This window comes from Vanessa tameamea, chromosome 17, assembly GCF_037043105.1.
Source record: "Vanessa tameamea isolate UH-Manoa-2023 chromosome 17, ilVanTame1 primary haplotype, whole genome shotgun sequence".
NCBI lineage: Eukaryota > Metazoa > Arthropoda > Insecta > Lepidoptera > Nymphalidae > Vanessa > Vanessa tameamea.
Genome location: NC_087325.1, coordinates 10,071,403 through 10,325,192, shown reverse-complemented (window position 1 = coordinate 10,325,192; position 253,790 = coordinate 10,071,403). Strand labels below are relative to the sequence as shown.

At 32.8% G+C, this 253,790-nt stretch overlaps 4 protein-coding genes and 1 non-coding gene across 8 annotated transcripts; 1 reads left to right on the top strand and 4 right to left on the bottom strand.

Moving 5' to 3' along the window:
* Window positions 1–24,582: 24,582 nt before the first annotated feature.
* On the bottom strand, window positions 24,583–192,583 carry LOC113400399 (uncharacterized). 2 transcript variants are annotated; one of them, XM_026639952.2, is made up of 8 exons: window positions 192,345–192,583; window positions 149,520–149,564; window positions 73,212–73,362; window positions 43,322–43,409; window positions 30,771–30,880; window positions 28,571–28,705; window positions 26,813–26,956; window positions 24,583–26,694 (listed from the first exon to the last, which is right to left on the bottom strand). In XM_026639952.2, the coding sequence occupies exons 3-8, from the start codon at window positions 73,347–73,349 to the stop codon at window positions 26,614–26,616; spliced, it is 696 nt and encodes a 231-aa protein (XP_026495737.1). In that variant the 5' UTR covers window positions 73,350–73,362; window positions 149,520–149,564; window positions 192,345–192,583; the 3' UTR covers window positions 24,583–26,613. The 2 variants fall into 2 exon arrangements, with proteins under 2 accessions (XP_026495737.1, XP_026495739.1); XM_026639954.2 differs by lacking the exon at window positions 149,520–149,564.
* On the bottom strand, window positions 31,864–31,936 carry Trnaf-gaa (transfer RNA phenylalanine (anticodon GAA)). Its single transcript has one exon. It is a non-coding gene; the product is annotated as a tRNA-Phe (tRNA).
* Window positions 92,413–93,650, top strand: LOC113400398 (mitochondrial import receptor subunit TOM40 homolog). Its single transcript, XM_026639951.2, has one exon. The coding sequence runs from the start codon at window positions 92,512–92,514 to the stop codon at window positions 93,472–93,474; it is 963 nt and encodes a 320-aa protein (XP_026495736.1). The 5' UTR covers window positions 92,413–92,511; the 3' UTR covers window positions 93,475–93,650.
* Window positions 192,584–218,744: 26,161 nt separating the features above from the next.
* LOC113400452 (uncharacterized) lies at window positions 218,745–220,400 on the bottom strand. The gene has a single exon (XM_026640007.2). The coding sequence runs from the start codon at window positions 220,398–220,400 to the stop codon at window positions 218,745–218,747; it is 1,656 nt and encodes a 551-aa protein (XP_026495792.2).
* A 4,345-nt stretch (window positions 220,401–224,745) lies between these two features.
* Window positions 224,746–244,020, bottom strand: LOC113400496 (aquaporin-11). Of its 3 annotated transcripts, XM_026640076.2 has the most exons (8): window positions 243,737–244,020; window positions 243,516–243,625; window positions 231,875–232,058; window positions 231,073–231,195; window positions 230,470–230,621; window positions 228,327–228,465; window positions 227,600–227,701; window positions 224,746–225,249 (listed from the first exon to the last, which is right to left on the bottom strand). In XM_026640076.2, the coding sequence occupies exons 2-8, from the start codon at window positions 243,564–243,566 to the stop codon at window positions 225,026–225,028; spliced, it is 975 nt and encodes a 324-aa protein (XP_026495861.2). In that variant the 5' UTR covers window positions 243,567–243,625; window positions 243,737–244,020; the 3' UTR covers window positions 224,746–225,025. The 3 variants fall into 3 exon arrangements, with proteins under 3 accessions (XP_026495861.2, XP_026495863.2, XP_026495862.2); XM_026640078.2 differs by lacking the exon at window positions 227,600–227,701; XM_026640077.2 differs by lacking the exon at window positions 243,516–243,625 and having other exon boundaries at window positions 243,737–243,918.
* Window positions 244,021–253,790: the final 9,770 nt, after the last annotated feature.

Below are 253,790 nucleotides of genomic sequence, written 5' to 3'. Positions count from 1 at the left end.
CTATCATCAGTGGAGGCGATGATAAGCTAAGGTATTGCACGATTAGTCCAAGATCCAAGGGTTTTAATAGTAAACTGCAGGAACATATCGTTCAGAAAAGAACGAATATTTGTACTGTTTCATTCGGTTTTGGTTCCAATCCAGATTATTGTTTACTGACATGAGACTATTCTACTAAAACTTGGTGGTAGAGCTTTGTGGAAGCTCGTCTGGTTAGGTACCAACCCTCAGATATTCTAAGTTTCCAGTTTGGGTCAGTATAATTACAGGCACAACAAGGGCATAACATATCCCAAATAGCTCCCAAAGTTGTGGTGATTTGGCGATTTAACTAATGGCTAATATTTCTTACAGCGCAACAAAAAGTCGTTACCGCCACCCAGACGACTTACCATCATGATCCATTTGCCCGTCTGCCTACATATGTAAAGAAAAAAAAGTATATTTCTTTAATTTGAATTCCGCGCATAAACCGTCATCGAACGCGACATGACAACTAAATTTTGTTAGTCATGAAAAATATTAACCTAGAATCAATCTCGTGATTGTGAAAAGTAAAGTATAAAGTATCTTGTGATTTAGGAACAGACATTGTTAATAAATAAACATTAAATGTCGTTTCTCTTTTTACAGGTGCGTAAATATTATTTTTGTAAAATAATGCGTAGGTAAATACAAACTTTTATTTTATTTTTATTATTGTGAAATTAAACAAATAAATCTCTTTTTACAGAGAAACTCAATTGTGTTTCATTAACTGTGTCGTCCTAATAAAAAGAATACCAGAAAAAATCTTATACATATACCATAAAAAATATAATGGTAAACATTACCAATATCAAAAATAATTCAAAAAAGTTAAATACGAGAGTCATAATCATAGGTATTATATAAATCGGATTCGTTTTTAATAAAAACGAAACAAAAAACACAAACTATTAATATGGCAATAAATATATCAGAAGATTGTTAAGGTACAGTACAGTTTTATATATATTCGTAAAATATTTTTACTTATAAATAAAAATAAACGCTAAGTACAAAGACGATCTTAAATTTATATATCAGATAATGAGTCTGCTTGCTATAAATTTAAGATAAATTACTAGTATAATATTTTGTATGGAGCACCCACGTGTTCCTTTCATACGGTGAGATAATGAAAAAAATATATAAATAATGACCCAATATGGTTGAAAATATATATAAAATATATATTAATATGATAATTAAGGTATAGTACGTGCAAAGGTATATATTACCTTTAAATTACATATGTATTATTAGATGAGAACCCGGTTTCGTTCGGGTAAGATAAAATAAATTAAACAAATATAAATATATATATATAGTACCCTGTATGCAAATATTATTTGGAACACATTTTCTGAACGCACCCGTATACGTCCGTCATGGCCGCCTGTTGAACTGTCATGTCATGGAATTTCATGGATTAAATATCGAAATATATCGATTATACTAATTTTGCGGATATAGGTATGTTGTCCACTATGTGTGTGTCAACTACGTGTAATATAAGGCACAAGTGTGTGCTGGAACACAGGTGCACTCTATTCCCTAACTCTCATAATCCGATGGTACGACCGGAAAGAGTTTAGGCGCAGGTCCAACGGCTTTGCGTGCTTTTGGAAAAGTACACACTTCCAACTTCCAGACTATTACTGAGAATTCTTCAATAGGAAAACCCAATAACTTTTTTAACGGCACATCACTAGGGTATGAAACTGTGACCTCGGCGTCTACAGCCAGCCTTAGCCACGACGACATCGACGAGGCGTTTAATACTTAGACTATCACTGACACTGACAAATAAAACACTCCTAATATCGTCAACATATAACATATATGATATATATATATATTATTCGCCTGTAATTATGTTGACTTACTCACCCGCCTTTACTTGAATCTAATTAATACTAGTTAGTATAATTATCTTGAAACCTATCTAATCGAGTTCGCACAATATCCCGCCAAAAGTAAAATTAATTTTAAAGTCGTTGTTTAATGTATATTGTTCTGGTGTTTTTTATTTAGTCTTCTTAGGCTGACTGGTAAAGGACCACTGGCTGCAAATGGACACCATAGAGGTTGACTCTGACAGAAATATTAACTGGACGATTGTATTCTCAGTCAGGATAAACGTTTTTATAACCATTGAACACAGAAATAAATCAACCTCCGTAATAAATAAAATAATTTATTCTGATATTATTATAAAAACGAGAAATCCTAAAGTTCACACGAAACATAAAATCAATGGCTAGTAAATATACAGTCGAGTCAAATGTTTTTCATTATAGCGCAAATATATATATATTTTACAACGATAATTTTTATAATTTGATATTTCCACTTGAAAAACCGTCTCATTATATTTTGTGGGTCGCAGTAATGAGAGTCCGTGACACGGACGTACGTTTGAGAATAATTCATGATACTTTTTCGTTCATAGAACAGACTGACTTCGTACTTTATTCAACTTAAACCCAATACAGTATTATTTGAGCGGGCTTATTTGGGCGCGTGAAACTTAAATTGAGAAAGCGGGTTCAAATCCGAGAGAGCAACTCTGAATTTTCATGAACACAAAATCAAAATAAGTATAAGTATAACACACACAGACACACATAGAAACACCCATATGCATGCATAGATTATAGTACATATAATAAAGGAAATTCCTTACCACATTAGCTCGACTATATTTTTGTATATTTTTTTCCTCTTGTCTATATCTTCTTAAAATATTTAAACTTAAATGTAAATTTAATAATAAGTCTAACAAATGTAAGCAATGATTGGGCAGTCACTGGCCCTTAAGATACGGGGTTATAGCGGTACAGGGCCCCTTTGATGTATGTATCATAATGAAATATTTGTATTGTATTGTACTCGTACTTTATTCAAGTAACAAGCAATTTGGAATCGTCATTTTACAGAATTGTATTAAATGTAACCACCTGTGTACCACCTGTTCGGAATGTTGATTCTACAAAGAATAATCGGGAAGAAACTCAATATTTATTCTCTTCCAACATTCGAAATACAAAAAGCTACACATCTCGATCAAAGACAACGAAATTTATAGAACACTAGTTTTCGTGTTTAAAATATATGCCGGAGGGACATCAGATATATTGTCTGTCACTATTATTTTACATCGTGTTCGCGTACAGTGGGTTATCGTGAAAACAATACAAAGAAAACGCTTAGTCAATATTTAATTACACTTTATTACACGATTCGGTTTACCCACACAGTAATTAAAATAAGAATCATAGCACTTCAGAAACAGTAGGACAGTTCCGTGACCTCACTCGGCTGATGCGTTGCAGTAAGTGTTCTGCCCAAACTTGAGCGAGCTGAAGTTAGCACCGAACTACACCGAAGTCAATTTCACAAACGTAGGCGCGGTTTTCGTTCCATTAAGGTATCTGTATGATTGACCGGATGCGACATATATTAATCTTAAATGATGATTCTGAGTTCGAGTCCGGGACAGGCGCCACTGAATTCAAGTGTTAGAGATTTTTTTCCGGGACAAAAAGCAATCTATGAGCTATGCCAGACTATAATCTATCTCTGCGTCAAATCTTATTTTGATCAGTACAGCCATGCGTAATTGAGTAACGATAATATCAAATACCATGAAAGCAAATGTTACAGACGAAAATTAAATGGTACTTAACGGGAATGTCATTTATATTTTACTCAAAAATGTACTTGGTCCTTTAAGCAGTAATATCTATTTTGATATCTAAGATTATTTAATTCAAGAAATGTATGTATGATCTAGTCTAGTCACCACCGACCATAGACATTGGCGCTGTAAGAAATATTGCTGAAATCTCCAACACAAACATTGGGCACTATGATGTTATACCCCTGTTTTTACTATTCTGGCTACTATATACTGGCTCACTCAACCTTTAAGCTGGAATGGCTATCGAATGTCTAATGAGTGAGTGGTCCCAGAAGTTAACAGATAGAAGTCCACAGATAACGTGAACAATATTACTTAATAAATAAAGCTGCTCATACACATTGTTATTTTTAAAAAAATCATTAAAATAATTTTGTCTAGTTTTAGTTGCTTCGGAATTCAAATATCCTTTGAATGTGTGTAATGATAGATAAATATGTATGTTCACCAACAGCAATTCTCATAGGACATCTAATGTTAAATGGAGCGAGACTCCTGGGCCTAGTGGACTCATATAATCCTGTTTACTATAAAATATGTGTTATAATATCAATACGGTCCAGTGGAAGAAGCACATTAGCACATGAAAGATCAAAAGTTTCGGCTGAGCACGAGGAGTTCCTTGTTCAACATTATAAGGACTGGCAACATTGTAAATATTAAAATGAAATAGAATTGAAATTTACTCACTTTTGGACGAAGTACACTCAGTACACAGTAGATATGTTTTTTTTTTAATTTCTTTTTTGTTCGCAAAAGAGTCGGAGGCTCGCCTGCAGGAACGTAACCACCAACGCCCATGAACGACTGGTACAGCTGAAGACTTGCAGGTTCATTATCTAACCTTAGAAGTGAGGCTCTTATTTTGAAGGTTCCCAAGTCGTAGCGGTTCGAAAAAACCACCACCGAAAGCTGGTTCCACTTAGTGGTTGAGCGAGGTAGAAATATCTTCTCTGAATTTCATGATATCGAGATGGTGTAGACGAAATTTTGAATTCTAACACGATCTATACAATTCCTTATACTTATAAAAATGTATTTAATTGTAAGTATTTAATATATCCATTTGCACTTTTCGGATTCCTTATTAATATTTTTCTCATGTTAAACATAATCCTGTAACACATTTTAATAAGACAATTTTTGTACACTCTAACTCTAATGAGTTTTTGCCTTTTTTCTATAGTCTAGTATGATTCATATCAGTCAAGTTGATCATAATATTTCTAATTGTAATTTGCCGGTCTGTGGAAAGGAATTATACTGAAAGGAAAAAATCACACTCGACATAGCACTAAATTTAGAAGTGCCAGAGAATGTTATGATGCATAGCCTACAATAATATTAATATTTAAAGGGTACGCGTTCAATTTCCAACATTTTGAATTCATAGAATAATTTTGCATTTCGCTTCTGTAATTCTTAATATGTGTTTCGAAGGAATTACTTACTTATATCCATGTATTACTTAAAATATATTGTCCATAAATTCGAAATATATTATAACCAAAATTACACGATTATCTCCGTAAAAACCGTTGTTATGACGTCGGTGTACATTAAAATGTCTGTGGGTACGGCTTATAAAGATTTATATTACACTTAGTGCAAGACCTTTGTGTGCTCCTTTGATTAAAATAATTTTAACTTTCAACCTTTCCTGATTTAGAACCATTAAATATTAAATTAAATCCAAACAAATTGTTTCATGCTCTTTGACATGTAATAATCTTCTACAATAAATTTCTATGTCCTGAAATAAATCATATTTTTATTGCAAAATTTAGAAAGGCAGGCAAGCAAATGAGTATGTATGAAATATGAATCATTCCATATACAATACGAAGTTAAATATTATATGTCTTGTGCCTGTTGTAACTCTGGCTTACTATATCTTACTTCGTCAATCAGAAAGCCAACAATTTAGCTTTTGTAATAGAACGATTGTCGAATGACTTGCCCAAAGCAATGCTCAAAACACAAAGCACAAAGCACCACCAGTTGGTGGTTAATTCATATTTATATTGAAATGTTCTATAACAAATATAAAGCTGTTGATAAATAATTAGCAAGGTTGTTGGACGTTTAAAAACATTTGCTATAATAACACTGGATGCAAGGATGTAAAAAATTTAATTTAAAATCGATTTTAGTAGCCAATTGTTCGGGCCGCTATTACGCCGGAGGCCATAACCGGGCAAAGATGGCAGCGATCCAGTTGTTTACAAAATAAACAAGAGTGTCGATGAAAATTAATTAAAAGTCATGAAATATTAAAAAGTTCGTTTCGAACGTTTCGTTATGTTAGAGTTTTCCCTTTATTAATTAATGTGAAGCGCTCTCGGTCGGAATTTGTTTTATATTTATCATAGACCACTCTTGCGTAATAAAATTTAATAACAAATTGTAATGTTAATAATTTAATGACTGTTTTTATTGTTGGCGGATGGGTCGGTGGAACTGATGGTAAGTTGGTCAGCCCCACCCATTCCCTTTTTTCCCTTTTTTATCCTGCAATCTGTGAGATCGAATGCGTAAAAAGGGACGGAAGTGTATAACAGGAAGTTGGGAAGCGCGCGCTTTTTTAAATGACCAATAAGCGCGTGGTACTAATGTTTGCTGTCAGGTTGTACCGATTTTCCAAGATAACAAATGTTACACATCGTTTGCGATTCAATTCAAATTCATTCACATTCACATATACACAATGTGCAAACATATATTAAATACTGTTAAAAGTTAGTTTGATACGGTTTCAATTACTCAACCAATCATCATGAAATTATGTACGAGTTCTATATACAAACAATTTCATAATTAGAAATTATAAATAAAAAAAATTTAAACACTAAATAAATAGTTACCATGTCTGATATGGGATGCACTCGTTCGACGTGTTAAATGGATACGAATATTTCCTGCAGTCGTGTTACGTCAATTTGTGATGATCAACAATGCTTGCTTACTCCTCACGGCTCGATCACATACAGTCGAAGAATTTTTGGTAAACGTTCTACTTCGATTTATTGTTTATATATATCGTGATTTTTATATTATCGTGTCTGTTTAGTGTGTGGATTTTTTTTATATGAATTGTTTATTAATTTGTATTTACATGTGTTTGTTTTAGAAGAAATAAGTGTTTTAATGCAAATCTCATACACTTATGATACAAATTAATGCTAAACTTTATAGTCAATACAAGAATGTGTATTTTGTCGTTGACATTGACATTGTCACATCAATATCATTATTTTAAAGTGAGTGAAACTGCGAACTGCATTAACTTATATAATATTATTAGCAAAACGCGCCAAAAGTAAAAAAGTCTTTATTCAATACAGAAGTATTTCATTTGCTTAATATTTTTTAATAGTACAAATAAAAGACGTATGTATTATTTCAATAAGATATTATATTTCTTGCTAGCTATCTGATTATAGATAAGACATACTTCCAATGTCATGCAGACTTTGGATTCAAAGTGCAAAAGCCTTCATTAAAAGTAAAAAGCAACTCACCTTATTGCCTCCACTTGTGACAGGGGCTGGTTCATTTTTGCCCAGAGGGTCGGAATGGCGATTCAACTATGTTGCAGCACTAATGCAATCATTCCAGGCTATCATGGTTAGTATAGAATTATTTAAAATGTTAATGTAACTTATTTTGCATAATTCTAATGTAAATAAATATGTATATTTTATATTATTATTACATAACATAACATAATCAGCCTGTGAATTTCCCACTGCTGGGCTAAGGCCTCCTCTCCCGTTGAGGAGAAGGTATGGAGCATATTACACCACGCTGCTCCAATGCGGGTTGGTGGAATACACATGTGGCAGAATTTCGTTGAAATTAGACACATGCAGGTTTCCTCACGATGATTTCCTTCACCGCCGAGCACGAGATGAATTATAAACACAAATTAAGCATATGAAAACTCAGTGGTACCTGCCTAGGTTTGAACCCGAAATCATCGGTTAAGATGCACGCGTTCTAACCACTGGGCCACCTCGGCTCTCAATTATTATATTATTATTATTAACTTAAATTTAATTATTATTATTTGAAAGAAACGGTGACAATCATTGTATAGACACGAGGAAGAAAGATAAAATAATAACACCTAGTTTCCGACTTCGCAAAGTTAATACATCCTTTTTGTGGCACGGTATTCGTTTCTGTAATAAGATTCCACGGCAATTTTTTACTAGGCCATTATTAAAATAAAAAAAAAAACTCATGTCAAAAAAAATAAATAAAAAAAATAAAGTGATATTACTCAATACAAGATTATATTAATACTAGCTGATCCTGTGGCTATACCCGCGCGAAATTTATAAAACACAAACTTCCAACCTCTGTTTTAACCCCTTACTGGTGAAGTTTAGTAAAATCCGTTTTTAGCGGATGTCTAAACGCTATAAGGAACCTACTTAACAAATTTAAAGTTTGTAGTTGTTATAGTTTCTGAGATTTCGTGGTTAACCAGTGAGTGGTATTTCGTTTTTATATATAAATATATGTATATGTGATAAAAAAGGGTGAACTTGGTGTTTATTGATTTCTAGGCAAAATATATAAATCGGCGGAATATCACGTATATAAGAAAAACACGCGCCCGGAAATGATTGTTTTAATTATTTTTAATAATTGAAAACTGTTTGACTATTAAATTAATAATATTTAGTGAATTTTGAGGTGTTTAAATTAGTTTGAAATATTTTACTGTCCATAAACAGGTGTTAAATTGAATAGTGCCCCCACCCATTTTTGTTATTAAAGGCCGAACGCCCGCCGGTATGATGAGGCTTTTTGAGCCGTCGGAGCGATCGGACCTCCTCAGTTTGGAATAAATCAGAGAAGAATATTTCCTGAGTTTAATTTCATACCTTCGAGGATGGATAGAAATCCAAACCCTGACATTCGTGACAAAAGCATTTATATATATATATATGTATAAATAAATTTAATCGTACTTTATTGACCTATTCTGTAATTGGTTGGTGGAAAGAGTAACTACTACTGATTACGTAAAAGTACAGATTTTAAATCCTATAAATCACTACACAGATAAAATATCAAACAATGATCAGCCCAAAGCGGCTTACGGGTGCAATGACACGTTCCATAATCAATTCATTGTTTACGTTCAATACAATAGTATTTATTTCTAACCATTCGCTGATAACATGGATTATTGAATAAGCTGCCGTTTAAACTGTATCATAAAATACAACTAAAATTAGTTTAATAATAATTGAAAATAGAATGTATTTACGTTAAATCCACTGGTCTGATTACTGTAGCATTTTATATATAGACAATTCGTAGATTATTTATGTATCTAGATAGAGTGAGTGTCTAGTATTGTCTTTGTGTGCGTGACGTCATATTACTTTACTCGTGTATTTAATGGCCTACTTTTGGCCGCTATTTTTTTCGACGCATTCTTTGACAGTTTATCTGACGAATATAATCAAAGAGAAAATCTATAGTTTTTTTTAATCATAGATGTGAACGTCAATTTTGTTTTTTTAGTTAAAAACATACTTAACTCGTGCTAACTGTATAAAGTTTCGTGTATTTTTAAAAATAAATATTCTTATTGCATACAAAAAAGGAACAAGAAAAGTAAAAGTAAAACTATCAGAATATCATCCAAACGGCGGTATTATTGCTGAAATAGCGATATTGGTAACAAAAACTTACTTTACTTTTTAAGCTGTGATTCATTGTTGATGCGGATTTATATGGAGATTTTCCCTAGACGTATATACTTTAGCTTACCTATCGAGGTTTAGCAAAAATATTTAGGCTCTATGCGAGATATTCTTCTATAAATCTATACGTGAAAATTGAAAAACTTTAGCACAAACATTTCTCAAACTTTAGTATTTAGAATAATACCAAACGTCAATTAATTCGATACAGTGACATCTATTATTAAAATAATAAACTAAATATATCATAAATTAGTTTAACTTAATACAATAGTGTCCATGGAGGAGTTCGTCTTACTCCTTGGACGCACTATGTTCGCTCGCGTGGACGCAAGAGTGTGCGACCACCTCCACGGTATTGCCCAGCTATACGCATGACCATCTGACGGACATCCTCAACCTCGTAAGCTCGCCTTGATGCAGGCGTTGACGACAACAATTTGGAGGGCCGAAAAGACGACGCAACTACCAAAAACCCATTGGGCTAAGTAGGCCCTGTCATTTGGTCAGAAATATTGACACGGTAGCTACAGGCTACCGTTGAGAAAATGCCAAGCAAGGAGGGCAACCTCGAGGCCCTTACCCGGCTTGACCCGCAGGCCAATCACGAAGACCCCAAAGCGTGATGCATTGAGCTATTGAACTGTACCGATTATGCAGTAATGACTTGATCTTCTAAAGTATAATTAAAAATAGATAAAAACTTCGCAGACTTTTCTATGGGTTTTTTCAAGACCTTCAATTTAGTAGGCTACGTATTCTTTTCATGTTTCTTTTATGACGTAGCCAGCGTAAGTCGTATTAGCTTTTTACGACTTGATTACAAAACATATTTTTTTATACACGAGTATAAAATTTAATACCTATGTTGTATGATTAAAACTTATAAGAAGATATTAAATAAGGTTTAATTAAAACCGCATTAAAATCATTTGGTTTAGAAATAAAGAGTTAATAAACAGACGGTCATGAGAAGCGAGTTGTTTTATAGATTATTTATATGCAACTTACAACACAGAAGTCTAATAAATTATACGTCATTTTGAACTTCAAAAATATGCAAATAACTTTATAAATTTGAAATAAATATTAAGATTACTTTAAAACAATGGAGCAATATTATTAATTAATAAACAAATGTATAAATATATTTATTTCAGTTGCTACATAATACAATCTGAAAATGGCGCCCTGGTAGGTTGCTGTATCAACTAGACTAGTTGTGGCATGTGACGCCGCTCTTCGAGAACACATTTGTTCGTTAAAAAAAATAATAATATTGATTTGATAAATATATTTATAAATCAAAATTAATGTTTTATCGCATGTTTGTCTTGTATGTATTCCAAAACCATGAGGGCCGGACCGTAAGTTTAGGGGGCCCTGGGCTAACACTACTTAGAGGCCCACCTAAGACATATCTGAACGTAGACTTGAATTAAATTAATTGAATGGGTTCGATTAATTGCAGGACTCGCAGAGCTGTAAACCATACGATCTGTTTAATTTAATAAATTTATGGATTATTTCGTACTATCGTCTATTTTTGACTTTGACTTGACTTAGCTGGGGCCCCCTTGAATCCACGGGGCCCTGGGTTGAAGCCCAAATAGCCATATGGAAGATCCGGCCCTGTAAACCATTGTGAATGGTGTATGAGTTAGAATTAAAGTTCGCAGCGATAAATCTTCATTACGTTATCTAATCAAACTATTAAAATCTAGATCGCTTATAGGTAATTTCTCGCGACCAAAAGATTATAAGTGCCGGGAACTTCATAGCACTTACGCTTTTCGTTCAACATTGTGTAAGTGACAATATTTCGTCCCTATAGAATTGACAGATTGTAGGATGGAGTCGTCTTTAAATTACTATTATTATTATTTTTTTTTTATGGTATTGGTTGGCGGACGAGCATATGGGTCACCTGATGGTAAGTGGTCACCACCGCCCATAGACAAAGGCGCTGTAAGAAATATTAACCATTCCTTACATCACCTATGCGCCACCAACCTTGGGAACTAAGATGTTATGTCCCTTGTGCCTGTGATTACACTGGCTCACTCACCCTTCTAACCGGAATACAACAATACAGTGTACTGTTATTTGGCGGTAGAATATCTGATGAGTGGGTGGTACCTACCCAGACGGGCTTGCACAAAGCCCTACCACCAAGTATTATTTTCTCTATTGTGGTATTACAATAATATTAGCTAGGTTATTTAAACAACGAGTATTTTTAGTTGCTTGACTACTGAATTGGTATTCAAGTCCAACTTTGTTTCGGATTTCCGAAATATTAGCGCCGTCCCGCACGCCCACACTGAATGAATGGCAAAGCTACACTAATGCCAGGTGAACAGTCCGCAGTTCATTTCAGGCGAAGTGATGGTTCGGAACACAATAGTGCGTAGTACAAATATCGATTAATTTTTCTTGGCATTTTTGACCTTCAATAGTTATAAGAGTTACATGTAAATTATTCCTGTGCAAGTTGGAACGAATAGCTACTATTTAGATAAAAATGGATTTATGTAAACATCAATCGTAATATGGTAATCTACGAAACAAACACAAAACACGCCGCATTATCGCCTTACATGCTGTTTGATATTGGCACAATGTAAATAAGTCGTTTCTAATGTCACTTTAGCGCCAAAGGAAACTATTTTGCGCGGGAAAATGACGCCATTTCCCTGATGTAACTGCGTCGGCCCGCAAAATGATGGCGTATTTGTAGGGTTGCCATATTGAATCCTTAACAAAGAAGATGGTTATTTTTTTTTACAATTTTTCCGTAAGGTGTATTTTTTCTATTTAGGATTTATTAACTAATTCTTGAGAAATATATGATTTTTAAATTCAAAGTAATAAATCTCTTACGATTGACGTCAATTCAAATAGTAAATTAAAAGTAAAGTAAAGTAAGTAAATAGTTATATATTGTATTTATTTCAATTTTATTTACGGTAACACAGCTAATATTTAACAATTAGTGAAATCCTTGACTCATGAGTTAGACGTAAACCTGTGTTACAGAAGTCAGTGTCCCATAAAATTAAGTTTTGGCATCATGACGTACTAACGTGGTTATTTCCTCCCAAACGACTGAGTTTAAACGAAACTAAATGTTTTGTTTAATCTGTAAAGATATTTTAAAAGGTCTCGGACATTTAACGTCACAAGTATAGCTAAAGCGAGAAGTATTATTTATGTGGCCACGAGTTATTATTTTTTTAACACGGATTATTGATACCAAGAGAAAAATTAATCCAGATAAAGTTTGTGTTTTTATTAATTAAATTCGTTGATGTTTTTTTGCTTTGTGCTCGATACTTCACACTTTAAATATACGAAATCGGAAAATATATAATAAAAGAAAAAGTTCATAAAACTGTAATAAAAACTTCATTTTCATTTTGGATTTATTTGCATTTCGTACATAAAGTTTGTGCTACACAAACGAAACGAACTAATAAAAATGAATGAACAATTACATCGTTCTAGATTTCCATTCCATTATATAACTTAAAACTATAAATTAACTCTCCTTAATTCTATGTAATATACACCTATACTAATATTATAAATGCAATAGTAACTCTGTATATTACGATTTCACAGTCAAGCAACTGTATCGAATTTAATGACATTTGGTTTTTTATATCTAATAACACCTACGAACGAACGCAAAATCGAACGAAAACTCGTTTATAATAAATGTGTCAATGTCTTTAAATAAAACCCCTTTTGTAAGGTAAATATATGTACAAATTCATGAATGACTCACCGTGAAATGAAAATATATTCTCAAGAAGATATATTATAGTATTGCTCATATCATATCATCCTATCTATAGTTAGACAAATCATCGGAGGACAAAAAAATCCCCGTTGAATTTCGTTCACTGGTCTTTCTCAAGTCTGTAGTAGTTTACTCATAAATTAATTCAATTTTTTTGAATAGATTAAGATATATTTGTTAAATTATGTCAAAAAAGTAAACAAAGCTTAAAATTATTAAAACAAAAATGTACTTATTTTTTTTAAAGTAATCGTCATCATGATAATATAAAATCTACATGTGTCTAATTTCAATGAAATTTTGACACATGTGTATCTACCACGTATTGGAGCGATGGAATACTTTCCAAACATAATACTCAGAGGGAGATGAGTTCTTATCCCACCAGTGGGACATTTACGTGCTGTCACTTACAAATAAACCTAAAAGTCAGAAAGACCATTTAAGCTTATTACATCCGCAATGATTATTATCTTACACTCAGCGTTAAGTGCTCCTAACTTAGACGTCTAACACACGCCAACTTTTGTAGTCCGACGGAATTTGCATAATTTTAAAGGCATTTTCATTCGCCATTTTGCATAGGGGATGTCATTATAATAGAATTACCCGACCCGTTCTCGCACGAGTAACATTTAGTTTTGTTTTAATTTAAAATAGGTAGGCAGACTGGCGAATGGGCCTCATGGTGAGAGGTGACCACTGCCCATCTACATTGGCACTGCAAGAAATATTAACCATCCCTTACAATGCCACTGTGCGATAGACATTCTAGCTAAGATGTTATGTCCGTTGTACCTGTAGTCTTACACATATTTAAACCGTAACTCATCATTATTACAAGTTGCTGTTATGTGGTGCAATATGTGATATGTCATAATTCAGACAAAAAAAGCTAAAAAGGGTACAATTGAAAATTAGTTATGGAATCCAATTTGGAAGCTGAATGGGTACATCTATTTGGGACACGATTACCGTCATTGGCATTTTTTTTTCTTCTTCTTCTTGTTATTTTTTGGTTAGGTTAGCCATGAGTCTAAGTCTATTTTTTTTTCCAAGTGTCATATATATATATTTTTAAATTTTTATTCGTGTTTTAATAAAAATTTTCTTCTCTAATATACTTATTATTCCTACCCAGACTAGCTTGCACAAAGTCCTACCTCCAAGGATCCACATTGGTGGATTGCCACATTGGTAGAATAAGCTCCAAATCTCTCCAAGAGGCGTGGAAGAGTGGGAACAAGAATTGGCAATTTAGATCGTTTTTCCATAAATTTCAGTATGTATAAATTCTAATTATTTAATTTGACAATGTCAAATAAACTTCATATCACTTTTAGTATGTTTTAAAAGTACGCTAAGCCATTACCCAACGAGGCAATCACTTCGTATCGCGGGCTTTATACCCAAACATAAAGTACCAATTTCGACTCACAGCAATAATGTCCAGCCATTTCGTTCTGTAAAGTTTTATTGGGACAAAGTAGCTTGTACAGAGACAAATTGTAAAACTTCAGCGTATCAAAATGAAACATAGTGTACATAATGATGTTTTTTTTTTTAACTGTAATACCCAAGATAGAAATCCAATCGCTACAGAGATTAATACTAGAGATGTAATATTTTATTTGGTGCGTCAATTACGTGAAAACTATTGACCGTATCAGTATGAGACTATGACCAAACGAAGTGATTATATATATTACATATATTTTGAATTCCCTTGATCTCTTCCTCATTTTTTATTTAATGACATAACTGAGTTAGTTTGTTAGTCTTAGGTATTAGTCAGTTGCTAAGAGTACAGAAAAGGATCACCCGCACCTAAGAAGCAGCAAAGCCGCGGACGAGAACTAGTACTGAATAAAAAGCACGTCAATTCTCAACTGAGCCAAAATTCAAGAAATATTAAACTAAAGGTTTGTGGCAGAATCTCATTGAAATTAGACACAGGCAGGTTCCTCGCGATGTTTTCCTTCAGCACCGACGCACACATTCAATGGGAAATCTCACTTTGTCAATCCATAAAAAAGTGTAATGCTTCTAAAATGAAGAGATATTTAGATTTAGGCTTAAACAAACTCGAATCAACAAGCTGTTGAATTATTTATAGTCACGTAACAGTATGGTGTACTCTGTAACAAGAAATTCAAAGTGAATTCTAACAGAATCACATTAGCGAAAACATTTTTCAAGTTGGTATTATTTCACTGGTGACAAAATGGCTGCTTTATTTTTCGCCCTGAGAATCGGATTTGCAGTTCGACGGTGAAATACTACTGCCAGCATTCCTCGCATTCATTATTTGTTGTGACTTTATGTATACATCTAAATCAGTGCAGGATCTTGCCATTTATTCATTTATAAATATATTTTACGTTTTTAAAAAGATTTTATCTTATCTACATTGATCTTACAATTACTATTATTTTTAAGGCTATTTTGTAATCCTAAAGCGACACTGTTGCTGGAATTATGCTTGTTAAGCATTTACTAGAGGTAAATTCTCTTTACATTTGAATATAACACAACTATCTACTTCATTAGAACTTTAAAAAAATCTATAAATACCAGATGAAAACTTGGTATCGCTGAAAAAAACCGGGTAAAATAAATAAAACTAAACAAATCGGGTTTATCATTATTAATAAATTGTTATGGATAAGTTTCCATTGATTTTACCGTACCTCTGCACGAAATTATTATTTGGATCACACTTACTGAACGCACCCGTAAACGTCAAACATTGCCGCCCGTCGAACTTCACGTATTTGAATTTTATGAATTCAGTATCGAAATATCTGAAGTATACGAATTTTGCGGATAATTGTTATAGACTAAAAAAAATAATACTATAACGATCTATAATTATGGATAGGTTTCGATCGAAACCTGCACGAAATTATTAATGTATGTATTTTATTTTGTTTACATTGTAAAATGTTCTGTTATTTATTAATAAGAATCGTCGACGGCATAGAAAAAATTGGTGATAATAATCTTATAAAAAGCCGTTTCTATAGCACGGAATCGAAATCTTGCTGTTTTGAGAAGGAATATTTCAATTATATAACTTTTAGCTTGTATTAAATAATATTGGCGCCATTTTACAATCAAGTTCAGTAACAATTCTCAATTAGATCATAGTTATCCGAATGAACGGAATTACAACCACATTTTGCTATAAAAAACAGAGTCAATAAAAAACTGTACCGCAATTCGCCACGACTCGTAACTACCACACCAGTAAATCCTCAACACAGAACGATGCACTCAATTCTGATTATGGTCGCAACGTCACGTCCCAACTGTTGTTTGCTTTCCATACTCGGGTTTGATATTCATCGGGAACAATATTAAACTATAATGATTTTTTACCGCAAATCTATCGGTTTACTTTCTCATAAAATAATTAACATATCGTTTAATGATTATTAACATTGAGTCCTTAGCTATAGACAAATAAGAATTAAAAATATTTATTGTAAAAATCATGACCGAGTAGAATTTTGTCCAAAATGCTAGCAGCATTTCACCGTTGAAACGCAATTCCGATTCTCTGGGCAAGAAATGAACCATCCCTGTCATCAGTGGAGGCAGATAAGGCGAGGTGTTGTACTTTTAATGAAGCTTTTTCATCCACTCCAAAGTTCAAGTGTTTCAAAGAAAATGGGACAAAAACATAATTTTGAATAAGACACGAATATTTGGATCGTTTGTATGCTTCAGCTTTATTCGTAGCGTCTCCGTCATATAATACATAAAGTATGGTTAGAACGCATGTGTTAGATTTTTTTATATAGATACTTAATACATTATGTCAGGATATTTTAAGAATAATTTCTATTTCTTTGTTTATATAATAGTAACTTTGTATATTGATAATTGCAAAAACACAATTCATATATTCATCAATAATTTAACAAGCAATAACATTTATACTATATCACAAAATTATATCGTACCTTAAATGTTAGCAGCAACTTGCTGGTCCAGGATCAATGGAAAAGTCGAAGTAAAGTGTTCTGTACCGAGCTTCCATCACTTATATAAGACTCACTACAAATCACGTGACTCACAATAACGAACAGAAAAGTCAAAGTACCCTCTTATTTAATATCAATGTTATCAATACAATTCAAGAATAACTTAAATTAAATTATTATTATTACAGAATTGATTAAAACATACAATACATAGTGTAAGCCTTGTTTGTAATCGTCTAATTATTTATTTATTTCTTACTTAATCTGTCACGTGCATCTTAACCGATGGTTGAGGGTTCAAACCCAGGCAGGCACCACTGAATTTTCATGTGCTTAATTTGTGTTTATAATTCATCAGTGAAGGAAAAACGTGAGGAAACCTGCATGTGTCTAATTTCAACGAACTGGCACATGTGTATTCCACCAACCCGCATTGGAGCAGCGTGGTGGAATATGCTGCAAACCTTCTCCTCAAAGGGAGAGGAGGCCTTAGCGCAGCTGTGAGAAATTTACAGGCTGCTAATGTAAATAAAATATTGACTACACAATATGTTAGAGATGGCGACTTGGAAATACAAATCTTACTAGTGACGCAGAACGAACAGCATATCAATCATTGGGCGCTATATACTAACCAATGTAATTATCGCCCTTTTCCTATATAATTCGGCCACTCAGTAATCGTAATCTTATGTATTTAATTTGGTCACTTGCTAGCTTACTTTATTATTTCTTGCGGCAGTGCATTTTACATATTTTTAGTGATTATCAGCACCATTTATAAGAGCCATTATTTTCAATTATTTTCAACGAGAAGATAATTTAATTGGAACGTTAAATAATTAACAAAGGATTTTAACTGAACGTTATCAAAGTGTTAAATAATAATGTTCAACAATTTATAAAAGAACATATATGAATTGAATAAATAAAAACACTAAGATTGAAGGAAAGCGTTACGCAAGGAAACCGACGCCATTTCCCTGATGAAACTGTCGGGTTGTAGAATACGGCTCATATTTGTAGACTTTATCTGAAATGTTAGACAAACCGATTTTATTCCCCTGTTGCCCCGATCCAATTTATACTTATACTAGCTAACCATCCCGGTTTCACACGGGTCCAATAAGCGTCGACAACAATGTATATACAACTTTTAGATAGAAGTAAACTGTAAGTACTGTATTAAAAGAAAAATGTTTGTCTTTTTCCGGATAGGGAAGTTGAAATTCTCGACTTTTCTCAGCTGTAATATGCTGATATACAATGAACCTTCTTGAATCACTCAGCTTATCGATGAAAACCGCATTAAAATCCGTTGCCTAAGTTAAAATATCATTTGTTTTATATTATACAGATATAATCATACATGATATAAATCTGGTGCTGTATATATGAATATAATAGATTAGTTATCTCTTGGTGGTATAGCTACAGTTGGGCTTTGTACAAGGTCGTATTACTTGGTGGTAGGGCTTTGTGCAAGCCCGTCTGGGTAGGTACCACCCACTCATCAGATATTCTACCGCCAAACAACAGTACTCAGTATTGTAGTGTTCCGGTTAGAAGGGTGAGTGAGCCAGTGTAATCACAGGCACAAGGGACATAACATCTTAGTTCCCAATGTTGGTGGCGCATAGGTGATGTAAGGAATGGTTAATATTTCTTACAGCGCCTTTGTCTATGGGCGGTGGTGACCACTTACCATCAGGTGGCCCATATGCTCGTCCGCCAATCAATGCTATAAAAAAAAAATAGGTATCACCCAGTCATAATTTATTCTACCGCTACACAATGCTACTTAGTTCTTTTGATTTCCGGTTTGAAGGGCCGGTGTAATTACAGGCGAGGTGGTAATTTTTAGTTCCTTAAGTTGGTGGCGTATTGCAGAGTATATAAATGGGTTGTGGTGACAACTTACCACCATGGCGTAAAAATTGCTTGTTGTTAAATACAACCGGAAACATCGTTTTTTAATGTATTTAAGTAATAGCGACTCGCCCCAGCTTCGCACGGTTGCAATGCTGATACTAAATATACTACAGAATGTCTTACAACTTTCACAGTTTTTCAGTCATTAGACAATACAAACCGCTATGTCCCTGCGTTTTAAATCTGTACAATCTTCGAAAATATTCATTTAAATTACATGCTGTAAAGGGCTATATTGATCTATATTAAATTTACAGTGTATTTAAGGTACTTAATTGGATAAGGATTAATGCTGTATTGCTTAAAATCGCTTCGAAAATAAGCCATTATTTCTCGTAAAAAGTAAAGGATAAAAAGTGGTTCTTGTGGGCTATCCGTAAGAGATAGACATATACCATCGCGCATACATTATTTTGATCTATCTCGTAGGGTTCAGCCAGCTTTTGCAATGTAAGCGCAAAAAATATGTTTATTTACGACATCACTTCAGAATCCTCTAAATTTATCAGTTTTTCTTTAATATGTTGTTCATGTATTATACATTTAAACCATCCTCTTGAATCAATTTATCTATTCAAAAAAACCACATCAAAATCCGTTGTGTAATTTTAAAGATCTATGCTTACATAGGGACAGACAGCGGTAAGCGACTTTGTTATATACTATGTAATGAAATGTCAATTTCGTGGTTGTAGATCAAATGGCTGACAAAGTTTTATTTTTTTTTTAAATAGTCTTTAATGTGTTTGATGAAACTAAATATTTGTTGCCCGTGTGGTAACATTCGTCCTTTGGATATTTCGTTTTAACCAAAATTACATTATTTATTTATCGAATAAGCTGTTATTCGATTACTACGTCACAATAATTAGAGCTCTAATGGGTACAAGGAGTGAATCTTTTGATTCTGAGTTCAATCTCTGAGCAAGGACGGCCTTCATTTGTGTAAATAATAAATCGGCTCGGCAGTCAAGGAAAACATCACTGGAACTTTCGGATAAGAATTAGTCACTTGTATCCACAAACCCGCGTCGGAGCAGCATAAATGCCAAACCTTCTCTTCAAAAGGAAGATGAGGTCTTTTTTCAAGTGAGATATTAGACTTTTATAATAATTTGTAATTATAGGTCAAGATTAATTCAGGAAAGTGTAAAACAACAATTATAAATTGTTTATGGCAATTCGTTTAAACTAATTATTGCTATAATTAAAAATCAGGCGTTTGGCGTTCGAGCTTTAAAATTATTCGTTGATATTCATCCTTATGAATGTGTCATGGAATATTTGGAATACGTGAACTGAAATAAGGTTCAAATCAGTAATCCTTAGTTTTCATGGATTATTTGTGTCCATAATTCATACCTTATTTTACGATGAAGAAAAACATCAGGAAAATGCATTCTGAAAGAAATTTTGAACATATATGTATGTACATTGACAAAAATATGGTAACTCTAAATCTAAAGAGGAGATATTTTCTCAGGCGGACGGGCAGATGGGCCATCTGATGCTTAGTGGTAAACATTACCTTTATATATTTGTGGCGTAACAAGTTTTAACCATTTCTTAGAACACCAATGTGCCACCAACCTTGGGAACTAAGATGTTATGGCCCTTGTGACTTTAGGTAAACTGGCTCACTCACGCTTCAATTCGGAACACAACATTACTGAGTATTGCTGTCTTCCATATACAGGAAGTTACTTCATTTATGGTTAAAAAACAAAATTGTTTTCCGCATTTTAATATAGGAAAAGCTTTAGAAATATACAAATCCAATGAATTAACATGCTATATAATAAAGGAGTACTCGAAATAGGTATTTTCCACGTGGTAGGTACGTACTGGAATCCAAACGATGCGTGATAAATTGGTTTCGTAGTCTAAAGGTGTACAATAATTGGATCTACTAGTTTAACTGGTTGCAAAGTGGTTAATTAATCTAATTGCTGTATATAATATTATTATATACAGTATATTCGAATTGAAGAAGGCATGAATATGAACAAACCTTAGATTTACGTATTCCATGTGATTTTCTAATAGCACAGTTATACTGTTTGCTACCAGCGGTTCTTGTTTAATATCTCTTTAATTATAATATAACACTATTTCACTTAACTACTTTCATCCTTATGAATTTTACTACCAAAGTTCCGATAACATATTCGTCGACGTTTAAAACGCATTTTTTTTTTCGGAAATTCTTATTGAACATCACAGATTATTCAAGCTCTCTTGATGATGTTTATATTGCTTTTGTTCTCTTGTATTTGGAATAGATTATAACAAGATCTTTGTTCGAATCATACATCTGTAATTATACTGGTTCACTCACCTTTCAAATTGGTATAAACCGATATTACTCATTAGCGTAGTAACGAAGAATATTGCTTTTCGTATTTAAATGATAAAAAATAACATTAATCGATAAATTGCCTTAAATAATTGTAAATAATTTTAATTGGGTTCAAATCTGGCTTAATAGATATTTTCTAAGAAGAAACCCGAAACTCACCGCAGAATACGAGCGTGAAATGTTTAAATGTAATATAAGACATTGACTATATTAATAGATAATAATAGAATTTACTAGCTGTGCTCGCGACTTCGTGCGTGTTTGAATTTAACAAAAAGTTATTGTTGGAATTGGAGCCTATGATCTTATTACATCAGCTATCTACCGGTGAAAGTGGTGTCAAAATCGGTCCAGTCCTTGATTCCAGCCAGTGATTAGCCGAAACAAACAGACACACAAAAATTAAAAAAATATATTATTTTGGTATATGCTTGTATGTATGTGTAGTAAACAGTTGTTATTTTAATAATACAATAATAATACAAACATACACTCCAATTTTATTATATGTATAGATATAGAAGATACAGTATCTTACAATTATCCAAACGTAGCATCACCGTGAGTCGGCTGACAATATTTTAGTAAGATACGAAGTTACGTTCTACTTACCTACCTACTTTTATGATTTCATTGAATATTTTTATCCGACATCAATGTAAATAAAACAGTTAAGCAAAGCAACTCGATCAGACTAAATTCGTTACGAAATGAAAAAAAAAAATATGTTTCATATTTACAAGAAGTAAAAATAATTTATACTTTGCTTAATTTTCATAGCTCGTACTTTCGTAATGGTCAATCGCGAAGTTGAACTTCTTAAAATTTAATTTGCTACAAAGATATTTAGATGTAAATTACAAGACCCTTCGAATATTTCAGAGAATATTATGCGGAGAATTTAAGAGTTCGTCTATAACTTACAAGGAGCTATTTTTTCATCTTAATTAACATTTTAAGATGTACATACATTGTATTATCAGTGGATACTTTGCTGATGTATTCAATTATCTTCTTATTGTCGTCAATGTAAATAAATATTATTTACATAGAATATGATTATGTCCTCTTTCTGATCGATCTATATTACGGTGGTTATTCTATGAGATAAATAGAGAATTAAGGAGGTATAAGGATGTTAGAGTATGTGCGCTAACACAGGAGTAATCTCTGTTCCCTCACTCCTAATCTGATGAGCTGATAATCTGGTATGACTGCAGAGAGATATGACAAAAGAGTGTTAATACTGCTAACACCCAAAATAAAATATTTTATTTTACTAGCTCGACCAGTAGTAGGAAACCAGGAACTCGAGATTTCAGTCTTATGTGCCATTTATTATATACAATAATTTTACACCACAATTCGTCAGTTACTAATTTCTTGCAAGTTCCTTAAAACTTATGGCAAATTTAAATATTATTACATTAATTTTGAAACAAATTATTACAAAATTACCAAGTAAAATTAACGGCTAATAAGTTACGGAACCCTTGTCGTCCTAACATCTAAACTTTGCTATTTTCTTTAATATCACGAGACAAATTCTCAGCTAATACAGTCACGTAGTAGTGACCCTTAATATTGTCAACGGTTGTGGGTTTTTTATTAAAAAGGTCTGAAAATATGCGGAAAATTCTTGTAGAATATAATAAATATAAGTTATACTTCGTGTTAGGGCTTAGCAAAGAAGTATATATATACCTGTCATGCACCGAAATAAAAATAAAATTGATTATTACTTCGTAAACTAACAAATTAAATGTTATTAAAACTATTGTAATTACCTAAATATAAACTAGTGATTTTAGTAACAATTTTAAAGAAAAATATTTTAAAATAGCAACACTTCTTCTGTACGATGATTGCTATTATTTTTGTGTAGGGGTAAACATAACTTTTATTTGTATATTTATCATTTCGCTTAAGCAATACAATATTCGATATAAGTTTATATTTAGCTTAGATTTACAGATTTGTTCATTTTATACAGAATACAGAGCAGTAATTGGACCAGTGTCCTGGGTACGATGTCAAGGGACAATCTTTTAGATTGGGTTATTTTTTTACATTTATTCTAGTAGTTTTTTTATTACTTTTCAATGGCTGGCAATCTTTGAGTGGCTCCTATTTATCAAAAAAAAGATATGGGTTGTTAAAATTAGATGTGTTAAATAAAAGATACAGAATTAAATTAACGTTACATTACCATAATGATTTGTCATACTTATGTTAAGCTTATACTAAGGAAATAGAATATAACCATTGAATCCTTGGAAATTGTATCATTCAATTTCTATGGAATATTATGTGGAGGTAATGTGATATTTCAAGGTTATTTGTACTTAGGGATGCCTTACTTACTATAAGAGTGGGATATAGAGAGCGACCTGTGGTTACGCACTATAATCCTGCGCGGCTGGCTAGTCTCTTGAGGTTGGTGTAGGGGCCCAAATCGGTCAGGGCGACATTATAATATTTTTATTTATTTGATTGTGTACTGCATTTTCGTGTAATTTGAAAAAACTTATTTAAATTTAGAATCCAAAACAGTTCGAAATATTTATTTAATATTCGAAGTATAAACTGCCTTGCTGTCTAACTAAGATTTACACTAAAAAAACATCAGTATGAATGAAAGACCCAAAAAATAATTAAATAAATATCAACTGAGCCGTTATTTTCCATTGTATTGTATGATTTGTTATGGTGAAATACAAGCCCGTATGTTTCCCATTAAAACATCAATGGTAATTATTAAAATTGTGACCATATCGCAATATTGAACTCTCTCATTTTCATCAAGTTCGATAGGAAAGCAAATTCAACAAGACCGGTTAGAGTTCAGAATAAATACTGTCAATTGCGGACTGCTACTGAGAATTTCTTTACAGAAAACTTCATCTAATTTTTATTGGCCCGATTTGGGACGAAGATCCCAAAATCTTCGGCCTTGTAAATATAAATTATATTAGCTGTTAGGGATGAAATACTTTTTTTTTATAATTAATGAATGAATGGATAAAAAAATAAAACACAAATCGTAATTAAAAACATTGAACGCTATATTCAATAGTCTAGAAACATTCAAAGACCTAATCAAACAGTCTAGACATAAAAACAATCTTGTTTTATATTACAATTATACTAATTAAATTTGTAAAGAACAAAACAATTTTAATTAAAATATTGCTTAATTGCAAACTATAGCTATTAGCCAAATTCATTTACAATATTCGTAAAAACATTCATTATCTGTGGAATTGTTAATCAGTCAAAACTATTGTATACAAATGTTTGTTTTATTCCATTCTCAAATGTTATGGTGTAAATAACAATATTAAAAAAAAACAGGCTGAAAACATCAGTGCTTATTCCTTTTATTATATATTTGAAAAAAAAACCAAACCAAATATTATAAAGTGTGTTTCTTTATATGAAATAAATTTTAAAATAATATTTATTTATGGTAGATGAATTTTGATTTCTTAATTTACATAATTTTACTTTTAGTAAAATAAAAGTTACTATTAATGAAACATTCTTTTAAATATAATAATAACTTTTATTCGGTAATTAAAGCTAAGTGAATTTAAAGCTTTATATCGACTTATGATAAATAATCGAAAAAATAAGTAATCATTATTTGAATTATAAAACGATTCGTTGCGGAAAAATGTTTCGAATTAAAATTTTTTTTTTTTTAAATCTTGACTTGAGTACTAATTAGAGGTGATTATTTTTCCAAATCATTTTTTGGAATCGTCTACTTTGAAACAGCATAACATTTTACATTATTTAAACTTAGAGTAGCGTCATTTATAATACTTTCAATAACTTATTCAACAACATATTACGATAAACTAAGCACAATTACAAAGTACCATTAAGCTGGTCAATATATATCGCCGATTGAAATTTTAAATGCCTAGATTATAAATTTGATAATGATGAGTGTTTTTTTTTGTGAAATCAAAGTTACTATTAAAATAATTATCTACTTAAGATTTAAAATTTCAAACGATATATTGACCAGTCAAAAATAAAGTGCTGCTGTAATCATAAATATCTATATATATTTAAGTGACATAAGCGACATTTACCATTTTATTAATAAACGTACAAAAATCTAATCTAACAGCGAAATGGACGTGAAACTAATTATGGACCTTCGTATTAATCAGTATTGTCCATCATTGTGCATATCATTTATTTATACATAACGTATTAATATCACAAATAAAAAACATCGACGTCTATTCAATTAAAATCATTTATCTAAATTTCAATATTTAATAAAAATGCCTTTGCTAAATTTGAGCACATCGAATTTACCGAAAATCACTTAACGATTAATTTGGTATTTACATAGCATATTTTAATGCCTCTATATTAGAAAAAATCGTTAAATACACTTTAATTCTATTTTCTGTATATGAAAACACACATTTAGCTACGTTATGCTTGACTTGTACATAAATTTCTGTAAATAGAAACCCTTATAGATATTTCTGTCTCATTAAATGTTATATGATGTCCTGTGATTGTGAGAATGAGCGTCGATTGCCTTTCTAAATTCCAAACTCTAATCTCGTCTATATTCATTACCAAAATGATCTATTTAAACATTATCACAGGCTTTTCACGCTCCTAACCCTGAGGGTTTATAAATCATTGCACCTTAGTTCCAACGAATCTTATAGGAATTTCCTTATGCCTTACATTTTTAGTTAAACGAACTCGGTTCCAATTACACTAAAGATATTATATCCAACTTATCTATATTCATCCTTGAAATTACTTTTTCGATTTAATAAATTTCGTATATAATAGAACACTGTAAATTTTTCAACTTTTAAATAAAGTCTTTCGTATATTTCATCGCTTTAAATAGAAGGTAGCGGTGCAACTTGTGGTCGGGGGTTCAACAAGGCTCATCATTAGGCCCGATACTGTTCCTTATTTATATCATTGGAACAAATTGTTTTTATTTCCAAAAGGGGGTAGAAAGATATCTGAAGGGCGGTGGTCGCCTAGCAGTCGTGCGGCCACCTTGAAGGGTGGCCGGCTACGGATCACATGACGCAACAGCTTTTCGCCCGTCCTTTCAGCTCAGCTTTCAAGTCACGCTTACTCTTACTACGTCCCACTTGCTTCTGTCAAAATAAATTTCAATGTAAGATAATTAAACTATTATCGTAAAATTAACTTAAAAACTTATCTTTATGTTTGGACAAATTAATTAAATTTATATGTAAATCAAGCGTCAGGTACCTGTTGTTTTATTTGTTGTTTATTCAGCTTTCCTAGAGCTGCTAAAGCTGCTACTTCGAAGGCATCTTTCACACCTTTGCTGGATGCGCGGGCTGATGTTTCCACGTAGGTTGTTGCTCCTAACTGTCTCGCTACCGATAGAGCCTAAAATAAAATATAATATATAAATATACATATAATTTTTAACAACAAATTCCTTTAAAATTATATGCTACACCATTATCCAATCATTTTGCAAAGATCATAAACATTTTTAGTGTAATAATATTTTTTTCACTAAAAATTTTGTAAAAACTAATAAAGTGGAAATTCGATACAATTTTGCTAAATTAGCGTGATACATGCATTCTAGAATTTCATTGTTATTTTACTTCGACAGGACCTCGTATTAATTGAAATAATTGTACAGTGACCCAAATTGCTGGTGTCAATTGTCTCGTAGAATATCATTGGAATGACATTCAGACTATTTCATCAATGAAATATTTAAGACCATTAGCAGTAGCGTGCGGTTCGGAGTGATGTTTATTGGAAAATTTTATGGACAAAACATTTGAAAGACTGATTTTATCCTCCTGTCCGACTTTGTTTACAGTGCATATTCCCATCGGAGACTGGCCAACTACATAGGATATTATAATGCACAAGCTGCAAAATTTCCAGGGTATTTATAAGACAGTGCACAGTTATCTCTATTCCCTAAATTCATTTGTCGATATAACGGGAATCCGACACAATCAGAGGTTTACGAAAAAGGGGATTGTAAATCGTTCAGCTATCAAACTTTGGACTATTACTGTCAATTTCTTAATAAAATAGATCAATATAAATTTTTAGAAAGATTTCCATTTACGCGGCTCACAATAGAGTGAACAGGCAAAAATGTTCACGTAAGGAGAAAGCGTTATGCCCTCTTCAGGCTACCGGTCCCTTTCCTTGTCTATCCCTCTGTCTCTTTCTTATATATGAGGTTTTATTTAAACCTATATTTATTATTTTAATTCACACGGGATATTAAATAACTGTGATGTGTTTAATATTTAGCAAAAGAAACGTCATTCTAGATTTCTTACGATATCTCTCGTTTTTTTTATTAACCCATTCTGATATTCGTTGCCATGACCTCATAATCTTCAGCCTTATAACGTTTAAAAGCAATATGTATTAAAGATTGCTCATAATAAAATATATATGAGATTACAAGCATTATAAGCATTATATTAATGCCTAGATTAAATTTATGAAAACTTTGATGAAACAACAAAGCGTAAATCAAATATTGTGCCGCCTAACAACTGAGCCCTGTTGGTATTATATTGGACGTACGCTGATTAATATTTATTACTTCAAATCATCAATGTCCGTTAACTAAGGTTATATATAGACCATCATTTGTCATATCTATTTTGACATGAGATTTTGGTGCGCTATCAAGATATGCTGAATTTCATTACTGAAAAGCATGCAACCACCATATTACTGATTTTTATTTGGATGTTTACCGAGGATGTGCCGAATATAATTCTTATATTCATTTTCGTGTTCGGCGGTGAAATAATACAATCACTAGGAAACCTGTTTAAGTCAGATGAGAATCTGCCACGTGTGTATCACTTCATAGTATAGTGGAATTGGCTCTGAACTTCCTCAAAAGGAGAGTAGATTTTAGCTAAGCAGTGCCTAATTTATAAGCTGTTACTTTAATATTACTGTTATAGTATATATTGTTGTGTAGTATCAAATATATACTTTACATACCTCTTCGCTGGTGACTGGATGTGTTCTTAGCTTCGACAGCATTGTGAGCGTTTCCTTGTCGTGTCTGAGGTCGGCTTTACAACCGCATAGTAGTACCGGGGCAGATCCCCCGTGTGTGCGTACTTCTCTATACCACTGGAAACGAAATAGAAAAATTAAAAATGTTGTATTTATCAAATAGCAAAACCTTTATTGCAACAAACTTTACTTGAATATTAAACAAAAGTAAGCTTAATATTAGAGTACATTATACGTATATAGATATACAAAAATATATACATGTTGTACGAGAACGTGAAATTCACGCTTGCCACGTAAATATTCTACATTCAAAGCGAGTGATACTGCGCAGCGCAGCTACCAATATGATAATACTAGCAGACCCGGCCACGCGTTGCTGTGGCTACGGTATACGGTGAGTAATATTATATGATAATGTTTAGCTAAAAACCTTCTCTGCAACACGTTGAACATAATGGTACAATTAATTTCATGTCAAAATATTCAGCTGTTTTTGTGTGCAGCGCGTTCGAAAAAAGCAGTGCTCTTTGTATTTTAGCAGTAATCTTCACCGAAACGCAATTCATTGTACAACCTTTTTACAGAATAAATTTAAAAAAAAATGGGTAATCGAACGGGACCTGAAAGTAAGTGGTCACCACCGTCCATAGAGATTGAAGTCTTAAGGAATTTCAACCTTTCCTTACATCTCCAATGCACCACCAACCTTGGAAACTAAGCTATTATGTCCCTTGGGCCTGTAATTACACTGGCTCACTCACCCAAAGCGGAATACAACAATACAAAGTATTGTTGCTTGGCGATATATACTATGAGTAGTTGGTACCTACCCAAACGGGCTTGCACAAAGTCCTACCATCAAACACTTTTTGCATGTATTGATCAAGTTGTTTGTTAAATTATATATAAAACGTGTCTTCATTTATATTATTTATTAGATAGATATTTACATAAAAGGCATTCTAACAATACCTTAAAATCATATATTACATAGTACATAATTATATATAGTCTCCAACGGACTACAATTTAGACATAAAGGTTTCACGAGAGCCGTTGGCAAGATTGGACGTGTGGGAGATATTCCATTAGTGATAGTACCTGTTAAATAAGCAGATTGAATTATAAGGTTCTATAACTGAACGCTAATATAATTATCATCCTACATTTAGTCGGCTATAAAATATGACTCAGCGAGAAGCATTTCGAGTTTGCCACTAATAGAAGAAAAAATAATATCATGACGTTTGATTTGTGATTGATTTTGAAAATTTGATAAATGTCATATGGAAGCCCAAAAATTGAGTGTTTTTTTTTTGTCAGAGTTCATGTATGTATGTTAGTTCGTTTATTTCATCATAACTTTTAAATGCCTGAACAGATTTTGATGTATGAGGTATCGTTACAATTCTTACATTATAATTTATCAAATAATTTTGACAAAAAAATCAAGCAATTGTTTAAAAGTCCATGATGTTAAAATAGTTAAGACATTTAGATGTGTAATAATTCCACGCAATGAAGAATCTGAAATAAATCAAATGATACAAGAGAAAATGTTTTGCAATTTATTGTTTTGTTTTTCGGCAGCCATTAAGAATTGAAACGACCAAAGAAATCGCTCGTATTAAGAAAGAACGGGAGATTTCAATCGTTATAATTCTCGGATGCAGAGAAACGAGCAACTTTTTATCCGAAGCCCTATTTCTTGACCAGAAGCGAGTCGTGGTTAATCTCGTGATAAATAAAATGAATAAAATGATAATACGTTTTTAACTAACGCAACTTAAACTTTATTGGAAAAGCTTTTAAATCGTTTTGAAGAATTTTATAAGTTTAATGGAAGATTCGAAGAGTTGCGATAGACCAGTTGAAAAACTAGTACTTTTATAATTATACGATTGAGCATCAAAGATATTCCTGATATTGTATGCGTTTATTGTTTGAATACCTAATTTTTATAGTATTAGGTAACCAACAAATAAACTCTTCAACTTTAAAATATGAGTAGAGATTTCTTCATAAACATAGACTAAGAATTTATTCGCAACTATAAACAATTCGTAATTTATTGAATTTGAAGCTAAACCCATGAGCTAAACACAGGACTGGCGAGAGATTTTTACATAAATATAATATTTTCTGTATACAATAAAATAAATATTGTCATATACGTTACCTTGGCAGAGGCGTTGTTCAAACTTTCCGGTTCAGCAATATTAAAACATAGCATAAATATTTTCGCGTCCTGGTAAGCTAGTGGTCTGACTGTGTCGTACGCTGTTGTGCCTGAGAACAAAGAATAGGTACCATTATAATCATTATTTCATAAACTTCATTACAAAATGAATTATTTTTCCATACTTGAAATGTTACTCATAAATTTAATCTGTCTATGCTAAAATTATTGAGATAATAGATTTGATGATTTTAATTATAATTCTTTCCCTAATTTACGATAAATATTTTTTGTATTATATAGGTACATACAGACGGACGGGCAGTTTACTTGGTAGGTAGGACATCCAGTTACGGACGAAAAAGATATCTTTGTCATGATCAAATGGCCGAGATGGCCCAGTGGTTAGAACGCGTGCATCTTAACCGATGATTTCGGGTTCAAACCCAGGCAGGCACCACTGAATTTACATGTGCTTAATTTGTTTATAATGTCTAATTTCAACAAAATTCTGCCACATGTGTATTCCACCAACCCGCATTGGGGCAGCGTGGTGGAATATGCTCCATACCTTCTCCTCAACGGGAGAGGAGGCCTTAGCCCAGCAGTGGGAAATTTACAGGCTGATTATGTTTATGTTTTATGTTTATGATCAAATCTATATCTATTCTAATATTATAAATGCTTTTCACTGTTTAACCACTGAACTGAATTTGGTTTAATTTGGTAAGTTTGCATAAAAAAACCAACATCTAAATAAAACTGTGAAATATTTATTATAAAAATAATTTTAATAAAAGTACATTGAATACTCTATTTTCCTGTACTAAGCACTTATGCACTTTCTAGACTCTGCTTTCTAAGCGGGATATCTTACGGAGTTTTTTAAGTCCCGTGAGCAATGCCGTTTGCGACCTAATAATATTGTTAGAGCTAACTGTTCTTATAAACAAGTTCTGTACCTTGTATTGATACAAGATTTATATTTTATCAACATTTAAAGAGGTTACGTTCATATGAATGTAAGATAAGATAAGCATTGATAATATGAAACTATTATTGTAATTAAAATATTGTAAAAAAATATATGTTCTGCCGAAACCCGGGATTGAACCGGGGACCTTTAGATCTTCAGTCTAACGCTCTCCCAACTGAGCTATTTCGGCTATATAGAAACTGTTGAAAATATTGTATGTATTTGTGCTTTGTATATATTTCAATTATTTTATAATGCAAATACAATTGGTTTTAAATAAGTTAAAGATAAATTAACATAATTTAGTTATTTAAATGTAATTTAAAATCTGTATAATAATAATATTTTCTTATAGATATTATTATGTATATCTATATCTTCTTTATCCAGTTTTGCGGAGCAGTTTAACCTTAAATTTATACATTAAACATTCGATATGTTACAAGTCCACGCTAAATTTAGCACATCGATTATGGTTACTGCTCAGTTCTGATAGAATTTATGAAATATGGACTCTTACGTGATATTTTAGAGAGGACTCATAAGTTTAAGCAAGCCGATTAGTGAGATTGTAAATGTAAGTACAGTTTTATATATAATTATTCAAGTAAACTTTATAATAAAGCATTTTTGTATCGTCTATATCTCAACTCTACCGCCGATTTGGTAAGCAGCCTACAGTGAGAAGAAACGGTAAAGAATCAGATTCACAACGATGATATTAACAATTATTAATCTTTAGACGTTTGTTGGAATTCAAGTATAAATCCAGACGTTTTAATCATCTAGAGATGCTTACTATAATTATATTATAGGTAGCTGTTTGTTAATGTATTGTGGAACACTTCGAGCTGTTGCTTATGACGGCGTACTCTTCAACGGCTCTGACAAAGTCACAGGGATTATCGATTCTATTTATAGTACCAAAAATGAAAATTGCATTTGTATTCGAATTATGACGTATTCTATTAAATAAATCCGACTAAAATCTTCGAAATCGATTAAATATATTTCGAATGCACTTTGTCTAGATCTACTTTGGTCTATATCTGATACGAAGTACGATTATCGTTGTATCTCGGTTTAAATAATTATCAAAATAATTAATATCAACCTTGCATTTGCGTGGAGGCGTGAGAAAATACAATAATGAGCTCGGAGTTCGATCAATGTATCTGTCAAATTATTACGTCATAACGTAGGTGGCGTTATAACTAATGAGTTGTATGATCGACTAGCTACTTCGCGTAGTTTCGCCCGCGTACATTTATACCCCGCCTACATCGGTCGTAGCGTAACGCAATAATTTTAAAATGAGTGGTTAAAGTGGTGGTCACTCATAGACCTCATTGGTATTGTAAGAAATTTTAACCAACCTAATATATCATTCCTAAACACCAGCCACTAACCCTTTGAGCTAAGATGTTATATCCCTTATGCCTTGACGGTGATGACCTCCGTGGTCGAGTAGTGTGCACACCGGTTTGCAAGGGTACGCCACTCCTAGGTCCCGGGTTCGATTCCCAGTCGAGTCAATGTAGAAAAAGTTCATTAGTTTTCTATGTTGTCTTGGGTCTGGGTGTTTGGGGTACCGTCGTTACTTCTGATTTTCCATAACACAAGTGCTTTAGCTACTTACATTGGGATCAGAGTAATGTATGTGATGTTTTCCAATATGTCCTGTAGTTACGCTGGCTCAGTTAAAACTGAATCACAATAATGCTAAGTATTGCAATTGTATGGTAGTTGCATCGGATGAGTGGGTGGTATTCATCTAGACGGACTTGCACAAAACCCTAAAACCAAGTTAATTTAATAAACTCTGTCAGTAAATGTAACGCTACGTTAAAGCTTAACGCAAACGAACAAACTCTTCAACTTTAAATATCAATATAGATTTACAAATCAAACTGAAAGCTACTGAACACTTTCAAGTTTAGTGGAGTTCATGAATTAATTAAGATTTCGTTTATATATTAACTTTTTATATATTTTACTGTATGTGCGAATGTATGTGAGTCAGTCGATGTGATTACTCAACTTGTACAATTTCATCTGATCGCTTGTAATGTCGATGTTGCTTTTACTGCGATTTACTGCCATTGCCTATTGGAAATACCGTTTGTTTTACATGATATACGATCCATATATATTTTGGATACACGAAGCCTTTGTCTATGCATAATATTAGTTTATATCTTATATATAAAACGATGCTGGTGTATGTTGGGTCATCTGAGATTAAACGACTATTTGATACAAATATGTATACAATACAATACAATGTATACAATTATATAAGAGCCGAGTTCGCCCGGTGGTTAGAACGCGTGCATCGTAAACGATGATTGCGGGTTGAAACCCAGGCAAGCACTACTGAATTTTCATGTGCTTAATTTGTGTTTTTAATTCAACTCGTGCTCGGCGGTGAAGGAAAACATCGTGAGGAAACCTGCATGTGTCTAATTTCAACGAAATTCCGCCACATGTGTCTATGTATGCATTGGAGAAGCGTGGTGGAATGAGGCTTTAGCCCATCAGTGGGAAATTTACAAGCTGTTAATTTTGATAGAAATATATTTTCAATTATATATTTTATGCATATGGTTTTGATAAATCTACTTTGAAAAAGGCACTGGCCAATAAGGGCTCTCTCTGTGTGTTATTATTTTTAAACGAAAGAGACAATTTGATTAGAAAAAAAGTGTACTTTTGAATTGTTATTTTATAAGACTAAATTAACTTTGGATCTGTTTCAGGCATGAAATAGATCCAAAGTTAATTTAAAATATTTTATTGAGAAATACGCTTGAATTTATAACGTTTTTTTTCCACGATTTTTTTTTAATTAATTAATCGACGAAGCAATGCTTGTGGGAAACGATAAGATAAAAAAATTAACGGTGAATTTCTTACGCCGGTTCTCAGGTCCGAAGTGTTAATTTCCGAACCAGTGGTAGACTTTTTAACAGTCAATAATTAAGCTTAACGCTTCTATGTATACAAATATTATAAATACGGAAAACCACTAAACCGAATTTGATGTAATTTGCTATCAAGCAAACTTAATCTCCAAGGGAGGACATAGGATACTTTCCATGCCCAAAAGCTAACGACTGATCCCTAAAACGTCAGCAAAACCGCAGGCGACTTGTTTGTTGGCGACAGGCGTGGAGGCAGGAGGAATTGACTTTGCGGAGACAGAAACTTGGTGTTACAAGTGTGTTCTTACTTCTTGTGTTTATACAATGTTTGCCACTGTTTCTGTTTGAATATATTACATATGTATACATAATGTCGTTGTAAATATATTTATTTATTCATACTATATTACATTCCAATTAACGAAATATTTACAAGGTAGACAATAAAATATGGAATATAAAATATTAGCTGCAACAGGTACATCACAAAGGTACGATCTCTTCCAGACAACTTTTGGACACTAATTGGGGACTAATTGTGAAAAACATAAGTGTGGAGCACAAATTAAACAGTTACGTATACTGTTGCTTATCTATTGAAACTATGTTTAACGATATTTGATATTATTGTGAATAAAACATAATTACAATACAATAATAATAATACAATTATGTCTACATTCAACACAATAAGTTTGATTTAAAAATGTAAACATACGAGTGTGACTTAAATAGAGTTCCTTTTGATAAAGTATGGATTACCAATTTAGTATTTTTTTAATTATGGTTTTTCCTGATTTTTTAACTTATGTCAACCTTAAACTGATGTATGAAGATAAATTAAGTATATTGTTTTTTTTTATTTTAATTTGGATCTGGTGCTCTGCTATGAAGCCCTGGTCAGGCCCGTCGTAAGCACAATGATCACCCAGGCGTGACCAGCTCTGGTGACCTCACAAACCTCGCAAAACTGTTTTTTATGGGACCTTTGGCGTCTTACACTTGGTTCAAGAATTTATCATTATTAGCTAGGCTAGCAACGCGTGACTCGATGAAGACGGGACTGGTCTTGGGCCACACTATCGTATCATATAGTAGCTACGCCACAATGAAGTTATATATCAGAGTTCTATTAAAGTATATTGTAGATGTGTCTATAAAGTTTTACATTACAAATGAATGTAAGTGTTTACATAATATATACTAAGCTCAACTATAAATGCGAAAGTAACTCTATCTGTCTATCGGTCTTTTATGGCCAAACCACTGAATCTTGACCTTGAACTTGACGAAAATTAGTATAAAACAATCTTGAACCTCAATTAATGATATAGACAATTTTTTACGACTGAAACCTGACGATGAATCCTTCAAAATCTCAAGCGAAGCCGCGGATGTCACCTAGTATTTAATATTAATTAAAATTTTACATTACCGACGTAATGAAAGCCGCGTATCAATGAACGCGAGTTGTTTGGAACCAGTGACCTATTAATAATTCATTAATATCGACTTTAATACAGGTTTATGTGCAAAATTGGAACTACGCAATATACATTGCTTGAATATCTATACAACAACTTTATTAAAATGAGGCTACATATATTTTAATACGTAACGTATAGCTAATTTAAATTCTATTGTTTTGTTTAAATAATATGCATGTATTAAATACAATTGGGTTCCGGGACTGATCCGACATTTGGAAGACTATGTGGGCGTGAAATGGAGATATACAAAAAATAAAACGTATTTAATATCGTCCAATCACTGTATTAATTGATACAATAATCGTACACCACAAATATCAAAAGATTACAATAATTCATCTCGATTAATAGCAAATTGTTTTGCAAGCAACCATCGCATTCAAGTCGCCTGTCAAAACATAACGACTCGCGTTGCCATGACACTTACAACTCCATTCGGGGTGACCCGCTCTTAAAAGTAAATCAGCCATCAAACATTATTGCCAACTACTCGATTCATTAATTATCCAAATCAACAACCAAAGTAAACGCGTCCCGTTATAGAAATATGAATTAGAAATAATTACTGAATAAATCTTGACCGCGTAGAATGGTGGCAAGAATGCTAGAAAACAATACAAATATTCATATAAAATAAATATAATATAGTACTTCAATATATTTAAGAACTTTATGTTGATAATTCTTATGTATAATACATGCATATTATTATAACGATTATATGTTTCATCATTAAAAGGTACATGTAGTGTTACATTGCTAAGTCATAGTCAATATTATTTAATACAAGCTAATAGAACAATATATATTCAGTTATCTGTTTATATATTAAACATACATATATATATATATACATTTAAGTAAGTTAAACGGGTAGGTAAGTTTGTACGGATAATGGTTAAACATATCTACTAATATTATAAATAGGTAAGTAGCTGTCTGTTACCTGAAGAGGTAAATACTAGACCGATTTAGATTAAATTTGGTTAGAGATAATTTGAATCCCGGGAAGGATATAGGATTTTTTAATTCACCATTCTAGATAAAATGGGGGTGACGGTTTGTGTGCTATAGGTAAAGTTTTGTAAATTTCGCTCAGTAAAGCCGTAGGGACAGATATTAAATATTATAAATGTGAAAATAGCTCTTTCTGTCTGTCCGTTGCTCTTTCACGGCGAAACCCTGAACCGAATTTGATGGCATTCGGTTTAAAGTAGATAGGACATAGGGTTTTTTATGCTTAATACTTGACCAATACGCAGGCGAAGCCGCAGGTGACAACTAGTTTGTTTATGACTAAAAGTCAGGTGTCTTAGTAAATTAGGAGGTTAAATGAGGGATGAAAGTTTATAATTAAAACGGTAGAAATTCATAGTATAGACGGAACCAATATAGCTCCACGAAAAAAAGGTAAAATTTAACAAACGAGATTATTTTTCTAAATTGAATATACAATCTCGCGAGATAGATTGTTATGTAATGGTGTTTACAATTTTACGGCGGTACATACTCGCGATTCCCACGGGATAGACTTTGTTGAATGTTATTATATTAATAACACATATGGGTTTAACATATAGTATACATTTAAGTCGGGCACTGAAGGGATTTCCCCGGGGTTATGAAAGATATTACAACGTTATTGGAACATGGAAACAATACCGCGTAATGAATAAGCTTTAAAATATGTCGAACGAACGTACATTGTCTAAAAATTAATATTTATAACAACTGTTTGGTTCTTGGTATAGAGTTTATTTGGTGGTGGGGCTTCGTGCAGATCCTTCTGGGTAGGCTACTCTTTATTATACCGTCAAAGAGTAATAGTATTCTCGTGTTATAGTTTAAAGGGTGCATGAGCCAATATAACTACGGGCACATGGGACATAACATCTTAGCCAATGTTGGCGCATTGGCGATGTAATTAACGGTTAAAATGTCTGGCAGCGCCAATTTCTTTGAACGATGATGACCACTGCCCAACAGTTGGCTTATTTGCCCGTGCTCCTATTGCTTCCATACAAATAAATTATACAAGTTTTAGAAAATACAAAGTATTTTTTATTTATTTAATCGATACACCACAGTATTTGAAATATAGCACTTAAAACAAGAATACAATAAAATGACAGATACAATTTCAAACACTTAATAGGTATATACAGCATTAATATAATTATTTAAAACGAATAAATAATTAAATATGTATATATATACAATGCAGACTTGCATAATATATGCCCCTTATAGCTGTATTAGAGCAAATACTATGCGAGTTTACTACGCTGGTAGAGTTGAAATAAAAACGATTCAAAAATGAAATATGTATTTTATTAATTTAAATGACATTTTGTTTTTGTTTTCAACAATATTTAATTGTGTGTTGCATTTAAATAGCCTTATGCCTTATATGAACCACTGAATTTTCACACCACTGAATTTTCATGTGCTTAATTTGTGTTTATAATTCATCTCATGCTCGGCGGTGAAGGAAAAACATCGTGAGGAAACCTGCATGTGTCTAATTTCAACGAAATTCAGCCACATGTGTATTCCACCAACCCGCATTGGAGCAGCGTGGTGGAATATGCTCCATACCTTATCCTCAACGGGAGAGGAGGTCTTAGCCCAGCAGTGGGAAATTTACAGGCTGATTATTATGTTTTTTATGTTATTATATGCCTTATATATAACAGATCCGATCCGAACCGAAAGAAAAGTGCCTTGTTTAAAAAGATTACACAAATAACAATTCGAATATACATATATAAATAATAAAATTAATAGCTTTTACAGAATAATAATTAGTAATGAAATAGTATGTCTGAAGCGCTCAGACTTCGCGACAAAATGTAAACACGAGCCAATGTGACAGGCGATTGTGCTCTCTTTTTTTTTTTTTAATGTATAACATTGCAAGGTATTGATGCATAAGGCGAGAAGATATTTTTATAATTTATTTTTTATGTTTTATGAGAGTATCCTTTAAGTGTAAAGAATAATTATTTATTACTAGATTTCTAACGCGGTTTGCTAGGCGTTTTAAGGATTGTCTGGTATTATTAAGACAATATATTTATTAATTATAGCCTGCGTTATTCTAATGTATAGCTACATTATTTTGAAGTTAAAAATTCATTCATTTGCGTGTAAGAGTGTCAAACATCCACCCATAGAAACTTTCGCCTTTATATTAGTAAGGATAGCCTAAGTTTCATATCATTGTCTGACATTGCGCGATTGTGTTACGCGGTGAGTTTCGAGTTTGTTATTACAGAATAGCTACACTGACCAGTGTTTATAATAAAATAAACAAATAGGTTAAGAAACCCGGATGTTTTGTTTATATGTATTTATGGATTTAGTAAAGTTGTAATGATGGTACAGCTGAATACAATAATGTTTGTATTGATGCTTTATTTTTAATGTGTAGGTACGGGCAATAAATTCAAGGGCCAAGGACTGGTAAGATTTTTTTGTAAATAGTTCTACGGTAAACGAACTGATTAGCGATAGATATGTCGAAGGTATAACCCTGACCCCTTGAGTTATTGTTATCCCCACTTCTTGTACTAAGGTTCATGCCTATCTCGGCAAAATAGAATTAAGTATTAGGAATTACGTGAACATTTTATTCCTTAAACTGTCGATCTGGTGCAAATTTTGGAGTCAGACTCGACACTAAATACAACAAAGAATTTATCTTTAAAGATGGAATTGACAAGTAAATAATAATCTAATCTTGTTAAAACTACTGACTATATAATACTGGCTGACCTGACAGACGTTATTCTGTCTTAAATATGAGTATTCAATTCGAAATGGAATTAAAAAATATATATATTCATAAGGGTCATTAAAATGCTTTTTAATGCGTGGCATAGAGCTAATACGTCATAAAAGTTCTTAAATTCTATTTATATTTTCAATTTTATGCGACTTTTTTTTTCTTTTTTTTTCTTTTTACAAAATATAAAAAAAAACCTAAAGTAAAAGATCAATGAAATCGGTGAAGACGTCCAAGTTATAATGACCAAGAGAAATAGAGATACTAGTTCATTGGAAACTTTTTGGGTGTCCGATACGACGAGGAAGTATATTTCCAAGAATAAAGACAACAGCTGTAATTAGACAGTTCAAAATTTAAGGTGAAATAGACGTGTTGATGACGTATGAGACCGATACAGATTTAACACTCACACCATCTTCGCCGTCGGAAAGGAGGTCCTCGATTTGCGAAGTCTCGTCAACGGACGTGACGTCTGCACGCGATCCACATAGCGTCTTGTTATGTCTATTCCGAAAATGTCATAAGAGCGGTGATGACACGAGACACGTTCACACAGGAACCATTCTTAGGATATTTGTCTACTTGAGCCCTTACGTGCCCCACCAACTGTGACGTCATGGTCTCATGACATGTTGCATCATTTTAAAAAAAAGAGACGTGTCGTGTTCTTGTTATGTATTAAATAACAGACAGTCAAAAAAATAACAACGTTTGAGCGTAAAACAAGAAATAAAATTATTATTAAAAATCCTCTGTGACTTAAAACAGTAACAAATACTAGTTTAAATGATGTTAATATTGAATCGTTTATAAAAGAAAGGGAGAGAGGTCGCATGGTAGGAGTATAACACTTTTTATTTACGTAACGATTTCTGCCAGTTCTACATTTAAGCCGCGTGAAAGAACTTCGCTCCAAAAATCTAGAAGAACAAAATTAAATATCAATAATTTCGAACCATATAAGTATAAAACAATGTAATTTGACTAATTAAAGGATCAACTGAGCAACTACTTGAATACAGTCTTGAATACTTTTGACAATTGTGAAAGGAACCGAGACAAACATTCCTTCATAACGAGCAGCGAAGATAAGTTTGTTACACAAAGTTTCCGACGTAAAGTTAATTAATCCTTCGCGGTAAGATGTTTAATTAATTATCTATTAGAATTCCAGAAAGACGATTTTAATTTAATACTTATTAAGTTTAAGAGTTTCTATAAAAAGTCATTTAAATTTAATCAATATTATTCGATAAAAATTATATAATACTAATATTGTAACTCTGTTTGTTTCTTTATCTGTATGTTTGTTGCCCTTTCATGGCCAAGCAAGCTTGAACTCCAAGAAAGGACATAGGCTTCATTTTTGTAGACGACCGAGGCTTACCTGACGAGTGTCCTCTAAAACGCGAGTGAAGCCGCAGGCAATAACTAATAGATGATAAAAAGGCGATGAAATACTCATTGATCTTCATAGTGAATATAAAAACGTATTTAAATAATGTACTCCAGTAATTAATGTATTATTTGTTAAACTAAATATTTGCATATTCAGTCCCCTACCCACATATTTCAAAACCGGTCCTCTGCCTAAAGGTTGCCTGGAAGAGATCGCTGCTTTAGTGATAAGGCCGTCTGTTCCACTTATTCCAACTTTGTACATTTCACTAATTTAAACCATACATTACGTGTACAATAAGTTTTTGTTAATTGGACTACAATAAATAATTAATTATTAAAGAGTTTCTTCTGAATTCGTTACCGGTTTTCGTTTCGGTAGAATGTACTTCTTAAACCGGCAACATTACGTTTTAATTTTGTGAAATAATGAGTTAAAAATGCCTATAAATTCTCATTCTAAGCTGAACTCTGCAATTCTACTTATAATAAAAAAATCACAGGGTGAGCATTGCTATTATCTCCACTGGAGCAGAGCAGAGTTGATTGGGTCTATTTTTGTTCTGAATTGTGAATTACAGTTCGGTCTACTGGCCTTGCCAGTGTTATCGGGTCGGCGTTTACAGAGACAATCGTGAAAAGAGAAGACCTGCTGATTAAGTGAGATGATGAGATCTAAGGATGTCTCCTGTGATCACACATTCCAAGACAACATCACAAGCCGTTGACCTCGTGTCCGCCGTCAGAAGCGATGTGTGAACGTTGGCAAAGAACAAGAAAATTTGTGATAGTACCTACGAGTATGTTTGCACGCTCATGTGCACAAAGTCTATGTTTTGTCTTCTTCTTTCAAATATCAAATAACTGATGTCAGAAAGAGAGGATTAATGAGTTCGTAACTTTAAAGCCAGTTCTAAAACTTTTAATGGTAATATGGTACACATCGTATGTAAATAGTCGTTTGTCACCGCATTACAGTTTCAGCGGTTTCATCGCTGGATGCGTGTGTTTGCGCGATAGCGACTGTTTTATGTATGATAGACGGTCCGACCTGCTTGTTTTGCTTAAAAGTCAAATATTTAAATAATGAGACGACGTCGTTACTTTGAATACATGCTTGTTTGAACTTCTTTATTTATATTTCATAGGAGTTTGTTACATAAATTAAAATTATATTTCTGTTCTTATATAAACTTGTACATCTTTTTTTATCATATCGGTAGGCGGACGAGCAAATGGGCCACCTGATGGTAAGTGGTCACCACCCCCCATAGACGATGGCGTTGGAAGAAATATTAACCATTCCTTACATCACCAATGCGCCACCAACTTTGGGAATCAAGATGTTACGACCTTTGTGCCTGTAGTTACACTGGCTCACTCACCCTTCAAACCGATACACAACAATACTGAGTACTGCTGTTTGGCGGTAGAATATCTGATGAGTGGGTGGTACCTACCCAGACGGACTTGTATTATGGTCCTGTGTGTGCTTTAAAGCCGTTTATCGATTGTGATTTTTATTCTTCAATATGAACGTTCTATTAATTTTCTTTGCCGCGCGAAGTCGGAATACGTAGCTTGTCTTTACATATATATGTTTATCTTTTGTCGTGGCATGTCTATATTTCTATAACAAAATATTTTCAAAGTACGCTATAATTTTATGAAAACTTTTTCAATTGATATGACGACATTTGAGATATTTTTTTGTGATGAGTATCAGCAGTATATATCTTACTGCTGAGTAAAGATCTTAAAAAATGTAATTCTATCAGAACTGTTTTATGGATACATATGTGGCTGAATAGCTTGATTCCTTCAACGCTAAACATTAAAAAATAAACTAATGAGAATTAGTATTAAGTGCCTGTGTCAGTGATATTTATTTAAGATTGATATGTTTTATCCATTTGGACGTCAGCTCAAAGTATCACATTAATATTATATAATATATAATTAAATTAAATTACCTGAAGTGTCCCAAACTGAGAAATTGACTCTATAATCGGCTACTGGACTGGTGTAGGCGTATTTTTCGAAGCCTGTCGGTGTGTATGCCTGTAACAAAGAAAAATATATTCGTCTCTGTTGTTCACATTGTTTTTTTTTATCTGTAGAAATGTTTTGTCTCGATTCGCAAATTGTACAAATTAAATTTTGAACTTCATCAACTATATTGTTATATAGAAATAAATGTTATTATAATAAAGATTACTGTATCGATTATTACCAAACTACTACTCCTTTTTACCAAGGCTTTGAAGTAAATAATGATTTTTTCCATACTTTTATTAAATACTAGCTGCGTCCTGAGTTAGCTCGGCTATATTACAGATTCTATCATGCATGATTAAGGTCCTAACGGCTGTAGTATGAAAGTATATAGCCTATAGCCTTTCTCGATAATTGGGCTATCTAACATAGATATAATTTTTAAATCGGACCAAAGGTTCCTGTGATTAGCGCGTTCAACCAAACAAAGAAACAAACTTCAGTTTTGTAATATGTATTAGTGTAGTTCAAACTCAACCTCCTATGAAAATTTTGGCGAGGTGCAGTTATCGTTTCGGAGGAGTTTGGTATTTTACTGTAATTGCGGTTTAAAAAAAACTGTATTTCCATATTGGACGTTCAACGAAAATATTGAAAACTGGCTGTTGGGTGTTGGGAAGCTCATAAACGCGAGCCTGCTCGTTTTGTGGTTTAGTTTTTTTTAACGAATTCTATAAACTCAATCAAATTGTATAGATACTCTGACTTTATCTTTTTATTATACGGAATTTTCATAGATATAAAAAATATTAGGGGGCGGTCCAATTGGCCATCTGATGGTTAGTAGAAAGAAATATATATCATGCAACCATTCCTTACATCGCCAATGTTCCACCAACCATGGGAACTAAGATCCTATGTCCCTTGCGCCTGAAGTTAAACTTACTCGCCCTTCTAACCAGAACACAACATTACTAGGTATTGTTCTTTTGGCGGAAGAATATCTGATGAGAGCATCCTACCCAGACGGGCTTACACAAACTTCTACCAAGTAAGTAAATATAAAAATATATAAAAAATAATGATGTACAAATCATGATAGCAATTGACGGTAGAATTAAAATTTTCTATGTTACATCGGAATTAAAAAATAAAATAACTTGTCTTATTGGTCAAGATGCGATTTGTAGCGTAACCTCCAATGTTGACCGAATAAGGTAAGTCGAGATGATCTTGGGCTCACCGCCATGCTTCTCCACTCCGGGACGGTGGATATAATGTTTCATTTTATTCGACACGTATGCAAGAGATGAATCACATTTATTATAATTGGAGCTTGCTCAGATTTGAACATGATTCAAGATAGGTATCCGGTTCCCAGGGGAAGGACTAGGTTAAGTGTGATTCACTGAAACCACTGTGAAGGCCGTTCTGGTCACGGATAGCAGAGGCTGCGGGATCGTTTTGATATAACGCTCCTGTGACCCCTCCAAGGAGCTCTTTTCAGGGCTTGAACATGATGTTCAGTTAAGAGTCAGAGAAATCATTTCTTTTTCGGTCTCGCCTTTCAAGGCAAAAGGAATTTTTAATATATTTTTATACAAAAGACGATTACTGTGGAGCTTTTAAAAAATGCAGTGAGAATACCAAATGAGCATAGATTTATAGCACAGAACACACACAAACGATTGGTTCAGAAACTTAAAATGAATCGGAGTGTTCAAGGTTTTTTTTGCGTTCGATGTTCATGTCGTGTTCGTGAAAACGTAATTACCTTTTGTAACTGAGTTTGAAAACTTTATAGAAATTAATTGCTGCTTGCGGCTTCTGATGTTTACTTTTTTAATTAAACCTCGTGACACATCGATGATCGGGTAAAATAGCTGTACAAAATGCTTATATCGAAAAAACAAACACAGCAGCTAAAATTCTTGCTTATTTTTTTGCGATGGAAATTGTCGGGCTTAGACACAAGAAATCGCCAAAGTTTAGTTTCTAGACAGAAAACCCAATCTCTAATTGAACTCTGATTTGAATCCAGGACAACGGGGTCTAAAGCATTATAAGCCACCAAACCAAGGAGTAATTAGCTACTTTCTTTCTTATATTAGCAATTCAATTCAATGTTATTCTTATTTAATATTTCGTTTGCGCAGTGTGCAGTCGTGTGGTCGTGGGTGTACAACGACCACTATAATAGTGGATGGGTGTAATCGTATAATGGGTATATTTTTAAATCTATTTTTTTTTATATGGTAAGATGTTTGTTTATATTGTGTTCGATAAGTGCTAATAAGTTATATTTCGATAATGTCCAAAAACAATTAGAGGGTAACTCCAAAGAGTTTATCGTAACTTTGCTCAAAATTTTCGGTTCAAAGGCAGAGAGAGTATTCGTTATTCAATAAGGAAATAAATATAAATTTTTAATGTACTTACTTGTTAAATATAATTTATTTAAAAATAATTTAAAATATGTTACAAAAAATTGTCAAAACAAATTAAAATCGAATGTTGTAGTTGTTATTTATAAGCGGAATAACCATGGTATGAATTTCTCTACCAAAATTAGTTTAACACTTGTAAATGCTTTTAAATACAAGTGCATAAAAACAAGGGATGCGAGTCTTTGAAATGCTAACATTTGTAAAGGATGTTCCCACACGCAGGTAGCGCGTTTTGTGATCAATAAGGGCACATTTAACGCCATAATGGGTTCAGTTACTGGGAAGTAAGATAAACAATATCTTTGAATTTCGTTCATCCGTAAGTCCTTAAATCTTTTTTTAAGGGACTTATATTTTTAATGGGCAAAAAACTTTTGTAAAGTTGAATTTAAGTAATTATTAATTATTACTACTTTAATAGCACGGTGCATAGCAAATGTACTATAGTATTTATTATTTTATTTAATATAGCTTGACAGATGGGAAAACGGACCACCTGATGGTCGCCACTGTCCATAGACATTAGCACTACATCATCAATTCACCACCAACTTTGGGAACTACGATATGACGTCTCTTTTGCCTGCAATTATACAGACATCCACCATTCCAACCAGAACAGAACAATATAAAGTATTGCTGTTTTGCGGTTGGAGAGGTCGTTATCTACCCAAACGATCTTGCACGAAGCCCTAAAACCAAGTGTGTTTTAGGTAACTACACCCAACGTTTCTTTGAATCTTTGGTAAATATTTACGACTCCGTGTCCATAAGTCCATAACTGTGCTCGAAACCAAATCAATGTTTATTGGGGTTAAAATGATGAAGTATTGTTATGCGATTCAGCACTGAAGCATTCTGTTACGTTTTAGAGCGTTTCAATGTGTGACTAACAATGTATTACAAACAAAGCATAAAAAAAGAAAAATAAAGATAAACAAAGATTTCTTCATTTTAGAAAGATTTTCGTGCAATTTCTCTGTATAGAGTTTACTCTGTATTTTACAATATCTCTGGCTAAGTGATTTAATTATTATCTAATGAAATCAGGTTTCAAACATTATGTTTCCATTTAAAGAATTCTCCGTTTTCAGATTTTAGAACTTAGCAGTATTACATTCCCCAACCTTAGATTACAGGTAAAGCAATTGATACCGTGACAAGTGTCTCTGAAAATGACATTGAAAGTTAGTAAAGTAACCCGTTGGTATAGTAGCCTTAATATACCACAGCTGGGCTAACTTTAGCTAAAGCCCAGCCTCAGCTACAATAGTGATGCGTTTTATCAATGGCTCTTTAATAAATTACATAAATAACATAATCAGCCTGTAAATTTCCCACTGCTGGGCTAAGGCCTCCTCTCCCGTTGAGGAGAAGGTATGAAGCATATTCCACCACGCTGCTCCAATGCGGGTTGGTGGAATACACATGTGGCAGAATTTCGTTGAAATTAGACACATGCAGGTTTCCTCACGATGTTTTCCTTCACCGCCGAGCACGAGATGAATTATAAACAAATTAAGCACATGTAGATTCAGTGGTGCCTGCCTGGGTTTGAACCCGAAATCATCGGTTAAGATGCACGCGTTCTAACCACTGGGCCATCTCGGCTCATAGATCGGCTTTAATAAATTATTGTTTTGAAAATAGTATCTGTCATCTTTTCTTTACCTAAGGTAAAGTAATACAATTAAGGTGGTATCAGACAGTTCCTTTTGCTCTTTCGCTAAGTGACGAGTCTTAAAAAAAAAAAAAAAGCAATAGTGATAAATTAATTGATTAGTGAAATGATCCAACGTTGTTGGCTATTGGCATTCTTCATCGAAATGAATATTAATTTAAGTGAATGTGTCTGATAACACCTTCATACAGCTATTTGACACACATATCAATAATAGTCTTAAATTACGCTTAGTAGACAATTCTACGAGTCGTAAACAAAACGTCTAGTTTCTTGAACATAGCAACTGACCATTAAAATAACAGAGAAGTCTGTATACACAGCACATATGATATACTATATGTTTTGTTTAACTCGTGGCGTGATTTTAATTATCGGACGTCGTACCCACGGGTATTAAGTATTCAGTAAGCGACGTCCCCGTCCAGACAATACGAAATTCAATTGTTTTGTATATACATTGCAATGAGGAATATTATTAACGAAATTATACTTATACGCAATTAATACTGTGTCGGAACGAAGTTCTTTAACGCGGCTTACAGTAGAGCGATCTCGCAGAAACGGTCACGTGAGGAGAAAGTGTTGGGCCTCTTTCTCCCGGTGTCCTTTTATTATATACGGTTTATATTTGTTAATTTAAAATTATTTTTTGTTATTGTTTTAATTCCGAGCCGAGATGGCCCAGTGGTTAGAACGCGTGCATCTTAACCGATGATTTCGGGTTCAAACCCGGGCAAGCATCACTGAATTTTCACGTGCTTAATTTGTATTTATAATTCATCTCGTGCTCGGCGGTGAAGGAAAACATCGTGAGGAAACCTGCACGTGTCTAATTTTAACGAAATTCTGCCACATGTGTATCCACAGGAGGCGTTAGCCCAGCAGTGGGAAATTTACAGGCTGCTAATGTAATGTAATGTAGACGAAAACTGACCTAATTTCCGTAAGCAATTATAAAATTTAAATGCAAAATCGTACAAAAGGCGAACGTAATTCTAAAAGCTAATTATCTACTAAGTCAACCTTATTGAAGTGTGGGAAAAAAGCATTTATAAGGTTGCAAAAGAAATCTATGTACGTCATGTTGTAAGAGAACATCAAATTAAATTAATCAAATATCAATCATTGGACAACATCACATACATTACTATGATCCAAATGTGAGTAGCTAAAGCACTTGTGTTATGGAAAATCAGAAGTAACGACGGTACCACAAACACCCAGACCCAAGACAACATAGAAAACTAATGACCTTTTTCTACATCGACTCGGCCGGGAATCGAACCCGGGACCTCGGAGTAGCGTACCCATGAAAACCGGTGTACACACTACTCGACCACGGAGGTCGTCGGAGGTCGTCAAACGTCAAACATTCACACATTAACAAATACTATGAATGTGTGTATTTGTCTCTGTGAGTAAGTAAACTGTTACACATACATAAACAATATATTTGTTATTGTATTGATACATCTTCCGTCTCCAAATAGTACATTTACAATGAAAGAGTTATATGTCTCTATGCTCCCTCAAATATAGAAAACTACAGCCTCCACCTTAGATAAATCAATGAACAATTTGTTTGTTTTTTTTTAATTTTAACGATTTTTTTAATAACAGTATAATTAATTAAATAAGTAAACATAAATAAACTTATTATATTATGTACAGAATTTGAAAACAGGTGCACATAGCACATGTACAAGCACATTAAACACTATACACACACAAATACATATATACAGTGGACTCCCGGTAATCCAGCCCCTGGCTAATCCGGCACCCTCTGTAATCCAACACGTCCGTTATTATTGAATATAATTTTGACAATATTCGGTTATGAAGATAATGCACGATTGAGCAGGTTACAACCTGTGCGCCACAAGTATTGTGCTCGACGCGTTTTTTGTTTTGTGATTGCTTAGTTTGAATTTGACTACATGTGATATGATAGCTATCACATCTTTAAACTTTAGAGTATAACATATAGAATCTTATCATAATAACATAATCAGCCTGTAAATTTCCCACTGCTGGGCTAAGGCCTCCTCTCCCGTTGAGGAGAAGGTATGGAGCATATTCCACCACGCTGCTCCAATGCGGGTTGGTGGAATACACATGTGGCAGAATTTCGTTGAAATTAGACACATGCAGGTTTCCTCACGATGTTTTCCTTCACCGCCGAGCACGAGATGAATTATAAACAAATTAAGCACATGTAAATTCAGTGGTGCCTGCCTGGGTTTGAACCCGAAATCATCGGTTAAGATGCACGCGTTCTAACCACTGGGCCATCTCGGCTCACAATCTTATCATTGGATAGGTAATTTGTTAGATTACTAGGTACTCTTTTATCAAAAAATTCCGGACGAATGCGGTTCTTATTATTAGGCAGTAGGGCAGTCTATAATCCGACAATTTCGATAGTACGACACTTCCCTGCAAAACGTTTGACCGTGAGTCTACTGTATATATATGTCCATATATTATCCGGAAACTATTACATATAATTTAATGAGTGCTGATGTAATATTTAAGCTAGACTTTGAGGTAAACATTTAGGATAAATTTCGTCCCGAATAATTATTATAATATAAGCAAGGAGTACCTAAGCAAGGAGTATGTCCAACCGAAGTGAGCGCAGCGAGCATGTATAATTAAATATTTAAGATTCTGGCGCGAAACGTAATTTGTTAAACGATGTTCCGAACTAAATTACATTTGTAGAACAATCGAGAAAATTCTTGCTTAAATATTAACAGTTCACGAAATGGAATAACAAATTTTAATTACCCTAATGTTAATTTGATTTAATTAATTTGATTATTGGAATATCAAGTGGGCTCTTTCGTTTGTTAATAAATTATAAGGGAGTTACACGTTAGATGGCCCAGTGTTGAGAATACCTCTTTTTTTTTTCACGCTGGGAAAACGCATTACGCTTTCCCCCACATGAAGTGGGGGTATGTGGGACTCGCCGGTGCCCAGGGCGTCTAGTGCGCCCTAGTAGACCGGAATACCCACTAAAAAACTAGCGATACCCTCTTCGTCTTTTCGGCGGGTGTCACGAGGAATGGGCACTGAGAACCCCCCTAGTCCATTCGGCGCCTATTGAGGAGGGAGGAGAAGGTGTGCGTAACGTTACGAGGTGTCATTCAAAATCCCAATGAAAGAACAGTGTTTAAGTATGTTACTCGTAACTCAAAAACTATCTGTTACCGAAGTGGAATCACGATTCGAAAATATAGGGTTAGAGGCCATAGATTATTTGCACATTTTTCTGTTTAAGAATATTTATTTATACATTACTAAGATCCTAATTCTGCTAATTTCCTTGACGGTTTTCAAGTTTAAGTTTGTCTTTCGTAACGAAACTCAAATGGTGCACATATTATAAATGTCCCAAGTTTGGGAAAGCCTTCTCATTTTAAACGACTTCAAAATGGAAGAAGGTTAACAATAACGTGGTATTTTTTTATGTCTTTTGTCTCATAAGTCCTTAATTTATGAATCGTTTGGAAAAATATTTTATTGTTTCGGATTGTAAATTTCCCCTTTGGATCCATTCCAATTCGTAGAAAAAATACCACCACCTTTAGAGTTAATATGGATGTTTTTATGGACATGATTTTTTTTTCATATTTATTTTCACAGAGTATTCTTTTAAGATTAAAATATATATATATTTAGAGTTTCGTTATTCGATATAGATATAGTCGTTTCCGTACGCTTTCACCAGACACTTCCGGTAAACAAATAAAAAAAAAAAAACTTGTAATAAATAGTTTCTAATACACTTATAAACACGGTACATTACTTAATTTAATTAAAGCGCTCTGAAGTTAAATTCTAGTCTCCACGTGCACTTTAATAAAGAGCACAGACGTACAAACAATTCATTTTTTCCGACCCGACATCGTAACACGTGTATGTTTCAGATGTTTCCAGAGTCGATTACTTTCTATTGAAAATGGTGGTTTGATCCGATGTATCGATAATTTTACTTAAGTTTTAATAGAGATCATTAATCAGTGATAGATCTCAAATCTCCCACTAGGCCTATCTTGATTCCTGATAAGAAGTTTTGAATGGTATCCCACAAGGCTTGCACAATGTGGCAGAATTTCATAATAAACAACGCTGGAATTTTAAGCTCCATCTACTGCTCTATCGTTCCTCAAATCATATAAATCTACATGATGGTTTAAGCAGCTATTACACCGCAGCAATACTTAGTATTGTTGTGTACCGGTAGGAACGGTGAGTGAGCCAGTGTAATTACAGGCACAAGGGAGACATAATATCTTTGTTCCTAAGGTTGTGAGCGCATTGGCGATGGAAGGAATGGTTAATATTTCTAGCGCTAGTGTTTATGGGAGGTGGTGAGCAAATACAATCATAGATTGATTTTCAAAAATTAATTTTGCAAACACAATGTTTCATGAAAATGTAATAATTCAAATTTTAAAATAGAAATGTTGAATTTAATATAATTTATATTGTCTGCGGTTTTCGACGTCCGAAATTTAGTCATAGTTAAACATCAGCTACGAAACATACAATATATATAAATATTTAGGGTATATTTTATATATGTAACTTTGGTTATAATTTTGGTTACTTCGAAGATACTTTTCATTTAATTTTGTTTTATATAAGTTATTTAGTTACCACCTCCCACTTAAGGCCCTTGAGGGATGAATTGTTTGCTCATGTTCTTTCCCGGGACTCGAACTTACTCCATACCAAAATTCATCTAAATCAGTTTAGTGGATCAAGCGTGAAGAGGCAACAGACAGCTACTTTCGTAGTTATAATATTAGTATGTCATCATCCTCCTGCCCTTATCCCAATTTTACTTGGGGTCGGCGCAGCATGTCTTCTTCTTCCATACTTCTCTGTCGGACGTCATCTCACTGGTAACATTCTTTCTAACCATATCGTCTTTCACGCAATCCATCCATCGTTTCTTGGGTCGTCCCCCACCTCTATATCCATCCACATCCATTTTCAAAACCATTCTCACAACATGGTCCTCATACCTCCGCATAACATGCCCATACCAAGACATCCGGTTTCCAGATAGGTTCTCGTATAATATTAGTATGTATATATATTAGTATGTATATATATTATAATACAATTCTTACATAAAACATTGTTACTAATCAAATTTATAAATATAGACGAAAACTGCGCCGAGATGGCCCAGTGGTTAGAAAGCGTGCATCTTAACCGATGATTACGGGTTCAAACCCGGGCAAGCACCACTGAATTTTCATGTGCTTAATTTGTGTTTATAATTCATCTCGTGTTCGGCGATGAAGAAAACATCGTGAGGAAACCTGCATGTGTCTAATATCAACGAAATTCGGTCACTTGTTTATTCCACTAAACCGCATTGGAGCAGCGGGGTGGAATATGCTCCAAACCTTCTCCACAATGGGAGAGGAGGCCTTAGCCCAGCAGTGGGAAATTTCCAGGCTGTTAATGTAATGTAATGTAGACGAAAACTGACCAAATTTCCATAAGCAATTACAATATAAACTTTATAATATAAACATCGCGTGGGGTTAGTATTAATAACAGAGAACTCACACGCAGAAGTATATTTTTATACTTTCTCGATGTAAATGTCATTTCGCTTGTTATCTAGGAGATATCTCCGAGTGATTTAGTCCATTAGGCAATTCTTAGTAAGATCTATTCATGTATTCCATTATTAATGTGTATTAGCGTTCCATTTACTAGACTCGTAACAAATATACATAATTATGTTTTGTATCTACGGTTGTACACAAACTGTTATGTTACTAATGTCTTATTTATTTGGTCTTTAAGCATATATTAAATTTATTAATTGGTGAACGTTATAAAATCAAAATAAAGTTTATTCAAGTACTTATGAGTTGTAATTTTACATAATTGTATTATTTAATAAATATATAATATATATATATAAAGATAAATATTTGCTTGCAACCAGAAGTCACTATGTTACCGTCGAGAGCTACATCGAAAACTTATCATACTAAATTAAATGTTATCGGGTATCATTTAAAACCTTGCAAGGTTCTGAACTCATGTCAAGATCTATATAAGATTCTGTGTGACAAAAATACTTATTATATTATAACTATACTCCACATAATACGTCATTGATATAATAAATTGTAGATAATTTTTCCGCTAAGCTACCTATGCTTTCTACTACCCAATACCCAGTAGTTACCTTCACAAATTATAACACCTTTATATGGACCTAAAATACTAAATCCCATGAGTATAATAACACAGACTTAGTTATTAAACAAACTATTTATGTGGATAAAAGTTTAATTGCATACGGAGGGAAGGAACTGTTTCTTAGACTGACAAATGTGCCACCGATGGTAAGTGGTCACCATAGATACACCATAGACTGGTACTTTGAAATGTATTAATCATACCTCATATATCCAGCAATCGTTTGTCTTCAAGTTGGTCATTGACAGGATGTTATTTAGCCGATCCAGATTTAAATATAATAAAATATTTGGCAGATTTAATAATTACGTTTCCTAAGCAAATACCTTTATTGCTAAAAAAAATGGCGGCACTTTTCAAAAACAAAGATTCCATTTATTTTAAGGAACGTCTGAGTACACTGATTAGTAACTTTAGTGCAACACAAAGGTTTCCGACCCACTAATTAGGTATAATTATCATAATGACACCATTCCACAGATATGTCACTTTTTACTTAAAAGAGCAAAAACGTATTATACAGATACAACAGAAATCTTCAAATCAGATTTAATTTTGCACTCATAAAAAATACGTCATTACAAGAGACAGGAATTTTGAAGACAGTAGTAATATTTGGCTGAAGAACACAATACCTTTGTCCGTATAAAAAAAATGTTGTGCAAATTACCAAGCTCATTTTAAATTAAGAACATAAATAACACAATAGTAAAAATTAGTTCTTTTCGTAATATTTTTTAAACCGCGAAAGGAACTTGAACGTGCAGTATAAATACTCCAATTAAAATTGTAATTATAAAGCCACTTGGTATTCACCGTTTAATCTACGTATTTTATTGACTCACCTTTACAGAATATGAAATGGACCACAGATAAAAATGAAGACTTTTTTTTTTTTAATTTACTTGAAAGATTTTTAGTCTGGACAGACTCGTTGATTGATTAATGGTTTTTGTACAAAAATATTAACTGCCTTTGACAAATTTTAGCAATATTGATGGATGGATGATGTACTAAAATATTATTCGCTTTATTATTTGAAATTATGAATGTGAAAGTTGTCGTACTCGATGTGAATTTTACTAATAGTAACTACGGGCACATGCAACATGGTGGCGCATTGTTGATATGATAAATGAGTGTCACCACTTACCATCGGATGGCTCAATTACTAGTCCGCTTAGACATTTTAAATTAAAAAAAAATGCATATCTCCCGCCAAATAGCAATACTTAGTATGATGCAGGTTTGTGTTATTAGAGGCTTAACGGATGGTTAATGACTTTTGATGTCGATGACTATTTATGCAGCAGGATTATCTATTTGCTTCATTATTATAATTCGCCTATATTCTTAACATAATTAGTATCATAGATTTAATCAGTAGATTTTTTTTCCAAATACTTCCAAAAATTCCTATTCAAATTATACTAGTAAGCATATTAATATATAAAAATAATTAATTGAGCTAATCAGTGGTGACGTAACATCAAAATTAAAGTACGCCATATAATCTTCCTCAATACCCTCAATAATGCAATTACATTTATGGACAGAAATTTGAGGGAACTTCATATAGAGAACAATTTAATTTCCTTAGGGATTTATTTACGAGTCGTTGCTCGGAGCTTTAAAGGCTTTGCTGTACACGAAGACAGATTTTTGATTCCCTTGAAACATAAACCATCTTCCGGTTTTATCTGTGAACAGTAATATTTTGTTTTTAAATCGGTAAGTTTTATATGAGTGCTGATAAGTGAACGGTATCTAAGTATGATTATAACATAAACATAAACATAATCAGCCTGTAAATTTCCCACTGCTGGGCTAAGGCCTCCTCTCCCGTTGAGGAGAAGGTATGGAGCATATTCCACCACGCTGCTCCAATGCGGGTTGGTGGAATACACATGTGGCAGAATTTCGTTGAAATTAGACACATGCAGGTTTCCTCACGAGATGAATTATAAACAAATTAAGCACATGTAAATTCAGTGGTGCCTGCCTGGGTTTGAACCCGAAATCATCGGTTAAGATGCACGCGTTCTAACCACTGGGCCATCTCGTATGATTATAATTAGTGTTCAATTGATGTGGAAATTATGGCTTCTGTTAATGGGATTTTTTGATCTTTTATTTTCATGTCCGCTGACCAATATAAATATATTGGTCAGCGGACGAGCTAACCACCTAATGGTGACTGGTCACCAGTGCCTTTAGACATTGGCACCGTATTTACCAATGTTTGGTTTACCAATGCTCCACCAACCTTAGGAACTGTGATGTACTATGTCCCTTTAATTACACGGGTTTACTCACCGTTTAAACTGGAACTCTACAATAATACGTATCGCTGTTTGGCGGTCAAATATCTGATAAGTGAATAATACAGGCTTGCCTAAAGCCCTACCACCACAGGCTGTATCACTATATAAGTTGTATGAAATACATGTGGTAGAAACTAATTTCTATATGTTATTTTATGATGGTTTCCTATCTAAAATGAACTAGAAGTGCTCACACTTATTAGTGCTTAAAAAATCAGTTTTGGTTGCCTGGCGATTTTTTTAATTCTAATTGACGGTTAAATAGTTAATTGTATATAGTTTTAGTTGATCTATAAACTATATATTGGTATAGAATACATAAATAAAAAACATGAATCAGATTCGTAGTTTTAACGAAACTTATCGCTTTATATCAGAACCAAATAAGAAAATAAATCTTCATTAGAAAAAGTTAATTACAGGAGTCTTAACTAACACAAACATATGTTATTTAATTAATAGAGTACGAGATCCTGTATGGACCATCAATAATCTTATTATGGCGTGTGTTCATTGCCTTAGCAAACATTTCAACGAAATCCTACTTCAGAACGTATTATCAGAGTTATTCTTAACCGCTGCTTTCCTATTTAAGACATTAACTCGATATCTTTAAGTCTTTTATCGATAAAAGGCTCATCAGCAAACTTCTTGTAAATGTGCAATAGAAAACCGACCGTATAGCAATACGATTAGAGATGTTAATTGTGTGAAAGGTTATAAGCGTTTTGTTAACGTCACCATAAGGTGATTAGCGTTTTTGCCATTGAACGAGTATTGGACTGATTTTGCGAGAACTGAGCCTTTTTATGTTTCAATGTGGCGTTCATTTGGTTTGATAATGGGGTACTTGAATAAACTGCGACATAAAGCAGGAACTACACATCTACTCTCCGCATTTTTCAAGTGAATGTTAATTTGTTGAGTTTGTACACGCATCTTTAATCGTGTGTCTCTTTGGGATGTTATATGTATTATTCTTAACAATTGTTCTTTCGGTAATGCATATTCAATTTTTTTTTTAATTAAAAATTTTAACAAAAGACTTCGACGGCAAATAATTCTCTGAGTATATAAAATAATAGCGACACGTCCTAGCTTCGCATGGGTGCAAATAATTTATAATTATACGGTATATGAAATTTATATACATCTATATTCCAATTATATCAGAAATAATTTAGCTGTCTGTAAGTCAATATTTTTATAATTGGATCATTAGTCTCTGAGATATACAGTCCCCCTACGTACAAACAAACAAATATAACACCTTTATAATATTAGTATAGATAAATAAAAGTCGAGCCCGTAAAAAAATTCAAGACATATTATTTTCAAACTTCGGTATTTTTTCAAATTAAAATAGTACCAGAAAACCCATCAAGTAATTTTCAAATTGGTCCCTAAATGTCGGAGTTCTGATGTAATAAATATAAAGATTTACCGAACTACGGTTTTTTTTTAAATCGGTTTGGAGCCTTTTCAAAAAAATACTGATGTGCTTGACAGGGTTTGAACCCCCAATCTTCTGTTAAATCGTGCCCCAGCCACTGAGCCATTTCGACTATTTTTTATGTGCAGGTGTTTCTCGGCAGCCTAACATTTTTAAGCTTAGCGTAGATTAACATATCACTTAATATTCTAAAATTTTTATTAATAATTAGCAATTTTTACTTGGCGGTAGGGCTTTGTGAAAGCCCGTCTGGGTAGCCATCGACTCATCAGATATTCTACCTCCAAACAGCAGTACTCAGTATTGTTGTGTTCTGGTTTGAAGGATGAGTGAGCCAGTGTAACAACGCATTTAATGTATCGCATATAAATGTAATTAACCATTCCATAAGGTTACGGTGGTGACCACTTAACATCAGGTGGCCCAATTCTTCTTTCGCCTACATCATAAAAACTATTGTTTTAAATTATAATAATATTCTAAACGTAAAATGAGTTTTTCGTTTTCAGTCTTTACCTATTAAACCGATTTACATTAAACTTTATTTACACCTTTCTGCGGTACAGATAAGAACACAGGGTAAGAAGTGGTGAGGCGAGGTGAGTGTATTAAATACGTGAATTCGAAGTAAGAAGTTCGAAACTAGATGAGAACCGATGAGTTTCGATGTGCCTTTAATGTTATATTCAACGGTGACGTAAGTTATCGTGAGGTAGCTTGCATCTGTGAAACAGCGTGGTGAGAATGACCTAACTTCAAGTGATGAGTGAGTGTCCACAAGTGGGAACTACGTTAGCCTAGTAGTAATCCATTGCCAGAGTTAACGCATGGTATACTAATAAAATCCATTAAAACTCAATCTCCAAAAAGCTGCTAGGTATTACAAACATAGTTTAATTCTATTATTAAAGTCAACCATTTGAATCGTCATTTCGTCTTCAGTTCGAAATGTTCTACTTCAACACAATGACGCGCATATTCCCGAACGGAGTCGCGAATAAACACACTAAGGCTTTGTGTTTTGTACCATAAACGAAACATGCTTAAGCTTACAAACTAAAGATTTTGCAGAACAATTTAGTTTGATCTTTTGGTTTAAATATTTCTAACTAACTACCTAGTTTTAGCTCGCGCCTTTGGCCCCATTAAAGGGAAAGCATGCAAAATTATGAATAAAGATTTGTTTGTTAGTAATAGATAAAATATGAATCTGTTGAACCGATTATCCAGCAATAACATTTTTTTTTTTTCAGTAACAATAAGACTCCCAAAGTTTCAAACTGAAATAACTGCGGATAATTCTCCGGGCACGGCTAGTTAAATATAAAATTTCAGTTGATTAGCTATTACAAAAGAGACTTAGTGAATGAGTGTGTAGACTTTTGTTTTCCATATGCGTTCCTATAGCAAGTACCAGTATCTTGTGAACTTTAATGAGTCGGTCTTCCCACAGCTGCAAATTATTCGGAATTAGGACAAACATTTTACAATAGTTGTCGCGAATAGCAACAAATTAAAAGAGAACGCGAACGAAGACACAAAAGAAAACTAGTATATAATATGAAATATACAACGTTATTTTCTCGCACTGAGCACAGACAAGTCTTGCTACTTCTCAGCCATATTGAAACGCCATTTATATGCGTCGTTTTTGAATTCGTAACACATTCTTGGATTTTTGACGTCGTATTTTAACAGTATTTTCATTCGGAATATCTTATTTCATACTCATATGTTTATTCTGAAGGAGTACGAAGTATATCGAGTGTAAAACATATTACTTGTACTTGAAAATATTACGAGTGAACTGATTTATAATAATGATAGTAATCTCTTTTAAAAGCTTTTATTTAACTTGCTTGTCGCGAGGTTTTCGTAAGTACATACATAGAAGTATTTAATTAAACTGAACTAAAAAAAAAATGAAACTTAGCAGATTAAATTATATGGTACTAGTTAATTTACGCAAGGTTATTACGCGACAAGCTTTTGTGATTAAAGAAATTGTGTATAATGCGGTTATAAATTGATAGTTAAAATTTTAAAAGAAAATTTTATTTCCTTCTTTTTAGAGCATTTAAATAAAAGCTTTTTTTAAAAAGTATTTTTACTTTGAATTTATTTCAAAATAATCTTAACGTACATCTTAGAATTCTTCAAACTAGGATAAGAAATTATGTTATTAGAACAATACAAATCATAGTTAAAACCCTGTATTCTAAAAACAGACGAGACGTTTTATCAACTTAATAAATAATAATTATTTTATTCTATTTATTATTTTCAATTAAGAAAATTGTGAATTTGTGTCATTTTTTCGTCACTGGAAAGGAAGAAAGCTTGAACGCCGACCTGTCTAATTGGGAAATGAGGTTTTAAGTTATTATTTTGTCACAGACGGCTTATACTTACAACTATAAATAAACTCTAACCCTCTAGCAATCAGCAACTAAATTCAGGGTAGTAAATAACTACAATTTTAATTTAATATTAAAAATATTTCCAGGACGATTTTAGAAGTTCTGTGAAAATTAATTAACGCTACACCTTTGTTGGATTGTTATTATTAACGAGAATCTTAAGTCGTGCTTCTCAAATTAATTGAATCGAGCTGCCTGATATGAAGGTCAATATTTATAGGGTAAGAGAATCGAATAAGTCTTGCCAAAATATTATGTTTTTCTTAAGTGGGTTATTTTTTGATGAAAAATTACGCGTAAATTATCTATTTTTTATCGTAGCTTCAGATTGTAATTGGATTTAGTAATTTCTGATAGCTAAGTTCAAGAAAGCATCAGAAAAAATGGCGTGGGCGTGTCTTCGAGAGCACTTCACTCTATTTCTGTACGCGGCGTGAATAAGTTGATGAATTGACTAGCGGCAAATTTTGTATTTAAACCCAAGTAACGTTGCGATTATCTTAATATATCATGTTACAGTCACGAGACGAATATGATTGGTAAAAAATATGATTTCTTTTCGTTAGAATCTACATTTTGAACCTTTGCTTGAGTGAGTCTATTAATGTATCAGCTGTTAATGTTCCACTGGGTGACGGCTTCCTTTCCTCATGGGTGAATGTAAGAAGACAGGTCATAACTGGCTTCGTTTCATAAAATAGCTAAAGCAGTAACTAGTCTAAATGATTCATGAGATCTCATGTGATTCTAAATAAAAGGCCAACAGCCTTATGTGCTTCCCGGGGCACGAGAGAGTGACCACTACCTATTTCTGGATTTCAGTCTGCTATTGAAAATTTATTGACGGCTAATATTTTAAGGTATAATGTTTTGCATCCTATCTTTGTTTGGTCAAGTAAATAAAGATATGGGTGGGATAACTAAAAAAAGCTATAGTTTTAGTAATTTAATTATAATTTAATAAATAAAATTACTAAATTTATGAAATTATACAGGACGAATTTTTTTTTTTTTCTTTTTTTTTTAATATAATATTTGCAAATGGTCGACTGGTGGTAAGTGGTCATCATTATTAGTGATGCCTTAAGAAATTTTAACCATATCTTACATAACCGCGCCACCAACCTTGAGAACTAAAATGTTATTTGCCATGTACCTGTGCCTGTAGTTAAATCAATCAAAATCAAAATCTTCCTTATTCAAGATTTTATAAGCACTTTTGAATCGTCATTTAACAAACTATATTAAGTGAAGCTACCACGTAAATGTTAAGCTGGCTCATTCACACTTCTAAAACCGGAACACCGCAACACTAAGCACTGCTGCTTGGTGGTAGAATATCTGATGGGTGGGCGATAACTGCCGAGCCGAGTTTGCACAAAGCCCTAACACCAAGTTCACTTGTTATAAATTACACGAATAATTATTATTTTTCTCAGAGAAAGAGATGGCAACATTTTAAAAATAAAGAATGTCACGGCACATATGTTGTTAAAATAGTTCAGAGACCGTGTATTAGAATAATAGTTTAGCTTCATAGCGGTCATCCGTTACAATATAATCTGTGGTCGAATAATTGGTTTGTGGCTTCAATTGTATATGTTATAAGTACTTAATTGCTATAAGATTATAAAAGCAAATAAATAAATATAGTATGTTAGGATTTCAACGGCCAATGTTGCTAGCAGTAAAAAAAATCAAATATATTATCTCACATCACAAAAATAAATAAGAATATATATGTAAATCGAAAATCATAAAAGTTACTACAAATGGATTTCATTTTCAAGTTTGCACTAAATACTTAATTAAGAACGAACAGTTCTCATCAAGGGGACAAAGTATTTAATCTCAACGCTAGCAACTTCAACCAATTTTGTTTGTGAGGAATTTGTATATGATTTTAAAAGTTAAGGCTATTTTACAACGTTAATTTGGTATTTATTCTAGCGGCAAGATACGATGGCCGTTTTGACACATTAAAAAAGTGATGTGAAATGTAAATTTATTATCGATATAATATATTCAAATCTTTGTTTTTTTGCAAGTAATTTAATTCAAGTTTTTGTTGCAAGTAGTTTCTGTTTAAAAAGGTTTAATAAAAAAATAAAAAATAAGTTTAAGTAATATATTATAATATAAAATAAAATAAAATAAATAATTTATAAAATAGATAAAATATTTACTGTCAACACAAATATAACACCGACTACGAGGTCGAGTGTGACGTACCCGTTTACGCAAAAAAATAAATAAAAAAGTTATCTTCGCGGTACCCTAATATTTGTAGTTTAGAAATCACATTCGATAAATTTTATGACTAACTGCACGTCACTATTGACAATAAAGAACAACAATTTGCTCCTTTGGTGTAATTATTTATTAAATACGAAACTTCATGAGCGGGCAAACGTCAAAACGGCCATCATAGCGTGCCGCTACTTTTAACTAACAATGTGATATTTAAAAAAGTCGCCAATAATCACGCAATATTGTAACCATTTTAATTTGTAGTATAATATATATTAACCCGAGGTGTCCTAGTGGCTATCCTGAATCTTAATCCAAAGATCTGAAATTTTTGGGTTTAAGATTCGAGCCCGGGCAAGCAAGTGCTGTCTGTATGTGTCGTATCAAATTCGGACACATGTATATGCCCCATCTCGCATTGGAACAGCGTAATGGAATGTAGTCCAAACCTTCTCTTCAAGAGTCTGGAGTCTGAAAATTGTCTGTGCTTACACTTTACTGCGGGAATTTCCGCCGGCAAGAGACATTGAACCTGTGTTCCACACTCACACTCGCACACGCATATTACCAGTAAAATTAGTTAGTCCTGATTGAGAATGTTCATCATGACCAAAATTTGTCATATTATTTAATTAAATTGTAATTAATCGATTCATTTTAGACGAGTTACTAATTCGTTAAAGGCCGCGATGTTCCAGCCTTTAGAATATGTTAATATTAAACGATTACTCTGAGTTGAAACCCGCGCAAGGACCACTGAATTTTCATGTGTTTATTTTGTGTTTATAATTCATCTCGTGTTCGACGGTGAAGGAAAAAATCGTGAGGAAACCTGAAATATGGTAGACGAAATCATACCGGATACACATGTCAGTTTCACGTACTTAACTAAAAAACATATTTGTTATTTTACATACAGCATCTGTTTAAGGAAGTTAGTTAAGTTAGTTTTTTTTTTTTTTATATCTACAACATGTAATATTAAGTACCGTCGAACATTCGGTCGACAAAACAAACATTCTGAAAAAAAAAAAAACGAAATCATAGAATTCCACATTTAATTAATTTATACACAAGTGAAAAGAGAATTTTAATATTATAATATTTTAAGACGTCTCGTCGCCTGGCGGGCAATTACGTTAATATAGTAAGCTCCTTTGAAAAATTCTTATTTGAAAAAGTAAATATAAAATGTGTACATATAGAAAAGCATTCATCCTTTTTCGCGTTACATAAAATCTTTCAATAACTTTTAGCATCGTTGAAAATTACGATTAACGCGGTCGCAAAAAAAAAGTTTGATTGCGAAAGAAAATTTTATTTTATGTTTATTATATGCGTAAAATAAATGTTAATTAATAAATAAATAATAACACAAAACGGATATTTTCGTGTGTTTATTGAATTAACAAAAAATCCGTGTTCATAACGATTTTTCAACGATTTAGAAATTGTATAACTGTCAATTTTTTACATACAAAGAGTATGTAATAATAGGTCGTATATAATATTTATATGTAGCTTTAGAACATTTTTACTATAATTTCATCATCGGCTTTGGTAACCGCTGACAATATAACTGATACACGAACTTTGTATTGCTTAAGGGAATACTAGTCGAATAAAAAAAACTTTTAACATTTGCAAAGAAGTTTTTTTTATATTAGAGGTGGCAAACGAGCAGCTGGAAAGTGACTACGACCGCCCATGGACATCTGCAACACCGGGGGGCTTGCAGTTGTGTAGAAGTTGCAACGAAGTAAATTCTTTTACGCGGTTTACATTGTAATTGTAACCCTAAGATAAAAGCGTTATGACCCCTCCACACAACCTTTACCCTCCCTGTCTTTAAATATTATTTATACTAATTTTTACTTAATGTTTTAATTTACACGAGATTTCTAATTACAGTTCAATTTTATATCTTGTCTTTTAAATATTATTAATTCATTTCATCGTTTCTGTTGTTTAATAGATACATAAGAAGCGAAACCTACTTGGTACCAACCGGGTGTCCTAAGACACCTCTATTGTTGTTTATTTCAAATATGCAGACTGGTAAATGGCTAATAATACTTGGTTGTCGGGCTTTGTGCTAACCCGTCTAGGTAGGAACCCCCCACTCATCAGATATTCTTCAGTTAGTGAGTCAGTGTAACTATAGGCACAAGGGACATAACATCGTTAGTACCCAAGGTTGGTGGCATATTGGCGATGTAAGGAATGGTTATTATTTCTTACAGCGCCATTCTATGTCTATGGCCGGTAGTGACCACTTACCATCAAGTGGCCCATTTGCTCGTCCACCTACCTATATAATAAAAAAAACCAGCAGTCAGACATTGGCATCACTTACAACGCCAATGCACCTCCAACCTTGAGGTCAATATGCTAAGTCCCTTGTGCTGTAATTACAAAGGGTCTGTATCAATATAAAATGTTTTATAACTGTTAAAAAATTTGTACACAGCTAGACGAGACTGTGCAAAGTTCGATTTGAATTTAAATAAAATGAATGAAAAATAAATAATATTTTAAAATATATATAAAATAAAATATTTTAAATAATAAATTGTACGATCAAAAGGACGAATAGACTTGTATTGTTTTATTTTTAAACGTAATACAGTTTATATTTATAGTAAATATGATTTAATAATTTCAATCACTTGAAGAACTAAACGTTCGTGACTAGAAGTCACTGAGTTGGATTACTCTTGTTTATTCCCTGATTCTCCTTAATATCTTGCAACTCCCTGTCGTACTGTTCGGAGAAAATGCTTTATTAAGTCGAGGTTCAATAACATATATAATATTTTCTCTAAGTCTTGTTGGTACTAGAAACATTTATTATAATAACACATGAGCTTTAGTATGTAGTCCGTACTGAGTGAAAGAAAATCGAACTCGAAATTACAGATTTGTATCCGAAATCCTGTCTAGGTAGTTACTGATATTTTGTACCAGCAAGCAGCAATATTTAGTATATTTGTATTTCGGCTTGAAAGGTAAGTGATGCAGTGTAACTACTGGCTCAAGGCTCACATCTTGGTTACAAAGGTTGGTGGCGCATTGGCGATGTAAGGAATGTTTAAAATTTCCATACGGTGCCAATGACTTTGGGCCGTGGTGGCCATTTACCAACGTAGCCCAATTACCCGTTCATATATGTTAAAAAAAGTGTAGGTTGAAAGTGGTGGACAAAACATTTCGCATACAATTAACCATATATTATTTCGCTGTAAATTGCTTTCAATGTGCTACCAACAGTGACAATTAGACAGAAACAATTACAGTTACGACAAATGGATCGCAGATGTCAAAACGGTCATTGACCCATGCCGATATTTGACGTAACTATTTGACATAATTTTAATTAATATTTGTTTTAGGCGTGGTTTAGGCCACGTGTGTAATATAAAAATAGAAAAACTTTTCACATATTTTAAATATTCGTTATACTAGCGATGGATATTTCTGATAAAGTTTCAGTTTTACAAAATGAATATTCGCTATCCACGACAGTTTTTTTTTTTTTTTCGATATTTGACAAAAGCGTCGATCAAATGCACTAAACAAATACCCCAGCGGAGAATGAAGAGCGACGCGCATTCATCAATCAAATCACGTTCGCAATACATGGCTGTAATCATTCACTCGCTCCCGGCCATTTTGTTTTAGAAATTATTCACTCCGCTGATTTAAGAACGGGTTGTCGAAATATGTTAAAATTGTGTAAATCTACATATACTCGTATGTTAATTAATAGATGAAAATAAATGGAAATATATTTCAAATTAATACAGCGTTTAGTTCAGACCTGTGACGACTATTTTTCTATTAAGGGTGAAAGATTGTGATTTAAAGTGACACGGGCTGGATCAACTTCGCTGCCGGTGTTTTAGACATAACATCAACTGACAAAGTATATATACATAGATGCAGTTTTAATAATAATTGACAATTTTTAAATGATATTTAAATCAATCGTAAAACAACTACCTGAAGTTAAAGGATCAAAAACGAAGGAATATCGATTTAAATTTTATTTGTCGATATTGTTTTTTGATGCAACGGAACTTTTTAAAAGTATATTGTAAATGACAGTTCTCGTCATGTCTCTAATGACAGATAGACTAATGATTGTAACATACGTTTGTAAAAAAAAATCTGAGCCAAAAATGTAATACAATTTTAGTAGATTATGTCTATGAAGATATTTATGTAGGTGTCTGTATGTCATAAAAAATTTATCACTAAAATATTACTATTATAAATACGAAAGTAACTCTGTCTTTCTGGCTGTTGTACTTACAAACCACCGAACCGAATTTGATGAGATTCGGTACGAAGCAAGCTTCAACTCCAAGGAAGGACATAGGCATACTTTTTATGCCTTACAATTGACAAACAAGCCCTAAAAAGCGAGTGAAACCGAGGTTGACATCTAGTTGTATACCTATATATAAATGTCTGAAATAAAAATATACCAAATCTTCCAAACAAGTAACAACGTTTCGTGAGTCATCAACGCGGGTTTGCCAACGATATCGATATCCTGGCCGCGCGTGTCTCAGTTCCGTAACGTCGGATCCCAATTTGATCATACGCGGAATATAACTTATGGTAAATGATTATCTTCGCCATAGATATTGATACTAATAAACATGTCACAAATAATACGTCACAAATTATAAGATATAAGGCTTCGTCTAAGGAAAAGGTTTTCTGGTAGAGCTGATTATACCCCGCTGCTATAATCCGGGTTGGTATATAAACATATGAGAGAGTTTAATCGGAAGTAGACGCATTCAACCTGTATGTGTCTAATTTTAAGGTAAAGTTACAACTTGTAAATGTCTTGCTACTGGTCTACCCACTTAGAGTAGAAGATTTGGAGCTAACACGTCTTTCTAATGCGGGTTGGAATTAAACACATGCAGGTTCCCTCGTGATGTTTTCCTTCATCGCTGAGCACGAGATGAAAGAAACATAAATTAAGAACATCGAAATTCAGTGATGCTTTGCTGAGTTTGAACTCGCAACCATTAAACCACAGAATCATCACGGCGCATCATAATTTAAAACGGAACACCAAAAATTTGAAGTCGTAAATTGGCATTTTTAAAACGACCCTTGCAGTAACAAATATTTGATTATATTTGTAATATCGGAATACTTGGCGTTGATATTTCGAGCCTCGTTCAGTTCCGCGGTCAATTGGAAGGCAAAGCCAAATTGGCATCAAAAAAGCTCGGTGTGCTTAGCAAAGGCAAGACAATATTTCACGTCGGCTCATCGCCTAAGACTATACAAGGCGCAAATTCGGCCTCACATGGAGTACTGCTCTCACCTCTGGGCGGGTGCTCCCCAGTACCAGCTCCTTCCATTTGACCGTATCCAACGTAGAGCAGCTCGAATTATCGAAGATCAAGCCCTTTCTGATCTGCTCGATCCTTTGGCTCTGCGTAGAGATGTTGGGTTACTCTGCATCTTCTACCGAATTTTCCACGGGGAATGTTCCGAGGAATTGTTTGGATTAATCCCGACAGCTGAATTTCACCTTCGGACATCTCGTCAAAATTCTAAATTTCACCCGACCACCTAGATGTCCGAAAATCCACAACAGCGCGATTCTTAAAACATTTTCTGCCTCGCACTACCACTCTGTGGAACCAGCTTTCGCCGGCGGTTTTTCCGAACCGATACGACTTGGGAACCTTCAAGAAAAGAGCGTACTCTTTCCTGAAAGGCGGCAACGCACCTGCAAGCCCCCCGGTGTTGCAGATGTCCAAGGGCGGTGGTAGTCATTTTCCATCAGGTGAGCCTCCTGCTCGTTTGCCACCTCTAACATAAAATATATACATATATATATTAGTTATATAATATATAACTAATATTTTAATTGTAACTTAGCTACTGAACTGTTTATGAATCTAAATTTCATTTTAAATTTGTATTAAGTAAGTAAGTTAAGTAAAAAAGTAAGTTTTTTTACATTGGTTATTATTTTAAATCAGTTTTGTGGGAATTTTAAAGAGCGACCTTTAGTACGAATTCGGTCATGTTCGAATACGAACTGGTGGAAAACCAGCGTCCTTTCTGATCATTTTATTTCGGTTGCTTTGAAATAAATTCCTAGTTTTTATACATTTTCGGAAAGCTAATTAAACGATTATGTTTTTAAAATAATCTGCAGAAAAAGTTTCATAATGATTTTTTTTTTGTTTTTCAGGCATATTTGAGGGAAAAAAATAAAAAAAATATTGAAATAATATCGTTTTCCGTCTTGCATTTTTAAATTTAGACCGATAATTATTGTTTAAATATTGAAAAATATCCAGTGTTTAATCGTTTTTATAAATCAGAAGAAAAAACTAGATTTTAATCGAAACTTTTTTTTTTAATAAATTTTTGAAGTTGCAATTTTGACTTATTTTGAAAAAATCTAAAAAACGTGATAACTCAAAAATTATTTACTTTTGCATCATGCATATGGGGATTAAAATTATCGCAAATCATCACCCCTATCACCTCCTAGAGAAGTTTTTATTTTTTTTATAACAATTCCAAATTCAAAAGTCTATTAAAAATAACTAAACCCTTAGTGGAATCCCTTATCCTCTACATATAGATTACACAAAGTATGGCAGCAAACAGCCCACAGGATGTTGTTTTAGGACGTGTTGTGTAAACTTTTATTTTATTCTATTTCAGGCGATCAGCTTGTTTTATCGAGTTACGTATAATATTCGAAATCGATTTTGACTCGAATTATGTCGTCTTGTTTTTTTATTGAAAAAGCTTTGAAAGTGAAATACTAAAAGTTTTATATTTATATAAGGTTAATATTCAATAATTTCACTTTTATTTACATTAAAGCCTGTTTTCATTGTTTAGTGCAGTGTTGGGCAAACTTTTTATATGAGGGGCCACAAAGTTTAAGTAATTCTAGAGGAGGATAAATGCATTTTGTGCTAAAGATTTTAATCATAATATTATACAAACATCACCTCACCAGCCATCACCATCTACAAACATCACCATTTCACCACGCTGTAAACAAATGGTCCTGGTCTCGGTACTAAGCAAAATTTGTTTTCGAGGAGGACGTTGTTTTAAATTTCTGTTTACTACAATAAGAAGAGCTTGATATTTTTATATCTCTACTACGATATCATATGAGTACATTAGAGACAGTTAAGTTATCGTTATCTCCCTTTAAGTTGAAGATTAATTAGTTTTTGTCATGCGATGAGAATTAGTCAGGACAAACAATTCTGATAATGTGTAGGTTATGTACATTTGTTTAATAAAATTTAAATTTGCACCAAAACATAGTCTAGAAAATTTCATGAGCACAAGATGAATTATATAAAAAAAAAAAATTTCCGACTAGAAAAGTTGAAATTCTCGGCTTTTCTCTACTATGACGCGTGTATTATACATAAAACCTCATAATCACTCTGGTTACTGATGTAAACCGCATTAAAATCCGTTGCGTAGTTTTAAAGATCTAAGTTTTTAGGGAAGCGACATTTTATACTATGTAGAGATTATTATAGCATTTTTAATCCTATTTTTTATACTATACACGTATGTATGTAAACGCTAGAGGGTTTCTGAACTTTTAATAGATTCCCTTGTGGTTCGTACGGGAGCTCTTGTAATGGAAATTTAGTCATAACACTGTTTACTCGCAAAATAGTTTTTGATAGCAGTGTGGTATAAGTTTTTATCAAATTTAACTAAATTCCTTGATGAGATTTTTATATTTAACAATTTATAATTAAATTCTGAATAATAAATCTACAATTATTTATAGAATATGTATTTGAATTCGTAAATTTTGGAACATTTTATAGCAAATTTAATTTGAGTAAAAAATAGTTTAATAAATATCAATTGCATTAATATTGTTATTATTAAGGATTATTTTATTAATTCGTTTAATTATTTAATTAATATTTATCTTACGTTATTTTCATATTTCAAAATCAAAATATACTTTATTCAAATAGGCTTATACAAGCACTTTTGAATTTTACAGAACTATATTAAGTAAATATACCACCGGTTCGGAACGTGGATGGTACCGAGAAGAACCGGCAAGAAATGCAGTAGTTACTCTTTTCCAACATTTAAAATACGAAGTTATGTTATTTAATTACAATTATATATGTAATATATCTTGCTTAAAGGTAACATCAGTTACTTAATTTGTTCCATCTATTTTATATAAATATATAAATTATTACTCATTCATCTGTTTTTGCTATCGTTTAACGTTCACCAGATAAGTTTACTTAGTTAGTGGTTTATTTACTTAGTGGAGGTTTTGTGTAAGCTCGCTTGGGTAGGTAGGTACCACCTACTCATCAGATATTTTTCTACCGCCACATAGCAATATTAAGTATTATTGTGATCTTGATTTAAGGGTGTTTGAGTCTGTGTCTAAAGGTAAAAGGGACATAACATATTAGCTCCCAAGGTTGGTGGAGTACGACTGATGTAACGAATAATATCTATTAAAATTCCAATGTTTATGGGCGTTGGTGAGCACTTACCATCCGGTGGCTCACCTATTACATAAAAAGAAAAAGTTAAATTTGAATATCTCGCCTAATTCTGCCTAGAGAGTACAAGACACAAATGTTTGTTACGATTAAAGAAAACTCTTTAAATATAATGGTCTCATCTGAAGTCGCTGTGATATCTGTATTTCACGGCTCAATTTCACAATGATTTCATTTGTTAAGAGTTTACGCACACGATAATCAAATTATGGTCGATTTAAACTCACGACTTTTCGTTTAATTTCACGTATTTAATCACTGGACATTATAATAACTCTATCATGTTACGCATTTCAAAGTTGGAATAGTGTTATCAGTATCACGTTAAAATGTTTCCAGTAATTTGTCAGTCCCTATGACTAGGAATGTAGACGAAATATATTTTCCATCTGACAGGGTCATAATCATTTCAGACACGTCTCGCTTTGTGTAATCTCTCCACGCAGTGTCTGCTACCCTCTGATCTAGATTGTAATTGTTATTGCTTTGTCTAATTTAAATTTAAATACAATAATTAGTCTTATTTTAATTATGTTTAAAAGTGATTTTCCTTTATATTTACATTTTAGTTATTAGATATGTTTTAAGTATATAATAGAAAGAGACAGAGAGATAGAGAAAGAGAGGAAACGGTAGTCCGAAGAGGGTATAACACTTTTTCCTTACGTGACGACTTCTGTCAGTTCACTCTACTGTAGCGAAAAAAAAAAACTCATAAAATACTTATTACTGATCAAGCCAAAGAGGTTAACATTTTCTTAAAACTATTGCTATTATGGTTATATTTATCAATGAGATGTGATCTTCTCATATATCAGTTGATGGTTTAATCTTCCCAACATTAGTACGAAGGTATTTTGTATAGGGTGACGCGGATATCTCTTGAGCGGAGCCAAGATGGCCGAGTGACTAGAACGCGTGCGTCTTAACGGATGATTGCGGGTTCAAGGCGCCATTGAATTTTCACGTGGACAACTTTGTTAGGAAACCTGCATGTGTCTAATTTCAATGAACTTCTGCCTCATTTGTATCCACCAACCCTAGTAAGCTCAAAACCTCTTCCAGCTGTGGGATTGGCTGTTACTTTTACTTTAGTACTTTAGATTTTTAATTTGCTTGTCTGCCATTGGTCAGTCGAAAATTAACGACCTGTTGTTTTACTATACTATACCAACTACAACCGCATAGAGCGTTGGAAAGAATGCTAAAAGCATTCCTAGATTGAATCGAAATTCCGAGTTTCTAGATGAAAAATGAACCGGCGCTCACGTTTCTGGTTGAAACAGCGATACGAGGACAAGAATCTTATAAATTATTTGGTACTATAACGTCAAGGTAAAATGTTTCGACTGCAAACCGTATAAATATATAATTTGAAATAAGAGTCAAACATAGCCGAGATAGTTCAGTAGTTAGAACCCGTAAATCTTTATCGATGATTGCGGATTCAAACCCAAGTAACCACTGAAATTTTGTAATTTAAATTAATATTAGGACTCTAACTTGTTTTTACGTTGTTTTTTGTGCAGCTTTATTGACAGAGAATCTCTATAGTATTGGATCGTGGTATGGGAGAAAATCGTAATGATAAGTTTTTTGAAGATATTGTTACGGCTATGGTGAACATCGCCGCCCTAGTTCGGCTTTAGTATTTTCGGGTTTATCCACAGCGAGGGTCACTTGTTATTATTATTATTAATAAAGATAAGTTACCTTTGAGGCATTTTGACTCGAAACTGACCGTAAGACAAAATCAAAATCATAATATACTTTAAACAATCACTTTTAAATTTTTATTTTATAAGGTTTGATTCAGTGTGATTCTACAACCGCCAAGTATTTAACCCTGAAAAGGTTCTCTGTTTTTATTTTCCATTATATATGTACGTCATAAATTTTCAATGATATTTAAATGTATGTTTCATGTATGGACAACGAAATATATCAACAAATACAACTCAAGTGAGAAAGTAACGTCGACGTCGACAGAAATTTAACAATCCACGCATCAAAACCGGGTATCTCTGTAAGTCGGTTTCAACATTTCACGAGCGAGACACGAAGTGAGCTTCATGACGTTCCTGACATGTATATTTTTACACGTGTCAGTATGAAATATTGATAAAATCACCGATATACGAATGGTAAATTAAAAACATAGTCCGAATCGCAAGGCCTACTTCTGTTGGAAAGTAGAACGTTTTCATCAAAATGCACCATCGTATAGCGTTTGAACAATTCCACGGATATTGTGTTGGCTCTACGATGATAAACAAAAGGTTTATCATGGCAGTTTTTTGATATTTTACGATACGGTATAATGTTTTGAGTGTAAATCGTGTTTTTAAGTAGTTAATATAAGATAACTGTAATAGTAATTATTTAATAAAATGTAATCTGTAATATTTATTTGTGTAATGATATATAATAATTAAAAACAGCTGTTTTTTTACTCAATAACGACCCACCTCCACAAAGTTGTCGGTGACGAATCTCTGGACCAATGACGTTTTGCCGCACTGTGTATCTCCGACCAGTACAACTTTGATCTCCTCCTCAGTAGGAGTACCAGCGCCTCCCTCCGAACACTTCTTGCCTGACCACATTTTACTGGAAAATCTGTGGACAAAGTATTATTGTTTAATATCACACATACCAATGCTCAAACTATTCTGCCTAGAAGAACCGTCATTAAACTATGTAGTTACTTCGTATAGTTAAATTATATATATATTTTAATTAAATACAATTTATTTATAATGAATCTCGCATGAAATTAATCGAATAAAAACTACGCTTTTTTATCATATGCTATAATTTATTCGGACGGCGATCTTCGTTTGATCCAGATTTTTCACTGGGCTTTTAAATAAACGAATATAATTAAATATATAATTTATTATTGTTTATTATATATTATTGAAACAAAAAGTGGGCGTGTTTGATTTTATAATGCTACGAAAATAAGATGTTTGAAAAATTAAGTAACGTTCACACCAGTGAAGATTTTCCTCTCGTTAAATAATAGCTGTTACTTGCAATTGTGTTAACATAGTATTATTACTTTTGTTATAAGTGGTAATCCTTTGGTAAGTTGTTTAATATTTCCCATGCCCTATTGTACCTCATAGGGATATATCTATAACCGGTAAATAAGGCGACCGTCGACCCAAAGAAGGGGTCATTTTTTTTACAATCAATCCTTATTACTTCTCTAGAGCATTTATTATTTCAATCTAATAGCGGGATCTGCCTTCCCTAGTATAATGCTTCCAATTTGCTCTATTCGACGTGTCGTTTCGTTTCAGTTACGTTACAGGAACAAAGATCTTTTCTGGCCACATCTGTCCATTTTGTTTTAGGTCACCCTCTAAGTAAGAATTTCCTTAAAGGCGTTTATTTAGTTACGTGCAAGTAGCTTTTTTAAGCAATCACGTAAATTATAAGAAAAGAGTCGCTTCATTCTTCTCCTGAAATATATAATTATGGTGGGGACTATATAGATTTAATTACGCCTTCATTTCAGGGAAAGCTGATCATATTTCGTATCTATGGAATTATGTTTATGGGACACATTTATTTTTTTTAATTAAAAATAAAATGATCTATTGACCTGACAGTGTTTTGTCGAAAATGGTATTTGGATTTCGTAATAAATCTTTATATAGGAGGTAAAACGTTTACTTCAAATCGAAGTAGGTTCTACAAGGCCTATTGGCACCACACCAAAATAGTATTTCTACTTTTAAAATACCTTATTTGACCTAGAATATATATTTTTAGTTTTATATATAAGTAAGGAATGAAATTCGAAAATGCTATGTGTAATATGTAATATTTGGTGGTAGGGCTTTGTGCAAGTCCGCGTAGGTGAGTACACCGACGCCTTACGCAAATTAAGCATATGTAAATTCAATGGTGCTTGCCTGCACTTGAACCCGCAATCATAAGGTTAAGACGCGTTCTAACAGCTCGGCCATCTCGGCACAGGATATACAGCAGGTCAAAAGCGTGCAGTATGCCTTATCGCTATTACGATCATTCCCGTTTTCTGGCGAGTTTTATGATAGAAACTTAACAATAAGAATTTAAAAAAAAAAATGTGCAAAATACAATTACGACTTTACATGTAAACTTTTTAGTCTGTTAAGTTGAACACTGATGTACCTCCGTCTTAACAGATTTGTCATTTGAAAGAAAGGGATGGCATTATTTGTATGGCCTTAAATATATATATTTTAATTGGTAAAGTTATTAGTGTCTGTGGTACTTCATTACAGAAGCGAGTGTCGAAGGAAGAATTTGTTAGCTTCACGGAGGCGGAAATTTGGTTACAAGTTTGTCTGTACTTCCTGTTTATTCAATGTTCGTCACTGTTTCTATCAAAATAATTAATATTTGATGTGTATATACATACTATTGTTGTATATCGGGACAATAGTCATCATTATTGTTTAGTTCTGTACGAAGTTATACCGGGTTATGGTTCAGTAATGACAGATGTCAAATGTCAATTGATTAATGAAGAAAATTTGGTAATGCCTTTAATTTTAGTAATTAATATTAATTAAAGCTAATAAAGTACTGGAAATTTTAGATGGACAATTTATTTTAGTCAATATTGGAAAAACTGCTGGATATAATTTTGACATTTAAGATAGGACTGTTTGTTTGCACGCCTTGGTCATACGCTTCCTTAGTGTAGTTTTATCGTCAACATTCTAATTAAATGAAATTGAGTTTTATGTTATTTATTACAATACAAACATCGCTATTACGTAAGGTACATACGTAATAGCAAATTTTGCTGTTACGGTGCTGATGCTGCAGTATTTGGCTATTACAGCGTTGATTTTCTGGCAACACCTTACGTGACGTCACAATCCGATTTTGTTGGAAACTAATAAAAAATATTTATAAAGTAATTATGATAAGACCTGCTTTGGTAAAACAAATGAGACATCAGGAGAGTTATATACATACATAATTACATATAATTATATACACCTACATTTATACGTATTCCAAATTTAAATTTATTTTTCGATAAACGAACATATTTTTAGTTCAAAGTATTGTAGCGTTGCAACGCAATGCCCGTAAGCCTGGAACGATCTATTGCGGCAAAAAGTTTTTTTGGAACGAATTTCTTCTACGCGGATTGCAGTAGAGTGAACTGGCAGAAAAAAAAAGTGTCAAGGTAACCTCTCTTTCTTCTCCTTTTATAATAAGTTTTATTAAAACTTATTTCATGATTTTGTTTTAATTCACGCGACCTTTAAATAACAATATCGTTTCTTGTCATTTCATTAATCTCAATGTTTGTTAATAGATTTCATTGTTTCTGTTATTTAATACATAATATACAAACGAAAGCAATTTCGTTCCAACCGGGTGTTCCACGACACCTCTCGTTTTTTGGTAATCAGCCCTTAATTCTGACACTCATACATGCCCTTAAATATTTCAATAATTATTTAATCCTGAGTATTATCCAATACTTTTTCTTGTAGTGTTTAATTACAGTCATGTAAATTCTTCATTCTAATTCATTGGAATACTAATGGAAGGGGCGCATTTGATATCTCATCTTAAAATTTTTCATATATGTGCTATAGCTCAGTGTAAAAATTTGTGCTTGCATTTCGGCTAAACAAGACGTACAATAAGACAGAAAAATAGTACCTGACTCATACACACTCACGCGTACGTACACGCACGCACACGCACGCACACACAAGCACATACAGTAACAAGAAAGTAAACTCACACCCACTTAAAAAAAAATATTATCTCTATTTTATTTACCTACAACCACTTTACGTAAGATACGTTTTGTAATTACCTAGGCGATATTTCTAATATGTTTCAATTATTTCAACTTTCGGGGAGAGGACTGATTGTCCTTAACAGAGGTTATTTAATTAGCCTAGCTAGGATAGCCAGTACTTGATCTGTGTTTCGTTCTATGTCTACGTTATTATACATTGAGAGTTTTTTTTCCTTTTTGAACCATGTAATTGTTTATAAAGATGATTTTTTTTTGTACATGTGAGAATATCATATAAAAATAGGCATAGAAAAAGAAGCTGTAATAATACTTACAGATATTAAATGACCTGAACAGCAATTTACCGGCAATGGTAGCCTAAGGCTGCCTGGACACCCACATCAGATAAACGTATCGAAATGTAGTACCGTTAGTGCAACCGTAGTTCAAATATTTGATATATATTGTGTTAAATAAAGCATATTATTCAAACATAATATTGTATATATAGATTACAATAATATTATGTATATTCACAGTAACATAAGTGACGATCATTGTATGTACACGAGATGTCAAGATAAGCTTAACACGCCAAGTTTCCGACTGAAGGTTATTCGCGCTTTAGCAAATGAAGTTCTTCTCGAACAAAAAATTGAAGAGTCAATGAAAATTATCCCTGAATACCCAATTTAGAATATCTGAAATCTTTGAATTAGTAGATCGTAAAGAGACCCAAACAGAATACAATTTCTAAGTAAGTTTTATTTACCAAACTCCTTTTAACCGGTTTAAACCAGAAATACGCACACATACGACATATCATAACTATATCATTCTGAAGAAAAGTAGCAATGATTAGAATTCATTGTCGAATATCAATAGTAAAAATGTTGGTAAATCAAAAACATTTGGTGTGAGGGTAATCTTAGTTTGGCCAATTTATTTTTGGGGTATAAATATTAAACAATGCTAATATTTTCAAGTAATTACTAGTAATATTCAAATTTTCGAAGCGTTCAGTTCGTGCCAGGTGGAATCGGCAATAGGAGAATTCACATCGCTAGGCCCGTTAGTTATTGGGGTTTAACTAACTAGTTTGGAATTGAATTTAACAAGTCTGCTCGTTGGGTGAATCCCTCGTCGATGCTCCACTGGTGCAGAAACAGACAAAAACAGCAAACGTCAGACATATCCCAATACTGACGTTGTTTATAAATACACAAGCACAGGGTTGTGATTTTACATAATGACAAGACGTAATGTCATATTTAACGCAATTAAAGTATCAAAATGGCGCTGTCTACGCACGCGCATCAACTACGGGAATATTTATGGCATTGATTACTAAAACTCTTAACTATAAATCGACTAATGTGGCTCTATGATTTTGGTACGCGTTATTAGTTATGAATCACAAAATCTTTTTAGCTTCCTTTTTATAGATATATCAGACAATACGAGACTTTTGGTTTTATATTAATTATAATCAAACGACTCCGAGGAGCCATTCGTAAGCAGATGTACAATAATTGCAATGAATTTATTAAAAAAAAAAAAGATTCAATTCGTGATTTTTTTAAACAAGTATAGTGTAATAACAAAATAGATACTACAGTGTGAATTGTGTATTGCCATTTGAATTTTACGATTTTTAGTATATTTTTTTATGGGAGAATATTTTATATTCACAAACCTTCGTCTTATCTGTGTCGTTAGCCTTAAAAATAAACGGTATTACCGGAAAGGCTCGTAAATCGCAGGCTAGTAGCGATGAGTCAAATTATTTTTATGGGCCTACGAAGTAACTTGGGGTTTAAAAATATACTCTACATTTCATGTAATTCACACCCTTCGTAGGTTTAAATTATCCAATAGCATTCAATTGTTAGTAAAACTTTCAGTAATTAATAATATATTACATGCAATTTATTAATACCAGATTTGAACATACTTTATTTATATAAGTAAGTACCTTCATTTTTCCTATGTTATATAATTTATAAAATATTTTATAATTAGTTTAAATGATAAAATTTGTAAATGTTGTACATTGTTGACATATTGTTAAACATTTTTAACTGACATACGTATCAGTGAATGTTACGATTATTATGTTTTTCTATTTAAGTTTAAATATGTGTATTGTATATGTACTTTTTTAAATAAACAAAAAAAGGGGGAGGCTTCGTGGGACACCTAGTTAGAACGAAGTTGCATTCACAATGAAAGTTATCAATTCGGTGACAAGAAATATTTTTCATTAAAAATCTCGTGTGCATTAAAATAATATCAACGAATAAATTTAAACAATATTATATAAAACCGTATATAGTAAGAGACAGAGAGATAGAGAGAAAGAGAAGGAAAGGTCGCCTGGAGGGGATAAAACAATTTTCCTTACGTGACGATTTCTGCCAGTTCAACTGGGTTATAAAATCTTAGCTCTCAAAATTGATGGTGCATTCGGGACATTTGAGATGATTTCTTAAAGTACCAATGTCTATGGCCAGTCTACCAATATGACACAAAGGAAACACTATTACCAATTTTATTCTATTTATAATGATTGTCCATCAATGTTCAGACTATAGAGTGAATATGGGTACTAAAAAAAGCCGTTTGTTTATTGTCTCAGGATAACTTCCACGTCAAATTTTAATAAAATCGAATTCATTATTATAAAGAATAAAATAAAATATTATAAAATATTGGACAACATCACATACATTAGTCTGATAAAGGTAAGTAGCTAAAGCACTTGTGTTATGGAAAATCAGAAGTAACGACGGTACCACAAACACCCAGACCCAAGACAAGATAGAAAACTAATAAACTTTTTTTACATCGACTCGGCCGGGAATCGAACCCGGGACCTCGGAATGGCGTACCCATGAAAACCGGTGTACATACTACTCACGGAGGTTGTCGTTAGTATTAGTATTGCCTTTATCGGTTCATATAAAGCGGCAGACAGATGTGTTGTATATTGACAACATACAAACATAAATACCATTTACATTATAACATATATAAATAAATATGTCTCATTAATTAACGCAAAGTGCATCCCATTAGTCGAGTGACGATAAAATCAATATGCTTGATTAAAATTAAAATGCAACATACGGAGTTGCTGTGTAAATGTAAAGCTAAGTTCACACTAGAGGAGAATTGGCAAAGATTGTCTTCACTGGGGATATAATCTAATCAAAACGAAATGTTTTATTCGAATATAATTTCACAGGTACTTACGGAGCGTCGAAATAGTATTTCCGACTAATGTTAGGTGGAAGGCAAGGTGTTAGTTACCCAATGATTTTGGACTGATAATGAATATGAGAGCCGAGATGACCCAGTGTTTAGAACGCGTGCATCTTAACCGATGATTTCGGGTTCAAGCCCAGGCAGGCACTACTGAATTTTCATGTGCTTAATTTGTGTTTATAATTCATCTCGTGCTCGGCGGTGAAGGAAAACATCGTGAGGAAACCTGCATGTTTCAAATTTCAACGAAATTCTGCCACATGTGTATTCCACCAACCCGCATTGGAGTAGCGTAGTGGAATATGCTCCAAACCTTCTCCTCAAAGGAAGAGGAGGCCTTAGCCCAGCAGTGGGAAATTCACAGGCTGCTAATGTAAAAAAAAAAATTAATGTGTATGATATTATGATCGGTTAAGTAATTTAGACTTAAAGGCATAACGAACAAACTCCTTCTCGCATAATATTGGTCAGGAATAGTACCTTAAGTTGTCAACACTAAATTTAAACAAATGTCAAGATCAGGTATCCCCATTTGAGGCGTTAAACATCAAAGCAATACACAGGAATGTGGATGTGTTGGTCTGCATGCATGCATGCATACTTAGATTTATTTAAAGGTGGAGACAAAATTAATTGATTACGTTGCGACTGAATAATCTCAAACAGCTAACCCACTGGAAAAGCACCTTTATGTACCACCATGTGACGGTTTCGAAGAATATATTTTTTATTCCGTTTTCATACTAAAAATTGTAGCTAAATAATATTTTGAAGAAAATTTCATTTAACTTTAAGCACAACTTAAGAACTTTTCATTTAAGTTCTATATTCAATTTAAAAAGTACAATTTCTAAAAGATTTTTCAAGGTCTTTTTTTTTCTAAAAAATTTGTGAGCGGTTGGGCAAGTAGGCCACCATATGGTAAATGATCAGTGGTGATCATAGAGAAAGATAAACATTTATTAAGCTTACGGTAAAAAAAAATTAACCAATCCTTACATCACCGATGTACTGGAACTAAGTTATTATGTCCTATGGACCTGTTTCACTGGCTCACTCACCACTCACTGGATCACAAGAATACTATTGATGTTTGACGGCACATGTGATGAGTGGTACCTACCTAAACGGGCTTGAACAAAGCTCTACCATCCAGTGACATTGTCAAATTTTCTTTACAAAACTATATTTTTCACTATGAACGTTCACATGTGTGAAACTTTTGAACAACCATGAATATAATTTATTACATATGTCCCCGTAGATCGGAAAACGTATCACGAAAACGCGTCCTTGAAATGTTAAATTACTGTAGGGACAGGGTTAATAACCCGTTCGATATATTATATAGTATAACATTACGTTGGATTATAATTATACTTTTAGTAAAAGTAAAGTAAAGTAACGTAACAGCCGGTAATCGTTCCAGCCGGGTAAAGCCTCCTCTCCTATTGCAGAAAATATTGGGAGATTAATCCACTACGCTTCCCCAATACGGGTTGGTGATATGACACACGGGGCAGACTTTTATTCGACACAAGCAGGTTTCTTGGACATGTTTTCTGATACCATTCTATCTTTTATAATTGTACTAGCGACCAGCCCCAGCTTCGCACGGGTGCAATGCTTATACTAAATATACTACAGAATGTCTTACAACGTACATAGTTTCTCAGTCATTAAACAATACAAACCGCTACGACCCTGCGTTTTAAATCTGTAATATCTTCGAAAATATTAATTTAAATTATATGTTGTAAATGGCCATATTTATCTATATTAAGAGGACAGTCCTTGCGGAACGCCTAAATAGCGCTTACTATTTTCGAAATATCTTAAAACTGGAGCATTGATTATGGATGAAAAAAGACATTCAGTATCTTAATAGATAGATCTCAAGTTTCACCGCGTGATATTTATAAAATTTGTATTAATAACTCAGTAAATTCATCGTCAACATCACTCCAAACACTGAAATCGACCTTTTCTATTAGCGTTTTTTAAGCTATTTAGCTGCTAGTTTATACATGTATTTTTGGTTAAATGGGGACACAAAAGTGTAAATAATAAGTTCACCGTATTAAATTTCTATTATATCACATAATATTATAGTAATTTTTATTTAAATATTGCTTACTTTTTGGCATTCGTCGTCCATACATTTTAGTATGGAGAAAATAATTTGACGGTTTTGACTTATTATTCGACATCGCTGTCAATAAATTTTCAGTCCCTCCCCAGAGCCCAAGGTGAGAGCACGTCAATTTTTATTTCGAGCCGACTCTTATAATTTCGCAAAACGTCTACGCACACATAGACAAGTTAGCATAAGGGTGGGGCGCGAGTGTCGTGGGACACAATTGTTAATTTTTATGTTGCGGAGCTGAGTCTTCCTGTCAGGGACGATAAATGAGGACTCCACTGAAGTTTTGAATCCAATGCTATAAAAAAAACCGTAGTATTGGCTACATCAAGACGGCCACTATTTATAGATATATTATAATTTTGCTTTCTAAAATTTGGTAGGGTAAAAACTACATATTTTGTTTTTTGAGTATTCAAAACTAAATTATTTACTGTAAACCAATCGTGTATCTGTGATAATGCACCGTTCACATCGTCATAGTCAGTTTTTTCCTGTCTACCTTAAAAATCAGTGAAGTATCGTCAGAAAACAACATTATATCACAAATACCTTTAACATAGAAAGGAAGATCATTTATATATACTAGAAATTGAAAGGGACCCAAAATTGATCCTTGTGGAACACTCATTTATAACGTAGATCCAGAAAACTTAATGCCATTAATGAAAACTTGCTGGACTCTTTGACTTAAATATGAAGCAATGAGATCAAGAGCTTTACCTTTAATACCGTAGTATTTGAGCTTATAAAGAAGCGTCTCGTGTTCTACACAATCAAATGCTTTAGACAAATCACAGAATACTCCAATAGCATTCTGTGATTTTTGTCAAGCATCGTAAATATGTTTAAGAAGTGCTATTCTCGCATCAGTTGTCGAGCGACCTCTTGTAAAACCGAATTGCTCACTATGAAAAATAGTATTTGTACCGAAATGGACGAGAAGTTGATTTAAAATATTTATTTCGAATATTTTACTTAAAAATAGAGTATTAAAAAAAATTATATTTAACTCCGTTATTTATATTTATAAAATTTAAGAAGTGATTATTTAATGTGTCTTTACTTTAATTTAATTCGGTTTATCTACTAACCTTAAAATATCAAGAAAATAATTATTATTATTTAGTTAGACGAAAGCAGTTGAAACAATAAAAATCATAATGAATATTTGGCATCTTAATGCACTCTGACCGCACCCTATGCTAACAAATAATTTATAATTGCGTTTGCGAGTGACAACCTTACAGCTAATACATTACTCGTAATTAAATGTATTTTTATAAATTCTACGTTATGAACGCGCAATGAAAATTTAATTTATTCGTTGCACCGAAAACAAGCAACTAATTATCTCCGGGGATGCGTACGATACACTGCACAATGCAACTGTATTATTGAAAAGTACCTATGTGTGTGTTCTAAAATTAATTCCCACGCTTACAAACTACGCTCTTAAATGCACAATGTATTTAAGGTACTTAATTGGATAAAGATTAATGCTTAAGATCGCTTCGAAAATAAGCCATTATTTATCGTAAAAAGTAAAGGATAAAAAATGGTTATTGTGTATTATCTCTAAGAGATAGACATATACCAACACGGACTTTTTTGAAGAGCTTTTTAAGGTGTATAATACTGTAGTAAATTATTTTGATCGCTCTCGTAGGGTTCAGCCAGCGTTTGCAATGTAAGCGCAAAAAATGTGTTTATTTACGACATCACTTCACAAAAAAAAAAGAGGTTATATGTTTAATTATCAGTGTATCTCCTCTATATTGTGCATGTGTTATACATATAAACATTTCTCTTGAATCAATCTATCTATTAAAAGAACTGCATCAAAATCCGTTGTGTAATTTTAAAGATCTAAGCATACATAGGGACAGACAGCGGTAAGCGACTTTGTTTTATACTTTGTAACGATACACAGATACTGCTTCAAACCCGTATTCGTCGGTTAAGATTCAAGTGTTCAAACTATCGAGCCATCAGAGCTCTCTCTCGGATTACGTTATAATAGAAATAAATATATTCCTATTACTTAGGATTTATGCTATTGATAAAATAACCTTCGGCTTTGACGTTATATAAAGTCAACTCGACTTGTTCACGGCTATGAATTTGATTGATTTCTATTTTAGTTTAGAGGTTGTTCACGGGATAGAAAAATGTATTTCTCTGAGTATGTATTAATAAATATATAGTGCTAGCTGAATCTACGGCTTTATTTTGTTGAATTGAATAAAAAACTTCAAAGATGACGGACTTTTTATAACAAGTATTTTTTTTTAGATTCTAATCTTAACTGACTGAGAGACACAATGCAGAGCCTACACCAAGTCTAGAATGATGAAATTATTCACAGAAAATATATAACGTATTTGATCACAGAAAGGTTTTTAAAATTAATTCTTTAAAAGGGGTTAAGGAGGAAATGACTATTTGTACGGAAGTTCGTTATAAATGAAGTTAGAAAATTACGTAATAAATGTTCGGTTTAAATATCAACAATGTTGGATTACCGTTTTCGAAAATATCGCCTAATTAGGGTTAAACAGTTGACGACAATTTGTATGAAAGTTCGTATTTTTATACGTTACATATAAGTAATGAATATATAGTATATTTACTATCATTATAAATGCGCAAATTAATCTGTGTGTCTGTCTGTTGCTCTTTCACGGCGAAATCACTGAACCGAATTTGATGAAAATTGGACTGAAGTGAATTGAAATGAAGAAAGCATGGACTTTAAGGTCAAAGGCCAGCCATTTTTTATGCCTAATACCTGACTAACCCCTAAAACGCGAGCGAAGACACGAGCAACAACTAGTTTTTTTTTTATAAAAGACACTAATTTTATCAGTTTTTTTTGGTAAATCATTCGCTAAGTTTAGTGCATACATAAAAGTAAAACATACATTAACAGCCTGTACATTTCCCACATCTAGGCCTCCTCTCCCTTTGAGGAGAAGGCTTGGAGCATATTCCACCACGCTGCTCCAATGCAGGTTGTTGGAATACTCATACTTTGAATTTTTGAGTTTGACATGTTTTGGATATGTTGTCAAAATAATTGTGATAATGTATTTCATACGTTTTTACGAAAATATAGTTTTACGGGAAACAATCATAGTATTTAAAACAATAAGGCATTTAGGAAGATATTTGCGAAATATTTTGCAAGTAATATGAGATAATGATGGAGTCGAATAAAATACGAGAAGATGACATTTCCGACGGACAGGAATATAATATCGGTCTAGTATCTCGCTGGAGGGTTGCCAGGAGATTGTTTGCGGATTTCCGGTACACCGAGGTGTTATTTCTCGAGAGTATTTTCGATCTACTTTGTTTAGATGTCTGAGTACGACGTACTGGATAAAACTTTGCGAGAATGTATTTTGTTTTGCATACGAATATATTTATAAGTAAAGTCTATTTTCGAATACGTTATTAAAACTTTGTTGAATATTTTAGTACTATTTATTATTTACTTTTATTGTTACTATATATTATAGTGAAATTAGTATAACTTAATATTTAGTACATAGATAAAGCACCAATAAAAAATAAGGTGACCTCAGTCCATTCGGGTAGGTAGCACTCATTCGTTACAAATTCTACCGCTAAACAACTACTAAGCATTATTGTGTCGCGGTTTAAAACTTAAATGAACCAGTGTAAATAAAATTTCACGTAGCTTCTTAGTTTCCAAGGTAGGTGGCGCAATGGCGATCAAAGGAACGGGTATTATTTCTTAAAGCACCGATGTCTAACGTGGGTTGCGTACACTTACAATCAAGTATATGACTCCACTTCTGATGATAAGTGGTTTTGGAGTCTAAACGCGAAGACGGCCAGTGCAGTCAGGAAGAATGAACTGCACTAAACGCCCTTGCCATGCCTGCCTACAAGATGCCACTTCACATCTCGTTTGAAGGTTGTATGAGGAGAGGAACACGTGTGCTGGAGGAGAATTACATTTTTTGGTGGTGTGGCAAGGAAAGAGTCAAGATGCCGGCCGACTAAAAAACGTAAGTGACATACGTTCCTCTTTATTAACACATTTATATGTGCTAATGTATGTTTAAACCGTCACTAAGCTATACACCGCATCTAAAGATTCAGCTACAGATCGAGATATAGGTATGTATAAGCTCAATCAAGATATAATCTATTTAAACTTTAACAATTCTCTTTCGCAGGGTCTAAAAGGAATTGAGAAGATCTTCTAATCGTGAAACTTTTAATGTTGGGCATTTGACAAATTTCGCAGAGAACGTAATGGTTGTTGCCCGTTTGAATATCTCGAGATCCGATAAGTTTTATTCTTGTAATACGATTACAGTAAATTTCGTTGAATTTTGTTTTGTTCGAACGTTAAGTTAACATTAATTTGGGTTATTTATTCGTTAATTAAATTAAATCAAATTTTTTTCACAGAAAATTTCTTTGGACGTAAAGACGTCCGTTAACAGCCAAGATTTGAAACGTTTATTACGTAACGTTTGGGTAAAATAAATCTGATGCAATCAACTTTCATTTCTATAGTGTCTTGAGTTGCACGTGTTTATTATTATATATTTTTTTGGTCACCACTGCCCGTATTGATATATACAATAAGAAATACTAATCATTGTTCATATTACCAGTGCGCGAACAACTTCGGGAACTAAGATGTGACGTCATGTATGTATGTCTGTAGTTAAGCGGGCTCACTCATCCTTTAAACCGGAACACAACAGTACTAAGTATTGCTGTTTTGCTGTAAAATATACGTACCACCCGTATCAAGATGGGCTTGCACACAACCTACCACTAAATAAATGAAAACCAATTTATTGACCAATTATATATAAATTTATCCCAAAATAAAAATGAATAAAAGCTACTTTTATTTAATTTACAACGCAACCGTGAGAAACCTGTATTAAAACTCAATATATATCTATAAATTAAATTTTACTATTTGCTTTAATCAACGAACAATTTTAAATTTTCATTTAACACGTCCCTCGCGGTAGCTTTTGTAAAATAATCAAAATGAAAAATTTAAACAAAAAGAACCATTCGTTGAATATAATTCTTTGGGTTAATTAAAAATATTATTTTAAATGTAAAGTTACGAAATGTCATTTACAAAATCGTATGCACCATTTTATAAAAATCTGTCTCGAAATTATAATGTTAACATCGGACACCCTGTTCATGGAACATCGAAATTGATGGTTGTAGAAAGAATATATAATTAATTAAATAAATAAATCAGGTGTAAAGTATATACATAAACAGTTACCATAATGAGATAAATATATATTTACCTGTATAGATAGTAATATAGCAATGAAGAATGTGTACGTATATATAACGTAAGTGTACGAAAGTATACGTGCCACGCACACATGGGTAGAGTCCGGCTGAGACGGGATGGCGGAAGAGACCGCCACCAAGACGGCCCGTCTGTTTGCTCGGGCCGTCTAAAAAGACGGATATCAGTGGCAGTGCAATTTATACATATACAATATATTTATACATATACATATATAAATGTATGTTAACATTTAGACGGATCCGAGCAAATGAACGGATCCAGGTGTTTGGTCAGACGTTTTGCCTCTGTGAAGAGACGTCTTAACGCCAGGATGGAATGTGTGAATCTGCGGACGAGATTATCAATGTACACTCATCGAATTTTGTGTTTTGTATTCTCATGCCCATTGAAATTCGTCAAATAAGATCGTCAAAATACGATATCAATATACATTGTATATACCGAGGTATAATGTTAAGGTTAAAATAATAAATACTAAAGTATGTATAGCCTATTCCAATGAAAGTAGAAAAAAGATGAGCAAACCTTAGATTTGCTGTATTTCATTCGATTCGCTGATAACTCAGCTATGTTTTGCACTACTAACAGAATCTTATTAATATATATTTTATTTATAATACAACACTATTGCACTTAAACATAGTGATTATCATAGATTAATCAAGTTCTCAACAAATAATATCGCGTCAATTTACTGTCAAGTGTTGTTTATTTGTCATTTTTCCTGTTATGGTTATTATACTCAATCACGATCAAACTAAACGAATTTTAATTCACGATCAGTCTTAAAGAATGTGGGTAGAAATCGACATGACAAAATTTAATTGGATTGGATTGAATTAGGAAATTTTGAGCTGCGATGACATTGATTAGAATCTGGTATTACGTACCGAATTAATGTGTTTAATTTGTTTTTATAACTCATCGCGATTTTTGGTCAGGGAAAATATCGTGAGGAAACCTGCATTAATATAAAAGAGTTAATGACTAAATTAACGGATTTACATGCTTTCTGAGGCACGAAAAAAAGTGTGGAGCGAATACTTGTTGACTTCCAGGCAGGATATATTATATAAATTTGTAATTGTATTTAACTAACATAACTGTATTTTAAATGTTGTAAAAGCCTACTTGAATAAAGTACGAGACCTGGACTTTTTTTGGGAGCATCCCAACGCTCTGTTACGAACACGTTCTGTGTTTAAATTAAAAATTAAAAACAAATAGGTAACATTGTGTACAAACTTACAGCCTAACACAACATGCAGTTTAGAAAATGTAAATGATTCATCTTACTATGAAACGTATAAAATCAAGAATAAGTTAATTTCATTTTCAAGTCATTTAAGACACGAATATTCAACAATTAAAAAAATATATATATATATTATTATGTGTAAAAAAAAAAATAAAAAAAAAATATTTATTCTAAAAAAAGAAATAATAAAAAGGATTAATACAATAATGACTGCAATCGTACCCCCAAGTAGGTGTTCCATCCAGATTCCGAGTCGGTTTCCAAAACCCAACGCTGATTTGAAATGGTCCCTAATGTTTATAGGTTCTAATGTTTCGGTTAGGTTAGATTAGATTTTTTATAATTTAACTGAAATTCACTTCGATCTATTGTATTCTACCGATAAATAATGTGTTTAATTGTAAGCAGTATGTTAGGTTCATAATAATACGACAGTTTACAATCTCGCGGGATAGATTATAATCAATCAGTATTCACAATTGAACGCTGACAGACATATGATTATAGGATATGACTAATCTGTTAATTTATTATTAACGATCATTCGATAACACGAATTATTGAGTTGAGAATACTTTAACTTGGCATGAAATCGTCAAAATCGAATCTAACGTCCTAGGAAATTGTAGTATTACAGTTGGGATTAGAACGATCGGGAGAAACGTTAAAATCGACAGATAGGTCATTGACACGCTTAAACTGTCATACTAAATCTCTACGCTCCGACAATCAAAGGTATCTTGTTATATAAACGAATAGAGTATTAATGACTTTATTTGCGACACACGCACATAGAGAAAAATATATTTAAAAAAGAAAAACTTTCCACTATAGTACAATAAGACTTCTGCACAGTTGAAACTTGAGGAAGCATACATCGGGCCCCACAGTTCAACACTAATTTTCAATGACCGCCTTAGAGGGTACCATATGAACAACAGTGACAGTTAGAAATACATCGATATAGTATAAAATATACAAATTCATTACATTATTATATTCGCACGTGATATTGGCGAAACAATCTGTGCCCTCTCGGCACAAATAAAAGCCAAATTAAAAAAAAAACATTATTATATAAAGCATTATTATGAATACGAGATGGCCCAGTGGTTAGAACGCGTGCATCTTAACCGATGATTTCGGGTTCGAACCCAGGCAGGCACCACTGAATTTACATGTGCTTAATTTGTTTATAATTCATCTCGTGCTCGGCGGTGAAGGAACACATCGTGAGGAAACCTGCATGTGTCTAATTTCAACGAAATTCTGCCACATGTGTATTCCACCAACCCGCATTGGAGCAGCGTGGTGGAATATGCTCCATACCTTCTCCTCAACGGGAGAGGAGGCCTTAGCCCAGCAGTGGGAAATTTACAGGCTGATTATGTTATGAATACTGATGAGTTCTTTTGTCTGAAGCCAATCTTGGGCGTTAACCAGGTCATAAAAATTAATTCATATCGGAACTGAATAAACGTAACACTTCTACTCAATAACATAAGGGTAACTGACTTTAAATCAAATTCCTTTATTCAATAAAGAAGTATTACACTCCTTTATTGAATGCCATATTAAACAGTATCACCAGTTCGGAAAAGAAAATACCCTGACCTGTGAAGAACCGGCGAAAGAAACTCAACGTTTTCTTTTCTTGCCAATAAATGATTATTTATATATGTATATGGCCAAGGGAAATAGCCAGAAGCCTGTTTAATTCTCAAGGTGTGCTATCAATAATGAACTCACAAAAGTTTGCAAGATGACACAAAGACAGAAATAAAATTAGCAAATTAATAGAAAGTTTTTAAAGCATATAAATACTGTTGAGCTGAGATTGTCCAGTGGTTAGAATGCGTGGATCTTAATCAATAATTATATCAACCCCGGACAAGAACCACTGAATCTGTATGTGCTTAACTTGTTTTAATAATTCATCTCGTGCTCGGTGAAGCAAAACATCGTGAGATCCTGCATGTGTCTAATTTGAATGAAATTCTGCAACATGTGTATCCAAACCGCATTGGAGCAGCGTGTTGGAATTAGTTCAGTTTTTTTTCAAAGTGAGAGGAGCAGCATTGAGATATTTACAGTTATATCAATATGTCAATTGATTATATTATTCGTACACTATACTATAATACATATTTGGATACGTTTATCGATCTTAAATACAATTTTGCCAGCGTAGTGGGAATAGGTGAAGTTAGTTGAAAGTTAAAGAACATAATTACCGGACAGATTCCGACCAAGTAATTCGCAATCGAATTTCAATTCAACAAATGGAATCGAGTAATCAAAATTTAACGGTCAATAAACACTTTTACGACTCACAACACACTGAACGTTGTGATGCGTAAAACATTCACGCAATTTTGTTGTATATATCGTTGGAATATGGGCTATTACTGTGTGAATGGGTTTCGGTATTAAATTTAGAATTTGTAAATTTGCTAAACCGAAATAGCTGAATTATCCGAGTTGAAAGTCCTGGATTCTAAGTAGTGAATCGGAAATAGATCTGACTAACGTGGATTACTGGACGCTCATACTTATCCTATATGATTCTAATAATATATCATACGTACTTTAAAAAAAAAACTTTTTTGAAGTTGAGGCGCGCATACATTTGGTTTCTTCCACGATTTAATTCGTTCTGTCTTATCCGTTCCATTGTATACTCTCAAAAATTCAAGGTCAGAAATATATAGAATAATAAGTATGTATAAGGTACTTACTGTATATAATACTTTATAATAAACTATCAAACCCGTACTACAAATAAGATTACCTATATACACGTAGTACATGCTCTGTTTTTTATTTGTGGCTTGTCTATACGCAGTAATTGCGCACAGAATATTTTGCCAAAGGAGACTCGTACAATCAATCAGTGATAGGAATTTGAGTAATAAATATCATGTCTTGTTATTTGTGACGTTATCATTTTAACGTTCAGATGTTGAGAACGAGAATAAATCATTAAATAATATAAATCATGAGAGATTTGCGTCTGTGCGTTTGTTCGCTAACTTCTCTAAGCTATTGGACTTTGACGAAGATTCTATAATTCAAAGAATATATTACCTATTTGAATATCCAAGGAATATATCAGACAAAATCGTATGAATATATTATTTATAGTTTTTACATGAGTTAATTTCATTTTTAGCTTCGAATTTCACTATATTTATCATCAACTAGTTCAAAAAAGTAGAGTTGTTTTCCAACTAGTAAAGGAATCTTATCGACACTTTCATAAAACTACATTTAAAAAATGTAGGAAACTTAAATATAATTAAAGTAAATTATACGTAAAATTGTTTTTCATAATAGAAAAATCTCGATGCTAAAATAGAATAAATATTTCATTCAACTACAAAGGGCAATCAGTATACACAGTCCCGAGTCTTTTATTATTTTGCAACGAAATTTCTCGGTAGAAAGGATGAGGCCAATTGTTTATTTGCAACAATTTTACGTAGCAACTCACTGATTGCAATACCCTAAAAGGGGTTTCCTCGAGAGAACTAGAGGGGACAGGTGGCGAATTGCCGACTGAAATAATAAATTACGCTTCCCAGTTCTAGGATTAAGGGAAGATGGTGGAAAATTAAAGGCGTCATTCAGGAAATACAGGAGGTATATAAATGGTCGTACCACTTAAAATGATCTAATTCAAGAATTATTTAATGAGTAAGCAAAATATATTGTTTTAACATCTTTTAAAGTTTCGGTATTCTTGGTTAGTGTTTAATATGAAATAATGTGGCGTAATATTATAACAATGATCAATAATATATCGAAACCAATCTAGTTTCAAACGTAAGTCGATAATATTAATTACGAACTAAATTTAATCAGACTTCTTGCGGTGTGTGACTGGCCACACGTCAAACTCGCAGTTAAAAATATTCGTTGTCAGGTCAGTGACGTTAAACCTGTTACTCAACAAATAAAAACACAAAAAATAAATAAAATCGAACATCAAAATGGATCTTAACGATTCCGGAATCAAAGAAGAAGTTAGTAACATTATTTCGAGTCTGCAAAAACTATTGCCGAAGAAAAAAGACATTATATTCATCGCACCTGACAAATCCATATTGACTAAACTGAGTGATGTTCACGCGGAAGCAAAGAGTGTTTTCCCGAAGTGCTTCGTTGGCGCTAAGCTGGTCATTGCCAGAGATATAATGGACAAAGTCAAGTTAGTTCAAAGTTACAATTTCAGTAAAACGAAAGAGACATACAAGTGCTTCTCACATCTCATTCATAAGGAAATGGCCGCGAAGAATATTGACGATGGCCTAATAATTGATTCAATGGGTTCTGCTACAGCTACATACAAAGAAACAATGGACGATTACGAAATGAGACTCACATCAAAGATTAAAGATTTAGTATCATCAGAGACGGAATTAGTTTTCGAAAAAGAGAGCGAAAAATCAATCAGTTCTGTCTCGTGCTCCATAAAAGATGTCGACCCAAATAACCTGAAGTTAGTTACTCAGTGGATGTATAGAGTGATGCCAGAATTAAGTTTTGGCAGCGAGCTCGGGTTGAAACCCTTATCGTATCCGATATCACCTGAATTTTCAGTTAGTACGAGATACGAAAGGCCGTCCTTCACTCTCTCTTCCACTATCAGCAGGATCGGCTTCCAAGTGTGCCTTTTCAAGCAGTTCACGCCAGATTTACGGATATCGACCATACTTAATGAGAGTAATAGGAGTTCTGCTTCAATCGGTCTAGCTCTGCACAAGAGCTATGAAAATGGATCGGAATTGAAAATTTTTGTCGACTCGCAACGTTGTGGTGGCTTCACTTATCAGAGGGATATTTTGTTCTACGAGCCACATAACGAAGTTCGAATAATACGATTGATGGCCAGCACTCTCATAGACCGACAGCGGCGAGTGCGTATCGGCTTTGGTTTCAACCTAGACTTCTGAACTATGAAGTTAATAACTCCTAACGAATTACCCGTTGAAATTTTGATATTTTCGTCATTTTGTAGTATTATTTGTTTGTATATAAGTATACATAGGTTTTAATTATTGTTTTATCTTGTTAACGATTGTGTTATTTCGTTTAGAAATGTGAGTAAATTAAAGATTATTTCTTCTGACTTCGGTTGTATTATTGGGGTAGATAAAATTATACTACTGACTACTGAGTTCCTTGTCGGTTCTTCTTGGTAGGATCTACTTTCTGAACCGGTGGATGGTTACTCAGCAACTCTAACCTGACGATTAAAAAGTGCTTTTATGAGCCTAATTAAAGATTTTGAAGACTATTTTCATTTAGATTTTTATAAGAAGAAATTGTTATCGAGTTGAATTTTGTCGGATAAAATTCTATTGTAATAAAATTCTGATCCCGATGCTTAACCCTGATATAAAACCGGAATAAACATGATATTCAGAATAAATTCGGAGCCGAGTTTGTAAAGTTACTGTATCAGAAGCCAGATAAAATTCCAGACCAAGCTTGTTATCTCTTAAAGAAAAATAAACAAGACAAATTGTACTCGTTATAAAACTTTTTGTTCTGCGGTCGCTCAAGGTTTTTATAAGAGGCTTGGTTGATTATTATTTAGTATCTCATTTTACGTATGAAAGATATTGTTAATATCTGTTGTGCGATTCTGTAAGAAGTCACTTCGTATCTCACTCGTGAAATGATGACTAACGAATGTAACGGTTATACGTGATTTTGGAATGTGTGTGTCCTATGAATTTCATAATTATTAAAGTCAATATATATCAAATCTGACATTTCACTAGGGTGTGTTTCGAGTTTCTTCTTACAGAATAGTTCTACTGTTCTAGTTTATCTTGGAAAATTAGCTTAGTAACAAGATCTAAAGGTAATATTTCAAGAAATATTTTTGTATATTCAATTTGTGCTACAAAAAATATTCTCAATCTCAATGCTTAGAAAGCGAAAACAAAAGTAATTTACTGATGTATAAACTTACTTGCAATTTTATTTTATTAGTTATTTATAACATACATAATATAGTATGACAAACACATTTCTCTATCATCAACGTTTATGTAAGTTAATTTAGAATTATATATTGCATTTTGATAGTAAAATTTATATATACATATTTTTTAAATTGATACTGTTATCTATGTGCAAATCCTCCAATGTCCAGTTCCTATATTTAACGAATCGTCATTGTATATATCTAAAGTTTTTGATTTACGAGTCGCCCGATTCAATACGTGCGATGCATGCGACTTTGAAACTTAAGCAACGTTTCTTATTGGGACGCTTTTGAATTAGGTCTTGTGGACAATTCTATCGTATAAAGTAAAAAAGTTTAGTCACAGCTTGTTAGTGTTTCACTACTGAGTTAAAGCCTCCTTTGGAGAAAGTAGAGGTTCGGAGCATATTTCACCACTCAGCTCAAATACTTGCCAGATTCAATCATATAATAATTCACTAGTATTTGCCTGGGTTCGAATCCGTGATTATAGTTTAAGATGTACGCGTGTTAACCACACGGGCATTTTGCTACCGTATTCATAAGCAAAAAACTATTTTCGAATAACCAATAATATTGACTCATAATGAAAGAGCTACTCTATAAATATAATATAATGAATATATATATTAGGAGGATAGGAGCGGAGGCCCTGTAGTTAGAACGCGTGCATCTTAACCGATGATGTCGAGTTCAAACCCAGGCAAGCATCACTGAATTTTCATGTGCTTAATTTGTGTTTATAATTCACCTCGTGCTCGACGGTGAAGGAAAACATCGTGAGGAAACCTGCATGTGTCTAATTTCAACGAAATTCTGCCACATGTGTATTCCATCAACCCTTATTGGAGCAGCGTGGTGGAATATGCTCTAAAACTTTCTCCTCAAAGGGAGAGGAGGCCTTAGCCCAGCAGTGGGAAATACTGTAATATATTATTCGAGAAAGTTAATGTATTCATATCATATAAATAATTGAAATGTATAATATTACACGGAACAAAATATCAGCGAACAATTAAATATTCATATTGTACGGATAACAGTACATTATAACTTTCTCCGATCACTCGAACATATTATAAAATGCTTTCATTATAATATAACGGATCAATATCGTTTAGAACTTTTATTTGAAAGTTAAAATGTACAATAAAGAGAAAATATATTACGTACAATATATATATATATATATATTTTATGTTATAGGTGGCAAACGAGCAGGAGGCTCACCTGATGGAAAGTGACTACCACCGCCCATGGACATCTGCAACACAAGGGGGCTTGGAGGTGCATTGCCGGCCTTTAAGGAAGGAGTACGCTCTTTGAAGGTTCCCAAGTCGTATCGGTTCGGAAAAACCCCCGGCGAAAGCTGGTTCCACAGAGTGGTTGTGCGAGGCAGAAAATGTCTTAAAAATCGCGCTGTTGTGGATTTTCGGACATCTAGGTGGTGCGGGTGATATTTTGAATTTTGGCGAGATGTCCGAAGGTAATATTAATTCGTAACGGTCGATTTGTGAAGTCAAATTCCATGTACCATAGTCTTGCCTATGAAAATTAAAAATTATACAAGACAGTTAAACTACATATATACAGTTCGATCGGTGTCTTGGGCAAATCTACTTCTGAATACAATCTTATGTTATAACTATTAGTGCGAATGCCGTTTAAAACTGATGTGGACCTGCGGATGAAAAGCATACGTAAACGAAGTTTGCGGTTTTGAAAAGAGTTGTCTTGTAACATATGTTAGAAAGTATTAAATTAGTTTTTACTTTGGTGGGCTTTGTGCAAGTCCGCCTGTATACCTAACAGCAAAACTTGACATTGATGTGTTCCGGTTTGAAGGGTGAGTGAGGAGCATAACATCTAGATCCCAAGGTTGATGGTGCATTGGCGATGTAGGGATTGTTGTTAAACCATGCGTCAGAAGTTGGTTCATTCCAATTATAATAGGTTCTTAAGGCTAATATTCTTATTTTAAATTAATGTGTATGTTGCATGTAATAATTGATGTGTTTATTTCATATCGGGCTCAATTTCGTTAAGTTGGCCTATTGTTACCCCACTCCAACGTGATTAGACGAAAAAACCTCTTACAAACGTTCTTACAATGTTAAGTAAAGATTCATGTTCATTATACAAACAAAGTATGTTATTTTATAAAGCTTTGTGTACATGGCGCCGCAACCGCAACGGCGTCGGACCGAAAAGTTGTGTATATGAATAAATACTTCGTGAGGACTACACCGCCACAACATAGCATTTTTGTGTAAATAATAATAATTATGAAGATATGTAACATCGTCTAAGCATATATATGTCGTGGAAAACCAATAATTTTAATTAAAAGTCACTGACATGATTGCAGTAGTAACGGTTAAACGCGGTGACGTCATTTGTTGTTGAAGTCACGTGGACAGTCGCGTTGGAGAGTAAGGGGACTGTATAACGGACACTTGCGTTTAAGTAACCGATCAGCCGACACTTCCGAGGCCAAACTGTCGGTTTACCTATTTGTAACTAATTTGTAATTCATAGTAATAAATCCTTGCCAATCCCTGCGAGTTTATTTGATACATTGTGATGGATACGGCTTTTCCGATAATACTGAAAACAGTGATAACTCTGGTATCACCCCGTTAAACCTGCATAAAAGTATAAGAGACCAAATTTTTTTTATATAAAATTGTCCATAACATTGTTGATTCTAAGAGTCTCCTTAATAATGTACGTTTTAAATGTCCCCGCCTTAACGTGAGAAACCAAACTTTATTTTTGTACCCCTTTGTAAGTGTGACTATTCAAAGAATATGTTCTTGTTACGTGCGTGTAAAAATGATAACATACATTGTAAAGAATTAGATATATTTAACTCAAAAATTAGTGAATTTAAATTTAGTTTACGTTATATTATTAAACTATTACTGTATCTTAGTGCTCCGTTTGTCAAAACGTATTTTTTAAGAGTATCAAAATGGTTATGAACCATTGGGTGAACTAGTATCTATGAATAAACATTCCACCTTAAACTTTTAATACTTATACATACATACAAACGCATAATATATTGTATTTGTTTATAAAACAAGTGTATACTCTTTATAAAATAAAAATACTAGTATAATTTAAATATGTATGTATATCGTCATTTAACAAGATTATATTTAACTAGCGACCCGCTTCGGCTTCGCACGGGTGAAGTTAAAAAAAAAAGTGATGTAAATATAACTTATACGCTATAACACCCAGGAATACTGTAGCTGTCATTTAAGATACACATTGAAAGTTATATATCCTGAAAATCAGCAATATTTGGGTAGTTTTATCATCTATATAATTTCTTGTTGATTAATATGCCTTAATATGTGTGTATACGTATCAATACAGTGTATATACAGGGACGAGGGACATAACATCTTGGCTACCAAGGTTGGTGGCGCATTGGCGATATAAGGATTGGTTATTATATCTTCCAGCGCCAACATCTATGAGCCTTGGTGATCATTTACCATCAAGTGGTCCAATTAGCCGTCGAACTACATATATAATAAAGAATACCATCGTCTCGGTGACAATATTTTATACTGTTGTTACTTTACAGCAGCAGCATCGTGTTAAATTAGCAGGACCGGTGCGATTTTAATGCGTTCGTTTTGCGGTTTTGACGGTGGCTGCGGCGCCGTGTACACTAAGCCTAATATCACATTATTCTTAATGCGCTTTTACTGAAATTTCTTAACGAAACTCTGGTATTTTTTTCGTCTCGTGTTATGAGAACTTTGGGTATAATAATCCTTATATAAGACCATTCTATTGTGTAGTATTACGAAAATATGATTATATTTGTTTTTGTATCATCTAAAAATACAGTCATGTTAATTAAATACAATTATATATGCATGTTATGTCTCCTGCCTGGAAGTCAACAAGCATTAACTCCACGCTTTTTTATCATAAATATCATCATCATCATCAATCGTTAAATGTCAGAATGTGATATGCAATATTGAATTTAATAATTATACAATATACAGGATACACGTATCAAAATGGGGTATCACTGATAGTCGGTTGTCGACATTTCTCGTGTGAGATACGAAGTGACGGCAAATCCGATAGTTCGGGATCAGGCAGCTTTACGAGTACATATGAACCTTAAAACTCCGTGCTGTTACTTAGTTTGAAGGCAGAACCTCGGGAATTGAGTTTTTATAACTAGCCACTAGACCAACGAGGCAGACATATAAGTAATTACACTGGCTTATCAATCATAGATAGAAATATGCTAACGATGTTAAACGACGATGTTCACAGCTTACTATCCGGTGGCCCATTTGCTCGTCATACATCGCCAATGCGCCACTAACCTTGACAACTCACTCACCCTTCAAACCGGAACACAACACTGCTGAACAGCAGTAGCTGTTTGGCGGTAGAATATCTGATGAGTTGGTGGTACCTACCCAGACAAGCTTGCACAAAGCCCTACCAATAAGTTAATTAAATTCTTCATTTATGTAAAGGCTAAAAAGTTTGTTGGTATGTATTGATAAGTATAAAATATTTTAATATTATGTCATCTAAAATACTATCGGCCTTCGTAACGCCGATGTAAGTGAAAAGGCGGTGTTTTACGAGGTGCTTATGTTCTCAGATTTGGTACGCATGCAAGCACTAAGGCTGTCTAGTTGGTAGGAGTGCACAGTACTAGCGGAAGCGGATACGATAACATGAGCATGTGTATTTTAAAAATTGAATTATTTTATGTAGATACAAGTTACTAGAACTTCGTCTGGGTGAAATAAGAGTTTTGTTAACTCCACGATTGCGAAGCCACCAGCGCCACCTACCGAGTACAATCTAAATCACTCTCTCAATTGCATAAAAAATAATCGCAATCGGTGCGACCATTTATCAGGAGCTCAGTTACATACATACACACAAAAGATTTATATGTTAACATAATATATAACTTTATAAGAGGTACACTTAAATCAAAATCATATTTGAAAAACGTTCGTTATCTGTTTTCTACAGATTCTAGATTTCTATTGTATTGTTTATATTCAGTATAACTTACTCATTTAATTGAAATACAGAAAGATGACAATTTTTTTGTATTCAATCTATTGAAGAGACCGTTTAGAGTTTTATCTCAAGTGAAAGGTTAAACAATTGTTTATTTATTCCACGTTGAATTTTTTTATTTGTGTTTTTTGTTTATAAATAATATTACAAAATCGCTGTTGCTTGGTAGTATGATCAGTACCTTATCCCGTCTGAGTCTTATATTGGGCGGGGAGGAAAGATTACTCGTGTAATATGAGCATGAAACGCTGCATCGGGTGTAAGCTCTATGAAAATAGGGATTTTGTCTCTCGAAATCTTCGTTTTTGCTGGAAATCTACATTTAATAGGGTCGAAATCAAAATGAAAATATACTTTATTCAAAACATTTTAAATTGTCATTTCATATTAATTAAGTTTCTACGTTGATGATTAAAGTCAGATTAACTGTATTATAAAATACTGTATCCTCATTGGTTGCCAATAGTGTCATCGGCTACAATCGTCCAATCACGATTAATATTAAAGTCAAATTGTTTAGGTAATGACATTCCAGATCTGATTACAAGTCCTATACATTTAAAATGATTCTATAGTACTGTTTCTTGTTTTTTTTATGATATAGGTAGGCGGACGAGCAAATCGGTCATCTGATGTTAAGTGGTCACCACCGCCCATAGACAATGGCGCTGTAAGAAAAATTAACCATTCCTTACATTGCCAATGCTCCACCAACCTTGGGAACTAAGATGTTATGTCCTTGTCTGTAGTTACTCAATATTATAGGCTCACTATTCAAACCGGAACACAGCAATACCGAGTACTGCTTTTTTGCGGTAGGTATCAGAAAGTTTAGAGGGTGAGTGGGTAACCCTACCACCAAGTACGTAAGTTATCATTTGCAATGTTGGCGCTCTCGTTATAATCTAATATTGGAACATGTCGTGATAGAAGATTTACATTCAAAACATCATTTTCTGAAATGAAACCTGATTAATAATCCTCCATGGAATGTCATTACCTAAATAATTTGACATTAATGTCAATCGTCATTGGACGATTGTATTTTAAAGTGTGAGTGGGTTGCGCTCGCAATGATTAAAAGAAAATTATCTTTAAATAAATAGGCAAAAACAAAACACGTCAGTATTTTTTTCGCCGTGTTTGACAATCGATTTTTGTTTCTTTCTTTTTATAGCGTAGGTAGGCGGGTAGCCTAATTGGCCAACTGATAGTAAATAGTCACCACTGCCCATATATTGGCACGGTGAGAAATTTCAACCAAATTTGGAAACTGATATTATGTCTCTTGTGCCTGTGGCTACACTGACTCACCCTTCAAATCGTAACATAACAATACTAAGTACCTACTGCCGATGGTAGCTACCCCGAAGGCCTTACAAAAGGCCCTGTGACTAAGAAAAAAATATATATGTATTACGTAAAACTAAAGAAGAATAATTTAAAAAAAAAAAAAATTATTAACATTTTTCCACCCGTCTGTATTTCCTAATCACCTATTTAGCTCCAGGTAACGACTTTCAATACTTAAGTAAAAATCTCTTCATTCAAAGGGTCACGGTTATAAGTTTCCTAATCATGCTCTTAAAATGAATTTAATCTAAGGCCACAAAAATATATTTTAATAATATGAACTCTGACGTCATACTGATATTGAAAAGTTTTATCACAGATATATTAAAGAATATATAATTGTGGCAAGATGGATAGAATAATTAGAAAAGGTGAACCTTAATTGAAGTATATGGGTTCAGACCCGGACGATCAACACTTATTTTCCATGTTTTATTTGTGTTTCTAATCTATAGGAAAACAGCTTAGGAAAATCTATATGAGTCGTATGAAATTCAGTCATATCCACCGACCCATATTGTCACAGCGTGGTGGAAGCTGCAAGCTATATATTGAAGAGGAGAGGAGACTTTTGCCCATCAGTGGAGCATTAAAGGGCTCTTTATTTACAATTTTAAACGAACTGTTCTAGAACAATTTATTTTATTTGTCGTAAGTTCAAAAATACTTTTCTCGAAAGTACTTAGACAGACATACCTTTATGGAGATATCTCATACGATCTCAGCGAACCATTGACCCAAAACACTCACAATTTATATAAAAACTCGTCCAGTACGCTAAAAGTCATTTCTACTGAAGTTCACACAGATATGTATAACACAAGACAGGCTTGCATAATTATTTGTTTATTAAAGTTTTTTTAAATTAACTAAGTTTAACTAATTAATTAAGATTATTCAGATTTTGTTTATTTGGCTTTTGTCCTATTCTGGTTCGAATAGAAAATTAAAAAATCTTTATTTAAGTAGGCTCATAAAAACACATTTGAATGGTCATGTTACACTGTTGAATTAAATTTAAAGCTACCAACGGTTTGACAAGAAACTCAGTAGTTACTCTTTCCCATCATTTTAATTACAGAGCATGTCAGATTATTATTTTTCATATCATGCCTGGAAGTCAATAAACATTAAGTCCACGCTTACTACACTATAGGTATAATAACTTTGAATGAACAGACAAGCCTCACACAGCCGGACTACAGTTAAAAAAAATCATACAATTTTAAGTAAATATAGCAAGAATGCTAAATTCAAAAGAAAAATGTTGTCCACCGTGAGGAATTCGTAACTGAATAACGAAAAACCGGAAACGTTTTTGCGGATAGAATTCTTTATCGTCCTGCATTTTTTTCGTCGAAACTTTTATTAAATTGCATTTATTATTTCACGGTGCAGCTACGAAGTCATGTTTTCGTGTAAAATTATTTTCGTTGGCTGTAGTTGTTCTAATATTAGGAAAGTTGGGACTTCTCGTTTGAATGTTTTAAGTAACAATTAAGGAAAGGAGTTTTTAATTTATGTAACCTTCATTGTGAGCATATCGCCAAGTTATATTTAATATCGTTGTATTCCAGTTTAAAGGATGACTGATCCAGTGGAATTACAAGCACAAGGGACATTACATCTTCGTTCCCAAGGTTGGTTTTTTTTATATGAAATAGGTAGGCAAATGGAACAACGGATGGTAAGTAGTCACCACCGCACATGGTGATGATGTAAGAAATTTTAATCATTCCTCACAGCTTCAATGCGCCACCGCCCACCAAACTTGAGAGCTAAGATGGAACGTAAGTTCCTTGGGACCGTAGTTATGCTGGCTCACTCAACCTTCAAACCGGAATAAAACAATACAAATGAATGTTGCTTGGCGGCATCCAAGCAGATCGGTTTGGTGGCGCATGTAAGGATTTATTTCATAGGTGGCAAATAAGCAGGAGGCTCATCTGATGGAAGGTGACTACCACCGCCCATGGACATCTGCAACACAAGGGGGCTTGCAGGTACGTTGCCGGCCTTTAAGGAAGGAGTACGCTCTTTGAAGGTTCCCAAGTCGTATCGGTGCGGAAAAACCCCCGGCGAAAGCTGGTTCCACAGAGTGGTTGTGCGAGGCAGAAAATGTCTTAAAAATCGCGCTGTCGTGGATATTCGGACATCTAGGTATAATAATAATAGTATACATTTCTTATAGCGCCAATATTTGGGTAGATCGCTATCTATCAGGTGGCCTATATGCTATTCATACAATAAAAAACATCGATGTTTTATGTTTGTTTACATATTGTGTCATAAATATGATATCACAATATATTTAAAAATTCTATCAATATTTTTTTTTCATTAGATACGTTTCAACAGACAGACCGACGAGACATTAGTTTTTGTTTTATAAACTGCTGTGATATACTATTACAAAATATCTAAAACTAGAAATTAACTTTAACGTTTAACTCTTATTTACTAACCTCAAAGTTACTGTATTTTAATAGAGTTTTGACTTCTACGATCGTCTGGAACGTTTTTGTGTTAAGGCGCTTGGTGGCCCTAACTTGAGTATGCATGTTGATTAAACCATATTTAAATTTATTGCGTCAGAAAACTTCAATATCTTATAAATGGTAACTTAAAACATTTACTTAATCGTGTAGGTTTTTTTTAATTAAAATGACCATCAAAATAACATTTTGTTATTATAAGTACATAAGGCCAATTTATATAATTTATGATAACATATTTTAACCAAAATATACAATAAACACGGGATGGCATAACGCCAGGGCGTCCAGACGAAATGAATGTTATACCAGAATAGAATTAATAGTCATTATAACACAATCCCTTATCCCAACATCTGGACACAGATGCCATCTCGCCAAGCTTGATTACGCGAAATTACCTGAAACAAAAAAAACATATTATTTAAATTTATCTTTATATGTAATATATTATAATTGTTCGTTTATTTAAAGAATAGAGTTTGAAGCGGTCGTAAAATATTTTAAGTGATTTATTTTAATACTTCTTGTGTTTATAAAACATATACAGTATCAGCCTGTAAATTTCCCACAGCTAAGCGAAGGCCTCCTCTCCCTTTGAGGGGAAGGTTAGGAGCTTATTCCTTCGTGGATGATACATGTGGCAGAATTTCGTTGAAATTAGACACATGCAGATTTCCTCACAATGTTTTCCTTCACCGCCGAGCACAAGAAGAATTATGAACACAAATTAAGCACATGAAAATTCAGTGGTGCTTTCCTGGGTTTGTACCCGTGATCATCGGTTAAGATGCACGCGTTCTAACCTCTGGGCTATCTCGGCTCATAAAATAAAACATATATTCTAAAATAATTTACTAAATATTGCGGATACGCACCAGGAGAAAATCAACTCAGTATCATAACGGAATTTTGCTTCATTAGTGTGCTATAGTTTGCTATTTGTTTTGTGTGTGAAATAAATAAAATACTTACTAAGGTTTTATATAACAATTTACTTTTCATATAGTATTGGTAATTTATAAGTTTAGGTATTTATGATACAAAGACCACATATATACAAGTGTTATAATATAATCAGCATCACGCCAAGCGATCTCCTGGCCCTAACCCAGTCAACCTCACCAGAGTAATAGATCTCACAGCACGCTCCATTTTTCTCTGCATGCATGCGTTCAAGCGTTGTTAACAAATTTCAAAACAAATGATCCATATTAAACGATAAAATAAAAATTATATTTTTGTTTAGGAATCTAATATAAAAACGATAATAATTAGTCGAAGGGTTCATGGCTTCTAATGCGTTTCACAAATAATTGCCCTATTGACTTGAGGCTGAAAATTTACTACAAACACTTAATATTGTCCTGTCATTTATGTCCTTCTAACAAATGTTGACTCCGGCAGCAATTCTTAAGGGAAACTAGTTAATTTGGCAGGAGAAATAAAAGTTCTCAAGATTAATAGCAAACACAAGCAACATTTTGTAAAGGTCCCACTTTTGTGCTAAAACATCCTCGCCTATTTGAGGAGATGGTTTGAAGCTTACTCCACTATGACGCTGGACTGTAGCGGTTGATAGATAAATGATAACGTTCTTATAGGTTTCCTCACGATGTTTTCCTTCACCGTCGATCATGAGATCAATTGTAAACGCAAATTAAGAACATGAAATACCTGTATGGAACCTAGGATCCGAACCTAGGCTCCTTAAAAGGAGAAGAGGCCCTAGCCCAGAAGTGGGCTATTATGGCATTTACAGGCTCTTACTTTACTTTTTTTTAAACCTATTAAATCATTCATGGAGTATATAAAAGGGACCGTATCGGATAACTTACGCTACATTTTAGTAAATCTTTTCGGACACGTCTTAAATAAGAGTAGGGTATGTCATAGACCGGAGAATATGTTAGAAAGGTATATATATTATATATGTGTGTGTGTGTGTGTGTTATGAAATGAAATAAAATATTAAGCCCCTCTTTTACAGTAAATACTACCAAAATTTGTGCCTAAGATATAAATCACTTGTATCTGTAATTACACGGGCCCACTCAACCTTCAAATTCGAGCACATCCATACAGAGTGCGAGGACCACACGGGCCTGATTTACATGCACAATGTATGAGTGTGTACTTTGACAATTATGTCATAAATATATCTATTTTTTTTATTCGTGTTTGTTAAAGTTTAAATGTATTTTAAATAAGTAATGAATTCGTTCAGCTCATTATTTTGTCTTCGATAACTGAAAAGTCACTTCTATTGTTCTTAGTTCTACATTAAACCGTTTAGTGTATTACAATAGTTCAGGCTATTGTATATTTTCTACTCCATAAGATCTGTAAGAGATTTAAAAAATGTCTGATTTATCTTTTGTAATAGACGTTGAACTTATACGTATTATATTCGATATTTCTAAACTTGAAACTGAATCCTATTATGTGTTATAAATAACGAGCGACGTAATATTATATTTTAATTAACGTTTAGACAAAGCGGTCGAGTAATGAGCAAGTTTATAAATTTCAAAATCTATTTACTTCAACTAACTTGTTATATTGTAAGTAATGTCCCATTCTACAGCTTTTTCTCATATCACAATTACTTTGAACGTTGCATTTCATTGTGTTTTCGCTTGTTTGAAACAACGTGATCTAGCTGATCACGTTATTATTGATTGATGGTCTGATCGAGTTAAAATGTCGTTGTTTTATTGGAGCTGAGATGACGCAGAGGATCTTTACACCAGATTCAGGATTTAAATCTAGATTTTTAATTTAGTTTTTTTTTTAATGCTAAAATCTGAAGAGACTATAATTCTGTATCTACTATGTATCTATCATCGAGTATATTTTTTTCCAGAAGTCCAGAATTAGAAAAAAGAATGCAAATGAAGTTGAGTTTGCATTATTACTATAAACAGTAGCGTGTAAATATTTTTTGCAATGCTTCAATAATTCTTTCGGAAAAAAACAATCCGATGAAATTCGAGCCACGTTTACAAGTTGTCGTTATTAAGACAGTAAAATTCAAGTCATTTTGGAATACAGCTGTGCAAATTTTCAACACAATCATGGATGATATAGAAACGCATACGCACACAGACAAACATTAAATTATATATGCATAGATGATGCTCATTAATAAAACAAATACATCAAACGAACAAACACCATAATATTACAATGTAATATTATAGTTTTAATATTAATAGGGATTATAAATTTACGAATTGATTTATTAGCGCATCGCGGATGACCGCTCGTAAAAAATGAAACAATAATTAAACACGTCGAAAACAATCAGATAACCGAATTGATAAGAGTTAACCAGAACTGTTTTGAATAAACGTTTAATTGATCTCCCTTGATTGGACAGTTCAGTAAACAAAGCGCTTTGTGAGTTTCATTTGCAACAATTAAAGCAACACTGTTCTGAGATTCGTATAACAATTTTAATTGTACTAATTGTTTAGAAAAGAAACGTTCGTTCTTGTTCGAATGTTGAGAAAAAATAAATTTGCTTTACTTGTTAATAAATTTAAAAAAAAGTCAATAATAGACTAAGACTCTTTATAGAATTTGTCTATTTATTTACAAGATCTACACGTTTAGTGGAAAAGATGTGACTGCTGAGTGTCACGCCGATTCTTCAGAATTTACATACATTTTAAATATAGGTCGATTCAAGTGCCCATAATCTGGCATAAATATTCTTTTGATTTTGATATTTGAAATATTGAATTAGATTGTGAGTTATTTACATTGACCATGGCAAACGAATAGTATCTCAAAATGAAGCACTACTGGGCATGACAGCGTATGGTCCCCTTAGTCCCCAAGAAATAGATAGACTGAAAAGGGGATCATATGTGACGTTAGATGATGAAGCGATCGAACAATCCAGACAGACAGTACTTAACCTCAATCTTCTCATTTCATGAGAGAAAAGGACAGTATATATAGACGTCATACTTGGTGAACAATTTCTTGAGATCACATATCAAATGCGTCAACAACAAGGTAGACATTGTTCTTAGCAAATTGATAGTGATGATGAAGTCCAGCCAAATATGCCGGCAGGCATGCTATATAATAGTGAACAAGGGTGCACGCAAACACAGGTGCACTCTCTATTCCCTCACTCTTATAATGGGACGGCAAAACCGACACGACCGGAAATAGTTCAGCCGCAGGGCCAACGCCTTTACGTGTTTTCCAACGCCCGGGTTGACAAGTGAAGTAAGATGTTCTTTAGGTTAAGAAATCGCGTCTGGGTATGTACCACGCACTCATCAGATATTCTACCGAAAAACAACATTTCTCAGTATCGTTGCGTTCCGGTTTGAAGGGTGAGTGATTGTAACTACAGGCACAAGAGACATAACATCTTAGTTCCCAAGGTTGGTGGCGCATTAGCGATGTGAGGAATGGTTAATATTTCTTACAGCGCCATTGTTTATGGGCGGTGGTGATTAATCACCATCGGGTGGTCCATATGCTCGTCCGCCAACAAATGTAATAAAAAAAACTATCAGGTCCGAAAAGTTGTAAAAGTTACTACTCTTCTGACTTGATTTGATCTTTTAATATTTATTTTTTCACTTAACTTACTTAAGTCACTTGGCGGTGCTTCATCACTCTCAACGCACGGATAGAAAATTCGCGCGTAGATACGTACACAAATTCTGGTGACTTCTAACCGAGACAAACGAAGGAGGGTATCAACTCTAGTGCATTTTTACGCAGCTCATATTTCATAATTCCACTGTAGCAACAATGAAACAAAAATCGAATATTCGTTCATTAATACCATTCAGCGTTGGTTTGAACGGCAGACCGTAAATATCCCACTAATAGGCAAAAACCTCTCTGAAGATTTTTTTTGCAGCTTATTCTAATAAGCTATTCCACCGCAGGTCGAAGGTATGTAGCATTTAATCTGACAGATGCAGATACTTCCTACAACGATAAGTTCAGTTCATTTCATTCCATACGAAACGAGGTATTAATTATGTTCTGTGAATATTAAACTTCAGGAATCATTGCCTAGAATATTTTATGTGTGGACATTTTAATTGGTGTTGAAAAACTATATTTGAATATTGTCAATCTATTTTTCTATTCAATTGTTTGTTTGTAGTCGTGTGGCAGAGCATATTTATTGCAAATATTGTTTGTGTGATGGAAAACATAAAAACCAACAACATCGAAATATTTTCATAGACCTCGGGTCAGTTATAAATTATACGACGTGGTTAGGAAAAAAGGAAATAAATATGTGTTCATACCCAACGAGAACGGAATTGTCAACAAGGCGCAAGTCGAAGTTTCTTCTTTAAATACTTGAAGAGAAGATTCTAGAAATGCAGTGAATATGTTCTTTTAAAAGTAATCTAGACGTCTGACAAAAATAGATAGTAAACTGCCTTATTTGTCTTATGGTTTAAAAGCTGTATATCGCTAGACCTTCGTCTAAAATTCAGTGTCGCAGAAATAAAATTGGTATATTTATGGTAGCTCGAATGGTAGATATACGATTTTGGATGGTTTCTTTTATGGCATATAAATAGGCGCTCAGGCGATAGGGCTAATATAAATTTTCACCACTAACCATAGACATTGGGTCTTTATGAAATATTAATAATTTCTCATATGATCAATGCGTTACCAAACTATGGAACTATGATGTTATGTCCCTTGTGCCTATACTCAGGCTCACTTACCTTTTAAATTTAATCTGGGTTGTCACTAAACATTTAACTTATATGGCGGTTGCTAGATAACTAAGCGTTAGCACATTTTTGTATAACTTCCGCCAATGAAAATAATATAAATATAAATAAATATAAGATTTGATGTCGAAATATCGAGCTCCACCAAATAAAAAAAAAAACATGGTAAATATCCCGTTTTAAATACTTGTAATAATAAATAAATATTGGACAACATCACATACGTTACTCTGATACCAATTTAAGTAGCTAAAGCACTTGTGTTATGGAAAATCAGAAGTAACGACGGTACCACAAACACCCAGACCCAAGACAACATAGAAAACTTTTTCTACATCGACTCGGCCGGGAATCAAACCCGGGACCTCGGAGTGGAGTACCCATGAAAACCGATGTACACACTACTCGACCAAGGAAGTCAAATGCAAACTAAGTTTAACCACTAGTAAACATTTTACAAAATTATAAAATAAAATGCTTATAAGTATAATATATATATATATAATAATTTACAGATAACATAAAAGTTCTATCCAATTAAATTAATTCTCACAAACAATTGAACAACATCGTCGCAAAGTAATAATGGACGACGTCAAACTGATTCGTGCCGACTTGGTTGTTATTTTTAAGGATGTTTTGAAGAGCAAGATGTACGTTATCAGATTTTTTGTTATAAGTAAAAAAATAAAGATTTTTATAATAGAGCACGGAATCGTGTGTTCTAATAATAAGTGAAATAATGTATACCAACATTACTCTGTCTGTTTGTCTGTCAGTTACTCCTAACGGGCGTAAAAAGCCACGAGCAAAATGTATATATATAAAAGCAAAGTACCACTCACTGATTAATCACGAAATCTCAGAAACTAAAATACCTACAAACTTGAAATTTGGCAGATAAGTCCCTTATAGGGTATAGACATCCACTAAGAAACTCCACCGCTAAGGGAGTAAAACGGCGGTTGGAAGTTTGAGTTTTATAAATTTCGCGCGGGTAAAGCCGCAGTTTCTAGTCTAGTATATATACAGTGATATAGCAAAGATATAATTTATACATTTAGACGTCAAAAATGAACAGTCTCATTTGGAAAACTCTTATTGTCAGACGTTATGCACTAATTTCAGGAAATATTAGGTCAATTAAAAAAAATATTTTGCATTAAATAGAACTTTTACTGAGAAAGGTCAGGTACATATTATAAAACGTCATGCTGTAAACCCCAGGAGCGGAATGACGGAACGCGCGTCAAACTGTGCAAAACAGCGTGACTTTGCTTTTATGAAGCATAGTTTGACTTTGCTTCATAAAACTCAATTTCTTAAATAATTTAAAATTAGTTTTTGCTGTAATAATATTAGTTAATTATATCGCCTAAATAGTTTAACAATAATGTCAACGGCCTTAATTTCCTGCCAGATCGCCTGCTTATTGTCTATTTTAAGATACTTGGGCGTAACATCGTTTATCAACATTGTAAGAGGTTCATTAATCATTGGCTTTTCACTTTGCCGACTCACGTTTTAATGTTATTCTTTACCTATTAAATAAAACACTACAGTTGCTTTAAGTTTATCAATCGGTGTAAGTATTTTTAAACAACGGTTCTTCACAGCCCAGTTAACTGTTCAAAGATTACCTACTTTATGAAGCGAGCGCACATCGTCGATATGTAGCCAGCGCAACAGTGGATACGAGAGTTTTAAGAATCTTGTGGAGTTAATTGATCAAATAAAAAATATTGCATAGTATTAGCAGGCTTAAATGACAGACTAATATTTTTCAATCTCTTTCAAAACTAAAAAAACAACATAGTAGGTATTATCACCAGTGCGTTGAAAATTGGAAGTGAAAAGTTTGAATAATAGATAAAAAATAAAGATAAATAAATACTTATTACTATTAGTACAGTTTACTTGGTGGTGGGGCTTTTTACAAGCCCGTCTGGGTACAGACACACTCGTGAGGTATTCTGCCGGCAAACAGCAATACTAAACAATTGTTGTGTTCCGGTTTGAAGGCTGAGTGGACCTACAGGCACAAGGTACATAGCGTCTTAGTTCCCAAGGTTGGTGGCGCATTGGCAATTTAAGGAATGGTTAATATTTCTTACAGCACCAATATCTATGGGCGGTGGTGACCACTTAACATCAGTTCGCCTATTTGCCCGTCCTACCTATTACGTAAAAAAGTTTCGTAAAAAAACATCGACTCTTATTCTTGTGCCTTTGGTAAATTATTCTGTTGGAATATATGTTATAAGACAGTTAATTAATCAAATCCGTCACCTTTTCCAACTTTGTTGGCGTGTCAGCAAATTGCGACACTTTCGAGGGTAAATATTCTCATAAATCATTTATTCAAGGTCAAACACAATTCAGGAAATAATAATAATTACATTTATATTAGGTCTATTTTTCTGGTATCATTAAGAATGATCTTGATTCAACCGTGTTATAACAAAACATATAACACTTCCATTAATAAAAACTACATATATTCCACAACTGAATTTATTCCTCCAAGCTGTTCCAGTGCGGATTGGTGGGCATGTGGCAGAATTTGATCCAACAAATGTCGGTTCCAATCTAAGGGTGTTTGTACTGCACCTGAATTTATTTCCAGTGATGGATCTGCCGTCACGTCAGATTATGAGAGTGAAAAAATATTATATACGGAGTGCAATTGAGTTGGGGCATTACGTATAAAAACGAATGTTTGGTACATTACTTTTTTCAACCTTATTTCGCATTGCCATTAGTCTCATTTTCTTGTAATTAATCTAACATTGAAATTAAGCTCCACTTGGAATTGGATCTTTATCGTCCTCTGTCTAAATTTGCGCTCCGGATTTTAATAAAATCACGAAATCCATCTACATCTGTTGTATATCTATGTTTCTGTTGTAAATGGACGGAGCTATCTTCAAAACAATATTCAATCATCTAAGTTTTACAAATGAACTCTGTCAAAAGTAACTAAACGTTTCAAGAGACAAATGTTCACAATTTGTTTCAAGCGTTTAATTTAACAATTACTTAATCGCCGCACAATGGTCTCGAATATATTATCGTGGAAAAAATCTTTTTTTTTTATAAGCGAATATTTCATCCCCTATGTTATGAATTGTCTGTCGCAGCTGTTCTTCTGGTCCAATAACTTTTTATTGACAATTTCCATCAGGCCCTGGTGGATCTGCTTAATGAAACATTCTCCTGTCCAGAGGGTATTTTATAATACTGTGTCCTAAGACTTGAGTTAGGAGATTTTTTTAATAAGCAATATAAGAACAACACTTGGGCCTCAGCTGTTGGAAGTCTGCAGTATTGAGAGAGATAACAGTTTTATAGGTGACTTGGAACTTGGATTTTAAACACTTAATATATTTTTATACAAAGAAATTAAATTTCTTTAAATGTCAAGCTGAATGTTTTGGTAAGTTGAACTGAATAGTTTGATAAAAGGAGTTTGATCGTAAGCCTCTATATTCGATTTTAAAAAGCTAAATTTATTAACTGCTCATAATAAATGCAGTAATATTTTTGTTGAGTATTGTTGTGTTCCTATTTGTAGTGTGAGTTAACTAATGTACACTTACAATTAGGTGGCCGACCTGCCCTTCCATATAGATACGATATTAATTTCACATACAATTTTTATCAGATATTTATAGGATCTAAATTTAAAATTATAAGTGTATTTTATGAGTCATTAAAACTCAAATATAATACAAAACAACCAGCCACGTCCGAATGCCGAGTATCTTATTTGCGCACAAAGGTTTTCATTCTTGAACATTTTATTTTCTTTCTAATTTCGTAGTCGTTGAAATAACGTTGAACTATTTGATTACAGAACCTTACAAAGGTCATAATTTCTTATATAAAAAAAGTGTAGAAATTATACGAAACTACCAATAAGTTGGAAGTAGTAAGTTGAATACTACACCAGAAACCTTCCAACGAGCGCCACAAAATCTACGTAAATCCGTTGAATGGCCTAGAAAAGCAAACACGTTTGCTGTTTATGAGTTACGTGTAACTCATAAACATTTATTTTCAATTCCATATATATATAGCACTTCACTCACGGTTGAGGGTACACCCCTAACACCTTACCAAATTTCACCAAAATCGGTTTAGTGGTTGTGCTGCGAACGAGCAACTGACAGACATACAATGTTACTTTCGCATTTATACTATTAATATAGAAGAATAGATTAATTATTAAAATATTCCGATAATAAAAAAGCTAAAAATATTATAAAAATAGTAATTTCCTTAAAAATACAGAATCTCACAAAATAATTGGAGATTCCGTCGTCATTTTCACTGAACAGTAATTAAGAAAAGTTCGCTAAAGGTGACTTTACAATATGGGACACAGAATTCGTTAGCTGAAATATAACTTCATTTAACTTTACTTTTCTTTCACGAAGACATTAATTCCCAGAGTGAACTAATTCGTATTAATTGGTTCGGACTGTGGAAACGTTTTAACGTCCCAATTAGCTGAAGGAACTGCTCAAGAAACTACTGCGAATTTGTTTTATTCTTGAACCATCAATTTAAGGGCAATCGCTATTGAATATTACGATTTTAACCGTTCAGCGATTAGGCTTCAGTTAGTAATACACTTTAAAATATTAGGTATTTTATTATTTTAATTGAGTATTATTGGATTTTTCTTAATTTTCTCAGAAACCATTCTGATTGGATTTTGGATATTTACCAGCATGCAGCAGAACTGCGCAATAGTTCACCTGGCAACGAAAGGAGCCTTTCTCCCAGCAGTAGATATTATTACGTGTTAATTTCCATTGTTAATTGTGTAATTCGAGATTACGCAGATCAGTTAACACAAGATATTCGGAAAATGAAAACCTGTTCGAACTGGTTGCCAGGATACTGTATAAAACTATAAAAAAAAATTAAATTACTTCTTAACTGTCACGTAGGATGGAACAGGCACGAAGGAGATTGATTGGTGCGGTCGAGATTACAAATTCAATTTAATTTTGAAGATAACGAAACATTTCAGTGTTAATCCCTAACAAACAATACGTAAAGGAATATTAATCTTAAATTTATAACAGTAAAGTTTGAATTCCCAGGATACATAATGTTATAGTTCTTTTTGTTAACGCTTCAATATATATTTTGCTATATATGAAGATTATGTACTATAATATCGACTTTTAGTTCGTTCTTCTCACTTACACGTGGAAGGAACTTGAATAATGTTCACCATAATTGACGTAATTTCTTCCAGGAAGATAGTAGAGTTCGATATAATCAACTACAGGCACACGGGGATAGCATCTTAATTGCCAGGGTTGGTGGCGTATTAACGACGTAAAAGATGGCTAATATTTATTACATTGCCAAAATATATGGGTGTGGTAACGACTTGACATCCGGTGGTCATTTGCCAATCTAACTAACTGTTATACATTAAAAATTGAAAGTCGTTAATGCTGGTTTTAGTTAGTAGTAATAAATAATAATACAATTCCTACAGAATTCAGCAGTATTATTCTACAAGAACTTACTCGACTCGTATATTCCTCGTGAAATGTTTTAATGTTGATACGCCATTTTGATGCGCGTGTCCTTTTAATGTTAAAGATTATATCACTTTTTGATATTTTACGATCATGTTCTGTGGTAAATGTCAAGTTCGTTGTTAAAGACGAACTCTTCTGTTGAACTGACTTGACGTACTTTTTTCTTACAGTGTGTTAAGAAGGCACCCATTTTCGATTGGATATAAAAGTTTAAAAACGAAAATGTTAAGTAAGATATAGCGAGGATGTAGCCCAAAGGGTCGGAATTGCGATTCAACGGGGAAATGCTGTTAGTATTTTTGCCACCATTCCACGCGGTCATGATTTATACAGTTACTATTTTTAATTCATATTAGGGTTTAATGTAATTAATTCTGCGTAAATAAACAAAACAGTCCTAGTTCACATAATATCAAATTATGGTTTAAAATTAAAAAAAAAAAATTTAATCCATTTACAGATTATTGATACATTTAGTTATCTTCTTCTATATACTTAGTGGTAGGGCTTTGTGCAAGCCCGCCTGGGTAGGTACCACCCACTCATCAGATATACTACCGCCAAATAACAGTACACTGTATTGTTGTGTTCCGGTTAGAAGGGTGAGTGAGCCAGTGTAATCACAGGCACAAGGGACATAACATCTTAGTTCCCAAGGTTGGTGGCGCATAGGTGATGTAAGGAATGGTTAATATTTCTTACAGCGCCTTTGTCTATGGGCGGTGGTGAACACTTACCATCAGGTGGCCCATATGCTCGTCCGCCAACCAATGCCATAAAAAATATATATGTATATAAAATAACAAGTCCTGACTGACTACTTCATCATTGCCGAGCGTAAACTATTAAAGTTAGGGACTTGAAATTTGGTGAGTAGGATCGTTTTATTGAATAGACACCCACTAAGAAAGGAATTTTGGAAATTCAACCCGTAAGGATGTGAAATAGGGGTTGAACGTTTGTATGGAAGTTTAAGTTAGGAACATGAAACTTCATTTTTGAGATACTGATTAAAAATGAGTAGATACGTATTTAAGCGTTTCTGGATTTTTATCCCTAAAGGGGTGAAATGAGGATTGAAAGTTTGTAGGGAATACCGTCATTTTTTTAAGTTAGAAACATGAAACTTTATTTTTGGGATACTGATTAAAAATAAGTAGATACGTATTTAAGCATTTCTGGATATTCTAGCCCTAAGGGGTGAAATAAGGGTAACCATTTCGTATATAGATATATATATATATAGTATAGAGCCGAGATGGCCCAGTGGTTAGAACGCGTGCATCTTAACCGATGATTTCGGGTTCAAACCCAGGCAGGCACCACTGAATTTACATGTGCTTAATCTATACTAATATATAAAGCGGAAGAGTTTGTTTGTTTGTTTGTTTAAACGCGCTAATCTCAGGAACTACTGGTCCGATTTGAAAAATTCTTTTTTTGTTGAATAGTCCATTTATAGAGGAAGGCTTTAGGCTATATAACATTACGCTGCGACCAATAGGAGCGCAGCGACAGTGAGAAATGTTGCAAAAACGGGGAAAATTATTCACATTTATGGACTTTCGATGCGTGCGCAGCATAAACGTTTTAAGTTACTCAAAAAATGTGTATGAAAGATATATTCCTCTTTTAATAATAAAAAAAAAGTCCGTGACACTATATGTCTATTTGTTAAGAGTGTGCTAGCAGGCGGGGCGCGGCGGCGGATGAGGGGGAGGCGGGTCAGCCCCGCCGCCGCGCTCGCCACTCTCACCCGCGGGTGTAGTTCTGCGAAGTAGCAATGCACATAACGACTTAAAAAAATTAACATTCTTAATAGTTAAATTATTTATCAAAATTAGGTTTTGTTATCAGCTTATTTGCTCATTATTTTTTATCGTTTAAAATCGATTACATTTAAATCATAATCGGCTGTAGTTTTAACTTACGATATAAGATAAAATTTCAATGAACATTCCTTCGTACTTTGCAAGTAAACAATTCAAGCGTTTCACGGTATAAATAAGGTATAAAAATTACATTACACACGTAAAAAAGTTCAAAATGGCGAGCGATACTTTCACCGATGCAGATTAATCATCACTGAGAAAATAAATTATGCAAATAAGCAAATAGGTGAATATCGTTTAAAATGACTACACAAATAAATTAGTAGTTCAATATTTCAAGTAATTTCTATTACGTTCAAGCATATTCAACACGGTTGTACTATAATCACCTTATGAAATAATAACACGAAAGGAGAAACAATCTAAACTTCTTATTGTTCGGTTTGTTTATCTTATTACGCTTAAGTTAATATTGTTTGTTTTCAACCGACTTCAAAAAGGAGGAGGTTATCAATTCGTCTGTATTTTTTTTTTATATGTCTGTTACCTCATAACTTTTCACTGGATTTTGATAATTTTTTTTTGTTTGAAAGGTAGTGCTTCCCGTGGGGCCCCATTTTAATTTTATCCTGTTACGATGATGGTATCCTTATGAAAACGATATAAGTCTTAAATGTGCATTATGTATGTGCGCGATAAATAGGTGAATAACTCAAAATTGTGCCAACCAATTTTAATGATTCTTTTTTTATTATAAAGGATATACTTCAAGGGTACTATGGTGAAAGTTTGGTAAGGTTCTGAGCATAGGATCCATGACAAAGTAACGGTACGGAAGGGAACGGAACAATTCTAAGGAGCACGTTAGCGATACTCGGCCGAATCTTTTAGAAACAAAAATTTTGACAAAAAAAAACCGACTTCAAAAGAGAAAAAAAATAATATGCTCTAAAAAGTAAAAAATAATTGCTTATTATTCTACGACTTAATAATCAAGTAACTTATTCTACTTACCAATATGTAGGTACATTCTGTGTTTCCACGCAAGGAGATAAGTATGTACCTACACACTTTAAATCTAACTTAACACAAACCTATGAATAACAAACAATGATCACAATATTTTTTAGATTTATACTATGTAAAATGAAATTAAAAATATTTAGACTATTTAAAAGTCAGCAAAGTTATTACGATAATATATTATAGTTAAAATTATTGTTATTTTTGGAGGCGGTGTCAGCCAAGGTAGGTTTGTAAATATATGATATACTCCAAATTTGTAAATCTGGTCTATCGATAAATACACTTCTTCTTGATGTTTTTTTAAACCCTATACGTACATAGTGGTCCTATATAATGACAGAAAATTGGAATCAAAATTGAGTGTTTAAGCAAACATGTCTACCGTCAGGTATTACAATTCATGAACTTTTCTCCTAATCCAAGACAAAGAAAAGTCATTCAGATTTACTATTACATTTCCTGTTGAACGTTTTGTTTGTTTTGGCAGAGTATGAATTTTGTTTGTGATTTATTTATTTACAATTGACTTTTTCTTTTGTCTTACATCCAGATGTCGATACACCTGCATCGAATTGTTAACAAAAAAAATATTCGCAATCGTACACTATTGTACAATATTTCTTTTATGTTTAAGAAAAGGGTTGTCATAATTGACCGTATAACAATAAGCAATAAAAACACAGATGTTGGTAATTTATTTAGACAAACTTTACCGGTAATTTTAAGAGGAACTATTTGGAGATCACATTTGGGGGGAGGAAGTACAAATTTTCCTTCAAAGTTACTTTTAATAGGAGATGGAAAAGTACCTCATTCTGAAAATAAAATTGAAATTGATCGCGATTTAGGAGAAAAAGTGACTAGCATAGAGGATTTAATATCAAAAGTTTACCCTAATATCGTCGAAATAGAAAATAAAGATTACCAATGGATGTGTCAAAGGGCAATATTGGCGGCGAGAAATAGTAGCGTTGACGAAATTAACGACCTAATTTTAACCAAACTTCCAGGCGATATAACTACCTACACATCTATTGATAATGTAATGGATCAAGAAGATGCTGTCCATTACCCACAAGAGTTTCTCAATTCTTTAAACCCGAGCGGCCTTCCACCACATTCCCTGAAGTTAAAAATAGGTGCTGCGATAATTTTACTCAGAAATCTTAAACCACCAAATTTATGTAACGGGACCCGCCTTCAAGTAAAATTCCTTCGCAATAACGTGATCGTTGCAACAGTTTTGACTGGTCCGGCAGTTGGTCAAACAGTGCTTATACCTCGCATCCCAATGATTCCAAATGATTTACCTTTTAATTTTAAAAGAATTCAATTTCCCATTAAGTTATCTTTTGCCGTAACCATTAATAAATCACAGGGCCAAACATTTAAACACGTAGGAATCGATTTACGTCAAGACTGCTTTTCACACGGCCAACTATATGTCGCGTTGTCAAGATCGGGTTGCGGGCAAAATCAGTATGTTCTTCTACCACAAGAAAATAAAACTAAAAATATAATCTACGCTAAAGTACTGTAAAACATATTATTAAATCTTATTGACGATTATAATAACAAAAACCAACGTGAGCTATCAAACGATAATCATGATAGTGTTTCCGACAACTACGCGAACGAAGTCGCGGGCACAGCTAGTTTGTTTATAATTCATCTCGTGCTCGGCGGTGAAGGAAAACATCGTGAGGAAACCTGCATGTGTCTAATTTCAACGAAATTCTGCCACATGTGTATTCCACCAACCCGCATTGGAGCAGCGTGGTGGAATATGCTCCATACCTTCTCCTCAACGGGAGAGGAGGCCTTAGCCCAGCAGTGGGAAATTTACAGGCTGATTATGTATGTATGTTATGTATATTTCGTATATAGTCAGCCTGGAACGCCGCCATTTTTGAAGTTAGAAACATGAAAAAATATTTTTGGTATACTGATTAGAAATCAGTGGATATATATTTAAGCATTTCTGCATATTCTACCCCTAGGGATTGACATTTCTTATGTAGGTTAGTCTCGAAATCGTCATTTTTGAAGTTATAAGCATTAATCTTTATTTGTAGGCTACTGATGAGAAATGAGTAGATATTTATTTAAGCGTTTCTGGATATTCTACCTCTAAGGGTCAAAATAGGGGTTTAATTTTATATAGGTTAGTCTTGAAACCCGTCATTTTTTATGTTAGGAGATTGGCGCGCCAATAATGTTACTGAGGAATTTAAAACCTCAAAAATTATGCAACGGCACCAGACTAATAGTAAGGGTTCTCTATCGTAATGTCATAGGTTACAGTTATCACTGTACAGTGATAAAATCTTTGATACCATCAGAATACCCCTTTAATTCCAAGAGAGTACAGTTCACGCTTAAAGTATGCTTCACCATGACAATTAATAAAGTACAAGGTCAAATTTCTAAAATGGCCGGAGTAGACCTAAGAGAAGACTGTTTTTCGTATGGACAGCTCTAAAAAGCCTGTTCGAGAGTGAGCTCTGTAAACAGTTTATTGTATCTAGCTTACGAAAGTCGAACCACAAATGAGGTCTTAAATTAACGTAATATTTTAAATTATTCTGTAATGTAATCAATTTCCACGCGAGCAAAGACGCGGGCAACAGCTAGTTATATATAATTCTATATTGAATACCAGCTTTCGATCGCGAGTTTGCTGCGTTTAAATACCCCTATTCGATGGAAGTGTCTGTGAGGTACTTCTTGATAACTTGAATTGGAAACAAACAAACTCAGTTTCGCAATTATCATATTTTTAATTGGATATCACAAGTCGAGTTCAATGGAAAGGGGTCAATAAACCTTTCCTTGAGAAATTTTAAAAAGACCTTCATTGAAGTCGGCTGCGTTAATAAACTGCTAATGAGGTTTCCCGAGAATAATGGAATCTTTTTATCCGTACATAAAAGTTTTTTTTTAAATTTAATGATGTCCTTTACATACAACAATGGTAACACAAGGGTATAATTGTGTTCATTTGACAGTTTTTAATGGATTAGAATCATTCAGACGCTCTTGTCGTGGTACGATGTACGACCGTGAAAGTACGATCGATAAAAACTAAATGTTTATTTTTACTTATTAATTTTACGTATTCTAACTTTTTTTATTTTATTATAGTTTATTTTTTTAGTTTATTAAATACACTTATCTTTCTATTTAAAATTATAACAAGTAACCTTTTGTGCACAACGCCACATTTAACTAAATTTAGCCACGAAACTAAAACGAAAAAGGAATAAATACTTCACTCCTGGAATGAGGTATTTATACAACGATTATTTGCCTCGTTACTGAAATAAATCAATATTGATAACATTATTACTTAGTGATAAATTATACTTATACTTTATATCACTCATGAGTAGTGTGGCTTTCTACAAGTAAAAAAAAAGTTTTGAATTAGATCATTCGTTCCGGAGATATGTACATACAAACAAATTAATTTTATCTCTTTATAATATAAATTATTTCCAAAAAAACTCAATTGTTGAAATAATGTGTTTATAGAATAGATATTTATAAATCATAGTATTATTTCTTAATAAGTCGAAACATGAACCCATTATTGCTTAAACGAGTGGCAAATTAGATCACCTGAACTGCACAGTGGTGCGAATTCGAGAAGCCTGGGACAAAACTTAACGGTGCGTGTGTCCCGACACGAATGCTCAGCGGAGTGAACACATTTGGAATTGGTCACAAACCGGTTGTTATTTGATGCTTACATGTCGAGCGAAATGACAAACGGTTTAAACCTTAACACGCTAATAATAAAAGCTAGTTTTGTTTATATTTCATTGTAACTGAACTGAGATACGATGGCAAACGTTTTTAATACGCAATAAAGTGCAGATCTTAGTTCTGGTTCTGATATTATGCGGTATTTTTATGGAAAAAATAATGTCACAGTTGGCTCTGTTAACTGATGTGTTTTTCAAAGTGATTCTATCTGTATCTTTGTTGCTCTTTAACGAGCAAACCGCTGCGCCGATTTTGATGAAATTTATTATGGAGCAAACTTGAACTCCAAAGGACAAGGGCTTTTAGTGCTTGACACCTGCCAAACAATCTCTAAACGAACCCGCAGGCGGCAACTAGTTAAGTATATTATTAACGATAATGTATAAGACGATCTTTCAAGATATTTTAGTATTTAACTTAATATAATGTGTTGTTCTACGTATTGGTATAGTGGGCTCTAAGAAGGCGAGAGGAAGACCGTAATAAAGATAAATGGAGTGTGTAGGGGGGACATGTATAAGAAAGGTAATATGTTAATATATATACTGATATAGAAGTATGAAAAACCCCAAATAAATAAAAAAATATGTAATATGTTTTTTATTAAATAGCTTCTTCAATATTATAAATATAAATTGCCGTGATTTTATATTAGTTTCTAATTACAAAGTATACATCGTCTCGGGAGCTTGCAGGAATTTAATTATTATTAGCAGCAAATCGTAAATTTCAAACAATATTGTGTCAATATCGAAAGTGACCTCCGTCCGTTACCCCTTTGAAAACAGCTGACACCAAGAAAACTACAACGGAGCCATTTATATAAGCAAGTGTTGGACACAGCCGGCTCACAGTGGAGCGATGCCAAGTTTTGCAGACAAAAAAAATATATCTATCAATAGCTACGTGATTTATTGGATTTTTTCATCGTAAATAATATATAAAGTTACTCATTTTTTATATTCGAAATAATATCAATGCTTTTAGAAAATAATTTATGACAATTTTTTAATAAACACATATGACACAGGGGACTTTCGGATGATGGCTATTGCGCAGGACATTTCGTAATTCATATTACACAAGTGTGTGTAGAGGTTCAGACTCTTTTTCTTTCAGGCAGGTCAGTGTCACTTCACCAAATAAGTAGTGTGTTACACACTTATACTAATATTATGATAAATGCAGAAGTAACTCTGTCTGTCTATTGCATTTAATGGCCAAACAATTGAACCAAATTACATAAAACTTGGTATGAAGCAAACTTGAACCTCAAGAATGGACATAAGATATACTTTCATTTACCTTATACCTGAAAACAACCGCTAAAACGCGAGCGAAGCCGCGGGCGCAACTATTACAAAATTGGAATATCGTTTTTTTATTTTAAAAAGGATAGAATAAATATCATATTGTTTGTATCAAATCTTTAATCTCTTATCTTATTTAATTTAATCAGGATAAATTGAATCTATTTGTTACAAAATCACAAACTCATTTATCAACAGAGAAAAAGTACAATAGAACTCCCCGTGTTGAGCGTCTCGCTGACCAAACGTCCGTCTAATTGCGAGACGGACACCTAGAATCAAACTTGAACTTGTACATGCCGGAAACTTGGCCAAACACAGATTGACAATGGACAAATATAGATCCATAGTCTCATAGACATAGAAACAGACCACCAATGAATGGCGACACGAAATTACAAAATACATAAGATCTCAGTGGACTTACCTACCTAAGTACCTAATGTATCTGTGGATCACTTTAAGGTCAATAAACAGTTCATTGGGTTATATAAAAAAAAACGAGATGTAACATATAACATAATCAGCCTGTAAATTTCCCACTGCTGGGCTAAGGCCTCCTCTCCCGTTGAGGAGAAGGTATGGAGCATATTCCACCACGCTGCTCCAATGCGGGTTGGTGGAATACACATGTGGCAGAATTTCGTTGAAATTAGACACATGCAGGTTTCCTCACGATGTTTTCCTTCACCGCCGAGCACGAGATGAATTATAAACACAAATTAAGTACATGAAAACGAGATGTAATTTATATAAATATACTAAACTATACAGTTCCTTCAAATACACATTTATTTATTTTAAGCAACAGTATTTTTTTTTCACATTAATAGGCTTACATAGTTTAAACTAGCCTAGCTTAATAGGCTTAAAAACACGTCTAGGTATCCTAGATTTCACAAGAGTTCCGCCATGTAGAGAAAGTGCACATGTTGAAGAAGAAAGCTTGCTGAGTAAGTGCCTTCAGACAGACTCATTAGTGTAAGGTTAGAGTGACGTAAATTATTTTATTCGTAATTAAATTAACAGGCTCCTTTGTCAATTTATGATTAGATTCGGATTATTATTAGGCCCAGTAGAATAATAAAATATATTTAAATGAGTTAGGCTTATACTGAGAAATAATCGTATCTTAAATTATTTACCCTAATTAAGGTTGTGTTTTTTGTTTAAATTAACATGCCCCACTAACCTGTCTAATAATAAAATATTTACTAAAATCGTTTTAACATCGGCCAAAATTTTGAGCAACATATTTCACATATGTCTATAAAAAAAACATTCAAAATGATTAAAAAATATAGAGAAACACACAGGCCGATGTTGTCTGTAACTTTAAAATAAAAATAAAAATGACTCAATAAAGTATACGAAAGTTAATTAAACTTCAAATATCACATCACTTTTTATATACAAACATAAAAACTTCTATTAAATATTTATCTAAGGACATAAAGGACTTGGTTAACTTAGATATTATGTAGCGTTAGTTCTTTGACGTAGAATTAATTACTCTTAAGGTAAAGTGGAGGTGACCGCTATTTTTTAATTAGTATAATAGAGCTATATTATTCAAGCAGAAATTAATACGAATAATACTACGTGATAAAAAAATATTTTCAATAATATTTTGTTTTTTTTTTGACTCGAAATTTAACCTATTATGAAAGTCAGAAAACCAGCCATTCGTTTGCTAAATACCGTGCAAGAAAGGTGTACTGTAAAATAAATAATTATAAAATAAAATTAGTGTCTTTAAAATTTATATTATAATTAAAATTAAAAACAACGTCGTCTCCAAAGTAAAGTGTATTAGTGAAAAATGAAATGTTGTGCAGTTTGTGTGATTCAGATAATAAGATTAGAAACATGATGGGTAGTGGTCACTACTTCCTATGGATATTGATACATTGGGAACTGAGATGTTATGTCCCTAATGCCTATAGTTATACTGGCTCACTCACCCTTCAATATATGATGATGTGGGTGTTACCTACCCAGAGGGGATTGCACAAAGCTCTACCACCATATACATATATTTTTTAAACAAAAATAACGTAACAGAGCAGGGCACGCTGGATTGCAGTAAATAGGATCAAAAGAATTACTATATATATAATTTTTTATATATTATTATATATTATTTATTATGGATTATGTATATATTACTTTAAAATAAAAAAAAAAGTCAGTGTGGACCACGTCTTCCAAGAAGATGATAAGCTCGAAGTCCAGCGAAGATCTGCTGATGTTCAGTAAAAATATAAAAACGACAAAATTTATAAAAGTAAAACGTAAAAAAAGGCACGGACAACTGTGAGCCCGTGGATGTTGTAAATTAAATAAAAAAAAAAAATAACGTACCCTGCAGGCAGATTATCAACAATTTAATTAGTTTTCAAATGAAATTAACGAAAGCTTAAAAGTCATTCCTTATCCGATTCTAATAAGGATTACATTTTTTCGATACGATTTCGTTCAAATCTTATTACAAAATTAAATGTACAGATATCGCCGGTTCGAAAAGTAGATTCTACAAAGAAAGACTATCAAGCAAATAAGAAGCTACCCAGTTTTGTTAATTTTAATTTAAAATTATATTTATTTAATATATTATCAACTAGCGAGAGACTAGACTATACTAAACCACTAAAGTTAACATATTTTATTTATATATTCTTTATTTTACACCAATACTTAAGTGTAATATTGCATTTGGATCAACATGAAGTGCAACAGGCGGCCTTATCGCTAAAGCAACGATATCTTTCAGGCAACCTTTGAGCAGAAGACTGATTGTAAAACGTATGTGGGAAGAGGTAGAATGATTTTTAATTGTGAATATATAATATTCATAAATGTGATTGCAAAAATAACTGAGGATATAGTGTATTAAGATTTTGATTGCTTTTTATTTTAAGGTTGGTTATTGACCCAAATGAAAAAAATCTTTAAACTAGTTATCTTTTGCAAAACATCGAATAAACTTTACGAGATTCAATGAAAAGCTATTATCGTTTCGGAACGTATTCCATCGAGAAGAATCAGAAAGGAGCTCAGTAATGATACTTTCAACAGTAAAATGACATAGGTATCTTAAATGCATACATTTTTAAAAGCATAGCAGGTATTTCTGAAAACAAATATCGTTTTAATTCCTATACTAAAAAGAAGAGAGTTTGGTGTATTGGATTTTTGTGTAGTTTCAGAAGCACCGAAAATATGGTGAAAATTTGACCTAAATCGTTTAATTGGAACTAGTAAAAAATTCAATTTCCACACACATACATATAAAGTTAAATATAATCTTGTAATTTGTTTTTTTTATACGTCATTGATTGGCGAAGCGAGAAATAGTTCACCTGTTGCTAAGTGGTCATCACTACTAGACTTTAACAACGTAACCATACCTTAAATTCGCAATACACCAACTTTGTTGTTTGCCCCTTATGGCTGTACACTGGCTCACACACCCATCAAACCGGAACACAAAAATACTAATTATTGTTTGGTGGGTGCTACCTACCCAGACGGGCTTTCACAAAACCGAGTGAATCTACATATCTATAAACAAAATACCACTGACTGACTCGCGAGTATTCTGAAAGTATTGATTAAATTAGCTTGAAATTTAGCATAATTCCTCCTTTCGAGACGTAAAAACGCTAGAAGGAATTCTGAAAATTTCAACTTCAATCTGATGAAGTGGGGGGGGGGAACTTTGTATGAATCTACCATTTATCCATATGCAGTCTAGACAAGTACCGCTGGTACTAGCTAGTAGCAGTTGGTGATATAGAAATAAATCAACTTCGCCTAAATAACCATATTTGGCAATTTCAAAATTATCGAATATGCCAACCAATGCCAAACATCTTTAACAAGGCTAAACATAAAGTCGAGATAACTTTATTGCTCGTTATATCGTTAAATTGAACATTTAATTATGTTATTTGTTTCTCTGTGTCGAAAAGAACTGTTAATGATTTCAATGTAATTCGATATTATTGCTTTTAAAAGTTGTCTGTTTATTTTATAAATGAATGTCATTCGAAGACACTAAAATGTAAATTAAAATTTATATTTTTTAAAACTAAGATGGTCCAATGGGTAGAGCGTGAATCTTAATGGAAATTTGCGGGTTCTAACGCATAAGCTCTACTCATTTTTTTTTTTTGTTATTATATATCTCGTGTTTTTTTTTAATCTAAAAATAAACATTTAAACTAATACATTCCTATAGTGTTTTTTCTTCAAATTTAAATTGGGCGAAGTAGTTTTCCTCTCAAACAAAGAAAAAATACAATTCGTTTCATAAATAACCGTGTTCTTGCCGTAACAAGGATAAAAATAAATAAAATACAACCGAAATGATAACCTCTATGAAGGCGGTTAAAAAAGAAGCTTCGATGTCAGAATATTTGCTGACAAATAGCATTTTATTGTTAAACGTTTTACCAAACCTCGTTCAAGAATTGCAAACCAACCCTCACAGGCTTTGAAAACTAAAATGGAAACTTGATATCATTACTTTAGTTTCACAAAGGAAATCAATGATTGCTACAGAAGTGATAGCTACGATCGGTCACTCCTGTGATTGGAATCGATTATTGATTTTATGATTCTCACTGTTCATCGTTCCAAGCGATTTTTTAACAATTCTTAAATGTCAAACGGTGATTGCGATTAAATTTTATAGAATCGTGAATTGAAGGAGAAAATATGAAGTTTATTTTGGGGTAAAAGTTCTATAATGTCATTTGCAGAATATCACAAAGTTTCTCTTCATCACAGAACATGAGATGAATTCTTAATAAAATTTTGCCACGTAAAATCTACTTCAGCAACTACGCGTAATTTTGGGTAAAATTCAAATCCCTGAGCCGTCTCTGTTTACCACAATATAAAAATGCGTTATTTAAATCGACTCTTAGGAGTACTTCTGAATTGTCATTACTACATAAGTTAACTTCAATTAAAGCTACTATACCAATAAATAATATAACAATTAAAATGATAGGCCTTGATAGAATAATATCACTTGATAGAATAAATCCACGTTTTTTCCTTAATCTGCTTATTCTTGCATTTTGTAATAAGTCTTCTATATTAATTTTGTTTTATTGTTAGATTTAAACTTATTTACAGGCAACTAGGCTTTGCTCGCATTTTAGGAATTGGTCATAAGGCGTTAGGCATACAAAAAACCTACGTCCTTCGTTGGGGTTCAATCCAATTCGATTCAGTGGTTTGGCTGTGAAAGAGTAACACACAGACAGAGTTACTTTCGCATATATAATATTAGTATCGATGTACATATGTAGACAAATTATAATTTACGGAATAAATGCTGTACTACATCTGAGTAAAACTTTAATGATAACACTCTTGTAATGGCGGATAACTAATAAGTTATAATTTTATGCAAATAGTAAATCAACGCTGTGAGTAAGTGGCTTGCAATCTCTGTAGTTGCAAAATTTAATGAATATTTATTGAATATTTGTCAACGTTTTATTCATTCATTTTATACTTGATTACTCAATGCAAAACAAAGTGTGTAAAAGGTGGGCTACCTATAATATCAATTTACACTACCCGACAATTTTAGGAAGTGTAGGAAAGAACGTTATATGTCCTAGAGGATATTTGTGATATTATATTTTTAGCTGATGATACTTCATCACTTTTTAAAGTTGACAGGAAAAAAGTTAATTGTGTTAATGATGACGATGTAAACAATGCTTTATCACTGATACAAAGTTTGTTTACAAAAAATAATTTAGTTCTATATGACTTACCTAATATAAGAAAGCAAAATTTTAAGGTAACTCTATACATTAGTGATCTAAATGTAACTGATGTTGCAGTATTTCTAGGAATCACTTTAGACTCAAAAACTTCAGTGTAATCCTCGTCTATCGTCCCTCACAGGGAGTCTCAGCTCCGCAGCACACGCGGTAAGATAAGTTAGACAACTAACTGATGTTGATACCGCTCGATTAGTATACCTTCGTTAATTTCATAGTATTACGTCATCGGAATCTTGCTTTGGGGTAACGCTACAGATATTGAAACTCTTTTCATCCTACAAAGAAGAGCTTTCCGTTTGTAGCGTATTTAGGTTTATGCGTATATTGAAACGGCAATATTTGTCTATGGAATATTTGACGTATGACGTACTTCCTTTTTCTCTTCCCTTCTCGTGTGAGCCGCGGTAACGTGTGTTATGTGAGTGCGCCGCGCTTTTGAAATTAGCTTGTGTAACGGACTTATCCTTCTCCTGTAATATCACCCATCCCTTTGGCTGTGTTCTTCGAGTGTATGAAGACCAAGGGAGCGCTCCCAAGAAGAACGTGTCTTCATAAATCAGAGCCCAGTTTTGAGGTAACAACTTCCCTTTTTTCCTTAACTACAGTCCACTTTTCTCTCGCGCGTACACCGGTCTATTTATAATCTTGGAGCTCGAGACTCTCGTCGGATTTTTTTTAATAAAGTGGGTATACTTGCAGTTGCTTCCAGCGATGTTTACAACAATACTATGTGTATATTCACAAAAATTGAATCACGAGGAGGAAAGATAAACTATCTATTGAAAAAATTATAGGTTATGTCTAAAAAAAAAGGATAAATAATGCGTATCTCAATACAAGAAAAACAAGCGTCGACTTAGTATTTGTTGATTTTTAGGCCGGACATTTATAAATTAAATTGTACTTAATTGACATTCTCTGTAATGAAATGGTGGTGGAGAGTAACTGCTGACTTTTTTCCCGGTTCTTCTCAGTGACATGATGTCACATGACGATACGAAATAGTAGTATAAAGGATATTTTGATTTTGATTTCTGATAAAGGCTCGGTTATTGCATACGTTCAAATATAATCCCAAAAATGTTAAATGTTAAAATTTTGGCATCCATTAGGAAGCGTCATGCTTCTATCAAAATGTATATTGATTTTTGTTACATGCACACATACAGACATATGTATGTATATAGTAAATCTACCGTGACATCAAGTTGTTATGTCCGTCCTGTCTCTAATTACTTAGCCTCAATCAAACTTTACACATGAGCAACATTCTAGCATTGCACACATAGGGTAGCCAGGCTTTGAAATACAAAAGCAGGACTGCTTTAATTTAATCTGGATGGATCTAACATAATGTGCCAAGAGGTCAGGATTAAATTGGCGACTATTATTTACTAATTCTTATAACCATCCTTGCCTCATTCTTTTAGTGCTGCCTGATGTAGCACTCAACGTTAGGAAGACAGACGAACGAACGTGTCGCCAGATGAAGAAGAAGGTTCAAAGAAGAAGTGCAGTCCGTTGTTTGGTTGGCAATAAATACATTTAGTTTGAAAATCAATTTTTAATCTAATGTTAAAAAACATAACAAAAAGTATTGCGGATAATATATTTTAAACATTATAAAATATCGTGGAGTTAGCATTCGGTAATTCTCACTCGAAGTGAATAACAATTCAAGCGTATTTCGTTAACATACCTATGTGAATTGATGGAAAAGAGTATCTAGTGATTTGCTTATCTATTCTTCTAGGTAGAATTTAACTAGAATTTTAACGTGATATCATAAAAATCTAGTTACTTTTAAATATTAACCAGATAATATAGCTATTTTGTTATTGAGGTTGATGGAATAACTAAAAACGATCCCAGAAAATATATATTTCGTATTAAAGAAAGCTTAGAAAAAGATAAGACTCCGTAAAGGACGATCGGTCATCAATCTAACGGAGGCATACGGTTTCACAGAATATGGGTTAGAAATACGCGTAAAAGATTACCCGACAAATCTCCAAAGACATTAAACGCTATGTCATATGAATTATTCATGTGTGTTTTATAAACTGCCGTATTATAGAAACTTTTCAATTATTTTGGAATAGACGTTTGAGATGGGTTTCTTAGCTGATAATACTTGATGTTTGCAGCTGACTGCAAATAGACTCTTGTCTTGTGATTTGGGATTCGAATATGCTCTCCTTCTGTTCTACCCAAATCTACCATGTATACTAAATGTATACTGGTTAAGGATATTATAACACTAATGACTTTTTAGTTAATTGCACACCACGGGAATGATGATCGCCTCCAAGCTGTTTCAAATAACGAAAATGTTTTTATTATTATTATTGTACATTATATATTTGTGAAAATGAAATTTAAAGAAAATATATCCCGCTGAGTTTCTTTCGCCGGTTCTTCTCTGGTCCGATGTGTTAATTTCCGAACCGGTGGTAGATTTTTGACTATCAATAAGAAAGTGTAATTACTTCTACATTGAATAAAGATTTTTGACTTTGACTTTTGACTTTTGGTTGTATTCAATGCACAATTTCATTTTAACCTGTGACTTTGTGCGAGCGCTTCTGAATGCCATCTGCTCATCATTTTTTTTTATGGTATTGTTCAGGAGTAGGAGGCTTATCTGATGGAAAGTGACTACCACCGCCTATGGACATCTGCAACACCGAGGCTTGCAGATGCGTTGCCGGCCTTTAAGAAATGTGTACGCACTTTTCTAGGTAATACTTGGCGTCGATATTTCGAGCCTCGTTCAGTTCCGCGGTCAATTGGAAGGCAAAGCCAAATTGGCATCAAAAAAGCTCGGTGTGCTCAGCAAGGCAGGACAGTATTTCACGTCGGCCCATCGTCTAAGACTATACAAGGCGCAAATTCGGCCTCACATGGAATACTGCTCTCACCTCTGGGCGGGTGCTCCCCAGTACCAGCTCCTTACATTTGACCGTATCCAACGTAGAGCGGCTCGAATTATCGACGATCAAGCCCTTTCCGATCTGCTTGATCCTTTGGCTTTGCGTAGAGATGTTGGATCGCTCTGCATCTTCTACAGAATTTATCACGGGGAATGTTCCGAGGAATTGTTCGGATTAATCCCGGCTGCTGAATTTCACCTTCGGACATATCGTCAAAATTCCAAATATCACCCGCACCACCTAGATGTCCGAAAATCCACAACAGCGCGATTTTTAAGACATTTTCTGCCTCGCACAACCACTCTGTGGAACCAGCTTTCGCCGACGGTTTTTCCGAACCGATACGACTTGGGAACCTTCAAGAAAAGAGCGTACTCTTTTCTGAAAACCTGCAACACAACACCTGAACACCTGCAAGCCCCCCGGTGTTGCAGATGTCCATGGGCGGTGGTAGTCACTTTCCATCAGGTGAGCCTCCTGCTGGTTTGCCACCTATGACATAAAAAAAAAAAAAAAAGGTTCGGAAACGGACCACAAAAGCTGGTTCCACAGAGTGGTTGTGTGAGGCAGAAAATGCCTTATAAATCGCGTTTTTTGGGATTTTTGGACATATTTAAAGAAACATAATTGATGCATGAATCAAACATGTTTTATGAATGAAGTATATTTTATACATCCTGGAACCAAATCTACCACTACACCATCAAGATATTTGTAGACATAACCTTCACGGACGAACCAAAAAGGTTCAATATCTCATTTGAATCAGATAAAATTCTTTAATATAGTAGATGATAGGGATAGAGGATAGGATATGCTATTGAAATATTCCAATTATTTTATTCGCATCGAGCTCCTTAACAGTCTAAGTCAAGCATTTTCCAATAGATATTTCTATGTAAACAAAATTGGAAAATATATCCATTTTAAAGAATCGAATGGAATGGAATTGTTCAAAAACTATCAGACGGGAAATTTATTGCTATACAAATTGTTGAAATGCACAAAATATCAAGTATCATACAATATGAAGTTAATTTGGCAACCTCAATTGTCCACAAGAGAAACAACCAGCGTTGCGCTCGTAGCTTTCAACGATTTTCATAATAAATTGGGCGTGAAAAACGGTAATTGTCCACAAATGGGCTCAACAGTAGATCACTATGGAAAAACTCGTAAATCACTCGGTGAGAATTACGATACTGACTCAAACCGTGATACAAATTAAGTTCCCTTATTTTTCAAACAGATTCAATGTTAGATTCGAGTCGTAATGAAAATATAATTTATTCAAGTTAACTAAAAATAAATACTGTCAACAAAACATGACGGCATGGTATGATGGCAAGAATGCTAGCCTGTTCCTGTTAAATCGCAACTCCGACTCTCTGGACGAAAAACTAAGCTGTCACTGGTGGAGGCAATAAGTAAACTCTTACGACAAACGCTTACTGAAACGAACATCTTTGAATCACTTAAAAAAATTAAATTAAGTGTAAGATTTAGAAGGTTCTATTGGTAGAACCTAAGCAGTTCTTGTTCATGGATTAAATGACATATTATCAAGCCTCGATGTGAGCATCTAAGAATTGACCATGTGATCAGAACTCTTTGAAAAGGAATACTTCAATATATTTACCCGAAAGGGGATTTGATATCGTAGTTTCTCTAGGTCAATGGGACATTGCTACCCCTTACTGTTTGGTACTTTTAATAATCGGAATCTTCATACGGGTAAATGCAGGCTGCTATGGAAATATTTTTATACTTTTGGTCATTAATAATGACCTGTGGATAAAAATCGATCAATGGTGAACCATACACCGCCGCCACCGGTGTATGGAACGCCTAGCGATGTAAAAATCGCAGGATCGATCCTGTTCTCTCTTAACACAGGCTAGTTTTAAGTTTAATTGGAGTATCGCATCTAATCATTAAAAAAACTCTCTAAGTTTTGATAGGGACTACTAGAGACTCAGGCGGCACTTGATTTATATATATTAATCATAATTTCTTATTTCATCGCCTCTTTAGACTGAATAGCTTGGGATGCCTGCCAATTCGAGCGCAGTGAATGCAATATATACTTAATACAAAAAACTAGCTCCGTGTAATTTCACTTGCGTTAAACGTTAAAATCTATTTACTGACGAATGCGTGCTTTACCAGTTAAATGATCGGCTTGCATTAGCGTGACGTGCGTGATGTTCTTGCTTACAATATCCGTTAGTGTGTGTGAGATGACCGATGTAAAAACACAGCAAAAAAAAAATCTTATTGGACGTCGATAATTTAACATAGGGTGGTCTATATATTACTACTGTACACAATGGCTAAAAGTTATTAAAATTAATTACTACTACGCATTCATTAAAAATTGACATCGAACTTGTTTTAAGTCAAATATTTCGTTGCGTTATACGTCATAGGAAATTTATTTATTTTCACACCAAAATCTATCGTATTTATAAGACCATGTTTTTGTAAAAAAAAAAAAAAAACAAAAAATTGTAAGGAAAGTTACGTTCTGAAATTAAAATTTCTTGTGAAACAGAAATAAGTATTTTGTATTCTCCTCATCTGCGCTGCTAGACAATAATATTACATTTTATTCCGTAATAAAATCTTATTTCAGAGCGTCAAGATGGCCAGGCGATAGAACATTGAGATCTTAACGAAAATCGCGGTTAAAATTACTTGGTGGTAGGTATTTGTGCAAGCCCCAATCATCAGTTATTCTACTGCCAAACCGCAATACGTAAGTCTTGCTGTTTGGCAGGGGTGAGTGAGCCAGTATTCACAGGCGCAAGGGAGAAAATATCTTAGCTCTCCATAGTTGTTGATGCATTAATTATTTAAAAAATGGTTAATATTTCTTACAGCGCCATGGTGATGATAATAATAACTACTTACCATCAATTGTTCCATTTGAACGTCAGTATACTTATATTATTAGAAACGAAATATATTTTTATATAGTTAACATCATAAACTCTGACCAAATTCAGGATGACGTAAACTTTTATTATATATCAAGTTACGTAGTTACTTTATTATTTTACCGTACTAAAATTAGAAAAACCGTACTCGGAACGTCGGTCATTTCCACGGTTGTCTGGAGATCCCGGTGAGACGCTGAGAATACAAATGAAAGCATTATGTTGGCGCCTTCTAGTCAAGGTGGGTACCTTTGTGGAGGCGCACTTGAGACAGACTTTTATATGAAACTATAATACGAAACAGCTATCTTTTAAAAATACAAGTACGTTGAAAAGTTTTAAAGATTTTTGCATAGCGTTTGGACGGTTTTAGGGAAATTCTGTCATTGGGAGAAACCTTGGCTAATGAGCTTTAAAACAAGATATAATATACTTATATACAGCGGTTTATTATATAAAATTAACAACATCAAAATATACTTCAAACATGTAGGCTTTTACAAGCTATTTTGAATGGTCATTTTACACAATTGTAATTTAAACGTAACGCTAACACCGGTACAATATGTTTTTCCAAAAAAAAAACATTAAATAAAATATTGTACATTAAAAATAGAAAACGATTTGATAATAAATATTTCGAGAAAACTACGGCTTCTTATAAGAACAACGTACATTGTTGATTTAAAAAAAAATATATATTTAGTAGTAATAATAATATCTAAAAATATAAAATATTTCAAATCTCGGTGTACACCGGTAAGTAATGATCACGGACCAAAGTCAAGTGAGCATCATCTGGGTCCTAATCTAAAATTTTAATTATTGCGATGGTTTGGCAATGTAATATTATTTTCGTACTATCCTACATGTATTCAGCATTGCAGCTTTCTGTAATTGAATAAATGTATGTGAAGGTAAGTCAAGCGCTTAAGCGACTGATGAAATTGTTGCGGGATGATGCCTGTAGTAGAAAGAACTATAGGTACTAAAGTTACTTTTTGTAAATGCCAATTTCTTGTTATTTCATCTTTTAATTCTGTGTATTTCGCTAATTTTTCGGATACGGTATTCTGTAAATTATGAGTATTTCGTATTGCAATATCTATAATGTAGCCAGTTTTATTTATAACAGTGATGTCAGGTCTATTGTAAAGTATTGTTTTGTCGGTTAAAATTGCTCTGTCAAAATATAATCTGTAGGATTGATTTTCTGAAACTGTTTGGGGTTTATATTTGTAGTAAGCTGTACGATTCTTGGGATCTATAAGGTTAAATTTTAAAGCTAGTTTTTGGTGTATTATATATGCAACCTGGTCATGCATATGCTTGTCAGTTTGAACTATTGTTTTACATGCACCAGTAATGTGTTGTATTGTTTCAGAAGAGCTATTGCATCGCCTACACGTCTGTCGGTAAGGTGGAATTTTTCATAATATATTTTTGATAGTTGCGTGTCTCAATAACCTGATCCTGTATTACTATAATAAAGCCTTCCGTCTCAGGGAAGAGCACACCACGATTGAGCCATTCATTCGACGCTAATTTGTCGACGTTAGGTAGGTTCAAATTCTAATAATGTCTTCCGTGCAGAGACGTCCGGGCCCATTCGTTCATGTTCATTTGTCTGTCAGTCAAAATTTCATTTCTCTGTATATTATTGTCTTTCAAGTTTAATGGGGTAAATCTGTTATCGTTTTCTACTATAGCCTTGTGTAAAATTGATGATGTAGCTTTATGGTGGAAGAATTCTCGCAATGTGGTTATCTGCTTATTATGAAGATTTACGATATCAATTAGGCCTCTACCTCCATCTTTTCTAGGAAGTGTTATACGTTTAATACATGAGCGGGCATGATGTTTTCTGTACTTTGTCATAGTCGTGTTTGATGTACGTTTCAATTTCTTTAAATCAGATTTTGTCCACTTAATAATAGCAAAAGAGTATGTTAATGTGGTTATAGCGAAACTGTTGATGGCTTTTATTAATTTTCTTGAGTTTAAATTAGATTTTAGTAGAGTTTATTCTATGTCTAAATTATTGTACAATTTTCATTTTAGTTTCATTTTGTAAAATTTGCTTTGATTGATCATCCTATATAATAAATAATCACCTAAGTATTTGTAAGTTTTATTTTCATCTAATGGTTCGATTTGGGCGCCTCTTGTTGTAAAATAGCTGTATCTATCAAATTGGCCTGCTTTTACTGAGCTGAATTTACATTTGTTTATACCGAATACCATACAAATATCCTGTGAAAACCATTCAATAGTTTTTGTTATGATCTCTATGTGTTTTTGAGTAGAAGTATAAAGTTTAATGTCATCCATATAAAATAAATGATTTAGTGTAATATTTTGTATGTCTGTTGGTGTATCTAACTGGTATCCTTCATGCATTGTATTCAATGAATTAGAAAGTGGATTGAGAGCAAGGCAAAACCAGAGGGCGCTAAGAGCGTTACCTTGGAAAATACCTCGTTGAATTTTTATGGGTGTGGTTTCTACTAGTTCCTCCCGGGTATTGATCCTGAGTCTAGTAATCCAATTGAGCATTGTGTTTTGGAAGAAAGATATTATTTGTGGGTGTATTTTATAAATATCTAATACGTGTAGCAACTAGGAATGTGGTACTGAGTCGAACGCTTTTTTATAGTCAATGTCCATAGTATGTAAATCTTTTTTCTGTATTTGAACTTGTTTTAAAATTACAGAATAAATTATCAATTGTTCCTTACAGCCTTGACTAAATTTTCTACAGCCTTTTTGTTGTTCAGTGAGAATTTTATTGTTTTCTATGTGATTGTATATTTCTTGAGTCAAACATGAAGATATGATTTTATATATTGTCTGTAAGCAGGTTATAGGTCTGTATTTGGATGAGTCTTTATAGTCGGATTTATCATTTGGTATCATATATGTGGTTCCTGTTGTTATATAATTTGGCATTCATTCTGGGCTTTTAATAAAACTATTAATGATATTGTACAAAAATGGATGAATGAATGTAATTTTTTGTAAATTGTATTCTGTGCCAGCAATTTGTTTCGTATTACGGCTCGTCGTTGATCGCCATCGCGTTGTCGGCTAACTTGCATATGAGGATATTTTTCGAGGAATTTTGTATGTAAAGGTGATAAATAGGCTACGATATCTGTTTCCATGTTAGTAAGGTAAAGATAAGTGCGCAGTATGAACTCATTCATATCTTGCGTCCATTTTTTGCGCTTAGTGCTAACGGTGGGCATAAGTTGTTCGACATAGTGTCTCCTGTCCAACACTCGCGAGCGACGTATTGCTTGTAGATGTGGAAGGTGGAGATCGATAAGATGTTCCTACGGAACTGTTACCGGCTGTAATAGATTTTGCGACGGAAGCCCGCCTGTTCAACCTCTCATCGCCGATGGATCGCATGCTGTCACATCCCGCATCGGTTCCAGATGTGCCCCGGCGACCCCCGGATAGCGGCCGCAAATTGTATACTCGTTTAGACATTTCTCCATAAAAAGGATTTCGGGATCGTTAGTAGGAAGGTAGTATTTGTGTCAGATTTAAGCCACTGTAAATTTGTATCTAATGGGGTAGGTTTTATAGATGGTTAACCTTATTTATTGTATCTGCTTCCCGTAACGCCCCCCCCCCCCACCACAAGGTGATCCCACGGGGAGGTTATTATTATTATTATAAACATTTAGGGTACCTATAGTAAAATGTATTATTCGGTGATGTATCTCAAGATTTACGCAAGTAGATACAGCATGTGAAAATGTCACACGCTTAAGTTTAATTTATTTGTTATATACTATAATTCTTTTAGTGAAAGTAAACTTGCACTTTTCGGATGAAAATCTGCCACATATTTCCATCAACGTGAACTGTAGTAGCGAAGTCTCCAAACATTCTGTAGAAGAAACTTTTCCCAAAAAGTGCGACATTAACGGACTATTCTTTTTTCACTTCTCATAACTCATTTTGACTATAAGCAAATCCGTTAAAAAGGTAGTCTGATAAAGTATACCAATAAACATACAAGGAGGCAGGAGTCCTACAATCGCCCCACGACACTTACATGAATTTTACAGACCATAATATGTCTGAAAACTCGAGATCATGTCCTTTAGTTTTAAGCGTTTTTACACTTTTATTACAGTTTTAAACGAAAGTACTCAACGCTAGACGTTTCTACAGGGAGCTAAAAGTACCTATTCCAAACTGTGTTTCATATCCAGGTGGGTATCTTGAACTTAGTTGTCGGTCTGATAAAAAGGTTGTGAGAACTTTCGAAAAAAATAAAAACCTCAACCATAAACTTTATGATTGGTAGCCGAGATAATAATTGGTCAATATCTTTTCCTTTTTTAACATTTCCGCTAACTCTCCATGTCCCCATTTTATCCAAAATACAAACGAAGTACGATAATGTTAGTTATTTAATGCCCATTTCACTTAAACTCTCATCCGTTGCTGGCTAAAGCGATACGTACAAGCGATCCCATAATATCTCACTATAATAGAGGTTACCGTTGGTTTTTATAGTCGGTGATCAACTAAATGTCCTAAATACCTCTTAGAAGTAGGATACATATAAGCATCTGTCTTATATTAAGTATTCCTAACGTCAATGCCCTTGTATTGAATACTGAATGAGCGGTTCATAATCCGTTCAGATAACAGACACCATGATATAAATTAACAAGGTATAATGTATAAATGTCAACAAATATTTTTTTCTTAAAACCCCATGTGAATTAAAACAGTAACCCTATTTGAAAAAAATTGATCAAATAATGTTATATTAAATAGAAAGAGACAGAGTGAGAAAGAAAGGGAGGAAGGTTCGTCTGGGTATAAAGCTTTCATTTTTCTTTATCTGCCAGTTAACTCCACTGTACTAACTGTTGATATCCATCCTTTGACGTACTCCAAAAATATTAAACGTTTCTTCAAAAATATGTGACATGATTTAAAAGTCTTTTTAATTTACTTAACCAACAAAACATTTTGCAAAGTTAAAAAAAAACTGTCACCCTAAAATCCACACTAAATAGATTATAGTGTATCAACTAAGTCTACTCTTCACACCCTTGGCAAAAAGCCAAGTAACGCCTGCCGACGTTAAATCAGGCTTAGAAAGACGAATGATGCTAGGTCCCAACGCTGGCCACATTACATTCCTTTTAGACCGCTTCTTTGATACTTGAATTAAAGTTAGTTTTCTTTAAAATTTATAGACTTGCTTGCTTGTTTTTTAGATTAGGATTATATTTAAACATTAAACAATTATTATTATTAAGAATGTTAATAACTTGGTCAAAAGATTTTCATTAGGTTAGGTCAAATTTTCGATTTGACATTATTTTTTTATTTAATTTTTTATAAATATTGGACATCACATCCATTACTCTGATCCCAATGTAAGTAGCTAAAGCACTTGTGTTATGGAAAATTAGAAGTAACGACGGTACCACATACACCCAGACCCAAGACAACATAGAAAACTAATGAACTTTTTCTACATCGACTCGGCCGGGAATCTAACCCGGTACCATGGAGTGGCGTACCCATGAAAACCGGTGTACACCCTACTCGACCACGGAGGTCGTCATATTACTTCTGCATTAGTTAATTACTGGCATGTAATAAGATAATATGACACGAAGAATGATTATGCCATCCATCGCGCCTAAAATACATGGTAGCAAAAATTGATCCAGAGCTGATTAAACCACCCCCCAAGTAAAATGGACATAGAAGATTATGTATGACATTTAGTAATATTAAAAGTTAGTGGTTAGTATTATTTTTACCTTTCTTTTAAAGTATTTCGTTGGAGAATAAAACGTTAGCGAAGCCTAAGCTTAAATACAGGATTCTTTGTAAACAACAATAGCCCTGCAGTACCTCATTGCTAACACCATAAATAACAACTTTAATTGTTTTAGTACTTCTTACAAAATATAACAAATTTTCCAAAAAAATACTATCAATTTTATTGTGTTTTTGAAATTTTCTGCATCTATATTTATTTCCATGCATTTCGCAATCGAATTCTGTATCGAAACGAAAAATTAATGGACGCAGAGGCAATGATGGTAACGCATTATTTTTAGAATACAATTATGTTAAATTTTGTTAATAACTTCGGTACTATAATGCGGATAAATGAGCTACTTTAGAGAAGTTTTTCAGTACCGGATAATCTGTCGTCAAAAAATGTTAATGACGAAACTTTGTGTTGTGTTCAGATATGAAGGATAAAACATTACCTTGAGCAGCAACGTTGGGGAGGGGGGAGGGTATGTTGATGGACAGCGGCTTCTAAAAAAAATACTCTTCTTTAGCAACTTTTTATCCTTAAAATATCCCAATTTTTTTACTCATATTGAACTCATATCTAGCAATCCCTCTATCTCCTCAATATCATAGTATCATTAGTAAGTTTATTCAAACTTATCTCCTTACTTGTACAGTACACAATACTTCTTCGAAAGTGACGTTACATATTCAACCGCTATACCGCGTTTATTAGTATATTTGTTTAACTATTTCGTATATATATAATGTAAATTTAAGTATACCGTAACATTTATTCAACTTAGTAACACTTTGCATCGCCTTAAACTACCCTGAAATCTCAAACGTCAAGAACGGTATGTTGAAAGCAGACCAACGACCCTCGACACTTCCCATTACCCGTACTTCCTTCGCTAATGGGTGTACGTAGTTTATAATCACAGAAGAGAAAATATAGAAATGGTATCGAATTTATTTTAATAATAACACTTACTTAGCTATTCTATAAAACAAACCGGAAGTCAAATTGTTATGAGATATTGACTGAAAAATTTAAAGGCAAACATCAAAAAGGCATATAGCGTACAACATTAACAGTCTCTAAATTTCTCACTGCAGGGCTAAGGCCTCCTCTCCTTTTTGGGGATTGGAGTATATTCCACCACGCTGCTCCAGTGCGGATTGATGTGTAGTTTAATTAAATGCAAATGAATATATATCAAACATTAAAATCAACGAACGAACTAAGTTTTTATCATATATATATATTTTAACATTGTAATGTATATCTTATATCATGATATTTATTTGTTAAGGAAAAAAGCGAATTCGAAAAAACACATAGTATTTTATTTGAATGATGTATGCTTTACTAAGTATAAAATAAAAGTCGCTTCTCGCCGTCTGTACGTTTGGATCTTTTAAACTACGCAACGGATTTTAATGCGCTTTTCATCATTAAACAGAGTGATTCAATAGAAATGTTTATATGTTATTATATGAGAGGAAGGCGAGAATTTTAACTTACCTATCCGAAAAAATAATAAGCATTTATATTTTTAAGTTTGTTCTTCAATCTAAAAATTGTTGTCCCCTTGTGAAGTCAGGACGGTTATTTAGTCATAATGATGTTGTAGTTTGTTAGTTAGCTACATAGTGTGCTAATTACTTTACAGTTGAGGTAACTTTGTAAGCATAATCTTGACTGAAGTTTCATCTCCATACACTGTTAAAGTTTTCATTTAATGGCGTAATAATTCTTCGTGCTTTAAAGTTTTCTTTCTTACAAAATTATCCGTTTTATATATTTATTTTTATTTATATATTAAGGAAGACAGACAAGGCAATGGATCAGTAGTGATTATATTTACTACTAGCGACCCGCCCCGGCTTCGCACGGTTGCAATGCTGATACTAAATATACTACAGAATGTCTTGTACAACGTTCACAGCTTTTTGTATTGGACAATACAAACCGCCATGCGCCTGCGTTTTAAATCTGTAATATCTTCGAAAATATTCATTTAAATTACATACTGTAATGGGGCATATTTATCTATATTAAATGCATAAACATAACATAATCAGCCTGTAAATTTCCCACTGCTGGGCTAAGGCCTCCTCTCCCGTTGAGGAGAAGGTATGGAGCATATTCCACCACGCTGCTCCAATGCGGGTTGGTGGAATACACATGTGGCAGAATTTCGTTGAAATTAGACACATGCAGGTTTCCTCACGATGTTTTCCTTCACCGCCGAGCACGAAATGAGTTATAAACAAATTAAGCACATGTAAATTCAGTGGTGCCTGCCTGGGTTTGAACCCGAAATCATCGGTTAAGATGCACGCGTTCTAACCACTGGGCCATCTCGGCTCACAAATTAAATGCACAATGTAGTTAATTGGATTAGAATTATTGCTTAAAATGACTTCGTAAATGTTATAGGATAAAAAATGGTTATTGTGGTTTTTTATAGAACCTTTTAAGGTGTTCAAGTACATTATTCTGATCAAACTCATAGGGTTCGGACAGCATTTGCAATGTAAGCGCAAAAAATGTGTTTATTTACGACATCGCATTAGAAACATCTAAAATTATCAGTGTTTTTCTACTATATTATGCAAATATTATACGTAATAAATCTTTCCTATGAATCAATCTATCTACTAAAAAAATCGCGTCAAACTGCGTTGCATAGTTTTAAACATGTAAGCATACATAGGGACAGACAGACAGCGGGAAGCGACTTTGTTTTATACTACGTAGTGATAAGACATTAGAATTTTAAGAATCTTAAATCACTTTTTACTACGTCAATATAATTTTAAGAATCATAAATAAATTTTTACTCTTTCTTTACTTCAGATGATATATATCTCGTGCAATCAGTCAAATCACACACTGGTATACGAATAAATTACATAGATAAGTTAAAAGTGAAAACTGTACTTAATAGTACTGTTTCTAATACCTTGTAGATGGTCTCTTGTTAAATATCTTCAGAATTTAATGATTAGAAGCCATGGTTCAGTTACTCATGTGAACCAAAGAATGCAAGTTCTAAAACAGAGAAACGCCTTTCAACCGTCGCCTCCAAAATCCATCTTCCCATAAAATATGAATTTAAATCACCAGTAATCATATTTACTGAGTGTTACTTTTCAATGAAACAAATAAACGGACGCAACACCTACGGAAAAAAAATTAAGTACCTATAAATAATTTATTTTGTAAAAAACCTCTAAGCATATAACTTAATCTCCAAGTGATATATTTGTGTATTTTAAGGTTAGTTAATAAGATATTATCGATGATTACAATTAATTTATTAATGTGTATTTTTTTTTACAGACTAATGTATGTACAGACATATTTTTTAAAGATATAACTATCAATGAAACAAAAGTTTAATACAAGTAATTCAACATAAATGAAAACTACTCACTGCTCCGTATTAAAAAAGAAAAAAAAACCATGGCATTCGTTGAGAGCTGTCTGATTGCTCTCAACACTTTCCGCCGTTATGCCTACATCCTTCCACATTTTGCTAATGGCACGTTATGTGTTAAGGTATACGAGATGCATTCAGTAGGTATAAGCACGAAAGGATGGTGAATATGAAAGTATCGGAAGCCGAAATGTTTAATTGCGTCAATCAAGGGAATCATGAAAAGGAAAATGACAACCTCCATTCAAACGGTCGAGTAGAGTGTACACCGGTTTTCATGGGTACGCTACTCTGAGGTCCCGGGTTCAATTCCCGGCTAAGATATAGAAAAAGTTTATTAATTTTCTATGTAGTCTTGGGTCCGGGTGTTTGTGATACCGTCGTTACTTCAGATTTTCCATAACACAAGTGCTTCAGCTACTTACATTGGGATCAGAGTAATGTATGTGATGTTGTCCAATATTAAAATTAATATATCATTTGAATAAAAATGAGTTAATAATTTTAAGGCAAGTGTTAAATAAACAAGAATTAGAGATTATCTGTACGAATATTATAAAGTGGTAAAATTTATTTGTACGTATTCTATGAAACTTAAAAAATATATTCAATGTTAGAAAGGTACATTTTTCCTGAGTAATATTTTTTGTATATCATACCATTTTCTTCACTAATAAATAGTTACAAATATGATCGCTAATACGGCTTTAATAAATAATTCTTACATTCAATCGTGTTTAAGGAAAGTTTGTCTTGATAGATATATTTATAAAATATATAATTTTAGGATATCTTCCGTAAATGTCACTTACGTGACATAATAGTGTGCTAATAATCATATTGATTTTAATTCATCTCGTTTCGTCTGCGGTAAAAATTGCCGAAGACGAGATGAAAAGTGGAAAAAAAAGTGGTGCTTGCTTGGATTTGAGTCCGCAATCATCGGTTAAGATACACGCGTTTTAAGTACTGGGCCATCGGCTTTGGTGTGAAGAGTGAGCTCATATTATTAAAGGTACAGGAGAAATAACATTTCAGATGCGATGATTGACAACGCTTTGTGGATAGGGAGTGGTGTTAACGTCTTGAATCGCGTTTGTCTATGGTAACATAATCTTACCACTTACCATAAGGTGAGCCAATGTGTAAGATACCTTCTGAATTCATATTTTTTTTTCTTATTACGCCAAAAGTTGAGCACTTATGGTGTAATTCAAAACTGAGAAAATTTTTAATTAAGCACTCAAATTAATTAGGTTCCACGTATTCCGTACAATATACTCTTTTATAATTTTCTTCCTGTATTTTTCGTTCGTACAAAAAACAATGTTAGCCGTTCTCTGGGATATTCACGTGTGGATGTTATAATTAACAGTAAAATCCAATTATGAATTTCGAATTCTCGTAACACCCCTTTTTGTCGATAAACACGTAATCGTATAGCAAAATTTTCACCAATTGTTGATTTCAATTTAGGAACGCTTGACGTTATCACTACGTACATAAATATTATACAATGATTATTTACTTATCATCATAAATTCTTCAATGATGAATTAAGAGCAGGCTCATCCAGAAACCTTAGAACCTTTTATCATAAATCACTAAATATTTAAATGTACAATATTTATAAAATTGCTTAAGAAAATCTTAACTTTGCCATTTCATAGATTCAAGTCATTTATAAAAGAAGGCATATTATTCGATACAAGATTATATAGATGATAAAAAGCGTGGAGTTAATTCTTGTTGACTTCCAGGCAGGAGACATAACATACATATATAATTGTATTTAACTAACATGACTGTAATTTTAGACGTTTAAAAAGAGTAACTACTGAGTTTCTTGCCGGTTCTTCTCGGTAGAATCGAAATTCCGAACCGGCGGTAGCTCTACTTAAAATAGTTTGTTAAATGACGATTCAAAACTGCTTGTAAAAGCCTTCTTGAATAAAGTATATTTTGATTTTGATTTTAGTTACATCGATCTGTTTGAGTCATTTCAATCACATCTCTACGTGACATAGAAATTCTACCATTACCCTATATTGTTGCAGTACATACAACACAACCTACAATTTCCGCCCTACGTTAATCAAAGGGACGTTTGTCTGTTGTAGATCGCTCTCGACACTTCCCTGCGTATTTCCCTTGCTAATGGCTCTACCTTTGTTCTGTTCAAACATGCCCTGTATTGACCTTTCTTACATATTATTTACCTAAGACCATTTATCTATTCCGAGTTTTCTAACATTTTCAAAACTCGAAATAAGATGTAGTAAAAAGCGCCTCAGACCTGTGAGGAAACGTCGAAGGTAACTCAACGGGTTTCGTTGGTAGCGAAAACGTGCTTATTCAAACAAATACAAATTGAATATGAGATACAGATGACTCGGACAACACGTTTGAAAAGAGACAAACATATATAAATATATATATATATATATATATATATAATAAAAGACACTTCAACTTCTATATCGTTCAACCAATCACCAATGTGCTCACATACATAGAAATAGTATATATGTGAGAAAAACATCGACAGGATTTTGCTAATGTATTATGTATATACGTATTTACCAAATCACCTTTTTTCCAAATCGGTTAAAAGGTTCGTTACTATGAGGTGTAACTGTGACCCGAATGTCTTTCTGCTGCCCTAAACCTAACTGATTTAATAAAAGGGAAAGTTTGATTGTTTGTAACGCGTTTACGCCTTAACTACTGAATCGTTTATAATAAAAAACATAAATAAAAATATTAGGTAGATAAATGGTTCAAAATATAAATTTCGTGTTGATGAAAAAATGATCTTTAAATGACAAACGCCAGGGTCCCTAATAAACCTTCATGATAAATAACCGATCTCATATATTTCGGTCACGATCCCAAGGGTCAAGGTATTATAATGGAGGATATTTATGGCGTTGTCAAGACATTAATGGGCGAATTAGGAGACCCCGAGTCAGATATTTGATACTAAGTTTAGCAATTACTTATCAATTTGTATTTAAAGACTCTGTATGCCATTAGCACATATTCGTATTTGCGACTTTTTTTTTTCTTTTTGGTTGGCAAATGTGTCATCTGATGGTAAGTGGTCACCACCGCTCTTGATTATTGGCACTGTAAGAAATTCCGCCAACAACTTCGGTTGATAAGACGTTACATCCTTTGTAGTCACTCAAAACGACGGTAACTATCATTACCGAACTAGCCGTATTTTGGGTACTATCGTATATATAATAATAACTATATATAATAATATATATGTAAAAATAATCTTATGTATCTATATATATATATATATATAAGATTATTTTTACATAACATAATTATGTGTTCTTATTATAAAATTTTATATATACTTTAAAGATACAATCGTAAATAATTATTAGGATTATATATATATATCAACTTGCATTGGGGTAGCGTTGAATAAAGAGAGGAGGCCTTAGCCCAACAGTGGGACATTCAGTTTCTGTTACTTTTTATTACTTTTCTACATTATATATTGAATTTGTGTTTCATCAGAATTCATAAATTTTCTACAAATACATTTGATTTGAATTCAACCGAATTTGATCTCAACGAGCACAGATTATAAATTACATTAGTATACCGAGACAAAGAAAAAATAAACTCGGTAGTTACAGTTTAATAAATATATAATTATAGTATACATTTGCATTCAGCGCTTAAAACCTTTTTGTTAGAAACATGTTATATCGTATTGTCTACATACATATACATTCAACTCATTTAATAAAGGAAGGTATACACTAATGCGCCATCTGTGGCCACGACCAAAGACATTGGTACTGGAACAAATACTAATCATTCCTTACAAGCACATTGCTCAACTAACTATGTAAACTAAGATGTTATGCCATTTGAGTCATTTACTGGCGCACTTACCCTGCATACCGAAAATGTATGTACGTAAGAATAACCCAAGCAGATACATAAAGTCAAATATAAGCATTTTTTTTTTAATATCAACTCGAATCATTATAAACTTTATTCGAGTGGGATTTTTAAACACTTTTGAATCGTCCTTTTACAAATTATATCAAGTAGAGCTAACACTGGTTCGGGGTTTAGATTATACCGAGAATAACCGCCAAAAAACTCAGTAGTTACTCTTCTTCAACATTTTAAAAGTTAGTTAAATACAATTATATATGTATATAAAATATCCTACCTGGAAATCAACAAGTATTAGCTCCATGCTTTTTTATTAACTATATGATCTTGTATTGAATAATATGCTTTTTTTATTAATGTACTTTTTACAAATGATTTAAATGTATGTACGAATGTAAATACATATTATATAATTAAACATTTAAAACGTAAATACTATTTCGTTTTCTTTTTAAATATCTTAAGCCCTTAATCCATCAATGTATGTTTAGTCTAAAAGTAAGGTAAGTCGTACTACAGTTGGAACGTAGTTGGATTAATTATGTTGTTTTGAATTGTCTTCTAAAGTTTCGACGTGCACTATGTCTTGTTACTTAGAACTTGTATACAACTAATCATTGCTATTCCAATACTACACGGCATTTAAAATATAATTTGTATGATGCTTTTTGTCTTGAACGCTGTGACTTATCACATTTTATTTTATTATTAAATTATCCCAGCAGTGTAGATAAATGTTTAAAAATAATGAAAAATATTATAAAATAAAATAAAAAGCCTTATATTTCTTGCTTAATTATACAAAAACTATGAAAACAAAATATTCTCAAGTATATTCTTATTATCTAAGTATTTTGTTATATTTTTTATTTTTTTTTAAATTGAATTTTTAATCATATTTATTATTTATTATATATGTATAACTAAGAAGGAAAAATATTATGTAATTGAAATTCCTAATATTTTATTTTCACTAAGTATTATTAAACAATGTCCCCTCGTCGCGTCTGTCTGTCTTCAACGTGATAAACTCAATAACTACTAAACTGATTTTCATACAGTTTTCACTATTAGATAGAATGGTTCATGAGAAAGGTTTAGGTTTACAATTCATTATATAGTTTTATTTTACATAGTTTATATATATAGTTCTGGGTTCATCATCATGAGATTTCAATCAATTTAGATTTAAGTCAGACGATGTTTGATGAGAATTTCGTAAAAAATTGCCGTCTGAGATTTTAACTGGTATGCACCGTGTAAACCAATAGTGTTTTATGTATTCGAAGCTCTTATTCTACTAGTGCGAAACCTGAAAATGTCTTTATCTCTACTAGTAAACATTGTTATATGAGTAGATACGATAATATATATACTGTAAATCTGTTGAGACTTTAACATTTGACGACAACCTAGAAGAGATTTTTATTCGCAAGATACTGTATTTTGATACAAGTTGTAAGCTATCACGATTCTGGGCTGCATCCCAAATCAAAACCTACCCATCCGAGATGCGTGTACGGATTTTCAAGTTTTCTAACAGAACTATATACACTGTGTGTTTAAAATAAATGTATTAAAGCGATTGTTTGAAGAGTATTTTAAAGTAAAAACAAAAACAGGTAAATTTTTCGACGGAACGGCTTCATTTATAAATAAATATTTATTCAAGAAAACATATAAATTATATTGTTTTACTTTATTTACTTTTATTATTCAATCATTTTACTCTTTTTCTTTCATTATTGTTTATAACTTCAATGAACTTAGTACGTCCAATGTTTTTCAACCCACGTTAAATACAAGAAATGAATATACCGAATATGTAAAATGTGTAAGATATTTAAATATTTTTTCTGTGCCCTTTTTATGTATTAAATAATATCAATATGTAAATGCCGAAACTCATCAATTGATCAAACAACAGATATTGAAGTATATTCATGCGTCATCTATGAGGACATTTACCTTAAACGAAATTGCTTGTATTTCTGGGTAGAAGCGGATATGTACCTGGAATAAAAAAAAAATGGTTATGAGTAAAAAGTAATATCAGAAATGATTATAATTTATTGTAATCAACGAATGTTAAAAGTAAGCTTACAGTTTTACTTTAGGTTAGGGCTACCGCCAAGCAGCAATACCCAATATTTTTGCGTTTCAGTTTGAAGGGTGAGAATGCAAGGGACATTACATCATAACTCCCAAGGTTGGTGGCTAATTTGTGTGATGTAAGGAATGGTTATAAGCATAACATAAAATATGTTATGCTTATAAAGCCGAGATGGCCCAGTGGTTAGAACACGTGCATCTTAACCGATGATTTCGAGTTCAAACCCAGGCAAGCACCACTGAATTTTCATGTGCTTAATTTGTGTTTATAATTCATCTCGTGCTCGGCGGTGAAGGAAAACATCGTGAGGAAACCTGCATGTGTCTAATTTCAATGAAATTCTGCCACATGTGTATTCCACCAACCCGCATTGGAGCAGCGTGGTGGAATATGCTCCATACCTTCTCCTCAAATGGAGAGGAGGCCTTAGCCCAGCAGTGGGAAATTTACAGGCTGCTTATGTAAGGAATGGTTAATATTCGTTAATGTCTATGGGTGGTGGTGTTCACTTGCTATCGGATGGTCCAATTCCCTCTCAGTCTACCGATACCATAAAAAAAAGTCTTGTTTCGTCTATATGTTTGTATGTGCGAGATTTTTTTAAATACAAAATTAATACACTTTAGATTATATACTAGATAAGGTATTGAAAACGTTCAGGCATACAGGTATACTTATGGGTATAATATTCAAATTTATTAATGTTGCTATCTGCTACTGAAAATAATGTTGTTTTTTTCTTAGTCTATAAATTTCGCTATGGCAACCCTAAATTATGTAAATCAAATCTCATTCACTACTTTATAAAAGAAGAATAACGCTTGTAATTATTTAACAAAAGTGAAAGTACTTAGACAATGGCAACACAGAGCGATGAATAGGCGTTCTCATGGTCGTTACTATGACTATTTATAATACTAACATCCATTCATGAAATACTCTTACCTTTTTAGATCAAAATTAGGCTGGCATATGGTAAGTGGATACCACCGCCCATGAACATTGTAAAAAATACTAAGCATCTCAAACATCGTCAATACGAGACGAACCCATGAAACAAATTGATGTTCTTTATTCGTTTAATAACACTTTACCGATATATTTATTTATTTATTCTTAACACAGTATACATAGCAGAATTAAGGTTGGGTCTCTCTAGTAAGCATAATACCTACTCGTGTCAGAGGGACTCACTCTTCCATAACATCATGTGTTATATAAGCAACTAAATAATAAACAAACTTTTAATTAATATAAATAATGTTAAAGAGAACAAAATTAAATAAAAATAAAGATAACTGAAATTAGTAATTATTACAAAGTACATGTGTGTGTGTGTGTGTGTGTGTGTGTATATATGTGTGTATATGAATCAATAAAGTGCATGTAGTGTGTGTTGCTTTATACATACAAAATATTGTTTATTTCTTACGAACGAATAGTTCGATTTCGTCGTAGCTTTTTGACTCACTGTCCCTTCAAATCAGACACAGTCAAACACAACAGTACTAAGTATTACTGTTTGATGGTATATCACGAGACTACCGCCAAGTACTTAGATATATCTGTCTGGGATTTTAAATAAAATTAAATAAAACAAACGACATTTTATTTCACTCCGATTCGAATTTTGGGCACGGCGTCCAATAACATTAACAAATGCACTTTCTATAAACAAGTTATTGTGCTTATAGAGAGTGCATGACGCTATAATTCAACGAAACAGCAATTTGATAACCCAGCGACAGGATTAACAGCATTATTTGCAACTATAATATAACTACTGATAATAAGCTATTTGACTGGTTTTTAAAATCCATTTTATATTATTTAGTAGAGGTTAAGGAACCCAGTAAAAGTTGTTTATTTTTTAAATTCTAGAACATATTTGCTGAAAAATATCAAATTAAAAATTCCATATTTAAATAGCGCGCGAAAACGATACTTTGGCAATATGGCGCTGCAATTGGGTCGGTGACGTCACTTGCCTGTATTGTAATCTGTGGCACATATAGTCCACACACAGTAGGCAAACGAGGTTAACGAGCAAGTGACGTCATCATAAACCCGACCAATCAGGAAAGTTTTGTGTCACGTGACAAACGTTTAAAAAAATGCATTTTTATTTATGGATTTTTGAATAAATTAATTATTATTTTCAACTTTCGTTAATAAATAAGCATTTTTACACTATGAGTTTAAAAAATGCTTATTTATGTATACTGATTACAACAATAGAAACTTTATTTTACGCATTGTCAAATAGCCTATTTCCAGACTATTGTTTCATGATAAATTCATGACCGAAAACCTGATCTTGGAATCTTCAGCCTTATATGTAACAGCCTGTATGTCCAAGGGCTAAAACTTCTTCTTTTTATAAGGAAAATATATGCGGATTATTCCAACGCGAGTTTCTAATGCGGGTAAATACACACATGGCATATTTTCAACCGTCTCATGCATATTTCTTTACGATGTTTTCCTTCACCGCTTAGGACGAGATTATTTATAAATACTAGTGGGTCGCCCGCGAAACTTCGCGTTTATTCAACAGATTTTTACGAATTTCTAAACCTACGAAGTTTTATTTTGATTTAATTTCATTGTAACTAACGTATGCTCACACGTTTTACATTTGTTTTTTTTATATACAGCCATAGTGCTGCTCTCTACCCGGCCTGTAACTTATTTCCGCTCTCTAAAATTAATGATTTGTTAAATCGTAACAATTTAGTAAATTGCGGGCCTTTTAAGATATGATATGACTTTATTAGTAATATGTATTTTTTTAAATTTTGTGAAACGAAGGAGAAATCCTATAAATGTTACTGTGCATGTTTTTTCATATTTTTCGATAAAGACTAAATTTTAAATACGACTTGAATAAGACCACTTCGCACATGTCTAAGCCTTAAGACTCACGTATTCTGTTTATCTCGACTCTTATAAGCATATCAATAAACAATCAGGTAATAATAGGCTTTAAATTAAAATATATCATCAGAAAATTGCATAAATTTCAACCATTGTATTCAGTTTTCACCGTTTAAAGTTTCACGAGTGATAAAATAATGCATTCACGAAGGTAATAATATTTAATAACAAAAGGCGCGTCTCAACTTGAAGCCGTTAAAAGCTATAGGATTGAATTTTCTTTTTTATTGAATTCATCTTCATTTTATTTTATTGTTATGATCAACTTTCAAATAAATTATATGTATTGAATGTCAATACTTGTTAAATTGTTGCCGGCATTTAAGTACAATATAAATCTACTAAATTCAAAGGCTATTTAACAGTATGACTTAAAACAAAAATTGTACTCTTCGATTGAGACAGTATAATCTATATTAATATATGAGGAAATGATTTTTGTGTTCATTGACTTCAAAATCTACTAAAGCAATATACATTAAGCTTATACTAGAATATGCAGCGCGTTTTAGAAGGATTTTCGTAATACATGGCGGACAAAGTCTGCAGACTGATTAATTTGTGCTGTGACATATTATCTCCGGTTCACCAATTACTTGAAATTCGACAAAGATCTTTATTGAATGAGTAAAACATGTCGCGTGTATTGCTTTTTTTTTCCTAATCTCCTTTTTACAAAAGGTTTTTTTTTTATTAAATCTAAGTTCCTACAATATCTATCAATCAAAAGAAAAAGTCTTTCAAAAAAGAAAAACAAAATCCCGAACTGTTTTGCTTTCAGACTTTTGCCGTCAACTGCTGGACTAAAGCCATAGAACGCCAATCATTCCGATCTTGGGTAGCACGCACCCTTTCCGTACCTACCACCTTTTTTAAATCAAAATCAAAATATACTTTATTCAAGTAGGCTTTTACAAGCACTTTTGAATCGTCATTTCACAAACTATATTAAGTGAAGCTACCTCGGGTTCGGAATGCAGATTCTACCGAGAAGAACCAGCAAGAAACTCAGTAGTTACTTAAATACAATTATTTATTTAATACAATTATATAATATATCCTGCCTGGAAGTCAACAAGTATTAGCTCCACGTTTTTTTATCATCTATATAAACTTGTAATGAATAATATGCCTTCTTTACCAATGTATATTTTACAAATTATTTGAATTTATGAATCGTTAGAAATCGTCCGTCCACCTCGCCACAATGCGTCCTACTCTAAGTTTGTCTAAACGTGGTCTCTATCATGTGTCAGCAAAAACGGTTATTATAATATTAATTATATAACTATATATAACTTTCATAGTGAAAAGTTTATATTATTAGCAGGACGGACATAAACTATAAAGTTTGTAAATGTATGGCATATATTTTTTATATATAGCTTGATATGCTGACAGAGTCGAAAAGGTAATCGCCGGTGCAGGCGCTTGCTTTTGCCTTTTTCACATTGCAACACGGATGAATAGTTTTCGAAACATTACGAGACATTTATAAACATACAGGAAAAAATACGGCGTGTTAGATATGGCGAACCGATCGGTTGGCAAATATTTCTATCTCAATATTAAAAAAATATATATACTTCATGATAAAACCCGAACAAGATCACCAGCAGCTTGGCGGGTAGTTTAGTATAAACGGAATAATATGAACTTAGTATGATAATACTAAGCGACAAAATTAAGATGTCACCGGCAAGTGCAGAGAGAACTAGAATCATCAAAGATTTAATTAGACTCCATTGGAGCGAAGTGGGTTATCTGCACCACAGTGTAAGAAATATTAAATTATTAAAACGATTTGATATAAATTTTGCCTTTTTAAATTGACACATTAAACTTCTGTCGCATATTATTATTTGTTTTCAAAAACTTTCAATATACTTGATTGTAGCATATGTTTTCTCGCTCGCTCCTGCAATCGATGAGGATGATTTAGAAAGGGACGGAAGTAAGTAACGAGAGCAGGAGAACCGCGCGCTATTTGATTTGACCAATGAGCGCGCGCGATGCTAGTGTTGGTTGGAGGCAGTATATGTGAACGTAACTTACCAATAAATAAATAAATATTGGACATCACATACATTACTCTGGTCCCAATGTAAGTAGCTGAAGCACTTGTGTTATGGAAAACCTGAAGTAACGACGGTACCACAAACACCCAGATCCAAGACAGCATAGAAAATTAATGAACTTTTTCTGCATCGACTCGGCCGGGAATCGAACCCGGGACCTCAGAGTGGCGTACCCATGAAAACCGGTGTACACACTACTCGACCAAGGAGGTCATACCAATGACATGTTAGATGTAACACATCATATGCGATACTGCAAGGCTCATTTTTGATTGTCCAATTAAAAAAACTCGAAAATATGTAATCTTTATTTTATACACATTAGCTCTATCATCTTGGGTATTCTATAAAACAAATTCTATAAACAATTATTGAGTTAATCGGAACATCTTTCGTTAATAAATTTAAAATTGCTTAAAAGAACGCCATGACGACTTCTGTGAAACACAGATAAGGGTGAACTGTTTACTTTTGTAAATTGACAATGATTCTAATGGAAAATTTTATACTTATAACTTAGCAGACGCTACAAATCTTAATTCTTAATGTTCGGCAATGAATCTAATGTGACCAAGTTTAGCTAAGTTGTAACCCAAGTATCTTTGGTTTAACTTGTTTGTCCTTAAAAGTTTAATCATAAAATCTTTGATACTAACAACAAAGATATTAAGAACGTTGCAAATATTTTATCTTTCAAAAACTTTATTCATATTATAACACCTGATAAAGATCATATTTAAAAGTGCATTCAGCAAGAATAGATGTATTATGCAGGTAATTTGATTTAATAACCGTAATAGATACAATACAGAATACTAATACTGACTTGGAAGTGATCAATATAAATTGATTTACTGATTTTACTTATTTGATTGACTGTTATTTATCAAGCGTGTTTGACTTATGAATATTAAAAAATAAATACATTTTAAAATTGGACTTAAAATAAACTCATATATTTTAAGGTTAAATAAAATCAAAAATATCCCACAACACCAAGCCTGATTTGAATGAATACACTGATTGAAACATCAGATTCATAAAACTTCTCTTCAGGGAAATTAAATGTCAGATATATCAGTTCGTGATTTAGGATGAAGTATTTTTTCCTTTGAAACAAAATATCAAATTTATTTCTGAACGACCTTTAATTACCTGTAATTCGAACGACAGTGAAAGTGAACTGTCACAACACTCACGAGTGAAAACTGTTCTTCTAGGTTAGGTAAATATAGTAGACCATAAGTTATGATCCACGAATATAAACGGCTATAAACTACGCCTTTACTTGTGATTGTCAATGTGGTGAATAGTACAATGTACTACACTAGTTTCCCCCCTCAACTTTGCCTGCTTGTGAGTGTGTGTGCGGCAGATGTTAGGTACATATGCTTTTTTTTACATCAATTGAGGAGTTAAGACGTTAAATCGTATCAAACAAACTTACTTTCATACGTGTAATAGTCGAGGAATGGATTGGGAATGGTGTGATTGTTTATAGCAATTCTAATTCAATTGTTATTACATATTTTTTGGCGAAATATATAAGCCGTCTCTACCAGCCAACCTTAATGAGTGCAGAAAAGAAAAATTGTAGGGGTGGAAAAATAAAAATATTTTGTATATTGTATTATTAATTATTAAAAAATATGTTACTCAATTAGTATATTTAATTTGTTTAATATAATAGCATCATGTTTCTGTCATAAATACTGTTTCATTTTTCAAAAAAAATATGTTGTAATTTTAGATTTACATAATCGGAATTAAAAAAGTAAGAGGCGAGAAGCCTCCGCCCTATCCCCAGAGTGATTAGTAGTGCAAAAGGATACCACAACCTCTTCGATCCGTGCAGAAGACCGGCATCACAGAAGTAAATAGTGAGTGGATGACGCCGATTGTAATAAGCCGGTTTCGGAAAAGAAAACTTGTGTTAATGTTAAATTAAATAATGAAAATTCAATATTATGTATAATAGTTTAACGTGTTATGTTTTTATCTTAGTAACATGCATTATTTACTGCGACTCATTTAAAAACAGCTTATCCATTTGATCCTGTTAGTTTATTACGATTTTTATAGAATTCCTTACAGGTATGCCACGATCAGACTATTTATAGCTTGCAATAAAAGCTATTACTATACAAAAGCGCCATTCAGAGTCAAGTGGAGCACAAAGCGGTCGTCGAACCCGAGCAGGGTAGTGAAAGTAGCGAGTATTGCAAAAGTAATATCGGTAATTGAATTGAATTTATTTTTAAGCATTCACAGTTTTATTTTATCTGTGCAATATAACTCTGTTCGATGTTTTTAATTGTTTTATTTTTTTAGAACGTATACATATTCTAGAAGTGTTTTACAATAAAAAACTTATCCTAATAAATCAAATTTTTTATATTGGTTTCAACTTGTGGAAATATTTTGATTCTAGATTTTTGGATACGAAGTTTTAATCTTTGATTATTTATATGTCTAGAGATATTGTCAAATCTGAGAACGCGCCGAAAAAAGTATTGGTCAACAGTCGATCACGCACACTAGTAAAGTAGTATGACATTTTGAGAGTGTCAATCATATCTGTCACTCACACCAAGATAACAAAGTTAGCTCGTTTGTTTTAGTTCTTTTGTAGTACATCACTCAAGAGCAGAGACGGCCCAGTGGTTAGAACGCGTACATCTTAACCGATGATTTCGGGTTCAAACCCAGGCAGGCATCACTGAATTTTCATGTGCTTAATGTGTGTTTATAATTCATCTCGTGCTCGGCGGTGAAGGAAAACATCGTGAGGAAACCTGCATGTGTCTAATTTCAACGAAATTCTACCACATGTGTATTCCACCAACCCGCATTGGAGCAGCGTGGTGGAATATGCTCCAAACCTTCTCCTCAAAGGGAGAGGAGGCCTTAGCCCAGCAGTGGGAAATTTACAGGCTGCTAATGTAAAAAATGTAATGTAACATCACTCAATCTAGATATATATATATATAAGGTCTTGATATATATGTTTGTCACTGTTACATATAGTAGAGACCGTTAGTTTATAATAAAAATGGACAGTTTATAAACTGTCAAAAAATGCCTAGAGCATCCATTTAACAGCAAAACGCATAGAATTTCAGTAGTTTTTAATCTTTTAGGTTATTTTTAGTATATCCATTGAGCTCAGATTGATCACTTGTTCTAAAAACAATATACGACGTTAATACTTTTTTGACAGTTTACAATAAATATTTTCTATGCTGACACTTTCAGCTAGAACTTTTCGTAAAATTTTACTTTAATTAAATAAATATATATACATATACATACAAAAATTGAGATAGAATATTTTATACATGATACATTACAAAAATTTAGACCAAGTTTATACAATGAAAGCGTGAGAAGTTTTCTGACTTGACGCAAGTGTTACCGCGTCAACTTTCTCATCTTTCGAAGCTCCACAAAGCTTTATGCGAGCTTTCGTACTTTGAACTTTAAGCGCGATTACAATTTACATGGAAATGAAATGTTTATGAATTCTTACTGCACAAGAATTTAGAGGGACTTAGTTAAATAAGTTCTCTTCACATGATACACAATATTTAAAATATAAGTAAAACGCTAAGTTAAACAGATACATAGAAATAGGGATATCATACAAGTATATAAAAATTGACGACCTCCGTGGTCGAGTTGTGTGTACACCGGTTTTCATGGGTACGCCACTCTGAGGTCCCGGGTTCGATTACCGGCCGAGTCGATGTAGAAAAAGTTCATTAGTTTTCTATGTTGTCTTGGATCTGGGTGTATCTGGTACCGTCGTTACATCTGATTTTCCATAACACAGGTGCTTTAGCTACTTACATTGGGATCAGAGTAATTTATGTGATGTTGCTTAAATTTATTTATTTATATGTAAAAATATCTATTATGCCACTGCTGGGCTACAGCCTCCACCTGGAACAAGGATTTTATCTGGCTTGGTTTGAATCTTCGCTAAAGATGCAAGTCCTTTAGCCCAGCAGTGGGAAATTTACAGGCTAATGTAATGTATGTACTTTTAATAAGAAAATACAGAAGTTCGAACGGTATTTTAAAATTGAAATATAAATTGGTTTTCTTTGTGAAATTTTCATTTAAATATTGAAAATTTACACAACCTTTCGTTATATTGACCACAAATCTTTGTAACAAATTAAATTTATAAAATTACTTGAAGTTGTATAATTATATTATGTTAAGAGTAAAACAAGTTACTAATTAATGTCACTAGATGGCGTTGATTTTTTTTTAAATTCCTACATCCCACTGACTAGATTTTTTGTAATTATTTTATATGATGATACAGATTTTAGGTTAGATACCGCAGGTTTTTACAGTTTATACCAAAATAAAGTAGTCGCATTAAGTAGGGCGTCAAGTTAGTGCATAATTGGTCAGACGGCTTGTGGTAATACTCCAAATCTACGCTTATTTCAATTTATAGTAGACCGATCAGTAGTTTTACAGTAAATGATTAATTAGTAATTCTTATTTCAATTATCATTTAGTCCCTCCGACAACTCGAGCGTCGGCGAAATCAATATAACAAAGCAAGATGGCGGCTGAATATTTGAAAATGCAAAACCCATTCGAAAGACTACACGAGAAAATGCAAAACACGAATGAATTGGAAGGCGAACGTTCAAATAAACATCTGTTAAAAAAAAAACTTCATCAAAATCGTCCGCCGCGTTCACGACTAATATACTAGTAGTATTTTATGAGACGAACGAAGTTATTGTGAGTTAAAATAGAATTTTCTATGTATTGCAGCACAATAATAATACAATATACAGATGAGAAAACCACGAGTAGTCTATTGGATAAAAGACGTATGCTACTATGGATTGCGATTTCAAATCCCGACACCGAACACTGAGCTCTTGTGTGTCTAATCCATGAAAGGGAAATACCAGAAATATGTATCATCATCCTCCTGTCCTGCCCTTATCCCAATTTTACTTGGGGTCGGCGCAGCATGTCTTCTTCTTCCATACTTCTCTGTCAGACGTCATCTAACAAGTAACATTCTTTCTAACCATATGGTCTTTCACACAATCCATCCATCGTTTCTTGGATCGTCCCCCGCCTCTATATCCATCCACATCCATTCTCAAAACCTTTCTCACAACATGGTCCTCATTCCTCCGCATAAAATGCCCATACCAAGACAGTTTCCAGATAGCTTCTCGGTTACCGGTACCACTTTCAAACTTCCTCTTATGTACTCATTCCTTACTCTATCCATTCGCGTAACACCACACATTCCTCTCAGCATTCTCATCTCCACCACATGCAATTGTCTTTCAGTCATGCCTTTTATAGCCCAACACTCTGATCCATATAGAACAGCAGGTCTGACCATGGTCTTATAGGTCAGAAGATATTATGGTCATACGATCAGCAGTGTGGTGGCTACGGTTGCAATTCCTCTCCCCAATCGAAAATATCTTTGATCAGCAGCTGGGAGGTAGAACTATTCATCAGATATTACACCGCCAAACAGCAATACTTAGTAATATGTGTTCCGGTTTAAGAGTGAGTAAAGTTACAGCCTGTTAATATCCTACTGCTGGACTAAGACCTCTCGGTGGTGGAAATCTCCTAAGCGTGGTGGAATAAGCTCCAAACATTCTTCTTACGAGTGAGTGAACTAGTGTAACTACAGGCATAAAGGACACGACATGTTTACAAGGTTGGTAGTGCAGCAGCTATTTTAGAAATGGTTGATGTTTCTTACGGCACCGATATCTACGGTCGAAACAAACACCATTAAGTCCATTTGACTGTCCAAAATATAAATATTTGATAAAAAAAAGTTAGTATTTTTTTGTACATTTCCAAAAGAGACTACCTAACATCGTATAAATTATAATGTTTACGTTACTGGTGTATTATTTGTTTCGTCACAGGCTGGATACAATTCTAAGCGTATATGGAACGTATTCAAAAAAGTTATTGATAATAACAATTCCAAGCAAAATTCTTCTCAATTCTTACTTACAACTTCAGATTCCCCGAAAGCGGCGTGCAACTCAGTAAACAAATTCTTCGTTAATGTTGCCAGTGAATTCGCATCTAAAATTAAATTATATTTTCCTGCAAACAAACAGCCTTCACCGACCACCTCAACTAAAAATCTCTCATCGTTCGTATTAGCGAGTACAGATACAGATGAAATTCAATCAACTATTCGGTCCCTTAAATCGGCTGCGGCTGTGGGTTGGGATGGCATTTCTTCTATCATTCTTAAGAGGTACGTAACTATTTTAGCTCCTATTTTATCCCATATATTTATTAAATGTTTTTTAACTGGATGTTTTCCGACTGTATTGAAAAAGGCTATAATACACCCCATTTTTAAAAGTGGAAATAAGACTTCTGTAAATAATTATCGACCAATCGCAGTTTTGCCTGCTTTATCGAAGGTCCTCGAGCGTTTAGCTAATAACAGACTGGTAAATTACCTTGAAAAGTACAAACTAATTTCGCCTCAGCAGTTTGGCTTTCATAAGAAGAAAAGTACAGCAGACGCAGTTCATGGATTGACGAGTTTTGTTCTAGACCATCTGAATAAGGGACACAGAGCTCTTACTATTTTTATCGATCTTGCAAAAGCTTTTGATACAGTCCCAATCTCCGTACTTATTCAAAAACTGGAAGCGATAGGTGTTCGAGATACTCAACTTCAATTCTTTCGTAGTCTTCTTACTGGTCGGACGCAATTAGTTAAAATAAATGATTATTACAGTGATGAACTACCTATTTCATATGGTGTTCCACAAGGCAGTATAATCGGACCTACCTTATTTATTATTTTTATTAACGACTTATGCAATCTATCTCTCTATAATAGTAATATCATTTCTTATGCGGATGATACTGCCATTTCTTTATTTGCGAATTCATGGGACGAACTCCAGGTAATAGCCCAACAGGGTTTCGATTCTGTTAATTCTTGGCTTATTACCCATTTTCTAACACTAAATCCTTCCAAAACTAAATTTATTAACTATTCTATCCGGCCAATCTCTCAACCGAAAACTTCTTTAACTTTGATTGCCCACTCTTGTTTTTTTAATCGTTGTTGTCAATGCCCTTCCATATCTTCAACCGATACTATAAAATATCTTGGCCTGATATTAGACAAATTTTTAAACTTCAAAGCTCATGTTGACCTTCTTACCAGTAGAGTACGAAAATTAATATATATATTCAAAAACCTTCGTGACATCGCCAATCACATTATAATACGTAACATTTATTTTGCTTTATGTCAGTCTCTGATTTCTGATTGTATTTCATGTTGGGGTGGTATTCAGAAAACAACTTTGAAGCCCCTAGAAGTTGCACAAAGGGCAATCCTTAAGATCAGTACATTTAAACCACTACTCTATCCAACCTCACAGTTATACAGAGAATGTAGTGTACTCAATGTCAGACAATTGTTCATCTTGGATACTATTGTTCGTCAGCACTGGAATACCCTTACATAAGTGATAGATTAAAGCGCCGTAATGATCTGATTTGTTTGATTCATCAAACACTTTTTTTTCTATTTAGGTCCTTATTTATACAATAAAATTAATAGAGATATATTATAATGTATTGTCTTATCTGTTATTATATTTCGGTGCCAATATAATTTAAATGTGCTGTTTTCTAATACTGTGTCAGGTGTATATTTGTAATAGGCCACCTTTTTGGTTATTAATGAATAAGCATGAGCCAGGTTCTGGTGGATGATTGCTGCAACTTGATCGTGTCTATGTTTGTAGTCAGTTTGGGCTATGGATTTGCAAGCCCCGGTGATGTGTTGAATGATTTCAGAACTACTATGGCATCGTCTACATAAAGCAGTTGGTAAGTTAGGTAAGCGGATGATGTGCTTTTGGTAATTGCGAGTATCTATTACTTGTTCCTGAATGGCGATCATAAAAGCCTCTGGTTCTGGAAAGAGCTCACCTCTCCGTAACCATTCGTTCGACGCATCTTTGTCGACGTGTGACTGGTCAAGATCGGTTAGATGCCTACCGTGTAGAGACTTTTGGGGCCATAAATCTATTTTTTGATGTCTAATAATTGATTTTGCTTGAATACTTCTATTGCTTAGATTAAGAGGCGTTAATTTTTTGTCAATTTCGATTGCGTGCTTGTGGAGTTGTGAGTGATCAGCCTTAGAATAGAAATTATTACGCAGTTTGTTCGTTAATGTATTATGTAGATTTTTTATATCAATTAAACCCTGTCCTCCATCCTGACGAGGTAGTGATAAGCGTTGTATGCATGACCTGGGATGACGTTTTCTATGAGTAGACATGTGTGTGTTTATCATACGCTGCAGTTTTAGTAAATCTGTTTGAGACCAGCTTATGATCCCAAAAGAGTATGTGAGGGCCGGGATTGCGTAGGTATTTATGGCTTTCACAGTATTACGTGAGATGAATTGGGTCCTTAAAATCCAGTTAAGTCGAATTTTAAATGTCTTGATCAAAGCTAACTTAGTTTGTTTGTACTCTGTTTGTTTTGACTGGTGAAATCCTATTTTTACTATAAGGTCGGGACGGGCTATTTTAATACATATTCAATACGACCAACCATTTTAAGTAAAGTATCAAGCAATTATTATTACGAACCCGACCAAAATCCAATTAAAATACTATACAAATATTATATTAAAGTTTAAATCGACTGAATTTCATGACATTTACGTTTGAAATACACCATTATTTTAAATATACATTAAACGAAACAACGAAAACACGCAATTTGCTTTTAATAGTTTCAACTATTTCAGTATTCGATGCATTAAAATGATTAAACTATATCTCGATACGTTTGCGCGTTTTAATACATTAGTCGATAACCACTCGACGATGGTTTAATATCGAATTCATTTTGTTTTCGATTACAAATTTACTTTATAAAATACAAGCCGTTTAGATTTATCGAACTAAAAATTGTTTTGTTTTACGAGAATTTTAATTATGTTTTCACATAAAATTTACATGTTTTTATATTTATGTATTAAAAAATAAATTTGAAAATATTCTCTTAAAAATTATTCATAATATTGTCTTCATTATTTATTTATTTAATTTATTAGTCTCCAACATCATCATCATCATCATCAACAGACTGTAAATTTCCCACTGCTGGGCTAAAACCTCCTCTCCCTTTGAGGAGAAGGTTTTTGGAGCATATTCCACCACGCTGCTCTAATGCGGGTTGGTGGAATACACATGTGGCAGAATTTCGTTGAAATTAGACACATGAAGGTTTCCTCAAGATGTTTTCCTTCACCGCCGAGCACGAGATGAATTATAAACAAAAATTAAGCACATGAAAATTCAGTGGTGCTTGCCTGGGTTTGAACATGAAATCATCGGTTAAGATGCACGCGTTCTAACCACTGGGCTGGGCAAGACAATAAAAGATACACACTAAATACATATTCTTAAAATAAAAATAAAACTATATAAGGGTTACAAATTTTGTGTACTATTAAGCAAAAAATATTTAAATACAATTAAGATAAAAAGTGAAAATATACTATGGTTTGTACGGGGAATTAAGGAAATGGTTTACTTAAAGGACATTCCTGGAACCCGTTCGCAGTTTCAGCTACCGAGTCCAATCTAAACTAACCCAGGACTTCACACAAAACAATCATCAATACCAGTTGAGTCACTTACGAGGAGTTCAGTTAACACACGTATAGAATTATATATATATATACGGCAATACGACATATTTTAGGCGGAGGCAGAAATGACATCTGATGATAGGTGGTTATCACCGCCCATAAAAATTGGCGCTGTTAGAAAGATTAACCATTCCTTACATTCGCCACCAACCTTGGCCACTAAGATGTTGTGTCCCTTGTACCTTCAGTTACAGTGGCTCACTCACCCTTCAAACCGGAACCTAACATCATATGATGAGAGGTAGTATTAAAAAAATCTTAAAAATGTTAATTATAGTATAGTTACAAATTTACTTAAAAAAACATTTGTTAGAATTGTCGTTCAGTATGTTTTTAATAGTGTAATTATTATTATTTCGCAATATTCTTACATTTATACTTGATAAAACAGAATGGCTCTTTGAATACCGGTATGTTATGAAAGAGCCAGAAGACATTTTTTTTTTTAAATCCTAATGACGTTGATTATTATGCCAAAGTATTTAAGGTTTTTTCGTATTAAATTACCTTCTTTAATAAATGAATAATAATTGTTGAAAAAATCACCAATTTTTTCATTAAAAGAATACTTTTTGACCGTTTAGAAAACTGGCTCTTTCATGCCACTTCTCCCCTACATACTCAGATGGACTTGATCTAAGTCCTACTAAGTAAGAACAAATTTTAACACAAAAAAATACTTGTACCTATCCGGATTTGGTCACAGATTTCCTTTTTTGGATTTGGTCAAACATTCTTTTTTGTTAATAACTTTTTTTGCACTAAAGAAAAAAAAGGTTGAAATTTTAATACAAAGTCAGTTATAATTATTTACACCTTCTGTCTAATTTTCAACCATATAACAATTTTTTTCACAAAGTTATTAGCAAAAACGGTTTTCACCCTCTCAACCCCCTAGCGTTCACCCCCGGAGGGTTGAAAATCTTAATTTGTTATTATTTTAACGTCCGAAACCACATATCAAAAAATCATAATGATACTAATTACTTGACCTTCACGGCCTTTATTGACTGGCCTAGCAAGCAAAGCGTCGGTAACTCGAACAATAGTTGCTGTTATATAATTGTCTATGGAATTAAAAACTATGTACGTTAATAAAAGAAAGTAATATTGAACACGATGGAAGATAAACAAGGTTAGTTATTATCAAATAATAAAGTCATATATCTGAAAGAGATTTCGTCCAGTAAATAATATGAGTGTGTAATTATGTTTGTGTTTGAGTGGGTGGGTCCTTTGATTCAGGTTATAGAACTTTATTACTCATGAAGAACCTTACAGTTCACTTTACAATGAGCAATACATTATATAACTTATATACAAAGTTGGTTTCAGTGGTATAATCTGTGGCAGTACAAGTCCACGAAGACCCAAAAAATATGAAAAGAATATATAAATTTAAATTTTAAATTTTAGCAACATTAAATCTGAGTTTTAAATGTAGAAATAATATTTATTAATTTTATTAATATACATTTTCCCTTATAAAGAATTTTCGTTTCTTTTTAAAGTTAGCTATACTTCTACACGGTTTTGTACTATTCGGCAAACTATTATATAATTTTACTCCGCTATACAGAACGCTTCTATTCGCGTATTTAGTTCTAGGATTATAAAGATTTATTTTGTGTTTATTTCTTAAGCTGTGTGTATAATTTTTATAAGTTAGTAGTAATTCCGTATTAATTTGACGAAGCTGAGTATATTTTTATAAATGTACATGTTGTTTATGTATGTCTGTTTTAAGTTAAAAAAAAAATTGTTTCTTTGTATAGTACGGGCGTGTGTGTCAGTCTATCGTAATTAAATAGTACTTTGATAACTTTGTTTTGTGCTATTTGGAGAGGCTTAAGACTAGTTTTTGGAGCGCTTCAGACTTCTATTCGATAGTCAAGATTGGATTTAACGAGTGCATTGTATACCGTTAATCGCGTCTTGTATAGTACACGAGAGGCCATTTTGCGCAGTGAGCTAATAAGCGATATTAATTTGTTTTGAACTTTGGTAATTTGAGGTTTCCATGATAATTTTTCGTCTAGAATTAAACCTAAGTATTTCTTCTGTTCAGAACTAGAGAGTAAGTCATTGTTTATAGTTAGAGGTTAGTCGGAATTGTTATTGTTTTGCGCTCTGAATATCATATGTGATGTTTTTTTGTGTTAATAGTTAATAAGTTGCACTGACACTGGTGTTATATTTATTTAGATTTCGTTGAGCAATTTCTACTAATTCTTTTATATGTCGTACAAAAGGCAAGTATCGTCAGCATACAGGGGAATATGTCCCGATAAGCCAATTTTATTAACATTATTAATATAGAATAAAAATAACAAGGGACCCAGCACTGACCCCTGTGGTATTCCGCAGGTAACACTTTTATTTGTACTTGAAAATTTGCCTATTTTTACTATTTGTGATCTATTGCTAAGATATTATTAAAATAAATCAAGGGCTAGTACAGATATTCCAATGTTGCTTAATTTAGCAAGCAGCAGTAAGTGACTTATCGTGTCAAACGCTATTTTCAAGTCAATAAATATTCCTAAGCATATGTTTTTGTTGTCTATTTCTGTGCTTATTTTAGTAACGAGGTCAATTACAGCTGTCAAGGAACTAGATTTTTCACGAAAGCCATACTGTCGTTCGTATAAAAAATCGTGATTTAGATTAATATCGGTAGCTGGCGTTGCGATTGTAAATTTATTAAAATGATTGGTTTACTCTAACGAATTTGGAACGGCCAGTTAGTTATCATATAGGAATTATACCTACATATAGGAATTCTTTACACTAAGTTATTATTACATAGTAACTTAGTGTAAATACGTTGTAATTTTTTAAATTTACTCATCGAGGATTTATCTCAAGAACCATCAATTATCAGCATGTTTTGAATAATTAAAAAAAATACGAAATAAAATCAATTATTCAAAAAATAACAAGATAATTTACAAATTATGAATGAAACGAAAATATTAATAAAAATGCAATTCATCTTGTATAAAACTACATGTTAATTATATCTAGGTATGTTAATTTAATGAAATGTCACGTGAGAAGTAAAGTATGTTACACGTGCCACATATTTAAGGGTTAAAGGTGTGTTTACACCTGTGCTGTAACCGTCACATTCCTTGCAAAAGTCAAGTTATTACCCTAACATATAATATACCAACGTATTTAATAGAGCAGGTGTAACATTATTAATAATTAATAAGTAAAGTGAAGCTGTTTTAGTAAAACATACCTAGAAAATGGCTATTAGAATAAAATTTATACGAAAACCGATAGTTTGCGTTATTATTTTTATGTAAAAGGTAGGGGGACCGGCAAATATGTCACTTGATGGTAAGTATACCTATAATCATTGCTGCAAGGTATATTACCGCTTCCTTACATCGCCAATGCGCCATCAACCTTGGGAACTAAAACGTCCTATTTGCCTGTAGGTACTCTGGCAAAATCAACCAAACCAGAAAACAGCAACAGTAATTACTATTGTAAGGCGGTATAATATCTGATGAGTGAGTTGTACCTCTAGTTGTACCCTGACGGACTTGCACAAACCTTTAAACCAAGTAAAAAAGCGTTGTGATTGACCTAACTGTTCGAATCGAGGATTTTAACACAATATTGTAATTCCGATCGTACCACAGCTATGAACAATCTCAATGAAGCAGATTTTGTGTGAAAATGACCTAAAATGATAAGTGATTTTGAAGATTCACGATCACAGAGACGTATATAAATTTTATTAACATGACTAAAATGACTTTGTATTTTTAAATGTTGAAAAAGAGTAACTATTGAGTTTCTTGCCGGTTCTTCTCGGTAGAATCTGCATTCCGAACCGGTGGTAGCTTCACTTATATAGTTTGTTAAATGACGATTCAAAAGTACGTGTTAAAGTCTACTTGAATAAAGTAGATTTTGATTTTATTACATAAGACGATAAATATTTACAGTGAGTTGTTTTACGTAATGCCCAACTAAAAAAGTCTACAAAACCAATATACATTAAACTTATGCCAGAAGTTTCAGAATGTCTCGGAGGTTTTAGTGTATATATAATATAAGCAAATGGCCTTTCCACTTTTACTTACGTGACAAGTATGACAATTTCACAGTAGCTATAGTTAATTTAAATAATAAACTTTTTAAAATTATGTAACGTCATACAAAAGAGCCAGTCTTCGTTCCAGAGAACCAAAGATACCAGTGTCTTAACCCAGAGCTCAATAAGAGCAGGTACCTGAATGATTGTAAAAGACTACCTGAAATTAAGACAAAACGTCCTCCCAGAGCGTCTGTACTCGTAGCACAGCGGTGTTCTCAGCTAGAGAACCCTTGTTTAAAATATTGCACTGTCTAAAAGTGTCCCAAGATTACCAGACGTATGATTATTGCATTGTAAAATAATTTATTTCAAGGTATACACATCATTTCATATAGATTATTTTTAGAAAAAAATTAAATGAAAATTAGAGGATTTGCAAATAATTGACAAACATTATTATTTCAACTAGCTAATATTACGAAATCCGTATTGTGATGATGTCTGTGAAATCACTCAGAGTTTGATAAAGTTTAAGCATATTTTCAAATTGAAGAGAATAATCATTCCAAAATATTACTCGTATTTTAAGACATAAAGTAACGAAGAAACATTTCAAAGAAGTCGAAATGGAAAGAAGATTTGCTTCCAAGAAATATGAAAATGCGAAGTCGCCACGCTCGCCAACGTTACGACTATTTAACGTTAATATTTAACGGATGTTTCTTTAAAATTGCATAATACAAGATTCTATGGAACTCGACTGCTATTTGGCTTGCGATAAATTGGAATGGCAATTGCCTCCATTGTGGAAATAGCTCGAAAGATATATTTTCTTTGTAAAAGCTGAATAATACTTGCAATTATTTACACCTTATTACACTAAGTAGTAGTGCATAGCATTCACACTATCGATATTTTATCGATAGTGTCGTGAAAGTAAGTCACTAATGATAGACTCATTATTCATCAGGAAACAGTTCTCTTTCATTTGAAATGTTTTTTCCAAAGAATAATCTATTTTTTATTATCATTCTTTGTTTGTCGTCAGGTTGGTCGGGTTCAAGCCTTCTTCATACTACAGTTCATCAAATTTGCTTCAGTAGTTTTTCCGTAAAAGCGTAACAGGCGGAGTTCATTTCGCTTTGAAAATATTAGTATAGATATTGATTTGGCATCATTGTATGAAATAAAGGTATAAGCAATACATTTCAGTGTTCCAGTTTATATATTAGGGGAATAAGGGTGGAAATGGGGGAAAAAGGGTGGATTATCTTGCAGTATGCTTATCATACTGCAAGATAATCCAAATGCTTCTATGCTAAAAACAAGGCAATCAACCATTAGTGGCCGTTAAAATTAAATTGTTACCTATGTTACACGGTACTTTTAGTCCGCTAATTGTTATATTAAAACTATATTTTATACTGATACACGTTATCACTTTAACATTTCCAGAACATATTAAAAAGACACCTGTCTGCTTGCTGATTGAAATTCGGCATTATCATTATTGAAAATATATTTATTTTGCAAGTTTTAAACATTTTCTTTATCGTAATTTTATGTACTTTTTTTAATGGTAACACTAAAAACGTCAATGTCTAACGAATAACAGAAGACGTTTACAAACAGAAGTAGAAAAGGTACTGAAATATTTGGTCTTTGCCTTTTTGTACGGATTACGTAATAATAAAAAAACTTTTTATTACCTGTTTAAAATTCCAAGGTTTTGTAACGTCACTTTCGCCGTTAGACATAAAAATTTAATCCCAATGTCATTAGTATTCAATGATAGAGCTAATTCAATGATAAATTACATAATACGCTTGGGTATGTCAACGTGTTTTGTGACATGACAACAAAGCATTATGATCCTTATTTCGATAAGCAAAAAATTCAGAATATTACTAGTTTTGTAATTGTTTTAGAAATCGATTTTAAAATATTTTAATTTTAAAACGAATAAAATTTAAATTAATTCAAATTCTTTACTCTTTTATTGAAAACTTGAATGAATATTTATTACGTGCTGTTGTATTAGCGATTTAAAAGACTGCAAATTTTTTGTTTTTTTTTTTCCGTTAAGAATTTCTTAGACCGGAGTTAGAAGGAAACCGGCAGAGGTCTTGCGCTCGATTTATCTTTGGTCGTGTCAGATTGCCGCCCCAAAGGGTGAAGAGACAGAGAGTTCGCCAGTGTTTGCAAAAGCACTTTAATATGAAAATTTCTAACGCAAAGATTTATCGTGGATGCATTGTGTGTGTGATAGTCGTATCAGTCAAGACAACAAAAAAAAAAAAGTTAGGTTATATATTTAGGTTCATTTTCTCCTCAGGGAGTGAACGGATCACTTGCAATACAAATAGTAATACAGTAATATTATATCATCGATCCGTATCAACATTGTATATCTTCAATTGCACGCACTTCTGTCTCAGCTGACAAATGTCTATTACGTTCAATATTAAAAAAAATCATAAGAAATGAATAGACTTGCATTATAATAAAAACTACTTTATTCAATAATATTATATATTTACTCAATACTTTATATTATAACACAAAATATATGTTATAAAAGACTAAAAGCTAAAAGCATTCTTTTGCAGCGAACCTTAAGAAATTCAAAATAATGTTCTTTGCTGTGCAAAGGAAAAATAAACGATTTTACAGAAAACAAGTTTATACATAAAAATACACATGTATATAAATTTTGTTGAATTATTTTTTTGTTGTATTTAAATAAAAACGAAACTGTCTGTCCGTTACTCTTTCACGTCACCACTTGTCCTCCTTGGACATGACATCTCGGGCTCATACCACAGCAACGATGTGATTTTTTTAATTGAGATGAAGTAACTGATTTAAAAACGAGACATTACTGCTGCCAAATGTTCATCCAAGAACAAGTACTGGAGAAATTTAGTGGTTACGTTTTAAAGGGGAATACCCATGTAAGAAGAGTTGCCAGTATTTCCCGCAACTACTGCTTTCGTTCCGTTACTTACTGACGTGACCGAGACCAGAAATACTGGCCAGAAATTATGTGTGTGCGTGATGGATTAAGCTCCAACACATCTCTTCCAAGAGACATCACCAGTGGGATACTTATAGGACATTACTGTTTACTGCAAACACATGCAGGTTTTCCCATGGATTTTTGCTTTTTTTTTCGAACCCAATTTGAACTGTTAATAATTAAGAAAATAAAATAAATATAAATATTAGACAACATCACATACATTACTCTGATCCCAATGTAAGTAGCTAAAGCACTTGTGTTATGGAAAATGAGAAGTAACGACGGTACCACAAACACCCAGACCCAAGACAACATAGAAAACTAATTAACTTTTTCTACATCGACTTCCTACTCTGGGGTAATGCAGCTGACATTAATACTATTTTTGTACTGCAGAAGAGGGCTATTCGTGCAATTTATAACCTGGGCCCAAAAGATTCGTTAAGAGATAAATTTAAAGAAATTAAAATAATGACTGTCGCTTCTCAATTTGTTTTTGATAATGTTATGTATGTACGCAAAAACATAAACGATTTTCCCAGAAATTGTGACGTACATTCTATTAACACTAGGAACAAGAATAAACTTGTTACTCCAAGTACCCGATTACACAGGGTTAGTAACTCTTTTTTGGGGCAATGTATACGTTTTTACAACAGGATCCCAGAAAACGTTCAAAATTATTCAATTATAAAATTCAAAAGAATCGTTAAAGAGCGTTTGTGTGCTAAAGGATATTACAACACTAATGACTTTTTAGTTGACTGCACACCTTGGGAATGAAATGATCGCCTCCAGGCTGCTTCAAATAACTAAAATATAATTATCATTGTACATAATAATGGTTAAAAAAATATATATATATATATCCCGCTGAGTTTCTTTCGCCGGTTCTTCTCAGATCCGAGGTGCTAAATTCCGAACCGGTGGTAGATTTTTGACAATCAATAAGCAAGTGTAAACACTTCTATATTGAATAAAGATTTTTGACTTTGACTTTGACTCGGCCGGGAATCGAACCCGGGACCTCGGAGTGGCGTACCCATGAAAACCTGTGTACACTCTACTCTACCACGGAGGTTGTCAATGAAAATGATTTCAATATCATAGAAAAAAAAAATTATATCTCAGAACACATTCAACTGATGCTTCCAATTTCCATATCCAAAATCAAAATAAACAGTGAAGTTATTAACATGACAACTTCCATTTCTTCATGAGATCAACGGAAACTTAAACATACTTTAATTATTAATTAAATGAATAAACATGGAGGTCAGTTTCGTTCGTGTGTAGTGTGTGTGTGTGTGTGTAAAAACGAGTATATTTGTTTTAAATTATTGCAATGAGACCATGCACTTTAAAGATCGTATCTGAACCAGATACCGGATAACCGCATGGCTTAGTTTTAAACTGGTTCTGGAAGCCGAAGGTTATACGTCTTTTAAATCTATGCTAATAATATTCAGTAATACTTTTCAAGTACTCTTACGTCCTTTTCAAAGTCTGTTAACCCATATCTCACCATTGGGTCGTGTTCGCCATACTTTAAAAACATTACACTTTCGCGACGAAATAGTACAAGTTTTTAATTGAACGTTTATTTTAGGTCTTTAATAATGTTTGTGATTTTTTTTTATTGGAGCTAAAATAAGACTGGCTATATAGATTAATAAAGATGCTAGGTTTGGAACATAGGCTTTTTAGTTTTGATTTTGGAATATGAAGGTACAGCCATCGCTTATTTCTCATTCATTTCGTTTCGTTTTATTTCCAATAGTTTATCGACATTTTATTGATTTTCATTAATAGATCTTTATTACCATGTAAGTAATTTTAAAATAGATGATTCTACGAGCTAATCGTTATCCACTCGTTGAAAAATCTCTCTTCGTTCGCTAAGACACTGTTTTCCATATTCGACATCCAGTCGAGTCAGATCTTCAGCTATTTTTTGATTTTTTACTGACAAATCTTTACTTGTATGTAATAAAGAAAATTCTTTTACATTTTACATTACATTAGCAGCTTCTTAATTTCCCACTGCTGGGCTAAGGCCTCCTCTCCCTTGAGGAGAAGATTTGGAGCATATTCCACCACGCTGCTCCAATGCGGGTTGGTGGAACACACATGTGGCAGAATTTCATTGATATTATGATGTTTTTCTTCACCGCCGCGCACAAGATGAATTTTAAACACAAATTAAGCACTTGAAAATTCAATGGTGCTTGCCTGGGTTTGAACCCGAAATCATCGGTTAAGATGCACGCGTTCTAACCACTGGGCCATCTCGGCTCTTATAAACTTTTTTATTTTGAACACATTCTGAAAAATACATGATACTATGCAAATATTATAATGCCAATGATAAAATTTGGTATAAATATCACTCTTTAATGGCTTATTTTTTATAGCATAGGTAGAACATGCTAATGGGCCACCTAATGGTAGGTATTCACCACTGCCGATAAGCATTGGCGACGTGAGAAATTGTAATCATTCCTCACATGTACCTTGTGTTACACTGACTCACTCACCCTCACCTTAATAGTATATGGGATGAGTGGGTGGTGCCTACCCACATAGGTTTGCACAAAGCAATCAAGTAAACCGACTAAACTTTTAGAATGTTTGTTTTTTTTTTGATTTTGTAGCATTAATAAATACTTTTTTTAAATTGATTAAAAGAAAGATATAAGCTTCTACATTATATTATACTCTCAACAGAAGTTTTAAATTTAACACTATGTTGCGTGATTTTAGTAAGGTACCAGAACAATAGCTAATGATAAAAAAAATTACTTCAAATACCTCCAATGTTTGTGTTTATTTGACCTAGATTTCAAGTAAAAACCTAGTCCAAGTCTTATATCAATCATGACTCTTCGACGTATTGATATTCTCTTAACAAATGTGAAAGTAGTCCGCAGCAACGACATCGTTCAGAAACACGTAAAAAAGTGAAGCCATACGTTTTGAAATAAGAATATAATCACAGCCGATATAACTTAAGTATCCGGCGCATTCATAAATACCCGTTAATTTTTTTATTGATATTTTTATTATAGTGTTTTTTTTTTCCATAAAATCACAACGAAGTTAATATATTTTATTATTGAAACTAGAACCGTTAAGTTTTAATTTTTTTAATTTTTGTTAAATTTTACTCATTAACTGTCATATTTAAAAAACGAAACGAACGGCGTTTTTAAAAAAAACAAACTGTTATTTTGGTAGTTATCCATAGTAATGTATTCTGTCGCGTCCATTGAATACGTTCTTTGCAATTATTATACAGTATAGCCTAAAGAGAATGTTACGGGTATTTTTCAAATCATTCGTAAGGTAATTTACTATAGTTTACGTAGTTGTTTTAGTAAAATTACAAGATAATTGTTTCCCAAATAAATAAATGAAACGACAACTTCGAATAACGTGTTCCGGTTTGCTAGTGTCAGCACAACGGACATAACATTCTAAAACACGTGATTAGAGCCCACCGAAGTATTGACTGTGCAATGTAATTATACTTAGTCACGTGTCTGTCTTCAGACTTAATATATTCATACACGATTAATAACAAGATAGTAAAAAAAATGAAGAAATCGTTTTTTTATGGCATTGGTTGGCGGACGAGCATATGGGCCACCTGATGGTAAGTGATCACCGCCGCCCATAGACAAAGGCGCTGTAAGAAATATTAACCATTACTTACATCACCTATGCGCCACTAACCTTGGGAACTAAGATGTTATGTCCCTTGTGCCTGTAATTACACTTGCTCACTCACCCTTCTAACCGGAACACAACAATATTTGGCGGTAGAATATCTGATGAGTGGGTGGTACCTAACCAGACGGGCTTGCACAAAGCCGTACCACCAAGTGACTTATCAACATAATAGTCATTCGATATTTTTGATAGCCACTAAAAGATAAAACCAATCGTAATATTTCAGTATACCAACATAAAGCGTAAGACAGAGAGAGTTGCGATTAATAACTAGTATTTATATAAACGGCCTATTTAATTCCCTGCACGCCAAAGAGCTATATTATCTATCAGTAATAAGACGCTCTCCTGACCATCTTCGGTATAACCTTAGATTACGAGTAGATCAGAAGTGGTAACGAAACAAATACACAACTGCAAGAGTTTATTACGTCAGTAAATAAAACCGAATGATTGTTAAATATATTGTTACAGTGTAGGAATTATTACATTGGCAGTTACTTAACAGTTACTTACCAACGGTTACTTAACAACATCACATACATTACTCTGATCCCAATGTAAGTAACTAAAGCACTTGTGTTTTGGAAAATCAGAAGTAACGACGGTACCGGAAGTGAATATTATTCTTAAGTAATTCAAATGTATTTAACAAGTTTATTGCGAAACAGATTTTTTTTTTTTAATAAATCTACCTAAATTATACATTTATTATAAACCCAATGACACCTTGGCGCTTTTATATGGTCAGAGATAAAAACATTTCTTTAATTTTGTCCAAGGTTTATCGTTAAATATATTCGTGGTTTTCGTATAATATGAATACAAATTAACAAGATTAAGTTTTCCAAAACTTAGCCTTTGTGGCAATTAGTTTACACAATATAAGACATGTATTCTAATCCTTTTCACAATATTTTATTTATCTTTACATATTCTTGAGTATATAATTTAGCAACTGAATTTAAATGTATTCAAAATGTCACCCAAATAATTAAAAACCATTTTTCTTGCGGAGTCAATATAATTAATAATATTTTTTTAACCTATACATACTCGTTTGTGTATATTATATACATATATAATTTAAAGTATTATTGATATCTTACCGATATATTTTATTAATTTAAACATTTAATTTATTGATATAAAATTACAATGAACAGTAAACATGAAATTTAGTATTATTATGAAGGTGGCATTTCTGTAAAAGTTTTAGTTCTGTGTAAAAACCGTAAGTAAAAACACAAGGGAGCACTCCCAATAAATAAGGATAGTAACAAGGTCCATATAAGGCATTGCTATAAATAAACCGAACAAGCACCGTGCAAACCAACAGATTCATTGCGAAGATGGTCCGTAGTCACACCGTACCGTAATAATGATATGAATTCGAATATTGGTTTAAAGAAAGTAATTTAATTGATACTTAAGTATGTAATATAAATTGCATTTCAATGTATTTCTAGATTTACAGTTATGTTTATAATAGTAATTTATTTTTTTATATAACAAAACGACTTGACGAAAAATTTGAATTAAAAAAACAAAAAATGACGCTTTTAAACGAAATATCATCGTAATATAAATTAAAAAATAGTTTTTTTAAAGAAAGAAATTAAATAGATATATTTATATTTTCGTTACATTTTATTTCTTTTAAATATTTAAATATGGAATTACGACAAATTAACGGTTTATTGAGGTCAATGAATTCTAAATGCCAGTCTATCGAAAAGTATGCACTTTAAAAACAAGTTTATAGTTTTTTCCGCTTTATAAAAGTTGGTCGCAGTGATTATAAAAACTTCTGAATATTTTAAGTGCAATTTTTATATCTTTGTTTAGTGTTTTTTCTGATACTACACGAATTTATGGTACTATGCGAGGGAGTATGTACTCCGAACCATGCATCTACCCACTTGAAATTACCCAATTTTTTTTTATGGTATAGGTTGGCGGACGAACGTAGGCCATGTGATGGTAACCATTCCTTGCATCGCCAATGCACCACCAACCTTGGGAACTAAAATATTATGTCCCTTGTTACACCAACTCTCTCACCCTTCAATCCAAAACACAAATACCGAGTACTGTTGTTTAGGCGGTAGGATATAAAATCGGCAAACTGGAGCTACCTGCCTTTAATCAAGAATGACACACATTCATAATTATACGTTTTATCATATAACTCACACCAATCAAGAATCAAAATGTCATTCTTATCAAATTGAAGAGGAGGTACGATCAAGTCTTTATCCTGGTTCGTTAAGGAGATAAGATGTTGATGAACTTTCTCATTAATAATGAAGGATAGCTGATAGAGCCAGCGTCACACACACTGCGATCCAGGTTATATTTTACATTATATATTTTTTAATAGTGATGTACCTTTATTAAAACATAACAAGTGTTGCCATATCATCATTACTAAGCATTTCACTCCACGGTACATTGCGTTACATACATTATTACAAGTAATAGATATATTTAATTAACATATTTATAATTTTCCGTAACAAATTGTTGTATTATAAATGATTAAATAAGTAAACAAATGAGCGCATTTAACTTGTTAAATAGTCTACAAAGAATTTAATCGATTTTTTTAACGATTTATTCGAGTCTTAGTAACATTAAAATTGAGTCACGAGAATTTCAACTTACCTAGCCGGAAAAAAAAACAATAATTTTTATTTTTATATTTGTTCTTCAATATATATTTTGAAATATATAGCCGTGTAAAGCCGAAACATCATATATCATAATATACATTCCGAACCGGTTTATATTTAAAGCACATTTTAATTTAGAATTTTTTCAGTGGCATTTTATTTTTATACATTTATTATAAGAGTTAGCGTTGAATAATTAAGGGTTAATGTACTGAGCTGCTTTATAAGGTATACCGATAAATAACACCCACATACTCTCATGTGCCTCGGCCCTTGGGATTCATTGCAACGCATTGAATATACATGCAATGTGCCAGAGGACCTTATGTACTTAGAAGAATATATTGTAGAAATGACATCAAGTGATTTTATTGTACCAGCTATAAGGATTTAAACTAATGATGTATACACCAAACGATCAATTCAAGTTGTTTACGAGTTATTTTTTTCGTTTTATTTTTAAAATAATTTATTCGTCATGTTATTTAATTCAATAACGATTTATACAGTTAAAAAAACTACCGTTGTCTTTATAAATAATAATGACAAATATCTCGCGGAAAGTTTGCGACGTATCCGTCATAGTTTTAGCAACGCTCAAAGTCTTCAGAATCGACAGTTTTCTTTACAACTACGTCAGCATAATTAAAAAATAAGTTACATGGTAATTTACTACAGTACACTACAAGTCTGCTTCCAAATTAAACTATAATATGTTATGAAAGCTTCACATCAATCCCATCCGTAAATCGATAAAAAAAAAACAAACTTTGTAATATTAATAAAATAACATAACATAACAGTGAATAAAAAACTAATTCAAAATATATGTCTGAAATTGATACATAATAACCAAAACATTCAAAGAATTCACGCATAAAAATAACGTAACGTACGTCTGTTTTACGTCATTTCACGAGTGAGACACGAAATTACCTTTTACATGTAAATAAAATTAAATCAAAATATACTTTATTCAAGTAGGCTTATACGAGCACTTACGAATCGTCATTTTACTGAATTTTTTTGTTATTAATCAAATCAAATCAAAATATTCTATATTCAAGTAGGCTCATAAAAGAATCTTTTGGACTGTCTGTCAACTTGTACACATTTAATTTCTAGACTATTTTATGCTCTGAGGACACATTGTTGAGTAATGCAGAACAAAAACGTTTATTTAAAAATAGAAATAAAGGTTGTTTTTTTTATAATCTATGCAGTTTACGGGCGAATAGTCAAACTGATGATAAGTGGTCACAACCGGCTATAGACATTGGAGCTATAAGAAATATTAACATCAACCTTGGGTACATCTTAATGTTATGTGTTGTGCCTGTAGTTACACTGGCTTACTCATACTTTAAACCAGAATACAAAAACAATAAGTATTGCTGTTTGGCGGTACAATTTAGAATGGGTAAACTGAGTAAAATTAACGACAAAGTTATGTATATAAACAAATATCATGCTTAGATACATTATTTATGTGATATTATGTACTTAAGTTTACGTTCTTTTATATATGTTTACATTCCAGAGAATTTAAAAACACACACTTAAAACACAATGTATTTATTTGAAATATTTAGCACGGTGTGAAAACATCCATTTTATAGACGATGCATTTTATTAAGATCCCATACCCAATTGGAACTTAAATTATTGCTCTTAACTTTACCAACTAACCGACTTTTAACAGACAAACTTACTCGACGTCCCGAAACATATTAACCAGAGCAAGTTTATTGAATAAATAACAAGTTATATTATGAGTTTTTTTGACGTAAATTATATTAAGAAGTTATTTGATGAGTAAGTTTACTTCGTAGCATCACTTACGGAGGTTCTCAATAACTGGTTAGATTTCATGTACAAAAATGATAATGATAATCTTAAGGAAGACCAGCCGAATACGCAGGACATATTTATAGTTCTTGTGCTCACTTGTGTGTGAGACAGGTGGACTCTGTATTCCGTCACTCTTATAATCCGACGGGACGGCAAACCCGACACAACCGAAAATAATTAATTCACAGGACCAATTACTTTCTCTTTTTACGGTTCGATTTTCGAACACACATCATACATTTATTGAATATTAATATAACATAGAGACCCGTCGTAATTCTATCCGAATAAAACTCGCGTAACTGTTAAATAATAACCGTGTGAATATTCACACGAAAATCCAGGAAAATATATGTATGCGTGCAAAGTATCCAATCCTATCATGTTTCTGTATACTGTTAACTCTACAACTGTTCCATATATAAAACTGTAACATACTTTGTCTGTACGTACAGTACTGTTTATTTAAAGATTAATTTTTCAATTGTAAACATTACTTTACATACATTTATATATATTGATATCAATGGTTCAAAATCTGCTGGTTCAATATGATCAATATTATCGTGAATTCCAAGTAAGGCGTCATCATAATTTAATAACTACGACTTACGAAGTCTGCTTTCTGATATTCGAGATATAGAGTATAAATATTTACTACCAATACCTCGCAGGGAAATATAATTTTGTTTGAGTTATAAAGTCGAAAAAAATTGAGTTACCGCGTATTTAGGGGTTCAGCGGAAGGGAAAAATGTTTTCTGCGATTTACTGAGGATTTCGACTTAACGAGGTTCGAGTTATAGAGATTCCGCTGTATACATATTACTGATGGGCGCTTAAATACATTTATTACTAATCTGTAATAATATTTAAAATGTGGAACTAACTCTGTCTGTCTAGTACAGTTTAAGGCTACACCACTGAATCGATTTTGTTGAAATTTGCCATGAAGCAGGTTTGAACACCCAGGAGAGACATAAGCTACTTTTACATCCTTTGATGGCCAATGTTGGGGAGAATTCCTATACAGATTCTTGAAGAATTTGCCACAAACTGAATTCCAAGTTTATGAAGCTGCGGTTTGATCCAGTTATATACATTTGTTTCATATGAATTACTTGCATTAAAGTAAAATCCAGTGATTTTGTCTAAAATAAAGATTATTTAGTATTAAAATTATTTAGTATTAAAACAACTTAACAATCGTGGCCGTATCAAAGGCCATCCCTCCTGACATCAGTTAAGGGAATAATACTGAGTTGAGTTACATATTGTTGTTACATGACCAGAATGAAATATAAAACTAGTGGACGATTTATAAAATTTGTTAATTAAACGTAATTAGATAATTCGTGTGTCATGTGTGTTCAGGAATTCAGAGTAATTATATGTTCATTTATGTTTGTTTCTTTCTTTGGATCCGAATTCACCTATGGATATTTGTTTTATAAAAACTTCTTAAGACTCTAATATGCTTTCAACTATGGGATGACTAGTTTTCTACCGCAGCTTCGCTTGTGTTTGTGTGTCAGTTTTTAGGTAAAAAAAGTCTCTAGTATTGTATGTAATTCCTTGATCTTCCAGCTTGTTAATAAATTTCACCAAATTTGGTTCCGTAGTTTGACTGTGAAAGAGTGACAGACTAGCAGACAGAGTTACATTCACGTTTATAATATTAGTATAGATTTTATATAACTTGCAACTTGCTCCCTGGATCAGTCAACCTTTAAACCGGATAAAAGCAAATTAAAATGTGATGTCGTGTACCTATATGTTTACTGGTAGAACAGTTTAAAAACTACAACCAATGCCTTCTTTCAGAGCGATACTATTCTATTATAAATTCCTAAAAAGAAGGGGGGGTGTTCTACTGTCCGGATTAATCTTGTTTTTTCATGGACGGGAAATCTTTAGAGTATACCCAGGTCTTGGGGAATTAACCGGATTATGTGGAATATTCACCAACTCAAACTTCGCTAGCATACGCAACCCGCTTTGAGCTCAGATCGTGGTTCTCGTTACGGTTTGTCCAATTGACATGAAATCTGGTACACGCACACGTACTCGCAAAAGCAAAAGCAAACGCACACGCAAACACACACACACACACACGCAGACGCCTATGCACATGCTCACGTACACGCACACATATATACTATTCACTTTGTTGTGATTCGTCTCTAGATGGCATAATATTTTGCTAAATCAACTAAAACGTAAACTACCCAAGCCTAAATTGTCGGTCACATCGAATAAAATTTAAAACTGAATAAATTATGAAAAATCTATTCTATTAAATAACAGCCGTAAAGATAATTTAGGACACTAAATCTTAGAAAAATCCTGTATCCACAATAAACCTCAATTCGGAAACTGATGAATATTACACAATGTTTAGGTAAAATATTCAAAGAAAATAACCTTCGCTCCAGTTTTCCTTCACAAAATATTTCAGTAGATAATAAAACAGTATATGTATTATGAAGCTAACTCGATACATCACGCAATAAGCCACTCTACGGGTCATGAATAATGATGCACTTTACATCGATATAGGATATTGTTACGAAAATCTTTAATACAGGATATTGGTAGCAAAGAATAAGTAAAGTGACAGCATATTAATGTCCCACTGCTGGGCTTAGGGTTTGTGTCAAATTGAGGAGACTGCTCGCCAATGTTTGGAGGATAAAAATGTGGCTGATTATCATCAGGCACATGGCATTTTTTTTTTTTGGTGTTTGTAGGCGGACTCGCGAGTGGGCCACTTGGTGGTAAGTGGTCACCTGTAAAACATCGCCGATGCGCCAAAAAACTTGGGAACTGAGATGTTATGACCCTTGTGCCTCTAGTTCCACTAGCTCACTTACACTACAAACCGGAACAGGACAATGCTAAGCATTGCTGTTTGGCTGTAAAATATCTGAATGGGTGGTACCTAATCGGCCGAGCTTATAAAAATCCCGACCACCAAGTATATTTCCTTACGATATTTTCCTTTTCCCGCCCAGAAATGTATTACGAATTTAAACACAAATTTAAATTATAGCAAATCGGTCGTACTTGCTCAGGATCGAGTAACAAAGTAATTAGTTTACTTTTAGTGTTAATCATAAATATCACATAACATAAACAGCCTGTAAATTTCCCACTGCTGGGCTAAGGCGTCCACTGCTTTTGAGGAGAAGGTTTTGGATGCGGGTTGGTGGATACACATGTGGCACAATTCCGTTGAAATTAGACACATTCAGGTTTTACCGCCAAGCACGTGATGAATTATAAACACAAATTAAGCACAGGAAAATTCAGTGCCGCTTTCCTGGATTTGAACCCGCAATCATCGGTTAAGATGCACGCGTTCTAACCATTACGCCATCTCGTCTCTTCATAAATATCACATTTACTCACAAATGTTGTGATGTATATCTCCCATCAACAAATATCACGATCAAATACCAGTTAACACTTAATCTTATCAATACAACTTACTGAAAATATTATCTTAAGCACATGCTGAGATAAAAATAATGTAACACTAGAACGGCAGTTGGAAGTACTGTACGTATTACGTGTATATTTTATAGAAACATACTTATATTTTATTCATCACTGTAGGAAATAGACCAAGGATCTACCCAGCGGCCAGTCTAGCGCTAAACCCATCCAGATATATTGTAGGAGGGATCTTGTAGTCCTCTAGCGGTGTCGTCATTCGAGGACTTTACAGTGGTCCCATATTTTGTATCGAGCGGGATTCGGTCTTCCTTTGATCGGTCCGTATAACGAAATGGGTAGGACCGTTGAGTCGGTTCTATGAGCGATGTGCCCTTATTATTTTATAACATAACAATCCAACATAATTAAGATCTTATTTTAATTTGCAATGTAATTACTTTTTTATTTTATATTTTACATTTTAATAGTTAAGTTTATATCATATTTATATGATAAATGATAATCGCTTTATTGATAAGGACGCGCTTGCACGTTTTTAAGCATTATATGCTAAGCTGTGATGACGTATTGTGCTTGTATGCAATAATGTTTTTAAATAAAAAAATATATATGTCATTTTTCATCAAAAATACTTGCAATACTAAGTTTTCCAAATCAACAACTACGGTGTCTTTGTTACGAAATAATAAATATTACGTAAAAATACACATACATACATTCGTACAATTTTATATATTTTAAACTATGCATGAAGAAACTTATGACAAAATTAGATGATCCTATATTTGCGATGACATAATTAAAGCACGTGCCCACAGGCGAGCACGTGGGAGATAAGTGTCACTAAAATACATCGAGGATTACGTCAACACGTCAAAATTGAGAATAACTCCGTTAACAGACTGTATTTTCGTTTCAAATTCATTCACTAGTTTGCTCTTTAGTGCCAAAATCCATTAGCGCGGCATGTCGAACGCGAACTGCCGCGTGTTGTCGCCGTTTAATTTTCTATGTAGTTATTTGACGCGTAGAAATACGCGCGTAAAAATCGCAAGAATCCGCAGCGGCTTAAGTATGGCCTACTTTAAATACGCACCGACTCATCACTACAACGCAACAACTCCATAATTTATCACTGAAAATAATTTAGATGACGATTCATTTTCTAACATTAAAACCTCTTTCAAAATGACCTCATTGCAGTATAATCATCAAATTCTATTAATAATCTGTTTACGCTGTTGCTTAATATCTTGAAACCGTCAGGTACATAAGCTATTTCACTTCTGTTTGCTTCATAAACATCGATTCAACTGACCGCCATGACAATTAGTAGATGTATGTATATATATAAACAGACTGAACAGTGTATATTTAGCTATTCAAATAATACATTTGTAACTAAAATATAGGTTAAAGTTTTTATTTATCGCAAAAAATATCTTGCCAGTAACATATTAAGCCACGGAAAATGCCACCAAATACATTTGATAAATTTTTACTGCTTAATTGTTATAGATAATAACATTTGCCAACCAATAACGTTAAAGCAAATATTTGATAAAGCTAAGATTGATAACGTCTGTTTGATAAATTGATAATGATATAATTTTAAACCAAACCCAATCAGAAGTTATAAGTTGGTTATTAAAAATAATGAAGATAAATTTCAATGTAATTACGATTTATTTAAAAGGTAAAATAGTTGTCATAAATATGATCGCGTTTAAAGTTAAACAAATGCTAGTCAAACTATTTCGACAAAAGAACCCGATCATTTTTTATTTGAAAATAGAACGCTATTTCTCATTGTTCATTTTAACGATTAGAGCAGTCAATAAAAGATATTGTTATCGAATTTCGACCACTGGGCGAACACATGTAAATGGCAAAGAATTATAAATAATAATTTAACATGCAGAAAATTTTGCCAGAGGTGAATTCCTAGCGTACATCTCCGTTCTTTCAGTGCCAACATCGTATCTGCTGACAAACATTTCTCAGGGGAATTATAATTTCAGTAAATGCATTTACCTTCGTTAAAATATTTTAATGTAAAATAGATATAATCAACATTCCTTTTTTATTTTTCGAATACAATCTATAATTGTTTTTTTTTAAATATTAAATAATTTAAAGCGTCAAGATCGCGATAATACAAGCACAATATAGAAGAGAAACACTGATAATTTTAGAGGTTTCTGAAGTGATGTCGTAAATAAACATATTTTTTGCGCTTACATTGCAAACGCTGGCTGAACCCTACGATATAGATCAAAGTAATGTACTACAGTATTGGACACATTAAAAAGGTCTTAAAAAAAGTCCGCGATGGTCTATGTCTATCTCTTACGGATAGCCCACAAGAACCACTTTTTATCCTTTACTTTTTACGAGAAGAAATGGCTTATTTTCGAAGTGATTTTAAGCAATACAGCATTAATCATTATCCAATTGAGTACCTTAAATACATTGTACATTTAATATAGATCAATATGGCCCTTTACAGCATGTAATTTAAATGATTTTTTCAAAGATATTATAGGTTTAAAACGCAGGAACATAGCGGTTTGTATTGTCTAATGACTGAAAAACTTTGAACGTTGTAAGACATTCTGTAGTATATTTAGTGTCAGTATTGCACCCGTGCGAAGCCGGGGCGGGTCGCTAGTTTATTAATAAAGTAAGGTTAAAATGTTATTGTTACAGCTGACCGCACAATTCGCATCATAACCATGACCAATAAGCGTTCAGTGTTAATAGAGATTAGTAAATCTGACTTTGACAAGCGTTTTAGAGACAAAAGGTAAATGTTGAGATTTATAACGCCCATCTTGTGACCTTCCCTTCGTATTGTCGCTACCCACCAGCTTCCGTCGTTCGGAGATTAAGGTATTAACGCAACATGCATTATCGCGTACTGAGTCATGTAAAGTCGTCATTGATATTTTTTTATAACGTAATAAAATGTATTCATTAAGGTCATTTTGTAATGAGTAAATTGGCAAGTAGTTCAAGGTAAGTTTCAATCAATTGTTCGATTTTCACGTTTCTTGGTATATTACAATATGTTAATGCATTTTTTTTTATTTCCGAATAAAAAAAAATGTGTCTTTATAATAATACTAGTTGAAAACCCGAAAACATTTATATTTATTATTTACTTTGCATATAACTTTTTTATAAACATTGTGACTTTGAAATTCCATATTTTCTATTTAGGTGGTGTAAACTAACAATAATCATTCTTTTCTCAGCTTTTTGAACGCACCCGTAAACGTCAAACAAAACGTCAAACATGGCCGCCCGTTGAACTGTCATAATGTCATTAAATTTAATGGATTTAATATCGAAATATTTCGATTATAACTTATATGCGGATGTATGTTGTCGACTAAAATATAATTATTTTAGGATAGGTTTCGATCGGGTCTATCGTAAATCTGCACGAAGTTATTATAGAGATGATTGATTTTTAAAGTATCCCAGCAATATAAAATTAATTATAACAATATTGTTTATACCTCAACCTTATATATGTATGTTAGTAGGTTAACACTAGATGGTTGTTAAATTAATTTTAGGGGGTTTCGGAACAAACTCGAAACTCACAACAGAATATGATAACAATATACCAACGTAGAAATAGCGTATCACCGTAAGTCGGCTATCAAAATTTCACGCGTGGGAAACGAAATGAGTTCTTCCAGAATAACACTACAGTTGCCTTCTTTTATATTTTATAATTAATATCAAACCATGAAATAACGAGAATAGATAGATAAACACATATGTTAAAAGGATCTTAGTATATTTCTCCAATTAAAGTCGATTATTTTCTTATTTAAATATTTTATTGTTAACAATTATATTCAACAATAATGTCAAGTGCCTTCTAGTTTATTCCGCCGTTGCAATAGTTACATAATTAAAGTAATTATGTGACTATGGCCAGTTATAACTTATGCATTTGAAACTTACTAGTGTATATATTACATAGTATTAAATAAATACATCATAATATAATATCTTGGCTAATTAACCTTACAATGTAAAAATATAATATATTCTGGCATTGGAATAAAGTAAAACATATACCCATGTGTTTATTGTTACAACTAAGTTTAAGTGTTCAGCAAATTATAATTAGTTATTCATCAATGAATTGATCAATTTCAACTTGTAATCAAACAAGGGGTCCAATGAACTGGGGACACCCAGATAAAAGGGGCTAGGTATTTTTGTGTGTGTGATATTATACAGTATTTTTTACCGAAATAATGAAATTAAAAAATTATAAAGCGACCCTTGTAATTTAATATGATACTTATAAAAATAAATTCGAATTATTGAGTATAAATAAAGTAAATACCTAATAAAAAAAACTCACATAATACAAGGATAAATAACCTTATATTACGGTGAAACAAGTACAAACGAATAAATTCCTTTTAATTGTTCTAAAAGCCTACAGTTTTTAGTCAAATGTACGCGTGGCGTGGCATCACAGCGATATAATTATGCAAATACAAAAACAACAAGCTGGCTTTAAAAAAAAAAATACCTAAAAATAAAAAAGCGAATATTTAATAAAAGACTTTCGAATTGAAAAGGTAATTTCATAGATTCGCGGTTTACTCCGCGTAATATTTGAAATACATATCTTGTACAATTCCATATCTTATAATTGTGGTTTTTCTTACACTCCTTACGACAGCATGAAGTTACAAAGCCACTAACCTTGTTCCATAAACGGACTATCTGATCTCACACGAAAATATTTATAAAATTGTTTTTTTTTAATCCTTACACTAAAGCGTTTAATGATACTATATATATTTTGCGCGGTAAAACAAGCTATCAACATAACTGCTCCGCTCTCGAGTCCATAATATGATATGATTTTATATATCTTATAATTTCTCAATAAATAGGCTATCGAAACCGAGAGTTTCTTTCCAAATTGATCAGGACATTCTTAGATTTTCTTAAACGAACAAGATAACTGTCCAGCTTTAGTACATTCGATCGAGAAAGGGGATTCAAAATTAGGCAGTTCTGATTTTATTATTAATACTATTGTCAACTCTGTCTTCTAAAATTTAAGGTATAAATACATAAAATAAAGAAAAGCAACTTATTTATCTTAAATACTGTCGACAGGCTCTAATATTGAAAGTTGAACTTCCATGTGTTCTAACAGGAGAGAAAATTAAACCGAAATAAATAACCAGTTTTATAAAAGTACCTGTGCATTCAAGACTCCAAAATAAATTCTATTCTATTCCAAATGATCAAACTTTTCGACCAAATAAGGATAAAGATTATACCTAAAAGAAACGACAACAATACGTCTTTATTTTATGAATAAGGGAACAAATTTTCTTCCTTAGTACAATTTGCTAATTTTTACATAAGATCCAGTAATCATTTAAGTATATCGTGCTCTTTCGGGGCCGTTTGGAAAACGTCTTGCTGGTACTAAATTATTTTAATTATTAACCCAAAGACGAAAGCTTGCAGTAGTTAGATTATTGTACAATTTATTTCCAATGTTTATAAGTGACGACGACTTTGTTATAAAAGTGCGCTATTAATTATATTAGTTATTTTGTTTTTTTTTAAGCAGAGCAAACGGTGATGCAAAACTAATAAAATATTTAATTGCATAATCATAATAAAACAAATTATGCATTTAACGAAAATTTCTTTATAAAATATATTTACTTTAATGAGAATGAGAAAAATTTAATAAAATAAAAATTTACTTTGAAGTTGAAGGAATCCCCTATAGCCTAATTTATGAGATCGGGATTGTGAAAAGAAATCACTGTCATTTCCCAGAAGAAATCTTCGAGATTCAATAACTAGTTTTTGTTTGCCGATTTCAGTATGTATCGTGTACCAAGTTTGGAGGATGCGCAACTTGAAATATTTTCATTGAACGAAAGTCATAGTTAAAAGGTTGTAATTACCTATGTTTCTACTTATGTATACTAAATTTCCAGTGTAAAACAAAGTTGCCACCTACCAATCGTACGTTTAGATCGTTTAAACTACGCAACGGATTTTAATGCAGTTTTCATCAATGAACAGAGTGATTCACGAGAAAGATTTATATATTATATACCACATGAATATTATAGTAGAGAAATAACTGAGCATTTTGCCTTTCCTGGTTGGAAAAATATCAAGTTTTTTTTTAATTGTAAATGAGTAGCTAATTTATACTAATATTAGAAAGTAACTATCTGTCCGTCCGACGCCTGTTGCTCTTTAACGGTCAAACCACTCTACCGAATTTGGTGAAACTTCGTTCCAAAAGTACAACTATATAAATAAAAATATCGAGTACAAATGTCCAAAGCCTACAGATAGCTTTAACTATTAACCAAATGGTCAACTTGTCTCCAAATAAACCGAATGGTCTCCATTATAGTGTCACCATAAATTTCGACCGGCAAATGACGGTAGATAATTATCGAATAACTTCTATAACCCGAACAAATGTTGAATGTAACAAATGCTTAGAATTCGGGGTAAATGACGAACCATTATTTTTAATGGGATTATATATTTTAAATAACTGCCTGGATAGCTTAGTGGCTAGATTATACGATTGAGGTCTAAGGTTCAAATCTCTTATTTTGTATAATAGGAGCTCAGACTTTTTGTTTAGTGACTGTTGATCTTTACCAATTAAAAATTGGATATATGTAGTTAAAAAAAAGTAGTTGAAACAAGCAAGTTCAATATAATGTGTTTTCTTTGAGTTTTTAATAATGATTTTCGTCGAATTTAGATCACCGGGCGAATATCTACTATAATTCTGAACTTCTTTATAATGGTACCACTCACCAACTGGTATCGCGATTGTTCATCCACCTACTACTTTCATAAAAAAATACTATAAAAATACAAGTAACAGCCGAATGTTTTATTCTAATCTATATTAAATCAAACATTTACAACGAATTTAAAATAAATAACATATATTTACTTTACATATAATCTACACCAGATTATTCGTAATGATATAAATTAAAAAAATATATATAATACTATGAGGAAATAAATTATACATAAAATTATTTTACAATGTGGTCGGTTGTCGTTTTTTAACATCTATATCTTCGACCGAAGGGCCGAAGATCGGGCTCAGTGGCGCGCCTTGAGGGAGTACTACGTCAAGCAGTGGAATACTACGGGCTGATGATGATGATTTTTTAACAATTTAAATTGGATAAAATGAAAACTATAACCTACACATTATTTTTAAATCGTTTCATAAATCACGAACTTCAAGACACAAAACCAAAAAAAAAAACCTTTTCCTTTTTTGAAGTCAGTTAAAAAGTCAACACAGAACGTTACTAAAGAATAAATTACCCGAAGCGTTCCCATTATTGAAATATAAATAATGATCGGAAAATATGTCACAAAAATAGAATATTATATTTAGGCAATTTACCCAACGTTGTGCTTTAAGCGCTTTCATTTAACGAACAATGATTTATATTTGACGAAATTTAATACCTACTAAATGAAAATCAGAGTTCTATTTTTAAAAACATTTGAACTCGATATCAAAAAGAATAATTGAAATTTCATCGACGGTTTCATGAAGTGAACTTATTAATGCAATTACGGTATTTGAAGTTAGAATATAATATATATCTTAACCGATGATTGCGTCTTGACCAATGAAATTAATGCTTAATTTGTGTTTATATAACCTCGGCGATGAAGGAATACATTGAGAGGAATGGAGCATGTGTCTAATTTGAATGAAATATTGCCACGTTATCCACCAATCCACATTGGAGCCTCGCGGTGGAATAAAATATTAAAGAGAGAGGAGGCCTTAACCCAGCAATGTTAATACAGCTGTTAATATAGTTCGCTTTTAAGCGCTTTAAATCTTTTTTTGTAACTACCTACATATTATTATACATAATGATCTGTCCTATCGATACTCAGCTGTATTTGTGTTATCATTATTGAGTTCTTGTTTATACTGATTATTACTACAGGGTCCTCAAGATAGACTTCTGACGTATTGCTAATCAAAGACAATGAGATTTATACATAGACAATGTTACCATATTTTATTATTAGTTATCTATGTTCTTTCAACTCAAAAGTATTCTGATTAAAGGCAATGGTAAGAAATACACAAGACAAAGCAATAAAAAACTATCTCGGCTAACTTTATGAAGTTAAATTTGTACCCATTTCAGCCATATCCAATGGATTTGGTGAATGTCAACAAGAAAATAAATGACATTTCTTCGCCTTTCTCTTCGTTGTTTGTTGATATTGTCGTGAAAGGAATTTAATTTGACTAATCTTTATTTTTTTTTACAAAACTTTACAATATATTTACAAGAATTTAAAACGGGACATTTACCATGTTTTTTATTCCACGATACTCGTGACCAAAACATTCGTAGATAAAGTCGAAGTAATAAAAATAACCATGTTAATTTAAAATCTAATATATTTACAAGCGTATAAGTTTTAAAATATCAAGACTATTTACTACAGGTTACTCAATATCTTTTTTGTACCCCCCTCAACGTGTATGTAAAAATTCAATAGTAACAAACAAATAAATATACAAACTCACTTTCATATTCAAAATATTAGTAAGAAGACCTAACAAATTAAATAATAGAGATTCAATTGTATGTATGTGTGCGTATTTATGTAGATATTTGTATCTTGCCATTGTTTCCGGCTCAATACTAGGAGTCTTATTACGAGAATGGGTACTTAAGATGAATTGGTTATTTTGTCGCAAGAGCCATTATCATAATATCCCACAAAACGTCAGCAAATAGCATTCAAAATACATCTATATTAAGACAAGATATGATCTAATGAAGACGACAAAACGTAATATCACTAATTTGAAATTAGAACGACAAAACAACAATCTTATATTGATAAACAACAATTACACAATGATGTGTTAACAATGCAAATAATAATGATTATAAAATCGAAAACGAAATTCCTTCCCACGCTTGACCGGACGAAAAACAGGTTTACATTGCATACCAAAAGGAAATCACTCGTATCCGCTTCTACATAAGTAATTATTAAAAACTACACCAAGAAACTGGTTGACATACCTTCGAGATGCGTTTATCCACTCCCCGAATGCAGTCCAAAACAAAAAAAAAACTTCACGAAACACAAAATTACATTCACACACACATAGTCTAAGACTTTTAATTAGAAAGTATTAAAATGTGAGCACTTTATATTGATAAGCGATATTCGTTTTCGAATGTTTTACACACGCGGATGCCGGCTTACGGCTTCGCACACGACCGTCTCTAGTCGCGGTCGGAGCAATACTGATTGTGAATGTGAGCCCCATTCTTGAATACTACGAGATACGGCCATTCAGGTATGTGAACAACCTCTTAGACAAATCTAATACATTTGAATGTAGCCTTTATTACGAAATGTATAAAACAAATTATCGGTTGTAGCTAATACTAGTGATAAGGCTGCGTCGATATCAGCTCTGCGTCTAGGATCCCCAAAAAAGCAGGATAGCAAGATACGTTATAGCGTTACGAGAGTGAGACAGAAATATTTCGATGTTTAAGATGATTGAACCGTGAAATTTTTATATTCGCTCGCATCAAAAGCACAGCGTCTCAACAATAGTGTTCAAGAATAATGTACTTTGTAATATTACTTAATAGGAGTCAGGAAGCAGAAGACATACATATATATTTTCTGTTTTAAGCGTGGTTATCATTAAAATTTACATTTGAATATTTTAAAAAAGTAAAAAAGTAGTTTTTTTTTAAAAATATAATCAGCTAAATATGGTACAATTTAAACTATCGTTTTTAATACGTAATTAACTTAATTGCTACCACGATGATTTCCTGTGCTTGCGTAAAACATTATTTAAAATTCATTGTGACGTCACAACTGTCATATGACTTGAGATCTGAACAGCAAGCTTGTCCAAACAGATCGATGCATTTGTTACTATGTTCTGATGCACCATACAAAGGAAACTGAATACATATCATCTATACACACATACAATCTATTATTATTGTATATAGTATCTAAATAAGACATATATATAAAGACAACCACAAAAACAACATAACAATTATATACCTATATCTTGTGATACGAACTATGTCGATGTTCTTATCAAATCAAATTATGTATTTCTTATTCAAATAGGCTTTAATAAGCTTAACTTAACTTTTGAATTATATTACAGTATTCAATTAAATGTATTAAACCCAAAATGTATGTTAGTCTGTAATCAACTAGGTATTGATATATTTTAAATGAACTTTAAACTTAAGGTCAATATAAAATAATTGAATAATGAGTACTTGGTGATAGAGTTTTGTTCAAGTCCCTAGGGGTAGGTACTAACCACTTGTAACATGTTCCACGTTGTGAATGAGCCAGTGTAGCGTATAATTATACAATTATATTTAACTGACATAGCTTAAAAATGTAAAATGACGATTCAAAAGTGCTTATAAAAGCCTACATGAATAAAATATACTTTGAGGCACAAGGGACCTTAAGTTCCAAAATCAATGTATAGAATTGTTCATTTTTCTTAAATACCCAATGTCTATGGGCGGTGGTGACCACTTAGCATCAGGTAACACATACAACAAAAAACACAACCTATAAAAATATATTCATTCATTCATTCGTTTGGGATGCGAAAGTCCCTTTATTCCCAACCAAAGACTGAAGCATTTTATTGAAAATTCTTCAAACATTTGCGTGTAGTTTATTAAAATATGGTACTAACAATGTTAGATCCGTATTTTTAAAAGCAACATAAATGATACGCTTTGTATATGAGAAGTACTCAAGATAAAAGCATAGTTGTTTCTTGAAGAGATTTTATTCCAACGGACGCGACAGAGAATAAATAAGTATTGAAAGATTAGTCGTCAAATAAAATAAAAGATATCTCTTCGACATGCATTTTAATAAAATAAAATTATTCTATTAATGATACTTAAAATATAAAAACTAAATAACAATTAAGGTTCCTTTGAAGTAGATGGGATTTTGTACCTGTTAAAACAACGAAGTTAATGAAAAAAAAGGGACTCGTGTTTAATTTTGCTAAGGATCACTCATGCCGACACGAATTTTTACGATGAATGTGTTGAAGCTAAAAATCCAAAAAAGAACTGCTTAAACGATATTTGTCTCATTCAAGAGACATTGAGAAGGGAAACTACGAAGATTACGTTATAAGGCACAAGCGTGTTCATGTGTAGGTTTACAATCCGATGGAACGGTAAGTCAAATATGTTGAGTTCAGACGAAGGACCAACCTGTTTCAAGATTCAGAGATTGCCAACTGCCCAAATCCGGAATGGACCCAAAAATGTGTCAATCCCCGTAACTCTAATGTTTGCCCGACCCAACATGAACCCACGAACTCGGAATAAGATGTTTTATAAGATAGCCACGAGGTCGACGAGGACTTGCTATAAAAATACGCTGCACCCAGGAACTAAAAATAAAATGCGGTAACTAAAAATACAAATAATATATTTTAAACATAATAACACCAGAGAGTTGTACTTGAACGCTGCATTGTGTTCAAATAAAAAGAATTTCATGCATTAACTTCTAAAGAAAGGAGAAAAGCGAAGTAAGTCGAAAGAAACAGCTTATAGCAAATCAGAACGTATTTCGAAACTTTGATGCTATGAAAATATACCTTCAACAATCTTGCATTGGAGATAAAAAAAATAAAAAAATGTCTTTTTTTATAAATGCTCTCTACGATACAAAAAGAAAGATATTTTCCGTTCCGCTGACTTTAAATGTTTACGATTCAGTTTTATTTTTCTTTTGTTTTGATACATTTTGTTTCTATGAAAATATATTTTATATTCTACCAGTTTTCGCCTGCGTCTTTGCCCGCGCATCGGGGGTAGGTTTTGAGGTATAAAAAAGGCTACGTCGTTTCTTGGGGTTCAAAATTGGTTCGAAAGCGTTACAGGCAGTTAGACAGAGTTACTTTCGCATTTATAATATTAGTATTTAGGTATTTAGGGGACTGATTTGATATTTACACAAACCTCTATCTATTAAATATCCAAAAAATAATATAAAACGGGTTTAATATTACGCAACTTGATATTTATATAAATGATTTTAAATTGACATGGTTATTTTTATTACTATTAGTATTTGAAACGGGATATTTACCATGTTTTTTATTTTTATGCGATGGAGCTCGATATTTCGACATTATCTACGAATGTCTTGTCCACGAGACTGAAGTTTGCGGGTAGATGTTGACGGCATTAGAAGTGTCCATATCGGACTATCTCCTTTCTCGTACGTTTGCTGCGTAAACACTGGGCACCACTAACATTGTCATACTTCTAATGCCGTCAACATCTACCCGCAAACTTCAGTCTCGTGAACAAGACATTCGAACGACAGACCTAACGTAAACATCAAGGGAAATTTTGACGAATTGAGATTATTTTTCGTAAAAAGACCTTTGTAATTGTGAACAGCCAAAATGTATTTGTAATACAACATCAATTTGAGGAAGTCAGACGAGCATCCAAGCCACCGTCACCTTCGCCAATAGAAATTGGCATGAAGCATTAAATGCCATTAAGCACTTTTTAAAACTGAAACGCCATCCACAGGATCTAAGAGGTTGCAGCTTTTTGTGGCTGTAATTCTTCAGCTCACTTTTGGGTACCCATGTATTTGCACAATGTCCAACCACAGGTCGAAATAGTTAACGTGTTAACGTGTTAAATATACAAATATGATTAAAAAAAACAAATGGAGCCTGCCGAACTTTAAAGTGAAGCAACAAAAGCGAATACAAAGTCTAAAGCAAATGTGTATTTCTTGTAACGCGAAAAGACATTTTTTTTTCTAATACATCAAAAGTTCTGTCACTTATTAACAATTGACGGATTAACAAGTGGTCAATTACACACACTACAGGGAATTTTATAATCTGTGTCAAAACTTCTCCAAACAAAATAGGGTATTATTGATTGTTACTTTGCTGTATTTAAAATTTCTTGATATTTACCTTTTTTTTATAGATGAGCCCAAAGTATGTGTAATCTAATCTCTTCTACTTGGATATTAATAATAGATCATATTTAATGTAATTCAACAATTAAATATTCGTGCATTTATACTTTATCTTAAGCATACAATAGCATAAATGTCAACGCTATGTTTACGTCTTTACTCGTTCTGTGTGTCTGTCCAACAATTAGGATTAATAGCGACAAGTACGTAATTGTTCCAACATTTCTCGCTGAATTGAGATGAATTTATGTGATAACTGACGCAAATTGTTACTTAAGCACATGACATTTGATCGACTTCGTATAAAGAGTATCAGTTTCAAAAAGTTTCTATTTCAAAATGTATTAACATTCGTATTAATAGATATATTTATTTACTTAAGGATTATTAACATTAAGTCCTTAAATATATACAATTATGAATTAAAAAAGTTACTGTATAAATCTTGACCGAGCGGAATGGTGGCAAGAATGCTATCAGCATTTCCCAGTTGAATCGCAATTCCGATCTTCTCAACAAAAAACGAACCAACCCTCCTATCACCGGTGGAGGCAATAAGGCGAGGTGTTATACTTTTAATGAAGCTTTTGCACTACTACTCCAAGGTCCAAGTTTTTCGAAAGCAAATGGGACAAAAAAAATATATTCGAATTTTATAACGTTTTCTCATTTAAATATTCGCAGTTCTAAACGTGTGAAATTTATTTTTATATAAATATAGTGTTCTCGTTTGAAGGGTGGCGGGGGTGATTAGTGAAAATAAATCTAAACGTCAATCTGTCAAATACAAGCAAATAAAGAAACAAGTATTTCTTATTTGTTTTTAACATCTAGGCCAGTAACTGGAAATAGCATGGAAAACAATTCACATTTTAACCGTATAGTTCTAGAATATACCTAAAGGCCTAGGTTTAATAATGTACCCTAATTTTAGCTGATCTAAAATATTTAGAGAGTACTCATGTGGAATAAAACTTTTCTATACTATTATATTGCATAGAACTCCGGGATCGTATCATTAAAAGTTATTGAATTTTTTGTCAAGATTTTTTTAATAGTAGTCCGGGGTCTATAACCCAGCGCCTCAGAAAGCAAGTACAGATCTGTTCAATTACAAAGGCCCCCCTCCTCGTATATATTATAATCGACTAGTCACTAAAACATATAAATACAGTATCGGTGGATTAACTAAGTTTCAGTTATACACCAACAAAATATTATTAAATTCATCAAGAATGCAACTGACAGTCACAAATTTGTTACTACCATTAGAACCCAAGATGGATGCCACTTTCTTTTACTACGTCTGAAAGGTGACGTCACTTCCTTAAGCACTCGGTCTTCGATCTACAATAATATATACATTGCAGTCTCTATTCTTAGTTTAGTCATCTCATACCTGCTTACATGCGCGCCTTAGTGAATGATGATCTATATACATATATCTTGTGCTCTCGGATTTCCGTTTGAGAGAACATTGACCCCACTGAGGGTGTGACACCCAAAAGTGGAAACTAACAATACAATTTATTTTACTTTAGTTGAATTACGTTAAATGAAACAAAAAGTTTAATAAGAGTAATAATTATCAAATACATTTTAAGATTTTTCATTTAATAACTGAACGATTTTGGTATACAGTGTCCGTCGAGTATGGCGATCGTGACCAGAATCGATCAGGTGGACACGATCAGTTAGTAATATACGAAGACTTTGAGAGTCAGTAAATAATGAAAATGAATACTTAACGAACGCAACTAAGCTACTACAACCGATGACAATGACAATGATTTTGTTTATGTAAAAAAATCCAATGCGACCAAATTAAAAAGGCTACCGAAAATTAAAGTCGTACCGAAAATTATTTTATTTGGCATCTATTATTGTTTTGCAAATAGTAACATTATACCTATTTAAAAAAACTATGTTCAATGAAATTAAATTATCGAAAATAAATTTATCTCTAGCAATTTATCCAGGAAGGAAATACAAGCAACAAAACAGATCACGAGTTCTAGTCTCACGATATTATTTCAATAATTAGATATTCCACTCCCGGTAGTGTGTGTACTAACTAAGAATTGTTAATACGTTAATTATTTATAATAGTCTATTTGACAATGCGAAAAATAAAGTGTCAATTATTGTAATCAGTATATATTATGAGTTTAAAAATGGTTATTTATTAACGAAAGTTGAAAATAATAATTAATTTATTCAAAAAGTCATAAATAAAAATTCTTTTTTTTAAACGTTTGTCACGTGACACAAAACGCTCCTGATTGGTCAGGCTTATGATGACGTCACTTGCTCGTTAACCTCGTTTGCCTGCTGTATGTGGATTATACGTGCCACAGATTACAATACAGGCAAGTGACGTCACCGACCCCTTTGCAGCGCCATATTGCCAAACTACCGTTTTCGCGCGCTATTTAAATATGGAATTTTTAATTTGATATTCCGTAAATATGCACTAGAATTTAAAAAAAAATCATTTTACTGGGTTCCTACCTCTACTAAATAATATAAAATGAATTTTAAAAACCATTCAAATAGCCTATTATAATGAAAGCTCTTTTGACGTAATTTTTGACGTAAAAAAGCGGCATTTCACACTATAGAGATATTCACTCACGAAGACGCGCTCCACGTTACATTTTGTATTCGCTTTTGTTGCTCCACTATAATGTTTCGCGTGCTCCATCTGACTTTTATAAGCTATGTTACATGTTACATTAGTTAATTTAAAATAAACATTGCCTACCGTTGTATTGTACAAAATAATCAACATGAGAATTTTTCTCTTAATATTTTATGATTTAACCCCCATCATAACTTTTTAAAACATTGTCGGCACCACGGGTTGACAGTCAGCGAAATAATACGTAGATAATATTGCGTTTCTGACTTTTGCGATTGAGTTGAACCTTCGTACATTGTGTGGCAGATGCGGAAATGCTTCTGGCGTAGATTTATCGATTCCACGGTTATGTCCTCCGATCTAACCGAAGAACAATCAAAACAGCGCATGAGATACTGTACCACACGAGTGTGTTTACAAACACAGGTGCACTATCTATTCCATCAAACTCATCCGACGTTTGACGTGCTTTTCAAGGCAAAGCTGTTAACACATCCAACTTCAAAATTTCAAGCAGCTGCTGTTATTTATTAGCGGAAAATAATATTTGGCCTGGCCTTATATGCTAGAAATTATACTCAACGATGCACGTGGTGTGCGACTCGTGTGATTACAGATAATGTACATTTAAAAAAAAAACTGACGTCTAATAATGTTCTAAGAAAATAAAATTATAAGCCGAGCCCATAAATGACCGTCGTGTATTTTTTTATCTTTAGATGCAATTTTTCTTTAAATTTAAACAAGAAGTAAACCAAAAACAAAATAAAAATCCATATCAGTTCATAAATGACGGAGTTCTGAGGTAACAAATATTAAAAAAACAACTAAATTGAGAAATTCTTTTTTTGAAGTTAGTTCAAAATGAAGGCGGATTTTTAAAGCATATATATATATAATGAATTAGCTATAGGCTATAGCTAATTCCAACCACGACAGGACGAAGTCCAAATAAACAACATTTGACATCGAATTGACGCAATATAATTAGTCAAATGCTTGAATAATCTATGACACTCATTATGGATTTGCGAAAAAACTTTTGGCGTTTTGAATTTGAAGTTAATATCGGATATAATATATTAATTAAACACTGTTAATATTGTACAATATAGCTGAGCTATTAGCAAAACGCATGAAATACGTAAATCAGAGAGATGTTTTATATTTATGTGGATGTTTGTTAAATGATATTTTTATAAATTATGTTTACTTATAAAATAATTAGATGCCAAACTAATTAGATTTGTTTTCGAACTGTATATGCTTCACCGGGTGAGAGGAGGCGAGTTAAATTACTCAAACCTGGATCGTGAGAACCCACTTAAGGGCTCAGAATACGCACGTCCTAAGGGTGCTCCTATGAGGTCGGCCCTCTTATATTTTACGATATGTATTTGCTGTTCGCCTAATGGGCTCTACAGTGTCACCGGGCGGGAAGGTGAGTTATAATACTCAAACCTGGATTTTGGAAACCCACTTAAGGGTTCAGAATACGCGCGTCCTAAGGGTGCCTCCTGCGAGGCCGGACCTCGGCTTAAAACGCCTTCGTCGGCAGGAGGGGTCGGACTTCTATCTTCCGAATGCACTATATACAACAATTAGCGAATCTTGCCATCGCGATGTAGGAATGTCAAAGTTTGTACATACCGCTATCTAGTATTCGAAAGTAACAATAAACTCATTAATTACGTGTACAAATGCACTTGGAATAAACTATAGTACATTAAAAATTTAAAAGTTTCTCCGGTAATATATTACTGATTAAGTTTGTTCGGGAATAGCGCCCAATAACTCTCGGCTTGAGGTAGTTTGAAGTTTATTTACCTGTTTGAACTATTTTCTTGATATCGGATAACATTTTCGTACACCTGTTTAATATTAAAACATTTATATGTAGAACGACAGAAGATAAATGTTTGTATATTATGTATTTGTTACAATAAATATAGAACATTAAAATTTTCATAAGATGTAAATGAAAATACGTAGTCTATACTAATATTATAAATGCGAAAGTAACTCTATCTGTCTGTTGCTCTTTCACGGTCAAAGTACAGAATTGAATTTGATAAATTTTTGTATGACACAAGCATGATGCATGCAGTAGCATGTGTTGAGCAAAAAAAGTATTTTTTTGCTCAACACTTTTATTAATAGGCGAAGGCGGCAATTAGTTATGCTCTAAAAATTAAGTAGATTTGTCATTACAGACAGGCTATACAAATATGAGCCGAAATGGCCCAGTAGTTAGAAGACGTTCATCTTAACCGATGATTTCGGGTTCAAACCCAGGCAAGCAACCCTGAATTTTCATGTGCTTAATTTGTGTTTATAATTCATCTTGTGCTCGGCGGTGAAGGAAAACGTCGTGAGGAAACCTGCATGTGTCTAATTTCAACGAAATTCTGCCACATTTGTTCCACCAACCCGCACTGGATCAGCGTGGTGGAATATGCTCGAAACCTTCCTCAAAGTGAGAGGAGGCCCAGCAGTGGGAAATTTACAGGTTTTTAATTTAATGTAAAATGTATACAAGTAAAACTATGACTTATAAATACATAATTAAAGACTACCTTTGTAAGAATGTACAATAACAAAAAACACTTTAAATTTCATGCAACACCATTTGTAAGTTATGCCTTGCTTCTACAATATTGTCAATTTCTCGGTACAAAGGGAGTCTAGCCGTCAGGTCTCGACATGTCCGGTCGGGTTCTTGCACGTTCCTGCTTCGTATTCAACGTGTGAACGCATCATACTCCTTGTGATCGGAACCTTCGTTCACTGGCTGCATAGGCCAAGTACTACACGTAGTATTATCGCATCGAATAAGATGCTTAGATTTATATTTTAACATAATAATAATAAAGTAAGATTAAAAAAAAAAAACAAAAAAAGATTTTAACGTAATATTCGTTGCATGAATTCCTTTTAAATTCTTATTTATTTATTTTTATTTTTATCTATATTTGTAAACCATAATCAAAATATACTTTATTTAAGTAGACTTTTAGAAGAACTTTGTAATCGTCTCTTTACAAAACTATATTAAAAGTAAAGCTACCACCGGTTCGAAATGTAGATTCTACCGAGAAGAACCGGCAAGAAACTCATCAGTTACATTTTTCACATATAAGATACATTATATCAGTTAAGTATAATTATGTATATTCACAGTAGCATTGATCACTTTGATAAAATCAGTGATAATCATTGTATGTGCACAAGAAGTAAGGATAAGCTTAGAACGCCAAGTTTCCGACTCCGCAAAGTCAATAAATCATTCTTGGGGCAAGATATCCGTTTCTATAATAAAATTCCGCGGACATTTTTAACATTGCCGTTTCATAGATTCAAGTCATTTGTAAAAAATATATTGGTAAAGAAGGCATATTATTCGATACAAGTTTAGATCGATGATAAAAAAGGGTGAAATTAATGCTTGTTGACTTCCAGACAGGGAAAATAACATACATATATTATAAAGATTTTGAAAATGACTAACTGCTGAGTTTCTTGCCGGTTCTTCTCGGTAGAATCTACAATCCGAACCGGTGGTAGCTTTACTTTAAATAGTTTGTTAAATAATGATTCAAAAGTGCTTGTAAAAAAGCCTACTTGAATAAAGTATATTTTGATTTGATTTGATTATACATAATAAATCCTGCCTGAAAGTCAACAAGTATTAGCTCCACGCTTTTTTATCATCTATATAATTCTGTTTGTTTGGTTGTTTAAGAAGTTTGTATGTGATATTTGGATCCGTTTATGTAATGGAACTGACAGATTCGTTCCATTTAAGAGTTAGTTCCCGTATAACCATGACCCCGGTCTCGGAAGTTGCCACTTTCAAACACTATTCTCAATCAGTAATACTGGGATGATAAATAACCAGACGGTGCACGTAAACACGCTACGTTGCCAGTAACTGTGCATTTTCATATGAATCGTCCTAATTTAAGCTTTTTTTTAATGTCTATCAATTTTCTTGTATATATTTAATTTTAATAAAAAAATCAAATTAAAATCGTACTACAGTTTATTTAAGTAGTCTCTTGCAAGAACATCTGAATCTTCATCACCACTGAACTTTCATGTGCTTAATTTGTGTTTATAATTCATCTCGTGCTCGTCGGTGAAGGAAAACATCGTCAGAAAACCTGCATGTGTCTAATTTCAACGAAATTCTGCCACATGTGGTCCACCAACCCGCATTAGAGCAGCGTGGTGGAATATGCTCGTAACCTTCTCCTCAAAGTGAGAGGAGGCCCTAGCCCAGCAGTGGGAAATTTACAGGCTGCTAATGTACTGTAAATGTAAAAACATTTATGTATCCTGTATGACCTTCGACGAATATTACCACCAAGCTCTTTAATTTATATATTTCTGTACAGTATCAATAATATGCCTTATTTATAATTGGGTTTTTAACCTAAGTCATTTGTACTCATATATACTTATTAAGTATTATGTAACATCAAATATTCACCTATATGTAAGTAACGTGATCACACAGGACAAAACATTCCACATGGATATGTAATATTTATTAATTAATTGTTCTTTAGCCTTAAGGAATAAATAAACAAATAAATATGTTTTTAATCTGTGTTGAAAAAACTTGCACGTGTCTGATAGATGATCTGATACATGTGTTCTCACCACGCATTGGAGCGGAGTGGTGTAATGAGCTCCAAGCCTTCTCAAAAGAAAACGCTTCAGCCCTGCAGTAGAGAACAGTTTAATGTTTAAGTTATCACAGGAGAACAACGATTGTAACAAAGTGAAAAGTAAAGGTTTGAACTTATGTTTACAATAAGCCTGGAATTCAAAGTTCTAATACAAAGAAATCCCGAACTCAGGAACCACTATCCACGACCACAGAACCATCGCATTGCTAATTAAACCCATTACGTGCCTTTAATCAAGCCGTTGTAACTAACTGGCTTTGACGTTAGGCAGAACGCAACAAGTTAATCTCTCTCTTTGTTTTTGATCTGTGATTCACGTAGGTATAACAAAAACTTATGCTAATATTACCCTGTGGGCTTAATATGCCTATAAAGTTGTATAATGTTTTTAAAGGCAACAGTTTTGTATTCAAAACAGTAAGTTGTATATTTAGCATTATATATTTAACTTGTTTTCGTCGTCAGTTTCGCCCGTGGATTTCAAGTATGAAAAAGTAGACTATGTCTTACTTTGGGACTCAATCTTGCTTTGTACAAAATTTCATAAACGACAGAGTAACAGAGTTACTTTCGCCTTTATATATTTGTATAGATTATAGAGTCAATGTGCTAACAACCTTGGAAACTAAGTTATCCATTATGCCAGTAGTTCTACCAGCTGCGTCTGGTAGAACGTGGATGATCGCCGTAGATCGCGGGCTCAGTGGTGCATCCCGGAGGAGGCCTATGTCCAGCAGTGGACTAATACAGGCTGATCATGATGATGATTTTTTTTTTTTTTTATGTCATAGGTGGCAAACGAGCAGGAGGCTCACCTGATGGAAAGTGACTACCACCGCCCATGGACATCTGCAACACCGGGGGGCTTGCAGGTGCGTTGCCGGCCTTTCAGGAAAGAGTACGCTCTTTTCTTGAAGGTTCCCAAGTCGTATCGGTTCGGAAAAACCGTCGGCGAAAGCTGGTTCCACAGAGTGGTTGTGCGAGGCAGAAAATGTCTTAAAAATCGCGCTGTTGTGGATTTTCGGACATCTAGGTGTGGTGGTGGTGATCTTATGATGATGATAATATGCCTGTAGTTACACTAGTTCACATACCCTTCGAACCGATACAACACTGAATTATGTTGTTAGTGGATTGGTGGATTTTAATGGGTTTGCACAAACCTCTACCACCAAGTGAAAATATAAAATGGTATTTCATTTCCATTATAATGTCTTATAAAAATAATTACGTCTGTTGTTTGATCAACTCTGTTGCGAGGCATGTTTATTTCTTAATAATAAACTCATGTTTATGTAGAACATATATCGTCTATGAGTATAAAAAAATATTCGATAGTAAAAAAAATATTCGATAGTAATATTAGGGATTTGGTTTATTGTTTGAACACGCTTTTTTATAGACCATATCGAGATGAATGAAGATACATTTAATCTTATAAGAAAGTCGGAGATTTAATTCCGAATAAACACTACCTATAACATCTTAATTTATGTCGTGTTTCGGAAATGTAAACAAAAAGTAAGAAATACAAGTAAGAAAATTTAGAATTTGTCGTGATATGTCGATCTCCAGTGTGGCGGATCACGAATTGTCGTTTGGGAGGAGCTTGACCCCACGGGGAGTAGTTTCCTTTGTTTAGGTCTGAGGAAAGGAAACACTATAAAAGGACTCTAAATTTTATTTAGATTCAGTTGTACTGTACAATATTCGCTAAAAATTTTAATTAAAAGATATATTTTCCAATTTACTTTGAGATTTGTCACGGAAGAACATACATGCTTTTGAGGCGAGGAAGGCGCTCGGGCCCCTTGCCCCCCAGCTAAATCCGAAACTGATCTGATCTCCAGATCCATATATCAGAACAGTAATTATTAATAATTACTTGGAGCAACTAAGTTCTTTAGTGGTAAGCTGATTCCAAAAATGATAGTAAATAGTCTCATCTTCTAATTCTCTTTGGAAGAGAACTTATATCTAAACCGACTGTCGCCTGCGACTTCGCTCGCATTCTAAGGTAATCTATGTCATTCCTTGGAGTTCAAGCTAGCTTCATACCAAATTTTATCTAATTCAGATCACTGGTTTGGTCGTGAATGACCAACAAATAGACAGAGTCACTTTCGTATTTATAATATTAGTATAGGTGAGTTTGGGAGTTACCGTGACGCGATTTATCCGAACAGATGGAATACGAAATAAGCTCCTCTCATTTGTGGCGACCTTTCTAGAGTGTTCTCAATTATAGATTCGACTTGAGTAGATCATTTTTATCAACAGAAATGCAGCTCTCAGCTGAGCGTTGTTTTCAATATAAATTTGACGATTTTAAAATGAAATAATTGGACCAAATTTATCGTAACTGTATGAAACAAGTGGAGAAAACGTCAATTATGCATATATATAAAATGCACTCAGTACTTTATTATAAGAAATTATATTTCAGAAATTCCTTATTTATAAATAAAATACGACGCAAGACGATACGATGAGTTGTGTAACGTTATCGTGTTCCTTAAAAAATATTCGAGAGCAATATTTTCTTTATGAAAATCATACAATATTTGCTCTGTTTAGACGCAAGGAAAATCCTTACGATAAATGCTATCTAATTATGGTATCAAACAAGCAAATACTCCAAAATGTTATGCTTGGTATTTCATTAAATTTCCAAATGACTTGCATCTATAAACAATATATTATATAAATATAAAACTTGATATATATGTGAATTTTGTAAAACTTGATAGCACAGAAACCTTCTGTGCTATCAAGGTTCTATTTATCTTCTAAAATGTCATGTCTCTATATACAGTTACACTGGCTCACTCACTCGTCGAAGAAGAACAACAAGATTATTATTAAAAAGCGGTCAAGTGTGATTCGGACTTGTGCTACAATATATTGTTTCTTTCATGATGCTAGGTCAACGGGAAGTACCCTATGGATTTAGATTCCCTATGATATGGAAAATACGCAATCTATTTAAATTTTTCACGGCTCCAAGAAACCGCAAACATCAGTATTTGGTATTAATTTCATCTTTATACCTCTATGCGGCCTAAGTCAAAAGTTGTTGACGGACAGACAGACAGATAAACAAACGGACAATGAAGTGATCTAAAAAGGACTATTTTTTTCCTTTAATCATATGGAACCCTAAATATAAAAACCCCTGTTTTAATGCTATTTCAAAGATCTTTTTGTGATGTTTCAAACTATAGACAGATTAAATAAAAGTTAAATAGAATAGACAATATATCTTAGGCAATCAATTTATATATAAAGTGTCGCGTACCGTACAAATACGAGCTACTTGTTATTATTACAAAGGAGACATACATATTCGTCATAAAATCTGTTTTACAATTTCTGTAAAACTGTAACAAAGTTGTGCTTCTATAGAATCAGTGACAATTCGTATAAATTTCGTATGTTGGTTTAGCTACAAACACCATTTCATATAACATGTCTGACGATGCGAAAGTAAGTATTTGTTTGTTACGTCAACGTCTTAAATACTAAATCATCGTTCAATTTTGATGACACACTATTAGGGGTACAGTATAAAAAACAGTTTATCTACCACCTGAAAAAGGCGAGCGGAGACGAAGTGAGGGCGAAATTTATTATACAATATATTTCATTTCAAAGAAACTTCATTATACGGGTCTTAACTTTATATTAATATTGATATTTCTAGATATTTCGTTTGTCAATCTCCGCTTTTCGTGGAAATGTTATTTGAGTAAATCAAGAAACCTTTTTAATGCTCCACCGACGTGATCTTTGTGCTTGTTATATTATCACAGTATGTACAATTGTTATGTTATTTTAAGGTTCCTGCATTTTATTGCCAAACAAGAGACCTTATACCTTTAAAAATAATTTGATCATTGTCTTCCAACGCCAAAATGTATCTTCAGACGTTTAATATTTGTATGCGCGAGATATAAAGTGGACTGTATTAAGATGAGTAAAATGGTTAGCTGTTACCTCGAAATCCGGGCTCTTACTTTCGAAGACACTTTCTTTTTAGGAGCGCCGATCCCTTGGACTTCACACACTTAAAGAACACAGCCAAGGGATAGGTGATATTATTTTAGCATAGGAGAAGGATAATAGTCCGTTACACTAGCTAACTTTTAAGGGAGGTATACTAACGATACACACGGCTACGGCCCACACGAGAAGGGAAGTATACGTCATACGTCATAATCATACATTGGACGATTATCAACGTTATGCATTAACCTAAACACATTACAGTACTTTATTTAATAGCATTAGTATACAAGACAAACCCAAAAAAGATTGAATGTCCAAAAATTACGAATATTGGGCTTTTCTGTGTCAGTTTCCTCGAAATTATTTATGTACGAGCTTATAAATTTCACTTACGAAACATCGTCTTCTATATTTTGTTACAATTGTTGTTTTCTATTACTTCAGTACGCAAATCTCCGATGATGTTCCTTCCTCCAAAAACGGGATGAATTATAAACACACATTAGGCAGATGAATACGAGGTCGTTGGGTTTAAGTTCATCGTACTATGTTTAAGATTATAAATTGAAATAACTTTGAGTTATTTACATAAAAGAAGACCCTAAGATCAGTTAAATACTTCACCGCAACCACATGCCTTAGTACGACCTTTGTAATGTTAGTTTAGACCAGAATTAGTTAGCTAGCACTTAGCCAAAGCATCGGTGGGAGAAGTTTGAGCGATAGTTTTGCTGACTAAACTAGAGTTCGGTTAGTGTTGCGTTTAAAGCGTAATTAATTCTTAGTTTTAATACTGGGAATTTAAACATGTTTATTTTAACCCGAACGAAATCTAACCTTTGTTTAGAATATAAATTATGAAGAATAATAACAATAATATAGACATTAAATATTATTATTAAAAATAAATTCATTGCTGTGTAATACTTGGCATTCTGTATAGTTACTTCTTTGGTCGGTCTAAATTAGATTTTATCCTATATGATTTGTTTAAATGAAATCACCATAATCAGTCTATCACAATTCATTCGTAGAGAGAAGCAGGCGTCTTAACAACCCCCGGTTTTCCGTTTTTCTAGCCACTTTCTTCAAATCATCGGTTAACCAGACTCGTAAGTTAATCTGAGGAAATACTGATTGAAAGTTTAATTAGAAGTGTATCGTGACCATGATTTACCCAGGAAACGAATCATATCAAAATATTCTTTAATCAACTAGTCTCTTATAACTTAATAAACAATTTTGCAACGACAATTTAATTTATATCTACTACCAGTTTGGAATGTAGATACCGAGAAGGACTAGTTAGAAACTCAGTAGTTACTCTTTTCCACCAATATACATATATGTTGATTACATTCAATTAAATGGTTATTTCTCTCTATTAAAATGTAATACTATTATGTTTCTCGCAAACCGTGCGACGTTCGCTAACCAAGAACAATAACTTTAATTAAAGCGACTGAACAATGTAGCTACAACAAAACTTCGGAGCTGATAAACAATTGTTTCACTGAAAAAGACGCGTTTGACGCTGTGGGCTAGAGCGAGAGAGCAGGAGCCTGTCTACCGCTACCGTATGCGTAAGAGAAAGGGAAGCCAGACATACTGGCACCGTAACGCGTTACGTAACGAAGCGATTTTCCCCTCCCATATGAAGTTATCACCTCAATAAATTTAATAAATATTCCCTTCTAGATAGGTACCACCCACTCATCAAATATTCTACCGCCAAACAGCAATGCTTAATATTGTTGTGTTTTGAAGAGTGAGCGAGTAAATGTAGCTATAGGCATAAGGGCGCCTCGGGAATGTAGGGAAAAGTTAATTTATCTTACAGCAACAATGATCGTGGCTCCAACTATAATAATAAAGGTTTTTTAGTTAAACACAATTTGCTCTCTTACAGTTAACATTGATTTGTTATTCGTAAGAAAAAGACATAGCTATGTTAAGTAATCATTGTTAAAAATATATTTACAAATAAAATCGTAAAAGCTTACGAAGCCTTATGAATTAGAAACTAACCAGAGATAATTAAATATAAAATATATCAATACTTGCTAAACCTACTCGCTCGGTTTTACTCGCGCGAAATTTATAAAATTTCATCTTTTGCCCATATACCAATCCCCAAATTAACGCCTCTAAATGTGATTTATAAGAAGTAGACTACCTTGCCGTACCATCCTTCGGCAGGACTCAAGCTATTTCCATACCAAATTCCATTTAAATCGGCTTATCGGTTTAAGCATGAAGAGAAAAAAGAGTTCCGCATGTATAATGTTATTATATATAAAATATATTAAAAATATTATTATTTTAAACGAAACGGATTGAGCACAGCTTATTTTTTATTTACTTATATCTCATAATACCATCCGGTACGCTTTAAAATTTTCGATTAAGAGTATGTCGTCATAATATCAACAGATGTGTTAATTGTAAAAACAAACGAATTTAATTTATATAAATATTTAATTAATTTATTATAAATGATACAATCATAGTTTCCGATATTAATTAACCATATTCAAGTAAGCCGAGATGGCCCAGTATGAGCCGAAATGGCCCAGTGGTTAGAACGCGTGCATCTTAACCGATGATTTCGGGTTCAAACCCAGGCAAGCACCACTGAATTGTCTTGTGCTTAATCTGTGTTTATATTTCATCTCGTGCTCAGCGGTGAAGGAAAACATCGTGAGGAAACCTGCATGTGTCTAATTTCAACGAAATTCTGCCACATGTGTATTTCATCAACCCATTGGATGCATTGGAGTGGTGGAATATGCTCCAAAACCTTCTCCTCAAAGAGAGAGGAGGCCCAGCAGTGGGAAATTTACAGGCTGTTAATGTCATTCAAGTAAGTTTAATCATATTTATAAAAATAAATTCCCTGTAAAATTGATCTCTTTGAAAGATCTGTGATAATCATTCTATAAATACGACGAGTAAGGATAATGCTTATAACGCCAATTTTTCGATTCCGCAAAGTCAATAAATCCTTCCCGAGGCAAGGTTTTCGTTTCCATAATAAATTCCGCGGATATTTTTAACTTTTTCGATTCATAAATATATCGTTTGTTAAAATAATAATAAATATTTTTCCACACGAAATTATATAGACGATAAAAAAACGTGGAGCGAATACTTGATGACTTCCGGCAGGGTAAATTATATGTATAATTTTAACTATATTTAAATATTAGAAAAGATTAACCCTTGAGTTGGGTTTCTTGTCGGTTCTTCTTTGTAGATTCTACATTCCGAACCGGTGGTAGCTCTACATTTAAATTCTGTAAAATGACGATTCAAAATTTCTTAAAAACCTTCTTGAATAAAATATATTTTAAGTTGATTGTCTTAATTCAAATATTTAGACAAAAGACGATAAACATCATAAGTGAAATTTACTAAGCAATTATGAAATAACAACAAAATATGTTATTTTTATATACAAAATGTATATATAACAGAGATGTAAAAAATATATGTATCTTGGCATATATTTGGACATTTTTTTTAAAAATGTTTGAGCTTTAATAATGCCTCAAAGAACTAATATTCCATCATCAAATTAAGCGAATAAAAGTCATTTGAAGATTCATAATGCCCTTTTAATAAAATAGACTCAACGACGAAATGAAAAATACTTCGAGTCGCTATTGTAGATTGAGTGGAGATCTAGGCCATTTCTCGGATCGTAGGCTTTGATTGAGCCTTTGAAGAGAAAAATGGGGTCCAGAGTTCAAATATACAGATCAAAGGCTACGTATTTGTCTATTATTACCTTTATTTTCATATGACAAATAATAGATTTTTTTTTTTATAAATCACCTCTTATTCTGCCTAATATAGAATAAGGGTCTGCATAAAAAGTTTGTATTGAAAATTATTTATGTTTTTTTGGCCAGGAATTTTTTTTAGTTGTGCCTTGAAGAATTCACAAATTTTCATCACATCACAATTAGATTAATGTATTTGGAACTCATAGAGGAAAAACATACAAACTTCCATCTTTATAAAGACAAGCTATAGTCCCGACTTCATAAGGGTAAAATTCATACAAAGTTACCCATTTCCCTCCATAAACGTTGAAGCTTTCAAAAATCCTTTTAAAATGACGTACTGACATACTACGCAGAGGCTCGACCAGGTATCAGAATAATATTATAAATTAACAAACGATTACTGTTCAGCCAAGATAGCTGAACAAATGGACCATGGATTTGATGATCGATCACAGTACCAATAAGTTATGTGTCCTCAATATGTATACCTGTGCGTATGCACAGCCACTAACCCAGCGTGGCATTAAGCTCCAAACGATCTCCATTAGAAGAGAACCGATGTTGTGAAAAAAAAAAAAAATGTGATACAGTACAAATCATGAACGCATGGAATGATCCTAATAATACTAGTAACTTGTTGCTGTCGATTTCGACCCATTTGAACTTACTACTGGGATATGTGTGGTGGCTACGGAAAAACGAAAGTTCTGATTTGAGTCACAATCGTTTTGTTACTCACTACTGCAGATTGGTACTTCTAGCCGAAGGCCTCTCTTGAATTAAAGGATTCGTTGCTTAATAACGCAAAGTTGCTCCATTTATTGAGGGATTTGCTTATTTACAAGTATTCCGAGACTAAAGTGTTGTAAGTTACACGAATTTAGTAGAAATAAATACATATATAAATAGACAAAGTACCGTTTTGTATGTCTCGACTGCCTCGTTGGCTCGATAAAAGACCGCAGATCCTGAGGTCCTGGCTTTAAACCACCTGTGTTGCGTTTCTTCTCAATAACAGTCTAGAAGTTGGAAGTGTGTACATTCCCGTGCCTCGGAAAGCACGTAAAGACATTGGTCTGACGCCTGAATTCTTTCCATCGTGTAAAATTAGCCGTCCCATCCGATAATGAGTGTGACAGATTAAGTTAGAAATAAATAAATAATTAGACGATTACAAACAAGGCTTACACTATGTATTGTATGTTTTAATCAATTCTGTACTAATAATAATTTAATTTAAGTTATTTTTGAATTGTATTGATAACATTGATATTAAATAAGAGGGTACTTTGACTTTTCTGTTCATTATTGTGAGTCACGTGATTTGTAGTGAGGCGTATATATGAGTGATGGAAGCTCCGTGCAGAACACTTTACTTTTTACTTTGATCCTGGACCAGCAAGTTGTTAACGTTTAAGGTACGATATAATTTTGTGATAAAGTGTTATCGTTGTGGTTTGTTAAATTATTGATAATGATATATGAATTGTTTTTTTGCAATTATCAAGACACAAAGTTAATCTTAAGGTAATTAGTATTAATATAAATATAAAAAGATACAATATTACGATTACTTCAAATATAATAGTGTTAAATAAATTATTGTGATTCATATAATATTTTATTGTCTTATAACCTTAAAATAAAATAAAGTAATCAAGAAATATAAATTATCTTAAAATATCCTGACATAATGTATTAAGTCTCTATAAAAAAATCTAACAAGTGCATCTGTGTTTTGCACTCACCCATGTGCACTATGTCCTATGTCGCCTGGTCTCTTGAGATTGGGCACCGTAGCCAAAATAGGACAGGACGATATTATCATCAACAGATATATTTTCTTTAAATAATAATTATTAATATTGAATTTCGATCACACGCCCTTACATTACTACATATATTATAAATACAAGATTATAGCTCCACACTCATTTTTATACTTACATATGTGAAATTTTAATTTACTAAAATCACGTACATAGGTCTGATTTTCCAATGGTGTGTAGATACATGAATAAGATAGACAAACCAATCAATATTATTCTATATTAATAATTGATTGAGTTTAGTTTAAGTAATAAATAAACTAATTCTTAATATACGAAAACATTTCATGTTAAGAAAACGACAATGTCTGTAAAATAACTGGTATCAAGATTCACTTAAAACATAATTTAAGATAAGATATTCATTCTTAGGAGATTATTCTGCATCTTTTCATGACGCTCGGAGGCTTTTCAAAGAAATCTTTTCTATAACTTTTGATGGAGTTTACGCTCCGTCGCATTCACTTCACTGGAAATAGTTTTAATCTCAACTCACCCGACTCTTTTACGTTTAATCAGATGGTTTTCAGAGATTTCCCTCAATATTTTAATATTCCCTAAATTGATTTTGAAGTGAATAATAAATTAAATTACGGAATAAGAATCAAATTTTATTACATAAATCTCAATCTTATTTTATCTACTTAATAGAATTTCAAAATACTGATATAATAATGAAGAATAGATTTTTAAAAATTCATATCCTAAGGAGGTTAAATGGGTGATGAAAATTTCTATGGAATTTTGTAATTTCTGATGTTAGAACATGAAAATCGGTATAGAGGATTATGTTTATTCATCCCTTAAGAAGGTAAAATTGAATACGAAAATTTGCATAGAAGTTCGTCATTTTGAAGTTTGAAACATGAAAATAACTTTAGCCTTCTATTGTATGAGTAAAAGGCAGTACTTACAGAGTTTTTAAAAACGTCCGTCATGATGGTGAACCTGTGCACTTGTGCAAAATTTTTGTATGGAAATTTGTCATTTGAGATGTTAGTATAATAGAAAACAGTATTTATGCTTTTGGTAAAACAAAATAATTGAATACAGCGTTTTAAAAATTCATTACTTAAGAGGGTTCATTAAGGGATGATCATTGGCGTGGATGTTCTTCATTTATTGAATTAAAACGTTGAATTTAATTTTAAGCTGAAGTAGATTAGACTTATTATACACATACAGACAGAAATAGAAAATACTTTGTTTTATACTATTCATAGATACAAATATATACATTGGCAATCTGTGTGCCTTAAAATGTGATATCCTCTTTCTCATTTCGTCTTGAAATCAAAGGTTCCTTATCTGGTATCATCATTATAATTTTTGGTTCATTATGCACTGGTCCTCCTGGTTTCTCTACTTCAATATCAATGGGAACAGCACCTTCTACATAATTCATCTGACCTGGTATTGAAAAATGGAAAAATATATTATTATTAGTACAGTAACTGTAAAGTCCCATAGCTGGGTCTCATTGCTGGCCTCAGGCCTTCCCCTGTTGTATATACATGTGACAGAATTATTTGATTGAGGCACCTACAAACGAGGCTTGAAGAGGCATCTTGCAGGTCGGCATGGCCTGGGCGACTAGTGCAGTTCATTCTCTCTGACTGTATTGGCCGGTTGGACTCCTCTACCATTTATTATCATGTGGTGTGGGGTCATATTCCTACCCGGATTGTATAAAAAATATTCATTTAAATTAGACACATGCAGGCTTCCTTGTTGAGCCGAGATGGCCCATTGGTTAGAACGTGTACATCTTAACCGATGATTTCGGATTCAAACCCAGGCAGGCACCTCTGAATTTTCATGTGCTTAATTTGTGTTTATAATTCATCTCGTGCTCGGCGGTGAAGAAAAACATCGTGAGGAAACCTGCATGTGTCTAATTTCAACGAAATTCTGCCACATGTGTATTCCACCAATCCGCATTGGAGCAGCGTGGTGGAATATGCTCCAAACCTTCTCAAAGGGAGAGGAGGCCTTAGCCCAGCAGTGGGAAATTTACAAGCTGCTAATGCTAAAAGGCTTCCTTATGAAGTTTTCCTTCAACAGCTTTGGCACAAGATGTAATATAAACACAAATGTAAAAATGTGTGTGTGTGTGTCCTAACCACTCGTTTGTATCTTAATATTTAATACGATCCTGTAAAATGTCGATTTAAAAGTGATCGTAAAAGCCTAATTGAATAAATTACCTGATTATTAACTGTTATTTTGTGAATTGTGCAATCAACGGTTTTTGTCCGGATTTATGTCCGTAATCTTTGGTTAAGCTTAATCTATAAATATAATATATTTTAATGATGTTCAATAAAAAGTGGTAACATATATTAAAATTATACTTACACAATACGAAATAATTTATACAAATGAACATTATTTTGTTTCTTGAATCGAAGAGAAACATTTTAAACGTTAAAACGATACGGTATGAAGCACACGTTATGCCTTATCGGTGAAATCCATTTCATTTCCATATTGGAAAATGTATTTTACACATTCCATCATTGTTTCAGTGTTCAATATTAATTATTACTTCACTGAAGCATTGTTTTCAATTTATTAAAATTTTCTTTTTTTTTTATGTTTGAGGTGGCAAACGAGCAGGAGGCTCACCTGATGGAAAGTGACTACCACCGCCCATGGACATCTGCAACACAGGGGGGCTTGCAGGTGCGTTGCCGGCCTTTCAGGAAAGAGTACGCTCTTTTCTTGAAGGTTTTCATCAGACTTAATACCTACACCTGGTCTAGTGGCTAGGTTATACAACGGCAGATCCTGAGGTACTGGGTTCACAGTTTGGATCGACCCAATAAATAGTTTTTAGTTCCGCTCTTGAATTCTTTGCGATCTCATCGGCTGTACATTATGAGTGAAAGATGTGACTTTTGCACATGTGTTGCGCCTACAATTGTCCCCTATAATATGTTCCGTGCTATCCAGCTAGTCTCGCTTGAGAACAGCTTAAAGCTTAAGTTGCCGAAATCAGGATATATATATATGTATGTAGGAGTAGCACTTAAGCGTTTTTTTTAAATCTGTTTTTAAACAATAGGCTATTTGACTGGTTTTTAAAATCCATTTTATATTATTTAGTAGAGGTTAAGGAACTCAGTAAAAGTTGTTTTTTTTTTTTAATTCTAGTACATATATGCTAAAAAATATCAAATTATAATTTAATAATATTAAAAATTCCATATTTAAATAGTGCGTGAAAACGCTACTTTGACAATATGGCGTTGCAATGGGGTCGGTGACGTCACTTGCCTGTATTGTAATCTGTGGCACATACAAGCCACATCTTTATTTATGGACTTTTGAATAAATTAATTATTATTTTCAACTTTCGTTAATAAATAACCATTTTTAAACTCATAATATATACTGTTTACAATAAGGGATGCAACATTCACATTAAAAAATACATTGTGTTCTTTAAACAATGTACTTAAAATAATTTTGACAATATATCAATTAATTTATTGCAGATTGAAGTTTACAATATTGGTATGACAAAATGCTTACCACATTCACTAAAGAATGGTATGTAAAATTTCTTAAGCTAAATAATAATAAATATTTCATTAAGTTCCACACGGCTCACAATGAAATAATTGATATAAATAAAAAATAATAAAATATTAAATTTATCGCAATAAAATTACAAAAATAGATATTACAAAATTAATTTATCCTCGATATAATATAGCTTTTTACATCTTGTGATTACAAAAATCGACACAAATATCAAATTTTAAAAGTACAAACAAACCATCGCTCTAGGAGAGATGACGTCACATCATCAAAATCATCAAAACAATGTCACACTACCCAATGTCCATTAGGACCGTGTTTTCCAGAGATGTCCCTACCCACATAAACACTAAAACATCTTATTAAGGTCTAAAATAGAAAAACAATGTCATGAAATAAAAAGTCTCTTAAAAATAATTCTACCAAGTCACTATGAATATGATTGTACGTTTTAAACTTTTAAAACTTTCATGTGTTACTGTGGGCTGGTACGTAAAAAATTGGTCTCGTGGATGATTGTCGAGATTACGAGTACGATTATTAGTACGTATTTTATTTTCATAATTTTTATTAACAATTTCTCAATTGAAATCAAAATAACATACAGGCAGAGCTCCTTCGTATTTAATTTTTATTAGTACTTTCCTCTTATAATATATCTTATAACTTAAACTTTTTTTTATGATGTAGGTAGGCGGACGAGTGGTCACCACCGCCCATAGACATTGGCGCTATAAGAAATATTAACCATTCCCCACATCGCCAATGCGCCACCAAACTTGGGAACTAACATGTTATGTCCCTTGTGCCTGTAGTTACACTGGCTCACCCTTCAAACGGGAACACAAGAATTCTAGGTACTGCTGTTTAGCGGTAGAATATCTGATGTGTGGAAATGATTACTACAAATTATTTTGACATTAAATGCAAACAAATATAGATATGCATTAGAGCATTACCCTTATTTTGCATTTCAGATAATACTAAAGTAAATAAAGAGGGAAAATTAATTAAGTAAACATACAAACTCAATTTTCCAAATGTAAAACACGAAATAATATCATCCTAAACAGAACACGCGTTTGTTTAGACATCTAGCACATTAGTTGAAAGCTGAAGCCAGCAGAGACTAATATGCAACAGAAATCATGTCAGCTTTAAACGTTATATCAAAATGTACCGTATTACTATTTAAATAAGAGTTTAAAATCTTGATAAAATATTTTTGAATGAAGCTAGTGATACATATGGTGCCATTGCCATTGCAAAATAGTTCTTATTGGCAGAACAAAAAGAGTTGTATTAGTATTTTAAGATAATTTGCTATCGTACCGTGTCCTGAGTATATCTTTGTCATAGTCAAAAGCCTACTTAAATTTAACAACGTATGCCCGGAGTTTTGAGTATTAATCATCTTAAGGCATATTTTCAATTTAGTAAGGTTATATGTACATCTTAAGCTACATATATATTTAATTTCGTAAGAAATTAAATATATCTTTACTCGAATATTTCTTTCCTTATTTTTGAAATATATTTTATATTATTACGCCACAGTGTTCTCCAATATGAAATATCTCTTGTCTGAGTTAATTCGGGTCCAATGTAAAATAAAGCCCATCTGCAGCCTTTGTTAATTTTGAAGAAGAAATTCCAAGCATATAATTTCCATACGTCGGAAGTTTTTTCTTAAAAAAAAAAAAGTGACGGAGACTTTCTAACTTTTTAATTAACGAAATACTTTCCCGGAGAAATACGCCGGAATTTCTCCTTATTCAGTTTGATCTAAGAAAATACATTGTTAAAATTTTTATGCAGAAATTTGAAAACACAAAGAGAATATAACAATATAAAATAGCATTCCAATTTCAAACATTTTTCTTAAACGTAAACGATGAATATTAACACATATTCGTAGTGACAATTAATGTTTAAGAAGCGGTATTTTCATAAGAATCTCCAAAATGAAAACAATACATGAAAAAAAGCATCCTGCCATCCAAAGATAAAAAACACCGGCTAATTGTGACAGAGTTATTTCACAGCCCACCGTGCAACTGTAACTATTAGACAAAATATTCTGATTCGCTATTTTCGCTCTATCAACAACTGTTATACCAATCGATCGAACGTACAACATTTGACAAATACCTGATTCGAATAGTCTCTGTGTGTAATCTTGGAATTTCTTGACCAAAGGGCTGTTTTTCCTTAAAATCATCTCATGATAGACAACTAATATATACTCGGGTACTTGCAATACTCTTGCTTCGTCGTTTACAGCCGATGAGGATTGTAATGGAGCCAATTGTGCGTCAATAATAATAGTCGATCCGTTATTTATTAACATAAGTTCCGCACAATTTAAAAACGTATCGCACTGGCGAGATGTATTGGCGAACGCGATGTATTTTTTATCATCTATAAAGTATTTTTTATTGGGAATTAGATACGGTATCTTCCCTGATGATGTTAATTCATCTACTGACGTGTAAAAATTTGGAGGTCTATCAATCGTAAGGTAATAATATATTTGTGTATTGACGTAAGCAGATAGATGCAAACACGCTATCAAATACACGATATTGAGAAACTTTTGTTTTAAAGATCTCGCATCCTGTAATCCTGCGCCGCCAAACAAAGCCCCCCATCCATATACGAAAGAGTCAAGAATTGATAGAGTCTGATGGTCGAATTTACTAATTAGATTCCATAAAATCACGTAGCACTGATAGATTATTAAAAATATATACAGTCCATTCATTTTGAAAATAAGCGATTGCCAGGTTCTTCTATTTCGTTCCACTGTGTAAACCCAAATAATGGTCTGTCTACTATAAGTACCAGAATAGCTTACTTCATCTCTGTATAGTCTATATGTACCACCAGCATACGCATCTAGAGTTTCATTTATCAAGTACTGTACTACGATTTCACGCAATTTTGGATCGTAGTCGTATTTTGTGATATAAAATAACTTCAACGTAGAATTAAATTTTTTTGCCATAATATTCATTATGTCAATATCCACTCCGTAGAAGTTTACATCATCATCAAAATCTTTTAAGGAATCTGTATTGTTTGTCATTGAATAAGGATAAAAAATAGACATACCTACATTGAAATTGCACAGTTTAAAATTAGACGGCGCTTTAACTGGAAAAATACGTGTTAATCGCTTCTCATCGAGCGTGCCATTAGTGCAACTATTTATATGTTTTATTTCTACTATTTCAGTGGTGTTACAAGTAACTTCATCGATTTCAGGCATGGCAGTTAGGAAGTTATATTTACCAGGTATTCTATCAGCTATGATAAGAGTAACTTCATAATTATAAACTTCAGATAGTTTTGCCGTTACAGCATCATGGCATTTGTCTCTTAAAAATGTATCGACTATAATTACATACTTGAATTTGATGTCAAATGAACGCAGTTCTGCGATTGTCATTTCATTGCAATCTTTTAAATAAACCACAATGATCACTGTGCTTTCATTAATATATTTAATTTGATATATCTCGTACAGGTTATTAGCTTTAATGACAGGGATTTTGTTTTCGATGGCAATTTTTATCATGTCATTTTTAAATATGTTATCCGGAATATTAACATCGGTTTCACTGTCGTAAATTAGAAGTGTAAGCCTGTAAAAGTTTTCATGGAGATTGTAGATGTCATTAATGCACGTCGCAAGAGATGTAAATACATTGTTACTTTGATCTGGAACCAATTTTGCACTGGTTTTTATATTATACAAAGTAGCTATCAATACTACGAACAACATGTCGATCAAAATACGACTGACCTGAGAACTGAATAACTTTAAACACGTTTGAATATAACTAGAGATTTTCCCGGCTTCATATATACAAATTTAAATTTTATATTTAATATTGTTATATGAACTGAGAAAAATATGCAAAACAATATGTTATATGAATAGTTATAGAATACTTGTATTTTATATGTATTGATAATATAATTTATTTATTGATATATAATTTGTGTATTCTATATTTACATTTATTTATTAGTTTTACTTATAGATTCATGTTATTTTATTTATTATTACAGCACCACCCACCTCATATTCTATGAGCTATCCTAACCTACACCTTTGGTTGCCTGGAAGAGATCGCTATGTAGCGATAAGGTCTCTTTTATCAGGCTGTATCCATGTTGTGTTTATTTATTTTCTCTGTTTGGTGTTCGATAAAGTAGAAAAGTAATATGAAAAATCGGGAGGGGCGGTCATAAATATGATTATTTAAGTCTTACGGGACATTATTGTTAGGAACCATAGAGTAATTAGAAATTAACCTACATAATATTTGAATTGATTGATTGAAAATAAATATGTTAATTAATATGTTAATATTAGTTAATTGGTCCTTTAAACAACATCCGATATATTTAAATATTTAATAATTATATATCTTTGATATTATATATCAAATTAATCCTTATAAAAAACCAGACAAAATATAACTTTATAAACACAATTATATTCGTATAGAATAGGTTATATATTTCTCAATAGTTTTGATTGTAATTATTCTGATGGTTTTATAGACAGTGATCTCCATATTGACAAGCGAACCACTTTTCTTTACACGAAAAATGTTTTATTACCCCATATTGTTATATGTCTTATCGAATTACTTATCGAAATATACAGAATCGCTTAAAGCGCCCCCCACGAACCCCGAGGGTCCGTATAATATATTCTAGGGATCCACAGCAGCGCGGTCAAGTAAACTACAAATAAAAGTGCTTATTTAAGATTTGCTTGCTTACAACAAATTATTTTTAAGACATGGGTCAGTGATGCGGAAAGTTTAAGAAAAATTATACTAGTGAGGTATTGTAAATAATAAATGGCGGATGCTGTTGTCAGTCGGACTTGATTCGTTTTCCTTCCAGACAAGTCAAAAGACTCGTACAAGTGATATACAAGCTCGTATCATCGTGACGACGATTGACGGTTTAAAAATTGGTTAACATTAAGGAATGTTTTAAACTAATTTATCACAAATATTTTTTATATACGAAGATAAAATATGAAAATATTTGACCTTTGTATCCTTTGTAGATCGTTTCGTACCATTATATTAATAATTAATTCATACTTTATAGAACTAAGTTACCACGCTGCGTCTGTCTATCTTAACTCAATATACTCAAAAACTTCGAACGGATTTTCCTTTTTGATTCCCACTATTGGTTGTAGCGTTTCACGAGGAAGGTATAAATGAATAATTAATTTCGGTTTTGTGTAAATTCTCTGAGAGACAATGATTGTTAAATATATCCGAAGAAATAATACTCCCAGTCTGTATTATTTATTGTCGGTAAGATTTAATGGCATTCATCACGTAAACCAATATCGTATTACAATGTAAGCGTATTATTTAAACCCTGTTTAAGTACCTGTGCGAAAAAAACCGAGACGGACCAGTGGTTAGAACATGTGCATCTTAACCGATGTTTGGGGGTTTTCAAGTGCTTATTTTATGTTTGTAATACATCTTGGCGGTTAAGAAAAACAGTACATCTTGAGGAACCCTGCATGTGTCTAATTTCAATGAAATATCCACCACCCGCATTGAACCGTGGTATAAACTGCAAACCTCTTCAAACGGGAGAGGAGACCTTAGGCCGTTACAGGTTAGCGTGGTGGTACCAGGTGGCCGTGCGAAGCCGGGACGGATAGCTAGTTTTAGACAATTACAAATATCATCTAGGACCTAGATCCTAGGTCATAATGACAAGTAAAACTAATGTAATATATAAATTGTTTGAATTCAAGCCTATTCTCTATCCGATGGCAATCAGTAACAAAATATTAATTACACATTGTTACTTACAACAAAAGCCTTTTTACGTGATACGTTTGAAATTTATTGATCGTTAAACGACGCATTGTAATCAAGTAAATGTAAAATATAACTTTAATTGAATATAAGTAGAACATCGAGTTATTCAAAAATAAAAATAAAGTTTTAATCATTTTTAGTTTAAAGTTAACACTGGTTCGGAATGTAGATTCTATTGCGAAGAACTGAAAACTTAAAACTGGATATATAAAAGCGAAATACCACTTCCTGATTAATCACGAAATCTCAGGAACTAACACCAACAAACTTTAATTTGGCAGGTTGGTTTCTTATAGGGTGTAGACTTTCGCTGAGAACGGATTTTACGAAACTCCAACCCTAGGGGGGTTAAAACAGGGTTTGGATGTGTGTGTTTTATAAATTTCGCGCGGGTAAACCTGCAGGTTCAGTTAGTCATATACAATTTTATCTATGCGTTATATATACAGAAATCATTAAAACAACCGATCAGATATATATATGTATATAGTATTCAATTATTAGTAGCGTATTAAATTTTGTATTTAGAACGTTAATTGGTAGAAACATGGTAGCCTTGTGCTCTTATGCCTGTAGTTACACTGGCTCACTCACCTTTCACCAGAACACAAAAATACTGCTTGGCGCTACAATATATATGAGATATTTTCCCAGGCGGGACTGTTAAAGTCCAACCAAGTACACAGATCGCTGTTTCCGTTCCGTAAGTTAAATTATGTTGATTCATTTAAATCATTACGTACAGAATTTATAATTATAATAATGCTTGTAATTAACAAGTTTTAACTATAACATATAATACAATTTTTTGCAGTTGAAACAATTTGACGTTGGAGTAGTAGTGCAAGACCCTTCATTAAAACAACACCTCACCTTTTTTCTCCACTGGTGACAGGAAGGCTGGTTCGTGTTGCCCAGAGGGTTTGTGGTTGAACGGGGACATGCTGCTAGTATTATTGCCACCATTCCACGCGGTCAATATGTAGAGTAACTATTTTTGAAGTGAAAACTTCATTAGCCGCGTTAGGCACTTTTTGGTAGAAGAATATCTTATGAATTCGCGTAACCGACACGCTTAATATCATTATATATATATAGGTATACGTATTGAGCACCATTATTGCTGTATATATCTTGTGTTTTCCTTCGATTATTATTTGAATTTTTAATTTACTTGGTGGTAGGGCTTTGTGCAAGCCCGTCTGGGTAGGTACCACCCACTCATCAGATATTCTACCGCCAAATAACAGTATACTGTATTGTTGTGTTCCGGTTAGAAGGGTGAGTGAGCCAGTGTAATCACAGGCTCAAGGGACATAACATCTTAGTTCCCAAGGTTGGTTGCGCATAGGTGATGTAAGGAATGGTTAATATTTCTTACAGCGCCTTTGTCTATGGACGGTGGTGACCACTTACCATCAGGTGGCCCATATGCTCATCCGCCAACCAATACCAAAAAAAAATAAATAAATTTGAAAATTTTAATACTGAAAGTTCTATCGAAAGTCTCGATGACTGTCAATATTTTTTAATATATTACGAGTACCTAAATGATATTATCTATGATCTCGGCTACGATAAAAAAATAGAGTAATTGCATTGGTTATACATTTTGTTAATATTTAAAGTTGACAGATTACAAAGTAACTATGATGTTGACAATCAATATAAATATAAATAAGGCTGTAAATATATAACTATTGGGTTAAAAAATCTCATCTTCGAGGAGGATCTAGAGATTACTCCACCCAAAACAGATACACGAAGAAATTACTAAAAAGCAATCTCTTAATTCTATACTGTATCGTTCGATATACCGTCGATCAACGTTTGCTAAAATATGATATTACTTATATTTTAAAACGTCATCAATCATGATTGAAAATTTGTTGAAAAAATGCAATATACCTTTTTTTCAAGATGGCGGACAAAATTTTAAGTTAAGATTTTCTAAGCCTAGTCTACCCCCACTTGTAGATGTCCCCCTTCCCTACTTTCTTTTCTAGAAGGATATAAAATACCCTTAAAGAAGGATTAATAAATACATTTTAATATATTAAATATTTTATTTATAACAACATAACGTAGCACATATTATATTCATAAAACAAATATAATCATCGGAAAAATATAATTCGCTTTCATTAAATGTTTAAAAGTAAGAATTAAAATATAGTATATAAAGATTTGAATAAATAACTTAAGCATATGACTAGATTGTACATAGTTACTTTTATGTAAATTACTAGAATAATCTTGCTTAATTTAAGAGAAATTTATATAAATAATTAAAATATATTTTCGAAATATATAATTTGTACATAGATTAATCTTCTTTATCTGCCCAGATGCTGTCGCCGTTCACTTCAGTCGTACCTCTGACGTATTTCTGGATGACTGGCAGCTTGTAAAGGTACACTGACAGTACCGAACCCGCGCATGCGCCGAGCCAATAGACCATTGCGTGCTCCATCAAAGTATGACCATCGCAGCCAGCTTTTAATGACGTAGCCAAGACTGGGTTGAAGTAACCACCGGAATAGTCGAACGCTGTGACCAAATAAATTAACATTTCACAATATAATCTTGTAAATACATATATTCAAAGATATGGCTGAGAAATTTCCATATTAAGATACATCTTCTTTACTTTACATAACCTATAATTCATCGTAATACTTCCCAAAGCGTTATAGTTTGGTATTTAATGTACACTAAATTGTGTGAATACGTGATAATTTAAAATAAAAGATTGTTAAAATCAATATATGAAACTATAACTCGACGAAAACATTGTACGCACGTGTGGAAACTCATATGGTTTGACAAATGACTATCGAGATTTTACACCACAATGATTTTGTACAATAAAATATAAAGAAAACAATTTCAGTCGATGTTATTTTCATTTCTGGAAATCCTTCCGTGCTTCTTATCGCCGAAATACAGGATTGTAAACGTGCGATCAAGCGACTAGCGCCTAACCAGAATGATCCTTGTGTAATATTTAATAGAGAATCTGACAATATTATAAAATATTAGGACCTGGTACACTTCTATTCTAAAATTATCAAATACAAATACCAAATATGCTAAGTTCGATGAATTAAATTAAATACTTTAAAAGCAAGTATTAAGCTACCTTTGTCTTCAACTATCATAAGTCAAACTACTGACGTCACTAAAATATATATTTATACAAAGCTCATTAGTAAAGTCGTAAGTCAAAGGCTTAATGTTTACAAATTCCATGCTCCCTAATTAACGAATTAATAATAAAAATCGATTACGAACAATCATACGTAAAAGAGTAACACAATTTAGTTTTTAACACAAGACTTAGGCGAGTTGTAATGAATTTCGAGTTTGCATTAAATCTGCTGAAATTTACACCTGGAATCAGTTCATCCTTTCCCTGAACAGTTTCAAAAGATCATGCCGCTTGGTCTCAAAAGGTCTTCGAAAAAAGACTTTTTCAATAATATATAAATAAATAAATAAATATTGGACAACATCACATACATTACTCTGATCCCAATGTAAGTAGCTAAAGCACTTGTGTTATGGAAAATCAGAAGTAACGACGGTACCACATACACCCAGACCCAAGACAACATAGAAAACTTTTTTGATATGAACTTTTTCTACATCGACTCGGCCGGGAATCAAACCCGGGACGTCGGAGCGGCGTACCCATGAAAACCGGTGGTACACACAACTCGACCAGGGAGGTCATCATATTCCGAGAGAGTTTCGGCGAAGAAGTTAATATTTAAAATTTCGATAGAAAACGTTGTACACATTTCCTTTATACGTGGAAAGAAAAATCTTAGTATCATCAAAGAGGCATAACATGAAACGATTCCAGCTGTACAATTTATTGATAAAATAAAATTTATATCGCTTAAACTCCTCGACAACAAGCTTGTGGGATTTTGTTACAAATTAAATATAGACATGGTTAAGAGACATACATATAGTATTAAATACATATCCGAATCAAACGCAAAATCATAAAAAAATTACTGCTGATTTTGTTCAAAATCTATATTAGAAATTAAGGAGTTTTTTGTGTCTCAACCTACTAAACTAATATGGATAAAACTTTTACGGAAGACGCAATGCGTTTCGTAGACAACATCTGTTGACGGTTTTATTTATATTTTATACAATAGCACGCTTGTCTAAATTAAATCAGTTTCGTCTCTCGTCTAAAATATATCTTAAAATAATATGTTTCTCATAGTTTGTAAATCATTATTTATGACTCATAGATTATCTAGTTCGCTTTGAGTCTTCTTGATAATTACAGGGAGAAATATATGTGTTTACTTTATATATTGTTTGTATCAGACCATCATTTGAAATGAGGTCCTAACGCCAATAACCTTTTACCATTTCTTTTACTACTAAAGTAAGTAGTACTGTTAATTTGATCACTAGCTTATATTACAGTTGTAAGTTCTTAGAAGGGTACTAAACAAATAATTCCAACGTTCAATTGTAACTCATAACAGCAGTGCTATTCCGTAAGAACTCACTCGTGAAATGCGAAACTCATTTACGGTGATAAGCGATTTGTATTGAATTTTAGGTATACGTTTATGCCACAAATCACTGCCTGATATTCCACGATCTATCTTCTGTGATGAGTTTAGAGATTCTTCCTATAAAATTGACTGACTGACTGACCCCAAGTGTGTGACGGGTGCCTTACATTTATTTAAAGGAAACGAATGAAAATGCTGTGACTATCAGCCCGAGTATGGATCTCCTCTGTAATTATTCTGTAATTATCTTAATTGTGAACAATTCATCCATCAATCAATCCGTATTACTCTTAAAATAGAGTTCAATTTAGCAAAAATGCGTTTGATTCGGAATGAAAATCATTGAGTACCTTTTCCTACATGGACTTTGCAATAGACAGACACACTGAGGTCCGGGTTAGCACTACTATCCTCATAGCGGTAGGTGAGTACCGTGTGCCTAGTGAGAACCCCTGGAAAAATTGACCCGTTAGTGTAACTTTAGGGTATGTTAGACTACTTGGGTAAACTAGTAAACTGTTTGATTAGAAAGTTTTCTGCGATGGACTTTATACGGAATATTAAGTAAAATGCTGCAAATATTGTCTGCTTATGTAATGTACTTTTAAGAAACTTAACGTTTATGGCATTATTATAGAATAAAGACTTGGATTGGATTTTAATGGAACTTGAAAAAGTGACCGTTATTTATTCAATGTCAAAATATAACCTTTGTTCGCAGATAAATAAAATTAATACATTTCGAATTAATATTTAAATGTTTTTTAGTCTATGTCTTTGTCAAAAGCCAGTAAATTCGTTTAAAATTTTGACGATTAATTAATTAAATCATCAAAATACGTCCGCTAATCAACGTTTATTGTTTATCTTACAAAACGTAAATTGAAATGTTATTTTATATAAAATTTATCCAAACACCTTTATTAATAACAGATTATAAAAAAAAAACGAAGAAATGAGATTTTTGACTAAAAAAACCCGATTTTTTTTCTTATAAACTCTTGAAAAAAGTCTATGTAGGAGAAATAAGGAAAGTCACTCAAAAGCCATAAATACCAAACGAAAAAATAGACTCACCGGCTACGACAAGAGAGGTACCGATGAAGGAGTCGATGGCTGTGGAGTAGCGTGGGTTGAGGTCACTTAGTGACCTTGAAGCAAGCCTGCATAGACATGTAGCTACGCCTTCAACAATAGCTCCATATAAAGCTGGCACCTAAAATAATTATTGCGAAAATTAGATATGAACCAAATTCAAAAAAAGAATGGCCTTATCAATTTTTTTTATGTTATTTTATTACCTTTGTCATTTATCAGAAATTAGATGAAAAAGCAAATTATAAAAATAAGATTTTGTCACGTTTAGGTATTAAAAGTCCACGATTAAAAATGAAACAAGTATCTAATATTATTTTAATCGAAGAATTTTACGATTAAGTTTTCATCTCATATTAATTCTGAGAGCGAATACATTTTTGAAATACCTATGTTCTTTTTTTAAATAACGTTGACTGTACTCTTCGAAGTAGACTCATTATTCTATTTTCAAAGTTCATATTTAATAGAGAACAATTTAATAAAAAAAAACTTTCGCTTGAAATAATAATTACATTATTTTCAAAACATTTTTCGTTGTTGCAAACACAAGTTTTAGTATAAAAGCATGCAAGCTTCCCAGGAAGTGATCGACTCTGGTTAAGATGGAATGCTATGGCTCTATAATACTCTGCCTGAGCCTCATAGGCTAAATTTAAAAATTCTTCAGTACATGCTACATTCTATAAAACCATTTTTTTTGTGCCCTAACGGACTCTAAGCTTGCATCTATTAAAATGCAGCCTTGTCTGGAAAGGACTTATATAGCAACCAACGTAAAAACCAAAAGACTAAAATCTTTCGATTTGCATTTTGGGTGCAATATTTGTTAGAAAAATAAAAACCCTTGTTAATAAATAAACATAAAATGAAAGTATATTATTACACTGACTGTCTGCTATAGTTATGAATAGATAGACAGTCTGTAATCGTACACCACACATAAAACAATTAGAGAAATACTTATCATAATACACACGTTTCTACAGTAAAGCAGCGTGATCACGTTATAGGGATTTCTTCCAAGCAACCCTAAGGTTAGAAAGCATTAAATGAAATGGCAAATGCAGCGAAAATCATGAATATTTAAAATATATACATAATTACTTAAGTGTAATTTTATTTGTAACTAAGTTTGTATTGGTTATATTGGAAGGCTGCTTTTAAGAGCTTAAGCCTGCCTGGGAAGGTACCACCTACACCTAAGATATTCGACCGTCAAACATAAATACTTGATATTGTTGTTCCGCTTTGAAGGGTGAATATACAAGGATCTTAATGACTCAATGATTTTTATACCTATACAATTTTAATTATTAAAAAACCTTTAATTTTATATCAAAAATTGTAATTTGTCTAACATTATGATAGCAAAAGTTCTTGTGTTTAATATTGATCACGCACTTTAACAACATATTAAGTAACTGGATTTTAGTAAAACTATTTAAAAAAATGATTAAAATCCAACTTCCATATTCAAATATACATATTCAAAATACACAATATACATTTTTCTTATTGAAACATTCGTATATTTACGATACTCGTAGCCATATCCTTACAAAACCAATGATATCTTCGTACCTCGAAGATCCTATAAAGTTTTACTAACCGTAACCAAAACGGATCGTTTGTCGAACATAACCGAGCATAAGTCACAGAATATGAATGACCCTATTATTAATTGATATTTGTAACATTTCTAAGTAATTATAAATTATAGTAATTGTATTTTCAGTTGTCACAAACTAAATTAATAAATTAATTAAGTCGTTGCTTATGAAAACATATATATTTAAATTAAATTAACGAGCAAAGCGGCAGGCTGAAGCTAGTTATAGCGTAAAACATTTTATTAATTTTAAACACACTCATCTTAATACTGAAATATTTTTCGAGAGCTCTCAATTATGGAATGATCACTATAAGCCTCGTTCATTCGATAGAGGCTATTGTAATTTAATTAAAAGGCTCGAAAATTAAAACAAAGTTGACATAACGCTCTATTAAATCACTTTAAAATAATACAATAATGGAGCATTATTTCTTATTCGATTTGTCTTTGCTATACTATGAATTTTTAAATTAAAAAAAAAAAGTTATGCAGTTTAAGTATGCCTCATACCTGTAAATCAGCCGTGCAGTCTTCAAAAGCTTTATTCTTGTGTGTCTCCGATATTTCCAATGCCCAATACATTTGTACATATTTAAACACCAATATCCCACCAGCTAACTCCGCCCAAGTCTTTATGAAAGCCTTACGAATGTCGCCTCTGCCTATAAATCGAAAAAATGTCGTTTCACAAAATAATTTACATGGCATTGGGTATAAGGACTGGCTTTATACGCTACATCCTTTGATACATTGGTCTTTGATACTCACCTCGGGAATCATTGTAAGAGCCGTAGCAAAAAATGCTTAAGAGAACATACGTCACAAATATTCGCCCATATTTCCAAAATTTATCTATATTCCATTTACTGCAGAAACACTTGATTTGATTGTTATTGATGTCATAGTATATAAAAACAAAGACGTAACTAAGTTAAATTAAAATCCACCGGTTTGTAATGGACATTTTATCGAGAGGAACCGACAAGAAACTTTTGTTACTCATTGTCCCAAATGTCTAACTGTCAACTTTTATCGAAATCAGCAACGACATTTTGTTGTAATATTCGGTCATTATTTCTGACGATGTACTTTATTTTAATTAACAATTCTTACCTTCGATAATATCTTCGATGTGAGTGTAGGGACAAGCGGTTGCATCTCCCCAGTTCAGTGACCACCAGATCGTGAGAGCAAACAGGTATATGGCATATGTGGCCACACCAAAATTATCAGCAACTGAAAATATTGAAATATATAACATTACAAATCTTTAAAAAGTAAATGTTTGTAATATTTTAATGTTCCACTAATAGATAAAGATCTATTCTGTTTAAGAGAATGATTCGGACCGCATAGAAAGGGCTAGAAATCCCGAAATATATAAGGATTTTCAAAATATTTTTCTAGAATTTATTATATCGATTTTTTAGAATATGTGATGAGTGGATGGTACTTAACCATACGGGATTGCACAAAGACCTGCCACCATGCATCAATTATAGATCTTTGTATAATGTAACATTGTTATTTAGTGGTAACATAAATTAAAAATAGTTAAAAAGTAAAGTAACAGTGTGATAATTTTCCACTGCTGAACCAAGGTCATCTGTGCTTTTTGAGGTGAATGTTCGGAATATATTCCACCATGTCTTTCCGAGCTGGATAAACATGAAGCAGATTTTCATCCGATACATGCAGTTTTCCTCGGAATGTTTCACCGTTGAGCACGAAATTAATTATGAATTCAAATTAAGCACATCAAAATTGAAGAATTGAAGGTGTATGTTCAACCTATTGGGCCATATAAGATGTGTCATTCTGTATTTAGCGTTATTTATTCAGACGGACATCTGAACATTGATAATGTTTAAAAAAAACGAACGCAAAAATATCCTTGTTTCATCATAATCCTCACCAATAATAAGTTCGAAGCAGCATCCGCACAACTCAGCAGCTGCTATCGCCTCTTCCAGTAGCAGCCTTATGAACGGTTCTTTGATCGTTTTTTGTACTAGCCGCCTCGCGCAGTGCGCCAGTAAAGAGGTCAGTAAGATGAACAGCGTGGACACCACGAGAGGTGCGAAAGTGACTTTGTTTACCTGGAAAGAGGAAAGATTTTTGTTAATATTTTATCTACTATTACACTGAAATGACTGACACGCAGTGTTGTACTTGGATTCAACTTTATTGAACTCTTTTTCTCAGGCGACATCATTTTATATTGTAAATTTTAGTTATGTTATAATGGTAATGAAAAGGTTAATATTTTCTACATGTTTATAAAAATGTTGCTCTTCGAATGTGTGACGAGCATATGGTCCATCTGATGGTAAGTGGTCATCGCCATATAGATAATGGCGCTGAAATATTAACCATTCCTTACATTTCCAAAACGCCACCAACCTTTGGAACTAAGATGCTATGTTTCTTGTGCCTTTAATTACACTGGCACACTCACCATTCAAACCGGAACACAATACTGAGTTGCCGGTACATTATCTGCTGAGTGGGTGGTACCTACCCAGAAGGGCTTGTACAAAGCCCTACCACCAAGTGAAGTTCCTTTGTCAACCATTTAAGTAATACAATGTTATATAATATGAACCATTTTGGTATATTTTTTTAATGTTATATTTGCACCTGCACAGACATGTTCGTCGTGCCTTTGGTGTATCTTATCTTATAATTTGTATTTTTAATTTTATTTTAGTGTACATTTCATTAATATAAGATTTACAGTACAAATATATAACCAATTTTAATATTAATTTTGTAAAGCTACAAAATCATATTCTATAATTACTAATACGTCATATTTCAATGCATTTAGGGTATGTATGAGCCACTCGTGTAGTTAACTAGCTTAATCCAATAAACGTATCATGGTTGATCAATTTTTGAATTGTCAAAGGCATATATTGCATATCTAACACTCGAACATGTCATGCTAGTCACATTTAAGACGTAACTAGTGTACTGGATAAAATTATCGAGATTAGTTTTGTATCCAAGGTTAGATCCAGCCACCTTCTCAAAACGCAACGCTACACCGCTTCGAAAACTAAGATACAAAGACTGCCCAGGGTACCCGTGTTGATCACGACATCATCAGGTAGGTTACAATAGGTAGTTAAAAGACCGGTATTGTAATGTACTAGAACCACTTGTTTTCAACATCGGTAGAACTTCAAAGTGTCGTAATTCATGTTACAAACTAGACTACCAGGCCCTATCGGTAGATTTATTTCGTCACATACTTTTAAAGACCTAAATATCTAGTACAGAACTTTATAAGTAGTACCTGTGATCAAATTGAAGACATTCATGTAACTTAGAGTGAAACCATTCTTTTGGACTGTGTGTCATATGTTGAAACGAATAGAAAAAGTTTAAAGAGTAAATAGATAGACCAATTTTAAATCTACTTTTTTTAGTAGCTGTGAACTGATATTAACTGTTAATTAATGCTTATAACCGCTTGTTTCTTAGAGTTGTGATACAGTTATATATCGTGTAAGATGTATTTTAGTACGCTAGTACAGTCTTCTTGTTACCAAACTGTTGTCAACGGTTGACAATTCATAAGCACTTTTAGAAGTATATTTGAATATGAATAATATGATTTTTTTTAATTGAATTGAGACGTAAAGTGAAATTATTATATAAGCCTCAATAAACGGAGTATTTCATACAGGTTATCTGGATTTTTGGTTCCATTAATCTAACAAAATTTTCTAACTTAAAAAAAAGGAACTGCAAATGCATTGATGGCCTAAGGCCTCTCGCCATTTCGGTACAGCGTTAACATATTACACCACGCTGCCCCGATGAAAATTGGTAGTACATAGGTGTCAAATTTCATCTTACGCAGGTTTGCTTGCGATGATTTCCTTCACAGCCGAGATGAATTATAAACATAAAATCTTCGGTTAAGATTCATTTTAAAATATATAAATTACAAGCTATTTTATATGGAGTTAAGTTACATTTAAAACATTCTGTAAATTAAGTAATAATATTAAAACTAAACGTGGCGTTACTAAGTAAAATATTGTTTACAAGCACTTTCGAAGTATATGGTATAGAGTAACGCTCTATTTTATTGGAACAAACACGTTCATATATTAGCTGTAAACATTCAAATAGCTCTTGCATAGAATGCGCTTCGAAATGAGTTAGTGCTTCAAAATAACTCATAAACGTCCATTTTATAGTACCTACTTGTATAACTTAGTTTGTTATATCGTTTTCAAATTAATGTGCTTTACGAACGAATTGAATTGTTAATTTTATTGTATATTAAGCATAAATGTGCACAATATATGTGTAATTAGTTGTCGTCCACCGATTTACTCGCATTTAATGGTAGGTCCACACAACACAGACTTGGCACAGACTTCTATTGAATTTTGTCTGTGCAACTTAGCAGCGCAGACAAAGGTCGGTGTATTGCAAAAGTCTGAGCTTTGCATGAAAAAGTCGGAGCTATTCATGAAAGTTGAAAGTCTGTATGTATTTCTGCGTATTATTTGCAACAAAAGTATTAAGATTCAGCCCAAGATTTATCAATGTAAACGAATTTCGTATGAAATTAAATACTTATGGATTTTAATTTTAATTAAGGAAAGATTTTGAAGTTTGACAAGTGCGAGTAAGCTACGTATTATTTAATTTAGAGCTTAAAGTAGGTACGATGAGAAGAATCAAAATGGCGCACAGGCGTGAATGACTTTTAGCTGGTTCAAACCCGGTCAACCACCACTGAAAGCTTATATGCATAATTCGTAGGGCCGGATTTAATGGGATTCAGGCCCTAGGACAAAACAAAGTGAGGGCCCTATTTTTGATTTATTATAATAGTTTATCTATTATAAAAACAAATAAACAATGACATTTGAAATATTTCAAATAAAATACTTTATTACTATTTTTTTTCTTTATACGGATTTTATTTTATCTTTAAATGTATCATAATATGGAGGCCCCTTGTTTGTAGAGGCCTCGGGGTTCACCTGTTGCCCTCCCCTAAATCCTGATAAAATTTATCTCATGCTCATTGGTGACGTTACTTTTAGTTTTTACGACTGGATTCAATCTCGCAGTTTTTATGCTACTTTTTAAAGATTCTGATTATTATTGTGATTTAGTTAATTATGTTGAGGTGCATAAATAGTCGCCTGCGCATCAACAGTATGCTACAGATATGTACCGAGTTATTTATTTACTTTTATAACTGAATATTCCTAGGATAGCATTAAAATATATTTAAAATAAAGTAACTAATGCTATGAAAATAACTAAACCTAAATATCATTATTATTCTTTGATTTGAAATTATAAAAAAAGTAATCTTTATTAATATTATAAATGAGAAAGTAACTCTGTCTGTCTAGATATAACGCTTTGACGGCTAAACCATTGAACCTAATCAAACGAAATTTGGTAAGAAGCAAGAACGAACCCCAAGGAAGGATATACGCTACTTTTTATACCTAAAACTTAGTAAAACACGCGGTTAGACCGCGAGCGAAACCTAGTATATAATATATCTACAATAATATACTATTATATAGCAGGCTCAACTTCAAGGGTAGAGTTCTATAGAGTACCGGACATTGTCCTTTGAGTGATATGTAGATTCATGGCGTAGTTTGTTTTACGATATTGCAAGAAGGCTTTTGCCATTTCATGCCAAAAAATGTTTTTACGTCTAACCTAACGCTGAGTACTGGCGGTATTGATGGATGTATTTAACTGAAAGACTGAAAGACTGCCTTAGCGTAGTTATCCTTAAGGCGTTACGTGCCTTGAAAAGCACTTAAACCCATTGATCGTATGCTTGAACTATCCAGTCTTGTTCAGTCTTGTTGGATCCCCTTTATATCGGATTGCGAAGCTAAAGGATTAGACATTTGGTGGTAGGGCTTTGTGTAAGCCCGTCTAGGTAGGTACCACCCTTATCATCATACATACTCCCGCCAAGCAGCAAGTAGTATTGATGTGGTCCAATTTTAATGGTGAGTGAGCCAGTTTAATTATAGGCACAAGGAACATTACATTTCAATTCCCAACTTTTTTGTCAGATAGGTAAAGTAAGGTAAGAAATGTTGTATGTTGTGCAGTATCTGTCTGTATTTCTCCGTTGAGAATGACCGCCGCGATAAAACTACTCAGAAGAATAAAAAGCACATTAGAACCTATTCGTAGCGAATATTCCGATTTGATGGATTTGCGTTTAAATTTCGTGTCAGTCCACACTTGTACAAACTGTGCGAGTACAACAGTCTGACAGATGGACAGACGTGATTAAATTATAAGGATTCCTCGTTTGTTTGCCTCTAATACGGAAATGGGATGTTAAATAGTTGGTTAAATACTGCACCGCAAATTATGTCAGACATATAAACAAAAGAAACAAAAAATACTCCATTGGAATTTCAAATAAATAACAAATGTAATTAAAGTTTTTTTTTATGTAATAAGTAAGGCGGACGGGCAAATGGGCCTGATGGTAAGTGGCCACCACCACCCATAGACATTGACGCCGTAAAAAATCATAACCATTCCTTACATTTCCAACGCGCTATTTTGGCCCTAGTACCTGTAGTTAACTCATCCAAAACACAACAATACATGAAAGTTGCTATTGCTAGTATCATATAAGTGGGTGGTACATAGCACAATGGTACAAGCACTACCAGCAAGTATGTATTTCAATTAATATTTTTGCCAAAACTATTACGTTACAACAATTATAAAGTTTATTTGAAACTTTTTATAATTATCATTACACGAACATCGTCACCTTAAAGAATATAAGTAACAGTCTGTGAATATCCCACTGCTGGACTAAACTCTAGTCTCGTTTTGAAGAGAAGATTTTGAACTTATTAAAACACGCTGCTCTTCATCGGTAGATTAACATCAGACGGATACATATTGTATCTGTCACTGATGTTCGTTTACCCTCTAAGGCGGTCGCTGAAAATCAGCATTGTACTTTGGGGGTCATTGTAGGCTTCTTCTTTTTGTGTCGACAATGCTGTGCAGAAATATTATTATTATAAGTGTCTGTGGCATATATATTTATTTCAAATTCAAATCAATTTCCTAAAATTTTCATTAATGGTCGAATTTCGAACACTCAAATCAAATCGAATGTATATTATTCAAATAAACTTTACAATAAATCATTTTTGAATCGTCAACATTTCAACTCTATCGTTTCGGAAAGCTGTTTCGCGTGTTGCTCTTTCGTTCAATTAGTTCACTCGTAAATATAAATACCTAATTATTCTTTAGCAGTCGTATTCCGTATTTAATATTTGGATACCAACGTGTAATCCCTCTTTCTATTTGTTCTAGCGTTACGAATTTCAATTCAACGCCTAACTCTAGCTAGTATTATGTAGTCTCTACAGAGCCAAGTTGTCAAATCGAATTTGAGTCAGAAAATGTTTACACACCAATTCGACGGTTGACGAATATTTTGCGAGTTATACGGATGTTAAGTCTGTCCTAATGTTGAATAATATATCTTTAAGTTATATAAGCTTTACAGCTTACAATATTACGTTACAATATTGAAAAATATTATGACTTTACATAATGCTGGTTTATATTATGATATAATTTAGACACATTTTGTTTCATTTTTCTGAATGAAAAATATGATAATTCCTTACAGAAAGATCGAAATATTTTTTTAATAGATATAGATAATAATAAAAGACATAAAATGTCGTTCCAAATTTAAAAATCGAAAGGAATTATTTTTATATCATAGTATTTTTTTTTAAATGTAATTTGGATCACCTATTCAGATATATCAAAATTTTTAAAGCAGTTTTATTAGATAAAGACAGAGATATAACTCGGTCATGTACTGATATTTTTTTATTATTTGAACGTATTCAATATAAACATGTGGCAATACTGACAACAAATAATGCTGACTCTATTGTCAGTATTGGCTGAACTGACTCAAACAAGGTCTATGCCTTATTTGAGCCAGAGCTAAAGCTTGTTCCACCTCGCTACTCGAATGAGGGTTGGTGACCCATGAAGCATAATTTCATCCGAAAAATACAGAATTCCTCCCAACATTTTTCTTCACGAGAAATTAATCACATGAAAATATAGCGCCTATCCGGATTAGGTGTCGATCTCGGTTAAAACCTATGTTTATTTTACCTAGGTTCTTAGAAAAAAAGTAAACTAAACTTCACGTCTTATTAAACATCATATTAAAAAAAAACAAATACCAACACGAACTATCTTAAATAATTATATATATCATTATTGCAAAAAAAGTGATTATGAAAAATCACGATGCATTTAACAATTTTTAGTGTCGTTACTTGACGTATTATTTAAATCATATTCACAATTTTAGATTAATAGGTCATAACATAGTCAATGACGACCTCATATGTCAATGTTTTTTTTGTGTATTAGCTTTAAGTGGAAACTTGATTGATTTGTGTTTTATGTTATTTTTGTTTTATATTACAGTGTTTTTAAAATTGTTTGTTTCCCAAATAAATAAATAAATAAATAAATAAATGTCAAAATATTATAAATATCCAATAAGCTTACCAGTAGGCCTATATGGATATTCCAACATATATAACATTAAACACATATATAGCTAAAATTATAAGCCTCGTTTTGTTTCGCTGTAGTCGGATAAAGTCTAAAGTCAAGGGAAGTATAATTAAAATAAAATAAAATAGTAATTATCAGAAAGCAGTTAGTACTACCGTATGTTTACAAGGAACAACCGTTCAAACCCAGTTCCCTAGACGGTTCTGAGAATTGGTAGCGAATACACCACAGAATATACGCTCGATACAGATTATATTTAAACTTCAAATAAAATATAAGTATCATAGACGTGACATGACTTTTTTTCAGCTACGATATATATTTTTCTTTTTGGATTTATTAATTTGTAATCATTCTTTTTCTTATATAATAAAATAATAATATAGTTTTACAAGCTTGCACTAAGTCCTGCCATCATAGTCATTTTATTGTCTATGTATTTTTGACTTTCTCATTGGTTTATCGGTCTGGGTTAAAAACCCAGGTCGGGATGATAAAAAGTTTTTGAGTTTTTTTGTCAGAAAATTTTCAGTTACAGCCTGGAGCCTAAACTTTTTCTCATCATATCTGATCATAGCCACCGTGAACAAAATCGTTTGAGTCGATATTATTATTACCAACAACAGTAGTATTTATTTTAAGACAAATTTATTTGGAACTGATGATTATATTATATTTTAAAGACCGATTTTGACCACTGGCAATTATGTGAGCTGAAAATCTTATAGTACGGCCAATACGATACGACCGGAAATAGTATGGTCGCAGGACGCTTCACGTGCTTTTCAGGGCAAGTTAGTGTAAACACTTCCACCACGATTAAAATTTATAAAATGTAAAGTTACCTATACAAATTGTTAATACAAAAAATCTCAGACAGTGATTAGTTTTGCGCCAATATTTTATTTTCCAATACATTTTAACACCACTGGTACCCATTAAGAAATTGTAGGAACATGACGTAAGATATAGTGGCCGGTTGCCAAGGATACGTTTAAAATAAACAACAAAAACACTCTTAATGTGTACCTCTATTTACTCTGTGTATTTTCATTTCATTCACTTGAAATACAATGAAATCATATCCGTATCCAGAGAGATATCTCTCTCCGAACGAGAGACCGAATAAAGTTAGTTCTGAAGCCTGCTCCAATAGGAATAAAGATAATCAAGTCGTACATAACCGATGCGACTTACAAATACATCTGCTATATTACACACTAGAAACACTTAATGTATTTATTTTATTATAAAACAATATTCCACTATTGCAGCTCCTCCCCCCTCCTATTTTGACGCCCTAAGCCTTCGCCCCATTGCGCGACTCCTAACGTCAGCACTATATATACGGTGTATCATTTGAGATATTTTGAAAACCAACTTACGTTGAGATTCTACAGTGTGTCCGGTTATGGACTAGCGATATACCTCCGGCTTCGCACGGGTGCAATGCTGATACTAAATATACCACAGAATGTCTTACAACGTTCACAGTTTTTCAGTCATTAGACAATACAAAACGCGTTTGCAATGTATTATACATAAATAAACCTTCCTCTTGAATCTATCTGTCTAAAAAAATCTATCTGTTATAAAAAAATCGCATCAAAATCCGTTGAGTAATTTTAAATATCTAAGCAGACAGCGGTAAGCGACTTTGTTTTATACTATGTAATGATAACTAATCATTATTCTCTAAGTCACTGTTGTGTTCAACTGCATTTCGAGATTGTTCTTACGGACTAGCTCTCCAACACACACGTCTTAATCATTTCCAGCTTAAATTCCCTCTATGTTCAAGACAGTTCAAAAACTTGTATATTTCACGCTACAAATGCATTACTTTGATAAATTACACAAAAACGCAGAAACGGATGTTGTTTAAGTTATGGATCGTACGCTTGCTCATGACGCGTTTCTTTTTAAAATACTTTTAATCTCGACTCTCAAGTAACGAGTTGAATTCTTGAAATGGAATACGTATATTTTAAAAAAAAATTTACGTCTGAAATTACTGTTATACTTAAAATCTTATATATTAACAGCGTAATCAAAGTTTTGTTCCAGTGATTATGAGACGATAGCTGCACGTAAAATATCGGTCTTATTTTGAATTTTTCAGCCTTAGATGTGCAGAAAATTAAAGAGGATTCTTAATTGAAATTTACAAAATTGTCACTTTAACAAAGAATTAATTTTAGAAAGCGGAAAAAGTTACTGGCCGGGTGGAGACCGGCGCTATGGTTGTTTAAAAAAAAAAAAAGTAATAAAACGTGCGAACAGACGTCGTCATTGAACAGTGAAATTAAATCAAAACATCCGTCATAGGTTTCGAAAATTATAATAATCTGTTTAAGCTATTGCGATCCAGTAGTATATATTTACCTTTATAATTATTAAGGATTGGTCTTGTTGTAATGCCTATGAAAACACTGATACACCAATAAAAATTACATAGAAGATGCAAGTTGTAGTGTATAAGCAAATATGCTTCGGAGTTGAATTTTATGTTATTGTACTGTTTCATAAAGCGTTTCTTATGCATTGACCTCAGGATCTTCCATTCCGATTTGAAACATATTTTGCATTAGATAGACTATTTACTAAGGAAGGTTATGATGATGACGTCATCCTGATCGATTTCTGACCAGCCAATTACGCAGGACATATTAATGTGCACAAATATGTGCGCAACACAGATGCACTATCTATCACTCTCATAATCCAATGGGACGGCCATGTGCCGAAATGCACTCTCTGAATCATTAAAATCCGTCCAAATAGATCATTAAAAGTAGGAAGAGGCTTTAGGAAGTAGTTAAAAAACGTCGTTTCTGCATTTTTGAATTTTTTTCTTAATTCACCTATTAATGTTTCAAATGTTCCTGCTGAAAATCTTTCTTTTGGACTATAAGATGAACTCAATATTTTGTTTAACATCTTCTATTACTCTTAAAAACCCTCGCACTGGTTCACGTCGGCTTCTTGTACGAAGACTGAACGCAAACTTATTGGAGCCGACCGGTATATTTGAGAAAACGCACGTTCAGTCTCCACCTCCCATTAAAACAGACGGTTCGTCTTGGCATGAACTGCTACGGCTTATTGTGTGTAGGAAACGTTATCTATGCCATTAACTTTATGCGATTAAGGGCCAATTTTTCAATCCTCAGGATCACATTTAGATAATAGTTACTTGACAGCCACAAAGGCACTATTTGAATAAATCTATCTGCCTCTTTGATGCCCAGATAAACTTCTATTCCTCACATATAACTAGACCATCTCTAACTAAATAATAACTAGATCATATTGTCGTTTAAGTCGAGGATTTTTTTGCAAAGTAAAATTGGAAAATATGGATATTTTTGATAATATTGACGACTAGGCAATTCTGCCGTTACACAGAGGATTTCTTTCTGGCATATTTTTTATACCTTCATACTTTAACTTAAAAGACATCCATATATGCATATTCTGTTCAATAATGGACAGAACAAGTACAGAGTAACTTTTTTTTTCCATTTCCATTTTTATTTCCGAATTTTTATCTGTATTAGTGACCGCATCAGTTTTCTTGTTATGCACCGTATCTTTGTGCTTATCGAATAGACTAACTAAGAATCGCACTTCAGCAGTATTGAAATTACTAGAGCACTTATTTCTTTGATTCTATTATTATTGTTATAAGACTGAATCACTGACGCAAGACCAAAAACCAAACCATAAAAACACCACATACAAGAATTGACTGGAAAAGAAAAGAATGAATGGCTGCACCAAGAAAAATATAGTTGAATATTATAAACGTCAAATAAACGTAAGTGAAAGCATTTGCTGTCCTCTTGAAATCTCAAAAACTGACTGACCATTGAAAAATGCGTTCTTTTAACAAGCAGATAAGTTAGGTCGCTAGTTAGTTCGATTAATCGATGATGATATAGAAGGTGAATACTTTTGTGGGAAGTCGCATGGGTTGCCATATTGGCGCCATCTTATATAAAAAAGGTATGGACCGTAAACGCGGAATAAGTCGAATCACTTAAACGATAATATAATCTTGATTTGAAATATTTATTTCTGATGAAGAAAAAATATTTCTACATCGAATATAATTTTTTATTTTGAAAATATAATTTTATATCAAAATAGTAAAACGATCAAAAATGAAATTTATCTAAAAGTAAATCTATTAAATTTGCAATAAAAAACGCTTTAACTTATTTTTTTACATTAAAAAGCGAACATCTAAATTGCGCTTTCAGCAAATATAATTAATTAACTATAATAAAGTTAAATTTTATAATCTATAAGTGTATAATATTCCATTCAAAAATATATATTTGACACTCGGCTTTTTTAATACTTGCAACATTCGTCCTGCTTAAACGTTTAGTTTGTACGTAGCGATATAATTTGTATGCATGAAAGCAGATTATTTTCGTACAAGGCTTTGACCGTGAATCAAATTGTAACTGTGTAAAGGAGTATATTTAGATCCACTAATCGTTTTATAATAAATATTAAAAATGTACCTAGAAAACCTTAATTCAATGTTTTTCATTTTTATTATTGAAGGTATAAATTATTATTGATTATCTGTTAAAATGAATGAACATAAAATTATTAAGAATATTTGTAAATATAAGACAGCTGTTTCAATAAACAGCTACTTACATCAATGATATGGAAAAGGTTAAATAACATTAAATATTAAAAAAAGTTAAAAAATATGATTCGCAATAAAGTTACTATTATTATTTAATATTCTGTTAGAGGTTAATAGCAATATTAAAAATACCTTCGATGTCCTACTAATAACTAATATAATTTTAATTTCGAAGTTCACAATATACGTATCATAATTATTAAATTAATTCAGAAAGTAAATTTTTAGAAAGGGATATTATTAATATTCGACAAGTTCGAAATTCAAAGCGTGAACTTACCCTAACGACTACTTTCAAAAATATCCCCAAAACGTCAATAGTGAACTTCATATTGTTGGGATTATCTTGTACTTCGAAAATTGAAATTCACTTCGTTTTCACATCACAGACTGGAAACAAACATTTAATTAGGGTACAATCGTATCAATCCATTACAGAACTGGCAGTGAAAAGTATTTCTAGTGTTCTATTTTTAGCACAAAACTAGGGATGTTACTTACCATGATAAATCCCCGTGGTCCGGGATAATCGTCACCCAGCTACGGGATTTCGGAAAATTCGCGATGGTAAAAAATATAATACGTGCTACGTTTGGTTTTTATTGAGCGAACGGTGGGTGTGCGCGCGCGCATCGCGAGGCCGTAACCCGGTCTTAATTTAGACGCGAACGACACTCAACTACGGATCCGTTGTCCCGGGATTACGTTTTATACTAAACCGTTTTAAGAATGAAAATAATAGAATTACATCCGACGCTGGTGGTAACCACATGTAGATGCTGCAATTATAATAAACATTCTTTGCGTGAGAGTGCAAACATGTGGTCAGCAAACAGTAGACATTAAAAAAAAGTTTACATATTTATATAAGAAAATTCTTTTTTTAAATGTGTAATTTATTATTTTATATTGTTCTTTTTTCAAATCATAAAATTTTATCGATTTTTATAACACCACTCGTAAATCGATTTTTAAATACGATAATACATTTTATATTTTTTAACTGTCCATACTAAGGCTAGACTATATAACAGGTCTAAATATATTAAAAAATACCAAATAAAAAAACAATAAAATAAAGTATACTAGTTTTAGTAGTAGCAAGAAAGTAAAATTTAATATTGATAAATCCTCTTAAAATTAAAAATGATGCGTTGTGTATTGTGTTTTGACAGATGAGTAATTGAAACTAAAAAAATGGCCGCCTAACGGTTTTTCTTTTTTTAAATTTTTTTAGTTCACTTTTATTTTACAGAAACTATTATAGGTAAGTGTGTAACTTTTTTTTTTAATGTCATATCCACTGAAAACTATTTCTTTGTGTGTGATTAGAGGATCATTGAAATAAATTGACAGGACATGAATAATGATCTGTATAGCGTTTCGAAGAAATAAATTGATCGAAATTGTAGTTCTTAAGCTATTAAGATTACGAATGTATTTGTCAAAATTACGGAATGGTATTTATATGATACATGCTGAACCTGCGGCTTTACCCGCGCATAATTTATAAAACTTTACCAATAGTATACAAAGCGTCACTCCACATTTAACCCCCTCTAAATTAATTAAATAACCGATCTCCTTCTCCAGTACTCAAACTATCTCCATACCAAATTTCATCTAAATCGGTTCAGCAGTTTAAGCGTGAAGAGATAACAGACAGATTTATAATATTAGTATAGATGATTAGTTTAACAATGATGTGTCTTCTCTTTCGAATATTAAATCAATTATGACACAAAGAGATACCAGGAAAAGCAATTTCATAGGGTTGGCTTTAAGGGGGCGCTCATAATGGTCCCCCCAAGAAATGGGATAAGAACAAGTGAATGATGATGATACCCTTTGTATTTATATATAGACGCTGAAACAGGACCTTAGGGGTTATGTATAAATTACGACAACCAAAAATGTTCTTTAAAACCCTCCACCCTATATCCTTTGTCACAGTGATCATAAAAAAAATATAATGTGCTAAAATATCATGCATTTTTTATCTATCAGATGTATCTTCATTCTTTAACGTTAATTCTAGTATTATGCTACCATGTAAAATGTTATACATTTCCACATTACAGGTAAGATAATCGCGTGCACCTTAAACTCCAGGTTTATCAGTATCAGGTAAATGAAAGTAAATGCTTTTGAGACATTGAGTCCGCAGCGCTTCTAATCACATTAGCGTCAGTTTTGCTTACGACATTTGCAACATTGCGTCCGTAGGGTCGCTATGGCGATTTTGTTACGTGGATTGTATTTTTTTTTACTCGACTACGAAACCAAAATATGAGCACAGCTAGTATTTTAATATAATATTCCGTAATTCTTCCGAAATGTTATATATTAAAATAAGACTTTACTTAAAGTGAAAATTCGAACAATTTTTAATAAATATCTTTATACAAATTTCTTCGAGATCTGTATGAAATGCAACAGGATATTAAAGAATCCAGTCATCTGAATGTCCGCTATCTACCCCGTTGCAAATATTTGATAACGTTCGCTACCGGAGCGAGGAAAGTGCACTTTATATTGATTTTAAAATAAACAACAATTCAACGTTCAGCTCGACGATCAAGTAATAATTATTGTTCACATGATTTATTCTAATAATTTTTAATACTCTACTTCGGTTTTAACAAAATTAAAAGTTTATTATTAAATCAGGTTTTTATCTTATTACATCGAATAATGCTAAACAAAGTTGTTTTTTTTCTTTTTAATAGTTTTTGTTTCATTCTAAATGAAATATATTTTTCTTTTTCTGATCTTTGATATTGATTTGAGATTCTGCTATTTCAGACCACAATGATGCCGACGTTATGTAGACGTAGCGTTAGCAAATAATTATAAACTATCTCTGTCATTTATGACGCCTTTTTATTATTCAAATAATATTTTGACATATGTATAGCAACAAATTAACATTATTCAGCCTAACATTTTTATTTAACCAAAAGTCAAATTCTTAATTTAAAAAATAAATTATAACTAATAAAAGTGTAGTAATATTAAAAACATATGCAAACTTTTTTTGGCTAAAACAAAAAATATAGTCAACCTACAAAGACTCGTGGTACGAAATTAGTTGTAAGTAAAATGCAGATTCAGTGCTGAATCTCTTTGTTCAACGTAATGCTTTTAAAAATTCATTTTCTTATCTCAGTCCTTTTGCTGTTATCGTCCGTAATGAGAACTTTAGATTAAATAAAGAGAAGAAAGGTTTAAAAGGAATTGGTTTGAAGTTTTGATTAAAATTTCGATGTCGCTAAGTACGTACGTGTAGCAGTATCCATTTTGTTTATTTTTTAAACTGCTTTAATGATATTTGTTATTTGTATATGTTCAGGTAAATTAAATATACATAAATAAGAGTTTAATATTACTGAAACCTAGATTTTATTCGGTATTTAAAAATGTGAAATTAGTAAAATACTGTAATAAAAAATATATTATAATAAAAAACCAGTTATACAACTTAAATTGTTACATTTCAAACTTTTACAATCGAAACAATATAAACTTTGTTTTTAATAAACACAAATCTCAATCGTTATTTTCCTTCATTTTCTTCTTAATAGCCAGTAACTTCTTGAACTGATTTATTATATACTCCGAGGACAATTTCGGGTTTTCCGCCTTGAACGATCCGGGGCCAACTTCCACAAAAGGATAAACGTTCAACCGTCTGTTTCTCAACATTGTATCTTTATTATGATTCATGAAATCTCTCTGAAACAATGTCATTATATACACGTTTAATATAAATTTAAACTTGAATAAAACTCAAATAAATGATAATAATAATTAATTTTTTTGTATGATTGATGAAAAAGAATAACTACTGTATTTCTTGTTGGTTTCTCTCGATATAATTAAAAAAAAATAATAGCCTTTAACCATCTATATCATCTACGGATGATATTACGTCAATTGCTCTCATACCGATACGTTCTATAGTTTTCATTCGATTGTCCACCCGATATAATCTACATTCCGAACCGACTTTTCATTTTGTAATCTTGTAAAATGATGATACATAACTCCTTGTAAGAGCCTACTTGATTAAAGTATATTTTGATATTGATTTGGTTAATAATTTGAATTTTACTTTATACGGCTTGGTGCCCGTCTGGGTAGGTAACCAAACAGATGGTATTCTGCCGCCAAACAACAATATTTAGTATTGTTGTGTTCCAGTTTGGAGGATGAGAACCAGGGTACATACAGTCACTATATAACTTCTTAGTTCCCAAGGTTGGTGGCGCATTGACAATGTGAAGAATTGTTAATATTTATTAAGGCACCAATGTCTATGGCCGGTTCTGACCACTTAACATCAGGTGGCCCATTTACCCATTACAACCTGTTACATAAAAACAAACAAAAACAGGAAAAACGTCATATAATATATATATATATATATATATATAAAAAAATTATACCTTAAAATGATACGGCGTATCAAACCTATCATATCCGAAGTCCGTGTCAATTTCCATCGAAACAATTGAAGGGGCATTAATTGCGTTTATATACGTCTGTCTCAGTATCAAATCAATTGACATTAATATGAAAATACATCGCATCCTTAGACTTTAATTAAAACATTAATTAAATACCTTTACGATTAAATGAGCTCGGAAATATTTCTGAACGACGATTTGTTTTTAATTAACAGCAATATTTCACGGTTGATTTTACATTATTAGGGTTTCGTACGCTTATAAAAGTAAACACGTATTTATGGAAGCTTATTTCTGTGATAATTATTAATGAATGCCCCCCATATATAATAACCAATCTCAGGAACTATTGGGCGGATTTTCATTTCGTTTTCACGAAGGAAGTTTAAGCACTTAAGATATTTCAACCCAATTTACGAGTATACAGCGTGCGCGGCTTAATAATGATAAATTAAAATAATTAATGTAACGTAAAAGTTCAATTGTTTCTCTCAAACAATTCTAAAGAAAAGTCTTCTACGCTCTGCCTCTCTGTTCACTGATATCCTTGATAACCAAAGGTCACTATTTACTACATAAATAACAAATACAATAATATGTATATTAATAAGGGACAATTTTTTTTGTAATGAAAAACTAGGAAACCGACATGAACCTTATATCAGAAGTTGCAACGCGTTTCAGAGAAGTTTTAAGTCAGTAGTTAGATGAGCTTCGCAGTTTCATCCTCTTTAAATTAAGACAATTGACATGACAAGCGTGTATTTAAAAAAAAAAGCTATTTTTTCGGTTTTTTTTTTCGAATTCTTAAATTAAATTTTTAAGACGTAACTTATATTGAATCTCATAAGGACAATGACTATAAAGTCTCTCAACACAACAATAGACACTAACCAATATACGGTGTTCCTATGGTAATTTAGAAACATTTATATTCTTATGGCAGGAGAAGCAAAGATAGACAAACCTTAAAAGGGACATATTCCATGTAATTTAATTGCTAATAGCTCAACTTTATTATATACCACAGATTCTTGATTAATATATATTTATTTTTGATACAACACATACAATTAATGTTAAACTTATATAACCACTTTAACTTTTTTTTATGGCGGACCAGTATATGGGCCACCTGATGGTAAGTGGTCACCACCGCCCATAAACAAAGACGTTGTGAGAAATATTAACCATTCCTTACATGCGCCACCTATGCGCCACCAACCTTGGGAACTAAGATGTTATATCCCTTGTGCCTGTAATTACACAGGCTCATTCACCCTTCTAAGCGGAACACAGAGTACTGTTATTTGGCGGTAGAATATCTGATGATTGGGTGGTACCTACCCAGGCGGGCTTGCACAAAGTCCTACCACCAAGTATTTTTACTTTTACCAACCAATTTATTTTTACCAACTTTACTTCTAAAGTGCCATGTGTCACAAATCCGAATATAAAAATTTTATTTTTTTGCTCCTACTGCCATTGGAATTGACTATAGGACTTAGTATGCTAATTCTACGCTTTGATCATCAAAATCTATAGGGTAATTCGGTCGTACGTCCGTTGACTTCCAAATTTCAAATCCTGTAGACTGGAAATTAAAAAAGTTGGTACCAAATTAATAACAAAACAGTATAATCACAGTACGGAACCCACTGTATATTTTATTGCAATCCGTACCTTACTCCTTTAGATTCATCACCCCTTTCAAACAATTATTATTTTCTTCTTCGCATATTTTCAATTATATATCGTTAAGTAAGTTAAGTACATAGTAACGTGGTACAGTTATCTAAATGAAATCTTAGTATATTATCGACTGAAAAAATCGTTATCGATATCCTCGAATGTTGTTGGTAACGTTTTTTTTTTATTCCACATGCCTATAAGTATTATTTGTCAACACATTCGAATGCCTAAATGAACATTGTCAAAAATCATTCTAAATTCAAAAATATTTTGTTTGAAAAATAAAAAAAATTTAGTTCATACCGTAGATGTTGTTTTAAAAACTTACTCGGCCTGCATACTCGTCTAAATATTTTTAAATATTCGCTTTGTTAGTAAATTTTTAAATATTTTTGTATTGTATATTATATTAAATTAAATTTACTTGGTGGTAGGGCTTTGTGCAAGCGTCTACCTAGACGCTTACCTACCTACCTAAGTACAAAACACTCATCGTCTATATTGTATCACTAAGCAGTAATACTTAGTATGAATGTGTTCCGGTTTGAAGGGTGAGTGAGCTAGTGTAACTACAAGCATAAGGGACATAACATATCAGTTCCTAATATTTGAGGGTCATTGGTTATATGAGGTATGTTTAATTTTTTTACCGCGTTTATGTCTATGGACAGTGTTGACAGTTGTGTCCTGTATTCCCGCCTACCTAAGCCATAAAAAAAATTAAAAAATGAATACAACCTAGTGCATTTGTATTATTGCCGTCTCTGCCAAACCGACGACGCAATTTCTCTACTCTAATATTAGAGAAATATGAAATACGATATTCTATAAATTGATAAATTATAAAATTAAATATTAAACCTCTTTACATATAGATAAAGTAAATAAATCTATAATCTATTTTATATGTTTTTATGACATTTATAGTTAACATAAATGTATTCGAACACGATTTCAGTTCTGAAACGATAATTAAAATAGAGTTTGAATGAGAAAAGATCCAGTAAGTTTTAGATAAAATAAAGGAAGGATAATTTAAAATAAATTGGTTTGTAAGTTAAATTAAAACAAAGTCTTTGTATAGTTGCAGCGGGTGAGTATAAAGTTAGATTATTCTGTTGACTAATTCGTCCTTTACCGGGATCTTATTAGGTTAAACTTTAACTTATTAATCAATCTGTATAAGATATAATCTACCACCGTTACACACTTTAGACGCTTAAATATTTTTATTCGAATAAAAAAGATTTATATAATTCGAATACATACAAAACAATCGAATAAAATACAAATATTTATTTCTTTTGTTTAGATTTTATTGTAGTTGTTGAAATCAAAAGGAATCTAACCAATAAAATATTTTACATATTGTTTGTGTTTTTTTTTTTGTAATTGTAATATATATTTTTACAAAAAAGAAATCAAAACGTGCACACGTTTATTTATTTTTTTAAATGCCAAGCAAATAGTCTTTCTTATGATAAGCGGACACTTTCTCGTACATATTGACACTGCAAAAATTGAAAATAAAAAGGTGCCATGCAAATAGGCTTCCTAATGGCAAGCGGACACTTTCTCGTAGATATTGCCACTTACAAAAATTAATAATCAATTCTTGCACCTGATGATTTTTACTGTTTCTGACTTTTTGTATAATGCAGTAATTATACTAACTCGGCCTTCAAACCGAAACACAACAGCAGAAAGTATTGATATTTGGCGGTAAACAGAACTTATCAGTGTTAACCTTAGATATCTTTGGTGTTATCAAACCTATACTTTCATTTAAAAAAAAAGTTAGTGGTAATTATAGTCCTATACTTAGGCAAACACGTACCTACTCGTAAGAAGTTGGGCTTGCGATTAGAACTCTCTTTGATGAGTCATACCGGATTGCCCTTAAATTTATTTCGGATTTAAGAATAAAGGAATAAAGAATAGGCCTAATGGCCAAATCATTTTTTATCACATGATTTCTTCTATCGCATTTGGGCCAGTTCCTGTTGACGATAGCCGCTGTATCCGAAATTGGCCAAGAGTACATTGATATCATAATATTATAATTAATTACCATTACCTAAAATTGCGAAAAAAAAAAATACTTAAATGAAATACGTCATGCAGCTAAGAAACAGGCGAAAAAGTGAACAGGATTTAGCTACTAATTTATACTATTAAAAGATTAAAAACCTTGTAATTAAGATATCCGAAACCGATTCATATTTTATAAGGACATTTTCTCGTTCACCTGCGAAGCACAGGAAATCAATTATCCCGGTGTCACATCTTACGTTTCAAATAAATCTTCCCGGCCCGCTGTAAATTTTCCAAAGCGCGTTATTACACGCTGAAACGAAAGCAGAATCTTTTATCTTTGCGTTTCAAATATTTGTAACTTGAAATTACTCGGAAAATGCAGACAATGGATTTCATAATTCTCTTTATGGTTTTATTATTCTAATATATAACGAAAATACGGAGCACTTAGCGTAATGTTTATTTAGTTGAATCGGTTCTGCTATAATTACTTTTCCTATACTAATAATTATTATCACATAAAATATTAGAATTTCTATGGTTTGTGGAGAATAAACTATACTATTAATAAAGTTCCATACAATCTTAAAGGCAAATGACGAATTAATATTATTATTAATGATGAATGAATATTAATATTGTGCACCAACTTTCGTTTCGTTATCGATTAAAATAAAATAGTGTTCCTTATTAAAATTTGAAACAGCGCTTCGAGTATCCTGTTGTTTTTCATGTCTACCACACTATACCAGGCTCTACCGTTAAAGTCTTGATCGGCTCTGCAAAGGGCATCGGTTCTTCTACGATCCTGCTCTGCCATCACCTTCTGGAACACGAAGTCGGTCAAGACTCCCTTCCATGTCGACACCTTTGAGGAAAGTTATATCCAGGACTGCGTCGTATACTAGGTATACTAGGTGTCACAGCAAAAACCCCAGAATCAACTCCCCCATTACACAGTTAGACTCCGTAGTAGGAGTCTCTTAGTCCTCGTATCTTCACACTCCATCTTTGAATTGTACCGAACACGTGTATAGGTAGACACCTGTAGAGGGTAGACAGAGGATAAAGACCGGACTCGCATTCTATTTATGGTCGAACGGCCCTACAGAAGCTTAAAATGTTAAAATAACTTTTGAGTGGGCTGTACCTACCAAGACAGACTTGTACTATGCCTCATCACCTAGCAATAATGTAGTGATAAAAATATTAAAAAGACTTTAACACTCATAAAATGCAATGTGCAGGATTACTTTCGAATTCATATTTTTTGATAACTATGCAAGCTTTTTCGATTTAACTAAATGAATGAAAATGTCGAGATTGTACATTAATCATAAAAAAGTCAAAGTTTAAAAAATTAGAACTGCAGTAAAAGATAAAAATATAGCTGGGAAAATAAAATTTATGCATAGTCTTAAATTCGTCTGTTATTAAAGTAAAGTTTGAAATTGATTCAGTCTTTTAAACTGAACAAAAGTTTCGTAATCATAAATATGGATACTTCATTCGAATAAGCCGCTCAATTTGTGGCATTGGTGCAGGAAGGCTTGGATCAACGAACGATTCCTAGAAGTTTATATTTAAATCAGTCTACGGTTTCTAGAGTATACCGAAGGTTTGTGGAAACATCTTCTTAGTTCTTAAAAGGAGACTCGGTACCGGCAGAACTCGGGCATCGTGACGACCGATTTATTGTTCCAACTTCCCTACGAAATCGCCGGTAAACCTCAAAACAGATCTGAATAAAGTGCGTGAAGTGAACGTGAGTGCACGAACATTAAGAAGGAGGCTTGAGGAAGCGGCAATCAACCCTTTTATACCAGCAAATAGTCCAATGCTGTCTGCAGCTCACAGACAAGCTTGTTTAAGATTTGTGCATGACCTGTATGTAGGACCTGTTCAAATGGTGGAGACAGAGATAGGGTGATATTTTGATTATCGGGCGAACCTTACATGGATCAATATGCGAAAATTTTACTGTAATGCAAAAGTGGGAAATCCTGTGCCCAGAATTTGTACTTTAACTTTTTTTTATTATAAAAACAAATTTTTCAATAAACCAACCAAAATCTATTTTTGTTACATTTATAGATTTTGTTCCAAAAAAATTAATAGTCCTTTCCAGTATATAAAAATATACTTAAGCATAGAATACTACGCTGTTATGAAGTTAACGAACCAAACTATAGGTTTCAATTTAAATTTTTATAAAAAGTGAATATTTGTTTAAAATGCTTATTTCAAAGGCGTCTTGACCATTGATGCAGTTTATGAGCCCGTCATTGTAGATCTATCACTCAGGAAGGCTCTCCACGTTAAATTATTAATACGAGTCAGTGACACTGATGTCTTCT

What these genes read in the sequence shown, in the direction of transcription:
- LOC113400399 (XM_026639952.2), bottom strand. Translation starts at nt 73,349, where the DNA reads ATGTGGTCAGGCAAGAAGTGTTCGGAGGGAGGCGCTGGTACTCCTACT. An exon ending in CTCAGTTTGGGACACTTCAG is followed by an intron (nt 30,881 to 43,321) that starts GTAATTTAATTT and finishes CTTTGTTCTCAG; the next exon opens with GCACAACAGCGTACGACACA. An exon ending in TGAACAACGCCTCTGCCAAG is followed by an intron (nt 28,706 to 30,770) that starts GTAACGTATATG and finishes TTTCGTTTCCAG; the next exon opens with TGGTATAGAGAAGTACGCAC.
- LOC113400398 (XM_026639951.2), top strand. Translation starts at nt 92,512, where the DNA reads ATGGATCTTAACGATTCCGGAATCAAAGAAGAAGTTAGTAACATTATT.
- LOC113400452 (XM_026640007.2), bottom strand. Translation starts at nt 220,400, where the DNA reads ATGATAAAAATTGCCATCGAAAACAAAATCCCTGTCATTAAAGCTAAT.
- LOC113400496 (XM_026640076.2), bottom strand. Translation starts at nt 243,566, where the DNA reads ATGAAGTTCACTATTGACGTTTTGGGGATATTTTTGAAAGTAGTCGTT. An exon ending in CATCGAAGATATTATCGAAG is followed by an intron (nt 230,622 to 231,072) that starts GTAAGAATTGTT and finishes TTCGATTTATAG; the next exon opens with GCAGAGGCGACATTCGTAAG. An exon ending in TACCTCTCTTGTCGTAGCCG is followed by an intron (nt 227,702 to 228,326) that starts GTGAGTCTATTT and finishes CAATTTTTCCAG; the next exon opens with GGGTTCTCACTAGGCACACG.